The sequence below is a fragment of the Staurois parvus genome, unplaced genomic scaffold (genome assembly GCF_062004578.1).
Source record: "Staurois parvus isolate SC_StPar_1 unplaced genomic scaffold, SC_StPar_1.0 ptg001798l, whole genome shotgun sequence".
Taxonomy (NCBI): Eukaryota; Metazoa; Chordata; class Amphibia; order Anura; family Ranidae; genus Staurois; species Staurois parvus.
The window spans coordinates 84,180-342,046 of NW_028319594.1; the positions used below are offsets into that span (position 1 = coordinate 84,180).

The window sequence follows — 257,867 nt, forward strand, 5'->3', positions numbered from 1 at the left end:
CAGGTCACCTGAGCTGCGGTGTGGGGAGTGACCTGTCCTGCAGCCCCTTAGGGTACAAAAATAAACAAATCAGGAGTTTGAGTTAGAAATTAAATCAGAGGACACCTAAGCTTGCTGTAATGGTGAACATGGTTTATAAATGTAGTAAATCTTCTGATGCCATTCAGCTAGCAAAAGGAGCTAATCGATTTGCTGATCATGTTGTAAAAAAGTAAGAAGAGGCCCTTTGCATTCAAGCTAACATAAAGATTTCTAATGCAACAAATCTGAAGTTTGCATAAAACCCAAGACAAGGCTATGGTTATTGGTAAGTCTACTTTAAATGTATACTGTGGCATCCCTGTGACATTTAGGTGGAATGTTGTTTATTCACACGTGGAAAATAGCTCTGAAATTCCTTTCTTTTTCATTGCATGGTGGTAACCAAGTGGATTTCATGAAATTTGGACACGAGCCAGACGAGAGGCCAATAACTGGAATAACTTGCCTACAAGCTGACATTTTGTCTCCCTGAAGTAGTTCAAGCAATGGCTAGAAGTGAGGAACCATACAGCATGCATTGTTGGCAATCTAGAGGACATAGTCAGGCTCTCTCCCTGGTGATGGCTTTCATACCATTCAGTGGAATTCAGAAGCAGTTGTGTTTCACATGATATTTAAAGAAATAATGTTGCAAAAAATAATGTATATCCTGACTGTACAAGGAAAGATCTTATTTGGTATATTCCCTTTTTAAAGTGTTACTAAACCCAGGACCCTGCATTCACTATATCTGGTCTCCCCGGACCCTGCATTCACTATATCTATTCTCCCTGGACCCTGCATTCACTATATATGGTCTCTCCGGACCCCGCATTCACTATATCCGGTCTCCCCGGACCTTGCATTCACTATATCTGGTCTCCCCGGACCCTGCATGCACTATATATGGTCTCCCCGGACCCTGCATTCACTATATCTGGTCTCCCCAGACCCTGCATTCACTATATCTATTCTCCCCGGACCCTGCATTCACTATATATGGTCTCTCCGGACCCTGCATTTGCTATATCTGCTCTCCCCGGACCCTGCATTTACTATATATGGTCTCCCCGGACCCTGCATTCACTATATCTATTCTCCCTGGACCCTGAATTCCCTATATCTATTCTCCCTGGACCCTGCATTCACTATATATGGTCTCTCCGGACCCTGCATTCACTATATATGGTCTCCCCGGACCCTGCATGCACTATATCTGGTCTCCCCGGACCCTGCATTCACTATATCTATTCTCCCCGGACCCTGCATTCACTATATCTATTCTCCCCGGACCCTGCATTCACTATATCTATTCTCCCTGGACCCTGCATTCACTATATATGGTCTCTCCGGACCCCGCATTCACTATATCCGGTCTCCCCGGACCTTGCATTCACTATATCTGGTCTCCCCGGACCCTGCATGCACTATATATGGTCTCCCCGGACCCTGCATTCACTATATCTGGTCTCCCCAGACCCTGCATTCACTATATCTATTCTCCCCGGACCCTGCATTCACTATATATGGTCTCTCCGGACCCTGCATTTGCTATATCTGCTCTCCCCGGACCCTGCATTTACTATATATGGTCTCCCCGGACCCTGCATTCACTATATCTATTCTCCCTGGACCCTGAATTCCCTATATCTATTCTCCCTGGACCCTGCATTCACTATATATGGTCTCTCCGGACCCTGCATTCACTATATATGGTCTCCCCGGACCCTGCATGCACTATATATGGTCTCCCCGGACCCTGCATTCACTATATCTGGTCTCCCCGGACCCTGCATTCACTATATCTGGTCTCCCCAGACCCTGCATTCACTATATCTGGTCTCCCCGGACCCTGCATTCACTATATCTATTCTCCCCGGACCCTGCATTCACTATATCTATTCTCCCCGGACCCTGCATTCACTATATATGGTCTCCCCGGACCCTGCATTCGCTATATCTGCTCTCCCCGGACCCTGCATTCGCTATATATGGTCTCCCCGGACCCTGCATTCACTATATCTGGTCTCCTCGAACCCTGCATTCACTGTATTTGGTCTCCCCGGACCCTGCATTCACTATATATGGTCTCCCCGGACCCTGCATTCACTATATCTATTCTCCCCGGACCCTGCATTCACTATATATGGTCTCCCCGGACCCTGCATTCACTATATCTGGTCTCCCCGGACCCTGCATGCACTATATATGGTCTCCCCGGACCCTGCATTCGCTATATATGGTCTCCCCGGACCCTGCATTCACTATATCTGGTCTCCCCGGACCCTGCATTCACTATATCTGGTCTCCCCGAACCCTGCATTCACTGTATTTGGTCTCCCCGGACCCTGCATTCACTATATATGGTCTCCCCGGACCCTGCATTCACTATATCTGGTCTCCCCGGACCCTGCATTCACTATATATGGTCTCCCACAGTACACACAACATGGAAATGAAATTATTTTAGTAAATATAAACTGCTAAATACCTTTTCTCATCATCAGTTAGAGCAGTCTTGTGACTTCAATCAGTGTCCAGATGAGCACAGGTTAATCTTGTAGGAGGAGTTTTCATTCTCCCGATTTGTCCTATGAGGCTGCATAACCCCTGATCCTATGGACAGTGCTGATTGGCCCTGTGCTGACCACATGCACTCTCCCAAGAAAAACAAAAAACTCTTTAGCAATACACACCAAAGTGAGCATGTGTAGCTTGCCCCCAAGGCTCTCTTCTATCAGCAGATGGATTGGGGACATCTGGGGGTAGAAGGGAAGGAACGGAGAGGACAGGATCAAATATCCTTTTTACACAGTGTGGAGACATAGACCCTTATTATCCACAGTGAGTATAACAAGCATGGGTTTGGGAGTTTGGAAACACTTTATTATTATTATTATTATTATTATACAGGATTTATATAGAGCCAACAGTTTGCTCAGCGCTTTACAATATAACGGGAGACAACACAGCAACAATACAGTTCAATACAAGAGGGATAGGAGGGCCTGATCCTTTAATTCACATGCCTATATTTAATTGTGCTTTATATTTAGGGCCCATTCACACCAGTGAAGGTGAAACAGGAAGGTGCTTCTAAGTGCAGTATTTTAGGTCAACTTTAATAAAAAGCGGTTAAAAACACTTACAATGTAGATCCGTCAGTAGCAGGGCTCTATCCTCTAAGCGATGGAGTCGCAGTGCCAGCTGCAGGGGGACCCTGAGTGTTAAAGATTGCCGCCACTCTGTTCGGACTGCTGGACCGCACACTGTCCGCGAACCGGAAGTGACGTGAACATGGAGCGGTGACGCATTTGGGAGCATGAGCAGAGCTCCTTTTTCAAGACCAATGTCCAGTGAGCATGCATTATGTTCTTTATAACATGGGACCACTAGTGTGTGTTGGGTAGGGTAGGTGAATTGTTACGCCACGAACAGAAATTCCCAAGGGATTTTCTGAGACACATTGATAAAGATAAGAATTTACATTTTATTAAGAATCATCATATATAGAGATGAGCGAATCGAACTTGGCGAAGTGGAATTCGTTTAGAATATTAGGAAAAATTCGATTCGCATCGAATCCGAATTTTAGCAAACTTCGGATGCACGAATCGAATTTTTCCCGATCAGCCGGCAAAAGTGTCACTGCAGAGAGCTCCGCTATTTCTGACAGTTCTGACAGTTCATTTACAGCGGTTGAAACATTGTATCTATTTGTTTCCATTTAGGATACAGATGTTTTTATTCGGAAATAAATAGATACAATGTTTCAACCGCTGTAAATGTGAAGTAACTGTCAGAGAACTGTCAGAAATAGCGGAGCTCTCTGCAGATACACTTTTTGCTGTACTGGAATACTTCTTCTTTTCATTCTTCTTCTTCTTTTCATTCTTCTTTTCATTCTTCTTTTCATTCTTCTTCTTCTTCTTTTCATTCTTCTTCTTCTTTTCATTCTTCTTCCTCTTCTTTTCATTCTTCTTCTTCTTCTTTTCATTCTTCTTCTTCTTCTTTTCATTCTTCTTCTTCTTTTCATTCTTCTTTTCATTCTTCTTCTTCTTCTTTTCATTCTTCTTCTTCTTCTTTTCATTCTTCTTCTTCTTTTCATTCTTCTTTTCATTCTTCTTCTTCTTCTTTTCATTCTTCTTCTTCTTTTCATTCTTCTTCTTCTTTTCATTCTTCTTCTTCTTCTTTTCATTCTTCTTTTCATTCTTCTTCTTCTACTTTTCATTCTTATTCTTCTTCTTTTCATTCTTCTTTTCATTCTTCTCATTCTTCTTTTCATTCTTCTTCTTCTTTTCATTCTTCTTCTTCTTCTTTTCTTCTTCTTCTTTTCATTCTTCTTTTCATTCTTCTTCTTCTACTTTTCATTCTTCTTCTTTTCATTCTTCTTCTTTTCATTCTTCTCATTCTTCTTTTCATTCTTCTTCTTCTTCTTCTTTTCATTCTTCTTCTTCTTCTTTTCATTCTTCTTCTCCTTCTTTTCATTCTTCTTTTCATTCTTCTCATTCTTTTCGTTCTTCTCATTCTTCTTTTCATTCTTCTTCTTCTTCTTCTTCTTTTCTTCTTTTCATTCTTCTTCTTCTTCTTTTCATTCTTCTTCTACTTCTTTTCAATCTTCTTTTCATTCTTCTTCTTCTTTTCATTCTTCTTCTTCTTCTTTTCCTTCTTCTTCTTTTCCTTCTTCTTCTTCTTCTTTTCATTCTTCTTCTTTTCATTCTTCTTCTTCTTTTCATTCTTCTTCTTTTCATTCTTCTTCTTCTTTTCATTCTTCTTCTTCTTCTTTTCATTCTTCTTCTTCTTTTCATTCTTCTTTTTCTTTTCATTCTTCTTTTTCTTTTCATTCTTCTTCTTCTTTTCATTCTTCTTTTCATTCTTCTTCTTCTTCTTTTCATTCTTCTTCTTCTTTTCATTCTTCTTCTTCTTCTTTTCATTCTTCTTCTTCTTTTCATTCTTCTTTTTCTTTTCATTCTTCTTCTTCTTTTCATTCTTCTTTTCATTCTTCTTCTTCTTCTTTTCATTCTTCTTCTTCTTTTCATTCTTCTTCTTCTTTTCATTGTTCTTCTCATTCTTCTTTTCATTCTTCTTCTTCTTTTCATTCTTCTTCTTCTTTTCATTCTTCTTTTCATTCTTCTTCTTTTCATTCTTCTTCTTCTTCTTTTCATTCTTCTTCTTCTTCTTTTCATTCTTCTTCTTTTCATTCTTCTTCTTCTTCTTTTCATTCTTCTTCTTCTTCTTTTCATTCTTCTTCTTCTTCTTCTTCTTTTCATTCTTCTTCTTTTCATTCTTCTTCTTCTTTTCATTCTTCTTCTTCTTCTTTTCATTCTTCTTCTTCTTCTTTTCATTCTTCTTCTTCTTTTCATTCTTCTTTTCATTCTTCTTCTTCTTCTTTTCATTCTTCTTCTTCTTTTCATTCTTCTTCTCATTCTTCTTTTCATTGTTCTTCTTCTTTTCATTCTTCTTCTTCTTCTTTTCATTCTTCTTTTCATTCTTCTTCTTTTCATTCTTCTTCTTCTTCTTTTCATTCTTCTTCTTCTTCTTCTTTTCATTCTTCTTCGTCGTGCCCCGTGACTGCCCAAATGAGTGAAGTGTGCGGTGATTCTAAGATCGACGGCACTCATCTGCATGTCATACTGACTGACAGTATTATTTCTCTTCCCCAGCAGACTCCAAGGGCATTTAAATTAAAGGTACAGTGTTCTGCACTAATATAAAGGCTCTCTGAAGCCTAGAAACCCTTTTAATAAGTTAAATTCGCGGCAAATAAATTTGCATCGAATCGAATTTCTGCCGCAAATTCGGCGAATCAGCCGAATTGAATTTTTGAATAATTCGCTCATCTCTAATCATATATACAAGTTCACATCAGGTATAAAAACCTTTATAGATGAATATAAAATAACTATGTACATAAGGAATATGAATGGTTGCATGATCGTTCAACAACATAAATGATTCATAATAAACGAGCTCTTGTAAAAATCTCGTCGTGTTTCACAAGACAACGCTCGCTTCCTCAAGGGATGTAAGCACTCCTAAATATCTGTAAGGGAAAAGGCCAGGTTGTTAGTGGGGAAAAAAAAAAGAACCATTAAAAGCACATGATGTACAAGGATGTGCCGACTGGTCTACATCGCCCTCGCCATCTGTTGTGATTATTGTTACGTCTTGCATGCTTTACAAAATGACATTTCACTCAATGTTCTGTAACGCACTGCGATGTAGTATGTCGCAACACGCTGCACTCACGGGCGTATTTGCTGTGAGGCAAACAAGGCGTTTGCCTTGGGCGGCATTTTTCAGGGGGGCGGGGCTATACCCTCGGAAGAAGAGACGCTTGTTGTCCTGTGTTGCTTGTCAGGAAAAGCGAGAGTGGCTTGGACAAAGCATTAGGGCTTGTTGACATGTGCTTTCATTTCTGAAAAAGGATTCGGGTTTAGATCACTCTAAAGAGAGCATTTGGCAAATGGTGGGGAGGCGTAGTATTTCATCCTCGCCACCTGCTTTAACCCTTTGAACCCCACACTATTGCGCCATAACCATGTGCATTGCACGTGGTTGCGGAGCGCTTGCAGAGCAGATCCATTCACTTGATGGGATTGCACTCAATGGGCACTATGGTCGCCATATGCGATGGTGTAGAATTTCTGCCGTTCATTGCAGCTGCAGTGTACAACCTTGGTCACTGGGTTTTGCGCCGCTCAACCACTAGTGTGAAGGAGCCCTTACAATCAGGGCATGCTTTACCTTTTGCATCATCATGTTTCCCAGTATGGGCAGGTTGACACTACTTCTAGAATGGGCCCCACCTCTGACCCCCATATTTTATCCTACCTGTGCTCCCTTGCAGTTCCTTGCTCCTCTGACATCCACAGTAGACTACAGAATGTTTATGGAGATGACGTGATTGACAAGATTCACCCAATCACAAGACATTGCTCTTGTCAATGGTGGTGCCATCTCCGCAATCATTCTGTAGCCTTCTGTGGATGTCGGACAGCACCCCTCCTTCATCAAGAACTCAATGATGGCACATTGCTTCTGCTTGGAATCCAATATTTACCTACAATGAAAAAGAAGAGTAGTTACTGTAGAGAAAGTGTCACTCTAACAACATGTAAAATTTAAATGACCTATGTAAGTTTATAAGAAAAAAAAATTTTTCATTACTTTTGGTACAGCCCCAGTATACCTTTTTTCATCAAACAATAAAATAAAAAATAAATGCAACTTGTGACGGGAGTCACTTTGGGTGGGGGGCCCATGGAACCCATCTTACTTTGGAGAGGTGGGGAGACCCCTGTCTCAGCTCCCATATCCCTATTATGTGTAAATCACCCTGTGCCTGTTAGGGGTACAGGGTGATCTGTCCTAATATTGTTTGGGGGTTGTTGATTGTTTAATGTCATGTGCTTGCATCCCATTGTTCTATTGTGTGTCTGGCTTAGGAGCAAACTATTATGGGATGCATGTGTTTATGTGTATTAGCTTAGTGGGGGGGGTCTCCAGCAGCCCTCCCTCCTGATGGGACTGTCTGCTGGTGTGAAGTTTGAATACCTGTGTGTCTCTTGTTACTAAATGTAGATTGCCCCACCCTGTGTTATTATGCAGGGAGGGGGGATTGTCCCCTGAGCAGGGGCGGACTGACAACTCATGGGGCCCCCGGGCAATAGGGGATCATAGGGCCCCTCTGTCCTTGCCCAAACTCAAAAAAGCCTATGAAAAAGTTACCAGGGGCATCTCATAGGGCCACCTACTGACCCAGGGCCCTCGGGCAGCGCCCGAGTTTCCAAATGGTCAGTCCATCCCTGCCCCTGAGTGTATATATCTTGTATCTGTGTTCAAATAAACTAGTCTACCTCCTGGTTTACTTCAAGACTGGTGTCTAGTCTTGTATGGTCGGCTGTGGTGTCTGTTGTTGGTGTTCGGATGGGGAAGCGGTATTCTAACGGAAGTACTCGGCGCAGGCTGGGTCGGTTCCGTTACACGTTGACCTGCAATGAACACATAGTGACGTGTGTTAAAGAGTGTATATATCTTGTATCTGTGTTCAATAATTTTTTTTTTTATATCTGCTTGAGTTCATGGAATACCAAAGGTATGTCTTCAATGAGTCTGAAAGTGTGTTCAGATTGGTAGGAACAAAATGTACATGCAACATCGTAAATAATATAGCAATAAAAAAAAAAAAATTGATAAAAGTAAATATCTAATACATAGAATTTTTTTCTTTTTTTTTACGTCAGCCTGGGGCCCTTTATGAAATTTCCCCGTACATAAATGGATGATGATGATGCGCTTAATCAAAAGCAGAAGCATGTATGATTTATGCAAAGTTGCATTTTCTTTTACATTTTTAGTCTTCACATCTGACCAGTTTTTGCGTTGCTGTAACAGTGGCATTTTCTGTTTTCAGTGTGTACTTGCTCACGCTTGACTACCCAACAAGGTCTGTAATCTGCTTCATTATCTGACTCGTCTTCTATATTTGGAGGAAATTTCAGGGGAGGAAGGCCCAATGTCAGTCTGCCATCTGCTCAGCAAGTCTAAGCAACATATTGACATTCATTTCCTCTGCATCAAGCATATCTTGTCTGCACAAAAATGATTTTCTTGGCCTTGCTTCTCCTTTGGATGGCATGAGATCTGTAGTACAGACATGGGGTCTGAGTGGAATATTTTCTTTGTGATAAGTTGGTCAACAGCCATGGCCTTGTTTCATATAAAAAACCTTGTGTGTTGTGTTGAACCAAGGGCGACGTACATCGAACACTTCAATGGAAATGTATGGTGAGGGTCAGGGGTGGACTGATAACTCATGTGGCCCCCCGGGCAATAGGGGATCATGGGGCCCCTGTGTCCTTGCCCAAACTCAAAAAAGCCTATGAAAAAGGTACCAGGAGCATCTCATGGGGCCCCCTACTGACCCCAGACCCTCGGGCAGTGCCTGAGTTTCCAAATGGTCAGTCCGCCCCTGGAGAGGGTGAGAGGAAGCCAAGTTTATTCGTAATAGTAGACTTATTAAACAACTGAACTCTTCTAAATGTTGAAGATATGCAAGGATGCATAAAAGATGAACCCTATTGGCCCACAAAAGGCTGTATAACCGCTCCTGCATTACGATGGACAGTGTATTAGTCCATAGTCCTTTTTCCATGTGGTCCTAATATGCACCAGCAGCAGCCACCCTAGAGCCAGCCAACTCTATATGTAGAAATATAAAAGAAGAAAAGAAAGCGCCTCCTAAGTGTAGTATTAAAAAGGAAGTTTAATAGACCACAATTAAAAACACAAAATATGGTGAGGCTCATCACAATCTTAATAAGAAGGGAGCCCCGGCAATCATTTACATCCTGATGGACCCGCGGGTGTGCCTCTGTCAGCTGCAAATGGAAAGGAGGACACCAGGACACTGCATAGGAATCCGGAAGTCCCTGGAACCAGCTTGAGGCGCACATGTGGGCAAGTGTGATGTCACAACAAGAATGATCGGTGCAAAGGCCTTCCTTTCTCTTTAGGATTGTGATGAGCAGTCATTCTCACCATCCAGTATTTTGTGAATGTTTTTATCTCTGGTCTATTAAACTTCCTTTTTAATACTGCACTTAGGAGGCGCTTCCTTAAGGATACAATATTTGAAAATCTTACAAACAGTATCTGTTCCAGGCCTTTCCACTCCAATATTGTAACCAACATAACCGCCTACTTTATTCATTTGTTACAAGGACTTATGTAATGCTCACAATTTATACAGTGTTTTACATTCTGTACATTCACATCAGTCCCTGCCCAAGAGGAGCTTACAGTCTAAGGTCCCTATCTTCATACATAAACATACTAGGGCCAACATACAGTGGATCCTAATTACCTCCAAGCATTTCTTTGGACTGATGTGAATGTACAGTCATTGTATCCAGAGGAAACCTATGCAAGCACAACTCCAGCAACCGTCATACAAGTGTGTGGGCTAGGTGCATCGTGATACGGTGGGCGGTGGGCAGTGAGCACGGAGTCCAGGTTCGGCAATAGTAATATATTGTAGAAAAGTTCAGCAAGTAAAAAAAAAAGGTCCAGTGCGGAGGCAACTTGTCCGGGGCCATTTACAACTGTAACAGCTGTGGAGCAGTAATCTGATGACCTGGAGATTCCGGCAGCAGGAGCAGAATGCGACCTGGTTGGTCCAAACCCAGTGGGGCTACTTCATAGGTTGGCGTAGTCCCTGCACTTTCCCTACTCCTCCGGAACCTTTCTCTGACTCCAAGTACTGTCCCTGTTCCTATGCTAGCCACTTGCAAAATGCACCCCAGTTCAGGAGCCAGGGCCTTAAATAGGCTCTGTCTACACCTAAGATGGCAGGCCGAAGTCACATGGGCTGTCAGCTTCCAGTCTGATAGCTGTCCCCCTTACTAAGAAAATCAGAGGAATCGAGTTCCTCCTAACCTCCTCCCCCATCTGCATTGCTGCTACGGTTGAGCGCCACCTGCAGTGGAGAGCATAGACTGCCCCTGCCTACAAGAGGAGCAAATTCCAGGCAGTGTGCCGACCAGGATTTGAACCAGCGACCCAACTAAGCTACTGTGCTGCCCTGGTTAAGATCTATGGAGCTATTGTAAGCAAAGGATGGACCATATGCGAGAACCAAGATTCAAAATCTAGCATGTCTGGAAGTCCGATAGCAGCACCAGTATTATTTATAATTTTTTTTTTATTTCTGTGAAAACCATAGCACAATTTTTATGTTTTGTGATGATGAAATATTTTGGTTGATCTGGTTGCCAGGAGTCATTCTTCTTTCAAACATTTGGGGTGTATGCACTCTGTACCATACCGTAGCCATGTTTGACCCCCAAAATCCAATTTGTTTGACTAGAGTCAACCACACTCCCCACCACAGTCTGGTTGATGAGATGGGCTTTGGCATGGTTCAGCTGAACTTCGCAAAGTGATCACTTTGGTCAATGGCAGAGGTGATAACATAAGCGTGCTCTGGCCTGGCACAATATGAGCAAAGGCCAATGGAGGAACAAGGGAGTAGGGAGTGCGGACAATCGTGCTTGTACATGGTACAAGGCAACTGCACCTAGTATGAGCACACCCTGAGATATGTACAGCTCTCCCTGAGATATTTAAAGCTCTCCCTGAGATATTTAAAGCTCTTATATCCAGGTGTAAGAGGCTGACCCAACTAAGCTACTGTGCTTCCCTGGTTAAGATCTATGTAGCTATTGTAAGCAAAGGATGGACCATATGCGGGAACCAAGATTCAAAATCTTGCATATCTGGAAGTCCGAAAGCAGCACCAGTATTATTTATATTTTTTTTTTTTCTGTGAAAACCATAGCACAATCTTTATGTTTTGTGATAATGAAATATTTTGGTTGATCTGGTTACCAGGAATCATTCTTCTTTCAAAAATTTGGGGTGTATGCACTCTGTACCATACCGTAGCCATGTTTGACCTCAAAATCCAATTTGTTTGACTAGAGTCAATCACACTCCCCACCACAGTCTGGTTGATGAGATGGGCTTTGGCATGGTTCAGCTGAACTTCGCAAAGTGATCACTTTGGTCTATGGCAGAGCTGATGACATAAGCGTGCTTTGGCCTGGCACAATATGAGCAAAGGCCAATGGAGAAAGAAGGGAGTAGGGAGTGCGGACAATCGTGCTTGTACATGGTACAAGGCAACTGCACCTAGTATGAGTACACCCTGAGATATGTACAGCTCTCCCTGAGATATTTAAAGCTCTTATATCCAGGTGTAAGAGGCTGACCCAACTAAGCTACTGTGCTGCCCTGGTTAAGATCTATGTAGCTATTGTAAGCAAAGGATGGGCCATATGTGGGAACCAAGATTCAAAATCTTGCATATCTGAAAGTCCGATAGCAGCACCAGTATTATTTATATATATTTTTTTTTTTTCTGTGAAAACCATAGCACAATTTTTATGTTTTGTGATCATGAAATATTTTGGTTGACCTGGTTACCAGGAATCATTCTTCTTTCAAACATTTGGGGTGTATGCACTCTGTACCATACCGTAGCCATGTTTGTCCTCAAAATCCAATTTGTTTGACTAGGGTCAATCACAATCCCCACCACAGTCTGGTTGATGAGATGGGCTTTGGCATGGTTCAGCTGAACTTCGCAAAGTGATCACTTTGGTCTGTGGCAGAGATAATGACATAAGCGTGCTCTAGTCTGGCACAATATGAGCAAAGGCCAATGGAGAAAGAAGGTAGTAGGGAGCGCGGACAATCGTGCTTGTACATGGTACAAGGCAGCTGCACCTAGTATGAGTACACCCTGAGATATATAAAGCTCTTATATCCAGGTGTAAGAGGCTGATGTTTGTTAGACATTTTGGGGTTGATTTACTAAAACTGCCAAATCTGGTGCACCTCTGAATAGAAACCAATCGGCTTCCAGGTTTTATAGACAAAGCTTAAACCCTTAACACCAGCGCCTCCCGGCACTTAAAGGGGTTTCTGATGCTGGGAGGCAGGGCAAGATTTATGATCATGTGACCTCCGTGATTGGCTGTCACAGCAGTCACATGATCGCAAGTAGCAATCGTGAGTTTTCCATTAGACGCCAGTAACTGTGCCGGGAGTTCACAGAACGTGCAAACTCAGCAAAGGTTTGCAGTCTCTCTTCGTCGAGGCCTACCAGCTGAGAGGCCGCATATATGGGCAGCACAGTGGCTAAATGGTTAGCCCTTCCGCCTGGCAGTACTAGGGTTGTTGGTTCGAATCCCAGCCATGGCACCACCTGCCTGAAGTTTGCATGTTCTCCTTGTGCCTGCGTGGGTTTCCTCCGGGTACTCCGGTTTCCTCCCACACTCCAAAGACATGCTGGTAGGTGAATTGGCTCCTGTCTAAATTGGCCCTAGTATGTGTATGTATGAATGTGAGTTAGAGACCTTAGATTGTACACCCCTTGAGGGTTAGGGACTGATGTGAATGTACAATATATATGTAAAGTGCTGTGTAAATTGACGGCGCTATATAAGTACCTGAAATAAAAAAAATAAAATTAAAAAATATGCGTACCCTGGGTGCAAACAGGTTAATTGAACAAGTTGAGATTAGAAGCTGATTGGTTACTGTGCAGAGCTGCACCTAATTCTGAGTGCAGCAGTTTTGGTGAATCTCCCCCACTATGTTCTTTTTGTCATGTTATTTCTTTTTCTTCCCCCCTTGTAGTTGTTTTTCCGCCAAGCCTTGTATGCTATGGCCTGTGTGATTGCATTACCATAAGGCACACTCACTCCTGTGAAATGATGATTTCACTTGCAGAGTGTCAATGACAGTGGGCTCTTTTGATCTGTCATTCGGTGTGTGGCTGCTTCCTTCTGTCACACGCTGGTGCTTGGTGTCTTAATACGTCTCTTGTTAGAGCTTTGATTTGCCGCTGTGTCAGAGCGGCTCACTACCAGACAATACCACATGCTGCTATACACAGGCAGACACTCCCTACCTTCACAATGAATAGACATTTTGTGGCCCGGGGCTTTTAATCCCTCTCAGAGGACCAACAACGGTTTCCCTGATGCAGCCAGAATCCTGTGTTTGTAGGAAACTTCTGATTTGTACACACCCCTAATATTTTACCTTAATATAATTATTTGCCTGTTACCATTGGTAGTCCGAAATATTCCATGCATGTTCACAGAAGATCGTTTCATCAATATAGAAACATTTTGTTACATGTTAAAGCAGGGTTTCTCAACCGGGGTTCCATGGAACTCTAGAGCAGTGGTTCTCAACCTTTTTTTTAGGTAAGGCACCCTTTAAAATTATGGACAGTCCCGAGGCACCCTTTAAAATTATGGACAGTCCCGAGGCACCCTTTAAAATTATGGACAGTCCCGAAGCACCCTTTAAAATTATGGACAGTCCCGAGGCACCCTTTAAAATTATGGACAGTCCCGAGGCACCCTTTAAAATTATGGACAGTCCCGAGGCACCCTTTAAAATTATGGACAGTCTCGAGGCACCCTTTAAAATTATGGACAGTCCCGAGGCACCCTTTAAAATTATGGACAGTCCCGAGGCACCCTTTAAAATTATGGACAGTCCCGAGGCACCCTTTAAAATTATGGACAGTCCCGAGGCACCCTTTAAAATTATAGGCAGTCCCGAGGCACCCTTTAAAATTATAGGCAGTCCCGAGGCACCCTTTAAAATTATAGGCAGTCCCGAGGCACCCTTTAAAATTATAGGCAGTCCCGAGGCACCCTTTAAAATTATGGACAGTCCCGAGGCACCCTTTAAAATTATGGACAGTCCCGAGGCACCCTTTAAAATTATGGACAGTCCCGAGGCACCCTTTAAAATTATAGACAGTCTCGAGGCACCCTTTAAAATTATGGACAGTCTCGAGGCACCCTTTAAAATTATGGACAGTCTCGAGGCACCCTTTAAAATTATAGGCAGTCCCGAGGCACCCTTTAAAATTATAGGCAGTCCCGAGGCACCCTTTAAAATTATGGACAGTCCCAAGGCACCCTTTAAAATTATGGACAGTCCTGAGGCACCCCATTCAAAAATAGGGTACCTCTAGACTGTCCATAATTTTAAAAGGGCACCCCATTCTAAAATGTGAAAAACTATTCTAATAGGTCTGTATAATGCAGCAACAACATGTAGGACCCCCAACATTAGAGGTGATTTATTCTTCCAAAGCAATTATACTTTTGCACACTGGTACTGACTAGTATTCCAGTGTTTCTCTTCTCCCTCAGGTTTTCTCCATCACTGAGCTAATGTGACCCCAGCGTTGATGGAGATGGGCAGGGGAGGGTCAAACTAGGATGCTGTGCAGGCAGCTGACATCCTCCTTAACAACTGATGATGTCATTGGTTGTCAGGATGCCGGCAGCTAGAAGGTCGTAATAGTGCACAATGAAAACCTGTGGCTTTGTGTAACTAAAAGGCTGGCTTGTCCAACCCGCTGCCTTGTATAGATGTTTTGGGCAATTTTTAGATATTTTGCCAAGGCACCCTTGAAGAAACCTCAAGGAGCCCCAGGATGCCAGGGCACCCCGGTTAGGAAAAGGCTACTCTAGAGTTCCTGCAGAGGTTGCTAGACGTTCCATCAGCAATGAACAATTTCTGCCTCTCAGAAAAGTTCCTACTGACACCATTGATCTTTTTTAGCCATCTGTAAGCGGTAATTCTTCCCAATGACCACAAGTGTAAGTTGCATTCTTCTCATGGACCATCTCGCTAACGTATCACAAGTTGTAGATCTAGTAACATCTAGCAGGGGTTCCCTGAGACCCAGGGGCGGACTGACAACTCATGGGGCCCCCGGGCAATAGGGGATCATGGGGCCCCTGTGTCCTTGCCCAAACTCAAAAAAGCCTATGAAAAAGGTACCAGGGGTATCTCATGGGGCCCCCTACTGACCCCACGCCCTCAGGCAGTGCCCGAGTTTCCAAATGGTCAGTCCGCTCCTGCTGAGACCAGAACATTATTTCAAGGGTTCCTCTGCATTGAAAAGGTTGTAAAAGGCTGGGTTAGAGGAACTTCATCTGGATCTGACCACTAATGTGAGCCATTCTTCATTTCCTCCCAATTCATTTGATCACGGGTTCCTTTGGGGTAAAAAGGTTAAGAGAGGCTGGATTGGTCCATCAAAGGGGTAATGAGTGAGAATGCAGTTTTTGACTTCAGCGGTCGGACACAGAGGCATGAATTCACAAAAGCAAATTACAGGTTTAGAACTGTCTCCTACTAATATAACTTAGTGTTTCCGTACAGTTCACAGTGTACAATGGCCGAGCTGATCAGCACTGTACTTGATGTGGTTTTTGGCATGGGGATCAAATGTGGTCAGGTGAAAGACTAAACCCTTATTAACTTTATTAATACTCTTATTCTAATAGCTAGTCATGCTGTCTTTTAATATTGTATTGCAGATAATGATCATACCCAGGATTTCTGTAAACTGACTGCTCTCATGATTATGTTAACTGAAGACTCTAATGTTAGTCTACCAAGAATTGTTGTTATCCTTGAAATGTTTGTCCTGTAATCATGGTTAGTAACCTTGATTGAGGATTCAAGTTAATTCAGTAAAGCAGAAAAAGCAGCCTATCAGAAATCCTAGTTCACTGATCTTACTGTATCAGATGGAAATGTGGTTGCATATGATCACTTTTTACATTTTTTTATTGTCCATATTAAAGTTCAACAAACAAAATCCATATGTGTCGACACCATCAATTAAATGTTTCCATTAAAGTGTTACTATCCCAGGGCCCTGCATTCACTATACCCGGTCTCCCCGGACCCCGCATTCACTATATCTGGTCTCCGCGGGCCCTGCATTCACTATATCTGGTCTCCCCGGGCCCTGCATTCACTATATCCGGTCTCCCCGGACCCTGCATTCACTATATCTGGTCTCCCCGGGCCCTGCATTCACTATATCCGGTCTCCCCGGACCCTGCATTCACTATATCCGGTCTCCCCGGACCCTGCATTCACTATATCCGGTCTCCCCGGGCCCTGCATTCACTATATCTGGTCTCCCAGGACCCTGCATTCACTATATCTGGTCTCCCTGGACCCTGCATTCACTATATCTGGTCTCCCCGGACCCTGCATTCACTATATCTGGTCTCCCTGGACCCTGCATTCACTATATTCGGTCTCCCCCAGACCCTGCATTCACTATATCTGGTCTCCCCGTACCCTGCATTCACTATATCTGGTCTCCCCCCGGACCCTGCATTCACTATATCTGGTCTCCCCCCGGACCCTGCATTCACTATATCTGGTCTCCCCGGACCCTGCATTCACTATATTCGGTCTCCCCCGGACCCTGAATTCACTATATTCGGTCTCCCCCGGACCCTGAATTCACTATATTCGGTCTCCCCCGGACCCTGCATTCACTATATCTGGTCTCCCCGGGCCCTGCATTCACTATATCTGGTCTCTCAGGACCCTGCACTCACTATATCTGGTCTCCCTGGACCCTGCATTTACTATATCTGGTCTCCCCGGACCCTGCATTCACTATATATGGTCTCCCCAGACCCTGCATTCACTATATCTGGTCTCCCACAGTACACACAACATGAAAGTGCAATTATTTTAGTAAATATAAACTGCTAAGCACTTTTCTCATCAGCAGTTAGAGCAGTCTTGTGACTTCTATCAGTGTCCAGCAGAGCACTGGTTAAAGCTTGTAGGAGGAGTTTTCTTTCTGCTCTAGGAGGATGTAAAACCCTGACCTCTGTCTGGACAGTGTTGATTGGCCCTGTGCTGATCACATGCACTCTCCTTTCCTGGGCCTCTTTCCAGGCACCACACTCCAGCCTATCACTCTTAAGGGCTGTCCTGATCCCATGCCAAGCCTCCTGCTTGTGGATTGGTGAGGATCCCTCAGAAGTGCAGATCAGCTCCACCCCCCCCCCCCCCCCACTGAGTTCTAGAGACTTCTCCAAGTCTTCTAGATCAGGGGGAGGTATCAGTGAGCTGATCTGCAGAGCCTCTCAACCCTAACCCAAATTTGACCCTCTGACTATCAGCCAGGCTGCTACTCACCCATCTAACTAAAAAATAATTAGGTAGTTCCCCTTGGCTGACTAGACTGTTGCTCAAGACCACAGAACCCAGATTGCCAACCCCATCCATCATCTCGATTTCAAGACATTTTGAAGAGACAAGGCAGAAGAGAAATGCCAGGATTGAAATTGGCACTGTTCAGCAGGATGCAGCTTCCCTTTGTATAGTTTTAAGGGAGCTTTTCCACCTACATAGAAAAATATTTCTACCTTTTAACAGAGCATCCTGAGCATTGGTTGCCAGTCCTTGGTGCTTAGCTTTCTTTGGTCGCCTTTGGGTTGACTGAAGCTACACATTAGAGCCTGCACTGGAAACCATTGCAATTCTGAAGCTGATTCATGTCTACCAAAGAAGCTGAGCTGCACTGCTGGGCCCTGAGAGCACTGGAGTTGTTTGGTAGCACTGATAAAACATCTGATCAATTGGGGTTCCATGTGGGATAGCATATAAACCAGATGCACCCCTTCCTTCACACCCAGGCACAAATATGTTCTCCAGTACTTTAAAAAAAGGCTGAAGTAGATCACCTAACATGCCCCTTTGGGGTGATCCCTCTTACACAGAGCTGCTCCTGACCGCACACCATTGGTCATGCGTAGGCATCAAATTCTTAGAACACATGATCAGGGATGGTGACCTGGTCACTTTCTCGTCTACAGGAGGCATTTAGAATTCCCCACACAGCCCAATTTCAGAACCTCCAATTCTCCCATGTGATATGGCCATAGCTTAAGACCATGGGATTGGCCCTTGTTCAACCCACTCTAGAGACACTTCTCTGACAGGAGGGCTCCACTAAACTTCTCTCCACATATTACAACACTCATAACTGCCAATGTCTAAATTTCACAATTCCAAGGAAAAGTGGCAATTGCTTATACCCAAATTGTCTGTGAATGACTAGATGGAATTTGAGGAAAATTACATGAACTCTCTTCCCCTCTAAGGAAAAAATTATCTAAGTAAAAAATTTCCATCAAATATAATACACACCATTGACCCTTTATACACTAAGCTTCAGACCCCATCTGCTGTTTAAAAAATGTGATTTGAGTGCCGATTTTAATTTGTTTTTCTTACCACTCCTGAGCTGAATTGCAGGGAACCCAACATTCTAAGCGTCTCATGGATTCTTCTTTTTTTTATGTGTAGCGTGCACTAAGTAGATATGATTTTTTTTGGTTAGTTAGAGGCTTGTTAGAAGCCTGGGAGTGAGGTTACCTCAGGGCCAGGCTGGGAGGCTCTACAGGTCTGGGCTTCTGGAGCCCTCCCACCCTTCTAGAAACTGCTGGACCTTCCTAGACGAGGGACAGAGGAGGGGGGGGGGGAGGCCTGGATTTGCATGTTTAAGGGAACTTGGCCAATCCCCAGGCAGAAGGCTTGGCTTGGTGGCTAGAACCACCCTTAAGTGTTGGAGAGCCTGAGCAGCAAGTTAGTTGAAGTCGGGTGGAAGCTGGATTGAAGGAAGGTGGTGTGGAGTCTGGGGACGGGGCCTACCTCCAGGCTGGATCCAGACAGAAGGATTTCCACTGCCCTATAGTCCACTTAGGAGAGACAGCCTGTCAGCAGGGAAGGAGCCAGCCCAGCGTAAGGCCTGAAAGTAGCTTCAACCCATTAAGCTACAGGACAGTGTGTGTAAATCTACACCCCCTGGGCCACAGAAGAGAGAGGGCGGTCAGTTGCAATACCCAACTAGTTCTCATATGGGACTTCTCCATGGTAAATCTTGGAATCCCTTGCCCAGAGATACCCTCAGGACAGCTGGATGTATGAGGAGAGTTTCATCTGGGGTATGAGGAGGTTCACCAAAGGGGACTCCATGCTCCTTACTAAGACTGTTGCTGATTTTTGGCCACATCTTTGTACATTTTGTTGCCAAAAAGCTGTCCTATGTTATACAGTTCCTTGGGCATCCCATATACCCCTAGACCCCATCCAAGTTGTTAACCCCTAAAAACAGTAAAAACAAGCTCAAAGACTGTTTTACTGACTGAGAGAAAGTGTGGAAAATATATGTTGCCTGGCTGTGCAGAGCTAAGGGAACCCAGCAAAAAATCCAGTGGCCCTCAAGGGCCTACATATGCCAAAAAAGCTTTTCCACTAGCTTGAAGGCATCCTTTATGTCCAATCCTGGGGACATGGAAAATACTCATTGACCAAATCTTACACCTGTATAGAATTACCTATGAAAGTAGAGGTCCCATAGAACATTTTGATTATATTTGGGGCATCTGATTGGCATCTACCTCCACAGTTCCTGGTGGGGCATAGACCACCTCTGTAGCTCAGTGCTTGTGCTCTTCCTCTTTGATCTCTGCCAACCATCCCAATAGACTTTCTTTTTACCCAATAAGTGGGATCTTTCAGTGTATTGGCTTATTTTTGGACCATATACAATTGTTTTAAAAAGAATCACAAAAAAGTAGCTTAAAACAAAGCATTTCACAATGTGAGGACAGAGGTGTTCCACTGGTTTATGGATGAACACAACTGAAACCTATAGCTACCAGTAAAAATTGCTTCCAGTAAAGACTAAAGGGCCTGTAAAAGTCAAAGAGGGCATGTAAACTCAAGCGGAAAGGGCTCAGTCTGCTATTGTTGCTTGTTATTACTCTGTTTTACTTTACTTTTCAGATTTCAGCACTGTCGCACTTTGAATGACAATTACTCAGTCATGCAACACTGTACCCATATGACATTTTTAGCATTTTGTGAGACAGATGGAGGTGTTGGTGAACAAAACAAACAAAAAAAAATTTACATTTAAAAAATTTTTTTCTTTGTTTCTGTTATAAAATTTTGCAAATAAGTAAAATTTTCTTCTTCACTGATGTTCGCTAACCAGTTCCCTGATTATCAGTGCAGCCCCAGCAATGCCCTTTATTGCAGCTTATCAGTGCTCTGATAGGGGCTGATAGGCTGCACTGATGGGTGTTGATAGGCTCTACTGATGGAAGTTGATAGGCTGCACTGATGGGCGCTGATAGGCTGTACTGATGGACGTTGATAGGCTGCACTGATGGGCGCTGATAGGCTGTACTGATGGGCGTTGATAGGCTGCACTGATGGCGTTGATAGGCTGCACTGATGGGCGTTGATAGGCTGCACTGATGGGCGTTGATAGGCTGCACTGATGAGCGCTGATAGGCTGCACTGATGGGCGTTGATAGGCTGCACTGATGGGCGCTGATAGGCTGCACTGATGGGCGTTGATAGGCTGCACTGATGGGCGCTGATAGGCTGTACTGATGGGCGTTGATAGGCTGCACTGATGGGCGCTGATAGGCTGCACTGATGGGCGCTGATAGGCTGCACTGATGGGCGCTGATAGGCTGCACTGATGGGCGCTGATAGGCTGCACTGATGGGCGCTGATAGGCTGTACTGATGGGTGCTGATAGGCTGTACTGATGGGCGTTGATAGGCTGCACTGATGGGCGCTGATAGGCTGCACTGATAGGCTGTACTGATGGGCGCTGATAGGCTGTACTGATGGGCGTTGATAGGCTGCACTGATGGGCGCTGATAGGCTGCACTGATGGGCGCTGATAGGCTGCACTGATGGGCGCTGATAGGCTGCACTGATGGGCGCTGATAGGCTGCACTGATGGGCGCTGATAGGCTGCACAGATGGGCGCTGATAGGCTGCACAGATGGGCGCTGATAGGCTGCACTGATGGACGCTGATAGGCTGCACTGATGGACGCTGATAGGCTGTACTGATGGGTGCTGATAGGCTGTACTGATGGGCGTTGATAGGCTGCACTGATGGACGCTGATAGGCTGCACTGATAGGCTGTACTGATGGGCGCTGATAGGCTGTACTGATGGGCGTTGATAGGCTGCACTGATGGGCGCTGATAGGCTGCACTGATGGGCGCTGATAGGCTGCACTGATGGGCGCTGATAGGCTGCACTGATGGGCGCTGATAGGCTGCACTGATGGGCGCTGATAGGCTGCACTGATGGGCGCTGATAGGCTGCACAGATGGGCGCTGATAGGCTGCACTGATGGACGCTGATAGGCTGCACTGATGGACGCTGATAGGCTGCACTGATGGACGCTGATAGGCTGCACTGATGGGCGCTGATAGGCTGCAATGATGGGCGCTGATAGGCTGCAATGATGGGCGCTGATAGGCTGCACTGATGGGCGCTGATAGGCTGCACTGATGGGCGCTGATAGGCTGCAATGATGGGCGTTGATAGGCTGTACTGATGGGCGCTGATGGGCGGCGCTGGTGGGGCTACACTGATAATCAGGGCACTGTTTATCAGTGTAAACACTATGCAGGAGCGGACTGACCATTTGGAAACTCGGGCACTGCCCAGGTGCCCGGGGTCAGTAAGGGGCCCCATGAGGTGCCTCTGTACCTTTCATAGACTTTTTTTTGGCGTGGTTTGAGTGTGGGCGAGGACACGGGCCCCATGATCCCCTATTAACCAGGGGCCCCATGAGTTGTCAGTCCGCCCCTGACACTTCGCGTTTTTTTAGTGCGTTTTGCAGAAACACACTTAAGTCCATTTAACATGGTTTCCTATAGGACCTGTTCACATCTATGCGTTTTCAGCTGCTGCATTTTTTGGAAAGAGTCAGGGACTTTTTTCCCGCAACAGATTGCATTTTTGTTGCAATAGACTTTAGTGGAACCACACCAAGAATGCAAGTGTTTTATGTGTTTTTGATTCTTTATTTTGGCCAGTAACAAAGTATTGAGTGCGACTTTACAATCCCTGGCACTCAAGTCACACTCAATACTTTCCTATTGTCCCCCCCCAAAAAAAGTGTGTTCAAAATTTGCAAAACGCACTTCAAAAATGCATCTGTCGCAACAAGTATAGATATTTTAACCTAGCCTTAAAGTCTATTTTGTTGTCTTAGGTTTTGTTACTTTTTTTTTTTACAGAAGAAAGCTAATTCTCGTTTTTCTTTTTTCTTACAGAAATCCTAAAGCTGATAATCAAAGAATATACAAAAAGATCAATAATGATGCTTCCCTGAGGATACAAAATTTGTCCGTTCTGGTGAAACAAATCAAATCATACTATCAGGTAAAACCTTTTTTTTTCTTACGTAGAAGAGATAAAATGGAAGCTCTTCCTTTTGTTGAGGGTCAAAAAACAAAACTATCCCAATGGCAGTTCAGTGGTGTGAACATAGAACCCGAAGCAGATTGCCTTGTATTTGTATTGGGAATGCATTGGGTACGGCTGCCCAGCGCATATGGTGTGAATGAGCCCTTGTTGTGAATGAGGCCCAAAGTTGGAAGCATTGTGGCTGTATAGTGCTGCCAACTGGATCCAAGTTTAGATTTTGGCAAAGCCTGGCTTGAGCTAGACTGGCATGCACCTCAATCTACTGTTTTTGGTTGCAGAGCCTCTGTACTACTTTAGGCTTCAGGATCCCCTATATTTTTGTCTTGGATAACTGCAAAATCCATTTGCATGAAGATTTTATACCTAGTGTTTTTGTCACTTTCCAAACGCTATGTAACGTCCTCCAGTTTAGCTAGATTTTTTCTTTGTTAGATGGAGGCTGAGTAGCAGCCTGGGATGAGTCAGCCTGGGAGTGAGACAGGAGGTCACCTCAAGGCAAGCTGGGAGGTTCTACAGGTCAGGGCTTCTGGAGCCCTTCCATAAACCTTAGAGTTTTCTGGAATGGGTGGGGGAAGGCAGAAGGCCCAGATCTGCGTGTTTGAGGGACCTTGGCCAATCCTTTGACAGGAGGTTGGGCATGGTGACAAGGGCAACCCTCCAATAAGACAGAGCTTGGGGAGAGAGGGGAGTCAGATAAAGGGGAGTCGGATAGAAGATGAACTGAGAGAAGGCTTTCCAATAAGCCAGCTCGAGAGGAGTCTATTGTTGGATTGACTTCTCAGGAATGGCCACTGATGGATCGAATTCCGGCTGGTCCTTGCTATACTGGACACATTTCAATCCTATGGCCAGCTTTGGATAGCTGGTAAGATGTGAAATGACCTGCAGCCTGACATGTTGGAGCGAATATGGGCCACTGTATATCCTATGCATATAAAACGGGGTGCTTTTACAATACCCCATATTGGAAGTTAGGCTTCTATTCTACTTCCAGCTTGGACGCATTGGCCATTGACCCCCCCCCCCTCCAACAGCTACGTCTGTAATAGGAGAACTAGCACCATATACAGTTGCAAGAAAAAGTATGTGAACCCCTTGGGATTACGTGGAGTTTTGCATGAATTGGGCATAAAATGTGCTCTGAACGTCATCTAAGTCACAACAATAGAAGAACACAGTCTGCTGAACATAATACTACACAAACATTAGATGTTGCCATGGTTTAATTGCACATAACATGTAAACATTCACAGTGCAGGGAGGAAAAAGTATGTGAAGCCCTAGCTTAATGACTTCTCCCAGAGCTAATTGGAGCCAGGAGTGAGCCAACCTTGACTCCAATCAGTGTGATGATATTGGATGTGTTGCTGACAGCTGTCCTGCCCTTAAAAAACACACACCTGTTTTGGGTTTACTGGTTTCAAGAAGCACTGTCTGATGTGAACCATGCCTCGCAGAAAAGAGCTCTCAGAAGACCTACAATCAAGAATTGTTGACTTGCATGAAGCTGGAAAGGGTTACAAAAGTATCTCCTTGAGCCTTGATGTTCCTGTGTCCACGGTAAGACAGACTGTCTACAAATGGAGAAAGTTTAGCACTGTCGCTACTCTCCCTAGGCGAGGTCGTCCTGTAAAAATGACTGCAAGAGCACAGCGCAGAATGCTGCATGAGGTAAAGAAGAATCCCAGAGTGTCAGCTAAAGACCTACAGAAATCTCTGGCACATGCTAACATTTTTGTTGACACATCTACAATAAGGAAAACATTAAACAAGAATGGAGTACATGGGAGGACACCACGGAGGAAGCCATTGCTGTCCAAAAAGAAGATTGCAGCACGTTTGAAGTTTGCAAAAGAGCACCTGGATGTTCCACAGCACTACTGGCAAAATATACTGTGGACAGATGAAACCAAGATTGAGTTGTTTGGGAAGAACACACAACACTATGTGTGGAGAAAAAAAAGGCACAGAACACCAACATCAAACCTCATCCCCACTGTGAAACATGGCGGAGGGAGCATCATGGTTTGGGGCTGCTTTGCTGCCTCAGGGCCTGGACGGATTGTTGTCATTGATGGGAAAATAAATTCCAGAGTTTATCAAGACATTTTGAAGGAAAACGTACGACCATCTGTCTGCCAACTGAAGCTCCGCAGAGGATGGGTGATGCAACAGGACAATGACCCAAAGCATACAAGTAATTCAACAAAACAATGGTTGCAACAGCACAGAATACGCCTTCTGGAGTGGCCCAGTCAGAGTCCTGACCTCAACCCCATTGAAATGCTGTGGCATGACCTTAAGAGAGCGATTCACACCAGACATGCCAAGAATATTGCTACACTGAAACAATTTTGTGAAGAGGAGTGGTCCAAAATGACTCCAGATCGTTGTGCAGGTCTGATCTGCAACTACAGGAAATGTTTGGTTGAGGTTATTGCTGCCAAAGAAGGGTCAACCAGTTATTAAGTCCAAAGGTTCACATACTTTTTCCTCCCTGGACTGTGAATGTTTACATGTTATGTGCAATTAAACCATGGCAACATCTAATGTTTGTGTAGTATTATGTTCAGCAGACTGTGTTCTTCTATTGTTGTGACTTAGATGACGTTCAGAGCACATTTTATGCCCAATTCATGCAAAACTCCATGTAATCCCAAGGGGTTCACATACTTTTTCTTGCAACTGTACATTAGTGCTGGTATGTACTATTCCAAGAATACAGAATTGTACAAGGATTTCTGGAAAATCTTCTGGAAGGTGAACTTTACATATTAAGAAGTGTAGGTCTGCCTGTAAAGGCTTTTTAAAATGACATTAAACCTTAGTTTTTGTTTTTTTTGTTTGACTAAAATAACAAAAATGTCTATACTTACCCGCTCTGTGCAATGGTAGTGCACAGAGCAACCCGGATCCTCCTCTTCTGGGGTCCTCCGCTGGAGCTCCAGGTTCCTCCTCTTCAGTGGGTGCCCCCATGGAAATCTGCTTTCCATGGGAGCACCTGTGTGGCCTCGCTCATGAGCCGCCCTGTCTGCGTCTATTGACACAGAGCTGGCACTCAGCCCCATGCCCCCCAGCTCAGCATAGCATGTGATGGACAGCGGTGGGAGCCATGGGCTCCTGCTGCTATCAATCTGCCCAGGGAGGAGGGAGACGGCGGACAGATCCGCTGCTCTCATGCACATTGTTGGATCGGATCAGGCTCAGGTAAGTATAAGGGGGGCTGGGTGGGGAGGTTCCTGCAGCCCAGAAGGTTTTTCACCTTAATGTATAGAATGCATTAAGGTGGAAAACCTTAAAGTGTTACTAAACCTAAAACAGTAAAATCAGTCTGTAGATGCAGTAAATCATACTTGTTATACTCAATGTGGAAACTAAGGGGTTAATCCTCTGCCCTATGTAAAAATTCTGTTTGATCCTGGCTTCTCTGATCCTCCCCTTCTACCACTGTCCCCAATCTATCTGCTGATAGAACAGAGCCAGAGGGCACTCTGCACATGCTCAGTTTGGTGTGTATTGCTAGAGAGGTTGTTTTTTTGCCCTTGGGAGAGTGCCTGTGATCAGCACAGGACCAATCAGCACTGTCCAGACAGAGGGTCAGGGGTCATGCAGCCTCACAGCACAAACAGAAATAATCTCCTTAAAGCTTTAACCAGTGCTCTGCTGGACACTGATAGAAGTCACAAGACTGATATGATGATGAGTAAAGGTATTTAGTAGTTTATATTTATTACGTTCAGTAAAACTTTAAGACTTTAGAACCACTTTGAGATCTTCATGTACATTGGGGCTTTTGTAAAAGCTTTTCTCCCAGCAGGAGAAAAACAGCTTCAGAAATGTGCCTAAGCCATGTTTTTGCAAACACATTTAGGCTTGTCAAGTGCTTGGGCATTCATTCCTGTCATTGGCCAGAATAATTATTTATTCTGGCCACTGAAATGAAAAAAAAAAAAAACTCAAGCATTAAACACGCCTTGTACTTTGGTACGTTTAAATGAGTTTACACGTGTTTAAGTGCAATTTGGTCTTTTTCTTTTCAGCCAAAGCACTCCTCTTTTGAACACGTGATATTTTTTTTTTCTCCCTGTAAGTACTCCTGCCTCTAAACACCCCTCCCTGCATTCACTATATCTGGTCTCCCCGGACCCTGTATTCACTATATCTGGTCTCCCTGGACCCTGTATTCACTATATCCGGTCTCCCCGGACCCTGCATTCACTATATCTGGTCTCCCTGGACCCTGCATTCACTATATCCGGTCTCCCTGGACCCTGCATTCACTATATCCGGTCTCCCCGGACCCCGCATTCACTATATCCGATCTCCCACAGTACACACAACATGGAAATGCAATTATTTTAGTAAATATAAACTGTTAAATACCTTTTCTCATCAGCAGTTAGAGCAGTCTTGTGATTTCTATCAGTGTCCAGCAGAGCACTAGCTAATCTTGTGGGAGGAGTTTTCAGTCTCCTCTGATTGTCCTGTGAGGCTGCATAACCCCTGACCCTCTGCCTGGACAGCACTGATTGGTTCTGTGCTGATCACATGCATCCTAGGGCTCTGTACTATCAGCAGATGTATTGGGGACAGTAGAAGAAAGGGAGGATCAGAGAAGACAGGATCTAACAGCCTTTTTACACAATACGGAGGATTAACCCCTTAGGTTCCACAGTGAGTATAATAAGCATGCTTTACTGCATATACAGTCTAACTGTCATGGGTTTAAAAACACTTTAAATGCTGAAGCTCTCATCCAGCGCAGTGTAAAAATCCCAACCAACAGCTGTAAATGGGGTGACTCATAGAACTGATCACACTTCTACCCACAAAGAAGAGTTCTGATGATGGGAAGGGTCGTAAAGCTGCTGCTTTTTGTGTAGTGAGCGCACAGTGCTGGTCAGCACAGCTTGTCATCAGGCACATCCTGTAATGAAATCCAATCTACAACTGCTGTATGCATGACACCGGCCATCTCCCTGGTTTTAGAGGCTGTGCGTTCATACAACCACAATAAGTATCCCTGTTGTGATATTGGACTTCTTTCTGCTGCGCATAGCAATGCAAGGGGTGATTAGCTGTGGATACGGATTATTTATTTATTTCAGCTACTTATATAGCGCCATCAATTTACGCAGCACTTTACATATATATTGTACATTCACATCAGTCCCTAACCCTCAAGGGGTGTACAATCTAAGGTCCCTAACTTACATTCATACATACACATAGTAGGGCCAATTTAGACAGGATCCACTTAACCTTCCAGCATGTCTTTTGGAGTGTGGAAGGAAACCGGAATATCCGGAGGAAACCCACGCAGGCACAGGGAGAACATGCAGACTCTAGGCAGGTGGTGCCGTGGTTGGGATTCGAACCAATGACCCGAGTACTGCCAAGCATAAATGCTAACCATTTAGCCACAGTGCTGCCCTAAGGCAAGGTTCACATATGTGCAGCCATGGGGGCCGTGTTTTGTGCGGGCACAAGAGCCCATTCATTTGAATGGACTCTCGGGACACGCAGAGAAGGAGTCCCTGCACTTCTTTGAAAATCACAGCCTGCATGGGATCCGAGGTTGTCTGTTGTACCTTCCGCATTGCAAAAAAAAGATTCATAGATGAGAAGAACAGGTGTTTGGTGAGTTCAGGTATCTGATAAAGACTGTCTGCAGTGATTGTATCTGCAGGCCAGGCAGTGTCTACAATGACACTTGTGTAAAGTGCTTAGGCATGTATCACGGGCTCACTCTGGCTGCTATCCCAAACTGAGAATGTGGACCCGATGGGTGTGGTGACATCACAGCCAAACCCCCTACGCGTTTCGTCATTCAATGTACTCAAGGGGGATGGCATGATTCGTGACTCAAAGGCATGTTTTGTGCATCTATGACGCCAAAGCCTCATAGACTTTTAATTGGGACACCTAAACATGCATTTCCTAAGTGTTTTTCATGTACTCCCATTAAAACTCACATTTCTGCCTCAAAGAAGCTCCCCGGTCAGGTATGAACGAGCCCATTAAGAATAATGGGATTCTTCAACTTCAGTGTTGTCACCCTTCAGGAATTGCACAACAAAAAGCTCAGGTTGTAAATGGTGCTAAAAAAATAAAAGGAGTGGTTAAAAAAACACCTGTGGGTTTAACCAATCATTTTTTTGTGTATGAATTCTACATGGTCCACATAACTGGGGGCATGTCCGGAGTGAGTGCTGTGCCTACATACTGGGGTTGGAACTTCCATCACCCAATTATTGTGCAAGAAAAAATGCATTTTTTCATTTTCCTTGCATGTGATTGGGTGTTCTTTGCAAAATGAAACTGTACAGCATCCACCAAATGCTGGGGAAAATTCCATTGCAAAGCGCAACTTCTCTTGCAAAGTGAACAGCCTATTTGCCTTTAGTACATTAACCCCGCAGTGTGCTAAAAGGTTCCAAGCTCAGAAGGTTGGGAGCTGGGGCATCCCTAGGGTTGGTGTCACCCAATGCGATAACACGTGCTGAGCAAACTGGTGGCGCTTTATAAATCCTATATAATAATAATACTTGGTGACACCCCCTCTGATGATCCCCCCAGGATGGTTCGGATCTGCGGATTGAGCATAATGGATCGGAGTCCAATCCATTATTCTCCCCAATCCGCAGATCTGATCCATCCTGCGGGGATCGTCGGCGTGCAACCTATACGGGGTGACACCGGACGCGCTCCACGAAAAGGTAAATTGTAAAGCAAGCCGACGATCCCAGCAGGATGGATCAGATCTGCGGATTGGGGAGAATAATGGATTGGACTCTGATCCATTCTGCTCAATCCACAGATCCGAACCATCCTGCGGGGATCGTCGGCTTGCTTTACAATTTACCTTTTCGTGGAGCAGGTCCAGTGTCACCCCGTGCGGTAGGTGGCACCCCCTGCACCTGCCTCAGGACGTCACTGGTTGGGAGGTATGTGTATGTACCAAGGATGAACATTTTCTGGACCGTGATGTCCACATCATTTTCATCCTTCAGCTGATGGTTCGTGTAACGGAACCAGACCCTTACTGCACTAGGGTATTTCTGTTAGACTCCCGCTTCCCTGTCCGAACACAGATCCACGGAAACCACCGCTGACCATACAAGATGAGACAGCACCAGACTTGAGGGAAACCAGAAAATAGACTGCTTTATTTTAACACAAATACAAGATATATACACAGGGCGGGGCAATACATTTAGTAACAAGGGACACACAGCAGACACGCCCCCCCCACCAAGCCAATACACAAACACATACATCCAATAATAGTTTGCTCCCAAGCAAGACACACAATAGAACAATGGGACAACCACATGGCATTAAACAATGAACAACCCCCACCTATACATGTCTACACAATAGCAGGACATTTCACCCTGCACTCCTAACAGGCACAGGGTGACTTACACATAAGAGGGATATGGGGAGCTGAGACAGGGGTCTCCCCACCTCTCTAAAGTGAACTGTGTTCCATGGGCCCCCCCCCCCCCACCCAAAATGACTCCGCATTCGCAATTCCTGAAGAAAGCGCTGTGCCAGCAACTGAATTCCAAGAAAAGTAAAGTGACGGTGTGTATCGGTCTTCTCTGAATGGAATAGAAACAGACCTGGTACATTATCCCGCTGCTCGATACTAGAACAATGAACTCATCAGTTATCTGCACCTTATTGACTCCTGCACGCCCATCTGAGACAGACCGCGTGTCCTACACGGTAATTGATCTGCGTCAGCATTTTCTGCATTCACAAGCTGTGCCGGATCTAATTTCTGGGGAAGCTTTGTGAGCGGCTGAGGCTGACTAAGGCTTTATCTACTGGGCTTCAGAAAGGGCTGAGTTTTCCGATTCTTCAGCTGGAAGAGATGAATCCTTTGTATTGGGAAGTATTCACCCTGAGGCACCTTGGATGTCTGGAGCAGAGAAGTCTGATTGGTGTCTTTATGTAGGCCTTTGACACCATCTTAAAGCAGAACTCCAGTTTTTTCCCCCTTATCTTTGCTGCAGAGGGGGTCCTCATTCCACTTATTTTCTTTTTTCTCGTGCATTATGGCTCCATGTTCTGCATGCAAGGTCCTTCTGTGTACTATCCTCTATAGGTAATATAGCATGGCAGTGGTCAACTTACTTGACATGGAGGGGGGCCTCAAGTGTGGCCCTTGGCATCACACAAAATTCAGTGAATATTCTAGGCTTTTTTGGGTGTGCTTTGAGTGTGGGCAAGGACACAGGGGCCCCATGATCCCCTATTGCCCGGGGGCCCCATGAGCTGTTAGTCCACCCCTGGGTGGACTGGTTTATGGTGTTTATAGTTTACTGTATCTAACAACAGGGATGGTTTATTAACCACTTGAAGACCTCCATGTAGCAGTAATAGGGCGCCCCTCCTGTATACAATATATTTATACATATGTGATTAGGGGTGCACACGCCACCAGTGGCTCACTTCTGCTGTGATCACTCACAACAGAAGCCAATCTGTGAGTCCCGGTGAACGGATGGTCAACGGCACCTGCCCATAGTCGGGCAGGACAAAGAACAGAGCTCTGCCTATGTAAACAAGGCAGAGCTCTGTTCTGACAAGAAGGAAAGTGAAGGATTGTGTGTCCCTGCAAAGCTGAGAACACGATCCTTCACTTCCCCTAGTAACAGCGACACCTAGTGTACACAAGCACATAGCTAGGCACATAGTTAACCCTTTTATTATTATTATTAATATTATTATTCAGGATTTATATAGCGCCAGCAGTTTGCAAAGTGCTTTACAATATAAAGATAGACTGTACAATTACAATACATTTCAGTACAAAAGGAACAGGAGGGCCTTGCTTGTGGAGCTTACAATCTAAAGAAAGGTGGGGGGATCACCCTAGATGTTAACCCCTTCCCAACCAGTGTGATTAGTACAGAGATCAGTGCATATTTTAGCCCCCCTGATGTCTTGTGCCCGTACAGGAGGACTGGTGGTACCCCCTTATCCATGGCCCCGTTTGCTGGCACCCATTGTTTGTTGAGGACAGTGACAGGACTAAGTAAACAAGGCAGGGCTGTGTCCTGTCAGCGACAATCTGCTAGTAAAAACACCTAACACAGTATACAAAACACACAGTTAGCCCTTTGATCCCCTTAGATGTTTAACCCCTTCCCAGCCAGTGTCAATAATACAGTGACCGTGTATATTTTTTATCACTGATCACTGTATTAGTGTCACTGGTTCCCACAAAGTGTCAGTGTAAAAAAGTCCGCCGCAATATCATAGTCCCGCTAGTTGCTGATCACCGCTTTATACTAGTATAAAAATAATAAATAAAAAATATTCCAGCATATGTCGATAGTTTTGTAGATGCTATAACTTTTGCGTAAACGAATCAATATACAGTACATTTATTGGGATTTTTCAGCATTTTGCAGCATTTTCAGTGCGAATTCCGCACCGCATCAGAATCGCACCCCAATCATGCGAACCGTTGCGGGTGTGTATGTTAAGTTAACAACACCCGAAAGCGATCTGCAAAACGCAATGCAATGTGCAGAATCAGATCGCATAGGTGTGAATACCCATGCGATCCGATTCTAGTGCGGACCCAAAAAAGGGTCCTGCACGTTTTTGATGCGGGTGCGGTGCGATTACAGCCATACAAAATGTATGGCTTCAATTGCACCGCACACAAATCGCATGTGATTCGCACAGGAATGCGGTGCGGTTCCCGTGCGCATCACATGTGATATACCCAGGGGCGGACTGACAACTCATGGGGTCTCCGGACAATAGGGGATCATGGGGCCCCTGTGTACTCACCCACACTCAAACCACACCCAAAAAAGCCTATGAAAGCTACCAGGGGCATCTCATGGGACCCCCTACTGACCCTGGGCCCTCGGGCATTGCCCGAGTGCCTGAATGGTCAGTCCGCCCCTGGATATACCACACCGCATGTATGTGAACCCGGGCTAAATGCCTAGATTTTTCATTAGTACATGGCTGGATACTTTTTGGACAGACCTCATATTTGTTTCTCGAGTGCTACACAAAAAAAGCTGTCAGTGCAAAGTCTTGGATTGGAAAGGGAAATCTATTGACTGCTTGAACTTGCAGTGCTGACCTCTTAATACCAGACAAAGACCTGAAATACACTGGCAGAGAACATGCTATAAAATCTGTTGAGACGGCTTAAAATTCTTTCACGGATCAGCAGCTGCTGCCTGCTTTGTAACTGCACCAAGCTCCAAGACCAGGAGAGGTACAGGGTGCAGAGATATGAAACGCAGCCCAAATTTACACACAGTTAACCCCTTGCCCTCCGGAAGATTTACCCCTCTTCCTGACCGGGCCGTTTTTTGCGATACGGCACTGCGTTATTTAACCTTTTGCCGCCTGGCCAATGGCCGTTTGGCGGCCTGCAAAATCCCTCAGCGTTCCGGGTGGATGCCATATGGCGTCCTCCCGGGCATGCGCAGTTTGCGCACCTGCAGAGCCATGCAGCGGCGTGATCTGTCACCAGCCATGTACCTCGGACATGGCCGATGACAGATCTGAGTACCGGCCCCTTTGCCGGTACGATGTGACCTGCTGTGACCAATCACAGCAGGTCACATGACAGTTGTATACAATAGATGGCTTCATTCATGCCATCCATTATATACTAGTGTGTCTAGCTATGAATGGTCACAGCGATCACATGCGCAAGCTGGGCCAATCACAGCCCAGCTGTATCATGTGATTAGCCGTAGCCAAATCACAGCTAAGCACAAAAAAAAAGAAAAAGAAAACCCTGAATGACATCGATTCATTCAGGGTTTTTTTTTTTCTTTTTTTTTGTGCTTAGCTGTGATTTGGCCACGGCTAATCACATGACACAGCTGGGCTGTGATTGGCCCAGCTTGTGCATGTGATCGCTGTGACCATTCACAGCTAAGCACAAAAAAAAAACCCTGAATGAATCGATGTCATTCAGGGTTTTTTTTTTTTTCTTTTTTCTTTTTTTTGTGCTTGCTTATAGCAAAGTAATTCTTTGCTATAAGCAAATTGTGTAAAAAAAAAAAATACTGATCACTTCCCCAAAGTAGTACAATGTTACTATGGTAACATTGTACTACTTTCGTCATAGTGAAATATGAAAAAGAAATCTTAAAAAAACTAAAAAAAATTAAAAATTAAAAATAATAAAATTTTTTAAAAAAAAATTATAATTTTTTTTTCATACTGTCACCAGTCAGTGTCCCTGATCACCGCCATGCCAGTTATATGATGATGCTGTACTGCACTGGTGACAGTATGTACAAAAAAAAATTGTGAGAATTTTTTTTTTCATTTTTTCATTTTCCAAAAAATTATGACAAAAAAAATACAACTTCAAAAAACTCGCCATGCCTCTTATGAAGTACGCCGGACTGTCTACTCTGCAAAAAGGGGTCATTTGGGGGATATCTGTACTGTTTTGACATTTGGGGGATATCTGTACTGTCCTGACATTTGGGGGATATCTGTACTGTTCTGACATTTGGGGGATATCTGTACTGTTCTGACATTTGGGGGATATCTGTACTGTTCTGACATTTGGGGGATATCTGTACTGTTCTGACATTTGGGGGATATCTGTACTGTCCTGACATTTGGGGGATATCTGTACTGTTCTAACATTTGGGGGATATCTGTACTGTCCTGACATTTGGGGGATATCTGTACTGTCCTGACATTTGGGGGATATCTGTACTGTTCTAACATTTGGGGGATATCTGTACTGTCCTGACATTTGGGGGATATCTGTACTGTCCTGACATTTGGGGGATATCTGTACTGTTCTGACATGTGGGGGATATCTGTACTGTTCTGACATCCTTGGACTTCAAGAAATTAGATTTGCCGTCAATACTTCAGGATTGATCAATATTCAGATATATCCCATAGTTTGTGAATGCTATAACCAGGGGCGGACTGACCATTTGGAAACTTGGGCACCGCCCGAGGGCCCGGGGTCAGTAGGGGGCCCCATGAGATGCCCCTGGTACCTTTTTCATAGTTTTTTTTGAGTTAGGGCAAGGACACAGGGGCCCCATGATCCCCTATTGCCTGGGGGCCCCATGAGGTGTCATTCCGCCCCTGTTTAAAATACTATACCTCCTGCTGGAACAAACCACCTGTGTGCAAAGGCCATAAGCAGCTATTCCATGACTCATGTGCCCCCTACTAGTTCTGGAATTGGTGTCCAGCACATGAGTAGCGGCTTCTGTGAAGTGCTTTGCCGTAATTGATTCTGTGTCACCGCATCAGCTGTTGTCACTGTTGGGGTGCTTGAGGGTGGACGTTGAGGAATCCTGTATTCGCACGGTCCCCGGTGGAGTCACTTTTGTGCATTAGTCAGTTCACTCCCCCTATAAGCTATTATTTATTTATTATATTTATTTCAGGTACTTATATAGCGCCATCAATTTACGCAGCACTTTACATATATATTGTACAATCACATCAGTCCCTAACCCTCAAGGGGTGTACAATCTAAGGTCCCTAACTCACATTCATACATACACATACTAGGGACAATTTAGACAGGAGCCAATTCACCTACCAGCATGTCTTTGGAGTGTGGGAGGAAACCGGAGTACCCAGAGGAAACCCACGCAGGCACAGGGAGAACATGCAAACTCCAGGCAGGTGGTGCTGTGGCTGGGGTTATGAGCAGGCTGCTGTCCTGCGGTTACAGACGAGTGTTCCTATTCTTCTGTCAATGATGAGTCTCATGCTCCACTTCTCCCAGAGCCAAGGGTGCGATATCCTAGGAAGAGGGGGTTCAGACAGCACCATCAATCATCCGCCTCTCCTAGAGGAACATGGAGGGGTCTATGAACAGTACAAACCTCCCAACCTGTCCTTCCGCTCCGGACGCACAGAACGCGACTATTGTTCCCTGAATATATCCACGTGTGTTCTGCAGACATCTGCTTTGCTGAGATATGGGCTTCTCTGCGCTGTGCCATTAATTCTGCTGAAATCTGACATTCCTGGAAAGTGAATGCAGAATACACACACTGCCTCAAAGCCAGGAATATGCGGCGGGCAGGTCTATGGGCTGGCTATGAAATACAAAAGGAAGTCAACATTTAAGGATGTCTTACTGAACTTCTTTTATTTTGTGATTTTAAAACGTTTTCTTGGATATTGCCTTTTTGTTTTGTCAAGTTTTAAACACCCAAAAATAAAAATGCAATCGGAATGCATAATAAATAAATAAATAAATAAATAAAATAATAAGAGGTATTACATTAAAAGTCATTTTTTTTTTATATTGCAGCTTGCCATTTCTTAGATGTGATGGCTGCATTAGTTTCCTTTTTTAGTTTTTTTTTTTTTGGGGGGGGGGGGTTTAAGCTAAAAAATGCTGGTAATAGCATTTTTTAGTAGTGTTTTTAGTAGCATTTAGGCTGGATTCCCACTTGAGCGTAGCGTTTTTAAATGTTTTTCGCACGATTTATGCGTGTTTATGCGTGCTTTCTTACAGCGCTATTCAGGTGTTTTTGAGCTTTGGCCTTTTTTTTAGGCAATAGAGAAAAATATCAGCTGTCGCATCATTTGTTGCTAGGTTTTTCAGCATTTTTTTTTAGCTCTTCCATCAGCTTTTATTTCTTTTTTTATTATTATTAATGTATTATCTTTTTTTTTTTTTTTTTTTTTTTTTAGGGTAATATTTTGTTTGTCTTATTTATTTTTTTGTTAGGGTGTTAATAACACTGATTAATAAATAAATGTAAAATAAATACACAAATACAAAAAATAATTTAAAAAAAATAAATGAATAATATATAGTAATGAATAGTACTTAAAGCGGAGTTCCACATGAAAAAAAAAAAAAGCAGCTACAAAAACTGTAGCTGCTGACTTTTAAATTATAGTCACTTACCTGTCCCTCGGTCCAGTGGTGTCCTCATCATCGCTGGTTTCACTGGCCGTCTTCTCTCCCTGGTGACGGCATATTCAGTGTGGGTACCTGGCTGTGACAGGTTTCACAGCCGGGTGCCCACTGCGCATGCGCAAGAAGCACTGCGCTGTGTAAATGGCTCCATGGTCTTCTGGGACCTGTCACATGTCCCTGAAGACTACGGGGAGGGAGGAGGACAACTTCCGCCTCCGATCATCTAGGCGATCGCAACGGAAGCGGGAGCGGGTACCTGTCAAATTGTAAAAAATAAAATTAAAAAAAAACCGCAAAAGTGCAAAACGCAACCTGCATAGGTGTGAACCTTCAGCTTCAATTTGTTAGTGTATCTAAATCTGCTAGTCCATCTAACACTCCCCTCCCTCCAGACTGACAGTGCTGCTGTCCAAATCTGGTCTCTGTGCTCCTTTATCCAGAGCGGCGTCTGTATAATTCAGGAGGTGTGTTATTGGTCAGACCACCAGGTGAAAAGAAAAGAAAACTAGTGCAGCCACCACATCACACCACACCACATTGGTAAGCTGCAGTATATTACATTTTCGGTTTGGGGTTTAATACCGTTTTACCATCCCCCAAACGTGGTGACTGCACTGTTTCCTTTTTTTTTTCCACCTGGTGATCCGGGCAGTAATACGCTTCCTGTCCTAGGGCGCCCTCTATACTCACCATTGTTACCCCAGGAAAGGACTACAGAACTCCTCCCCGTCACCTCCTCCCCATAACCTAGAGTAGAGGTGTTCTGTAGTTCAGAAAAAAGCTGATAAGTTTGAGGTTTCAGTTCAGTACACAGGAATGTGCAAGGACAGTACAAGGACAGTACAAGGACGGTGGATTTCTATCTGGATCAACAGGAGTTGTTCTGTACTTGCAGAAAAAACTCTTCGGCTACTTTCACATTGATCCACGAAAAACACATTTTCCTGCATTTGCGGTGCGTTTTTTTTACAGGACATGTGACTTAACCGCACCAAAAACGCAATGTGGCTGCGTTTTATCTTTTTGATGCGCTTTTGCTACAGTTTTACATTGATATCAATGGGGAGGTGCACTTTTGGTACCTTGATTTTTTTTTTTTTTTTTGCACCAAACCTGCACTGTGGGTGCATTTTCTATGTCTTTTTGCTGCAATTTTACATTGATATCAATGAGGTGCGTTTTCGGTACCTTTTTTTTTATTCTTTATTTTTTTTCTGCACCAAACCTGCATTGTGGGTGCATTTTCTATGTCTTTTTGCTGCGTTTTTAAATTGATATCAATGAGGAGGTGCGTTTTTGGTACTTTTTTTTTTTTTTTTACTTTTACTGCACCAAAAATGCAACGCGGGTGCGTTTTTGATGTCTTTTTGATGCGTTTTTGCTACATTTTTCCATTGATATCAATAGGGAGGTGTGTTTTTGGTACCTTTTTTTTTTTTTTTTAATTTTTTTTCTGCACCAAACCTGCACCACAAATGCAAGGCAGGTTCGTTTTTTATGTCTTTTTTGATGTGTTTTTGCTATGTTTTTACATTGATATCAATAAGGAGGTACCTTTTTTCTCTTTTATTGCACCAAACCTGCACCAAAAATTCAACAAGGGTACATTTATATCTTTTTGCTATGTTTTTACATTGATATCAATGAGGAGGTGCATTTTTGGTACCTTTTTTTTCTTTTACTGCACCACAAATGCAATGCAGGTGCGTTTTTGATGTCTTTTTAATGCGTTTTTGCTACGTTTTTACATTGATATCAATGAGAAGGTGTGTTCTTTGGTACCTTTTTTCTCTTTTATTGCACCAAAAACTCAACAAGGGTACATTTTATATCTTTTTGCTACGTTTTTCCATTGATATCAATAGGGAGGTGTGTTTTTGGTAATTTTTTTTTATTATTTCTGCACCAAACCTGCACCAAAAATGCAACGTGGGTGCGTTTTTTTTAATGTCTTTTTGATGTGTTTTTGCTAGGTTTTTTCCATTGATATCAATAGGGAGGTGTGTTTTTGGTACCTTTTTTTTAAAAAAACTTTTCTGCACCAAACCTGCACCAAAAATGCAACGCAGGTGCGTTTGTCTTTTTGATGCTTTTTAGCTACGTTTTTCCATTTATATCAAAGGTGAGGTATGTCTTTGGTGCTTTTTTGTCTTTTATTGCACCAAAAATGCAACATGGGTGCGTTTTTATGTCTTTTTGATGCCTTTTTTTGGTAGAACTTTAAATTGATATCAATGGGCAGATGCGTTTTTGGTTCCTTTTTTTTTTTTTTGCTTTTATTACACCAAACCTGCACCAAAAATGAAACGTGGGTGGGTTTTTTTATGTCTTTTTGATGCATTTTTCCATTGATATCAATGTTGAGGTATGTTTTTGGTGCCTTTTTGCTTTGACCACACCAAAATTCAGCGAACAGAATTTTAAAAAAATGCACCGGACCCACAACGGATCGATGTCAACAGTTCCATAGGAATACATGGTCACATATTTTTCTTCTGCTTTTTCTTTTCTTTTTTTTACGTAAAAGAAAAAAAAATTGTATCAGTGTGAAAGCAGCTGTACCCAGGGGCGGACTGACCATTTGGAAACTCGGGCACTGCCCGAGGGCCCGGGGTCAGTAGGGGGCCCCATGAGATGCCCCTGGTACCTTTTTCATAGGCTTTTTTGAGTTTTGGCAAGGACACAGGGGCCACATGATCCCCTATTTCCCGGGGGCCCCATGAGTTGTCAGTCCGCCCCTGCTCCTAACTCTCTATCATGTGTTAGTGAATTCATTCAATTAATGGTTTCCCTTTTTTTTGTGCTAAAAAATGCTAACATGGCTAAATGCTAATGCAAAAGCGCTAAAAACCACGGAAGCGCATGCGTTTTTAATGCAACTTTATACAGCTAACGCTACTGGCATTTTTAAAATGCCCAAAGTGCATGGGGCCTAAAGCAGTATTAGCCCCTCGCCCTCCAGAGGATTTACCCCCCCCCCTTTCCTGACCAGGCCATTTTTGCAATACGGAGCTGCGTTACTTTAACTGACAATTGCGCGGTCATGAAACGCTGCACCCAAATGAAATTTACGTCCTTTTTTCCCCACAAATGGAGCTTTCTTTTGGTGATGATTGCCTCTATAGTTCCCAATACGTGTAAATTAATTGGTTTACGTGAAAGTTATAGTATTTAAAAATGGCGGGACTGCAGTGGGCATTCTGACACTGGGGGGGGGGGGGGGGAACTGACTTGGTGTCACTGCCATCCCCAGTGACATCAATACAGTGATCAGTGCTAATAAAAAGCACTGACACTGTACTAATGGCACTGGGCAGGAAGGGGTTAACATGTGGGGCGATCAAAGGGTTAACTGTGTGCTGTTTTACTGTGGGCTGTGTGTCCATACAAAGCAGTGTGCTGGAGCTGACAGGGGAAAGATCTGTATTGCACACATACAATTCTCTCCCTCAGTTGGTAATACTCGGCGATCACCGAGTGCCAGCAAGTAATCACCGGCCAGGACCTGGTGATTGACAGCCGATGCCGAGAATAGCCCCTGCCCTGAAATGCGAAATCACGTGTATATAAATATATATGTGATTTTGGTCACCCCTGCCACCCTGTAGCAGTATATCTGTTATAGGGCGGAGGGGAAGCGGTTAAACCCAAAAGAAAACATTCATTATATTACAGATTACCAATCCTTAGGCCCCATTCACACCTGAGGCTCCAAAACGCTCAAGGAGAAAAAAATCAATATTACTCTATGGAGTTGGTTGACATCTCCACTCCATGTCTCCTGAAGCTCAAAAAAGTTTTGGAGTTACTTTTGTAGCTCAAATTGGGCAGATTAATGCATTTTTGGTGCGTTTTTATTCCCATAGATATCCATTGAAGCATGCTAATTGCACGTTTTCATGCTCTTTAGTGTGTTTTGTCTCATGACCAAGAACGTTTTTCTGGCATGGCAAAACATGGCAACAATTGATTTCACTGATTTTAATTATTTTTTCTATTGGCTAATCCAAAAATGCTAAAATTAAAAAAAAGCCTGAACATATCGCTCACAAACATTCGCAAACATGCATAAAAATGCGCGAAGGAACGCACTAAAACACTACGCTCAGGTGTGAATGGGGCTTAGATGTGTTAGTGCAGGGCTTGAATTTTCCACTTGCCTGCTTGCCAATGGCGAGTGGAAATTATGGTGGGGGCGAGTGTGTCCCCCAGGGCCGTCTTGCTGAGCAGACTCGGAGCTCAGGCCGGATCTGTCATTGGCACTGGGAGCCGTCAGACTGCTCAATAGCTGAGCGAAGTGAAAGCAAAGCAAGGAGTGCGTGCTGTCCTCTCTGCCTCCCCCTAGAATGCAGTACCCGGCTCTGTGAGTGAACAACGAAGTACTGCAACTTTTTATGGGGGGGGTGTACGTTTGTGTGTGTGTGTGTATGCATGTACAATTGTACATGTGTCTGTGTGTATGTACATGTGTGTATCTGTACATGTGTTTGCGTGTATGTACGTGCCTGTGTGTGTATACATGTGTCTCTGTGCGTGTGTGTACATGTCTGTGTGTGTGTATGTACATGTCTGTGTGTGTGTACAGGTGTCTCTGTGTGTGTTTTTGGTGGTGAGTAACTCTAAGGCCTGGCTAGTAGCTCAGGACTTGAAATTTTAAGCCCTGTGTTAGTGTATTTGTTACTATTAGTACATCTAGTACTCACCCCCCCCCCCCCCTCAGACTGACAATGCCGCTGTCCAAAGGTGCCCCTTGATCCAGAGTGGCGGCGCTAATACAGGAGGTGTTTTACTGGCCAGATCACCAGGTAAAAACAGAGGGGAAAAAACTATAAGAAAAAAGAAAACTAATGCAGCCACCACATCTATTGATTGGTAAGATGCAATATATTACTTTTTTGATTTTGGGTTTAATACCGCTTTAAGGGCTCCTTGTCACTGCTGCATTAGTTGTACTTTCAGTTACATGCATTTTTTTCATGCTGGGCCATTGAAAAACATGTACGCATCTAAAAAATGGATGAAAAAAGCTGCAGGCGACATTTTGCTAAAGCACAGATGGAAGCTGTCCATTGGAAACAAACCAAACTGTACAGAAAGAGAGCAAAGGGAAGTCTGTGCCATTGTAATCAAACATTGGCAAACCCGAATAATGGAAATGGGCCGTAAAGGCGTGCCAAGGCTGGAGCCCATCATTTCTCAGAGGAGAGTTTATAATTGCAGCTCTGCCATGAAGACATGAAGGATTTGGGTTTTTTGGGCGAATGACATATATGCTTTTTTTGGCATATTTGTATTGCATTATGAGATATTTGTTAAAGTGTTACTAAACCCAGACCCTGCATTCACTATGTCTGGTCTCCCCAGATCCTGCATTCACTATGTCTGGTCTCCCTGGACCCTGCATTCCCTATATCTGATCTCCCCGGACCCCGCATTCACTATATCTGATCTCCCCGGACCCTGCATTCACTATATCTGGTCTCCCCGGACCCTGCATTCCCTATATCTGATCTCCCCGGACCCCGCATTCACTATATCTGATCTCCCCGGACCCTGCATTCACTATATCTGGTCTCCCCGGACCCCGCATTCACTATATCTGGTCTCCCCGGACCCTGCATTCACTATATCTGATCTCCCCGGACCCTGCATTCACTATATCCGGTCTCCCCGGACCCTGCATTCACTATATCCGGTCTCCCCAGACCCTGCATTCACTATATCTGGTCTCCCCGAGCCCTGCATTCACTATATCCGGTCTCCCCGGGCCCTGCATTCACTATATCCGGTCTCCCCGGACCCTGCATTCACTATATCCGGTCTCCCCGGACCCTGCATTCACTATATCTGGTCTCCCCGGACCCTGCATTCACTATATCCGGTCTCCCCGGACCCTGCATTCACTATATCCGGTCTCCCCGGACCCTGCATTCATTATATCCGGTCTCTCCGGACCCTGCATTCACTATATCTGGTCTCCCCGGACCCTGCATTCACTATATCCGGTCTCCCCGGACCCTGCATTCACTATATCCGGTCTCCCCGGACCCTGCATTCACTATATCCGCTTTCCCCGGACCCTGCATTCACTATATCTGGTCTCCCCGGACCCTGCATTCACTATATCCGGTCTCCCCGGACCCTGCATTCACTATATCCGGTCTCCCCGGACCCTGCATTCACTATATCCGGTCTCCCCGGACCCTGCATTCACTATATCCACTCTCCCCGTACCCTGCATTCACTATATCCACTCTCCCCGTACCCTGCATTCACTATATCCGGTCTCCCACAGTACACAGAACATGGAAATGCAATTATTTTAGTAAATATAAAGTGCTAATTACCTTTTCTCATCAGAAGTTAGAGCAGTCTTGTGACATAGTTATATCAGTGTCCAGCAGAGCACTGGTTAATCTCGTAGGAGTTTTCATTTTGCTCCAGAAGGATGCAGGACCCCTTACCTCTGTCTGAACAGTGCTGATTGGCCCTGTGCTGATCATATGCACTCTCACAAGAAAGAAAAAAACCTCTCTAGCAATAAATACCAAACTGAACATGTGAAGAGTGTCTCCTAGAGCTCTGTACTATCAGCAGATGGATTGGGGGCAGTAGAAGAAGGGGAGGATCAGAGAAGACAGGATCAAACAGCCTTTTTACACAATGCAGAGGATTAACCCCTTAGGTTGCACAGTGAGTATAACAAGCATGCTTCCCTGCATATACAGACTGATTTTACTGTTGTGGGTTTAGTAACACTTTAAAGTGGTTTTAAACTTGTTTTATTTTTAAATGTAACCTACAGGTCTGCTTATAATAAAGCTCAGCTGTCAGTAAAATGACGTTTAGGAGATAATCTCTCTTTCCTAAAGCTGGCGCATGCACTGGAACAGCATGCCCGTGCCGTTCCTTCAGAGCTCTGTGCCGTGGCCTGGGACTCCTGCGCGCATGTGCGGGAGTGACGTCATCGCGGCCCGCCTGTCAGACGGCCGAGGATCGCGAAGGACGTTGTGACGTCACCAGGGGGTTGCAACACATACTGGACAGGCGCGTTCCTTTCTAAAACTTGAGACTGTAGCGCGCCTGTCCACGCCAGAGGCTTGAGTTCCCCAGCAATTACCTGTGTGATATGGCGGTCCAGTCACCCCTGGTTTTATGGCGAGCCGGTTTTATTCTTTCTACATGCGAGTTGCCTGACCTATTGACTATTCTATCTACTAGAAGTGTACACTTCTCTGTGTTTTTTTTCTTCTTTATTGTCAATTATATAATATCCAATGTTTTTTTATTTTTTTTTCAGGAATCTTTACAGCAGTTGGTTATGATGTCTTTGCCAAATGTTTTAACTATTGGAAAAAATCCATTTTGCGGTGAGTAATGATGAATATTTCCAGTAGATGTAGGTGTGTGTATGGAGATGCATCTTGTTATCCCGTTCTGTGACTCTGCTCTCTCCTGGTTCTCTTACCTTTCTCAGCGCAATTTCAGTGTCACATACAACTCCTCCTCCTCCGCTCCACTTTCCGTTGGGGTACCCCAAGGGTCTGTTCTTGGGCCCCTCCTTTTCTCTCTCTATACCTCCTCCCTGGGCCAACTGATAACCTCCCATGGCTTCCAATACCACCTCTATGCTGATGACACCCAGGTCTATCTCTCCACTCCCCAGCTCACCCCCTCAATCTCCTCACGTATCACAAATCTACTAAGCTACATATCAGCATGGATGGCACACCACTACCTTAAACTCAATCTTTCCAAAACTGAGCTTGTAATATTACCTCCCCCCGATCCCCCACTCATGACTTTACCATTAAGATTAACAGCATAACCATTGGTCCTTCCCCTCATGCCAGGGTGCTAGGCGTAATCCTAGACTCTGACCTCTCCTTTGGGCCCCACATCCAGTCACTGGCTAAATCCTGCCGCCTCAACCTCCGGAACATTTCCAAAATCTGCCCATTCCTGACCAATGACACCACAAAACAACTCATCCCTGCCTTGGTTATATCCCGCCTTGACTACTGCAACTCCCTCCTCACTGGTCTACCGTTACACAGGCTGTCCCCCCTTCAGTCTATTATGAATGCTGCTGCTAGACTCATACACCTTACCAACCGATCAGCGACTGCTGCCCCTCTCTGCCAATCCCTCCACTGGCTTCCACCAACCCAACGTATAAAATTCAAAATACTAACCACAGCTTACAAAGCCATCCACAACACTGCCCCTAGCTACATCACCAACCTCATCCACAGATATCGCCCAAATCGCCCACTCCGCTCCTCCCATGATATCCTCCTCTCTAGCTCCCTCATCACCCCCTCCCACGCTCACCTCCAGGACTTCTCCAGAGCTTCTCTCATCCTCTGGAACTCTCTACCACAGTATGTCCGGTCAGCCCCCACCCTGCCTGCCTTTAGGCGATCTTTGAAAACTCACTTATTCAGGGAAGCCTACCCCACCTCCACCCAAGAACTGTAGTTGAGTCACGTCCATCAGATCATCGCCTACAGCTATCACCTTTTGTATCACCTCCCCCTTCCTTTAGATTGTAAGCTCCACGATCCGGGCCCTCCTATTCCTTCTGTACTGAAATGTATTGTAATTGTACTGTCTCCCTTATATTGTAAAGCGCTGCGCAAACTGTTGGCGCTATATAAATCCTGTATAATAATAATCCCAGCGCTGTTTTCAAGGGACTATCCAGGTGATCCGAGTGCCTGTACATGGTCCAGTCTTTGCTGCAGCACCCCTAATTCGAGTGTCGGCTGCACTGGTTGGACCATCTAAAGGGTTCCTAGAAGGCAATGAGAGCTTGTACATGTCAGGACCTCTCAATAATTCTCTTTTTTCTGCAGAAGCAGATACCAATCATTCTGTTTTATGAGGGGTGTTCAAGTCAAATTAGGGCTTTTAATTTTACAGGTATAAAAAGGGATGCTAGCGTGACGGTGCTACACGCAGTAGTAAGTGGCATGTATGTCCTATTACTGATAGGCGCCGCACATGTCGTGGGTCAGCCCACATGGAAGAAAAATATATTTTAAAAATATTCTTCCCAAATATATTGACATATATTTGAAATACTACAATTTTGGCCATATTCAATATATTTCAAAATATGTTTCAATAAATATATAAATATATTTACACACATACTGTATGTTGAAATGCATTTTTATTACAAAATATTTTTCAAAATAAATTTTCAAATATACTGTATGTCTTTAAAAATACATTTAATCTACATTTTTGGAATGCATTTACAAATATATGTTAAAATGACCTTTTTATATCTTAAAAAAAAATCTGAAGACTATATTTAAAATATATATATATTTAATATACTTTGTAATATATAAAAACACATTTCAACATGCAGTATATAATTGAAACATGTGAAGCATCTAGCCAAACCTTTGTTTTGTTTCTGATGCCAGGAGGTAGGTTGGGGTTTCTTATCATGTGACCGCTGTGATTGGCTGTCGCAGGGGGTCACATTATCGGAAAGCTCCTGATCGCAAGTAGAGATCGGGAGCTTTCCATTAGCCACCGATCTCTACTTGGGATCGGGAGCTTTCCATTAGCCACCGATCTCCGCTTGCGATCGGGAGCTTTCGATTAGTCACCGATCTCTCTCTACTTGCTATCGGGAGCTTTCCATTACCACCAAACTCTACTTGGGATCGGGAGCTTTCCATTAGCCAATGATCTCTACTTGCAATTGGGAGCTTTCCATTAGCCACCGATCTCTACTTGCATTTGGGAGCTTTCCATTAGCCACCGATCTCTACTTGTGATCCGGAGCTTTCCATTAGTCACCGATCTCTACTTGCGATTGGGAGCTTACCATTAGCCACTGATCTTTACTTGCTATCCGGAGATTTCCATTAGCCACCGATCTCTACTTGCGATCGGGAGCTTTCCATTAGCCACTGATCTTTACTTGCTATCTGGAGATTTCCATTAGCCACCAATCTCTATTTGCTATCGGGAGCTTTCCATTAGCTACCAATCTCTACTTGGGATCGGGAGCTTTCCATTAGCCACCGAGCTCTACTTGGGATCGGGAGCTTTCCATTAGCCACCGATCTCTACTTGCGATGGGGAGCTTTCCATTAGCCACCGATCTCTACTTGGGATCGGGAGCTTTCCATTAGCCACCGATCTCTATTTGGGATCGGGAGCTTTCCATTAGCCACCGATCTCTACTTAGGATCAGAAGTTTTCCTTTAGCCACCGATCTCTACTTGTGATCCGGAGCTTTCCATTAGTCACAGATCTCTACTTGCGATCCGGAGCTTTCCATTAGACACCGATCTTTACTTGCGATCGGGAGCTTTCCATTAGCCACCAATCTCTACTTGGGATCGGGAGCTTTCCATTAGCCACCAATCTCTACTTGGGATCGGGAGCTTTCCATTAGCCACCGATCTCTACTTGGGATCGGGAGTTTTCCATTAGCCACCGATCTCTACTTGTGATCTGGAGCTTTCCATTAGCCACCGATCTCCGCTTGCGATCTGGAGCTTTCCATTAGCCACCGATCTCCGCTTGCGATCCGTGGCTTTTCATTAGCCACCGATCTCTGCTTGCGATCGGGAGCTTTCCATTAGTCACTGATCTCTACTTGCGATCGGGAGCTTTCCATTAGCCACTGATCTTTACTTTCTATCCGGAGCTTTCCATTAGCTACCAATCTCTACTTGGGATCGGGAGCTTTCCATTAGCCACCGATCTCTACTTGCGATGGGGAGCTTTCCATTAGCCACCGATCTCTACTTGCGATGGGGAGCTTTCCATTAGGCACCAATCTCTACTTGCGATGGGGAGCTTTCCATTAGCCACCGATCTCTGCTTGGGATCGGGAGCTTTCCATTAGCCACCGATCTCTACTTGGGATCGGGAGCTTTCCATTAGCCACCGATCTCTACTTGAGATGGGGAGCTTTCCATTAGGCACCAATCTCTACTTGTGATCGGGAGCTTTCCATTAGCCACCGATCTCTACTTGGGATCGGGAGCTTTCCATTAGCCACCGATATCTGCTTGCGATCTGGAGCTTTCCATTAGCCACCGATCTCCGCTTGCGATCAGGAGCTTTCCATTAGCCACCGATCTTTACTTGCTATCCAGAGATTCCATTAGCCACCAATCTCTATTTGCTATCGGGAGCTTTCCATTAGCCACCAAACTCTACTTATGACCGGGAGCTTTCCATTAGCCACCGACTTCTACTTGCAATCAGGAGCTTTCCATTAGCCACCGATCTCTGCTTGTGATCCGGAGCTTTCCATTAGCCACCGATATCTACTTGCGATGGGGAGCTTTCCATTAGCCACCAATCTCTACTTGGGCTTGGGAGCTTTCCATTAGCCACCAATCTCTACTTGGGATCGGGAGTTTTCCATTAGCCACCGATCTCTACTTGTGATCTGGAGCTTTCCATTAGCCACCGATCTCCGCTTGCGATCCGGAGCTTTCCATTAGCCACCGATCTCCGCTTGCGATCCGTGGCTTTTCATTAGCCACCGATCTCTGCTTGCGATCGGGAACTTTCCATTAGTCACCGATCTCTACTTGCGATCGGGAGCTTTCCATTAGTCACCGATCTCTACTTGCGATCGGGAGCTTTCCATTAGCCACTGATCTTTACTTGCGATCGGGAGCTTTACATTAGCCACTGATCTTTACTTTCTATCCGGAGATTTCCGTTAGCCACCAATCTCTATTTGCTATTGGGAGCTTTCCATTAGCTACCAATCTCTACTTGGGATCGGGAGCTTTCCATTAGCCACCGATCTCTGCTTGTGATCCGGAGCTTTCCATTAGTCACCGAACTCTACTTGCAATCCGGAGCTTTCCATTAGCCACCGATCTCTACTTGCGATCCGGAGCTTTCTATTAGACACCGATCTCTACTTGGGATCCGGAGCTTTCTATTAGACACCGATCTCTACTTGCGATCTGGAGCTTTCCATTAGCCACCGATCTCTACTTGCGATCCGGAGCTTTCCAATGAAGGTGGTGTCATTGGGAGGAATGATGCCCCTTCATTGGTGTTAGTGGCAGGAATATTGCCCCATCATTGATATTAACAGGAAGAATAGCGCTCCATTTCTGACATCAGTGGGGATGGATAGTGTCCCATCAATGGTGCCACTGGGAGGAATGATGCCCCATCATTGATATTAGCAGGAAGAATAGCGCCTCATTGCTGACATCAGTGGGATGGATGGTGTCCCTTTGTTGGTGCCACTGGGAGGAATGGTGCTCCATCATTGGTGTCCATGGCAGGAATAGTGCCCCATCATTGATATTAGCAGGAAGAATGGCACCCCATTTCTGACAGTGGGATAGATAGTGTCCCATCGATTATGCCACTGGGAATAATGGTGCTCCATCATTGGTGTCAGTGGCAGGAATAGTGCCCCGTCATTGATATTAGCAGGAAGAATAGCACCCCATTTCTGACATCAGTGGGATGGATAGTGCCCCTTCGATGGTGCCACTGGGAGGAATGATGCTCCATCATTGGTGTCAGTGGCAGGAATAGTGCCCCATCATTGATATTAGCAGGAAGAATAGCGTCCCATTGCTGACATCAGTGGGATGGATAGTGTCCCTTCGATGGTGCCACTGGGAGGAATGGTGCTCCATCATTGGTGTTAATTGGAGGAATAGAGTCCCAAGGGCTGGATAAAAGAAAAGCAACCAGCCCCTGGGCCACAGTTTGGACACTACTGGTATAGATGGAGGAATCTGTCTTTTCATTCAGCCCGCTGGCTGAACAAAAAAACCGAACCATGTATGGTCAGCCTTACATATGTGCTGGTTGCTGGGTAGGCCTTTAGACCATCCCATTTACTGCCGAAAATAATCCAACAAATATACGATTGGAGAAGTCAGAGCGAAATGTCCTGCCTAATACAGTGTGCAAGTGTGAACAGGATATACCAAACCTATCTGTCATAACAATAGGTAAATTGTAGCAGAAAAGTAGAGGGACTTTTAACCACTTTCCTCTGGATGGACATCTTATGACGTCGCCAGGTTTTATTGGATACGATGGGATGATACTTGCAGGTACAGTCATCATCCCAGTATCAAAATGTTCAGCAGCCGATGCGGTTTCTTGTGGCTGTGCTGACGCATTTCAGGGTCATGTTCCTCTTCTCTAGGACTGGGTTGTTGGTATGATCACATAATATGGTTGAATTGGAAGTCTGACACAGAGTCATACAATAAAATAAATGTATAACATAAATACACAAATCATTGCATGATTGGAACACGACTACAAAATGCATTGATAATGGGTGTTGAAACACATAGCTGACTAAAGCTTGTTATGTGTATATACACATATGGTCCCATGTACTGTATATACAGTGCATTCATAAAGTATTCAGACCCCCTTTCCTTTTTTTAGATTTTATTATGTTGCAGTCTGATAGTACAGTTGTTTAAATTCATTTTTTTTCCTCATTAATCTACACTCAGTACCGCATAATGACAACGTGAAAACAGAATTTCAGAAATGTTTGCAAATTTATGAAAAAGGAAAAACTGAAATATGGGAACCTTCAAAAAAGAAGAAAGTTTTTTGTAGCCTTCCCCAGATTCGTGCCTTGCAATAATCCTGTCTCTGAGCTCTGCAGGCAGTTCCTTTTGACCTCATGGCTCTTGCTCTGATACAGTATGCAATGTCAGCTGTGAGGACTTTTATAGAGGGGTGTGTGCCTTTCCAAATCATGTCCAACCAATGTAATTTAACCCAGCTGGGCTCCAATCAAGGCGTAGAAACATCTCACCAATGATCAAGAGAAATAGGAGGCACCAGATGTCGGTGACAGTCAGATCCCCTCCAGTGTCATAATGCCTGACGCAGTCCCGCTATAAGTTGCTGATCGTCGCCATTATTAGTATAAAAATAAAAAAATAAAAAATTCCATTATATATACTGCCATTTGTAGGTTCATGTAAACCAATTAATTTACACGTATTGTGTTTTTTTTTTTTAGCAAAGATATGGAGCAGAATACATTTTGACCTAAATTTAAACGAAATTTGATTTTTTTAAAAAAAATTTTACTAGGCATGCTTAATAGCAAAAAGTAAAAAATATAGTTTTTTCCCCAATTGTCAGGTTTTTTTTTTGTTTATAACGCAATAAACAAAAACCTCAGTAGTGATCAAATACCACCAAAAGATAGCTCCATTTGTGGCAAAAAAGGACATAAATTTCATTTGGGTGCAGCGTTGCATGACCGCGCAATTGTCAATTAAAGTAACACAGTGCCGTATCACAAAAAATGGCCTGGTTAGGAAGGGGGGGGGGGTAAATCCTGTGGAGGGTGAGTGGTTTAAAGACCTGTAGTATCAGGCTGCAACAATTAAAAAAAGTGAAGGGGGTCTGAATACTTTATGAATACACTGTGTCTAGTACCATGTTTTTAAAACCACTAATTTTTATTGGATGTATTAATAACATTTTTATACTTTTTTGTTTTTAATATATCAGCACTTTTGGAGTGTTTCCTCATTGTTACATGAAGTCCTGTCTTCTTTTCTGCTATAATTTATTGGATCCAGTCTTGGGATGGAAGCTTTTGAGGATTCTGTTGTTTGTTTGGTAGCCCTGATTCCATTTCCCTTTCCTATTTGCTGGTTAACCCTGTGATAGGATACTTTCGAGAGGACACCATTGCCGGCCAGACTGGGGTTCTGATTATGAAAGCAGATGACACAGTTTCTGCCAAAATTGATTTAACATCCAGCATTATGAAGGTGATTAAACATCCGGCAGTCGATCTCCCCTGTGCTTAGTCCAGCAGATTTTAGTAAGTTAGGAAAGTTAAGTAAAGTGCAGAGCGCAGCTAAAATACAATTGTGATGATACAATAATGGTTTGGATTTCTACCAAGTACATATATTTTTATTTTACTTTTTGTTTTTTTTTTCTACCAGAGCAAGGTACGGAAGAGATGAAGAAGATGTTGCTGCTTATGCTGGGCTGTGCAGTTCAGGTAAATCACAGTCCTCATGCTAGTTAACTCAATTTTTGTAAATTTAAAGTTGATCGGAATGCATGTTTGTAGTTTTGGATGGAGTAGGGAAGTGCCCTTACCACCAGTGCCAGTGCCGCAACCACTCATCATGCCGGGCTGTGTCCAGAGTGCCTTCAGGGACACGATCCCCTGACTGGGGTCCCCTGCCCTGGACCTGTATAGCGCCCTACCGGAAGCCACAGGCAATATATAATTGTTCAGAGTTCCATCAAGGGCTCCAAACTTCAGCTGCCCTTATCCTGCACTGCTGCCCCACCAGACCACACTGACTCTTTTGTAGTTTTGGATGGCGTAGGAAAGGGTTAGCACAGGGTCGGACTGACAATTCATGGGGCCCCCAGGCAATAGGGGATCATGGGGCCCCTGTGTCCTTGCCCAAACTCAAAAGCCTATGAAAAAGGTACCAGGGGCATCTCATGGGGCCCCCTAATGACCCCGGGTCCTCGGGCAGCGCCCGAGTTTCCAAATGGTCAGTCCGCCCCTGGGTTAGCACCACTGTTGGTTTTTATTGGTATTAATGGCCCAGATAGGGGGATTATCTCTCTATTTTGGACTACTATAGTCACTAGGAAAGACAATGACTGTAAATCCAAAATTTTGTATCTGTCACCAGAATTGAAGGAAAGGATGAATTTTTCCAATGGGGACACCTATTCTGGTGACAACTGTCCTGTCTAAGCAGGGATTTCACTTCATTCCCTAGGAAAAAAAAAAGTTAGGTGTTTTAACAGATTTCTTATTTCATCCAAAAAGAAAAAATAAATAATGTGTGTGTGTGTGTGTGTATATATATATATATATATATATATGTGTGTGTGTGTATATATATGTATAATTTTTTTAATATATATTTTTTAATATATACACTCATCGGCCACTTGATTGGGTACACCTGTTCAATTGCTTGGGAACACAAATTGGTAGGCAGCCAAACACATGGCAGCAACTAACTCAATGCATTTAGGCATCTAGATGTGGTGAAGACGACTTGCTGAAGTTCAAACCGAGCATCAGAATGGGGAAGAAATCGGATTTAAGTAACTTTGAATGTGGCATGGTTTTTGGTGCCAGACGGGCTGGTCTGAGTATTTAAAAAACTGCTGATCTACTGGGATTTTCACGCACAACCATCTCTAGGGTTTACAGAGAATGGTCTGAAAAAGAGAAAATATCCAGCGAGTGGCAGTTGTGTGGAGGAAAATGCCTTGTTGATGTCAGAGGAGAATGGGCAGACTGGTTCCAGATGATATAAAGGGAACAGTAATTCATGTCAATATGGACCAAAATCTCTGAAAAATGTTCCCAACACCTTGTTGAATCTATGCCACAAAGAATTAAGGCAGTTCTGAAGGCAAAAGGGGGTCCAACCCGGAGCTAGCAAGGTATACCTAATAAAGTGGCCGGTGAGTGTATGTGTGTGTATATGTATATGTGTGTATATATAATATACACACACACATATATATATATGTATACACACACACTCCAAAGACATGCTGGTAGGGTAATTGGCTCCTGTCCAAATTGGCCCTAGTATGTCTATGTATGAATGTGAGCTAGGGACCTTTAGATTGTACGCCCCTTGAGGGTTAGGGACTAGAATAAATAGAAAAAAAAAATATATATATATATATACACTATATATACGCACACACACTATATTGACAAAAGTATTGGCCCCACCCTCCAAATCATTGGATTCAGGAGTTCCAATCCCCTCCATGGACACAGGTGTATACAATCAAGCCCCTAGGCATGCAGACTGCTTCTACAAACATTGGTGAAAGAATGGGTCGCTCTCAGGAGCTCAGTGACTCCAAGCGCGGTCCCGTGATAGGTGGTCACCTGTGCAATAAGTCCATCCGTGACATTTCCTGGCTACTAAATATTCCACGCTCAACTGTTAGTGGGATTATAACAAAGTGGAAGCAACTGGGAACAACAGCCACTCAGCCACCAAGTGGTAGGCCACGTCACATGACAGAGCGGGGTCAGTGCATGCTGAAGCGCACAGTGCATAGAAGTCGTCAACTGTCTGCTGAGTCAATAGCTAAAGACCTCCAAACTTGGTGTGGCCTTCAGATTAGCACAACAACAGTGCGTAGAGAGCTTCATGGAATGGGTTTCCATGGCCGAGCAGCTGCATCCAAGCCTTCCATCACCAAGTGCAATGCAGAGCGTCGGATGCCGTGGTGTAAAGCACGCTGCCACTGGACTCTAGAGCAGTGGAGACGTGTTCTCTGGAGTGATGAATCACGCTTCTCTGTCTGGCAATCCAATAGACGTGTCTGGGTTTGGCGGTTGCCAGGAGAACGGTACTTGCCTGACTGCATTGTGCCAAGTGTAAAGTTTGGTGGAGGGGGGATTATGATGTGGGGTTGTTTTTCAGGGGTTGGCTTGGCGCCTTAGTTCCAGTGAAGGGAACTCTTAAGGCGTCAGCATACCAAGACATTTTGGACAATTTCATGCTCCCTACTTTGTGGGAAGAGTTTGGGGACGGCCCCTTCCTGTTCCAACATGACTGCGCACCAGTGCACAAAGCAAGGTCCATAAAGACATGGAGGAGCGAGTTTGGAGTGGAGGAACTTGACTGGCCTGCACCTCAACCTCACAGAACACCTCTGAGATGAATTAGAGCAATTAGAGACTGCGAGCCAGGCCTCCTCCCCCGACATCAGTGCCTGACCTCACAAATGTGCTTCTGGAAGAATGGTCCAACCTTCCCATAGACACCCTCCTAAACCTTGTGGACGGCCTTCCCAGAAGAGTTGAAGCTGTTATAGCTGCAAAGGGCGGGGCCAACTCAATATTGAACCCTACGGACTAAGACTGGGATGCCTAAAGTTCATGTGCGTGGAAAGGCAGACATCACAATACTTTGGGCAATATAGTGTGTGTCTATATTATATATATATATATATATATATATATATATAAAATGTGTGTGTATGTATATATATATAAATAATATAAATTATTATGCTGCTGTATCCTCTTCAAAGCAGCCCAGATTTGCATTCCGTAAAAGCAACACCATCATATTCCTCATGTTCTCCGGGTTTATGTCGGCAGAATCATCACAACAATGTATTTTACATTCAATGCACTCTAAATGAGATTGCTTATTTTTTTTTTCAGTGTGCAAGAAAGGAAGAGTTTATTGATAAAATACAAGACTTGAATTTCGACACCAAGGCAGCTGTCGCGGCTCACATCCAAGAGGTATTATATCAATTTGTCATGCGTCGTTATTTGTTTTTTGCATTTTAGTAGAAAACATTTTTTTTTTGGGTTGCATAATACAAAACCTAGAGGTTGAGAAAAGTGGTCAGCGATTGGCAGAGGATGCCGATCACATGAGTGATGAATAGAATTCAGATAAGCAGCTGTATCCTGCCTTACTGGCGAGTAATCTTGATGTAAATGGCCGGTTTACCACGGATCTCCAAGCACAAGGTTTTCAGTAGTTGACGCCAGTTGTTGTGAATAATTCACAGAACGTCCCGAAGTTATGACTTGCGGCTCGCTTATTATTGCTGTTATGTATGCCAACAATGGGATTACAGTTTGAGTGAAAAAGGAAATATATTGGAGAACTAATTGAGTACACTGGAGCATTGTGTTTCCCTAAAACTTTTATCTTGATTGGATTAAAAGAAAAACAAAGCCAAGATCCCCATTTCTGCTGTTGGCTACTAGCAACTCCACCCCATAACACTCCCTAGAGTCATCCCAGGCGACCTTTTATTTAAAAGCGGAACTTCACTCTCTCAATCAATATTAACTATTTCTAATCATTGGGCTGCTATCATTAGTAAATGGCTAAGAAGGTATATTATATTTAATTGTTTTTGTTTCTTTTTTGTTTGTTTGTTTTTTACATTTCTTCAGACGCTTCCTGGTTTTTGGCCTAGGCAAAAAAAATTGTCATACATCCCAGGAGTCTTCATGGGCATTATTTCCCATTAATCAGGAGCAGGGGCTTTTTCAGCTGCTTTGCCTGCATGCCTGAGCTAAGGGCAGATGGATTCCAGGAAGTAAATGCTACACAAATCATCTGCCCATACTCATAATGGCCGCAGCTAGAAATGCAAGGGGGTGTTTTTAAAAGTGATTTCTTAGCAAAATAGGATGGATGGGGGAGTTTACTTTTAAAAACATTAAAAAATAATTAAAGCGGAGCAAAGGGGAAAAGGGGAAGTCCCGCTTTAAGTCTTTGTCCCCCACTCCCCATTAAGGGTTGGTGCCTTTGGAGAGCTGGGGGGTAGCAGGTACACAAATTTGACAGGTACCCACTCTGGAAGCTGAAGTTGTCCTCTCCCTCTCTCCCTGTAGTCTTCTGGGACATGTGACAGGTCTCAGAAGACTACGAGGCCATTCACAAAGCGCAGCGCTTCTCGCGCATGCGCAGTGGGCACCCGGCTGTAAAGCAGCAAGCTGTCACAGCCGGGTGCCCACACTAAGGATGCCGGCGCCAGGGAGAGAAGATGGCCGGTGAAACCAGCCATGGTGAGGACACCGCTGGACCGAGGGACAGGTAAGTGGCTGTATTTTAAAAGTCGGCAGCTACAGTTTTTGTAGCTGCTGACTTTTATTACTTTTTATTTCAGCTGGAACTCCGCTTTAACCACTTAAGGACCGCCCTATAGCAGAAATACTGCTACAGACCAGCACCTGTGCGCAGAATCACGTGTCTGTGTATATGTATATATATATATATATGTGTGTGTGTATATATATATATATATATATATATATATATCTGGCACGTGCCCTACCCGTGCCGCCATGTCAATCACCGGGTCCCGGCCACTAATTACCCGCCAGCGCCCGGTGATTACTGAGCATCGCCGACAGGGAGGAAGATTGTTTTGTTTACAAACAATCTTCCTCCCTGTCAGCTTGGGCACACTGCACGGGATGGCTGTGCACAGTACAGCCATCCCGATCAGTGTGCTCACAGTGAAGCAGACCCCCCCCTTCCTACCCCCTAGTAAAACACCCCCTCACCCTCTAGTAAAACACTCCCAGCGCACAGATAACCCTTTGATCGCCCCTCACATTAACCCCTTCCTGCCCAGTGCCATTAGTACAGTGTCAAGTGCTTTTTTTTTATCACTGATTACTGTATTGGTGTCACTGGGGATGTCAGTGACACCAAGTTAGTTCCCCCCAGTGTCAGAATGTCCGGTGCAGTCCCACAAAAAGTTGCTGATCGCCGACATTACTAGTAGAAAAAAAAATCCCATTATCTATACCGCCATTTGTAAACGCTATAACTGTCACGTAAAACAATTAATTTACACTTTTTGGGATTTTTTTTTTTTTTTTTAGCAAAGACACATTGGAGAATACATTTTGGCCTAAATTTCTGACGAAATTAGATTTTTTTGCTGGACATGTTTAATAGCAAAAAGTCCAAAATATTGGGTTTTTTTCTCAAAATTGTTGGTCTTTTTTTACTTATTGTGCAAAAAATAAAAACCTCAGAAGCAATAAAATATCACCAAAAGAGAGCTCCATTTGTGGGAAAAAAGGACGTAAATTTCATTTGGGTGCAGCGTTGCATGACCGTGCAATTGTCAGTTAAAGTAACGTAGCGCCATAACTCAAAAAATGGCCTGGTCAGGAAGGGGGGAAATCCTCAGCAGGGCAAGGGGTAAATAGGACTGTCAGGTTGTGGTGCTCGGATACAGTTTTAGAACCCCACACTTGATGCAATGTAATTGACAATTCCTCAATAAAAAATTGAAAGTGGAAGAAATGCCCAAAATTGTCGAATTTTAAAATTCTGATGGGAGAGATCTGTGTTGTTTACTTACAGTTCTCTCCCTCTGTCGGTAATGTTCTTCGATCACCGGGTGCCGGCGAGGGATCACCAGCCGGGACCCATTGATTGACAGCCAAGGCAGAGAATGTCCAGGTATCTACCCGGAGATGCAAAATCACGTATATAGAGGTGATTTTGCGCACCCCTGCTGCCCTGTAGCAGTATATCTGCTATAGGGTGGTGGGAAAGCAGTTAAAGGACACATAAAATGACAATTCAGCACAGTAATAAAAGTATTTTTGAAATGGAACTAATTTAAGTAGCTGAATTTGGCTCAGATACTCGCCCGGGGATAGGATTAGAACCTCAATTAGGAAAAAGGTTTGGCTGGAGTTCTTCCTGTATTCAGCCTTATTTCTCTTCTATGCTAGACTAATCGTACAGTAAAAAGTTGGCCGTATTTTAAACATCTTGAGATCATCTTTTTGAGCGAGTTCCCAGATATTTATATCTAGCCAAGCACACTTCTTTCTATAGGAATAACGATCCACAACATCCAGGCTGACATAGGGAGCTGCTAAGTTCTTTTCCTGCTCATTTTTTTTGTTTTGTACAATTTATGAGAAAATGTTGAATAATATGTACACTTCCTGTTGTCAGCTCGCAATATAGACTCCCGTCTGGGAATAAATCTGGTAAACACTTCAGACTCGTATTTCTAGCCTGCAGCAAACTTTGGATCTTAAATGAATCTGAGACTAAACTGAAAAACTTTGGGGGTTATTTACTAAAACTGGAGAGTGCAAAATCTGGTGCAGCTCTGCAAAGCTTAAAGTGTTCCTAAACCCTGGACCCTGCATTCACTATATCCGCTCTCCCCGGACCCTGCATTCACTATATCCGCTCTCCCCGGACCCTGCATTCACTATATCCGGTCTCCCCGGACCCTGCATTCACTATATCCGGTCTCCCCGGACCCTGCATTCACTATATCCGGTCTCCCCGGACCCTGCATTCACTATATCCGGTCTCCCCGGACCCTGCATTCACTATATCCGGTCTCCCCGGACCCTGCATTCACTATATCCACTCTCCCCGGACCCTGCATTCACTATATCCGATCTCCCCGGCCCCTGCATTCACTATATCTGGTCTCCCCGGACCCTGCATTCACTATATCCGGTCTCCCCGGACCCTGCATTCACTATATCCGCTCTCCCCAGACCCTGCATTCACTATATCCGGTCTCCCCGGACCCTGCATTCGCTATATCCGGTCTCCCCGGACCCTGCATTCTCTATATCTGGTCTCCCCGGGCCCTGCATTCACTATATCCGGTCTCCCCGGGCCCTGCATTCGCTATATCTGGTCTCCCCGGGCCCTGAATTCGCTATATCTGGTCTCCCCGGACCCTGCATTCACTATATCCGGTCTCCCCAGACCCTGCATTCACTATATCCGCTCTCCCCGGGCCCTGAATTCGCTATATCCGGTCTCCCCAGACCCTGCATTCACTATATCTGGTCTCCCCGGACCCTGCATTCATTATATCCGGTCTCCCCGGACCCCGCATTCACTATATCCGGTCTCCCAGGACCCCGCATTCGCTATATCTGGTCTCCCCGGACCCTGCATTCGCTATATCTGGTCTCCCCGGACCCTGCATTCGCTATATCCGGTCTCCCCGGACCCTGCATTCGCTATATCTGGTCTCCCCGGACCCTGCATTCGCTATATCCGGTCTCCCCGGACCCTGCATTCGCTATATCCGGTCTCCCCGGACCCTGCATTCGCTATATCCGGTCTCCCCGGACCCTGCATTCGCTATATCTGGTCTCCCCGGGCCCTGCATTCACTATATCCGGTCTCCCCGGGCCCTGCATTCGCTATATCTGGTCTCCCCATCCCTGAATTCGCTATATCTGGTCTCCCGGGCCCTGAATTCACTATATCTGGTCTCCCCAGACCCTGCATTCATTATATCTGTTCTCCCCGGACCCTGCATTCATTATATCCGGTCTCCCCGGACCCCGCATTCACTATATCCGGTCTCCCAGGACCCCGCATTCACTATATCCGGTCTCCCAGGACCCCGCATTCACTATATCCGGTCTCCCCGGACCCTGCATTCACTATATCCGGTCTCCCCGGACCCTGTATTCACTATATCTGGTCTCCCCGGACCCTGTATTCACTATATCTGGTCTCCCCGGACCCTGCATTCACTATATCCGGTCTCCCCGAACCCTGCATTCACTATATCCGGTCTCCCCGGACCCTGCATTCACTATATCCGGTCTCCCCGGACCCTGCATTCACTATATCCGGTCTCCCCGGACCCTGCATTCACTATATCCGGTCTCCCCGGACCCTGCATTCACTATATCCGGTCTCCCCGGACACTGCATTCACTATATCCGCTCTCCCCGGACCCCGCATTCACTGTATCCGCTCTCCCCGGACCCCGCATTCACTATATCCAGTCTCCCCGGACCCTGCATTCACTATATTCGGTCTTCCACAGTACACACAACAAATGTACTTATATTGGTAAATATAAACTGATAAATACCTTTTCTCATCAGCAGTATATAGCAGTCTTGTGACTTCTATCAGTGTCCAACAGAGCACTGGTTAAAGCTTGTAGGAGGAGTTTTCTCTTGGAGGAAGCAGTCCCCTGACCTCTGGGCAGTGCTGATTGGCCCTGTGCTGATCACATGCACTCTCCCAAGAAAAAAAAAACTCTCCAGCAATACACACCAAACAGAGCATGTGCAGTGTCTCTACATGCTATGTCTTATCAGGAGATAAGAGGGAGACACTAGAAGAAGGGGAGGATCAGAGAAGACAGGATCAAACAGCGTTTTTACACAATGCGGAGGATTAACCCGTTAGGTTCATCAGTGAGTATAACAAGCATGCTTTACTGCATATACAGACTGATTGTACTGTTGGGGGTTTAGTAACTACAAGCTGAAGTTAGAGGCTGATTGGCTGCCATACACAGCTGCACCAAATTCGGAGTGCTCCAGTTTTCGTCAATCTTTTCCATTGTGTTGAGTTATAATAAAAACGTAATGTTCTCTTGTTTTTCTGAAGGTAACTCACAATGCGGAGAATGTTTTTGACCTGCAGTCAATGGACTCTACTGACATCTCCCCAGATGATTTGGAATCATTACTGAAAAATGTAGCTTTCCATTTAAAGAGACTGGTGGATGAAAGAGATGACCAATCGGAGGTATGGAACTAGATGGCTGCTCATTGGCTGTCCATTGATCCCTGTTATTATGGAAGAATTAGTCATGACATTCTCAGAACTCTAATCATTTTTGCCAAATGAGTTGTCCTATTTTCTGGCCACTCCAGTCCGGTAACGACGTGATCTCCCCGGAGTCAGCCAATGGTGGTGGCTGCAGAGGAATGGAGAGAGCACTCAACAATGGTTGGGAATGTCTGGGTGCGGCAACGTCACCCATAGGCTTCCCATGACCCATCCGTTGTTAGTGCTTCCTTCTCCTGATTGCAATTGCTTGCAAAAAAATAATAAATGCAGTTTTTCCCCCCCTGCAAATATGGGTGCATTTGCTGGTGTAGCGCCCTCCTAGAAGTAGGGCAGAATATTGGGTAAATTTAGTGTTCTCCTCTGTAATCAGAGAAGCGGGGTTAATTGTTCAGGGCTGCTCAATGTCTCACAGGCTGCTGCTCTGTTTACTTCCCCTGTATTCTAGAGGGTTCTGGAATTATAATGGGAGGAAGAACAGCTTAGGCAGCCTTCATATTTACAGAACTCCAACCAACCCATATGGAAGAAAAATATATTTGAAATATATTTTTAAAATTTTCATCTAAAATATATTGCCATATATTTAAAATGCTACAATTTTGGCCATATTCAATTTATTTCAATACATTTTATATGTGTGTGTGTATATATATATATATATATATATATATATATACTGCATGTTGAAATGCGTTTTTATTACAAAATATTTTTTAAATACATTTCAAATATACTGTAGGTCTTTAAAAATACAAATCCTACATTTTTGGAATGCATTTACAGATCTATCTAAAAACATATGTTAAAATGACTTTTTTATATGGTAGAAAAAATCTGAATAATATAATAAAAAAATCTATATTTTGAAAAATATATATTTTTCAAATATATTCTTCAGATTCTTTTAACATATGTAAAAATATATATAAATTGAATTTTTTATATGTTAAAAAAAATCTGAATATATTTTAAAGATTTTTTTTACCATATAAAAAAGTCATTTTAACATATACAGTTGTGGCCAAAATTATTCAACCCCCAATGCTGTAAAGGGGTTTAGGGACTATAGTGTACATTTGGAATTGTATTCAGAATCAAATCCTACAAGGACGTTGTAACTACCCAAATGCAACTAAAATGACATCAATTGTTTATGTAATACAGTAGTAAATGGTTCTTATGTGGTTTCTTCATTGCCACAATTATTCAACCCCTTAAAGACTACCACTCTGAAGAACAGAGGTTCATACAGGTGCTTTCCATCAGGTATTGAAAACACCTGTGGATGTCACCGAGCAGCAATCAAGCATAATAAGCACCAATTAGGCAGCTTTAAAATGACTGTGATACTCAGCTCCTTCTAGACATTTACTGGTGTGGTTACAAACATGGTGAAGGCAAGAGAATGGTCCAGGAAGACAAGAGAAGAGGTGATTTCTCTTCACAGGAAGGGCAATGGCTATAAGAAGATTGCAAAGATGTTAAACATACCAAGAGACACCTTAGGAAGCATCATTCGCAAATTCAAGGCAAAGGGCACTGTTGAAACGCTACCTGGTCGTGGCAGAAAGAAGATGCTGACTTCGACTGCTGTGCGCTACCTGAAGCGTAGAGTGGAGAGAAGTCCCCGTGTGACTGCTGAGGAACTGAGAAAAGATTTGTCAGATGTGGGTACAGAAGTTTCAGCCCAGACAATAAGACGCACACTGCGTAATGAAGGCCTCCGTGCCAGAACTCCCAGGCGTACCCCCTTGCTGTCTCCAAAGAATAAGAAGAGTCGACTGCAGTATGCCAAAAGCCATGTGGACAAACCACAAAAGTTGTGGGATAGTGTTCTGTGGACTGATGAAACAAAATTAGAACTGTTTGGGCCCATGGATCAACGCTATGTTTGGAGGAGGAAGAACAAGGCCTATGATGAAAAGAACACCTTGCCTACTGTGAAGCATGGTGGAGGGTCAATCATGCTTTGGGGCTGTTTTGCTTCTGCAGGTACAGGGAAGCTTCAGCGTGTGCAAGGTACCATGAATTCTCTTCAGTACCAGGAGATATTGGATGGAAACGTGATGCAGTCCGTCACACACCTGAGGCTTGGGAGACGTTGGACCTTTCAACAGGACAATGATCCCAAGCATACCTCCAAGTCCACTAGAGCATGGTTGCAGAGGAAAGGCTGGAACATTTTGGAGTGGCCATCGCAGTCACCAGACTTAAATCCGATTGAGAACCTCTGGTGGGACTTAAAGAAAGCAGTTGCAGTGCGCAAGCCTAAGAATGTGACTGAACTGGAGGCCTTTGCCCATGAAGAATGGGCGAAGATACCCGTAGATCGCTGCAAGACACTTGTGTCAAGCTATGCTTCACGTTTAAAAGCTGTTATAACTGTAAAAGGATGCTGTACTAAGTACTAAGATTGAATGTCACTTGGGGGTTGAATAAAACTGATAATGCTGTGAGCACAGAAAAGACATTTGTGGTTATTTCATTATAACTGTTATGTTATATTTGTCTGACCTACAAGTGCCTCTTTAATGTAAATGTAAGCAAGATGACTGAATGATCAAAAGCAATGTCAAACTGGCCAAAACACTCAATTTCAGTGGGGGTTGAATAATATTGGCCACAACTGTACTTTTACATATATTTGTAAATGCATTCCAAAAATGTAGATTTGTATTTTTAAAGACATACAGTATATTTTTCATATATTTTGTAATAACACACTTCAACATGCAGTGTGTATGTATGAATGTATGTGTATATATATATATATATATATATATATATATATGTGTATGTATGTGTGTGTATATATATATATATATATATATATAATACAGCCAAAATTGTAGCATTACAAATATATGGCAATATAATTGGGAACAATATTTTTAAAATATATTTCAAATACATTTTTCTTCCCTGTGGAAATCCCCGGGGAGGCATGCCGAGCAGGTGGTGAGACAGCCCATAAATAGTCTGAAGCAGCATGATCAGAGTTCCTGCCCTTGGGGTGGGAGTGCAAAGAAGTCCTAGTGAACACATCGAGGTTCCAGCTAGGCTTAGCGGGGTGGGGTGGGGGGGGGCTGTTTGCAAGACAAAAGTCCTGGAATTGATTTGGATCCAGAGAGAGCTCATTGGAGAGCTAAGAGGACGTGGAGGGACAGAGTGTGTCCAATTGTCCTACGATGGTGTGAGCCTGTATCTCCCTCACCGTGAAGAGCCCAGTGGATATTGGAAGGAGATAACCGATGATTCTGTGGCTGGTTGAGTAGATGGTCCATGTGCTGGAGAGTCGGTGACTGTGTGTAGCTTATAGTCCTTGGGTGGATTCATATTCACCTCCAGCATTGGAGATTTTGTGGGACATTCTTTCTACAGTTCACAAAGATAGTTAGGGGTCCTCAAATTTGTCAATTTCTTATGTTCCAGGGGTATTCCATGCTCCCTCACCACATCCAAGTTCTATGTTTCAATAAAACCTAAAGACACCCAGGGCTGTGGATAAGGGGGTACCACCAGTCCTCATGTACAGGGCCCAGGCCAGCAGGGAGGCCCATGCAGCTGGGTGAATCATATGTGGGCAGGGAGGGTAATTAGCATGGCGGGGGATCAATTACTGGAACCGATCCCCTGTATGGCTGTCTCTACAGCAGCTGAAAGCTGGTTCTTCTCCTTTCCCTTTTGCTGGCTTTCAGCTGCTGCAGCGGGAGCCATACAGTGGATCAGTTCTAGTAATTGACACCCTGGTGCACCTGTCAACCTCCCTGTGCATCATACATTTTCCCCTGCTGCCTAGACCCCCCTGTGTGCCCCCACCCACGCAGTACTGCTGGCTTCCCTTCCCTCCTTCCCACAAGCAGCTGCAAGCACACGGTAGGATCCTTCAGGATGGAGAGTTGGGGAAGGCTCCTCTAAATATGTCACATTTACCAGCCCCTGCTTTTTCTGAATGAACACAATATGTGATTGGTACCGATCACTCATGGTGTTCATTCATAACTGAAGCATAGTAAATTGTGGGTTTTTTTGAGGGGGGGGGGCTGTCAGGTTAGCTCTATGGGGCCCCGTGGTTTCTAAGAGCAGCCCTGAAGACACCTCTTGACTGTTTCCTAAGCTATTGGATGACTGAAGGAAATGCTGTGTGCCTGGCTGTGTGTGTGTTCTAACTGGGGGAGTAAGGCTACATTCACCAGCCTCTCTCTAGGGGTGCGCTACACAATTTTTTTGCAAGGTGGACTGAGCATTTAAGCTTGATTAAACTCAAGGAGGGGTTAGGGCATGGGATACCCAAATGTGACCAAAAATGCAGACTCCCAACTTTACTTGGTCAATACAGAAAAAAGGATTTTTGAGCCAAAACCAGCACTCATAAATATAGTATGCGGCAATGCATGAAATCTTTTCTTTTTGAGCTATATGATTGTGTATTATAGGACCTCTGCAGAATGATTTCGGAGCAACCAATGACAAAAAGCCATTGGGCCGTCTTCCTAGTGTTGTCATTTCCTTCTGATATTCTGTATCTACAGTGAAGGAAATAAATATTTGATCCCCTGCTGATTTTGAATGTTCGCCCCTCACAAAGAAATGATCAGTCTAAAAATCGAATGTTCGGTGTATTGTAACACTGAGAGACAGAATAGCAACAAAAAATTCAAAAGAAATGCATGTCTAACAAATGATGACTGATTTGCATGTTCATGAGGGAAATAAGTATTGAGTTGAGTTGATGCCAAAGAGCTCGATTTTGGTCTCATCTGACCACAACACTTCCCACCAGTCCTCCTCTGCATCATTCAGATGTTCAGTGGCAAACTTGAGACGAGCCTGGACATGTGCTTTCTTGAGCAGAGGGACCTTGTGGGCACTGCAGGATTTCAGTCCTTGTCGGCGTAGTGTGTTACCAATTGTTTTCTTGGTGACTGTGGTCCCAGCTGCCTGGAGATCATTGACAAGATCCTCACGTGTAGTTCTGGGATGATTCCTCACTGTTCTCATGATCATTGACACTCCACGAGGTGAGATCTTGCATGGTGCACCAGACCTAGGGAGACTGACAGTTGTTTTGTGTTTCTTCCATTTGTGAATGATTGCACCAACTGTTGTCACCTTCTCACCAAGCTGCTTGGCGACAGTTTGGTAGCCCAGTCCAGCCTTGTGTAGGTCTACCATCTTGTCCCTGACATCCTTGGACAGCTCTTTGGTCTTTGCCATGGTGGAGAGTTTGGAATCTGATGGTTTGATTGCTCCTGTGGACAGGTGTCTTTTATACAGGTAACAAAATGAGATTAGCAGCACTCCCTTTAAGAGACTGCTTCTAATCTCAGCTTGTTACCTGTATGAAAGACACCTGGTAGCCAGAAATCCTGCTGAATGATAGGGGATCAAATCCTTATTTCCCTCATGAACATGCAAATCAGTGCAACATTTGTTAGACATGCATTTCTGCTGAATTTGTTGTTGCTATTCTATCTCTCAGTGTTACAATAGACCGAACATTCGATTTTTGGACTGATAATTTCTTTGTGAGTGGGCAAACATTCAACATCAGGAGGGGATCAAATACTTATTTCCTTCACTGTATGTCACTTTGTGCTGATCAGTCTGATACATCATGGAATGGCACTCTATGTACTATTCATGGAGATGTTATCAGTTATAAACTGCAACATTTCTTCTACTTTTGTCTATATTGGGCGTCCTGCTGAATTGATACAAATACATTGTAAGTGTGGATTAGGATGAATAGTGTGCTTTGTGTGTCGCTCTGCACAGATGGAGCATGTTGTAATGCAGAATCTGGATAATAATGCCGATTAAGCAGTAAATGGCTCAGCATAATTGATGCAGTAATTGTAACTATGGTATTGCAAGATGACAAATGAGTAGAGGGCAGAAATCTAGTCCAGCCATTCAACAGATGTCTCTTTATAAAAAATTCAGTACTTTGTATTAGGTAGGCTATGAGTCGGTCCATAATGTCATTGCTACCATTGGACAGTCGTTGACCATTAGGCTCATTAAGCTCACCCTGAGCCTTGGTCAAACTCTAGGTCAAAAGTGCATAATGCAGAGTGCAGGGCTCAGGAGTGCGTAATGTGCAGAGTGCATAGGGTCAGAGGTGAGTAGTGCGCAGAGTGCAAGGGTCAAGAGTACAAAATGTGCAGAGTGCAGGGGCCAGGAATACGCAATGCGCAGAGTGCATGGGGTCAGGAGTGCATAATGCGCAGAGTGCAGGGGGTCAGGAGTGCGCAGAGTGCAGGGGGTCAGGAGTGCGCAGAGTGCAGGGGGTCAGGAGTGCGCAGAGTGCAGGGGGTCAGGAGTGCGCAGAGTGCAGGGGGTCAGGAGTGCGCAGAGTGCAGGGGGTCAGGAGTGCGCAGAGTGCAGGGGGTCAGGAGTGCGCAGAGTGCAGGGGGTCAGGAGTGCGCAGAGTGCAGGGGGTCAGGAGTGCGCAGAGTGCAGGGGGTCAGGAGTGCGCAGAGTGCAGGGGGTCAGGAGTGCGCAGAGTGCAGGGGGTCAGGAGTGCGCAGAGTGCAGGGGGTCAGGAGTGCGCAGAGTGCAGGGGGTCAGGAGTGCGCAGAGTGCAGGGGGTCAGGAGTGCGCAGAGTGCAGGGGGTCAGGAGTGCGCAGAGTGCAGGGGTTCAGGAGTGCGCAGAGTGCAGGGGTTCAGGAGTGCGCAGAGTGCAGGGGTTCAGGAGTGCGCAATGCGCAGAGTGCAGGGGGTCAGTGGTATACAAGCCAGAATGCAGGCGACAGTAGTAAGCAACAGCGAGCTCAGAAGTCAGTAGTACGTACAGCACATTGCAGGAGTGAGCAGTAATGCAGAGTTCAGGGATCAGTGATGTGGAGTATGAGGCCCTACAAGTAGCAGCCTGTTGTCTTCTCTGTCCATCTCTGTTACTGACTACTTCCAAAATAAAGTTGGTAAGCCTCTGCCTTTTATTATTCTGGTTCAGGGGCGGACTGACAACTCATGGGGCCCCCGGGCAATAGGGGATCATGGGGCCCCTGTGTCCTTGCTCAAACTCAAAAAAGCCTATGAAAAAGGTACCAGGGGCATCTCATGTGGCCCCCTACTGACACCGGGCCCTCGGGCAGTGCCCGAGTTTCCAAATAGTCAGCCCGCCCCTGTTCTGGTCACCAGGGGTAACTGTCGTACCGGCACAAACAACTGCCGAAACGTGTGGCTGCAGTATGGCGGGTACCTCCACCACCTCCTCACCTCCTGTCTGCTGCACAAGCCAGGAGGGCAGATCATTTGATACCAGGTAGATTATACCCGCAGCCCACAGGCCGGGAATGCCATTTGAAAAATGGGGACTAGTCTGGGGACACTTCTTTTATGGGGACAACCTCCTAAAATCAAGGGCTTTACCCAAAAACCAGGGACATCTGGTCACCCCATACTAGTAGCGTGTGTATCCCCAGAATTCTTAGCAAAACTCTAAATCCTTTGGCATGTATAATGACCACACATTGGAATAAGTTGGCATTCTACTTTAAGTCTAGGTTCACACTTATGCGTTTTCCGCTGCGTTTTCCAGAAACGCAGAGCAGTCCGTTTAACATGATTTCCTATAGGACAGGTTCACATCTCTGTGTATTCACCCGGTACGTTTTTTTGGAAGGGACTTTTTTAATGCAAAATGTTGCGTTTTTGGTTCTACAGACTTCAATGGAGATGCTGCAGAAAAGTATGTAGAGCCTTTTGTGACGCGTTTTTGATGCGTTTTTGACCCAAGCAACAAGTTGAGAAAAAAAAAATGCAAAACCCATTAAAAATTAGCAAAAAGCACTGCAGAAAGGGATCAAACTAGCCTCAAAGCAGATTTCTGAATGACTGATTTGGGCTACAGCAGCAGATCACTGCCAGTTGTGCCTTGTCACCAATGGGATGCGGAAACCATCGGGGACCGTCATGTCGCAGAAATGTGGAACTCATTATCTCTATTTAAACAAAAAAAAAAAAACCCCTTGCTCTATGCTTCTTATTGCAGAGTGATGAATGTGGTAGACTATATTAATTTTTCTCACTTGCCTCCAGACAATTATCGAGCTGACAGAGGAGAGGGACTCCCTTCACTTCACACCTCCGCCAGCCTTTGCTCAGTCTCCCTCTGGATCGCCGGGGATGAGGAGGACGGAGAGCAGACAGCACCTGTCGGTGGAGCTGGCAGACGCCAAGGCTAAAATACGACGGCTGAGGCAGGAGCTGTAAGTGTCTATTCATCTGCACATGCTGGAATCATCCCCATCCCAGGTGCTTCCCATCCAGACTTCATTTAAAGGACGACTACCAGGCAGACATTGTTCCTTTTACATACGTTGTGGAAAGGATTTTTTATTTCCCTGGTGGTAGAGCATTAAGGTGACATCACCGGTTCAGCCTTTGCGTTATTTATGAATTTATTTTTTATTTAATTTCAGATACCAATATAGCGCAACCTTTTTATTTATCAATATATGCACCTTTTTTAGGTTAGGTTTGTAGCTGTGATTTTTTGATTGGTTTTATATCTTGTGGCGCTACCCTAAAAATGTATTTTTTGACTAATATAGCACCGCCGATATTCACAGCGCTTTACATATACGGGCGTACCTCGGTTTACGAATTTGATGCGTTCTGCGGGACTTTTCATATAGCAAAAAATTCGTAAACCGAAAAGCGGTTTCCTATAGGAATGCATTGAAAACCAATTAATCCGCTCCGGATGTCAGAAAAAAGTAAAAAAAAAGTCTTTTATCTGTTTAAAACTCTTTATAAAGTGCACTTTAAAGGCATAAATACTGTACGGGGACATGATTAAAAACAACCTAATAAATGCATTGAAAGCCAATTAATCCGTTCCGGAGGTCAGAAAAAAGTAAAAAAAAGTCTTATCTGTTCAAACTCTTTATAAAGTGCACTTTAAAGGCATAAATACTGTACAGGGACATGATAAAAAAAAACCTCATAAATGCATTGAAAGCCAATTAATCCGTCTGGAGGTCAGAAAAAAGTAAAAAAAAAAGTCTATATGTTCAAAACTCTTTATAAAGTGCACTTTAAAGGCATAAATACTGTACAGGGACATGATAAAAAGAAAATTCATAAATGAATTGAAAGCCAATTAATCCGTTCCGGAGGTCAGAAAAAAGTTAAAAAAAAAAGTCTTATCTGTTCAAACTCTTTATAAAGTGCACTTTAAAGGCATAAATACTGCACAGGGACAAGATTAAAAACATTTTATGAATGCATTGAAAACCAATTAATCCGTTCGTATTGCGAAACAAATTTGTAAACCGAGCCATTATTTTCAATGGATTTTTATTTGTAAACCAAAAATTACATTAACTGAGGCGTGCCTCAAGGAGGTGTACAATCTAAGGTCCCTAACTTACATTCATACATACACATACTAGGGTTAATTATCCTCCCAGCATGTCTGTGGAGATTGGGAGGAAACCCACACAGGCACAGAGAGAACATGCAAACTCCAGGCAGCTGGTGCTGTGGTTGGGATTCAAACCAACGACCCAGCTACTGTTAGGAGGAAGTGCTGACCATTTAGCCACTGCGCTGTGTTGATTTTTATCATTCGCAATGTTAATTAGCCGTTATTATCAGAGGTGTAAGTAGGCGCAAGGTTTAATGCCCTCCCCGAAATTCCACATCACACACATTTTTCAAGACGTATTTTCCTGGATGGGGAGAACTCTGAAAACTGTGGATTCATTTCAAAGGCAAATCTAAGAAAGTCTATGGTTTAGTGTATATGTATGTTTATAAGGGTCCCCGAAATTACAGCCCAGGACAAGATTTTATCCCCACTAGGGTCCATGGCATATTCTCAATGTGCAATGATTGAGTATTAAAGTCAGCAGAGACTATCCATGGTCCTTGCCTCTGATTGGACTCTGATAGGGACTCTGGTATAAGGGAAACTCTGATGGGGACCCTGATGTAAGGGGTGACTCTGATGGGCAACCTAAAGTAAAGGGACAATCTAATGGGGACTCTGTAAGTGGTGGCTCTGATGGGGACCCTGATTTAAGGAGGAACTCTGATGGAGACTGTGATGTAAGGGGTGACTCTGATGGTGACCCTGATGGGCACCCTGATGAAAGGGGTGACACTAATGGGGACCTTAATGTAAGGGATGACTTTGATGGGGACCCTGATGTAAGGAAGCACTCTGATGGGGACCCTGATGGAAGCGTTGACTTTTATGGTGACTCTGATGTAAGAGGGAACTCTGATGAGTACCCTGATGGAAGCAGTGACTCTGATGATGACTCTGATATAAGGGAGGTTCTAATGGGGACCCTGATGTAAAGGGTGACACTGATGGGGACCCTGATGTAAGGGAGGACTCTAATGGGGACCCTAATGTAAGGAAGGACTCTGATGGGGACCCTGATGTACGGAGGGATTCTGATGGGGACCCTGATGTAAGGAGTGACTCTGATGGGGACCCTTATGTAAGGAGGGACTCTGATGGGGACCCTGATGTAAAGGGTGTTTTTTATGGGGACCTTCATGTAAGAGGGGACTTTGATGGGGATTCTGATGTAAGAGGGGACTTTGATGGGGATTCTGATGTAAGAGGGGACTTTGATGGGGATTCTGATGTAAGAGGGGACTTTGATGGGGATTCTGATGTAAGAGGGGACTTTGATGGGACCCTGATGTAAGAGGGGACTTTGATGGGGACCCTGATGTAAGAGGGGACTTTGATGGGGAATCTGATGTAAGGGGGAGCTCTGATGAGGAGTCTGATGTAAGGGGGGACTCTAATGGTGACTCTGATATAAGGAGGACTCTGGGGACTAGGATGTAAGAGGGGACGCTGATTGGGACCTTGATGTAAAGAGGACTCTGTGGGGGGACCCTAATGTAAGGCTCTGAAGGGGATTTTTTTATGTTTGTATGACGTGGCCCTGGCACTGGCGTTTGTAGGCCCCTGGTCTAGTGTGTGTATATGTATGAATGTATGTATAAAAATGTTATCAGTGAAAATATATTTTAAATCTGAACATTACATTATTTTCCCATATTTTATTCCCAGTGACGTCATCACTGGGTCTCTGTGCTTCCTTATGCAATGCAGGCAGATCATGGCTGGTGGGAGGGGCTTGAAGTTTCTTGAAAACAGCAAGCTGTGTTATACCCTTATGTGTTGCTGAAACTCCATAACGGAAAGAACTGAAAATCAATGAATGAAAGGCGTGAGTCAGGGAGAGTCAGCCTGGGGAGGAAAGCACTGGTAGATTCAGACAGGAAATGAGGCAGCGCTCTATCTGATTTGCTACAGCTTCTAATGCACACGGTGAGAAGCTCACAGTGTGCAGTGATATCAGAGTAATGTCAGTCCAGGGGAGGAGCCGCTACAACTGAAGGTACCGACTGAAGGGCAGGCCGAAGTTTCACTACCTGATGTAAACATAGGTATTATGGATCAACTAATCTGCACTCTGATAGAAATATGGGACAGCGAGTATGAGAATCGTGGAGAGAAACGTCAGAATTATTTTCATGTAAAGCTAAAAATAAATATCGCTGACAACGACTTACTGACAAATGATAAATCATTATATTGTTTTCATGTTGTCTTTTTTCTTGAACTCTTTCTTGTTTTCCCCGTGGTAGACTTGTCACCGGCAGTCGGCTCGGCATCTGTCAGATCTCTTCCTCTTGTGAAGACGTTCCCGGGATGTTTTGTCGGGTTTTTTGTTATTTTTTAGATGGAATGCTCTTGAGGTTCTCCAAGGCTTTGCTGAGCAGTCCCAACGATCTGCTGGGTGTAGATGGGACAGGGGAATGTATAGTTACATAGTTAGTCTGGCTGAAAAAAGACAAAAGTCCATCCAGTTCAACCATTAAAAAAAAATGTTATAATTCTACACCCAGAGGTGATCCAGAGGAAGGCAAAAAAAACCAGCAAACCATAAACCAATTTGCTTCTGAAGGGGAAAAAATTCCTTCCTGATCCCCCCGAGAGGCAATCGGATATTCCCTGGATCAACTTTACCTATAAATGTTATATCCAGATATATTCTGTGTATCCAAGAAAGAATCCAGGACTTTTTTAAAGCAATCCACTGAGCTGGGCAGAACCAACTCTTGAGGGAGTCTATTCCACATTCTCACAGCTCTGACTGTGAAGAAACCTTTCCGTGTTTGGAGATTACATTTCTTTTCCTCCAGATGTGAAGAGCGCCCCCTTGTCCTCTGTGATGACCTCAGGGTGAATAACTCTACACCGAGTTCACTATATGAACCACTGATGTATTTATACATGGAGTGGGAAAAAAATTCCTTCCTGATCCCCCGAGAGGCAATTGGATATTCCCTGGATCAACTTTACCTATAAATGTTATGCAGGCCACAGACGGGTCAGAAATCGGCCAATTTTTCGGCCGAAAAAAAAATCGGCCGATTTTCGCACCGTTAGTGGGTTAATTGGTCGGCCATTTTTCAGGGTTTTGGCACATTTTTTTTATGGGTAAAGTTGGACAAAAATCGGCCAATTTTCCCGGCAATGATGGGCAAATCGGCCGATTGTTTTACCGATAAAAAATCTGTGCATGAGCCGTGACCTGCAAGAAGAAGAAAAAGAAGTAGAAGAAGAAGAAAAAAAAGAGGAAAAAGAAGTAGAATAAGAAAAAGAACAAGAAGAATAAGAATTCTAGTCCCCTATTATTTTTGACATAAAAAGTATTGCGGTTGCAACAATGTATCTATTTGTATCCAAATAAAAACATTTGTATCCAAAATGGATACAAATAGATACAATGTTGCAACCGCAATACTTTTTATGTCAAATATACTAGCGGAGCTCTCTGCAGGGACAGAAGTAATTGAATGCCGGCTGTAGACGGGACGAAAATCGGCCGATTTTTTTTTTTTTTTTTTTTTTTTAATTTTACCGTTGGTGGTAACGTCGGCCTATTGAACGACCGATTTTTCAGTTTCTTTTTTTCTTAAAAATGGCCGGTTTTCGACCCGTCTATGGCCTGCATAAGTATCCAGTTATATTCTTTGTATCCAGGAAACAATCCAGGACTTTTTTGAAGCAATCCACTGAGCTGGCCACAACCAACTCTTGAGGGAGTCTATTCCACATTTTCACAGCTCTCACTGTGAAGAAACCTTTCCGTGTTTGGAGATTAAATTTCTTTTCCTCCAGATGTGAAGAGCGCCCCCTTGTCCTCTGTGATGACCTCAGGGTGAATAGCTCTACACCGAGTTATATCTGAGGATATATAGCTACACTGAGGATATCTAATGGAACCTACAGGTCCGTACAGAAGGTCCCCCGGCTGCCTTTGTAGTGGGGACCCCGCGGAGGACTGTTAGTCGCTCACTTGTGAAGATTTCTTATCTTCTGGGGACAACTTTCAGATTTCACCGTCAGTAGGATGGATCTTCTGGATGTGGATTGGACCTGTGCAGTCTTGTTGGGCTTGGAGCGACACCAAACAACAGGGCGTTCTTTTAGCGGGAACGCTGTTCCGGCACTGAATGTATGTAATGGCAAGGGGTGCTGGGGTGTGCTGAAGGGTCTATTGCTGCGGATTGCTGGGAAATCTATTGTTGCTGGGTAGGGGGGATCTATTATTGCTGGGGGGTGTCTTATGTTGCTGGGGGGAGAAATTGTTAATGGATGGATCTACTGTTCAGAGTTGGGTCTAATATTGCTGACTGCCGGTGGACTATTGTTGTGGGGGAATCTGTTGTTGCTGGATGGATCTGTTGTTGCTGGATGGATTTATTGTTGCTGGGTGGATCTATTGTTGTTGAGGGTCTGTTGTTGCTGGGGGGTCTATTGTTGCTGGGGGTCTGTTGTTTTGGAGGTCTGTTCTTGCTGGAGGGATTTATTGTGTTGGGGAGATTTTGTTAATTGGAGATCAGTTGTTGATAGGATGGATCTACTGTTGAGAGATAAGTCCAATATTGCTGACTGCTGGGGGACTATTGTTTGCTGGAGGGATCTGTTGTTGCTGGAGGGATCTGTTGTTGCTGGAGGGATCTGTTGTTGCTGGAGGGATCTGTTGTTGCTGGAGGGATCTGTTGTTGCTGGAGGGATCTACTGTTGCTGGGGGATCTATTGTGTTGGGGAGGTTTTGGTAATGGGAGATCAGTTGTTGATAGGATGGATCTACTGTTGAGAGAAGAGTCCAATATTGCTGACTGCTGGGGGACTATTGTTTGCTGGAGGGATCTGTTGTTGCTGGAGGGATCTATTGTTGCTGGAGGGATTTATTGTGTTGGGGAGATATTGTTAATTGGAGATCAGTTGTTGATAGGATGGATCTACTGTTGAGAGATAAGTCCAATATTGCTGACTGCTGGGGGACTTTTGTTTGCTGGAGGGATCTGTTGTTGCTGGAGGGATCTGTTGTTGCTGGGGGGATCTGTTGTTGCTGGAGGGATCTACTATTGCTGGGGGATCTATTGTGTTGGGGAGGTTTTGTTAATGGGAGATCAGTTGTTGATAGGATGGATCTACTGTTGAGAGAAGAGTCCAATATTGCTGACTGCTGAGGGACTATTGTTGCTAGATGGATCTATTGTGTTCATGGGAGATCAGTTGTTGATAGGATGGATCTACTGTGAGAGAGGAGTATAATATTGCTGACTGCTGGAGATATATTGTTGTTGGATGGGTCTACTGGTACTGCTGGGGTATCTGTTGTTGATATGATGGATTTAATGTTGAGAGAGGAGTCTAATATTGCTGACTGCTGGGGATCTTTTGTTGCACAGAGATGAAACAAATCCTGCTATATAATGTGTACCTGTTTATCTGCAATATTCTTTTATCTATAGCCATTCAAAGTCCAGAATTTATACAGCTTGCCTGAGCTTTCAAAAAGCAGAGGGTGGGAAGCTGAAGTTACACACAAGGGAGAGATCTGAGAGCAGATTGGAGGGAAGAGACACACACCCCTTCACACAGCACAAAGGAACAGAGCTGAAGCTGTTAATCTGCTGGAGATCCCTCGCCTGTCACCTTTTTTTCTCTTGGTGTAAGGAAATCTTGTCAGAAGTGACTCATGCTAATAGCAGAGGAATGAATCAACAGACAGAAATTACACTCAGTGCTCTGGACTGAGACAAGTACACACTATAGAGGGATGTGCTTTGTTCATATTTCATGTCTGCGGTTTACAACTTTAAAGGCCCATAGAAAGCTTTTCCTTTTTTTTAAAGATGCTTGTCAAGGGTTCATCTCACGCCAATGGATTGTGCTCCTTGCTGATGCTTCAGGCTGATCAATGTTTGTACTGGTATTAGCCTTGGAGCCCTGTTTACATATATAGAAAAAAAGATGCTCTGTTAACTGTAATGTTATGTACACTCAAGAGCTGGGTGACATTGCTATCCATACGAGTCAGCCAGTTCATAGGGCAGCAGTTGCACCATGGTGACCTGCCAGGCTTGTACAAATTTAGAGCCAGAACTTCATTCTCTCAAACAACATGAACGATTTTTAATCCTTATGCTGCTAAGCTTAGTAAATACATTCTTTTTGTTTTACATTTCTTCGGATGCTTCCTGCTTTCTGGCCTAGGCCAAAATGATGTCATACTTCCCAGGAGTCTTCAGGAGGGGCTTTCTCAGCTAAGCACATCCTTCTCTCTCTCTCTCTATCTATATATATATATACATTTTGAATCCTTTTTTTTTTTTTTTAAGTTTGTCAGTTGTCACGTTCTGGATGTAAAAGACGCTTTTGTCAAGTCATTTTTATTTGGCCTCCCCTTCCGATTGGTCGACCTATTGTTAGATTAGTCGCTTGGATAGGGAGGAGCCTCTTTTGACTGTCACATGATCTGTTCAAGTTTGTTTTGAATATTAAAAATGAATGAAATAGAACTTTCAGTTTGTGGTGCTCAGATGCAGGTAAGTTCTGCTTTAACCGCTTTCCCGTCCGCCCTATATCAGATATACTGTTACGGGCGGCAGCGGTGCGCAAAATCACCTATATATACATGATTTTGCATTTCCAGGTAGGGCGTGCGCACCCTACCCGCGCCGCTATTCGCGGCCTTGGCTGTCAATATCTGGGTCCAGGCTGGTGATTACTCTCCGGCACCCGGTGATTGCCAAGCATTACCAATGGAGGGAGAGAACTGTATGTAAACAACACAGATCTCTCCCCTGTCAGCTCCTGCAAACTGCTTTGTATGGCTCTGCATAGCACAGCCATACAAAGCAGTGTGCTTAGTGTAAAGCACAGCACACAGTTAACCCTGCCCTCTAGTAAAACACCCCCCCCGCCCTTTAGTAAAACACTCCCAGCACACAGTTAACCCTTTGATCGCCCCTCACATTAACCCCTTCCTGCCCAGTGCCATTAGTACAGTGTCAGTGCTTTTTTCAGCACTGATCATTGTATTGGTGTCACTGGGGATGTCAGTGACACCAAGTCAGTCCCCCCCCCCAGTGTCAGAATGCCCGCCGTAGTCCCACTATAAGTCTCTGATCACCACCATTACTAGTAAAAAAAATTTTTAAATCCCAGTATCTGTACCGCCATTTGAACCAATTAATTTACACGTATTGGGATTTTGTTTGTAGCATAATACATTTTGTCCTAAATTTATGACAAAATGTCATTTTTTTTTTTCAATTTTACTGGACATGTTTAATAGCAAAAAGTCAAAAATATTGTTTTTTTCTCAAAATTGTTGGTCTTTTTATTTTGTTTTTATAGTGCAAAAAATAACTACACAGGCGATCAAATACCACCGAAGGAAAGCGCTATAAGTGAGGGGAAAAAAAGGACCTACATTTCATTTGGGTGCAGCGTTGCATGACCGCGCAATTGTCAGTTGAAGTAATGCAGCGCCGTAACGCAAAAAATGGCCTGGTCAGGAAGGGGGGGGGGGGGATCCTCAGGAGGGCAAGAGGTTAAAAATGCTTCTCTTCTTGGCAGCAGCATTTTGTCAGAAAAGAACCGCCTGATGCGTGTCAGTGTCTAATACTTTTACAAGCGCTTAAATGTGTTTACAAGCATCATTCACTTGGGCATGAATTCATTTTGAATCATAATTTATTCTGGCCATTGAAATGAATCAACGCTCAAGCGCTAAACACATTTTGATTTAACATGCATTTAGATGCGTTTATACACATCAAGTGGGGTTTTTTGCTGCCAAAACTGCTCCATGGAATAATGTCCTTACAGGATGTCTCCAACTTACAAGCCGACCTCAATGCTCTGTGTAATTGGGCAACTATGTGGCAAATGAGGTTTAATGTTGATAAATGTAAGGTTCTGCACTTGGGGGCTAAGAATATGCATGCATCATACATACTGGGGGGGTACAACTGGGGGAATCAATGGTGGAGAAGGATCTGGGGGGGGTCAATGGTGGAGAAGGATCTGGGGGTTCTGGTAGATCACAAGCTTAATAATGGCATGCAACGCCGAGCTGCGGGTTCTAAAGCGAGCAAAATCCTCTCTTGTATTAAGAAGTATAGACTCCAGAGAGAGAGATATCATTCCCCCGGTACAAATCATTAGTAAGACCTCATCTGGAATATGCAGTTCAGTTTTGGGCTCCAATTCACAAAAAGAACATTGGGGAACTGGAGAAAGTACAGAGAAGGGCAACCAAACTGATAAGAGGCATGGAGGAGATCAGCTATGAGGAAAGATTAGAGGAACTGAATTTATTCTCTCTTGAGAAGAGGAGATTAAGGGGGGGATATGATCTCCATGTATAATACATAAGGGGGGATATGATCTCCATGTATAATACATAAGGGGGGATATGATCTCCATGTATAATACATAAGGGGGGATATGATCTCCATGTATAATACATAAGGGGGGATATGATCTCCATGTATAATACATAAGGGGGGATATGATCTCCATGTATAATACATAAGGGGGGATATGATCACCATGTATAATACATAAGGGGGATATGATCTCCATGTATAATACATAAGGGGGGATATGATCACCATGTATAATACATAAGGGGGGATATGATCTCCATGTATAATACATAAGGGGGGATATGATCTCCATGTATAATACATAACGGGGGATATGATCGCCATGTATAATACATAAGGGGGGATATGATCACCGTGTATAATACATAAGGGGGATATGACCTCCGTGTATAATACATAAGGGGGATATGATCTCCATGTATAATACATAAGGGGGGATATGATCTCCATGTATAATACATAAGGGGGATATGATCACCATGTATAATACATAAGGGGGGATATGACCTCTATGTATAATACATAAGGGGGGATATGATCTCCGTGTATAATACATAAGGGGGGATATGATCACCATGTATAATACATAAGGGGGGATATGATCTCCATGTATAATACATAAGGGGGATATGATCTCCATGTATAATACATAAGGGGGGATATGATCACCATGTATAATACATAAGGGGGGATATGATCTCCATGTATAATACATAAGGGGGGATATGATCTCCATGTATAATACATAAGGGGGATATGATCTCCGTGTATAATACATAAGGGGGGATATGATCTCCGTGTATAATACATAAGGGGGGATATGATCACCATGTATAATACATAAGGGGGGATATGATCTCCATGTATAATACATAAGGGGGGATATGATCTCCATGTATAATACATAAGGGGGGATATGATCTCCATGTATAAATACATCAGTGGTTCATATAGTGAACTCGGTGTAGAGTTATTCCCCCTGAGGTCATCACAGAGGACAAGGGGGCGCTCTTTACGTCTGGAGAAAAAGAGATTTATTCTCCAAACACAGAAAGGTTTCTTCACAGTGAGAGCTGTGTAAATGTGGAATAGACTCCCTCAAGAGTTGGTTCTGGCCAGCTCAGTGGATTGCTGTAGGAAAGTCCTGGATTCTTTCTTGGATACACAGAATATAACTGGATATAACATTTATAGGTGAAGTTGATCCAGGGAATATCCGATTGCCTCTCAGGGGATCAGGAAGGAATTTTGTTCCCAGCAGGAGCAAATTGGATCGTGCTTTGTTGGGTTTTTTGCCTTCCTCTGGATCAACTGTGGGTATAGGATTATAACTTTTTTTCTTTAATTGTTGAACTGGATGGACTTTTGTCTTTTTTCAGCCAGACTAACTATGTAACTATGTATGTATAACGCTGCTGCTCCTGGATGCACTGGCCCTGGGTTTTTTTCTTCTCTGGAGGGTAAGTGGTTAATGCAAAACAATGGGGCAGATATGGATCTTTGATAAATCAGCCGCATAGTTCTAGTAATAATAAAGAAAGCAGATTCTCTCTTTGCCTCTCCATGCCAAGCTCGTCTTGTGTGAACTGTAATTAGTGACTGTATAGTGTTTTTTGAGTGGCTATTAGATGGAGCCCGGTACGGAGAAATGAGCTGAATAGGTGTTGGATGGCTGGGAAGGAGGACCCTAGTGGGGGCTCTTTTCTCTTGTGTCGCTGTGAGACGCCCACCCTGAATATTCTCCGCACAGCTGCACTTGGGAAATTAGCCTGAAGATTGCAGTTATTATCTTGATTGACACTTAATAGATCGCCTAAACATTTACCGCCGATGTGCTCTTAGTAATGTGGTGCGGGCCTCCTCCGTCTACAGCTAAAAAGCTGCAATTAGACATGTAAACGAATGCCGGGGTCTCTGCTTGCCTTCCGACGCGCCACCCTTGCAGGCCCGCCATCCGCAGTGCCGCTGGTTCGTCTGCTGCGTCCGCCGCCGTCTTCTGAGCATCGAACGAGTTACTCCTGTAATCAGCCCCCCGCTGTTATCCTGCAAGAGGAATATGGAACAGAAGAGCCTCATTTGCCGCGTACAAGTCAAAAACGGATTTCTTGTAAACAAGCGTTCCAGTTGACCTTACAGAGTTTGCTGTGTTATTGTGTTAGCCTCCCAAAGCGGACCTATTATGAAATTCACATTTCTGCCTGGATTATAAATTATAATTCTTTTTTGGAGCTAATAAAAAAAAAAAGCGACTCCCAATGTGACCTAACATTTAGGCAAATATCGTGTGGACATCTTATACAAAGGGTGTACTCAAAGTAATGCAAAAGGGGGCATAGCTTTTTTTTTTTTTTTTTTTTTTTTTTTTATTAACCACTTCTTGCCCTCCAGAGGATTTGCCCCCCTTCCTGCCCACATGGAAGAAATATATATGTGAGATATATTTAAAAAATATTCTTCCCATATATATGGCCATATTTGCAATACTACAAGTTTGGCCATATTATATATATATATATATATATATATATATATATATATAATATGATACAATTTTGGCCATATCCAATATATTTCAAAATATATTTCAAGAAATATATACTGCATGTTGAAATGCGTTTTTATTACAAAATATTTGACAATTATTTTTAAAAACACATTTCAAATATACTGTATTTTAACATATATTTTTACATATAGTTGTAAGTGTGTGTGTATATATAGATAGATAGATAGATAGATGTAGATATAGATCTATATATATCTAAATGGTTAGCACTTCTGCCTGGCAGTACTAGGGTCGTTGGTTCAAATCCCAACCACGGCACCACCTGCCTGGAGTTTGCATGTTCTCCCTGTGCCTGCATGGGTTTCCTCTGGGTACTCCGGTTTCCTCCCACACTCCAAAGACATGCTGGTAGGTTAATTGGCTCCTGTCTAAATTGGCCCTTGTATATGAATGTGTGTTAGGGACCTTAGATTGTACACCCCTTGAGGGTTAGGGACTGATGTGAATGTACAATATATATGTAAAGCACTGCGTAAATTGATGGCGCTATATAAGTACCTGAAATACATATATATACAGTGGGGCAAAAAAGTATTTAGTTAGCCACCAATTGTGCAAGTTCTCCCACTTAAAAAGATGAGAGAGGCCTGTAATTGGCATCATAGGTAGACCTCAACTATGAGAGACAAAATGAGAAAACAAATCCAGACAATCACATTGGCTGATCTGGAAAGAATTTATTTGCAAATTATGGTGGAAAATAAGTACTTGGTCACCTACAAACAGCAAGATTTCTGGCTCTCACAGACCTGTAACTTCTTCTTTAAGAGGCTCCTCTGTCCTGCACTCATTACCTGTATCAATGGCACCTGTTTGAACTTGTTATCAGTATAAAAGACACCTGTCCACAACCAAACTCCACTATGGTGAAGACCGAAGAGCTGTCGAAAGACACCAGAAACAAAATTGTAGACCTGCACCAGGCTGGGAAGACTGAATCTGCAATAGGCAAGCAGCTTGGTGTGAACAAATCAACTGTGGGAGCAATAATTAGAAAATGGAAGACATACAAGACCACTGATAATCTCCCTCGATCTGGGGCTCCACGCAAGATCTCACCCCGTGGGGTCAAAATGATCACAAGAACGATGAGCAAAAATCCCAGGACCACACGGGGGGACCTAGTGAATGACCTGCAGAGAGCTGGGACCAACCTAACAAAGGCTACCATCAGTAACACACTACGCCGCCAGGGACTCAGATCCTGCAGTGCCAGACGTGTCCCCCTGCTTAAGCCAGTACATGTCCGGGCCCGTCTGAAGTTTGCTAGAGAGCATTTGGATGATCCAGAAGAGGATTGGGAGAATGTCATATGGTCAGATGAAACCAAAATAGAACTGTTTGGTAGAAACACAACTCGTCGTGTTTGGAGGAGAGAGAATGCTGAGTTGCATCCAAAGAACACCATACCTACTGTGAAGCATGGGGGTGGCAACATCATGCTTTGGGGCTGTTTCTCCGCAAAGGGACCAGGACGACTGATCCGTGTACAGGACAGAATGAATGGGGCCATGTATCGTGAGATTTTGAGTGCAAACCTCCTTCCATCAGCAAGGGCATTGAAGACGAAATGTGGCTGGGTCTTCCAACATGACAATGATCCCAAATATGCCACCCGGGCACCGAAGGAGTGGCTTCGTAAGAAGCATTTCAAGGTCCTGGAGTGGCCTAGCCAGTCTCCAGATCTCAACCCCATAGAAAACCTTTGGAGGGAGATGAAAGTCCGTGTTGCCCAGCGACAGCCCCAAAACATCACTGCTCTAGAGGAGATCTGCATGGAGGATGGGCCAACATACCAGCAACAGTGTGTGCCAACCTTGTGAAGACTTACAGGAAACGTTTGACCTCTGTCATTGCCAACAAAGGATATATAACAAAGTATTGAGATGAACTTTTCATATTGACCAAATACTTATTTTCCACCATAATTTGCAAATAAATTCTTTCCAAATCAGCCAATGTGATTGTCTGGATTTGTTTTCTCATTTTGTCTCTCATAGTTGAGGTCTCCCTATGATGCCAATTACAGGCCTCTCTCATCTTTTTAAGTGGGAAAACTTGCACAATTGGTGACTGACTAAATACTTTTTTGCCCCACTGTATTTGAAATGTATTTTTAAAAATCTTTTTCATATATTTTGTAATAAAAACGCATTTCAACATGCAGTGTATGTATATATATTTATTTGTTGAAATATATTTTGAAATATATTAAATATGGCCAAAGTTGTAGTATTTCAAATATATATCGATTATATTTGGTAAGAATATTTTTAAAATATATTTCAAATATATGTTTCTTCCATATGGGTAACCAGGCCATTTTTTGCGATACTGCACTGCGTTACTTTAACGGACAATTGCATGGTCATGGAACGCCGCACCCAAATTAAACGTATGTCCTTTTTTTCCCATGAATAGAGCTTTGTTTCAGTGGTATTTTTTTTTTTGCACTATAAACAAAAAAATAGTGACAATTTTGAAAACAAAAAACAATATTTTTGACTTTAATGCTATTAAACATGTCCAATAAAATTTTTTTAAAAAATCAATGTATATCAGGCCTGTTCTGTTTCTCAATGATCGCACAGAAACAGAATGATCTACCAGAAAAGCAATTACTACCTTTTTGCCAGTTTTTTGCTCTTGTATTCATTCCTGATACAACAATTGAAACCTCATCCTGCTTAGAAGTAACATTGATGATAACATTGTCAGATGGATTTATTTATTTATTTATTTTCCAGGGAAGAGAAAACGGAACAATTTCTGGACAGTAAACAGGAGGTAGCCCAGTTGGAAGCGGAGCTCAAGAGACTGCAGCAGGAGGTCAGAGGTCACATTAACTCTATAAATATTTTATATTGGGCCGGACACATGCTGCCTTTAGGTGGATGGGATTTGTCTTTTTAGATACCTCTCTGAATTTATTTTCATCTATTTATTAAAGCTGTTGGACTAAATATATGATCATAATATTTGCCTGTCTATAGACAGTATGGGCTTTATTTACTAAAGCTGGAAAGTCCAAAATCAGACTCCCTTCTGCATAGAAACCAATCTGCTTTCAGGTTTCATTGCCAAAGCTTCATTGAACAAGCTGAGGTTAGAAGCTGATTGGTTTCTATGCAGAAGGAAGTCTGATTTTGCACTCTCCAGCTTTAGTAAATAAACCCCTATCTGTCATGTACAGTATTTATCAGTCTATCTTACCCCCAACCAGCTATCTTTTAACTGCAATTGTTAATCCATTGCTTGCTTTAGGCCTGGTTCACACTTATGCATTTTTTAGTGCTTTTTGCTGAAACGTGCAACAGTTCATTTGACATGGTTTTCAATGGGACACGTTCACATCATTTTTGCTTTGTTTTGTATTCTGCCCAGCAACAAAAACATTTCCCCTTTAACAAAAAAAAAAAAGCTGAAAAAATGCAAACCGCACATGTAAAAACACAAAGCGAAATGCAAAAAACGAATCAAAATCAAATTGAATTGGTGTGTTCCAGGCCTTACACCGACAACCCCCGACCAAGTTGGAACTGTACTGATATGATCGCTCTCATTGCGGTCAATAGGGAGCAACTTGGCACGTGATTTGCAAGTCGCATGGCATGCAAATTGCATGCCAAGTCACACCCAGTGTGACTGGGAACTTACTGGCCTTGACTGGAAGGGGGTGAAAGTGTCCGGACTTGAAGTGGTTAAGCTCTAATCCTTAAAAATATTTTAAGGTATAAAACCCTCAAAAACAAACTGCACTGTGAATATGTAAGTGTAAATCAAAAAAGTGTACACATATCTCATAACATGCTGCCACATTGAGTTAATAAGAAGATGGCAAGAAAATAATATAATAATATTCTATAAAAAATATGCAAAATATATATAAATATTCTATAAAAATATATATATAAGCACCGCATTAATATTTTATATATTTTTTATAGAATATTATTATATTATAAGCTCTAATCCTTGACTTTTGCAATGTAGGACCTCCAAAACATAAACTCTTTACATATTACAAATGATTTGCTAAAATTGGAGAGTGCAAAATCTGGTGCAGCTCTGCATAGAAACCAATCAGCTTCCAGGTTTTATTTTCAAAGCTTAATTGAACAAGCTGAAGTTAGAAGCTGATTGGCTGCCATGCACAACTGCACCAGATTTTGCACTCTCCAGTTTTAGTAAATCAACCCCTTAAAGTCATTCACGTTAGAATTTGGGCAAACAACACATTAACAATCACGAGCGACATTAATTTCTCTTATTGTGGAACACTTTTTCGATTGACCATGACCGACCTAGATTCTGAAATGCCTCATTGTAAAATATGACGCGACCAAAGCTGCACATACAGATTTCTTTCATTTAGCCTGCAGACTGAACAAAAGAAATCTAGCAGATCCCTCCTTCCATTCTAACAGCTTGGATAGATGAGCCACCCCCAGGGGCGGACTGACCATTTGGAAACTCGGGCACTGCCCGAGGGCCCGGGGTCAGTAGGAGGCCCCATGAGATGCCCCTGGTACCTTTTTCATAGGCTTTTTTGAGTTTGGGCAAGGATACAGGGACCCCATGATCCCCTATTGCCCAGGGGCCCCATGAGTTGCAGTCCACCCCTGGCCACCCCTACCGCGCTACTGTAATCTGAATATATGAATAGTGCCTGTATCTGATTGGATGCTGTTTGGCTGACAGTTTTCTGGCCGACTTCTTTGCCAAAAGTCAATTGAACACTTTTTGGCCGGGGCCATACACTGCTCGAATTTTATCTGAGCAGGCAATATTTAACTGAAATTCAAGCTGTGCGTGGTCAGTATAATCGTCTCTACAGACTACGCAAGACAAGGAAGGCGAACAAAAATTTGTTCTAATACCAGTCATTTTAGCAGGTGAACCTGTTATTATAAAAGAACCCAACATTAGCATATAAGCACCTAAAATTCTCATTTGATTATTGTTAAAGCATAATAATAATTCTGAATCACCTAACACACACCTGTACCGGAAGTGAGGGGAAATTTCCAAAACAGACAGATGGCAATTAAAGGTTGACAGATGTTCCAGCCCTTCCTCTTCTATGCAGAAGGTTTTGTCTGGAGGAAATCGGGAGGAAATTGGGAGGATGCCATTGCTGACCTCCTTTTCTAAAAATACTGTTTTACTTGCTATCATGCTGGAGAAATGACATCTCTACTAAGTCCTCATGCACACTGGAAGTTTTTACAGCGGCTGTTTTTGGCTTTTGATGTTTTTTTTTTCTACAGCCAGTCAACCCCCCAGCATGTTATCCGATATGTGTCCATGCACACATAGACACACATAGACCGGAATCAGCGTTTTTTGGCTAGAAAAAAACCCCAGGACTAGTGGGGTTTCTAGAGGAGTTTTTTAGCTGTAAAAATGCTCTAACGCTGAAAACACAGTAAAATGTGGTAAAACGCCGCTAATTTTATTTTGGTCAAAAAAACACTAAAAAAAGCTAAAAATGCAAACATGGTAAAATGCTGCTAAATGCTGATGCAAAAAAAAAAAAAAAAAGCTGAAAAACGTTTTTAGCATTACTTTACATAGCTAATGTTGCCAGCGTTATCAAAACACCCCGTGTGCATGGAGCCTAAGTCCTCATGCACACGGGACATTTTTACAGCGGCTGTTTTTGGCTTTTGATGTTTTTCTACAGCCAGTACCAGGGGCAGACTGACAACTCATGGGGCCCCCGGGCAATGGGGGATCATGGGGCCCCTGTGTCCTTGCCCACACTCAAAGCACACCCAAAAAAGCCTATAAAAGGTACCAGGGGCATCTCATGGGGCCCCCTACTGACCCCGGTGCCCGAGTGCTTGAATGGTCAGTCTGCCCCTGGCCAGTACACCCCCCATGCTGGGTTATGCAATGTGTCCATGCACACACAAACTGGAATCAACGTTTTTTGGCGGGGACGTTTTATGGCTGGAAAAAAAACCCAGGACTAGTGGGTTTCTAGAGCAGTTTTTTAGCTGTAAAAATGCTCTAACTCTGCAAAACATGGTAAAACGTGGTAAAACGCTGCAAATTTTTTTTCTGTCAAAAAAAGCTAAAAAACACTAAAAACGAAAACACGGCTAAATGCTAATACAAAAACGCAAAAAAAAAGTTTTTAACGTGACTTTACACAGCTGACGTTACCATCAAAACACACCGTGTGCATGGAGCTTAAGTGCTCTTGCACAATGAACGTTTTTACAGCGGCTGATTTTGGCTTTTGGCATTTTTTTCTACAGCCAGTAAACCCCCCAGCATGTTATCCTATGTGTCCATGCACACTTAGACTGTAATCAACAATTTTTGGTGGTAAAATGCCGCAATTTTTTTTTTTTTGGGTCAAAAAAAAGCTAAAAAACGCTAAAAATGTAAACGCGGGAAAACGCCACTAAACACAGCGAAACCGCTAAGCTCTATTGCAAAAACCTATGTGTTCTTGCGCACACAGACTAATCAATGTTTTTGGCTGGAAAAAAATCCCAAGACTAGTGGGTTTCTAGAGGAGTTTTTTAGCTGTAAAAATGCTCTAACTCTGCAAAACGCGGTAAAACGTGGTAAAACGCCGCAAATGTTTTTTTCCGGCAAAATAAGCTAAAAAACACTAAAAACGAAAACACGGCTAATACAAAAACGCTAAAAAAAAAGTCTTTAACGTGACTTTACACAGCTGATGTTACCATCAAAACACACCGTGTGCATGGAGCTTAAGTGCTCTTGCACAATGAACGTTTTTACAGCGGCTGTTTTTGGCGTTTTTTTCTACAGCCAGTAAACCCCACAGCATGTTATCCTATGTCGCACTTAGACTGTAATCAACATTTTTTTGGTGGTAAAATGCCGCAAATTTGGGTAAAAAAAAAACCTAAAAAACCGCTAAAAATGTAAACGCAGGAAAACGCCACTAAACACAGCGAAACCGCTAAGCTGTAATGCAAAAACCTATGTGTTCTTGCACACATAGACTAATCGTTTTTTGGCTGGAAAAAAATCCCAGGACTAGTGTTTCTAAAGGAGTTTTATAGCTGTAAAAACGCTCTAACGCTGAAAAACGTGGCAAAACACCACACATTGGCGTTTTTGGACTTTTTTTGACAAATTTTGAAAAATTATGTTATTTGGTAAAAAAAAACGCAAACGCGGGAAAACGCCAATGCAAAAACGCTTTAAAAAAAAAGCTGGGAAACTCCCGTTTTTACCGCGACTTTACACAGCTAACAGCGTTATCAAAGCACCCCGTGTGCATGAGGACTAATACTTTCAGCAAGTGTGCAGATCAGGTCTGATTTTCCTCATTTGTGTGCATTTTCTGGGTCAGTGACAGGGAAAATATGGAAGGCAGAGACAGTCAAGCGACTAACCTATTATTACGAAGGTCGGCAATGGCGTAGTGCACGTTCAGTGTGCGGCATTTGCACCCAGCATGCGTACTCTTATCAAAGATATCCCAAATATGTCAGCATGGTGTGCTCCAGGTTCCTGAAGGCTGGATCATTTCTCCTACTTGATGTTACATTGATAGAAGCCATGCATGGGTAGGTTTCAAATATTCATAACCCCGGTATTTATTTATGAGCACATATCCCTCCCAGGTGCGAGTTAAGTGCCCCGTGTTCTCCCGAGTCTTCATGAGTATGTCAGCAGAAAAGATGTTTTTGCATGCTGAGGCTTTTTATCTATACCGCTTATGTGAGACGCCACAACATAGGATCTTCTATGACATGAATTAGGACAAGAACTATGTCTAGACTGTTCATAGATCCATATACGTTCTATTGTGTATCAAATGAAATATGTCAGATTGCTTTCCAAGAAAATACCTCCAACCAGAGGCGGACTGACAACTCATGGGGCCCCCGGGCAATAGGAGATCATGGGGCCCCTGTGTCCTTGCCCATACTCAAAAAAGCCTATTAAAAAGGTACCAGGGGCATCTCATGGGGCCCCCTACTGACCCCGGGCCCTCGGGCAGTGCCCGAGTTTCCAAATGGTCGGTCCGCCCCAGCCTCTAACCGCAGAATTCAAGCATTTCCTACTGTTACTGAAAACTGTAATTTAAGAGGACCTCTAATAAGTCACCAACACGCCGTCATTTATTGTACCTTCAAGTTTGTCATCCAAGGGCTCCCTTAGCTGATTTGTCAGGACAATGTGAGGTCCTTAAACGGTGTCTATGGGAGCCCTTGTGCTGGGTGGTACAAGGGGTGGGCAGGAGGGGCACTGTGGTATCATATAAGGCAGGGGGACACCACGAGGGGAGGGGATTTGTTTTGGAAAGGGGAATTTGGGGAGTGGCAGGGGGTAAAAATTGTTCTAGGAGGGGGAATTTTGGGAGTGGTGATTGATGGGGGGGGGGAAAGGTGTGCTAGGAGGAGGGGTTTGGGGGGTTTGTGCTAGAAAAGGTAATGTGGGGGGGGGGATTTATGCTAGGGTGGAATTTTTTTTGGGGGGGGGATTTGTGCTAGGATGGGGGATTGGGGGAGGGGAATTTGTTTCTGGGAGGGGGGATTTGGAGTAGGGGGAAGAGGATTTGTGCTCGGAAATGAAATTTAAGAGGCAGAGGATTTGTGCTGGGAGGGTTTTTTTTTATACAAGGGGGGAATTATTTTTGAGGGAGGGTATTTTGTTCTGGAAGGGGGGATTTGGAGTAGGGGAAAGAGGATTTGCGCTCAGAAGTGAAGTTTGAGGGGCAGAGGATTTGGGCTGGTGAGAGTGATTTTTTTTAATTTGGGGGTGGGGTTGGGAAGGGGGCAGGGGCGGACTGACCATCTGGAAACTTTGGCACTGCCCGAGGGCCCGGGGTCAGTTGGGGGCCCCATTAGATGCCCCGGTACCTTTTTCATAGGCTTTTTTGAGTTTGGTCAAGGACACAGGGGCCCCATGATCCCCTATTGCCCGGGGGCCCCATGAGTTGTCAGTCCGCCCCTGGAAGGGGGCATATGAGGAGTGACAAAATTTAAGCTGGGGGGAATGGGTGGGGGGGGGCAAGGAGTTGTGCTGGGAGAGGGGATTATAGCAGGGGGCTGGATTTGTACTGGGAGGAGGGGGGATTTATATTTAGGGGCTAAGCATGCAGATCAGTGCTCAATTTGTTTTGTTTTTTTTTTGGGGGGGAGAGGGGGGATTTTTGCTGACACATAATTCTCACACATCTTGGAGGGAGGGGGTGCAATTTGGCATGTTTGCCCTGGGCTTTAGATGACCTTGTCCCAGCAGTGCCCTTGTGTGACAAGCTTGATCTTACCGTAAACCACTTGAACAGAATGGTAAAATGGATGAGCCCCCAAAATTGAACCAATGTATGGTCAGCAGAGGCGCCAATTAAATGTATTTAATGGGTGCCTCTGCCGACCACACATTGGTTCAATTTTAGGGGCTCATTCATTTTACCATTGTTCACTGGATCGGATCACAACTAGCAAGGTGCAAGAGTTTCCGGAAAACCTCTACAAGCACCGAATTTGCCTACACTGCGTATGGAGACAGTCATATTCTCCCTATGTGCTTACAAAAAGGTTGCTTTTCTTGACCCAAGGATGGGCCTTCAGCAGCCTTATGAATGTGAGTGTACACCTACAGTACTTTTTTGCCATACAACTGGATACTACTTAGAAGAATCTATCTTGTGGCTTTTTGTCCCATTTTCCTCCTTGTTTCTGCTCATCTGGAGAACCACTGCCTCATTTGAATGACAAAGTGTTGGTGATATACTACAGAATTGGTTGTAATTGTGACTGTACCAGTTACTATGGGCAACCAGTTAAAAAGCCCTATGGTCTGTAGCGAACAAATAAAAAAGTGAAAGGAGCCTATCAACGTGGTGTTTGATGCCACCACCTAGGCTCCCATTTGGCACTGGAGGCAGGTATTGCCTGACTCTAGGTCCAGGGAAAAGCATATCACTCTAGCATCATGAACAATAATGTGCCCATCCAGGCTGGCACTGCTCCAGAGAGTCAGGTTATGGCATTATCCTATGTTGCATGGGAGCTTCAGCTTTCACAGGTTATACCAGGATTCGGGGAGATGTCCCCCGCGGTTAGGAGGAGGAGAAGGGTGAGAAAGGTGGCATGGGAGCGGGATGTGCAGGAGCGTGAGAAACTACTAGTGGAGGTGTTCGGGTCAGTGGGAGAGTGGAGTAATAGGAGGAGGTGGTGGGTGCCGTAGAGGTGCGAAGGAAGCAGTGAGGACACAATAGACTCGACTACTGCAACTCGCTCCTCACTGGCCTGCCTCGCCGCTGGCTATCCCCGCTTCAGTTGATCCTGAATACGGCTGCCAGACTCATTCACCTTTCCAACCGCTCCATCTCCGCCACCCCCCTCTGCCAATCCCTCCACTGGCTTCCGATTGCGCAACGAATCAAATTCAAAATCCTAACACTGACGTACAAAGCCGTCCACCATACTGCCCCGAACTACATCACTGACCTAATATCCAAGTACCACCCAGCACGCACACTCCGCTCCTCACAAGACCTCCTTCTCTCTAGTTCCCTGGTCTCCTCCTCCCTTGCCCGCCTCCAGGACTTCTCCAGGGTGTCACCCATCCTCTGGAACTCCCTGCCCCAACCCATCAGATTATCACCTACTCTCCTCTCCTTTAGGCACACCCTGAAAACCCATCTCTTCAGGGAAGCCTACCCCACCCCCTGCTAACCTGCCGACCTCCTCCACTCTTCCTACCACTCCATCCCCCACAGCTATCTCCTCCTGTACCACTATCCCCTCCCTCCTAGATTGTAAGCTCGAAAGAGCAGGGCCCTCGATCCCCTCATGTTTTGCATTGTATTGTTGTTGTTCTGTCACATGTTCTGTCCCCCTTTGTAATGTACAGCGCTGAGCGAACCATTGGCTCTTTATAAATACTGTATAATAATAATAGCAGTCCTATATAGAGTACCTTCAAAACCCACTGCAAAGACATATTAGCCGAAAGACACTGTAAATAAAAAAATAAATGTGTATGTTTGTGTGTAAAATATATGATCAACATACAATGAATGTTAAAGAGATGTTGTCCTATTACATATTTGGTCTGCTTGTTAGAAAATTGACTCTGCTAAAAAAATGTTGGCTAATTTCATATTTCCGACTTTGGTTCTCTAGAACATGAATCTGTTGGCCGATGCCAGGTCTGCTCGCATGTACAGGGATGAGCTAGACGCACTCAGGGAAAAAGCTGTACGAGTTGACAAGCTTGAAAGTGAAGTCAACCGGTACAAAGAACGGATGCACGACATCGAGTTTTACAAAGCCAGGGTAGAGGTAAGTGGTCCATGTCTGAAAACGTCTTAAAAACAAGACCAAGTGATCAGCAGGAGGAGGAATAGAGCCCCATCATTGGTATTAGTGGGAGGAATAGTGCCCCATCATTGGTATTAGTGGGAGGAATAGTGCCCCATCATTGGTATTAGTGGGAGGAATAGTGCCCCATCATTGGTATCAGTGGGAGGAATAGTGCCTCATCATTGGTATCAGTGGGGGGAATAGTGCCCCATCATTGGTATCAGTGGGAGGAATAGTGCCTCATCATTGGTATCAGTGGGAGGAATAGTGCCCCTTCATTGGTATTAGTGGGGGGAATAGTGCCCCATCATTGGTATCAGTGGGAGGAATACTGCCCCATCATTGCTATCAGTGGGAGGAATAGTGCCCCATCATTGGTGTCAGTGGGAGGAATAGTGCCCCATCATTGGTATCAGTGGGAGGAATAGTGCTCCATCATTGGTATTAGTGGAAGGAATAGTGCCCCATCATTGGTATCAGTGGGAGGGATAGTGCCCCATCATTGGTGTCAGTGGCAGGAATAGTGCCCCATCGTTGGTATCAGTGGGAGGAATAGTGCCCCATCATTGGTATCAGTGGGAGGGATAGTGCCCCATCAATGGTGTCAGTGGCAGGAATAGTGCCCCATCATTGGTATCAGTGGGAGGAATAGTGCCCCTTCATTGGTATTAGTGGGGGGAATAGTGCCCCATCATTGGTATCAGTGGGAGGAATACTGCCCCATCATTGCTATCAGTGGGAGGAATAGTGCCCCATCATTGGTGTCAGTGGGAGGAATAGTGCCCCATCATTGGTATCAGTGGGAGGAATAGTGCCCCATCATTGGTATCAGTGGAAGGAATAGTGCCCCATCATTGGTATTAGTGGAAGGAATAGTGCCCCATCATTGGTGTCAGTGGGAGGAATAGTGCCCCATCATTGGTATCAGTGGGAGGAATAGTGCCCCATCATTGGTATTAGTGGAAGGAATAGTGCCCCATCATTGGTGTCGGTGGGAGGAATAGTGCCCCATCATTGGTATCAGTGGGAGGAATAGAGCCCCATCATTGGTGTCAGTGGAAGGAATAGTGCCCCATCGTTGGTGTCAGTGAGAGGAATAGTGCCCCATCATTGGTATCAGTGGGAGGAATAGTGCCCCATCATTGGTATCAGTGGGAGGAATAGTGCCCCATCATTGGTGTCAGTGGGAGGAATAGTGCCCCATCATTGGTATCAGTGGGAGGAATAGTGCCCCATCATTGGTATCAGTGGGAGGAATAGTGCCCCATCATTGGTGTCAGTGGCAGGAATAGTGCCCCATCATTGGTATCAGTGGGAGGAATAGTGCCCCATCATTGGTATCAGTGGGAGGGATAGTGCCCCATCAATGGTGTCAGTGGCAGGAATAGTGCCCCATCATTGGTATCAGTGGGAGGAATAGTGCCCCATCATTGGTGTCAGTGGAGGAATAGAGCCCCATCATTGGTATCAGTGGGAGGAATAGTGCCCCATCATTGGTATCAGTGGGAGGAATAGTGCCCCATCATTGGTATCAGTGGGAGGAATAGTGCCCCATCATTGGTATCAGTGGGAGGAATAGTGCCCCATCATTGGTATTAGTGGCAGGAATAGTGTCCCATCATTGGTATTAATGGAGGGAATAGTGTACCATCTTTGGTATTAGTGGAGGATCTAGTGCCCCATCATTGGTATTAGGGGCAGAAATAATGCATAATCTTTGGTATTATTGGGATTATTAATGCCCCATTGTGTATATCAGTGGGAAGAAAAATGCCTCATCTTTGGTGTAAATGGGAGGAATAATGCCCCATTATTAGCTTAATAGGGAGGAATAATGCCCCATTGTTAGTGTAAATGGAAGAAAAAATGCTCCATCCTAGGTGTAAGTGGGAGGAATTATGCGCCTTCATTGGTGTCAGTGAAAGGCATACTGCCTCATGGTTGGTTTCAGTAGGAGGACCAGACATAGCCCTCAGGCCGCAGTTTGGAGACCACTGGCCAATAGGCTCTCTGCTGCTGATCTTTTCCTAGTAAGGGACTTACCATGCCCCATTCTGCACTATTCCTCTATGTGGAGCTCACCATCTTTGTACAGGCAGGCTTTGCATCCTAATGTCAAAGCTGACCCCCCCCCCCCCCTTCCCTCCCGATGACTGGTGATCTGGTAACTGATGAGGGATATTTAGGTTGCAGCAGAAGTGTGAAAATCATCCATACAATGAATGTAGCCGAAGCAGGGAGATCCTTCCACTACAGTCTCCTTTACAGCAGGGAGAAAATGTGAGCAGCACAGTTATGACATAACTAAATGTCACTAAAAACTAATTGGGTCACACTGCAAATATACAGCCAGGAAGCTGTAGGCACAGGAAGTGCACTGCTACTTTTCAGGAGGAATTCAAGAAACAGTTAAATCTTTCAGGGAACTGGCTAGGCACCATTAACATTTAAAGAGAGACTTCAGTCCCTTTAAACTGCAGAACCTGGCGCTGCCATCTTTAATGTCCCGCACATGTGCAGAAATGCCAAGTGGCTCTGTTCAGCCTTCAGAACATAGGGTGAAGGTCCGCCTTTAACTTAGCTATTCAAGTTCAGGTCCATTTTAAAGTGTACCTGTCACTTACAGCAGACAGAGTTACTGTATGTGTCAATACGAAATGTGACCGAAACTAGATTCTATGTTACAATCACCCAAATGAAAACACTGATGATATCCAGTACTGTGAATGTATTTTTCCTGCTCAGTTAGATATTCTGCAGAATATGTAGTTGTGTTAGCACAACCTTCATCCAGTGTACCAACTATTATGTCACCCAATGCTGCACTTGGTCATAATAATCTTTTTAAATTATAATTATGTGACTTGTAGGAGTTAAAAGAAGACAATCAGGTGCTTCTGGAAACAAAAATCATGTTGGAGGACCAGTTGGAGGGGTCCCGAGCTCGGTCTGATAAACTGCATGAGCTAGAGAAGGAAAATATTCAGTTCAAAGCTAAGATCCATGATATGGAGATGGTGAGTATCTACCAATGTGTACCTAATGTATGGTTTTTTGTTTGTATATGGTAGTGTCTTCGTCATCACCCATTCCGACCTGATACAGCCAAGTTCACATTCTTATTATTCTCTGAAAAGCTATCCGCGATGGAGTGCAACTAAGTAGCCACGTCACCCGTTTCCTGGCTGGTTGGTTGCTTTAGCAAGGGACACAAACACAATTGGCAACCTAGCTTCCTCTGGACAGCATTCTGCTTGTTAAACCCATGCTCTGCATCTTCTCTAAACTCAGTCCCTTGCTGGACTGTAAGCCTTGTTCTTTTGATATGTCATGCATGCACCCCTTTAGAGAGACTTCAGACCTTTGCCCTTCCGGCTGCATTGTAGAGTTTAGAGGAGAGGTCTCTTTTTACTGCCCCCAATGCAATTGTACAATCCAAACGCACACGTAAAAATGGCTGTGTGCAGGGGCGGACTGACCATTTGGAAACTCGGGCACTGCCCGAGGGCATGGGTTCAGGAGGGGGCCCCATGAGCTGCCCTTGGGCCCAGGGTCAGGAGGGGGCCCCATGAGATGCCCTTGGTACCTTTTTCATAAGCTTTTTTGGGTGTGGGTTGAGTGTGGGCCAGGGGCGGACTGACAACTCATGGGGCCCCCGGGCAATAGGGGATCATGGGGCCCCTGTGTCCTTGCCCAAACTCAAAAAAGCCTATGAAAAAGGTACCAGGGGCATCTCATGGGGCCCCCTACTGACCCCGGGCCCTCGGGCAGTGCCCGAGTTTCCAAATGGTCAGTCCGCCCCTGGTGTGGGCAAGGACACAGGGGCCCCATGGTCTCCTATTGCCCGGGGGCCCTATGAGTTCTCAGTCCACCCCTGGCTGTGTGTATAAGTGGGTGCTTCAGCGACCGTTGGCTGGAACCAAACAAAATCAGCAAGGAAAAATGTCACAAGCACATCGAGGATCACCAATATGGGTCCAAAGGTTTTAATGAACGATCACTTAGTTACAGCAAGGCAACGTTTCGGAGTCTCGCAGGACCCCTTCATCAGGCATGTGACAAATTGTGATAGAAACTGGAGAACTATTTGGTTCTCTGGAGAACTATATGGTTTTCTTAAATAGTTCTCCAGTTTCTATCACAATTTGTCACATGCCTGATGAAGGGGTCCTGCGAGACTCCGAAACGTTGCCTTGCTGTAACTATGTGATCATTTATTAAAACCTTTGGACCCATATTGGTGATCCTCGGTGTGCTGGTGACATTTTTCCTTTTTTACTGCCCCCGGCGCCCATGTGAAAGAGGCCTAAAGTAATTTGCAATGCTTGCTGAGTTTTGGGTTTTTTTCAGAATTTTCTATATATGTAACAACATTGTAGACCATTTTTTTGTTAGCTGTTGGGTCCATTTACATTTTTGCGGTGCATTAACATCCATTGCAAGCCACACCAAAACCTATGAAAAAATTGGCTGAGTTACACAGAATACACCATGGTGCATTGTCAACCGTTGCGAACCATTCTTCTTTAGGTTCTTTCCCTTTCTCTGCGTGGTTCCTGGGATTTTCCCAATTTGCCTTACAATCAGAAGATGCTTATGGGTCGCTGTTACTGGTATGACCAGGGGTAGGGTGTACAGAACAGCCACTTAATTCGGTGTGTTTATCCACCCTAAACATTCAAGGCCCATTTGTATCTTTGTATTGTAGTATTGTGCATTACCGCAATGCGAGTTCCATTCCTTGCCGTTCATTTTGGAAGTCACCGTAATGACACAACACATTCTTTCAGAGGGGCGGCAGGGGCTGACGCACGTACGAAAGAGCCCTTGGGGGTGATTTATTAAAGGCAAACAGGCTGTTCACTTGGCAAAAAATTTTCTCTTTGCTTAGTGAATGTGGTAAAAATTCACTTTCCAGAGAATGCCCAATTACATGCAAGGGGAAAAGTATTTTTTCTTGCACATGATTGGCTATCAGAAATCATCAGAGCAAGGGAAAATTCCATTTCAAATTTCAAATTCCCTTGCAAAGTGAATAGCCTGTTTTCCTTTGGTAAATTGACCCCTTAGGGTAGGGGTGCCAAACTCCATTTCATCGTGGGCCATACCAGCATTATGGTTGCCCTCAAAGGGCCAGTTGTATCTGTAACACTAGATGTCCAGTGAACCTCACCCCCCATTACATCAGATGTCAAGAATACCACACCCTCCCTAACATCACCGTGCACCCCCTTTGGGGGCAGAGCTGGAAAGCAGAAAGTGCAGGGTCTGGAGGAGGACCAGAGGAGGAGTAGAGTCAGTTACCAGAGTCTGCTGAATGCTGAGACCAGGGGAGGCAGAGATGAGGATGTGCTGCAGCTGCACTGAGAGGTGCAGGATTTGGCAGATGAGTTCTTTTCTCCTCTCTGTTGCCAACTGCTGAGACAAGGTGGGGGAGGAGACAAGGGGGTACCTGCAGGAGAGGTGCAAGGGCCACATGAAATGGCCTGGAGGGCCAGATTCAGCCCAAGGGCCTTGGGTTTGACACCTGTGCCTTAGGGTCTAAAGCTGGACCGCCATCATATGTATGTTTATAAAACTTTATATAAATACTACACATTAATATGGTGTGGGTACTTGCATTTAATTTATTTATATTGATCACCTGTTGTAGACTGAACACAGCTCAGACTTATCAGTGTTCTCATCTTCTTAGGAGCGGGATATAGAAAGGAAGAGAATCGAGGAGCTGATGGAGGAGAACATGTCTCTAGAAATGGCTCAGAAGCAAAGCATGGATGAGTCGTTACATCTTGGCTGGGAACTGGAACAACTGTCTAAAACCAGCGATCTCCCGGAAAGTATGTAGACTGTCTCTCTAGAGTTTTGTCCCTATTGTACACCGTTGTGGGCAAAATATTCAGCATATGCTTGTTTATTATTTTATGCCATCACCTGGCATACTATACTCTGCTATACTACCTCCATGCTCCATTCTAAATATTGAAGACGTCTTGGGAGGTTCCCTTTGAAACATGCTGAGTGCAATGAAGAGCAACATCTGTTTCTAAGACTTGTATGCACCCAGCTTTAGTTTTTTAAATTCTTACTTGTACCTGTAATACACAAGGCCTGTAAAAAAAAAAAGTAAAGTAATAGCAGGCATAACTTTTTTTAATAAAGCAGAGTTCCCCACCCCCTCCTCAAAAAAAAAAAATGCTGTAGCTGTTGACTTTTAATATTAGGACACTTACTTGTCCAGGCATCCAGCGGTGTCCTCACCCAAGCCGATTATTTAGTCGGCTATCGGGTGCTGGCACTGCCATCTTGACTAAGGGCAACCAGCAGTGCAGCCTTGCAGCTTCACAGTTGGTGCCGTACTGCTCATGAGCAAAGCGCACTATGCTTTGTGAATTGGCCTCAGACTTCTGGGACCTTTGGGGGACGAAGGGGGTTCCAAACTTGCTGCAGCGAACTGAGCAAGAATTGGGAGCAGGTACCTGTCAAATCCAGGTAACTGCTCCCCTCCAAAAGGTGACAAATGTGGCAGTGGAAAGGGGGAGGAGGCAAACAAGCGGAGCTTCCACTGTTGGATGGAGCTCTGCTTTAACTTACGTAGGTCGTTCAAATTTCAATTGTTGGCAGAGTCCTTCTTCCTCTATAGTCACTCTTCTATTTTGCATTTAAATAAGGTTTTCCAAACAGAAGCAATGTGCCATCATTGAGTTCTTGATGAAGGAGGGGTGCAGGCAGTCCAACATCCACAATAGAATACAGAATGTTTACAGAGGTGACACCATTGACCAGAGTCATCAATGACATTCCTGTTCTAATCTCTGTCATTCATGTTGTAATCTCCATAAACATTTTGTAGCCTTCTATGGATGTTGAACAGCCTGCACCCCTCCTTCATCGAGAGCTCAATGACAGCATGTTGGTTCTGCTTGGAATCCATTATTTCCCTGGGAAGAAGAGGAGTTACTATATAGGAAGACTTACTCTACCAACAAGGTTAGGGCACAGGCCCTCATTCATGCACATTGTACAGAACCGGGACAAGCGGTGGGTAGAAGGGGCGGCTGCCCTTGGCACAATGGTTTACTGTAGAAATGGGGCACCTTCTATCTGTTACAAGGCTGACAGGAGTAGTGGCAGTGATTATGACAAGCGAGTGACTGCTGGGCGTAGCATCCCCTAAGCTTGCACATCAGAGAGGTGGCGCAGTTTGGCATCCTTTCCCTGGGTGCTTGTTGACCTTGTCCCGGCACTGACGTTGTAGGGCTGGTCCATAACCTGCAAATCTAATTGGTGCTCCAGCTGTTTGTGGTGCAGGGGCGGACTGACCATTTGGAAACTCGGGCACTGCCCGAGGGCCCAGGGTCATTAGGGGGCCCCATGAGATGCCCCTGGTACCTTTTTCATAGGCTTTTTTGAGTTTGGGCAAGGACATAGGGGCCCCATGATCCCCTATTGCCCGGGGGCCCCATGAGTTGTCAGTCCACCCCTGTTGTGGTGGCCATGTGTGAAGCAGCCTTGGTCCTGTCTACAAGGTGCTTTGGAAAGAGGCAGATACCCGCTATAGAAGGATATGCTTTGTTCATTTTTCATTTCAGAGGTTTACAACCACTTTAACCTTTTAACCTTGAAAAATGTTCAGAAAGTTGAAAAAATAGGTCTACACATATATTTTTCCTTTATGGTTAATGAGATGATGTCACACATTTAAGATTTTACAAGATTTGTTTTTATAGCAGAGTTTGTTGTAATTTATTTCTGCCAGGACCAGTATAAATGGTCTGTTTTATATATCTTTTATAGTAATTTGTGAAAGCAAGCTTTGAGATTAATCAGAAACAGTTTACACTATGTCTATTAAAGAAACTGGGCTTTGGATGAAATCTAAATCGCATGCCCTTTCTGTTTGTAAATGTTGTGTAGCACCACAGAAATCACTGGGACATGAAGTGAATGAGCTTACGTCCAGCCGGCTGCTCAAATTAGAGATGGAAAACCAAACTTTGCTGACCACAGTGGAAGAGTTGAAGAATGCCATGGGCTCCACGGAGGGTGCCAATTCCAAAATCCTGAAAATGGAAAAAGAAAACCAAAGACTAAGCAAGAAGGTAATGTGAATATTATGTGGTGGTTCTGAAACTCATTATGAAAATAATATGACATGTTCTTGGAAAAAAGATTGATACAATGTGGGAAACTTTTTGTTCACCTGACCATTACTGATATCCCTGGTGGTAGGTGTGTAGACAGGGCCAAGAGAACGTTGATGGATTGTTGCATCCCTGGGCACCACTAACAGGCCTATTTCCCAAGTTTCATGTGTGGGCCCTGCTCCCCAATACTCAGTTCACCAACATACACAGTGCCTTGACATGACATTTCACCTCGCTTCCTCCCTGGCTGAGCCAGATACCATTTCCAGAATAGGCCACCCACAAAATCGAGATGAGTTCAGCTGGTTTTCAACGCTTTATTTCCAGGGCAATACTGTACATGTTCTTACAAATTTCTATGGCGCCTGTCAGTTTTTTTCCCATAGCAGGCATCCTTTGTCCCTGTCCTTGTTGCTAGTCTTTTCTAGGGCACCAGGACCCAGGAATATACATTCCCCAGCTGGGCAATACCAGTTGCTTGAAGGGCTACATCAGTCTATGAAATGCCCCACTTCGTTCCATAGGGGCCAACTCTAATCTGTCTCCCCTCTTCTCAAAGTTTTCTGCCCAGACGCCTTTACTTTATACAGAACTCAATATACTGTATATGTAGCCTGAGGGGGGTGCCACCTAGTGGCAAAACTATAAACTGTCCTAACACCTCCTTACAGGTACATATGGAAGGTCACAGGAGTCAAATATCTGCTCAACAGAACATGTTGGTCCCTGAAGCCCATAATATTTATCTAGTTAATGGTGGCCCTACACAGCCTTTGAGCTTTGTTAGAAAATAACAGTAGTAGTCAACTGGTGCTTGTTTCCTTTTCTTCCAAACAAGCTTTGTCTACATACATACCTTATCTGTTTGTCACTGGGTTGGGAAGGAAGATTGTGGTGGATTCCGATGGCTCACAATTCAAGTATGGCCATGGAGGCTTCTTACCGAGTTCCATTATCGATGACCAATTTCCTTTTCTATGCACTATTCATTCATATCCGCTCTATTGTATTTGTCTTGGAAGAGAAATCCCTTTTTGTTAAAAAAAAAACAAACCTGCAGTTTAAAATGACCGTCCATTTAGTCTGCAGCTAGTTATGAATTAGAAAAATGTATTTTAAATTCTCTTTCGTGCCGCTGTGGCTATGTGGCATTTTTTCATCTGTTTACAGAAATTGTATTGTAATTGTACTGTCTGCCATTATATTGTAAAGCACTATATAAATCCTGTATAATATTGGGCAGCACAGTGGCTAAATGGTTAGCACTTCCACCTGGCAGTACTAGGGTCCTTGGTTCAAATCCCAACCATGGCACCACCTGCCTGGAGTTTGCATGTTCTCCCTGTGCCTGTGTGGGTTTCCTTCAGGTTCTCCAGTTTCCTCCCACACTCCAAAGACATGCTGGTAGGTTAATTGGATCCTGTCTAAATTGTCCCTAGTATGTGTATGTATGAATGTGAGTTAGGGACCTTAGATTGTACACCCCTTGAGGGTTTGGGACTGATGTGAATTTACAATATATATGTAAAGTGCTGCGTAAATTGACGGCGCTATACAAGTACCTGAAATAAATAATAATAATACAAACAGAACAGGATACTTTTTTATACAAGTACATGGTACAGTAGGCTCATGTCAGGAATATGAAATGTTGGGCTTTTTAATCTTCAAGACTGAGCAGGAGGCTTTGCAAACTATAAAAATGTGCTTCATTATAGGACTGCCTGAAAAACATTTTACAAGAATAATTCTTTTTTTTTTTTTTCATAGCTGGAGATAATAGAAGCAGAGCTAATTCATGAGCGTCAGACCATTGAGAGCAGCCAACAAATGAGCGATGACCTTATGAAGGAAAAGTCGCAGCTGGAGAAGATCATAGAGACGCTGCGTGAGAACTCGGAGAGACAGGTATGATGGTGACGCTCCCAGTTCAGATGATGTCCTCGTACGCACAGTGGTGTATGTAGGTTTTGTGTTGCCATAGGAAACACAAAAATCTACTGCCCCCCACCTCCACCACCACCAAACCCCCCCCCCCCCCTGCAGAGACAGCTTGACACCAGCCAACACCACCACCTCCCCCCAACCCGAGAAAGCCTTCCACTACCACCACCCTCCATACACCGGCCACCCCATCCCCCAGCGAGAGAGAAAGACACCTTCACAGCTCCAGACATCCCCTGGAATGAGAGTCAGGCTCTGCATACACCGTCAAGCAGCCCGCAGCCTCTCTCCGATCCCACCTGTTCCCCATACTGCATGTGTCCCATCTTCTGTGCATTCTTCTGGGGGGGAGCAGTTCTGCCCCCCTGAAAAATGCTGCCCTAGGCAAATGCCTTGTTTGCCTTGTGGTAAATACACCCCTGCGCTCGCAGATGTCTCTCAAATTGAATGAAGGAGAAAAACATCATTTTACCTTCTTCCTGCAGACTGCCAACATCACTGCTAATGGGGCTTATTACTTTAGTTCTTCCTAATCTTGTTAATGATAAATGGACATTTATCACCCTCTTTAACAAATGCCATATGGCTTCCCTCAAGGGCTTAACTACTGTAAATGACCAAAGTCCCAATTGGCCGCCTCCTTCTAATGGGTGTTTAGACTTTCAAAGGAAATGCACGGTATTTTTTACAGCGGCTGTTTTTGGCTTTTGATGTTTTTTTCTACAGCCAGTAAACCCCCCCGCATGTTATCGTATGTGACCATGCACACATAGACTGGAATCAATGTTTTTTGGCTGGAAAAAAAGCCCAGGACTAGTGGGTTTCTAGAGGAGTTTTGTATCTGTAAAAGCACTCTAACCGGCATTTTTGGACTTTTTGTGACCAAAAAATGTTTTTGGTAAAAAAAAAAATGCTAAAAAGCGCAAATGTGGAAACACTGCTAAACACTAATGTAAAAACGCTAAAAAAACTCAGGTTTTTAACATGACTTTAGACAGCTAACACTACCAGCGTTATCAAAACACCCCGTGTGCTTGGAGCCTAATAGGGTAACCACAGCAGGTGAGACCCCATCAAATCAGTGGTCACCAGGAGACCTGCCTGTCTTTGCTCAGATCATGTAATACTTCCACCTGTTTTGGGTGACATTACTGAGTAGCACATCCTTGAAATAAGCTTTTCTTTGTAAATGTGGTAAATCTCTACTTATTTCCATCATCCAATCAAGAAAAATGTTTTTGTTTTTTTTTTCTTTGCACTTGGTTATTCTTTACAAAGCGATGCTTTACCACATTACATATACTAAGAAAAATGAGTGAAACTGCACTTGCAAAGTGCACAGTCTATTTACCTATAGTAAATCATATCCCATGTGAACTTGTTACTGTTCCAAATACATTCTCAAAGCTTAAAGTGATAAAAAACAAGCCTTTAATAATGATAAACTTGTCATACTTACCTGTTCTGTGCAATGGTCTTGCACAGAGCAGCCCCGATCCTCTTTTTCTCAGGTCCCCCGCTTGCGCTCCTGGCTTCTCCCCCTTGACCAAAGCCCCAAATAGTAAGCCGCTTGCTATGGGGACACTGGTGCATGCTCACTCCCGAGCCCCTCTCTGAGTCTATAAGACACATAGAGCTAAGGCTCAAGCCGGCCCCCCTCTCTCTCTCCTCATTGGCTCAATGGCTGTGATTGACGACAGTGGGGACCAATGTCTTCTGCTGCTGTGTTTCAGCCAATGAGGAGAGAGAGACCTGGAACAGCCGAGGCTCCCGTAGACATCACTGGATCGAGAGGGGGCTCAGTTAAGTATTAGTAGGGCTGAGAGGGGGAGCAGCACACAGGTTTTCTACCTTCGTGATTAGAATGTATGAAGGTAAAAAAAACCTTATGCCTTTTCAACCACTTTAAATTGGTTGTAAACCCTTACATATACCGAGTGCAGTGACCGCCCTCAGGTGATACACAGGGATGAAACAAATCTCCGTAAGTTGTAACTGGTTATCTGCAGCCCTCGCTCCTCTACAGCTGTTCAAAGTCCAGAATTTACACAGCATTTCTGAGCTTTAGAAGGTAGGGGCTGAGATTTGACATCACACACAGCACAGCATAGAACAGAGAGCTGAGTGTAATCTGAGGCCTGAGTATAGGGAATGGACACATCCTCCCCCACCCATTGCACAGCTGAGACTGTCAATCACCTGCTGGAGGGGAAGCAGGGCCATCTCTCTTGGGATTGTCTAGAGGAGACAGAAATCCCACTAGGCGCTTTGGACAGAGGCAAGTACACACTATAGAAGGATATGATTTGTTCATTTTTCATCTGAGTTTTACAGCTACTGAGACACAAAACTGTAGCTTGTATTTTATGTTCTTTATACAGTCACCCTGAACGTCTCACCTTATGGTGAACACTATTCAAATCTACTAAAATCTCCAAATAAGTGAATAAATAATCCAGATATTGCTTAGTTAAAGTGTTACTCAACCTACAGCAGTAAAATCAGTCTATATATGCAGTAAAACATGCTTGTTATACTCACTGTGGAACCTAAGGTGGCTCTCAACCACAGCAGCATTGCAAAAGAAGAGGAAGTCAAGAGGAACATGGTTCCCCTATGGTTTCCTGGGTCACTGGGGAAACAATCTGGTTGTATGCTGCCGCCCCATGCAACTCTGGTGGCCATCTTGGGTTAAGCAGAGTCTACTTAAGTCCCTGGCTTCCGGGTTTGGCATGCATCTCATGTATGGGTAGTGTAGGAACAGGTCACCCATCTGTCAGGGACAGTGAATAGCAGCGAGGAGAGGTTCCAGATGAGAAAGGATAGGGATACACCAATCTTCCTGGAAGCCTCTCCTTTTGGGAGCGGACTGGCCAGGCCTCATTCTGCCCCTCAAGACAGACGCTGTTGGTACACTTGAGACCTTCTCTGCTATACATCACTTTTACATCCCAGTTGGGTGCTTCCTGCCAGGCTTGTTGTGAACTTTAATACTAATACAAGTTTTGTTTCTGCAGCTGGACTCTGAGTGTTTACTGCCGCCACACCATGCTGCACCTCCCCACATGCTGATTCCAAAAAAAATTGGAAAAAATTTATTAATTCATTTAGTATTCATTGATTGATAAAATTGTTTTTTTTTCTTCTTGACTTGCAATTATTTTCAAAATATACAATGCTGCCCATTGAGCATTGAAAATGAAAATGAAAATGTGGAGACCCCTTTATTAAGGGATAAACTCTCCTAAAATGAAGCCTCAGTTTGCAATTTCTGCATTACAACTGTAAGCATTTTTAAACAAAATTTACCCAGAATTAACCCTATAAATTGTAATATTTGGGGCTGGTTTGCCAGTAATGCTTTCCTCATCAGTAATAGCATTAGAAATCGATGCATTACTTCAGATGTCGTCTGTTTCAGATTATTTTACTACTTCCCAGTTCCTGGAGAATGTTGACTTCGATAGACATATCAGTTTTGTCACAAGTTTTCTTTGTTTGTGAATCATGTATAAAATACAAATCATTTAGGACATATTAAAGTGGAGTTCCACCTGAAGAAAAAAAAAAGTTAGATACAAAAACTGTAGTTGCTGACTCTTAAAATACAGACCCTTACCTGTCCCTCGGTCCAGCGGTGTCCTCACCACCGCTGGTTTCACTGGCTATCTTCTCTCCCTGGCGCCGGCATTTTCAGTGTGGGTACCGGGTGCCCACCACGCATGTGTGAGAAGCGCTGCGCTTTGTGAATGGCCCCGTAGTGTTCTGGGACCTGTCACGTGTCCCAGAAGACTACGGGGAGGACAACTTCCACAGCGGAAGTGGAAGCGGGTACCTGTCAAATTCGGGTACCCCCTGCTCCCCAAAGTTGCCAATCTTTAATGGAGAGTGGGGGACAAAGGCTTAAAGTGGAACTTCTCCTTTTGGGCGGAGCCCTGCTTTAAGTGCAGATGTCACACAACCTGCGTCTTAGCAGCCAGCATAACGCCAGACTTGTGTTACGGTTCCTACCATGTTATAGATCTTCTTGTAGGAATTATCAACTTGCAAACATTTAGAAGTATTAGGATAGAGGCTTGTAATGCATGGGCAAGGGAAACTATATCCTATAATAGAACATGCTCATTTGTTGTGTTGCCATGCATTATGAAAACTTCTTGTGGGCTGCATTTGGGTGCCCTGACCTACATTTTGCTATACAATGCAACTCACATTGATACATATGAAGACCTCATAATACATGCATTTTAGCTGTAAACCCAGGATGATTGCCAGTGACAGATCCCATACGTCACCACTGTCTACCTCCTGAACAGGCCATATGGCCCTCCTAGAATCTTCTAAAAATCATCTTTATTGGAGAGAAAGTAATCCATGTAATACACAGGGCACCACACACGGGAAGGGGGATGGTAACATGTTTACACCATGAGGTCATGCGGAAGCACTAAACTAGTGTGAAATGTGTTAGCATCTCCTGCTCTCCCTCTTATGTGTGGTGTCCTATGTATAACGCCATCTGGATCTCTTTCTCAATATTCAGTTTTCCTGTTCAGTGTGGCAATGAGCCTTTTGGGGAGGAGATCAGGGGATTTCTCTACCCAGTCTTCATCTGTAGCATACAGATGACTATTTAGTCCCTTTATGTTACCAAAAATTAAAAACATACATCCTCAAAGGGCTTGATTGAGGATTGACTAGCTATCCTTTGATCTTTGTACAAGTCCTTGTCCTACATAAATTGGCAGCTATGCAATACAGATATTTTATTATACACACTGTAAAGCAACCATTCTCAACCTTTTTACCCTAAAGTAACCTCTTAAAACAATTTTAAGGGCTCAGGGAACCCTTGCTAAAATAAATTCATTGGAGGTCATTGGGAAAATGCCTCCTTAATTGATGGTCATTGTCAGGGGCTGACTGACAACTCATGGGGCCCCCCGGCAATAGGGGATCATGGGGCCCCTGTGTCCTTGCCCAAACTCACAAAAGCCTATGTAAAAGGTACCAGGGGCATCTTATGGAGCCCCCTACTGACCCCAGGCCCTTGGGCAGCGCCCGAGTTTCCAAATGGTCAGTCCGCCCCTGTTCATTGTGAAGAATGCCCTCTTTACAGACAGCTAAATAGATCATAGGGGTGATGTCCCTGGCTCTGCCAAGTAGCATTAGACCCAGAACTATGTAGACACCATGACATAAGAGGTTAGTAATCTACAAGTCAAGGAACCCTAGGATTCCATGGAACCCTGGTTGAGAATGGTTGCTATAAAAATTTGATGAATATGCTAGCTATAGAGCATATGGGGGGCATTTTTATAAAGCATTGAATGTAACTTTCAACCAGGGGCGGACTGACCATTTGGAAACTTGGGCAGTGCCCGAGGGCCTGGGGTCAGTAGGGGGCCCCATGAGATGCCCCTGGTACCTTTTTCATAGTCTTTTTTGAGTTTGGGCAAGGACACAGGGGCCCCATGATCCTCTATTGCCCGGGGGCCCCATGAGTTGTCAGCCTGCCCCTGCTTTCAACAAACATTTACTGGTGGTGACTCCATCACTCTCAATCACACGCTCCATGAATGTCAAATTCGCTGCTTTATAAATATGCCTCCTAGAGTTTTTGTTTCTAAAGTATGTCTAAACGTATATTAGACTTTGAAGTATTATAAACATGTTTTAATGACAATGTAATTTAAATAATATTCTTTCTGTTTTTGTCTGCAAGATCAAAGGGCTGGAGCAAGAAAATGAGCATTTGAACCAAACCATCACATCCCTGAGGCAACGTTCTCAGATTGGTGCTGAAGCCAGGGTGAAGGATATAGAAAAGGAGAATAAGATCTTGCATGAGTCCATCAAAGAAACAAGCAGTAAACTAAATAAGGTGGAGTTTGAGAAAAAACAGCTCAGAAAAGAACTAGAACATTTTAAAGAAAAAGGAGAAAGAGCTGAGGACCTGGAAAAGGAACTGCATCGGGTGGAAAAAGAAAATGAACAGCTGCAGAAGAAGATCACCAGCTTAAACATTGTCTGTGAAAAGGCAGAGTCCTTGGAACAAGAAAATATCGGGTTAGAAATAGAAAACCGTAAGCTGAAGAAAACCTTAGATAGTCTCAAAAATCTTAAGTATCAAATGGAATCATTGGAGAAAGAGAACACGCAGCTTGAAGAAGAGAACTTGGACCTAAGACGGATGGTTGAGTCACTAAAGAGCACAAATATTAGGGTAGCTCAGCTGGAGCTAGAAAACAAAGAGCTGGAAAATGAGAAAGAGCAACTAAAGAAAGGCATGGACCTCATGAGAGCATCTTGTAAGAAAACTGAGCGTTTAGAAGTCAGTTACCAAGGGCTCGACACGGAGAACCAAAGGCTACAAAAGGCTCTGGAAAATAGCAACAAAAAGATCCAGCAGCTTGAAACTGAACTTCAGGAGCTGGAGACAGAAAATCAGACTTTGCAGAAGAACCTGGAAGAGCTGAAAATCTCTAGCAAGAGACTGGAACAGCTGGAAAAGGAAACTAAGCTTTTGGAGCAGGAGACCTGTCAGCTGGAAAAGGACAAGAAGCAACTTGAGAAGGAGAACAAGAGGCTACGCCAGCAGGTTGAGATTAAAGACATTACGTTGGAGGAGAATAATGTGAAGATCTCAAATTTAGAGAGGGAAAATAAATTACTTTCTAAAGAGACAAATGCATTTAAAGAGTCCTATTCAAGGCTTAAAGAACTAGAAAAAGACAACAAGGAGCTTGTAAAAAGAGCAACAATAGATAAGAAAACACTAATCACGCTAAGAGAGGTAAGCCATTGATATACAATTATTTTACACTGTGGACATCTCAAGCCCAGGGGCAGACTGACCATTTGGAAACTCGGGCACTGCCCGAGGGCCCGGGGTCAGTAGGGGGCCCCATGAGATGCCCCTGGTACCTTTTTCATAGGCTTTTTTGAGTTTCGGCAAGGACACGGGCCCCCTGATCCCCTATTGCCCGGGGGCCCCATGAGTTGTCAGTCCGCCCCTGCATAGGTCATAACCCATCAACGCTCCCTTGTCTGTAAAGCACTTGTTTTAATACTTTGTATTCTGTACTATTTTAGGAAAAATGTTTTGTCTATTGAAACAATAGCAATAAAAACCAACAGTGGTGCTAACCCAGGGGTGGACTGACCATTTGGAAACTCGGGCACTGCCCAAGGGCCCGGGGTCAGTAGGGGGCCCCATGAGATTCCCCTGGTACCTTTTTCATAGGCTTTTTTGAGTTTGGGCAAGGACACAGGGGCCCCATGATCCCCTATTGCCCGGGGGCCCCATGAGTTGTCAGTCTGCCCCTGCTCAAGCCGGCCGTAGAGGAAGTGATTTTCTTTCTTTTTCTTTTACGGTGGGTTGCAGGAAAAAAAATTGTTCAATTCCCCCATCAACACAGTCAGTGCCGCAGAGCCATCGTGTTCTCCCGGCAGGGGGAGCTGTCCCTGCTGGTAGAACACAATGATTACCACTAGCGGTTATAATAGCCGCTCTCAATATTCACATGTAAAATCCATGGGCCAATCACTATATGTCGGGTCAATTTAGTCGTAGCCGCGGCATGTAAACATATCCCTCCACTGCCTATTGCAGCTTAACAATTCGGGGCCTCCTGGCCTTTTAAAGGGTTTGTAATGCTGGGAGGCGGGGGTGGGGTTTAGGGCTGATTGGCTGTTACGGAGGTCACATGATCAGAAAGCTCCCGACCGCAAGTAGTGATCAGGACCTTTCCTTGAGGTGCCGGTGAATGTGCCGGGGGCTCTTGGCACTAGGGTTGCCACCTCATTCCTTTAAAGCTGAACACAAATTAATTACACAGGTTATGAGGCTAATTTATTGCAGATAAGACACTAAGTGAGTTTAATGACCACCTTTATCAGCCACAGAACCTGTATAATTAATATGTGTTCAGCTTTAAAGGAATAACATGGCAACCCTACTTAGCATATCCTTTGTTTAGTTCGGGTAAGCAAATATGGGGACCCTTGGTGCCAAGGCCCAGCCACTGAGAGCATGCTCAATGAGTTGGGGGGGGGGGGTTGACAGACGACAAAAGCACAGCTCAACCGCACATTTTTGCTGCCCACCAACTGCAAGTCTAAACGAGCCCTTATTGTTGTATTTTACTGTTTGGGCATGGAAGGTTTTGGCGGAGCTTAGCGGACCTGGTCGTGAAAAATGTTGAGAGCCCTCGCTGTATGCAGCTTTGCCCATTCATGCTGAAATCTGACTTTGATGCTATTTTCATACTGAACGCCCAGCCGCTATACCATCTTCTGTGTGTGGTTTTTATTTCTACAAATAGTGAGGGGAAATCCTGGGTTGAAAAGAACACCAAGCTTTGTGGTGGATTCTGAGAGGATCGCGTTTCCTCTTTCAACCAGAGAATGTTTTTTTTTTTCGAGGAAGGAAGGGAGACAACTGATGTCACGTTCCATTATCTGCAGTGCCAGTTCAGATGCAGCTGTTCTGATATTTTGTCTTTGTCAAACCATTCGGCGCTCCCCACGTGGCCTTCAGAGGAAAATTTCACAGGATGTTTTGTAGAAAATCACCACTCTGTCAATGTTAGGAGGAAAACCAGGTCATGTATTGTTTCATTAATTGGAGTCTACGTAAAGCCAGAACTTTTTTCTTTGATTGACTGTAAAAGGATTAGAACCCATTTCAGGTTTAGTTGCTGTCTGTGTTCTCTTCCAAAGGTCATACTTCTCGAAAAAAAAATTCATTTTAATGCACTTAAGAAAAAAAAAATCACACTGGTTTTAGATTTTTACCCACCAGCAGGAACATGGTGGTTGGTGGTACGCAGTTCCTGCACCTCAAGAACTGAATGTGTATACTGGGAAGGGGTGCTGAGATGTGCTGGAGGGCCTATTGATCCTGGCTGCTGGGGCATCTATTGTTGCTGGGGAGGATGGGATTTCAGCTGGTGAAGGATCTATTGTTGCTGGGGGATATTTGGTTGCCAGGAGGGTCTATTGTTGCTGGGGGTCTATTGCAGTCTGCTGGAGGAGAATATATTGTTGCTGGGAAGGCGGTATATTTTTGTTGGGGGAGATCTATTGTTGTTTGAGTGATCTATTTTTTCTGGGGATGATCTTCTGTGTATGAGAGAGATCTGTTGCTGGGCAAGATCTGTTGTTGCTGGGGGATATCTGTTGTTTCTGGGTAGGTCTATCGTTTCTGGGGATGATCTTTTTTTTTTTTTAGAGAGATCTGTTGTTGGGTGAGATCTGTTGTTCCTGGGGAAGCTGTTGGGCGAGATCTGTTGTTGCTGGGGGGAGCTGTTGGGCGAGATCTGTTGATGCTGGAGGGAGCTGTTGTTGGGTGAGATCTGTTGTTGTTGAATTGGATCTTTTGTTACTGAGTACGTCTATTGTTGCTGGGGATGATCTTTTGTTTTTGAGCAAGATCTGTTGTTGGGTGAGATCTTTTGTTGCTGGGGGGGTCTACACTTGCAGTAGGGTCTGTTGTAGCTGGTGGGGGATCTATTGTTGCTGTCTGCTGGATAGAATCTATTGTTGCTGGTTAGGGGATATTTTGTTGTTGGGGGGAGATCTATTGTTGTTTGAAGGATCTATTATTTCTGGGGATGATCTTTTGTTTTTTAGAGAGATTTGTTGTTACTGGGGGGGGGGGTCTGTCGTTGCTGGGGGAATCTATTGTTACTGCTTTCCTTGTTATCCATAACAAACTTTATCCAAATTACTTAACACTACAAAATACTTTCTTCTGTATTCTCTAAAAGGGGCCGGTACTGGGAGGTGGGTAAGTGGGAGAGACAAGGGATAGGTGGGGGGTAGGGGAGATTACCTTTACCTATTCTCTGAGATAACAATTGTGGTATACGGGGAATACATGGTCCAGCCTTCTGCCTGCCTTTCTACCACCTCCCTGTAGAATCCACTTACCAGAACTCAGTTCTTTCATTAACCTTCGTAATGAAATGACTATTGATTGACTTGGGGTTTTTTTTTTTTGTTTGCTAATTTTTAGGACTTGGTAAATGAGAAGCTGAAGACCCAACAAACCAATAATGAGCTGGAAAAACTAAGCCATGAGCTGGAAAAGATAGGTCTAAATAAAGAGCGTCTCTTACATGATGAGCAGACCAGTGATGACAGGTGAGTAGAAGACTTACTGCAATGTGTTAACTGTTTCTAGGATTGTCCCTAACTACAGTCTGGACACATGGGCAAAGTGCATATTGAGAGGAAAGAACACATAAACTATATTGCCAAAAGTATTGGGACGCCTGCCTTTACACGCACATGAACTTTAATGGCATCCCAGTCTTAGTCCGTAGGGTTCAATATTGAGTTGGCCCCGCCCTTTGCAGCTATAACAGCTTCAACTCTTCTGGGAAGGCCGTCCACAAGGTTTAGGAGGGTGTTTATGGGAAGGTTTGACCATTCTTCCAGAAGCACATTTGTCAGGTCAGGCACTGATGTCGGGGGAGGAGGCCTGGCTCGCAGTCTCCATTCTAATTCATCATAAAGGTGTTCTATTGGGTTGAGGTCAGGCCAGTCAAGTTCCTCCACCCCAAACTCGCTCATCCATGTCCTTATGGACCTTGTTTTGTGCATTGGTGCGCAGTTATGTTGTAACAGGAAGGGGCCATCTTCAAACTCTTTCCACAAAGTCGGGAGCATGAAATTGTCCAAAATGTCTTGGTATGCTGATTCCTTAAGAGTTCCCTTCACTGGAACTAGGGGGCCAAGCCCAACCCCTACAAAAACAACCCCACACCATAATCCCCCCTCCACCAAACTTTACACTTGGCACAGTGCAGTCAGGTAAGTACCATTCTCTTGGCAGCCGCCAAACCCAGACACATCCAACGGATGGACAGACAGAGAAGCGTGATTCGTCACTCCAGAGAACACGTCTCCAATGAGTCTAGTGGTGGCATGCTTTACACCACTACAGCCGACGGTTTGGATTGCACTTGGTGATGTAAGGCTTGGATGCAGCTGCTCGGCCATGGGAACCCATTCCATGAAGCTCTCTACGCACTGTTGTGCTAATCTGAAGGCCACATAAAGTTTGGACGTCTTTAGCTATTGACTCTGCAGACAGTTGGTGACTTCTGCGCACTGTGCGCTTCAGCATGCGCTGACCCCGCCCTGTCATTTTACGTGGCCTAGCACTTGGTGGCTGAGTTTCTGTTGTTCCCAGTTGCTTCTACTTTGTTATAATCCCACTAACAGTTGAGCGTGGAATATTTAGTAGCCAGGAAATGTCACGGATGGACTTATTGCACAGGTGACAACCTATCACGGGACCACGCTTGGAGTCACTGAGCTCCTGAGAGCGACCCATTCTTTCACCAATGTTTGTAGAAGCAGTCTGCATGCCTAGGTGATGATTTTATACACCTCTGGCCATGGAGGTGATTGGAACACCTGAATCCAATGATATGGAGTGCTGGCCCAGTACTTTTGCAATATAGTGTAGTTAGTGATATTTTCTATGTGTCCAGATTTTAGGGACACCCTCTATAGTGTCCAAACGTCTACTATCCCTGGTTACTACTCACTTTGTAAGCTGCTGCCTTCAACCACAGTTCTGCTTCTTCTTTTTCCACCTGTGTGTAATAGGTGTATAACCCAAGAAGGGAAGATGTTGACTAAAAGATGGTTATCAATAATGACTAGATTTAAAAAGTACATATAATGCTTTATTGCTGTTATAATGATTATATGGCTGCTATCCTAAACCAAACCCCCTTCTGTGACTTTTCACCTTGCATTCTAGTAAGTTGTCCTGCCTGTAGATAGGACAATTAAGTGGTGGGTTGTTGGTACGCCAACACTACTGTTGTTAAAAAGTGCAGCACTATAATACATAAATGGTGAATAATAGAAAAATAAATGTTCTCTATAAGTGTCCATGTATGAGAACAAACAATCAAAAGGTGCAATCAAGAAATAAGGTTCATGAATCTCAAGTGTCCATGTTACACAATAAATCCGAAATCGATACATAAAACTCCAAAAATGGACTGCACACAAATATTGGCACCCTCAATTTAATATTGAGTAGCCCACCCCTTTGGAAAAAAATAACAGAAATCAGTCGCTTCTTGTAACCATCAATGATTTTCTTACATCTCTCTACTGGAATTTTGGACCACTCCAGGTCTCTCAGATTGGAAGGGTTCCTTTTCCCAACTGTTGTTTTGAGATCTCTCCACAGGTACTCTATGGGTTTGACATCTGGACTCATAGCTGGCCAGTTCAGTACACTCCAGCGCTTTGTATGAAACCATCATTGTGTTCTGCCAGCCGAGAAGGCTCCCCGCCGACAGAACACAATAGCACTGCAGGAGAGATTCAACCCATCAACACGGAATGTGTTGAAGAGGGAATCAAGATATGTTCTTTCCTCCCACCCATGGTGGAAGGAAAGAAATCAAATCATCTATGGCCTGCTTTAGATAATTGAACGAATGTTCCAAAAATGTTCTAACCAAAATCTACAAAGGCAAGTCCAGCTTTATACTGGCACTTCCAAAGCATGCAGGAATATTGAAGAGCTACAGCCCTAAAGCCACATACAAGGCTGCCTTGCTTCATGGTCTTTTTTGAGTAAAATCATAGAGGGTATTTGGCATTATTTGTAGTCGGTTAATGAGATTAGTCATTGGTATTGTGGACAACCATGAGGGAATTATCAACGGAGTCACAGTTTGACAGACTCCAACAGTATAAACAGAATTACGCAACAAGCCATAGATCGGTTTCTTTGAAGAGCAGAACGGCCCCAAGGACTGATCTACAGGTTATCACTCATACATGCCCCCTAGCAAACCCACCATTCAGAAAACAGAAAAAGAACAGAATACAGTCTTTGTTTAAAAAGAAAGGTGAAATGAAAGAACCGTGTTGTAAAAGCTTTGAACGGGGTTTAAATCCAATACAGCCAGAGAGGTATGCAATGAACAGCTGTTACTAGTGGATAATTATTTGATCGCTGTTAGAATTCACACATATATCACTTCAGTTCTGGGAGGATGGTTTGACAATTTTAGAAAAAGTAGCAAAAATATAAGCTTGAATTTCGTAGATGTCAGATACAAAACAATCAGCGCACAATACAGCTGAATGGACATTGATCACGGGTCTATGGGCAGTATGCATTTGGTCTAGAGAGCCCCTAGCTGACCAATTTCAGGGAAAAATCAAGGGGGCAGGGGATTGCCATCCGATTGGCAGTGCTCTTCTGAGATGAAGCTTGCACTTGGGGGTGCCTGCACACTCAGCTAACAGGAGCAGATCTGTTTATGGCTTTATTGTTCCTATTGTGACAGTGTGGCGATCTGTCACCCTGGATTCTCAACAAGGCAGGTTGAGGGGCTCCAGGGTAAAGGTTTGATATGGAGGAAAGTGGCTTTTCACTTTCCTCCTTTTGTTTGTAAGGTCCATTTTGGGAGCTGGAGCCTGGAGATTTCGAAGCGATTTGGGAGGGATGAAATCTCCAATCCTGGGACCAGGTTTTGGAAATAGCCAGGATACTGATTGCACAGGTGTGTGCGGGCCTTTTCATAGAGTCAGGACCAGGGTTCTGGGCTCCACCCCGGCAGACAGAGTCAGGAGGGCTCCACCCCGGCAGACAGGAGGTATCTGCCTTGGAGTCAGGTGGGCTTCACCAAGGAGAGGTGGAAGCCAGACTAGCTGTGTGCTAGTGGCCAGCTGTGTGCGAGGGCCATAATTTGGGAAGAGTCTGCAGGAGACAGACATTGACCTGCGTACAAGCCAGGAGGCTGAATCTTTGTTGGTATTGCTTGATGGTGGATACCCCTGCGTGGGAAGCATTTTTGTTGAACTTTTTCTTTAAAATAAAATTGGGCCAAAAGGCCCTTAAAGAAGCGAGTTGCTGTGTGCTTAAACAAGAAAAGCTCTACCATTTTGAAGCGAGTTCCCACCCTATGAACAGTCCTGTTGTCATGCTGAATCCATTTCATTACAGTTATTTCTATAGCACTGACAATTTACTCAACAATTTACATACTGTATATGTATTGTACATTCACATCAGTCGCTGCCCTTGAGGAACTTAAAATCTAAAGCCTGGTTCACACCTATGCAGTTTGCTTTTGATCAGGGGCAGACTGACAACCCATGGGGCCCCCGGGCAATAGGGGATCATGGGGCCCCTGTGTCCTTGCCCAAACTCAAAAAAAGCCTATGAAAAAGGTACCAGGGGCATCTCATGGGGCCCCCTACTGACCCCGGGCCCTCGGGCAGTGCCCAAGTTTCCAAATGGTCTGTCCACCCCTGCTTTTGATCCATTTCTGCAGGGCTTTTTATGGTGCATTTTGTGTTTTTGCATGTGTGAATTACTGATGCGTTTTGGATTTTCTTTATGCTTTGTTTGGCCAGTTTGTTATTGGGCAGATTAAAAAAAATGCAAATCACGTAAAAAACGCATCAAAAGTGCACTACATGTTGAAGTCTATTGCACAAAAAACTCACCAGTTTGCGGTTAAAAAAAGTCTCTGACCCTTTCCAAAACCGCAGCAGCTGAAAAAAGCATAGATGTGAATGTGTCCCATAGGAAACCATGTTAAATGGCCTATAGTGCATTTCTGCAAACAGCACTAAAGAACTCACAGGTGTGAACCCTAACTCCCATTCATACATACTCATACTAGAGCCAATTTAAAGAGGAGCCTATTAACCTACCAACATGTCTTTGGAGTGTGGCAGAAAACCAGAGTACCTGAAGGAGGGTTTCCTTACGTGGGTGGGTTACGCAGGCACAGGGAGAACATGCAAACTCCAGACAGTTTGGGACATGGTTGGGATTCAAACCGATGACCCCAGTGCTGCCTGGCGGAATTGCTAACTACTAAGCCACTGTGCTGCCTTATTGATGTATGGAGTTGATTTACTTAAGGCAAATAGTCTTTTTACTTTGCAAGCCAAGTTGCACTTTGCAAAGAGGTAAAGTTTAATTTTTCAAAGAGGACCTAGTGTGCAAGAATAATAATGAAAAAAAAACATTACAAAACCCAGCATTTTTAGTTGCACACAGGGGCAAACTGACAACTCATGAGGCTCCCGGGCAATTGGGGATCCTGGGGCCCCTGTGTCCTTGCCCAAACTCAAAATACACCCAAAAAAGCCTATAAAAGGTACCAGGGGCATTTTATGGGGCCCCCTACTGACCTTGGGCCCTCGGGCAGTGCCTGAGTGCTCGAATGGTCAGTCCGCCCCTGGTTGCACACAATTGGATGATGGAAGCAGAGCTTTACCTCATTCATTAAGCTTTAGGGTAAATTCCCTTGCAAAATGAACAGTCTATTTGTCTTTAGTAACTCAACCCCATGGTGTCTGTGGAGGGTATTTTGATGTTGAAATCATGTTTGAAACTGAAATAATTCACCTGCATAAGATGTCAGACTTTCCCGGTGCCCAGTCATAGAATCTTTGCTCTGTTGCTGTCAGGGGCGGACTGACAACTCATGGGGCCCCCGGGCAATAGGGGATCATGGGGCCCCTGTGTCCTTGCCCAAACTCAAAAAAGCCTATGAAAAAGGTACCAGGGGCATCTCATGGGGCCCCCTACTGACCCCGGGCCCTTGGGCAGTGCCCGAGTTTCCAAATGGTCAGTCCGCCCCTGGTTGCTGTACAATGCCACCCCTATGTCGTCACAGGACAGAGTAGGCTAGAGAGAAAATCTGTTGTGATAAGACAGTCCAATCTGAGATGAGAAAAAAACACATTTGAGTTCAAGCCTAACTCCAGGCAGAGTGCCATAAGGGTCCGTGTTGATGGGTTTTTGTTCCATCAGATCAGCTGGTTTTTTTTGCATCAGATTGGTTTTTGTTGTATCAGAAGGGTTTTGCATTCCTACACGAGTCTATAGGAATGCAAAACCAATTGAAGGTGGACAAATGCAGGTCAGAAGGAGGTCAACTGCAGGTGGAATGCAGCTGCATCTGCCTGTCCATTCTGAATCATCTCACAAGCATCTTAAACCAATGCCAAAAAAGCAATCTCAAACTCCTTCAGGTCCTAAAAGTCCTGGAATTAATTCACTGTGTATTTTTTTTATTTTTAGACTTCATAAGTATGGATCTACAACATATAATTTAATTTTCAGAATGATTACGGAGCTGGGAGACCTGCCAAATGTGCAGGTAGCTTGGAAAAGTCAATTTATGACATTTATTATGGCAATTTGTGCAACTTTGTTATGGTTTTTGTATTCAACTTTTGTAAACTTGTAAAATTTATTGAACTAGAAAAAAAAAGATTGTTGGCCTTCTCTCCAGAGCTTGATATAGTCTTCGTGTTTTCAGCCTGTTGGCTTGCCATTGCAGCAGTTGGGTCACATTAAGCTCTATGAGCTTCTTTCTTGACGATGGAGACACCAGACCTAAGACAAACTTGAAATAATTCATTCAATTGCGTCCCACAAGGGGATGGTAACATCATTGCTAGAAGGCTCTAAACAAGAAGTCCTATTTTAAAAACCATTCCAGTATAACGGGCACTTGCTTGAACTGCTGGAGCTAGCTAGCTAAGCCGCAAATCATTATCAATACTCGAAAGGTCGGTAATTCTTTTATTAAAGTAAAACTTTCAGTATTAGAGGTGAGCTGTCATTTTTTTTATGCCTTTTAGTCATTAAAAGCAGTTAATGAAGACATTTTTCTATGTCCTCACAACAGATATAAGCTTTTGGAATCCAAATTAGAATCTACGTTGAAAAAGTCTCTGGAAATAAAGGAGGAAAAAATTGCCTCGCTTGAAGCTCGATTAGAGGAATCGACTAATTTCAATCAACAGCTACGCCAAGAACTAAAAACTGTGAGTTATTTTTATGCCATAAAGATTAATTTCTCTAACAGCTCTACTCTTCAGGAAGGCTCCATTGTAGTGCATGAACGGACGTAGCTCCTGCTCAGATGATCTCCAACTTCACAAGTGTTATATGTGACCCATACCGTGCCACCCTGTGTTGAAATCAGTTGTCACCGAGACTTGAAACTCAGGGAAAGGTAGACACAGCTGCAAATGCCCATCTACTTTACTGAAAGGGGTGTTTTATTGCTCTTTGTAGAAGAAGATAGCGACAAGATTTTATCAATAGCCCAGAGAACTTTAATTTCTCTTAGTAGCCCTTTAAAAACAGCCAACACATTTAGGGGGATCCAAGGACCCCCTTTTATCAGGGCTTTATAAATCTGAACTGAAAAGGAGGTCTAGCCAAAAATGTTTGGAAATCCTGCTAAACCCGTAACGGAAAAAGACCATATTATGTTTTGAAAACTAAGAATCCAGGGTATTGTATGAACATATGTGTATGCACTATCTATTACAATTTTCTAATTTTTCATAGGTGAAGAAGAATTACGAAGCTCTTAAGCAGAGACAAGAGGAGGAGAAGTTGACGCAGAGCTCACTTCCTAAGCTTGGAGAGGACAGCGTTCCCATCAATAAATGGGAGCGGGAGAGCCAGGAGACCACGAGGGAGTTGCTGAAGATCAAAGATCGCCTGATAGAAGTAGAGAGAAATGTAAGCCGGCTATTGGATGAAAAAAATGAACCTGTACTGAGAGAAACATGGAAGACGCTTTTGCTGAGTAAAAGCTATTACTTGGCTATCTGTCATACTGATCCTCTAGTTCAGTGGTCTCAACTGCGGCAGAGGGGCCAGATGTAGACCTTTCCTTGCCGTTATCTGGCTATCATGGCTTTCAGAATACTTGAACGTTTCCTGTGTTTGGGAACTTTCTGCCCAGTTCCTTCGACAAGAGACAATTGAAAATTCAATTTCTGTCAAGGCAGGTGGTCCCAACAGGGCCACTGTTGACTGAATTTTGGCTCATTCAGCAGGAATTACCATAAATTCAATCCATGTGTAGCCAACTTTAGTAAATCCTCAGATACAGGCATATTCTAGAAGGTTTCTTTAAATGGTCAACGTAGAGGAAAGCAAGATTTTGGAGGCAGACAGGAAGACTTTTTTGTTTTGTTCTTTTCTTCCAGAAGTTTATAGAAAATAAAAAATGTAACTTTTATACAACTGGCTCTACTCTATGGTGTGCCAGTTCTGCACTGTTTATTATCCATGTACATAAAATGGGGTGTCTATGTTGCACTGAGCACTGCTACACCCAGTGTATTATATGGTGACTGCACATCTTATCTTATTGATGGCCTAATTTTTGTTTTTCTTTAGAATGCTACTCTGCAGGCAGAAAAGCAAGCACTGAAAACTCAGCTGAAACAAATGGAAACTCAAAACGACAACTTACAAGCACAAATTCTGACTCTTCAAAAGCAAACTATTTCGCTGCAGGAGCAAAACACAACTTTACAGACACAAAATGCCAAACTGCAGGTAACTCAGAATTGGAGAAATCATAGGAAACCTTATTACCTGGAAGTATGTCTTTGAAAATTTTTTTGTTTCAATTTAAATTCCAAATCAAAGTCAACACAGTGGCTTAGTGGTTTGCTGCCCTGCAGCTCTGAGGTCCACATTTCGAACTGCAGGCAGGACACTATCTGCATGTTCTCCCTGTGCCTGCATCGGTTTCCTGTAGGTACTTTGGTTTGCTCCAACATTTCAAAGACATGCTGGTAGGTTCATTAACTCCTGTCTGTATTGGCCGTGGTATGTATGTGCATGCATATCAGGTAGGGATCTTAGATTGTAATCTAGATGTAAATGTACAAAATATGTATATATTGCAATATTGCATCATATATAATATATTACATGTGTGTGTGTATATGTATATATATATATATATATATATATATATACATATATATATGTGTTTGTGTATATATATATATATATGTCTATGTACAAACTGCTGCATACATCATCAACATTTATTAGTACCTGTAATAAAGAAAATAAACCTACAAGGATGGAAGTGTAGCCAAGGTTTTTTTTCGGCGGGAATGTGGGGTAACTCAGTTCAGGCACCTCCAGCACTGAATGTATGTATTGGAAAGGGAAAATTGGATGTGATGGAGGGTCTATTTTTGATGGCTACTGGGGGTTCTATTGTCATTGGGAGGGATCTATTGTTGCTGGGAAGGTCTATTGTTGCAGGTGGGAATCTATTGTTTTTGGGGGGTCTTATATTGCTTGCATGGATCTTTTGTTGAGAGAGGGTTCTATTGTTGGTGGCTGCTGGAGGGTCTATTGTTGGTGGCTGCTGGAGGGTCTATTGTTGGTGGCTGCTGGCTGGTCTATTGTTGGTGGCTGCTGGCGGGTCTATTGTTGGTGGCTGCTGGCGGGTCTATTGTTGGTGGCTGCTGGCGGGTCTATTGTTGGTGGCTGCTGGAGGGTCTATTGTTGGTGGCTGCTGGAGGGTCTATTGTTGGTGGCTGCTGGAGGGTTTTTTGTTGGTAGCTGCCGGCTGGTCTATTGTTGGTGGCTGCCGGCTGGTCTATTGTTGGTGGCTGCTGGAGGGTCTATTGTTGGTGGCTGCTGGAGGGTCTATTGTTGGTGCCTGCTGGAGGGTCTATTGTTGGTGCCTGCTGGAGGGTCTATTGTTGATGCCTGCTGGAGGGTCTATTGTTGGTGGCTGCTGGCTGGTCTATTGTTGGTGGCTGCTGGCTGGTCTATTGTTGGTGCCTGCTGGAGGGTCTATTGTTGGTGGCTGCTGGAGGGTCTATTGTTGGTGGCTGCTGGAGGGTCTATTGTTGGTGCATGCTGGAGGGTCTATTGTTGGTGCATGCTGGAGGGTCTATTGTTGGTGGCTGCTGGAGGGTCTATTGTTGGTGGCTGCTGGAGGGTCTATTGTTGGTGGCTGCTGGAGGGTCTATTGTTGGTGGCTGCTGGAGGGTCTATTGTTGATGTCTGCGCGAGGGTCTATTGATGCTCGCTGATGGAAGATCTATTATTGCTGGTGTAGATCTGTCATTACTAGGGGGTATTTCATTGTGGGGGGGCTATTTTTGCTGGGGGAATCTAGTGTTCCTGGCTGCAAAGGAAGTTTTGTTCTGCTTTTCTTATCGAAAAATTCCATACAAATTACTTAGCACCACAAAATGAACGGTTCCGTATTCTCTAAAAGGTGTAGTACTGGGATGTGGGTGGGGGGTGGAACCCAAGGGATGGTGCTCAGAGGTAGGTAGGGGGGCAGGAACAAGGGGTGACTCGAAAGGGAGGAGTACCTGCACCTATTTTCTGAGGACAAAAAGCCCTGAATGTAACTACTAGTTAGTTTATATCTGAAGGTGCAGTTTGCAAGTCTTTCATCTTGATTCTAGCTATACCTACCTGTTATGTTACTAAACTGAAACAAGCATACAGCCAGTGAAGTCTGAAAAGGTTTGATTTCATGTTACATAACTTAAAAGAGAAGTTTGTGTTTAAAAAAAAAAAACATTTATACTCACCTAGGTGGATGCAGCATTGCTCCCATGCTTCATCTGTCTCCACCGCCTCAAAGGCTGAGAAATGAGTGGCCAAAGACCACTGATCGCTCAGCTCTTGGTCTTCAGTCTGCAAAGAGCTGTGACTGTCAGGCCTCAGTTCTCTGCTCTGCAACCCCCCCAGCAGTCACTGGGGGGGTTGCAGAGCACAGTGTGCTGAGAGGATGAGCAAGCTGCTGGTCCAGGCATCTGGGTGGATCGTCGGGACTCTAAAGTTGGGTTCTTTCTAGAGCCTGGACTAGATGAGTGACTTCAGCCAAACAGTGGGCTTTAGCCCTACTTCTCCTTTAATAGTGAGCCATGGTTGGAATGACAGCCCTGCAAACTGCACCTATGGTCTTGGTCACGTTTGTTGCCAGGGCAGTAAAAAGAAAGTAATACAGCTGAGTTGAGATTTTACTTCCCACCTGAGATGCCTACTTCCCACCTTTAGCTACAATGGCAGCCGGATAAGGTGGTGCACATGCCATGTCAAAGAATATACCCCATTTCACAATCAGTGGGCAGTACTGGACCCAAACACAACACTTTGAAGTGAATAGGGCCACACAGCACAATGTGCAATGTACACAGTGCAATGGTGCAGGCTTTTCAAGGTTAAAACAGACGGTGAGGAGGCTACATATTGCCTCCCAGATGCTTGGTAACTGCCCTCTAAAAAGGAATATGCTGTGGATTGCTTTTTTGCAAAGGAGCAGCAAGGGCTGCCACAAATCTGAACAATCCCTTAAAACAGTCTGCTTTGGCATCTACAGTATTTCTACCCAGACAGTTTCCATTAAATAACCTGTGGTGGTGAGTTGTGTAGCCATCCTAAAATATCGACCCATTGTATTGGGTACAGTTAGTGTATTTAAGAAAACATCACGTGTCTGGCATGCTTCCACCTAGACTAGTTGACTTTTAATGGAAACCAGTCTGGCTTTAGTTTTTACTAGTTTTAATTTCAAGCACATTTTAGTCTGCTGTGGTAGTTGTATTCTACTTAAAAACTTACCTATTAAAGTAAATGGCTGTTTGGACACTAGATTGGAATATTGCTTTGGCAGTTGGCCTATGGGAAGAGCGCAGTTTACAAAGAATTGTTAAGAATCCACTGAAGATTATTGTAGACTATCTGAAGCAGGGGCGGACTGACAACTCATGGGGCCCCCGGGCAATAAGAGATAATGGGGCCCCCTGTGTCTCCGCCTACACTAAAGCCAAAGCCACACCCACACAACACACCACCTACATATTGCAGCCCAGCTGCATAGAAAGGGCATTAAAAATAATTAAAAAAATAATAAAACAACGGCGTGGGGTCCCCCCTCCATTTATACCAAGCCCTTCGGGTCTGGTATGGGTTTTGAGGGGAACCCCCATGCCTAAATTAAGAAAAAATGGCGTGGGGTCCCCCCCCCAAAGACCCATAGCAGACCCTTATCCGAGCATGCAGCCCGGCAGGTCAGGAATGGGGGGGAACAAGCGAACGCCGCCCCCCTCCTGAACCATACTAGGCCACATGCCCTCAACATGGAGGGGTGCTTTTGGGGGGTTCCCCCCCAAAGCACCTTGTCCCCATGTTGATGAAGACAAGGGCCTCTTCCCCACAACCCTGGCCTGTGGTTGTGGGGGTGTGCGGGCAGGGGGCCTATCGAAATCTGGAAACCCCCTTTAGCAAGGGGGCCCCCAGATCCCGCCCCCCCCATATGAATGAGTATGGGGTACATGGTACCGCTACCCATTCACACAACAAAAAAAAGTGTAGTGTGAAACAAGACAGGAGACAGTCTTTGACAAGTCCTTTATTAAAAGAAGAAAAATAAAAGAATGTCCCCCGAAGTAGATCCAACGTCAATCATGATGCCCGCTGCCACCTGAAAAAAAAAGAAAAAAAAAGGCTCCGCTTCCGACGCTGGCTCCCAGCCCTCTGACTTTTCTGCTGGCTTGACCATTCTTAAATATGTAAGGGGCAGGCAGGCCCACCCAGTGACATCACGTGTGTGGCCCCACCTCTATGTAACATTGACCCAGCGTGCCCCGTACACCACAAGGGGAAGGGTCACACACGTGATATCCCCAGGTGGCCCCGCCCCTTACATATTTAAGAACTGTCAAGCCAGCGGAGCAGTCAGATGACCGGGAGCGATACCTTTTTTTTTTTTTTTTTTTTAATTTTTCTTTTTTCGGCTAGCAGCGGCAGCGGACATCATGACTGATGTTGGATCTACTTCGGAGGACATTCTTTTATTTTTCTTCTTTTAATAAAGGATTCCAATAAGCCCCCTCCTGCAGACCCCCACAACCACCGGCCTGGGTTGTGGGGAAGAGCTTCTTGTCCCCATGTGGCCTGGTATGGTTCGGGGGGGGGGCGCTCGCTTGTCTCCCCCCTTTCCTGACCTGCCGGGCTGCATACTCGGATAAGGGTCTGCTATGGATTTTTTGGGGGGGGGCCACGCCATTTTTTTCTTAATTTAGTCATGGGGGTTCCCCTAAAAATCCATACCAGACTCGAAGGGCTTGGTATGGATAGGGGGGGGACCCCATGCTGTTTTTTAAATTTTTTTTTAATTGCCGACAACTCTTTCTTTTACATTCAGCTGTCAGTGGGGAACCCCGCTGACAGCTGCAACATGAACGCATGCTTTTCACTACTAAAATACCGCATGACTTGATAAAATAAGTCATGCGCCATTTTAGTAGCGTTTTTGGGTGAATTAAAACTTTTTTTTTAAATGCTATGCAGTAACCTACGCATACTCAGATGCGTTAAGACACCGCTTAGTGAATTGTGCCCAGTGAGCCTCTCGCCGAGCCCCCTACTGACCCCGGGCCCTCGGGCAATGCCTGAATGATCAGTCCACCCTTTCTCTGAAGTGTAAACCTAAATAAATATGTTTGAGTGGTAATGGGCAAAGTTGTGGAATTGGTTCCATAAATGCTGCTAACACCATTGATGGCACTAGTCATGGTATTAGCAAAGCGAGCGCTGCAGAAGTTGTGTTGGGGAATCATGAGAATGAACAGGGAACATATTTAAATAGGACATATGGGGGGTATAACATTCAGTATTCTGGTGGGTTCCTGATAAGAGACAGGTGGTACTGAGATGTAGTAGATAATCACTTTAAAGGGGTTCAATGGGTTCCTTACCTAGAGGCCTTTTGCAGTCTCCATCACGGCCACCTACCACTGGTACAAGGATTACTGTGGTTATTTCTCTTTGAACACTAATAAAATTTCTGGTGCTACCTAATGATTGTAACGAAGTGATTTCATCTTTCCAATTTTATCTTTAGGTCGAAAACTCTACTCTCAACTCTCAGAGCACCTCATTAATGAACCAAAATTCACAGCTTCTCCTCCAGCAGTCTAGCTTAGAAAACGAGAACGAGTCTTTGGTAAAAGAAAGAGAAGAGCTGAAATCAATGTATGATTTACTGGTAAAAGACCACGAAAAGCTGGCACAGGTTCACGAGCGCCAAGCAGCAGAGTACGAATCGCTGATCTCCAAACACGGCAACTTGAAGTCTGCACATAAAAATCTGGAGGTGGAACACAAAGATCTCGTAGACCGGTATGACTTTGCAGCGATTTAGATGATGGATGAACTGCTGAGTTTTTGGGGTGTTAAAATTGAATGGAAATACAGCATTTGATTGGGATTCCTATGTGTAAGGGGCATGAGTCAGGGAGCTGCAAACACAGATTTTATGTATAAGATCAAGGTGCAGCACTAAAATTAAATTATGTCCGTAAAAATAGATGTACATACATATAACAAGGATAAAATGTTCATAAAATGACAGTCTGTGCTAAGGTGTCAATCACAGCTGTAAGTAACTTCAATACTCAGTGATGTGCTCAAAGGTGTGGTAAGAATACGCACTCACCAGATGCGTATTGTAAATACGCATGTAATGTGTATAATCTGAGGTCCCCTTTAAGGATAGATGAGGTAAGCCGGGTACGGAATATCCTCCTTCTGAATGGTATACAGCTCAACGGTTAATTCCTGGATGATCAAGGAACTAATCCTGCCAGAGGTCTGCTTTAAGGACGGATGGGTGTTTGCAGCCTGGAATGGAAACTCCCTCCTCTGGGTCCTATGATGAACTGCAGCTAGCTTCCAGGATAGGGCTCTGCAAATCAATTAGCTCAACAAGGAGCCAAACAGAAGATAGCACATAGTGTAGTATTTAAAAGGTATAAAGATTTATTATCCACGTATGAAGAAGTAAAATCCACGTTATATAGGTAGTAATGAAGGGGCTGACTGTCCACTGAGCAAGATGGCTGCCGGATCTTCACGAGGCTCCAGTGGCATGACGTCACAGCGTATTGGCTCCTCCTTGACGCGTTTCCCCTTCTGAAGACGTGCGTGGCACGAAACGCTTCAAAGAGGAGCCAATACGCCGTCACGTCGCCGGAGCCTCGTAAAGGTCCGGTGGCCATCTTGCTTCACATTGAAAGCAGAAGTGATGTAACATTGTTTTGCTTCCACTGTGTGATGAGACACCTAGCTAACAGGTGGGATGCCTCACTTTCGTCATTCACTGCATGTGCTACTAGTAATACGGAGTCATGTCAGAGATTACTGAGCTTCAAAGAGGGAGAATCGTTGGCGCCGCGTAGCTGGTGCCTCTGTGACTGAAGGTGCCAATTTATATGTCGTGTCCTGAGGTCCAGTATTAACCTCCCTGGTGGTGTAATTATGTCATATTTTTGAATGTCAAAATGGTACATTGTTTTGTATGGAAATTTGTTGTTTTATATTGTAGGCCTGTAATTCTTAGGAATAGCTCACTGAAATCTGTCCAAACAAGAGTCTAGTACACATCCCGGGTATGATAAAGTTTGAAACACGGAATTATAAATTATAATATAATAAATAATTATAAAAAATAATAATAATAAATTTAATTCAATAATATAATCAAACCAAAAACACTGAAATTTGAAATAGAGCGCCAGGTTCGCACATCGCTGAGCTCGGTCGCAGAATCGTCTCTGTTGTCACTTTCAGTGTCTGATGAGGAATTTCCCCCACGAATCATTATCACTCAATTCTGCAAGTGGTTCTAATTTACTATCGCTGTTCTCTAGCCGGTCTAAAACCGCTTTTGACCTAAAGGGACGCTATTTGGACGCCATGAATGTTCTCAAGTTTCCAGGCAGAAAGAACAGTAAAAGTGCAGGCAGGGCGCAGGACAAAGCACTCGGGACAAAATTTAGGTGAAATGGTTTGATACAGGAATGTAATCCTAACAGATTACAATGTATTGTGTGTGTCATTTTTTTACTTTTTTGAATCTCCCACCGGTTCCGCCCCCTGCGTCCCGATTCTCGCAGGGAATGGAACCTGGGAGATGGATGCCGGCATCAGCCGGAGGACATGGTAGAAGGACATCTGGGGATCGCAGGAAAAGGAAAGGATCAGGGGATCGCAGGACAAGCATTACAGTGTAATTGTCAGGGATCGCGGCTCCGTGATCCCGGATCCCGGCTCCGTCCCCGCGCATGCGCATTGGCGGCAGATCGTGCCGGGACACAGGCACTAGGTCCCGACGAGCCGCGGCTGACAGGACGCCGCGCATGCGCAGTAGGAGCCGCGGGCGCTCCTCAGGCGTCCAATGACAGCTGGGGGCGCGTCCTAGCCGGCCAATGACAGTGCAGGGCGCACTATTTAAAGATGCCCTGCGCTGTCACAGATTGCCGCAAGGTCTTTCTGTGATCCTGAGTTCCTGCACCTGTCTAGTGACCCTGATTGACCCTGACTACGCTGCCTGCCCCTGTGATTGACCCGGATTGTCCTGACTATTCTGCCTGCTCCTGTGATTGACCCGCATTGTCCTGACTACTCTGCCTGCTCCTGCGTTTGACCCGGATTGCCCTGACCATTCTACGGACTGACTTGCCCTGCTGACCCTGCGTGTGACCCGACTATTCTTCACCCACCGATTCTGTACCCCGCTTACCCTCACGGGCCCACGATCCGTTACTACCCTGCTGGGGCCGCCATCCTCTTCACATCTGGCTCTCCCGGTACCTGTCCCCGGAGGTCTCCTCAGCCACTGGTGGGCCTGCTCGGAGGTCGTGACCTGGCCCGGGACTGTTTCAAGTCCATCCCCACCATCAGGGGCCCTGGTGAAAGCACAGCTCGGGCTTAGACCCCACGCTCTGAGTAGGTCTGTCAGTTGGCAGCCTGAGGCACCACCTGGTGGATCATAACAGTACCTTGCGGCCATGACAGAGCCAGGAAGTGGACCGGCGTCCCTAGAGGATATTTGCCAGCACCTGGCAACTTTGACCCAGGCCTTCCAGAATTTCCACAGTCGCTGCGCCCGACTGGAGGACCGCATGGAGTCATTAGCCCCCTTGACTCCCCCTGCTCAGAGTCCTCCATCTGCAGAGCCTCCCGCTACCCCGGTATCTGGAGCGGTTGCCACACCCCTAGCTCCTGAACCCCGCGTTCCCCTGCCGGAACGATTCCGTGGTGACCGGAGCCGCTTCCGAGCCTTCCGGAACGCTTGCACCCTGTACTTCGACTTACAGCCCCGCACGTTCACCACCGAGACCGTCAAGGTGGGGTTTATAGTCTCTCTCCTACAGGATGAGCCCCAGGATTGGGCTCACCGTCTGATGGAGAAGCACGACCCCCATCTTGACTCCGTTACCGAGTTCTTTCAGGCTATGGCCGTTTTGTATGACGACCCTCAGCGGGCTGCTTCGGCAGGGCCGCCGGACAGCCGAAGAGTACGCGTCCGATTTTAGGTGTTGCATGGGAGACACCAGATGGAACGATGCGGCCTTATGTCACCAGTTCCGCATCGGGCTGTCTGAGTCTCTCAAAGACGAACTAGCACGAGTAGGCCTACCTGACTCCCTGGAAAAACTGATTGAGTTGGCCATACAAATTTACCGTAGACTAAGGGAACGTCGGCTTGAAAGGAGCAGCCAGGGTCAAAGGGTGGCATGGATTCCATTGAGAGATACAGCTCCAGCCCCAGGGAACCATCCGCGAAGCACGGAAACAGGGGACAACCCGGAACCCATGCAACTGGGACTGGCCCGTTCCCACTTATCGGTCGAGGAACGTCAGAGGAGACGATCACAGAACCTATGTCTGTACTGCGGGGAAGCTGGTCACCAAGTGCGCTCCTGTCCTGCAAAAATGAGTAAGTCCACGCCCGTTTCTTTTACTTTACCTGCAGGAAGGGATGATCAGTCGAGTTACCTGGCCATTCCTGTGTCTTTACAGCTCCCCGGAGGAACATTGTCGGTGACCGCAATCGTTGACTCAGGAGCCTGTAGTTGCTTCATCGATCTGACTTTTGCCCACCGGCAAAAGATCCCTCTCCAGACCAAAGAAAGGGGGTTCAACATCTTCCTGGCAGATGGGTCCCGTATAAAATCAGGGGTGATGGACCAGGAGACACCACCCATTTTCACCACAATGGCAGACCATCACCAGGAGTTCCTCCGTTTGGATGCCATCGCATCCCCCCTTTTTCCAGTCATTCTGGGGCTCCCTTGGCTGAGGGCCCATAACCCCCAGATTGACTGGGAAAAGGGAACAATTCAATTTCGTTCACCCTTTTGTTTGAGTCACTGCCACGTCACAGGATCCGTGGTTCCCCGGTTCCTCCTGTGCTTGGATGGCGACACCAATCTATCCCAGGTTATTCCTCCGGCCTACCATGACTTCTTAGACGTCTTCAGTAAGCGAGGAGCTGACATTCTTCCTCCGCACCGTTCCTACGATTGCCCCATAGACCTCCTACCCGGATCTGAAATCTCATTCGGCCGTATCTTTCCCTTGTCCGAAACGGAATCGGGAGTGCTGAGGGAATATATTGACGAAAACCTTCGGAAGGGATTCATTCGTCCATCCACATCCCCAGCCGGGGCCGGGTTGTTCTTCGTAGAGAAGAAGGACAAATCGTTACGGCCCTGCATAGACTACCGTGATCTGAACAAGATAACGGTAAAGAATCGCTATCCCTTACCCCTAGTCCCTGAGCTCCTCCAGAGACTGAGATCGGCAACGATATTTACTAAATTAGACCTGCGGGGGGCCTATAACCTTGTCCGTATCAGGGAGGGGGATGAGTGGAAGACGGCGTTCCGTACGAGATTCGGTCACTATGAATATTTGGTGATGCCGTTCGGGCTCTGTAATGCTCCGGCGACCTTTCAGCACTTTATCAACGATGTTTTTCGTGATTTTCTCGATATTTTCGTGGTGGTTTATTTGGATGACCTCCTAATTTTTTCCCCCTCACTGGAAGTTCATCGAGGTCATGTGTTACGGGTATTAGAACGGTTGCGCCAACACGGGCTATACGCGAAGGCAGAAAAGTGCTGTTTCAAACAGCACGAAATCACGTTCTTGGGACTGGTTCTCTCTTCCGCGGGGGTCGCGATGGATCCCCAGAAAGTCGCGGCGATCCTAGATTGGCCAATACCCGCCGACAAAAAGGGGGTACAGCGTTTCATCGGTTTTTCTAACTTTTACAGAAAGTTTGTTAGGAACTTCTCCGGTCTGGTCTCCCCGATCACGCAACTGACGAAACAAGGGGTTCGCTTTAAGTGGACTCCCGAAGCTCAGACGGCATTCGAAAAGCTCAAAAGATTGTTCACCTCTGCTCCCATTCTCTGCCATCCAGATTCTTCTCTCCCATATGTTTTGGAAGTGGACGCCTCCGAAAACGCGGTAGGAGCGGTTTTGTCCCAAAGGAATGGTACCAAGGAACTACTGCACCCTGTGGCGTTCTTCTCCAGGAAGTTGACACCGGCGGAACGTAACTATGACATTGGAGATCGGGAGCTCCTGGCCAATAAAACCACTCTAGAAGAATGGAGGTACTTACTGGAAGGAGCCACGCACCCAATGCTAATATTCACAGATCACAAAAACCTTGAGTATTTAAGAACGGCAAAACGACTGAGACCTCGCCAAGCGAGATGGGCTCTTTTCTTTTCTCGATTCTCATTCCATATAACGTACCGACCCGGCACTAAGAATACCAAACCAGACGCTTTGTCCCGCATGTTTGAGGACCCCGACGACGCCGTGGTACCTGATACCATCTTACCTTCTGGAAGCTTCCTCGCGCTACAAACGGAACTTCGCTCCCGGCTTCTCGATGCTTCTGTAGGACTACCAGCTCCGACTGGGTCACCCCTCCAGAGCCATGATGGGCTATTTTGGAAGGAAGACCGGATCATGGTCCCAGAAGAAGTGCGAACCTTGGTCCTAGGGCACTGCCACGACCATCCAATGGCGGGCCACTTCGGGGTAACGAAAACTCTGGAACTACTACGGCGCTCATTCTGGTGGCCGGACATGATCAAGGATTGTGAGCGTTACGTCCGGACCTGTCCCACCTGTCAAAGAAACAAGCCCTCCAGGAGCAAGGCATGGGGATTGTTACGTCCATTACCCATACCCAAGCGGGCCTGGCAAATGATAGCCATGGATTTCGTGGTCGAACTCCCACCATCCCAAGGCTACACTGCAATAATGGTGATCATCGACCGCTTCTCAAAGATGGCACATTTCGTGCCCCTGGAGAAGACCCCATCGGCACTGGAAACTGCACGGATCTTCATCAAGGAAGTGGTGAGGCTTCATGGGGTTCCTGAAGATATAGTGTCAGATCGAGGGGTCCAATTCACCTCCAGGTTCTGGAACGCCTTATGTAAATCGCTGGGAATCAAGCTGTCGCTTTCATTCGCCTACCATCTACAGACCAACGGCCAAACTGAGAGGACCAACCAGACGCTGGAACAGTATTTACGGTGCTACACATCCTACCTTCAGGATGACTGGCTGTCGTTGTTGCCTTCCGCAGAATTCTCATACAACAACTCGAGTCACTCAGCTACGGGTCAATCCCCGTTCTTCTCCAATTACGGGTATCATCCCACATTCCTCCCTGATCTAATGCCTGAGAATCCAGTACCGGCGTCTCAAGACATCTTGAACTTCTTTTCTGTCAATAACAAAATGATTCAGGAAGCCATCGCTAAAGCCCAAGTGGACAGTAAAAGGGCGTTCGACAGAAAGAGAAGAGGAGAATTACTGCTTCAGCCAGGGGATCAGGTTTGGCTGGCAACAACCAACTTGAAGATGCTGTGCCCTTCAAGGAAGCTGGGACCCAAGTACATTGGCCCATTTCCGGTAAGACGAGTAATCAACGAGGTGGCCTACGAACTCGAGCATCCGCGGACCTTCAAGATACATCCTGTGTTCCATGTGTCTCTCCTAAAGCCATCCAGACCAGATCCCTTCCCGGACCGTGAATCCGGACCGCCCGAGGCAGTCACCATAGGTGACCAGGAGGAATATGAAGTGGAGACTATCCTCAGTTGCCGAAAGAGGGGGGGCCAGACACAGTTCCTGATAAAATGGAAGGGTTATGGCCCTGAGGAGAACTCATGGGAGCCCGCCCAGAACATTCACGCACCCAGGCTCATCCGGGAATTTTGTCGTAGTCACCCGCGGTGGAGAGATCAGTGGGGCTCCCGGAGGGTGCCCATTGGGGGGGGCAGTGTCAGGGATCGCGGCTCCATGATCCCGGATCGCGGCGCCGTCCCCCGCGCATGCGCATTGGCGGCAGATCGCGCCGGGACACAGGCACTAGGTCCCGGCGAGCCGCGGCTGACAGGACGCCGCGCATGCGCAGTAGGAGCCGCGGGCGCACCTCAGGCGTCCAATGACAGCCGGGGGCGTGTCCTAGCCGGCCAATGACAGTGCAGGGCGCACTATTTAAAGATGCCCTGCACTGTCACAGATTGCCGCAAGGTCTTTCTGTGATCTTGAGTTCCTGCACCTGTCTAGTGACCCTGATTGACCCTGACTACGCTGCCTGCCCCTGTGATTGACCCGGATTGTCCTGACTATTCTGCCTGCTCCTGCGTTTGACCCGGATTGTCCTGACTATTCTGCCTGCTCCTGTGATTGACCCGGATTGTCCTGACTATTCTGCCTGCTCCTGTGATTGACCCGGATTGTCCTGACTATTCTGCCTGCTCGTGTGATTGACCCGGATTGTCCTGACTACTCTGCCTGCTCCTGCGTTTGACCCGGATTGCCCTGACCATTCTACGGACTGACTTGCCCTGCTGACCCTGCGTATTCTTCGCCCACCGATTCTGTACCCCGCTTACCCTCACGGGCCCACGATCCGTTACTACCCTGCTGGGGCCGCCATCCTCTTCACATCTGGCTCTCCCGGTACCTGTCCCCGGAGGTCTCCTCAGCCACTGGTGGGCCTGCTCGGAGATCGTGACCTGGCCCGGGACTGTTTCAAGTCCATCCCCACCATCAGGGGCCCTGGTGAAAGCACAGCCCGGGCTTAGACCCCACGCTCTGAGTAGGTCTGTCAGTTGGCAGCCTGAGGCACCACCTGGTGGATCATAACAGTAATCCTGAGTGTGGCTCGGGGTTACCGCTTTTGGTACTGTAAATTAACCCTGAGTAACACTCGGGATTACCGCTAGGGAGGTTAAAGGTTATGACGGTATATACAGATTCTGGGAAAGAGTTGTCTGATAAGCATAGGCGCTGTCAACTGATCAATAGAGACAAATGGACATTGTGCAGGATTGTGACCCGGAGTAAGAAAACAACTGCTACAAAAGTGACTGCAGAGCTCAATCTCAGTCCCATCAAGACTGAGTCCTGTGAAGACTGAGATTGAGCTCTGCAGTCACTTTTGCAGCAGTTGTTTTCTTATTCCAGGTCATAATCCTGCACAATGTCCTTTAGTCTCTTTCGGTCAGTTGACCATGTCAACCGTGCTTATGCTTATCAGAGAACGTTTTCCTGGAAACTGTATATACCGCCATAACCTTTGATACTGAACCTCGCAATACAGCAAATAAATTGGCAACTTCACTCACAGAGGCACCAGCTAAGCGGCACCAACAATTTGACCTCTTTGAAGCTCAGCAAGCTCTGATATGACTCCGTATTACTAGCAGCGCACACATAAATAACGAAAGTGAGGCTTCCCACCTGTTAGGTGTCTCATCACACAGCAGAAGCAAAAAGAATGTTACATCACTTCTGCTTTCAACACGAAACGTCGTCACTTTCACGCCTGCAAATCATGTAGTGTTTCCACTTTCTTGTCTAACCCCTGTACATTACCATTCTTTGGGTGCCAGTCTGAGTGCTGGAACTTCAGCCAGCTCATCTACGTCAGCTACACTAGAACTGAATTCTGCTCTTGCATGTGAGGGGATTCCGAGAAAAGGAAACTCCTACCACGTGTAGCTCAGTAGATGGCTCTGTAGCACTTAGGGATGTCGAATTAAACAAGGAATTCCCTTCTGATGCCAGGATCCACGGTTAATATTTAATGCTGTAGCTGTTCCATAATTATTTCTCACATCAGCCTTAGATTGTCTCATACTCGGTTCTAAAGCTGTTTTGTTAGGACGCTCTGTATTCTCAGATCCACAAACAAGACCAAATAACTATAGGCAAGGTTTTAGTGAAGGGGAGCGTGGCAGTAAAATAAAGCAATGATCCTGGCTGTATTGCGGAGAATGTGGACACTTCTACAAGCGGACAACACTTGTTAAGCTGCCCATAGACACACTACATGGCCATCACACCTACCTATATGGATGCCCTTCATTGTGTTCAGGTGTTTCCAATGAAGGGTACCATTAATGCTGCAGCATACGAAGACATGTTGTACAATTGTGTACTTCGTTGTGTTATACCTTGTGGCACCATTTTGGCAAAGGGTCTTTTGTGTTCCTGGAAGACTTGGGGTTTGCCAACTTTTGTGTTAAGCTACTTTGTTGGCCTTAACAGAACTCTGATCTCAACCTGTATTGTAAGTTTGCAGATACTGTAGTTTTTTATCATGACTGAAGTTTTACTTTAATATTGCCCCAGGTTAGTATTTTAAAACATCAAGATATACACTCTCCGGTCTCTTTATTAGGTACACCTGTTCAATTGCTTGGGAACACAAATTGTTAATCAGCCAATCACATGGCAGCAACTCAATGCATTTAGGCATCTAGGTGTGATGAAGACGACTTGCTGAAGTTCAAACCGAGCATCAGAATTGGGAAGAAAGTGGATTTAAGTGACTTTGAACATGGCATGGTCGTTGGTGCCAGACCGGTTGGTCTGATTATTTAAAAAACTGCTGATCTGCTGGGATTTTCGCGCACAATCATTTCTTGGGTTTACAGAGAATGGTCCGAGAAAGAGAAAATATCCAGTGAGCAGCAGTTGTGTGGACAAAAATGCTTTGTTGATGTCAAAGGTAAGAGGAGAATGGGCAGACTGGTCCGAGATGACAAGAAAAAGAGAGGAAGGCGCCTCTAAGTGCAGTATTGACAATTTATTTAGTAAACAATGGATAAATTGCACTTACAAGATAAACGGTTAAAAAGACTCATCGTGTGGTAATTGGATCCAGGTGGGACGTCCAGCAGCAAACTATGTCTATAGGATCAGGAAGTAGAGTCCAGGATGTGCCTGTGCATCAAAAATGAAGCTTGGAGAGCAGAGTCAGATGTAGCAGTAATTACTTGCCTCCCTCCCATTCCCTTCACACTATACAAATGTCAGGGTTCTACTGGGGCTCAGGTCTGAAGAAGGAGCCTATTGAGCATGCTCCGAAATGCATTACTGCCCCCTTCACCTGCTACATCTGACTCTGCTCTCCAAACTTCATTTTTGATGCACAGGCACATCCTAGACTCTACTTCCTGATCCTATAGTCATAATTTGCTGCTGGACGGCTGGATGTCCCACCTGGATCTAATTACCACACGATGAGTCTTTTTAACTGTTTATCTTGCAAGTGCAATTTATCCATTGTTTACTAAATAAATTGTCAATACTGCACTTAGAGGCGCCTTCCTCTCTTTTTCTTGTTACTGCATTAGAGCCTTGCTTCCACTCTATGAAGAGCTGCCTCAGTGTTACTGCTCCCATCCATCCATCCCCGATATCCATCTGGCACCTTTATCTTACAGCTACAGAGGTTGGGCTCCAACAAGCGCGCCCTATATAATATACATTTTCTGGTCCGAGATGACAGGCAACATTAACTCAAATAGCCACTTGTTACAACCAAGTTATGCAGAATACTATCTCTGAACGCACAACACGTCGAACATTGAAGCAGATGGGCTACAGCCACTCCTGTCAGGAGCCACTCCTGTCAGCTAAGAACAGGAAATGGAGCCCATTATTCACACAGGCTCACCAATATTGGACAATAGAAGATTGGAAAAACATTGCCTGGTCTGATGAGTCTCGATTTCAGCTGCAACATTCAGATGGTAGGGTCAGAATTTGATGTAAACAACGTGAAAGCATGGATCCATCCTGCCTTGTATCAATGGTTCAGGCTGGTGGTGGTGTAAAGGTGTGGGGGATATTTTCTTGGCACACTTTGGGCCCCTTAGTACCAACTGAGCATCGTTTAAACAGCACGGCCTACCTGAGTATCGTTGCTGATCATGTCCATCCCTTTATGACTATAGTGTCCCCATCTTCTGGTGGTGACTTCCAGCAGGATAATGCTCCATGTCACAAAGCTCAAATCATCTCAAACTGGTTTCTTGAACATGACAATGAGATCACTGTACTCCAATGGCCTCCACAGTCACCAGATCTCCATCCAATAAAGCACCTTTGGGATGTGGTAGAACGGGAGATTTGCATTATGGATGTGCAGCCAACAAATCTGCAGCAACTACTTGATGCTATGTCTATATGAACCAAAATCTCTGAGGAATGTTTCCAACGCCTTGTTGAATCCATGCCACGAAGAATTAAGGCAGTTCTGATGGCAAAAGGGGGGTCTAACCTACTAGCAAAGTGTACCTAATAATGTGGCCGGTGAGTGTATGTGAGCCATGAGTTCAGCTCTAAAATGCATAGTTAGATACATAGATGAAACACAAAAATGAAAATGAAATATTGTCAAAACTTTTTCAATTCTTTTCATCCTCTTTCTTAATTCAGGTATGCCTGCAAGAGAGCATAATCAGGCCCCAGTTCTTTAGTACCGCCTGCACTTAATACATTACTCCAGCCCACTGAGTGTGGTCTTTCTGGGCTCCTCTATAACTATGCTCACAGTGGCAGACTAACAGCCCCTAGCATCTGTCAACAGGTGCCCTTTGGAATCAGAACAGAGCGAACCGAATGTCACTTTTGTGATATTCATGTTCATTCAGTTTCTTTCCTGCATCTTGTAACGGACTCATGTTAGGTCTTTGGGCAGGCTGATGTAAATAGACATGCATCGGTGTACATCCTCTTACCTCCAATACATCACATTTAGGTCCGATGAAACAGAAAAGGACGCAAACCCTTTTTCCATTTTTTTCGCAGACCTAGACAAGCTTGAAGGTAGTTGGATGTAAAAGAATGGACGTCCGTTTACATTCGGCTGTCCATAGACATAACATCCTGTTCAGATCTGCCTGAAAAACCTAATAGGCAGATCCAATAGGAACGTTCATCTGAATTATTACAGCCCTACTGAAAACTGTATGATGTAAGAAATGTGAAATCGATTTTGTTTAATTGGTGGATTAGTGCACATTATTTTTTGTTATTATTATTATTATTATACAGGATTTATATAGCGCCAACAGTTTGCTCAGCACTTTACAATATAACAGGAGACAATACAGCAACAATACAGTTCAATACAAGAGGGTTAGGAGGGCCTGATCCTGGGAGCTTACAATCTAAGAGGGAGGGGCCAGTGGTACAAAAGGTAATAACTGTGGGGGGTGGGCTGGTAGGAGGAATAGAAGATTCCATTATTAGCTGAAGGCTTCCCTGAAGAGATCGGTTTTCAGAGATCGTCTAAAAGTGAGCAGAGTAGGCGATAGTCTGATAAATTGGGGTCGAGAGTTCCAGAGGATGGGGGAGGCTCTGAACATAACTTTGATTCCTATGAGTTGCCAGAAATCACAATATTGGCATGTTTTTGTATTTAGGAAAAATATATTGTACAGCTGGAAACACACAGAGAAATGAATCTATAAAATGCAAGTTCAGCATTGCAGAGATAGAGGTGCTTATCGAATGGCTAAACAGGGATTAGTGTGTTGATTTTGGAACCTCCTTTTAGTTGAAATGAATTCTGATTAGTATGGAGAATAATATTATATAAAAATAAGAGTAATATAAGTTCCATCATCAACTTTGTATTAATATCTTTAAGTTGTGCTGAAATCGCAGATCTGCAGTACACAACTTGCCCAGCAGGGGCACCCCATGACTTTGCAGCGACTAATCATCACTGGGTCTCCTACAGAGTTTGTAAATGTCAGGACTATTTATTGAGAGAGAATAACAAGGCCTGTGTCTGAGCCCCTGCCTTCATTTCCTGGAGCGTGCTCTGTGTTCGGGCCAAAAATAGCATTTTTCATATTTGATTCCCAGTTTGTCGGGCATCAGCGTCACGATGCAGACAAGTGCCCCTTTATTCTGCTCTGGCTATGGTTGCTTATGACTGTTCCAAGAAGTAGACAACAATATCGGTTAACGAAAGGAACAGCAATAAACAGCCGTTCATGTATAGGGCAAGCTGCAGACTTACAGCTGTTTGGGAATCCCAGCATGCTCTCATAAGGTCATGCTGGATCTTGTAGTTCCACACCAGCGGGAGGACCATTGGATGCCAGTGACTGATTTCAATCTTGCTTACTCAAAAATGTAAAGCTGAACTCCAGGCTAAAAAAATGTCACTTAAATATATTGCTCTATAGTCACAAAGGGCATAAATCCACTTTACATGCACCAAATGCCTCTGCAAATCCAGGCAGTACATTGTATAATTCGCAATGACATCACCATGCTGTGCATAACCTGTGCATAGAGCAGAGCTGTGGGAGGAACCCAACAGCCCCCCACTAAAGGCTGGAAACTACAGGAGGGGGCGGAGACCAGACCAGTCACCCTGCACAAGAAGGGAGAGCAGCAGTGAGCAGTCTTTAATACAGGAAGCACCTGCACAGAGGCAAAGTTTCACACTGGATTGGCAAGCTGGCGAGAGTGCTTCTTTTACACCTCTTGTCCCGTCTCCCCTGGGGCTGATGAGAGGGTATAACGGCACAGAGTGGCATGGGCGCCTGCAAGAGATCCAGGTTGGAAGATCTTGCAGCACATGCGAAGCTGAAAGCAATGCAACAGGCAAGCTGGCAGATGCAGGAATGGATGTGTGGTCAGACAGGCAGGAGTTGGCAGCAGGAGTACAGAATCAGGAACCAGGAGCAGAGTCAGGGCCAGGCCAAAATCAGTATTGGGCAAGCAGAGAAGGTACTGGAACAGCAGGCAGGAGGCAAGGTCAGGTCACAAGCTGGAGTCAGCAACAGGGGTTCAGGAACAGCAGAGTCAACAATCCAGGTCAGGATACGGATATTTACATGGGACCAGGTCATAGGCAGAAGGAGCTGACAACCAATCAGCAATGATCCTGAGTCCTGTAGGACTTTAAGTAGGCCAAAGTCCATCCAAACATGCACGCTTACGCTCATGCTCGTAGAGGTCCTAATTCTGTGCACAGTTCAGTGGACCATTGGGCAGGAGCTTGGTTTTCCCGTCACTCTTTTATTTGGTTAATATATTTTTATCCTGAAGTTCAGCTTTAATATATAGAGAGATTGTGTAAATGTGGATTTTTTTTTTGTCCTCCTAGATATAACCAGCTGCTAAAACAGAAAGTGCAGTTAGAAGACCTGGAAAAGGCTCTTAAGGAGGAACAAGGGAAAATGGTGCAGGAGAACAAGCAGCATGAAATGTTGGCTTCAGACTATCAAAGACTCACAGAAGAGCATGGGAGGTAAGTGTTGCACTAAAGAGACTAAATACTGCATTCTGTTTGCCCGAAATGTGGTCAGGAGCAGGGGCGGACTGACCATTTGGGAATTTGGGCGCTGCCCGAGGGCCTAGGGTCAGTAGGGGGCCCCATGAGATGCCCCTGGTACCTTTCGTAGGCTTTTTTTGTAGGCGTGGTTTGAGTGTGGGCTAGGACACAGGGCCCCCATGATCCCCTATTGCCCCGGGGCCCCATGAGTTGTCAGTCCGCCCCTGGTCAGGAGGCATTGTGTGGTATATGAAGGCTGTGCAGTTCAGCATGGAGCAGAATGTGCACCTTTTGAATCCAGCGGACCATTATCTTTCTGTCTTTAGAAAAGATTGCTGCCTGTGTGTGGGGGGAGGTGATGAGTCCAACACCAGCCATCCAAGCTTTAACCATTACATAACATCCTTCTACAAGGAAAATCTGGTATTCAACCATGACCAGGGCTTCTTTTCATCAGGAACGCGGGGGAACACAGTTCCAACACCTCCAGCACTGACTGTATGTAATGCCAAGGGTTGGTGGGGTGTACTGCAGGGTCCATTAATGCTGGCTGCTGGGGCATCTATTGTTGCTGGATTGGATCTATTTTTGTGCAGAGGGGTGTCTATTGATGCTGGGATGGAGTCTACTGTTGATAGCTGGGGATATATTGGTCTTATGTTGCTGTGGGGTCAATTGTTGCTGGAAGGGATCTACTGTTGAGGGAAGGGTCTATCATTGCTAGCTGCTGGAGGATCTATTGATACTGGCTGTGGAGAAATCTGTCGATGCTGTTGGGAGACTATTGTTGCTGGGGGGGTATTTTGTTGCAGGTGGTCCTTTGTTGCTGGGGGGGTCTTTGTTGCTGGCAGGGGATCTATTTTACTGCTTTTTTTGTTATTACAAATTCCATACAAATTGATACTTGGTTCTGTATTCTCTAAAAGGGCGGTGCTGGGAGGTAGGTAAGGGGTGGAACGCAGGGATGGTGCAGGGCGGAGACGAGGTTACTCTGAAAGGGGAAAGTTCCTTCACCTATTCTGACCATGACCCATAGGGGTTTATTTACTAAAGCTGGAGAGTCCGAAATCAGACTCCCTTCTGCATAGAAACCAATCAGCTTCTAACCTCAGCTTGTTCAACGAAGCTTTGGCAATGAAACCTGGAAGCTGATTGATTTCTATGCAGAAGGGAGTCTGATTTTGGACTCTCCAGCTTTAGTAAATAAACCCCATAAAGTCTTACTATAACTAATGGTTAGAACACAACAATTGCTTTCTGCTAATATCAGGAAAGTAGATTGGAAGGATGGCAGTATTAGGGTATTTGAAAAGGATGCCTGGATTCTTTGGACTGGCAGCCTCTACACGCCAAAGGATGTATACTTTATTCTTGGTATGTAAAATGTAATTGTCCAAATATAGATTTATTCCAAGGTATGCTAAAAACTTTATCACAAATCCAATGCGTTTTGGGGGTCGGAGAACACCCCCTTCATCAGAGCTTGAAATGAAAGGTAATTTATACAGAACTGATGCAAAAGTTGTTAAAAAGCAGTCTGTCAGCAGTTGGTCCAACTGGCATACCAACTGCTGATGGACATTTGTTTACCAACATGCGCATTGAACACATATTTTGCATCAGTCCAGTATATATTACCTTTCATGAAGGTGGTGTTCTCTGAATCTCGAAACACATTGGCTTTGTGATAACATTTTTATCTTACCTGTCTATTGCTGAGAATGTGGGAAATCTGTACAAGTAGATGACCTTTGTTAGGCTTCCCATAGACAAGAAAGTAGTCATTCCTGCACACATGATGTAACCGGGGCCTGTTCTAGCTGATCTGATCTGGGGGTGCAGTAAAATAATATATATGTCAATAGTGTGACAGAGATGCAGGATACTAGTATTCCCTGTTCACTTGGCTTGCTTTTGTACCACGAAGTCACAACCCGAGTGTTGCGTCTGACAGGTAGTACAGAGGTGGTGCAGGAGGGAACAGGACACGCTAACAGGTTTAAGGCTGTCATTAGATTAGGATGATTAAACAGAACCTGCGCCCCCTTATATAAGGTGTCCCTATCAATGTTCCTCTTTACATCAAGAGTTCCCCCTTACATCACTGTTCCTAGAAGAGTCCCCCTGTGTATTAGGTGTCCCACTCAGTGTGTCCTTTTACATCAACTGTCTTCATCAGAGTGCCCCCTTACATCAATTTCCCCCAGCAAAGTGCCCCCTTACCTAAAATGTCCTCATCAGAGTACCCCCTTACATCATATGCCCCATCAGAGTGCCCCCTTACATCATTTGCCCCATCAGAGTTCCCCCTTACATCATATGTCCCATTAGAGTGCTCCCTTACATCATATGCCCCATTAGAGTTCCCCCTTACATCATATGCCCCATTAGAGTGCCCCCTTACATCATATGCCCCATTAGAGTGCCCCCTTACATCATATGCCCCATTAGAGTGCCCCCTTACATCATATGCCCCATTAGAGTGCCCCCTTACATCATATGCCCCATTAGAGTGCCCCCTTTCATCATATGCCCCATTAGAGTGCCCCCTTACATCATATGCCCCATTAAAGTGCCCCCTTACATCATATGCCCCATTAGAGTGCCCCCTTACATCATATGCCTCATCAGAGTGCCCCCTTACATCATATGCCTCATCAGAGTGCCCCCTTACATCATATGCCTCATCAGAGTGCCCCCTTACATCATATGCCTCATCAGAGTGCCCCCTTTATATCATATGCCTCATCAGAGTGCCTCCTTACACTAAATGTCTCCATCAGAGTGTCCACTCACATCAAATGCCCCAATCAGAGTCCCCTTACATCAATTGCCTCCATCAAGTCTCTGAGATCTGGGGGGGGGGGGGAGTACAACTAAAATCTAGGGGGTGCATAGTCCACACTAGCAAGCCCCTTGATCCAGGCCTGGATGTAACCATCCTAGGTGCTGACTGTCTACAGAATGCTACACAGAATTCCAAGAAGTTTTGTTGTGTGAATGGAGATGAAGGTTGGTTGGGGTAACACCGGGGTTGAGGACAGGTCTGATTAACCACCCTCCATCCAAGAAAAGCCATCCATATTGGATTTCTGGCATCCTGGGTTTGTTCTTCTACCTGGTCTACCTGCATAGCTGACTACCAATTGTCTTTTAATTACAGATCACCTGCTCATGTTCAGATAGCTTTGAGGAAATGTGTTGGTGGTCAGTGCGATCCTCTTTGAGATACTTCATCTGGTATATTTGATAGGAACGGAAAACAAAGTATCTGTTCATTTTTTTGAAAATTGATGTTCCACTGAGAATAATTTTAAATAAGCTACTAGTTGGTTTAAATGTTGAAGTAACCCTACATATCGCGGAGTGATTGAGGTCGGGAATAGTGCTGACCACAAATGTGTTAAGCTTATTATTTCCATACAAGTTTTCTTGCTCCATGCAATTAGTAGAAGTGAAATCTTGTGGAGTCAGCTCTGTGGAAATGGCTCCGATCAGCAGGACTGCAGTTTCATGTGCACACTTGAGATCTCACGACCTATATGGGGTGACACCGGACCCACTCCACGAAAATAAAAGTTGTAAAGAAAACCGACGATCCCCGCAGGATGGATCGGATCCATCCCGCGGGGATCGTCGGCTTGCTTTGCAACTTACCTTTTTGTGGAGCAGGTCCGGTGTCACCCCGTGTGGTAGGTGTCACCCGGTGCGGCGTGCACCTGCCTCGGGACGCCACTGGTGCACAGTCCAAATTCAATCCAAAATGCAACTCCATGTACATTCGATCGGTGACAGCATCCGGTGATCACTCTAACACATGAATCCGCCACCAGCTAGGATGCACGCTCATCTCCACACTGTGCCCCCTAAGGGTCAACACACTTCAGAGTAGCGCTCAGCGGAGCGATCCTAATCACATCAGTACCCTTGGCAGCAATCCAGCAACCATACAAATGGTGGTGGTATCCCCCTCCTGACGATGGTCAGCCAAACAGCCTCTCAGGCGATTCCCATAAAGAAGTAGAAAACAAGGACTCCCGTAGTGTAGTAAACTATAAAATGTATTAAGGCAACACAAGCCAAAAGCCTACTTACAACAAACAACAGGGTCTGCAGACCCACAAGCAGAAAATAAGCAAGGAACACACAAGGTGTACTTGCATGGGTGTAGCAAGATGGCGGCTGCCGTCCACGTCGGAAATGACGTCACAACGCCTCCATCCTACGTTTTATGTCACTGGTCACGTGACTTCCTCAGGGCCAATCCTTTTGTCCGGATTTCTTCTTTAACCCCAAAGATATGAAAAAATGTCAGCTGCACTCCAAACCTAGCTCCTCTTGCTGTATGTATTGATTTTTTGCAAAATTACTGCATACAACATGTCTCACCCAAAAAACAACTGTGTGTCACCGCTTCTGGCCTGCCCACAAGCATAAGGAACACCCTCTATCCTTGTGAACAAGCCAGGAGTGATGAAATGTGACCAAGAAGGTTGAGTTTTCAGTGGAGACATTGTATGCAGAAATTGTTCTCACATTCAATAAATACAGCAAGAAGAGCTAAAGCTGGCCATAGACCAGGGATGTCAAACTGGTGGCCCTCCAGCTGTTGCAAAACTACAAGTCCCATCATGCCTCTGCCTTTGGGAGTCATACTTGTAAATGTCAATCTTACAATTCCTCATGGGACTTGTAGTTTGGCAACAGCTGGAGGGCCACCAGTTTGACACCTGTACCCTAGACGGTTCGAATCTTGGCTGGTTCAGCAGGAACTGGAACCATGGACAGTCAGGCTTAATGTACCCAAGTTGATTGATCATCATCTTGGGTACAACCAGCATGCTGGCTTTTACATACGATTACAAAAGCAGCTGGCATAGCCGCTAGCAATATTCACTGTTTCACCAGGCAGGGACAGCTCCCCCCCCACACCTCCCGATGGAAGAATACAATGGCTTGGCAGGAGAGATTCCCCCGTCAACACTGTCTGTGGTGATGGAGGAATCGTGCAAATTCTTTCCTTCAACCCGTGGTTCACATGTATGGCCTGCCTACGTTTGGAGTGTGCCAGACATTTTTTATATCTTTGATGGAGAGTGGAGATGGGCTACAGTAGCCAGCACCTGGATTGACCGAGATAACGGGAGAGTCTTGGATGAAGCTATAGACTTGGATATGTTATTGTTAGTGTCTTGACCGCCTCGGTTGGACGCATGTGAGGTCCCACGCCTGTGAGGTCCCTTGCCGGTATCTTCTCCCCAGCTTCTTCTGAGTGCCAGTCTTTGGCCGTCTTGATTGGCCACTGCAGGATGTCACTCCCATGTATGCCTGGGAGTCATAAATCACAGCACTGTACCAGAAATGTAAACAGAGCTGCGCATGCACAGCTCCATGTACAATTTTCAGAGAATTGCAAACCGGCAGTTATGTGACACTTCGTGTCTCTTCTGCAAACAAAAAAAGCCTTTAGTTTGGCTTTAATAGTTACAAATTGCCAAGGAAGATGTTTGTGTGAGAACCCCTCCCCCCCCCCTTCGGGGGGGGGGAGGGGTAATGGTTACTGCATTAAATACAGATTTGTAATGCAGTAACCATTACATGGGATATGTTGAAAGATTTCACATACAAACGCCAACGTCTTCCCCCCACATAATTGAAATTCGGTTCCCAGCTGACCCCTGGCAAGGGACAGGATTCCACTTGTTGCCAGGGCAACGCTGTCTGCAGGAGTGAGCATGTGACATCATCTTCTATAGTCTCATTCAGTGGGACATCACACGTTCATATTGAGATAATCCAATGTGTAATAACACCTGAAAAGGCATGAAGGACCCTTGACTTTAATTTAAAGGAGTGACCACGGTTGGATGGCTGTCATATGTAATCATTTCTCTGCATCTAGGAAACAGCTGTGACTGAGAATGCTGAAAATATTAATACGTTATTAAAATTTAATCAACTAAATAGAATTAATTATATCTCTCAATTGAAAATTTTCTGCACATTTGTATTCTGTTATTTAATCAAGATTTTTATAAAAGGTGATGTCAAATAGGACCGCTTTCCTCAACAAGGGAAATAAAGTATATACTTTTTTAGCATGCTGTTATAGTACCTCCAGGACCTCTTCCAGAACTTCCAGAAGCCCTGCCGGTATTTTTGAAGATCCTTGCAGAACCCCTGCCAGGACTTCCAATGGTGCTTGCAAAATCCCTCCCAGGGCTTCCAATGGTTCTTGCAGAACACCTGCAAGGACTTCTGATGGTGCTCACAGAATTCCCATCAGAATTCCGATGGTGCTCACAGAATTCCCATCAGAATTCCGATGGTGCTCACAGAATTCCCATCAGAATTCCGATGGTGCTCACAGAATTCCCATCAGAATTCCGATGGTGCTCACAGAATTCCCATCAGAATTCCGATGGTGCTCACAGAATTCCCATCAGAATTCCAATGGTGCTCACAGAATTCCCATCAGAATTCCAATGGTGCTTGCAGAATTCCAGCCAGGGCTTCCATTGGTTTTTGCAGAACACCTGCAACGACTTCCAATGGTGCTCACAGAATTCCCGTCAGAATTCCAGTGGTGTTTGCAAAATCCCTGCCAGGGCTTCCAATGGTTTTTGCAGAACACCTGCAATGACTTCCAATGGTGCTCACAGAATTCCCGTCAGAATTCCAATGGTGCTTGCAAAATCCCTGCCAGGGCTTCCAATGGTTCTTGCAGAACACCTGCAAGGACTTCCGATGGTGCTTGCAAAATCCCTGCCAGGGCTTCCAATGGCTTTTGCAGAACACCTGCAAGGACTTCCAATGGTGCTCACAGAATTCCCGTCAGAATTCCAATGGTGCTTGCAGAATTCCAGCCAATGCTTCCAATGGTTTTTGCAGAACACCTGCAACGACTTCCAATGGTGCTCACAGAATTCCTGTCAGAATTCCAATAGTGCTCACAGAATTCCCGTCAGAATTCCAATGGTGCTCGCAAAATCCCTGCCAGGGCTTCCAATGGTTCTTGCAGAAAACCTGCAAGGACTTCCGATGGTGCTTGCAAAATCCCTGCCAGGGCTTCCAATAGATTTTGCAGAACACCTGCAAGGATTCCAATGGTGCTCACAGAATTCCCATCAGAATTCCAATGGTGCTTGCAGAATTCCTGTCAGGGCTTCCAATGGTTTTTGCAGAACACCTGCAAGGACTTCCAATGGTGCTCACAGAATTCCCGTCAGAATTCCAATGGTGCTTGCAGAATTCCTGCCAGGATTTTCAATGGTGCTTGCAGAATCCCTGCCAAAATTTCTAGAGCTCCATGAAACAATGCTGGCCGAGCCCTTTGACCCAAAGGGTATTTAGGCATCTGCCCTAGAAGTGACTGGTTCTGTGTCTTCTTGCCAGCAACCACAGAAATGCTCAAAAACAGCTATTATACTTGCCTGTCCATTACTGATCCAGATTACACTGTCTATTCTGCTGTTTTCCTTGCCCATTGATGACCTCTGCTTTGACATGACCACTCTCTTCCTGCCATCCTGCACCCACCACAGGCTCTACTGTGACCCAGTTCTCTTGGCAATCCCTTAGTCTATGGTGTCCATGTTGTGGTCTTCCTGTTCCCTTGGCGAGGCTATCCTGAGGGCTGTGATCTAGTAACAGCCAAAAGAGCTTAGAGGCCACTAGGACACCTGGCCTATCTCTACAATCAGGAGCTCTGGTAAAGGCTAGAGATAAGCTTGGGTTTGGGCTGAAAGTGAGTCCATGTGGCCATCATAGGTCAATGATGTCACAAGCATATGTGCCCATTGTGTACATGAAGCTGCGGGGCAGGGAATCCCTGGCTTACAGCTCATTGACCCGGTATTGACAGCAGCCTTCTGGGTTTAACCAAACATGGGTTGGACTCAAGCTCACTAGACACTGCTTTAGGTGAGCCAAGGTTACCTGCTGGGAGGTGTTGTCCCAACACTTGCACTCTTAAGTGTTAATCTCTCTCAGCACCAACTCAGTACACATTTCTCATGACTCCTTAATCGATGACCCTAAAAAAATGGCATACAGTATGCATCAAAGATTACTATTCCCACCTATATAAACTAGTACATGATGCACAGGCTCCCAATATTGACACCCATCCTGAATGGATAAATTCCTACTTATCCTTTTGAGGGCTACCTAAAATCTCTAAAGCAGATACACCAGGCTCTGATGGCCTTTCATGTGTCCACTTTAAATCATTCCTCTCCTTTCTTGTACCTCATCTAGACATTCTTTTTACAACTTTCTCTCGGGCAATCCCATTTCCCTCACCCATGCTACATTGCCACATCATAGTAATCCCCAAACCAGGCAAAGACCCCTCTGGCTGTGCCAGTTACCACCCTATAGCTTTACTACACCATAATTGTGTAGCAGTTGGTGAAGAGCTGATTGCTTCACCTACAGAGCAGGGCAATCAGCAGAAGGGAGAGGCCAGGAGCGCTGGCGGGTGACTCGAGAAGAGGAAGATTGGGGCTGCTCTGTGCAAAACCACTGCACAGAGCAAGTAAGTATGACGTTTGTTCTTTTTTAAAAATTAGCTTTTTATATCACTTTAAGACTTCCATGACTGGGCCCCAGGTGCGGGGGGAAATGCATTGGGGGTGTGGCTATGGATGAAGTTGGCTGAGCTGCTCTCACCTGTTTTCTAATGGCTTTGCTATGTGTGTGGTGTTTGGGACCTTTCTTTATGCATGCCTACAGTATATGAGGATTTTAGACGGACTCCTTCCCAGCCAGCACCCATTGAAGGAATCACCGGATGGACTTACAGGAGCTTGAGCTGAGAACTTACGTTTTATGAGGTTATAGATGCATTGGCTGCTGTAGCTAATGGGACAGTGACATGCCTTATCATGGTGTCAGAAGGGTATTTGTCACACAGGGCTTTCAATGGTGCAGGATGAGAGGCTCCAGAATGGCTATTTTGAGCGGGGAAAACTAATTTTGCCGTTTTATCCAGGGTTGGTAACTCCTAGATAGGGTTCTGGAGTCTGGAGGCTTTGAAGAGTCTTGGGAGGAACAAAGCCTCTAATCCTGTGTCCACATCTTATTGGAGACCCAACAGCCTAATGGTCCAGAGAAGCACAGCCTTTTCATGGGGCCCCTGGGCAATAGGGGATCATGGGGCCCCTGTGTCCTTGCCCACACTCAAAAAAAGCCTATAAAAAAGGTACCAGGGGCATTTCATGGGGCCCCCTACTGACCCTGGGCCCTCGGACAGTGCCCGAGTGCTCGAATGGTCAGTCAGCCCCTGCTCACGCTAGTTACTTCATTGTCTGGAAACCCTGTATGCCGTTACTGCCATTGGGTTTCAGTGGGTGTCGCCCATTTAATGGGCAGCACAGTGGCTAAATGGTTAGCACTTCCGCCTGGCAGTACTAGGGTCGTTGGTTCGAATCACAGCCACGGCACCTCCTGCCTGGAGTTTGCATGTTCTCCCTGTGCCTGCGTGGGTTTCCTCTGGGTACTCTGGTTTCCTCCCACACTCCAAAGACATGCTGGTAGGTGAATTGGCTCCTGTCTAAATTGTCCCTAGTATGTGTATGTATGAATGTGAGTTAGGAACCTTAGATTGTACGCCCCTTGAGGGTTAGGGACTGATGTGAATGTACAATATATATGTAAAGTGCTGTGTAAATTGACGGTGCTATATAAGTATCTGAAATAAATAAATTTAAGGCTTTTGTTAAAAAAAAAAAATCCGGGCTACAGGCCAGTGGCATCAATGCACTGCAGACTGTTGATCCTGGGGCTTTAAACGTTCCTGGTGCTAACTCTGCCCTCAGGTATCCACTATAGCTGGAATTATCCTTGAAGCCAATATTCAGTGTGATTATTATAACTGTCCATGCATGTATGATGCTGCCGTGTATGTATGATGCTGCCGTGTATGTATGATGCTACCATGTATGATGCTGCCATGTATGTATAATGCTACTGTGTATGTATGATGCTGCCGTTTATGTATGATGCTGCCGTGTATGTATGATGCTACTGTGTATGTATGATGCTACTGTGTATGTATGATGCTGCCGTGTATGTATGATGCTGCCGTGTATGTATGATGCTGCCGTGTATGTATGATGCTACCGTGTATGTATGATGCTGCCGTGTATGTATGATGCTGCCGTGTATGATGCTGCCGTGTATGATGCTGCCGTGTATGTATGATGCTGCCGTGTATGTATGATGCTACCGTGTATGTATGATGCTGCCGTGTATGTATGATGCTACTGTGTATGTATGATTCTACCGTTTCTAACTGGTGACAAACTGCTATTAGTTGTTGGGCTGAATTATATACAATACATAGAGTAATAGCACTGGAAAACTTTTATTTCTGCATCCACCATGTTGCTATTTCTTTTGTTTCTTCTCTGTTCAGACTTAACCACACATATAGACAACTGTTACGGGAGAATGAAAGCCTGCAAAGTGACCATAAAAACCTGAAAAGTTCGCTCAACAATGGAAAATTAGAACAGACCCGATTAGAAGCAGAGTTCTCCCGACTAAAGGAGGAATATCAGAAGTTGGACATCGAATCCACCAAACTAAATAACCAGTGTGAGGTGAGCTTTGAGTATCTTTTGGTTTCTATGAAGGGATGGAAAACTTGGTTGACATTTACCTGGGTAGTCCTCAAGAGTTTCCATAGGAAGTCCTGATTGATGAGTATACTACATATTCATTAATCAACAATAGGAATCTGTATTTGGTTGGCTGATGTCTCAGTTTATACTAACCATGGCACTACCTGCCTTGAGTTTGCATGCTCTCCCTGTGTCTGCGTGGGTTTCCTCTAGGTACTCCGGTTTCCTTCCACACTCCAAAGACATGCTGGTAGGTTAATTGACTGCTGGCTAAATTGGCCCTAGTATGTGTATGTATGAATCTGTGTTAGAGACCTTAGATTGTACACTCCTTGAGACCCCATTCACACCTGAGCGTAACTTTTTTTGCGCATTTTTATGGGCGTTTGTGACCATATGTGCACAATTTGTTCAGGCGTTGTGGGGATTTTTGAGTTCCGGCATCTTTGTATTAGCCAATAGAGAAAATTTTCATCTGTGACATCATTTGTTGCTGTGCCAGAAAAATGCTCTTGGTCACGCTAAGGCACGTGAAAACATCATTTGCACATTTCCATGTATTTCTATGGGAATGAAAATGCATCAGTCTTCCCAAATGGAGCTACAAAGGTAGCTCCAAAACCTTTTTTGAGCTTCAGGCGACTTGGAATGGAGACGTGAACCATCTCTATAGAGTAATATTGATTTTTTTTTTTCCCTCCCTGAGCATTTTGGAGCTTCGCGCTACAAAACGCTCAAGTGTGGATGGGGATTGAGGGCAGGGACTGATGTGAATGTACAATAAAAGTAAAGTGCTGCGTAAATTGACAGCACTATATAAGTACATGTAATAAATAAAATAAACTACGTTTCCCATACGTGCAGTTATGTTGTCTCTAAACTGTTGCAAGCAAGCTGCCTCCTGCAACTGATTTTGAGTTGCAATCGACAAAACTCATCTTTTCTTTTTATATTACCTCCTACATCAAATGGAATACAAATACATGGCAAATCAACAGTACAGAATATTTCTGCCTAACGCACAATGTGGAACTTTGATTGTGATTCAGGGAAATTGCACCTAGGAGATATTCTTCTTAAAGCTGAAATAGCATTTTTTTGCTATTTGCACTGTAAAAAATAAATGAACACTAATAAAGTGAGTGCAATGTGTGGCCCTGGCTCTGTTATACTCTTATTTGCCTCAAACGGTACAGTCAGCGCTGAATGTCCTGCTCTAAAACTTACATTTCCAGCTGTTGATATTGAACTAGATCAGTGGTCTCCAAACTGTGGCCTGAGGGCTAGATGTGGTTCTTTGCAGGCCTGTAACCGGCCCTTGGGGCAGTATTCCTCCAGCAGATATGAGGCACTATTTCTCCCACAGACACCAACAGTAGGGCATAATTTCTTCCGCTGACACCCATGATGGGGCACTGTTGCATAGGCGCTATGTAACTGACCACCAACCCTGAGGCAATGTTTATTTTCACTGATGCTAGGCATGGGACATTTTCTACCCATATGGTAGAGATCAAAAACAGAGCGCACCAACTTTAGGCAATAAATACATTTATCAATAAAGAGATATACTCACAAGAGTAGCAATATAAAAGGCATATAACATCCAAGTACAAAACACTGGGTTAGGAGACACGTACGAATCCCATCAAGAGGGGAGAGAGACTCTCAGGGTCAAGTAGACGCATTTCGAAGGGGGGTCCCTTCTTCCTCAGTGCTCTAAGGAAGAAGGGACCCCCACTCGCATCAGCTTGACCCTGAGAGTTTCTCTCCCCTCTTGATGGGATTTGCACGTGTCTCCTAACCCAGTGTTTCGTACTTGGATGTTATATGCCTTTTATATTGCTACTCTTGTGAGTATAATATCCAAGTACGGAACACTGGGTTAGGAGACACATGCAAATCCCATCAAGAGGGGAGAGAAACTCTTGGGGTCAAGCTGATGCATTTCCAAGGGGGGTCCCTTCTTCCTCAGAGCTCTAAGGAAGAAGGGACCCCCCCTTCGAAATGCATCAGCTTGACCCTGATAGTCTTTCTCCCCTCTTGATGGGATTTGCACGTGTCTCCTAACCCAGTGTTTCATACTTGAATGTTATATACCTTATATATTGCTCCTCTTGTGAGTATATCTCTTTATTAATAAATTTATTTATTGCCTACTGAGGTATTGCACAAGGTTGGTGCGCTCTGTTTTTGTTCTCTACCACAGTCCGTATCGAGCTTCCCCAGCTTCGTGCTAGAGCCGCACAACCTTTGATCAGTGTTGAATTTCTAATCATATACTGTCCGATCGGCCTTTCTCTGATCTGGGTCCCTGAGCGCAGGAAGTGTTGGATTTGTGTTTTTCTACCCCCACTGGCTACAGTCTGGCCCCCCTAAAGTCTGAAGGACAGTAAACTGGCCCTTTGTTTGAAAGGTTTGGAGACCCCTGAACTAGATGGACGTTTGTCTATTTTTAATTGGGATAGCTATGTAAAACGTTGCATTTTTGGTTCAATAGACTTCAGTGGAGATGCTGCAGAAAACACATGTAGTGCATTTTCTGTTCTTTTTTTAATACATTTTTAATCTGTCCAGCAACAAGTTGGTAAAAAAAAACATCAAAAAACGCAAAATGCACTGCAAAATGGACAAAAAGCATACTGCATTGGTGTGAACCAAGCCTTAGGCAAGAGTTCAGTTTTAAAGGTTGCTTGACCATCATGGCAGTCCAATGGATTCTGGCCACTCTTAGCTCTACTTGCTGCACGCTGGTCCAGGATAATGATCTATCTAACAGTAATTAGCATTTTCAGAGGGTTATTTTAATTACTGACTTTTTAGCACCTTTTGACCCTTACATAGTGACTTCAACACAAAATTTTTCCTTATAATGTCCATGTTACTGGATTTCTGCATTGTTTTTGTATATTGTAATGATATTCTCTTATTTCCCCCTAGCTTTTAGGGCAAGTTAAAGGGAACCTGGAAGAGGAGAATAGACATTTGACAGACCAGATACAGACATTAATGTTGCTGAACAAAACGTTGCTGGACCAGAATATGGAAAGCAAAGATCTCTTCCAGATTGAACAAAGACAATACATGTAAGCAAATGTATTCCTTGTTGAGATGGAATTATTCCCTTGGCACATGTGCACAGGTGTTGCGTGCTACCTTTCCTAGTTTTCAATTACAGTACAGAAACAGGAGAATATAATGATTATATAAGGAACGGGGGCGGACTGACAACTCATGGGGCCCCCGGGCAATAGGGGATCATGGGGCCCCTGTGTCCTTGCCCAAACTCAAAAAAGCCTATGAAAAAGGTACCAGGGGCATCTCATGGGGCCCCCTACTGACCCTGGGCCCTCGGGCAGTGCCCGAGCTTCCAAATGGTCAGTCCGCCCCGATAAGGAAGGTTATACCTATAGACTGTAGCAAGCCAAGTTATCATTTTTTCTGAAGCGGGTTTGAAAATGAAAGGAAGAGATGGTTTGCCGTGTGCCAGAGAACTGCCTTCCTTTAAACACAATGCAATCATGATCTGCTGATCTTCAGGTAGCATCATATGTCCTGGCTATACAAAGATTGATGTATACTAAATGCTTTCAACTCACCATCTTTTTTACATGTTTCTTCAATGTATGTCAGGCCATTCCTGCTAATGACTAAAATACTGTATCTACAACCCCAATTCCAAACGCTTATGGAATTGGGTTTGTATAAATGTAGCAGTAAATGGCAAAAAATATGTTCAGTTTTGTGAGGGTATTTACTAATTTACCCATGCTTTCGTTTTACAGGGATAGGTTAAATGAGCTACGACGACAGAAGGAAAAACTAGAAGAAAAGATCATGGATCAGTACAAGTTCTATGAACCATCACCTCCAAGAAGGTAAATTGCAAGAACACTGGTTGCAAATCTACACTCACCGGCCACTTTATTAGGTACACCAATTCAATTAAATGAAATCGATCCGCACTATCGCCATTGCTATAAAATCTTTTGTTTTATTAAATTGACCACAGTAAAAACATCACGGGTACAAAAGTTGACGCGTTTCGGCTTAACAAGTCTTGGTCAAAACTTGGGTTATGACTAAGGCTTGTTAAGCCGAAACGCGGCAACCTTTGTACCCGTGATATTTTTACTGTGGTCAGTTTAATAAAACAAAGATTTTAGTGCAATGGCAATAATGCGGATCGATTTTATTTAATTCTGGAATGGATAAGAAACTGTGGGTCACGCACCTACCTAGTACCTGAGATGAGCATTGGATGTGTAGTAGCACTTTCTTTTCTTTTTACACCTGTTCAATTGCTTGGTAACAGAAATTGTGAATCAGCCAATCACAGGCAGTAACTCAATGCATTTAGGCATCTAGATGTGGTGAAGAATTTTTTTCTGAAGTTAAAACCGAACATCAGAATTGTGAAGAAAGGAGGTTTAAGTGACTCTGAACGTGGCATGGTTTTTTGTGCCAGACGGGCTGGTCTGAGTATTTCAAAAACTGCTGGTTTACTAGAATTGTCACGCACAACCATCTCTAGGGTTTACAGAGAATGGTCATAAAAGAGAAAATATCCGGTAAGCGGCAGTTGTGTGGACGAAAATGCCTCGCTCATGTCAAAGGAGAATGGGCAGACTGGTTCGAGATGATAGAAAGGCAACAGTAACTCATGTCAGTATGGACCAAAATCTCTGAGGACTGTTTCCAACACCTTGTTGAATCTATGCCACGAAGAATATGGCAGTTCTGAAGGCAAAAGGGAGGTCCAACCCGGTTCTAGAAAGGTGGACCTAATAAAGTGGCCAGTGAGTGTACAGTATATATGAATATATTGGTTACTAGCATACTCCTATATGGTAACGACCATCTGAAATACAAGGTCTATGTACCATCACCTCCAAGAAGGCAAACTGCAAGACTCCGGGTGGAAATTTATATATACTGTATGTATATACTGGTTACCAGTATACTTGTGTATAGTAAAAGACCATCTGAAATACAAGTACCAGTTCTAAGAAGGTAAACTTCAAAACACTGGTTGTAAATCTATTTATATGAATATACTTATTACTAGTATACTCATATATGGTAAAACACCACTTGAAATACCTATCTGTCCCGAAGAAACCACTGCTGTGGGATAGAGGATGCTTCTAGTGGGAGAAACATGATCAAATACATAGGCAGTGGTCAGGTGATCAAAGCCAAAGGGGCTTAGGGAACTTACATTTAGGCAAAGCTGGCCAGTCAGCTGTTTTGCCTGAAAAACCCTATCCTTTTTTGGCTGAGGTAATTTGATAAATTTTATCGTATATTTGGGAGTGAAGAACAAGTGCACTTTTAGGATGCTTAAGTGTTTAAGCCGTCCTTTTGCCATTAGATATACTAAGATTGGATGATTGGTAAATGGAGGGGGTGTATTCAGAGCAGCCTTTCTCCACCAGGGTTCCTCCAGAGTTTGCCTGGGTTTCCTTGAACAAGGAGCAATATAAATATGTTCGTACTGACAACAATGATCGATTTAGCTATCTGTAAGAGGTGGATACCTCATGTAAGGAACATTTTTTCCACTGACCCTCAAATTATAGCTGATAGTCACCCCCCCCCCCCCCCCTTTTTTTTTTTATAAACCCTAGTGGTGAGTTCTCCACATTTTAGATACTCACCCATCCAGTAGATCCAACGTTGTCCAGTTGAGACCCTATGTTCCGGGTGAAGATGGTGCTCTAGGCCTGCCCCCTTTTTCTTTACAGAATGAAAGGCTTTGCCTCCAGGAAAATGTGGCTAAGCGAATGGCATGCAAAGGGGAGCAAAGAAAGAAGAAAAAGTAAATAAGTAAATAAATAAACACTATTTGTGTAGAGGACCAGAGGAGGGATGGAGAGAGAGGGAAAATGTATCTGAGGGTAAAGATCCGTTGTAATGTTTTGTGAGCTGTGGATATAGTAATTGTTAGCAGGGGTTCTCTGATTCTTGAAAGTTATTTCAAAGGTTCCTCCAATATAAAAAGGTTGAGATATGCAGATTTAGAGAATACTGTAAGTCTGTTACAGTAAGAATGTTAATGTGCCAAATGGCTATAGAAGGACAAATACTTTGTAAAGATCATTTCTATGTTACATCTGTAAAGAGTCCAATACTTTACCTTTAAGGAGAGGAAACTGGATAACTTTAAAGATGAGGAAGCTGATCAAGTCCAAGAAAGATGTCAACCGTGAACGCCTGAGATCCCTTACACTCACACCATCCCGATCGGAGTCCAGCGAAGGCTTTCTGCAGTTACCTCCCCAGGACAGCCAAGACAGCTCATCCGTAGGTTCAAATTCACTTGAGGATGGGCATCCACTTGGGGCCAAGAAAAGCAGCAGTGAGTATATTTAATAACATTATCCAAATTATTTCCTTACCTTTTTATTGTACAATGACCCATATTGCACTGGAGTTTATAGAAACCAATTTTGTTTAGTTACTGCAAGTGTTATTTGCACAATTTTATGAAATAGGCCCATTTTTTATATAGATTTCCTAGATGAACCATATTTGTATCATGATGTATAATGTTCCTACAGATCTGTTTATGCCTTAGGAAATCTCTTCCATTCTGAATGTTCTTATAATGTATTATGCATTGTTAATAAATGAGGCCTTTGGGTGTTATTTGGGGCGTTCCTCCTGCTTGCGTGCTGTGGAAACAGCCACTTTGTTCTCGGCCAGTGACCATGAGAAATATATAAATTTGCCATAGTTGCTATGAAATAGTGAACTTTTGTGCTCAGTGCCTCTTTTTTTGCAAATAAAACAATGGCATGGCCTATTGTGTGACAATGGCTGCTTCCTGTGTGCGTAGGCAGTTGGCTTGCTTCAAGATGGTGAGGTCCCTTATAAAAGCAACCTTGAGATATAATGTCAGATAGGACAGGAAGTCGGAAGCCATTGCTTTACTTATGGGGGGGGGTACCTATTTTTTTTTTCTTTTTAACTAGATACTTACATGGTTGGGCATTCCTAACTTTTGTGAACATTGGCAGGTTACCTAGTTCAGCTTGGAGGCTGATCTTATATTGAATTTGCTTGCTTCCACTCTATCATTTTTAACATGTCCAGAAACAGGGGAGAGTATGGGGAACAATGAATTTACAATAGCACCACCCACACTGAACATCTGTTTCTGGATTATTTGTTTAAAGTGAAATGCGTCTCCAGTCAAAGTTTCTTTTTAGTCTTGGACAGAGTGGGAACGGTTCAAACCTTGATATACAGTGAATGAAATAAGTATTTGATCCCCTGCTGATTTTGAATGTTTTCCCACTCACAAAGAAATGATCAGTCTAAAAATCGAATGGTAGGAGAGGATCTGCCAAGAGGAGTGGGCCAAAATCCCTCCTGAGGTGTGTTCAAACCTGGTGGCCAACTACAGGAAACGTCTGACCTCTGTGATTGCCAACAAGGGATTTGCCACTAAGTACTAAGTCATGTTTTGTGAAGGGGATCAAATATTTATTTCCCTCATGATCATGCAAATCAGAACATAATTTGTTAGACATGCATTTCTTTTGAATTTTTTGTTGCTATTCCATCTCAGTGTTACAATACACCTACCATTCGATTTTTAGACTGATCATTTCTTTGTGAGTGGGCAAACATTCAAAATCAGCAGGGGATCAAATACTTATTTCCTTCACTGTAGTTGTTACTGCTGGGTCCTGCCTCAATTCCTAGCAACTTTCCATATTTCCACCGCACACGTTCCTGGAATTTGCTCTAAGGTGATGGGTGGTGCATCAACCTCCAGCTGGGAACTGGAACTTGCACAGATATTTGCCAGCACACCATAGATCTTCAGATTAAGTCCAAACATTTTTTTATTGAAGAATGATCACATCCAGACCAAGAAAGTGCAATGTTTCGGAGCCATGTAGAACCCCTTCGTCAGGCATGTGTTCATCGCATGCCTGACAAAAGGGGTCCTGCATAGCTCTGAAACGTTGTAGCTTCTTGTTCCTGGTCACCATTTGGACTAAATCTGAAGATCGGTGGTGTGCTGCCAAATATCTGCATTTGACTGCCTCAATTCCTGTCTAGGTGACCAATTTCATTGGGACAGCAATTAAGGGGACATTGGGACAGCAGTTAAGGGAAATCACTCCAACAAGGATGTAAACAATTATAACATCCTGATATAGGTTTTAAACCTCACCCACCATATTATAGATTTTTTGTTTGGCTTTCTCTGTCCCTGTTGGAGAATTCTTATCACATCCTGTCTTTATGACTTGGAACAGAAAGTAAAGGGAAATCCTCCTCAACAAAGATAGTAAAACCCTGACATAGGTTCTAACCCTTCACCAATCTGTCCAGAAAAAAAAAAGGTTTGGTTGGAGTTTTACTTTAAAGTGACTCTTTAAGAGACTATAAATTGTCACACATAAAAAAGTTACATGTAAAATAAAAAGGACTAATACCTCTCCTGCTACCTGTGCTTCCAATCTTTGCTCCTTTGAAGAGTTTTGCCAGCTGTAGATTTTCTGAGTGCGTCAAGTGCCTTATCCCCTTTCACTGTGGTTACATCTGCCAGCTACTACAGGACATAGTAGTAAAGTGGTGTCTGGAAAGTGGAACCAGGCTTCTATTACATCCCTAAGTGAGTCACATATTGAAGTTTTGTCACATGGTAAAATCTTCAAGAGGGCAAAAATCGGAGACATTGGCAGTGATACAAATAATTAGTCCTTTTTTTTACAGGGAACCTTTTTTTTGGTAAAAAAGTGGCTTAAAAGAAGTCTTGTTTCTTTTTTAATTACAGTGTTCTGTCTCCCAAGGGACAAAGTACATGTAGTACTTTGTCCCATCTTCCTTCATGTTGTGGAAGGTTGGCTACATGGTCGGACAGGAAGCTCCCCACAGCTGTCCAACAACACAGCTCGCAAGGAGATGGCTGCATTGATAGCTGGTGCTTATCTCCACCTCCAAACACTTTTCTGAGACAAGCAGAAGTAATGCATAAGGACAGGAGGCTGACAGTTGCCAGAGCTTGTTTTGGACAAGTGCTTGGAGCCCGTGATATGCGCCAGCTATTACTGCAATTTGTCTCCTTGCTAGCTGCATTGCTAGTGAGCCTTGGGGTTAGGGGAGCATGATGTCCGACCACGTAGCTGCCCTTCCACATCATGTAGAAAGATGGGACATAACACCCCAAGACCTGCTGACAATGCAGCTAGCAAGGAGACAAGCTGGAGTGATAGCTGGTGCTTATCTCAGGCTCCAAGCTCTTGCCCAAACAAGCTCCGGCAAGTGGCACTCTCCCGTCCCTCTGCATTCATTCTGCTTGTCTCAGGAAAGTGTTTAGAGCTGGAGTTGAGCACCGCCTATCAATGCAACCATCTCCTTGCTAGCTGTATTGTTGGACAGCTATGGGGAGCTTCCTGTCCAACCATGTACCTAACCTTCCACTCAAGGGCGTATTTACCACAAGGCACTTGCCTAGGGCGGCATTCTTTAGGGGGGCAGCACTGCCCCCTGGAAGAAGGGACATATGCAACATGGGGACCAGATGGGATCTGAAAGAGGCTGCGGGCTGCTTGATGGTGTATGCAGAGCCCGACTGTTGTACCCGGGGATGTCCAGAGCTGTAAAGGTGAGTGCCTTTCTCTCTGTCACCAGCGAGGTGGGTGTTAGTGAAAGGCTTTCTCGGGTGGGGGGGTGATGGGACAGGGGTGTTGTTGGTCATTGTCAGGCTCTCTCTGTGGGGGGGAATGTGGTCTAGTGTTGGTCGGTGTCAGGCTCTCTACGCCAGTGAGGAGGGGCATCCAATTTTTGTGTTGCCTAGGGCAGCACAAAACCAAAATACACCACTGCTCTGCTTTCACGTCATGTAGGAAGATGAGAAAAAGTACTGTGTAACCCTGTGGGACAGAACACAAAAAATAAAAAAAGAAATGAGACTTCTTCCTTAAAGAATGCTAGCATGTTTTGCCTTACATTGGCTGTTCTTTCCTGTCAATTTACATCTGCTCAGGATTTGGCCATATTGAAATGCTGTAGTAGAAAACCCACTAAAATATCATGTCAATTTTTTTCACATTTTAAAACGTGTCTATGAAACGTGTTGCTTGCGCAGGCAGAATGATAGTTTTGTGTAGCTGAGTGCATAATACAATAGTATTACACTTGTAGAGCTGTTGTTGCTTCTTTTGCGAACTGGATTATAAACTGTAAAATGTAATGCCAAAAACTGTTTTCCGCATTTTGAATGTTCGGTTATCTCATTCTTCTATGTGGTAAAGTCTACAACTTACCCATACTGCATTTTCAGCCGATGTTTTCTGTTAACAATTGTTTGTAAATGTTGTGCGTTCAGTGAGTGGCTCTGTGTACAAGATCAGTGGTAGACAACCATTGTCCATCAGCAGCACTCTTCATTTCTCTGCTAGGAACTTTATGGAAACACATTTAAAAATAATATATCTAAACCAGTAAGAGCATAAAAAAGAATTTCCACCTCTAGAGAACTACTGTCTAATTATTTTCTGGTCCCTCGTTAGTGACTAATAAGTTATCAACTGGAAATTTCTCTCCTTGCCCCTTTTTATGTCACTTTATTGATATCTATGGATAGACATTTAGCTTCTGTGGTTGTTCATGGTAACAACTCACTCCAATGAAGTTACATGTCAGTTGGTCCCTCTCCTTTCATGCCACTGCAACTAAAGCATGTGTGCTAATGCCATGATTGATTGGCTGTTCCATAGCACACATGATTTTGGTTCGATATTGTTTCAAATTTTTCAGTGGAGTGATTCTGCTAAATATGGAGGCTAGTCATAGCATGGAAATGTTGCAGGCACTAGTGATGGGAAGAACAAAAATAAAAGATCTCCAGCAGAACCACTCAAATATTATCAAGAGGCAATAAAATGAATGGGCAACAGGTGTTTGAAGGTACCTGTTTCAACTTTACGTGGATAAATACTTACAGCTGCCCAAGCAAACCTCTGAGCAGTCACCATATATACTTACAGAGTTTATCCACTTTCGAGAGAGTCATTTTTCGAGAGTAATTTTTCAAGTTGCTGCCTTCTTGGGCCCTTGTAGCTGTTACAGGGCCATTAGAGGATATGGAGTTGCTTGAATTTTATTCTGGCTTCAGAAACTGATTAAATTGTGGCTTTGGGACTGGAGCAAAGGCACAAAAACAACAGTATTGTGCCCTTTAGTGATCTTGGAACCATCCAGAATCCATTTGGGGCTCGCTAAATTTAGCTATAATCTATGTTCTAGTTAGCAGTACAAACCTTCCAAAAAGGTTATTTGATGTCTATGAACGTAGAACACCCTTTCTCAGCCAGGATTCTGTGGAACCCAAAGGTTCTTCCAGAGATTGCTACGGGCTTCTTGAGCAATGAGCAACTTCTGCCTCCCAGATGAGTAACCACTTACAACAATTATCTTTATAGCTATGTCTAAGTGTGAGATTCTTCCCAATGGCCACAGATATAAAGAGCTTTCTGTATTCTTCCCAGTGGTCATGACAATAATGTAGGGAGGTGTAGCTATAGCAATTATTAGGAGGGTTCTTTGAGCCCGGAAAGTTCTTTCAAAGGTTCCTCCATGATATAAAGTTGGAGAAATGCTGCTTTAGAAGAATGGCACATGCCCCTTCATGGCTTTATTCGATAAGGCAGTGTACAGAGCAGTTGTAATTTCAAAAGTTTAATACCCAATCAGAAATCATCCCTTAGCTGATGTAACTATAGTAAACTGATTGGTCTCCAGTTATTTAAACATTACCACTTCGATTTGAACTGCTTCAGCCAGTGCAACCAACTTTCAAAGGATCAGTCTACCCAAAGCAATATTACCATTATGGGCGAATGCTTGCAAGCTGACCCACCTTCTGTATTTCACAAGGACTTTTGGTGGTGAGATCTTTTTTCTAGTGTTCTTAGCTTTTTCAGTCCAAGCCATGTGGTCTCACTTCTTCTGCTGTATTTCCAGTAATAAATTGCTGAGCTAAGGCTGAGAACGGGAAGGAGACCCACCTATGCTAACCACAGCAAGCAAACTTGTCTGCGAATTCAGATTTAAAGGGCTCACTGCCACATTCCCAAAGATATACACAGTTTGTTTTGGGTGGACTTACCCTTTAAGTTAAGCTTGGATCCCTTGAATACTTATGGACGCATTCATTATTAATAGGAAGTTCAGTTTCTCATCATTTGTATTGTTTCCATTCTCTTCATTCTTTGAGGTGGTTGTAGGAAGTCCAGATGCTCCAGATTTTTATATCTGTCCTTTTCCTGCACTCTTTCCTTTTTTGTGTATGATCAGTCTTGGTCTGGCCTCCATCTGTTCTTCATTCATCAATCAGAAAGAGAGGTCCTGTTTCCACATCTCACTGTGAATGTATTCCATAGATTCTCAGGCCCGGCTTCTTATAACATTTAATAAAAGAATACATACTTGCTGATTCATAGTTTGTTTTTGAGGCCTACACAGCAAACAAAAACACCGAGACATTAAAAGAAGGCATTCCAACATAGATGGTAGCTATTCTCTTTTAACCAGCTTCATGAGCACTTAGGGTCATGTCACATGGGTGATTCTGTTGCTGGTGACATACAGTGAAGATTGTCCAACAATAGGAACACAGATGGCATAGGAAAATTCAAATATTTTTATTATTATTCTACATGATTTATTTAGCGTCAACAGTTTACGCAGCGCTTTACAACATAAGGGCAGACAGTACAATTATAATACAAATTAATACAGGAGGATTCAGAAGGCCCTGCTCGTTAGAGCTTACAATCTAAAAGGGAGGTCAAGAGATACAAAAGGTAATAACTGGGGGGGATGGGCTGATGGACAAAATACACGTACAGTTGTTAGGTGGGAGCAGGATAGGCGTCTCTGAAGAGATGGGTTTTCAGGGATCGTCTAAAAGTGGACAGAGAAGGAGATAGTTGGACACATTGGGGAAGGGAGTTCCAGAGGATGGGAGCGGCTCAGGAGAAGTCCTGGAGGTGAGCATGGGAGGAGGTGACAAGGGAGCTAGAAAACAGGAGGTCTTGGGAGGAACAAAGAAGTTGATTTGGTTGGTATTTTGAGACCATGTTAGTGATGTAACTAGGAGTTGTGGATGGCTCTATGAGTTGTTGTAAGTATCTTGAATTTTATTCATTGGGTGAGCAGGAGCCAGTGGAGGGACTGGCAAAGAAGGGTGGCAGACACTGAACGGTTGGTAAGTTGGATGAGTCTGGCAGCAGCATTCATGATGGACTATGCAAAGGTAAGCCAATAAGGAGGGAGTTACAGTAGTCAAAGTGGGAAATTACCAGGGAGTGAATTAGAAGCTTTGTGGAGTCATTGGTTAGGAAGGGGCGTATCTTGGAGATGGTGTCGAGGTTGAGGCGGCAAGCTTTGGACACTGATTGGATGTGGGGCCAAAAGGATAGTTCAGAGTCCAGGATTACACCTAACACCCTGGCATGTGGTGACGGGTTGTTGGTTGAGCTGTTGATTTTGACAGAGAAGTCAGTGGAAGGACACGTAGGGGAGGAAATATTATTAACTCAACTTTTGGATAGATTAATTTTCAGGAAGTGGTATGACATCCAGGCTGATATGTCTGTTAGTAGATTATTGATGCGTGAGGAGACTGATGGAGTGAGCTGAGGGGTAGAGAGATAGATTTGGGTGTTATCAGAATAGAAATGGTATTGAAAGCCATGGGAAGCAATCAACTGACCCACAGAGGAGATGTATATTGAGAATAGGAGAGGTCCAAGAACAGAGCCTTGATTAACCCCAAGGGAGAAAGGAAGAGGAGAAGAGGAAGTAGAATTGCAAGTGACACTGAAGGTGTGGTGTGATAGGTAGGATGAGAACCAACGAACAGCACAGTTACAAAGACCAAAGGAGTAGAGTTTTTTGAGGAGGAGGGAGTGGTCCACTGTGTCAAAGACAGCAGAGAGGTCCAGGAGTACAGAATAGTGTCCATCGGTTTTAGCCATTAGTAGATCATTTGTAAGTTTGAGGAGAGCAGTTTTCATGGAGTGCTGAGAGCAAAATCCAGACTGAAGGGATTAAGAAGGTTATTCTCAGTGATGTGGTTGCTCAGCTGGTTGTAGACCAGGCGTTCAAAGAGTTTGGAGGAAAAGGGGAGTAAAGAGATGGGTAGCAGGTTGTTAAGATTGGCGGGGTTTAGTGAGGGCTTTTTAAGTACTTGGGTGACTAGTTCATGTTTTAGAGAATTGGGTAAGATGCCGGAAGAGAGGGAGAGCTTGAAGATGTTAGTTAGAGAATGTAGGATAGAGCCAGAGCGTGACCGTAGCTTTTGTGACGGAACAGGGTCTAGGGGACACGTGGTTAGGTGGGCGTTAGAAAAAAGTTTAGCAACCTAATCTATAGTAGTGGCGTTGAATGCAGGAAGTAATGATTGTCCCTGTGGATGTGGAGTGTTAAGTAGGGGAGGTATCTGCGCTTTGGAGGTCTCCTCATGAATTGTATCAATTTTCTTTTTAAGTAATTGGCAATCTCTTGGGCAGTGAGTGAGCCAAAAAGACTGCCAAGTTTTAATTGCTCGGGGGGGCTCTGGACTCAGATCTTTAACCCGTAAAGAATAAAGTCATTGGTTGAGCTTAATGGCTTGGAGTCGACAGCTCTCCGCAAAATGGGGGACCTCCCAAGAAATAAGGGTCACCCAAATTGAGAAGTCCTTTATTATCACATGTAACAATAGGAAAGCAAAAAGGCACCAATGCAGTTTGGGGACCAAAAATCCTTCAGGGCTTAAGCAAGGTAGCAAAATATCTATTTGACTCAAAGCAATGTTCCCGGTTAAAATTCTTGGACAGGAATTTATTAGGAGATCATGACTGCATCAGTGGCCCCTTGCCCACTAATGCAGACATAATCACATATTATTATTGCTCCTGTCCAAGCATTTTACTTGGGAGCTTTGTTTTGAGTCCAATAGATAATAGTCCAATACATTTTGCTACAATACTTGTTAAAGGGGATTTTGGGCCCCACAAAATGCACTGGCTGCCTCTTTGCTTTTCTGTTGTTACTTGTAATACTACTAAAGGACTTTGGACTCTTGAGACAACCATTTTTTAACTCATTTACACATAGATTTCTCAATTGTGACCCTATTTCTTGGGAGGTCCCCCATATTGTTTATGTAGCGCTACCCCCTTAGGAGTCACTGAGTGTTGGGTCCCCCTAAAGCTCTGCACAGCCAGGCAACACAGATTTTCTTCCACACTGTTCACTCAGAGTCAGTAAACAGTCCTTGAGCTTGGTTTTGTGATTTTATTAAGGGGTTTGCAACTTGTAATGGGTTGAGGAGTGTATGGGATGCCCAAGGAATCTGCAAACTTGAAGACAAATTCCTTTAGCAACTACTGTATTTACAGATGTGGGCAAAAAAATAGTCTCTCCTTTAAGAGCATTCAAGCTCTCTTGTGTACCCCTTCAGACCCCAGATGAATCCTCTTCACCCAGCTGTACTGAGGGTATTCCCTAGGCAAGAGGGCCCATAAACTGCAGATTCAGGACAGCAGCCCCAGATGAGAAGCTAGTTGGGTTTTCCACCTGACTGCCCTCTCACCTTATCCGATCCAGCGGTTGTAGGAGTACTCAAACTGTCCTCTCCCAATAGCTAAATGGGTTGGTGGCTGCCTTCAGGCCTTTTGCTAGGCTGGCTCCTTCCCTGTTGCTCAGGATGTCCTCCCTAGGAGATGGTGGCACAATGGAGATCCTCTTCTCCAGCACCTGCCTGTAGATAGCCCCCCTCACAGGCTCCACACCCCAGCCTCTCACTCCATCTTCCACCCAACACTTTCCCTGCTGCACAAGCTCTGCCACTTTTGAGGGCTGCCCTGGACACGATGACTAGCCTCCTGCCAGGGGATTGGCCAGGGTCCCTCTAACATGCAGATCTGGGCCTCTTCCCCTCCTCTAGCCCTCTTTCAGAAAGTTCTCTAAAATTATGGAGAGGTGGGAGGGCTCTAGAAGCCATGACCTGTTAGAGCCTCCCAGCCTGTCCTGAGGTGACCTCTCTACCCCACTCAAAGGCTGACTCATACCCAGGCTGCTACTCCACCTCTGCCTAAAAATAAAACAACAAATAGGCTATCTTACTAACCTGGAGGTTGTTACATGTATATCTGCAGAATCCAAGCCATTAGGCTCAACCAATGACTCCTTTTTTGCAAATTAAAGATCTGAATCCAGATCCTCACCTCCACTCATGTAAGAGCAATAAAAACTTGACAGATGATATAACCTCTGCTTTTGCTATGGATAGATGTGTTTATTGATCTCTGTGTGACCCCATGAGATTCTGTTCCCTTCATGTGCCAGTGACCACACAGAAAGCAAGGGATCGTTTCATCAATGGGCACACAGTAACAGAACAAAACTGAAAAAAAAAAAATCTGTTTTTGGGTAAATGTAATAATATTAATATCTCATCAGTAGAACTTACAGTGCATACATAATAGTTTTACTTACATTTCGATTCAATGCATAGATCACACACACACACCATAGGTCCAGGGGCGGAATGACCATTTGGAAACTCTGGCACTGCTGAGGGCCCGGGGTCAGTAGGGGGCCCCATGAGATGCCCCTGGTACCTCTTTCATAGGCTTTTTTGAGTTTGGGCAAGGACACAGGGGCCCCATGATCCCCTATTGCCCTGGGGCCCCATGAGTTGTCAGTCCGCCCCTGCATAGGTCACAACCCATCAACGCTCCCTTGTCTGTAAAGCACTTATTTTAATACTTGGTAATACTTTGGATTCTGTACTATTTTAGGAAAAATGTTTTGTCTATTGAAACATTTTTCCAGAGGTCACAGAATGTACTGAGAATTTGTGTCACCCGCCATGCCCATCCTGCACTGGTGTTGGTCCGTCTCGTGTAGTAGTGCATGCTAAATTGAGATTGGTACATGTTCATTTCTGTCTTTCGTTTCAGCATTTAACTTCTTCCATGTGTTCTTCTCCTCCCTCTTCCTTTTCTCATTTCTGTTATTTTTTTCCCTCTGGTTTCTTGTTTTTTTTTTTCTTTTCTTCCCATGCTGTGACTTAAGCACTGAAAAGACTGCCTTTTATGAGGAACAGACCGAAGGATAAAGACAAAATGAAGGCCCTCTACCGCCGCTCTGTGTGTAAGACATTCAACCAGTTCAGCTAGCTGTTCTTGGCTTCCATCACTAATACCTCACTAAGCTTACCCCAGACTGCGCTGTCTTCCCTAACATGCAAGCTGCAAGTCCTGCCTCCATTGCACAGGGCATTTAAAGGGGAAATATACCAGGGTTTGCGCACAGTGACAGGTGCTCCGGTCAAGGAATTTACAAGCTTGTACAGCGATGCAAAATGCAGTAACCCACAGCAAAAGAATAAACGCATAATGCCAGCCAAAACTTTTATTTTTTCCCATTTGGATCAAGTGAGGAAAAGTTAGAATATAAACCAAAAAATCTGTCCATGGGACTTTACGGCTAAGTTCACACTAGCTTTGTCAGCAGGCGTTAGGCATTTGGGAAGTGTTTTTAACACTCCTCAAACGCCTATGAAAATTCTATGCATGGAAGTTCTGTTCACACTGAAGTGTTCGCGTCACGGCAAAATTGATGCCTCATGTTGAGTCAGGAGGAGTTGAAGCCCCCCCTTCAAGTCTATGGTGACGCTCCTCAAATGCCTGGCAGGCGTTTGCAGGATGTTTGTGGAGCATTAACACCATTAAACTTCGATATAGGCATTTGTGGTGTGGTTTTAATGCTTGGCGAATGCCTCAAAAATGTGCATTGGGCGTTTGAGGAACGTTAAAAACGCTTCCCAAACACCTGTCTAACACCTGTCAAATGCTCCTCAAACGCTCCGCAAATGCCTGTCTTAACACCTATCAAATGCTCCTCAAATGCCTGTCTAGCACCTGTCAAATGCTCCCCAAATGTCTAACACCTGTCAAATGCTCCCCAAATATCTAACACCTGTCAAATGCTCCCCAAATATCTAACACCTGTCAAATGCTCCCCAAATGTCTAACACCTGTCAAATGCTCCTCAAATGCCTGTCTTAACACCTGTCAAATGCTCCTAAAATGCTCCCCAAATTTCTAACACCTGTCAAATGCTCCTCAAACGCTCCCCAAATGCTTGTCTAGCACCTGTCAAATGCTCCTCAAACGCTCCCCAAATGCCTGTCTTAACACCTGTCAAATGCTCCTCAAACGCTCCCCAAATGCTTACCTAGCACCTGTCAAATGCTCCTCAAACGCTCCCCAAAAGCCTGTCTTAACACCTGTCAAATGCTCCTCAAATGCTCCCCAAATGCTTGTCTAACACTTGTCAAATGCTCCTCAAACGCTCCCCAAATGCTTCTCTAGCACCTGTCAAATGCTCCTCAAACGCTCCCCAAAAGCCTGTCTTAACACCTGTCAAATGCTCCTCAAATGCTCCCCAAATGCTTGTCTAACACCTGTCAAATGCTCCTCAAACGCTCCCCAAATGCCTGTCTAGCACCTGTCAAATGCTCCTCAAACGCTCCCCAAATGCCTGTCTAGCACCTGTCAAATGCTCCTCAAACGCTCCCCAAATGCTTGTCTAGCACCTGTCAAATGCTCCTCAAACGCTCCCCAAATGCTTGTCTAGCACCTGTCAAATGCTCCTCAAACACTCCTCAAATGGCTAACACCTGTCAAATGCTCCTCAAACGCTTCCCAAACACCTGTCTAAGGATATAGGGGTGTTTGGCAAGAGTTAGAAATAAGTAAAGTGTGAACGAGCCCTTAGGTGTTTAGGAAGCGTTTTTAACGCTCCTCAAACGCCTATGAAAATTCTACACAGTGCTGTTCCCACTGAAGCATTGGCGTCACAGAAAAATTGACGCCTCATGTCCAGTCAGAATGAGTTGAAGACTCCCTGAATGGGAGTCTTCAACTCGTTCTGACTGGACATGAGGAGTCTATGGTGATGCTCCTCAAACACCTGGCATGTGTTTGCGAGGCATTTGTGGAGCGTTAAAACCATTAAACTTCATTATAGGCATTTGTGGTGCGGTTTTAATGCCTATCAAATGCCTCAACGCGCATAGGGCATTTGGGGAGCATTAAAAACGCTTCCCAAACATCTGTCTAACGCCAGTCAAACTCTATAGGGGCATTTGGCAAGAGTTAGAAATTAGTCAAGTGTGAACGCGCCCTAAATGAGGCATAACAATGAGTAGATTATATATAAAAACAAAATTAATGGATTGAGCGTTACATGAAGATCTCACAGATTGAAACAAAAAAAGCTGGTTGGATACTGTATATCCGATATATATAGCAGCCTAGTACACATTATAGTGACAGAATTAATCCACACACATATATTGCCACATAGATTACTAAAAAGAAAGGCATCATAAAAAATTGACGCGTTTCGTGAATCTTCTCCTCTTTGGGAGTAGATACCACCCGTATAAAATCTGTAAGAAACCAGCTTGATCACCCGATCATTGTTGTGGCACCTCCAAATGGTGACCACCACATAGTGCCTGGCCCGGGAGTTGTGGAAGGGGTACAACACACCCTGCCAGGATAACCAACGAGCGGTGCAGGGAGGTATAAAGGTGGAATCTGAAAAACCCAAAGTCCCACCTGTTGCCAATCATACTGGAGATCCATCCAGCCACATGGCCGCACAAACATCCAGGAGTGAGTGTTATGCAGGCCATAGACGGTTCGTTTATCGGCCGATTTTACGTCCGAAAAACAAAACATCGTTCGTTCTGTAATCCGATGGTGCCACCAATGATTGCGAAAATCATCCGTTTTTCATGAATTTTCCAGCATGACCGATAAACAAAATGAGGAGGAATCGCAAAAATTGGCCGAAGCTATTGCCCCACTAACAGTGCGAAAATCGGCTGATTATTCTTTCGAAGGAAAAATCAGCCGATAAACGAAAGGTTAGGAAAGGTTAGATCTTCTCTCCCATTTTAAATGCTATTAAAGAGGAACTAAACCCAACGGTTTAAAAAAAACAGTTACATTCCCGACATGCTGGAAATGCTAACTGTCATTTGCTTGTTTTCTCAACCAAACTGTCAAACCATCAAATGGCTGGAGTCATAACGGATCACATGTGCAGCACCGCGGCAGTTGCAGATCAAACGGGGGCTAAGCAGATTGACGGCCGAGCGGGACACTCGTCATTGTAACTGGGCGTCATATGACGTAGTGGTGCAATCTGTCACCGGCTGTGTCCACGGGACACATCCAATGACATTTCACTACACCAGCCCGTTGCCAGTGTCATGTGACCACTGTGACCAATCACAGCAGATCACATGACAATTGTATACAATGGATGTTGTTAGCTGTGACTGGTCAAGGCAGTCACATGATACAGACAGGGACAATCACAGCCCATCTGTGTCATGTGATCAGCTTTGCCCAATCACAACAAAAGACTGAATTAATCCGTTTCATTCAGTAACAATGATTGCAAATATCAATGAAATGCATTGGTATTAGCAATCATAATGTGTTAAAAAAAAATCCTGATCACTTGCCCAGAGTAGTTCAATGTTACTATAGTAACATTGTATTGCTTTGGTTACAGTGTGCTGAAAAATAAAATAGTAAAAAAAAAAAGAAAAAATGTAATAAAAAATAATAGAAACATTTGAAAAAAATACAAATTCAATTATTATTATTATTTTCACCAAAGGAATACATTTTGACCTAAATTTATGGAGAAATGTTATTTATTTGCAAAATTTTACAAAGAAAAACGCGGGTTTTTTTCAAACGTTTCAGGCGGTTTTTGTTTTATTTAGCAAAAAAATAAAAAAAAGCTCAGTGGTGATTAAATACCACCAATAGAAAGCTCTGTTTGTGGGAAAAAAATAAAAATTTCATAGGGGTATAATGTTGCATGACCGCGCAATTGTCATTCATTCGCTGAAAGTTGGCCTGAACAGTAAGGGGGGTATAAGTGCCCGGTATTGAAGTGGTTAAATGCAATTGACGGCTTTTTTTTCCTTCACTATAGCTCTGAGAAGGAGCTGTCAATCGACCTGCCGCTAAAGTAAACAAAGGGGTGGGGTCACCCAGTGACCCCGCCCCTTTGTTTACTTTAGCAGCTGGGCGAAAGACAGCTCCGTCTCTGAGCTATAGTGAAGGAAAAAAAAATCCTGGCAATTGCATTTAAAAACCGGCAATCACATTTAGCTGTGACAAGTGAACCTGTCTGTATACACTGCTCCCTCACTGTATACACTGCTCCTCTCCTGACCCCTCCTTGTACACACTGTCCCCCCCTTCAAAGTGGACCGGTCACTTATATGCTATCACATAGGGGACTATTGGTCTCCTATGTGATAGGAATAAAATCATAATTTAAAAAAATTTAATAAAAAGTAAAATTTTATAAAAAAAAAAAAAAAGCCTCCCCACCCTCACATACGCAGACATTTCAGTTACAGTTTTTGGCCAAGTGCATCCTAAAGTTTCTGTTTCGGCACCAGAATTTTCATTTTGGCGCACCGCCACCTAAGAGGGTTCACAGCTGAAAAGAGGTGCCGCCTGGTCCTTAGAACGTGTTGACTTGGTTTATTTTAGAATGAATGCTTTTGGTGCTCTTTCATCTACCTCTCCAGGTTTGCATGTCCATAGAGGAGAGTGCTCTTCCAACCAGGGGCGGACTGACCATTTGGAAACTCGGGCACTGCCTGAGGGCCCGGGGTCAGTAGGGGGCCCTATAAGATGCCTCTGGTACCTTTTTCATAGGCTTTTTTTGAGTTTGGGCAAGGACACAGGGGCCCCATGATCCCCTATTACCCAGGGGCCCCATGAGTTGTCAGTCCACCCCTACTTCCAACCCTCTTCTGACTCGTGTCTCCTGGGACATCATGGACACGAAAGGGACTATTTACTAAAACTAGAGAGTGCAAAATCTGAGCTCTGCAAAGAAACCAATCAGCTTCCAGGTTTTATTGCCAAAGTTTAATTGAACAAGCTGAAGTTAGAAGTTAGAAGCTGATTGGCTGCCATGCACAGCTGCACCAGATTCTGAGCAATCCAGTTTTAGTAGGCTTTTAGTAGGCTCTATCACACATGCAGATGGGGGGTGGTCAGGGGCGGACTGACAACTCATGGGGCCCCCGGGTAATAGGGGATCATGGGGCCCCTGTGTCCTTGCCTAAACTCAAAAAAGCCTATGAAAAAGGTACCAGGGGCATCTCATGGGGCCCCCTACTGACCCCCGGCCCTCAGGCAGTGCCCGAGTTTCAAATTGGTCAGTCCGCCCCTGGGGGTGGTACAACAGGAAGTTCAGCATCAGTTTACCGCTCACCTCAAGCCTACAATACACCTGGAGGGGGCTGTTCAAATTTAACACGGCATGTCAAATTGACAGGCAGCAGCACCACCTGTCAAACCGAGCCATTCAAGTCAATGGGACAAAAGCTGGGCTTATGTTTGCAGCGCACTAGTCCCATTGAAAACTGCCTTTTGCCAATAAACAAGAAGAAAAAAATCCATTGAGGGGGTCATAAGAGCACCTCCTGAATGCCTGGCATCCGCTGCTTGGCCACACTGTGAGAAGCGATGCACTGCATATCGCTTTTCAGAGAATGGCCAGTGTAATCTTAGCCAAAGGGATGTATCTATAAAAAATGGGCATAGCGGTGCACCCATCAAAACCGCATGCAAATTTGATCTGCGTGAATGGGGCAAAATCAAATGTTCTCAGGATCTTTTTTTAACAGATCGAATAGGTGAATGGGGAAAGTACCACATTATGGCCAGTAGATGGCACTTATGATATGAAAATGTCTGCTCCTCTGCTCCATCTAGTGACCATATTGTGGTATTGTCACCATTCACACATTCAATCTGTAGAGCAGTGTTTCTCAACCTTTTTTCAGTCAAGGCACCCTTTAAAATTATGGACAGTCCCGAGGCACCCTTTAAAATTATGGACAGTCCCGAGGCACCCTTTAAAATTATGGACAGTCCCGAGGCACCCTTTAAAATTATGGACAGTCCCGAGGCACCTTTTAAAATTATGGACAGTGTCAAGGCACCCTTTAAAATTATGGACAGTCCCGATGCACCCTTTAAAATTATGGACAGTCCCGAGGCACCTTTTAAAATTATGGGCAGTCCTGTGGTACCCTTTAAAATTATGGACAGTCCCAAGGCACCCTTTAAAATTATGGACAGTCCCGATGCACCCTTTAAAATTATGGACAGTCCCGAGACACCCTTTAAAATTATGGGCAGTCCTGTGGTACCCTTTAAAATTATGGACAGTCCCGAGGCACCCTTTAAAATTATGGACAGTCCCAAGGCACCCTTTAAAACTATGGACAGTCCCGAGGCACCCCATTGTAAAATGTGCAAAACTACTCTAATAGTTTTATATAACGCTGCAGCATCCACACATGTAGGACACCCAACATTAGTGGTGATTTATCATTCCAAAGCAAGTACACTTTTGCACACTGGTACTGACTAGTATTCCAGTGTTTCTCCTCTCCCTCAGTTTTTCTCCATCACTGAGCTAATGTGACCCCAGCACTGATGGCAGGGGAGGGTCAAACTAGGATGCTGTGCAGGCAGCTGGCATCCTCCTTATCAACTGATGATGTCATTGGTTGTCAGGATGCCGGCGGCTAGTGGTTTGTGATGGTGCACAATGAAAACCGGTGGCTTTGTGTAACTAAAAGGCCGGCTTGTTCCACCCGATGGCTTGTAAAAATATTTTTATGCAATTTTTAGACATTTTGCCAAGGCACCCCGGAAGAAACCTCAAGGCACTCCAGGGTGCCTGGGCACCCTGGTTGAGAAAGGCTGCTGTAGAGAATATAACCTGAGAACATTCAATGGTACATAGAATATTCAGATTCTAGGGGCAAACTGCTATACAATTTTTTTTTTTAATAAATGCACCCCTAAATTATCAAAAAATTCCCTCCTGGGATTTCTAACTCTACCTCACTCTGTCCAAAAGAAAATGAAAGTTGGGGCTGAAGTTGAGCTTTAATCATTCACTGATCATTATACCAGCTGCTGTGGGTGACTACACTTTGAACACAGGCTCTGCTTTTAGCCTTACATTATTACTGAGCTAGGGAATATTTTATTCCCATTAACAATTGAACCTTACTGCCGGCTTCCTGATAATTGTTACCAATCTGCCCCTTTGTATAATACACCGAACAGGTAAAACAGACTGTAAATTGTGATCTTACTGCAAAAAAAAGGACCATAAAGGAGAACAGTGTGACTGTATCAAAATTGTTATATACTATATTTAGGAACAGCAAATTTAAAGGGAAGATAGAAGTACCATTTTATTTGTGACATCACAGATATTCCATTGTAGCAATTATATATCCTTAAAATGTAATGAAATCACAGCTGGCCCTAAGACACGTTTTGGGCGCACGTTCTCCGCAGCTGTGTTTGTAAAGCAGTTCACTGTTCTCGTCTGATAATATCTATGGATCAGCGGCCGTTTCTCAAACTGGAGCCCAAAATACAAACTGAACATCCATATTCTAGAGATTTTTTTTAATTCGTCCAGGACTCAAAATGGCTCCGTGCTCCAGACGATTGTCCAGCTGAAGCATATCTAAACCAACAAATGACAATTTCTTATGTTACAGCTTACCAGTCCTTAGATGTAGTGGCTGCATTTGTTTAATTTTTTCAGGCTTTCTTTCCTTTATTTTCACCTGTTGATCTTGCGAATAACACACTTCGGGCTCGTTCACACAGACAGCAAGGGAGCAGTAAAAATAGGCAGTTGATCTATGTTTTTACCACCTTCCTAGTAACCAAGGTGGCCACTTTAGGTCTTAACGTTGTGTGGCTCTGATGCTTAGAAGTGTGGGAATTCTAACTTGCCATGTCACATTTGGTAGGCGTTCCACTTGCCAAGTGTGCCCATTGATGTCAAAGGAACTAAGCGGCAATGCACAAGTTTGCAGCTCAATCCCCTTGACTAAAATGGCAGTATTTCAACATAAAATCCCCACTGGGATCAGAAAAAAAGCATTAAGGAGAAGGTAGTATCCCCTTCCGAACACTTGCAACCGCCACTCGTTGGTCTGTGAAAACCGATCCATTGCAGAACGCTACTTAAAGGGGTGGTAAAACCCATCAAAAGAAGACATTAATAGAAGCTGATTCAAACCCTCAAATTCAAATGGGTCGGAGTCCATGTGGTTTGTAACTCAAGACTATAACCAGAAAAGAACCAACAATGTGGACTCAAATGGCCAAGCAACATGGACATGGGTTGTTTGAGACCACATTGTTGCTTCTTTTCTGGTTATATTCAGAAAGGGGACTATTCTTTAACAGAAGCTGACTCAAGGCCTCCAGTTTAAATAGGTTGGAGGCCATTTGATGTAAGTCGAGAATATAACCAGAAAACCTACAATGTGGACTCAAATGACCCAACAGCTTGGATTTCCATGGGTCATTTAAGTTTATTGTTGGTTCTTTTCTGGTTATATTCTGTATGAAAGACTATTTATCAATAGAAGTTAACTCAAACCCTCAAATTCAAATGGGTCGGAGGCCAATTGGTGTGTAATTTAAGAATATAATCAGAAAACCTACAATGTGGACTCAAATGACCCAACAACATAGACGTCCATGGGTTGTTTGGGTCCATTGTTGGTTCTTTTCTGGTTATATTCTGTATGAAAGAAGAATACTCATTAATAGAAGATGATGCAAACCCTCAAATTCAAATGGGTCGGAGGCCAATTGGTGTGTAACTTAAGAATATAATCAGAAAACCTACAATGTGGACTCAAATGACCCAACAACATGGACGTCCATGGGTTGTTTGGGTCCATTGTTGGTTCTTTTCTGGTTATATTCTGTATGAAAGAAAAATACTCATTGATAATAGCTGACTCAAACCCTCAAATTCAAATGGGTTGGAGTCTGTGTGGTATGTAACTCGTAACGTGTGGTATGAATATAAGCAGAAAAGAACCAACAAGGTGGACTCACAACCAGACATCATGGACAAGGGTTGTATGAGTCCACATTTTTGGTTCTTTTCTGGTTTTATTCTGTATGAAAGAAGACCACTTGTTGCTCACTCCTCCACTGTATCTATGAAGGGAGTCATGGTGTCAGCCAGGCTGGACTTCAAACATGTCTACCTGTCCCTGTCCATTACATGGAGGACAGGAAGATACGTAGTTTACAAAAAGAAGAACAAATTGTATTTTTATCCCATTCAGCCCCAGAGAGGGACAAGGGCATGACATTCCTGGCAAGATCAGGACACATTTTCTGTACTTGCTCAAAAGGTTTTTAGCCTGAAAGATGAAAACTAATGCATCTACCACATCTAAGGACTAGTAAGCTGCAACATAGTATAGTTTTGTTCTTGGATTTAGTTAGAAGTTAGTTTAAACTTCATACCTGATAATCTTAATAAAATGGCACTTCCTAATTTATTACCAGGTATATGAAAAATGGATACCATCCTAAAGCAATAATTTGTTCAATGTTTTTTAAAATGCAGTAACCTGCACTGGCCATGGACCTGTACATCACCGCTGACCAAAAAAAAAAAATCTGAATGGCATTGAGATTTAGAAATGGCATTGATCTCCCCTGTAACAATAAAGATACAGTTAAGTGTACATGTTGTCTTAACATGGTGGGGGTGGCCTCTTTGTGATCCGGTATTGGTGACACTGCCACATGCTCATTCTCTGGGAACTACTTTTGTCACTAGGGCATCACATTGTGTCAACTAGTCAACTCAAGGGTTGATCCTGGGTCCATCCTAGACAATGGCTGCCAGCGTAGTGTGTAGACAACAAGTGCACTTTAACAATTCGCTGAACTGCTTATTTTACCATTTCATACCATTTGGTCATTTTTAAGCAACATAACTTGTTGGCAAGCTATGCTGCTCATCACTGCTGCAGTAGCATGGTGGGGTTATGCTAAAGGCTTTCTGGGTAATGTACAAATGGCACACTTGCTGTACATGTCCACTTGCTTTCATCATTGCCCACTGAATGCATGTCATAACTGAAATGGCTTTGTGAATTTTGGTAACTGTTGTGACCCGCGGTTGCGCTTTCTAATGCTTGTGTGGCTGTCAAGAGAACCAAAGCTGGCTATAGATGGCTTACGGTATCATGCTGATTCATTTGCTTTCATTTGCATCCCAGCCATGAATGACCTGGTCCAGTCCATGGTCCTGGCAGGTGGACAGTGGGCAGGTAGTGCTGAAAATCTGGAGGGTCCCGATGAAATTCCCACGGGCAAAAGGAGGAAAGATTTGGGAACTATGGCCTTCTCCACAACTGCCATCAACTTTTCAACAGTCAACCAAGCTACAAGCTTCAGAACCAAGCAGATACCTAAGAGTAAAGGTATAAGCAGTGCAATTTTTATTTGGCTGTGCTTTGTTTGTTGGTACTTTATGGAACTGAGGTTATTTTATTAATGCACTAATCTGTTTCCAATCCACTAATGCGCTTTTTGCAGCCCTACTGGAGTGCTAACAATTTACTACTGCTTCTATTGCATCTCTTCTAACAGAATTACCCCCAGAATAAAACAGACATAATTCCCTTCTCAGTAAAATGGTGGAACTGTTGTGGTGGTATAGCGTTCAACTGAGCCTATGCATGGTTTGTTGTGTTCCGTAGTAGGTGAGGCCCAAGACTCTCGAAATCCAAAAGTGATGAGCTTCCAAAAACCTCTACAAACCATTTTACATATGGAGGCTAATAATTCAGGATGTGTGCTGATCATTGGGCTCAATGGAAGCCCCCAATTGTACAGCAATGATGTGTTGAGGCTTTTGATCTCATTAAAGCCCAACTCAGGGTGAAAAATGTTTTTCCCGTGCAGTGGGTCTATGCGGGTTAACTGCCTATTTTTTCTAGCAGAGAAGAGAGCGGAGATATACTTTCCTAATCCTCCTCTCCTACCAGCACAAGACCAGTCTGGCACCCCACATGCTCCAGTGGTCTTGAATAGTGGACTGTTCCTGATGTCATCATGCCAAGAGAAGGCTCCATAGACCAAGAACAGTCCACCGCTGGACAGAGGAGGAGCATTGTTTTCTGGAGAATTGAAATATCACGTACCTGGTGATGGAGGCCAATGGTGAGAGGGCTTCCCTTGTGGCTAAGTTCTGGACTCCCCTGAGAGTGGGACAGTGGGAGTCTGGCCCAAAGTTGCACAGGTCACCTGAAGGAGTGCTGGTTGGTGGTCCACTCAGAAGCACAGCTGGTGCACCGAGATAGGTCTGCAGACAGGAGGCGCCTGTGCGTGGTATGTAAGCCCTTCTGGGATTTAAATGTTTACTGGGTAGTCGGTTCAAGCCAAGGTCAGGTACCAGGTGGGAATCAGAGCAGACGTAGTCAGATGGGATAGCCGAGGTCATACACAGAGAAGTGAGAGAGAGAGTATCCGTAAGCCAAGCCGAGGTCAGATCAGGGATAAAGCAGAGTAGACAGGTCCAGGAGCAAGCCGAGTCGGTAACAGGAAATCACAGGTCAGAATCACAGGAACAGGGCACGGGGAGCTAGAGATCATCCAGCAACTTGAGGAAGTGATGAGCCTCCTTATAAAGACCATCTGGCACCAAACTGAGGCTGATGTGTAATTCTGCAGCCATGCAGAGTACTGGCAGAAATGCCACATCTTCCAGAACTTCTGCCGTGGACAGGACCCTGACATGAAGGATTGGCTGAATATAAGCTTTCTTCTCTCCCTTAAACAAAATGAGCAGTTAACCCGTGCAGCGCAGGCACAACCCCATTGCATGGGAAAAAAATTTTTGCCCAGAGTTGGGCTTTAGGCCTCATGCCACAAAGGACATTTTTGTAGCCACTTTTAGGGGTGTCAGGCATTTTTTTTTTTACTGCTTCAAAACAGCCCTTCATGTTATCCTATGTGGCCATGTACACATAGACTTTTAGAAGGTTTTAGTAGCAGTGCCTTTTACCAACAGGAAAAACCCCCCAGGGCAAATGCGTCCAGGAGCAGCAGTGGCGTTTTGCCAGAAAAAAGCCTGACGCATGTAAATGCTAGGCGCAGAATAAATTATTATTCTGGTCAATGAAATGGATTAATGCCCAAACGCTTGACACTTGTTAATGCGCCTAGACGCTTGTGAAAGTGTTAGACACTTTGACAAGCGTCAGGCGTTTTTTTTTCTGCCAAAACGCTGCTGACAAGAGGAGGAGCGATTTTAAAATGTGTGCATAAAGCCTTAAAGTTGTATTAAACCCTCAACATTTTTTAGCTGAACACATTGAGCACAATAAAATAAATATTCCCCCAGTTAACCTTTTGTTAAAGTTCTTACCCTAGCACTTGCAGTTTACAACTTTCAGGTCTGATTCCCTGAACTTCCACAGGAAAGATTTCAAAGGGGATATTGTAGTCTGAAGCCAGTAAGCTTGTAGAAAGGGGGGAGGGGACAGGGGAGTACCTTGCCATCCTAGGCTATGAGGCTGTGTGTTTCTATTGATGTACCCAGTGTATGGAGACACAACTCTAGTCCCTGCAAGGGTGGCTCCATAGGATGCTGCAAGAGAACGGAGCCACCCTGAAACCGGAAACTTGGTGAGCGGTCATGGCACCAACATACCTGTAACCTAGGCAAGCATTAAAAGATGAAGAAGCTGCATACTCAGTAAGAGATGAAACCAACTGATAAAAGTGCTTTAAAACACTGAGGGGTTAATATCACTTTTATAAGGGGCTAGAATGACATACAAAATAACCTGGTAAAAATGATAATAGTACCAAAAATCATGTATAGATATCAAATGATACCAATTAAGCTCCCAGAGATCTTTTTTTAAGGTGATTAAGAAACTGATAACAAAATGCATATGGAGGAATAAAAAACCACGATTGTCATATGAGTTGTTGAGCAGGAGGAAAGAAAGAGGTGGTTTAGGGCTCCCAGACTTTAAAAGATATTACAAAGCTGTAATATTGGCAAGAACTATAGATTGGACACATAACTATAAAAAAAAGTTGGGTGAGAATAGAGAATGAACTTAGTGGAACAGATTTGGGTAAGGTGATATGGGTACCAACACAGTATAGAGGTTTAAACGATAATGTAAATACATACACTTTGAATGTTTTAAAAATTTGGGATATTTTACACAAAAGTTTGAAATGGACTTTTAATTCAACACTGATTTCACTAAAAAACACGGAGTTTTCCCCCCCTGGTTGAGAAGAAATAGGTGGCAGGTGGTTTAAAAAGGAAGAGGTCCAAGTAAGAGATATTTTGGTGGGGGATAAAATAGGATCATTCGGGGAATTGAAAAAAAAAGAGGGTGAGATTTTCACTAAATTAGACGAGTGGCGGTATTTTCAATTGAGGAGTTTTGTTGGAAGTTTGCCAAAGCCTTTAAGGACAAGAGACAATTGGAACTTGTTTGAAAAGGTTTTGGGAACACAAGATGATGGGAAACACGGGATTGCCAAGGTATATAAAATACTCACTGAATTAGATACAAACACAAAGCCAACATATATAACAAAATGGGAAACTGATATGGGAAACTGATATGGGAAGCGTGATAGATGAGGAGAAGCAGAGGAGAATTTATAGATTAACCCACGAAAACATTTCTATGAGAGAAGTAGAGATGAACTATAAGTGTTTGACAAGATGGCACATTACACCAAACGTTGAAAATAAGATGTGTGTAGAGAGTTCACCGTGGTGTTGGAGGGGATGTGGTGAAATAGGTACAACATATCACATATGGTGGGGTTGCCCAAAAATTCAGGCATTCTGGAAGACAATAACCCATCTGATAAGAAAAATCACAGAAATAGACATTGGTTTAGACCCAGAAGTGTGTATTTTGCATAACATGGATATATCAGTTCGTATAAAAAATCAGGGATATGGTGCTACATAAATGCTGCAAAAGCTCTGATACCCAGGTTCTGGAGGCAAATAGAGGTGCCGAAGGAAGAAGACTGGATTGAAGGAGTTGAGCAGATTAAAAAGATGGAAAGGTTGTGTCATGCCCAGGAAGATAGGATGGAGATCTATAATAGGAAATGGGAGAACTGGGAAAAAGCTAAATTATATATGAAATATAGGAAAGATTAAAGAAAATAACAGGAAAATTGCACTTGCTGAGATAAAATGATGCAGAGAAAAGGAAAAGTAGGAAGATGGGATTAGGGTGGGGGTGGAGGAGGGGGGGGGGGAAGTTGGAATAGAGTAAATAAAGTGGAAATGTTGGATAATATAATGTATAAATATATATATAGGTTTGTATATTATGAGGATGAAATGTATTTAAAATGAAAATCAATAAATATTTAAATTTATAAAAAAAAAAAAAAAAGAATGACATACAAAAAACAACCTGCATGGACGCAGGCCAGCTACTGCCCCATATCCAAACTGCACACCTACCTGGTGTCACCCATTCACTTTTAATGGTTGCATACTCTCAGACTGAAATATAACACAAGGCTGGAGACCTTAGTTGGTGAGAATGGGTATTATCTCAGAGTGAGTGGTTTTCATATGTGAAAAATTCTCCCTCTTGAGAGTAAATTGTGTTCTGATGGAAATTTAACTTCTCTTGGAGCTCAAATAAAATGTATGGGCTATAGCAATGGTCTCCAAACTGTGCCCTTAGGTCACCTTTATCCAGCCCTTGGGGCACTTTCTCTCCTACTGACACCAACAATGAGGCTGCATTTCACAAAAAAGGTCTGGCTGGCCGCACTTCCAATAATATCGCCTTTACTGTTGAAATGCATGAGGGAAGCGGAAGATCCAGCTAACGTGTTTCACACCAAGTTCAGCTCTTAATCATAGCTTACTGTGGCTGCATTCCTCTCATGGACACCAGTGATGGAGCACTATTCCTGACACTAACAATGGGGTGCTATTTCTCCCATCATTACCAATGATGGGTCACTATTGCTCCATCTACTGACCACAGGCAATATGTAATTACCACCCCCACTGACCACCAAACCTGAGGCATTCTTTACTCTCAATGGCACTGGGGCATTTTCTACCCCTGCTGGCCACAGTCCTACCCCCCTAAAGTGTGAAAGGTCATAAACTGGCCCTTTGTCTGGGACGTTTGGAGACCTCTGGGCTATAGGTATGCAATGTACTAATAACCTTAATTCATATTGTCTTGGCTGCACTTCCCTATTACTGCTGCTGTAAAGGAAGTCCACCAAGGAGACGCCAGAGTACTGCTGGCCATACGTGGAATTAATTTCGGCAAATGAACTACCAGAGCCGTAGATGGCCTTGTCTGCACCCTCCCTTGACATCATTTTGTCCTGAAAAAATGCAAGTTTGTCATCTAAACAGTGGCTGCATCAAGTCAGATGCGGTCACTGTTTGGGTATTCTAACAGCCGCAGGTGCCAGCTGTCAGAATATGGTAGTCTGAAGGGGAAATACCTCCATCCATGCTGGATGGGCGAATAGACCAACCTTTTTTGTTCAGTTCATGGTCAGTAATCAGCGCTCAGGAACAGACCTATTTGGACACACCCCTCTCCTATACTTCAATAGAGATCTGTGTGAGGACACTTATGGTAAGGGGTGTGGCTGCTACTCAGCTCTGACAGCACAGGGTACTGTTGGTGTGAGGCCAGGACGTAGAATTTTCTATATAGAAAAATTTATTTTATTTATTTATTTATTACAGGTACTTATATAGCGCCGTCAATTTACGCAGCTCTTCATATGTATATCGTACATTCACATCAGTCCCTAACCCTCAAGGGGCGTACAATCTAAGGTCCCTAACTCACATTCATACATACACATACTAGAGACAATTTAGACAGGAGCCAATTAATCTACCAGCATGTCTTTGGAGTGTAGGAGGAAACCGGAGTACCCGGAGGAAACCCACGCAGGCACAGAGAGAACATGCAAACTCCAGGCAGGTGGTGCCGTGGTTGGGATTTGAACCAGCAACCCTAGAACTGCCAGGCGGAAATGCTAACCATTTAGCCACTGTGCTGCCCCTTATGGCATTTTCTAGCTATAAATCAGTCCCAGAACATAGCATATGAGGGTATAGCACTATAAAGAGAAAAAAGGTATAAAAACATAATCAGGCGGGCTTTAACGTTTCAACTAATTTTCTTATTCAAAAATGTGAATTACTTTTGCATGTTTCTGCCTTTTCTAAATCCCACACTTACATCTATTTATTTATTTCAGGTACTTATATAGCCCATCAATTTACGCAGCACTTTCCATATATATTGTACATTCCCATCGGTCCCTAACCCTCAAGGGGTGTACAATCTAAGGTCCCTAACACACATTCATACATACACATACTAGGGCCAATTTAGACAGGAGCCAATTAACCTACCAGCATGTCTTTGGAGTGTGGGAGGAAACCGGAGTACCCAGAGGAAACCCACGCAGGCACAGGGAGAACATGCAAACTCCAGGCAGGAGGTGCTGTGGCTGGGATTCGAACCAATGACCCTAGTACTGCCAGGCGGAAATGCTAACCATTTAGCCACTGTGCTGCTGCAAAGTCCTCAAAGTAGTACATTGTGAAAACATATAATACTCAAATGCTAGAAAACACCGCAATGGCAAAGGCTCACAGTGTGCTCCAAATCTCCCTTCAGCTTTTGTTGTCTGACTTCTCAGCAGATATAACTATTAATGAGGAGGTGGCATAATATTTAGCATGCTTCTTCTCAGAGCAGATGTTTCCCAGCATGCCATACAGATTCCTGATGTCTGGCTCATTTCTCAGGCTTCACAGCTAATGTATATGTCTGATTTTTTTGTTTTATTGAGATGAAGAGGGAGTAATGACAGGTATGTGGAGCAGGAACATTTTTGTTCTTGTCCACCAGTAGATAATGATTTTTATTAGGATTTAGACACTGACAACACATTGGGGTCTGTTTTATAACAAAAAAAAAAACTTGCTAGACGAACATCACAAGTAATCGCCCCAACCTTACCAAATTTTCCCCGTAATTTGTCTAATTATTATTATACAGTATTTATAAAGCGCCAACGGTTCGCTCAGCGCTGTACATTACAGAGGGGGACAGAACATGTGACAGAACAATACCAATACAATGCAAAACATGAGGGGATTGAGGGCCCTGCTCTTTGGAGCTTACAATCTAGGAGGGAGGGGATGGTGGTACAGGAGGAGATAGCTGTGGGGGATGGAGTGGTAGGAAGAGTGGAGGAGGTCGACAGGCTAGCAGGGGGTGTGGTAGGCTTCCCTGAAGAGATGGGTTTTCATGGTGCGCCTAAAGGAGAGGAGAGTAGGTGATAATCTGATGGGTTGGGGCAGGGAGTTCCAGAGGATGGGTGACACCCTGGAGAAGTCCTGGAGGCGGGCATGGGAGGAGGAGACCAGGGAACTAGAGAGAAGGAGGTCTTGTGAGGAGCGGAGTGTGCGTGCTGGGCGGTACTTGGATATTAGGTCAGTGATCTAGTTCGGGGCAGTATGGTGGACAGCTTTGTACGTCAGTGTTAGGATTTTGAATTTGATCCATTGCGCAATCGGAAGCCAGTGGAGGGATTGGCAGAGGGGGGTGGTGGAGATGGAGCGGTTGGAAAGGTGAATGAGTCTGGCAGCCGTATTCAGGATTGACTGAAGCGGGGATAGCCAGCGGCGAGGCAGGCCAGTGAGGAGGGAGTTGCAGTAGTCGAGTCCTGATAGGATTATTTCCTATTATCGGCTCCATCTAGTGGCCATAATGAGGTATTTTCCTTAAATACTTCAATCAGGAGAATACTGCACTGTGGCCACTAAATGGAGCTAATGATCATAAGAAATAATCATATTAGACAAAATACCATAAAACGTGTTCAAGCTGAGCAAATGCTTGTGACATTTTCCACCCCCTATGTGAAACTTCCTTTTCCCCCAAAGCCCATTCTTCAAAATAACATGCTGAGGATCACAACCATACCTGCAAAACTCCGAATGAATTTACCTGATTTTCAAAAGTCGTAGTTCTTGGTGCGAAGTTCACATTTTGAAGAAGATTCCGCAGCTTTTATATAATTGTTCAATTTAATGTCGCTCTTTGTTTTGCAGATGGCGCTTCCTATGAAGATGTCAGTGGTCATGGTGCAAGTGATGATTCTTATAGTGGTTCCACCGTTCCTGGTAAATATCCATCTTAGGACTTGTTAAGGATATTGAGCACGATGGTTGCCTACTGACCATGCTTAACACGAGCTAAGCTGCTTTATGATTGCGGTGAACGTGCTCCACGACCCCAATGTGCTCCGCCATGGAGATTTCCAACGATGGGTCATATTTGAAATGTTAAGCTTTATTGGTCTTCCAGTTATTAACTACGTGAATATGAAAAAAATGATGGAAAATGAACTTATACTCCATGTATATCTTTCTAAAGTCCTACTTAAGTCCATATACCGAAAGATGCCTGCTTCTATCATTATTAGTCAGAAGACTTTTTTTGAACCCCTTTTTGACTGTAGTTTCACTTTTACTGGGGCACAGACCTGCCAACTGCAGTTCTACCTCAGTAGCCCGTAGGGGCGTTGTCATTGAACAGGGGATGGTCATTGTTGGTGCTTGCTCAGGAAAAGTCAGGCCTATGTAATAAAATTAAACTAAACCGAGGAAGAGCACAGAAGAAAACATTTTGGCTATTGAAGGTCAGAGAAGGCATGTTACAATGTCTGCTCTTAAAACAGAAGTTGAAATGGAAACACAAGAGCTCCTGTGAACAGGGGCGGACTGACCATTTGGAAACTCGGGCACGGCCCAAGGGCCCGGGGTCAGTAGGGGGCCCCATGAGATGCCCCTGGTACCTTTTTCATAGGCTTTTTTGAGTTTGGGCAAGGACACAGGGGCCCCATCATCCCCTATTGCCTGGGGGCCCCATGAGTTGTCAGTCCGCCCCTGCCTGTGAATGTCCATTAGCTGACCAGATGGGATATATCCAGGTAGTGGTAAAGAACAAATCCATTCTGATGGGAAAGCAGGAGCTTCTCCCAACTAAGCCTCCCTCGTGTAAGCATCTGTACCAGCCTTTCTCAACCATTTTACCCTAGATCAGTGGTCTCTCAACTGCTGCCCAGGGGCCAGATATAGCCCTTTGCTTGCTTTTATCTTGCCTTGGAGCAAGATTTCATCCACTGACACCAACAATGGGGCACAATTCCTCCCAATGACACCAACGAGGGATCACATTTCCTCCCAATGATACCTACAGATGGGGCACAATTCCTTCCAATGACACTCATGGATGGGACACAATTCCTCCCAATGACACCAATGAGGGGGCACATATCCTTCCAATGACATCCATGGATGGGGTACATTTCCACCCAATGACACCCATGAATAGGGCACAGTTCCCCCCAATGACACCAAGGATGTGGCACATTCCTTACAATGCCACCAACGATAGTGCACAGTTCTTCCCAATGACACCAACAACAGGGCCCAATGACACCAATGATGGGGCACAATTCCTCCCAATGACACCATCGATGGGGCACGATTCCTCCTCCCATGCCCGCCTCCAGGGCTTCTCCAGGGTGTCACCCATCCTCTGGAACTCCCTGCCCCAACCAATCAGATTATCACCTACTCTCCTCTCCTTTAGGCGCACCCTGAAAACCTATCTCTTCAGGGAAGCCTACCCCACCCCCTGCTAACTTGCCGACCTCCTCCACTCTTCCTACCACTCCATCCCCCACAGCTATCTCCTCCTTTGCCACCATCCCCTCCCTCCTAGATTGTAAGCTCGAAAGAGCAGGGCCCTCAATCCCCTCATGTTTTGCATTGTATTGTTATTGTTCTGTCACATGTTCTGTCCCCCTTTGTAATGTACAGCGCTGGGCGAACTATTGGCGCTTTCTAAATACTGTATAATAATAATAATAACAATGGGGCGCACAATTCCTTTCATTTACACCAACGATGAAGCACAGTTCCTCCCAATAACACTGGCATTGGGGCCTAATGACATTAACAATGGGACTTGTTTACTCCCAATGGCCTCAGTCTGCCCCCCCCTAAAGTCTGAAAGACAGTAAACTGTTTAGAAATTTTGGAGACCTTGCCCCAGATGTTGGTGGTCAGTGGTAAAAATATTACCATTGTCAGATCTCCACCTCTGCAGTCATGCTGGTAGCTCCTCCAAGTGGTGTTAGACCTGGACACATGTAGAAACCATCAGATGAGAGCTCTGTTAGTAACAACTTAAGTTAACCTCTTGAGGAACCCTGGTTGAGAATGGCTGGTCTATACAGATGCTTATCAGAGGGAATCGGCCCAATGTGCAGATATGCGCCTGGTTAGACCAGATTGAGATCTGGGGCTAATATCTGTGCCACGTTGTAGCACAGATATTGATTTATAGAGCACAGCAACTTCAACTGCTAGAGCTCACGTTGCAATTCTATTCAACATAGCCTCACCAACTTTGACCAAGATCTGGTCCCACTATTAATGCAAAGCTATGGAGGATTATTGCGGGTACTTATCACTGTACCAGAAATGTCCATTGGTCCACATCTCCAGTTATATCATCTAGTGGGGAAGTGAATGGTTTGGGAGATTCCCTGATGCAAGTTGGGGTTTGGAGTAATTTTGCCATTCCAATTTGTGGTCAGCCCTAATAATATTTATTTTTCATTATTAGTCTTACTTTCATTTTTAGACTTGCTAGACTCTTCAGTAGTAGGCTTTCTTTCAAAACCATGGACCACAACAATTTGGTAAACATTGTTAGGTAAAAAAAAAAAATAGGGGGCAAAAAAAACACGTGTTATTTTAGGATTCTTGTTTTGTTTTGGAATTGCCCCATTGTCAGTGTTGTTCTTACGTTACTCTGATTTGATTGTACCCATCCACCTTGCCATGTCTTTCTCTCCCTTTTTGTTCTTACAGCACTTTTCTGTGTATAATTGTCACTGCCGCCCACTCTGGCTTTGTGTCCGTGCTTTAGCAGTGATGAGCATGTTGAGTTTGAAAATGAATGCATGACTCCCCTGCACTCTTGAGCATTTATGGATCAGAATGCAGCCATGTTGTGTCACCTGCTAAATGTTTGTCACCATTGTCTCCAATCTCTCATCTAGCTCCCAGACCAGCCAGCCTTGATAGTGGCAGGACATCCCTTAGTAATAGTAATAATAATGCTTCACTCCATGAAGTGACAGGTATGCTGTAGACATTTTGTTTTATTATTCTTTGTGCCATATTCATTGATGTTGTCAACCATTTCCCTCTTTAGGCTTACTTATATTGTATCTAAAGCCAAAACCAAATATGTGATATATTGAAGGTCACTAGTCCTTGGTGTGGATGTGGTGGCTGAATTTGTTTTCTTTATTCAAGCTTCTTTTGCTTTTTCACCCAGTAATCCTCCAAATAACACTTCTTATCCTTGGGTGGCTTCATCGCTCCTCCACTGTGTCTATGGAGGAAGCCTTGGTTGTCACCCTAGGCTGCTCTCCTGATATGGACTACAACAGTGTTTTTCAATTGGGGTCCTCAGGGGTGCTGCACCAACAGCTCGGTCTGAGAGTGATTCTGATTTAACTTAGGGTGAAAGCAGAGAACACAGCCTGCTCCTCCTCCTGTCTCTCACCTCCTTCCCAGTGCTATCTGTACTATTAGTGGCAAAACCGAAAACTGCGCGGGCCGCCTGCCTGCATCCTACCAACTGATGATGTCATCGATTACTGAGGACTTCTCTGTTGGCCCGCACAGCCTTTTGTTTTGCCCACATCCTACCAACTGATGACGTCATCGGTTACTGAGGACTTCTCTGGTGACCCGCACAGCCTTTTGTTTTGCCCACATCCTACCAACTGATGACGTCATCGGTTACTGAGGACTTCTCTGGTGGCCCGCACAGCCTTTTGTTTTGCCCACATCCTACCAACTGATGACGTCATCGGTTACTGAGGACTTCTCTGGTGACCCGCACAGCCTTTTGTTTTGCCCACATCCTACCAACTGATGATGTCATCGGTTACTGAGGACTTCTCTGGTGGCCCGCACAGCCTTTTTGTTTTGCCCGCATCCTTCCAACTGATGACCTCATCAGTTACTGAGGACTTCTCTGGTGGCCCGCACAGCCTTTTGTTTTGCCCACATCCTACCAACTGATGACGTCATCGGTTACTGAGGACTTCTCTGTTGGCCCGCACAGCCTTTTGTTTTGCCCACATCTTACCAACTGATGACGTCATCGGTTACTGAGGACTTCTCTGGTGGCCCGCACAGCCTTTTGTTTTTCCCGCATCCTTCCAACTGATGACCTCATCGGTTACTGAGGACTTCTCTGGTGGTCCACATAGCCTTCTGTTTTGCCCGCATCCTACCAACTGATGATGTCATCGGTTACTGAGGATTTCTCTGGTGGCCTGCACAGCCTTTTGTTTTGCCCACATCCTACCAACTGATGACGTCATCGGTTACTGAGGACTTCTCTGGTGGCCTGCACAGCTTTCTGTTTTGCCTGCAGCAGTAGAAATAGCAGCGGGGAGGAGGAGAGAAACGGGAGGAGGAGCAGGCTGTGATTTTTACATGGTCTGGCTGAAAAAAGACCAAAGTCCATTAAGTTCAACCATTAAAAAAAAAAAGTTATAATCCTACCCCCACAGTTGATCCAGAGAAGGCAAAAAAATAGCATAGCATGAAGCAACTTGCTCCTGCAGGGGAGAAATTTTTTTTTTCCTGGTCCCCTGAGAGGATTTTTGCCTCCTCTCTGTATACAGGAGTTAACAGAGGAGCTCAGATCAGACTGTATAGGGCTTGATTACAACCCCCTATCTCCTCCCCACATTGCTCTCATCCAGACAGCAGAAATTTTGGGTGTGGGTAGGTAATCAAACAATGTACAGTGGGAATTGAGAGTGATCCTGTGTCAACTCCTGTATACACACAGGATCGAGGGGGTAGGGGGAGGGAACACAGCCCACTGCTCCTCCTCCCAAAATTTGTGCTAGGAGGGGGGATTTGCTGGAGGGATGTGCTAGGAGGGAGGATTTGGGGGGGATATGGGTTGTGGTCGGAGTGGTGATTTGGGGGGGCTTGTGCTTGGAGGGGCTATTTGGGAGGGTGTTCAGGGAGTGGGGATTCGTGGGGGTAGTTGTGCTAAGAGGGGGGATTTGAAGGCAAAAAAAAACATGCGTGCACTCGAACGCACCTCCTGGTGTCAATGAGCCCTCAGACTGGTGTACCTTGGGATGGTGCACAATTCTAAAGGGTGCCTTGACTGAGAAGAAAAATGGAAAAACACTGGACTACACACATGCCCATATCTCTTCTTCTCCATTACATGGGAGAGCAGGGCAATTGGTAGTTTACAGAAGATAGCTACGGAGCAAGTTATTCTTTAGTGCAGCTTACAAGAAGTGACACAGACAATGCATTTCTCACAAAATTAACAGGTATGTTCTCTATTCAAAATGTTCTAAGCTTGAAAAAAAAAAGAAAACTAATGCAGACACCATATCTGAGGACTGTAAAGTGCAATATATTACTTTTTTATTGCCATACAAAGGAACTATGATGATTAGAAGAGTGCAGTATTCTGTTCCAACCTTCTGTGTGTTCACATAGATATTATGATGGGTTGCTGTACACCACTGAATTTTGCACCCCAAAATCATCATGTTTCTCCTGTGTTGTTTGCCGTTTGTAAGTGTTCCAGTTTTGTTAAGGAAATATGTAGTCTACCATTTAATTACATTATTTAGGACTAGTTGCTGGTCATGCAGATCCTCTGGCTTCTGATTCAGAACAAGTATAAAGGTCAAGGATTCAGTGGCTGCATCTGAGTCCGAAAATATTAGGGCTTTACTGAAAGTAATGTAAAAGTTGCCATACCTAAATACAGGTGGAACATGTAACATGTTCCAAAGGTGAACAATTTAAAGGAGAAGTTCCCCTGTTTGGGCAAAATGAAAAGGTGAACTAACGTCAAACATCCTGGCCTCTCCTCCAGACGCCGCTGCGCATTGCAGCCGTGATGCCCTGTGCTGCCAGTGTAGTGGCCTGTACACCGCCGACCAGTGAGCATTGGCCATTGTGAGTATTATGATGGATACTCACTCCGGGGTTGTGTATTCCTGCATATAGTCTACTGACTGCTACATTGGCAGCAGCGGTGTATTTACCACAAGTCAAACAAGGCGTTTGCCTAGGGTGGCAATTTTTATTTTGGGGGGGAGCAGTGCCTCCTCCTGGAAGAAGGGGCACAAATGGCAGGGATGGGGACCTGGTCAGTTCTGCCATGAGATCCTGGAGGAGGCTGCGCGCTGCTGGAGGGTGCGAGATGGCCGGCTGCTTCTGTCATTGCGGAGGTTAAGGTTATTGCGTGAATCAGGTGATCGCCGCGGGGATGGTGGTGGATGTGTGTTGGTCGGTGGTGGGAGGTGGCGGGGGAATTGGGGGAGGCCATTGCGGTGAAGGGCTGTGGTGGTGTCGGGGGGGGGGGGAGGGTTGCAGTGATGGGCTGTGGTGATGGTGGCGGGGGGGTTGCGGTGATGGGCTGTGGTGGTGGCGGTAGGGTGGGAGTGCTGGTGGGGTGGGGGGCATCCAATTTTAGTGTTGCCTAGGGCAGCACATGAAAAAAATGCACCACTGGTTGGCAGCACGGGACATTACGACTGCTATACTGTATGCAGCAAGGTCCTGGAGGGCTGACCAGGATTTTTGGAGTTAGTTCCTTTATCATGAAAAGGTGAACTTACTCTTTAAACCCTGACTGAGGTTTTTACCTTCTCACTGTACAAAAAAATGTTTTTATTGCTGTTTTTGTCCTTGTAAGGTGATTTTTCCTCCCTTCCTGCATTGGTGACTTGCACAGGAAGTAAGGGGCCATCCCCAACAGAGACCTAGCCAGTATAAGCTGACACTAGCTTAACAAGTTCCCAGACTTTTTTACCAAACTATAAAAAAAACAGATCTGTGTATTTTTTTTCTATTTACAGTTTTATTTTCATTTTGGATAAAATGTAAATGTACATTTTTTTTTTGTCATCCGTGTCCCATTGGGGAGATTTCCCCGTAGTCCCTGTCTTGTAGATTCAACAGGAAGTGAGAGGAAGTCTTTCCACTGTCAAGGGGAAATCCCTTTGTCAATAGTTGTCACAGGAACAAGTGTCCCTATTGGCAGGTCTCTTGTTCGGTTGGCAATTAAAAATTGTGGATTTTCCTTCACTTTCATTTCTGCCGATATTGGTGATCAAGATAATTAGAGAGTGAATTTCCTAATGAGGACACAACAATAAAAACCTGACAGTGGTTCTACCTCCCAATACTCTATCCAAATCTAATCTGTCTCACATACCTCTGCCCAGAACCACCAGGGCTGTATTTACCAAAATGGCATTAATAGGCATGTTAAATGGTAAACCACACCAAACTTTGTGTTTTTATAAATTGTGATACATTGTTCACTTATTTATTTCCCTCTTCTGTCCATTTTTGGATATTTGATGCTAAACTTGGCAAGAAAATGCTACGGGGAAGAGTGCAGGGGGGTCGGAGAGGAGTCAGTGGGCTCTTTGTAACTCAGGAAACACAAAACCAATTCTACTCCCATGGTCTCAACGATGGAATGTTATAGGATATCTTTTTTTACTAACATTTATAGGTAAAGGTGATCCAGGGAATATCAGATTGCCTCTCGGGGGATCAGGAAGGAATTTTTTTTCCCAGCAGGAGCAAATTGGATCATGCTTTACTGGGTTTTTTGCCTTCCTCTGGATCAACTGTGGGTGTAGGATTATAACTTTTTTTTTCTATGGTTGAACTTGATGGACTTTTGTCTTTTTTCAGCCAGACTAACTATGTAACTAGTATAATCTCATGACAAGGGGCAGAACTTGTGCGAACATAAATCCAAGTGTAGCGCACCTTGTCTATAGAAAGCCCTGTCCGTACAATTGGCAGAAATTTTGGACTTGCCACATATTCTCTAATGACAAGTAACTGCAAGCACCAAAAATGTTCTAGGGATTGGCACAATACCTTTGCAATGACCACTGCAGAAGGAGGAGTTGAGAACACAGGTGTGGAGATCTCTAGGGTCCTCAGAAGAAATAAGAAGCCTGTGGGTGATGCAGCTAGTTGGCATCTATCTTTGGCTTGTAAATAATGCAGCTCTCAAATTGTTAACCTCCTGTCTGAATAAACACATTTGTACATCATTTGGTGTAACCATCTTCTCAATATTCTGCTTATTTGTCCACTGCAGGCACCACTCAGAGTAGGTCCCAGAGCCACAGCAGTGGAGATTTTGGTCTGCACCATGACAATGAAGTGTGGTCCGGCAGCAGTAGTCCCGTCCAGCATTTTGGTCAGCGTTTGAAAAAGTCTGCCGCATCCAGCCCCATGCTGAGGCTCAAATCATGCGATGGAGCAGAATGCCTTGCCCAGTCGAGGAAGAAACTGGGGTCACCTGGAAGTGAGATGGTCTCCCTCAAGCAGTTCTTAGAAGAAAGCAGCAAGCTCACTGTAAGCCAGGTGAGTTGGGGAGTTTGCCCTCTGTTTTATCTAGTAGTAGACAGTTGCATTTAATTGGACTTGTTCTCTAATGCTGAAGATGTACTACGTACCTGGTGATGGAGGCCAATGGAGAGAGGTCTGCCCTTGTGGCTAAGTTCCGGACTTTCCTGAGAGTGGGACAGCAGGAGTCAGGCCCAAAGTTGCACAGGTCGCCTGTAGGAGTGCTGGTTGGAGGTCCACTCAGAAGCACAGCTGGTGCACAGAGAAGTCTGCAGACAGGAGGCGCCTGTGCGTGGTATGCAAGCCCTTCCGGGATTTAGATGTTTACTGGGTAGTCGGTTCAAGCCAAGGTCAGGTACCAGGTGGGAATCAGAGCAGACGTAGTCAGATGGGATAGCCGAGGTCATACACAGAGGAGCGAGAGAGTATCTCTAAGCTAAGCCAAGGTCAGATCAGGGGTACAGCAGAGTAGACAGGTCCAGGAGTAAGGTAACAGGAGATCACGGGTCAAAGTCCCAGGAAACAATAACAGGGCACGGGGAGCTAGAAATCATCCAGCAACTTAAGGAAGTTATGAGCCTCCTTATAAAGGCTGTCTGGCACCAAACTGAGGCTGATGTGTCCTTCTGCGGCCATGCAGAGTACTGGCAGAAATGCCAGATCTTCCAGAACTTCTGCCATGGACAGGACCCTGACAAGATGTTTCATAGCTTCTCCAAACCACTTGTTCAGTTCTAGTTGTCCAGAAAATACTCCAGCATTTGTATCCACAGAGGTAGCACTGATGCCTTTATCTAATATCATGGGAAAGGATGGGAGGTGTAGAGATTGTGGAACTACTTGTTCTAGGTACCTAAATCCACCCTTAGTGTCAGGAAGACTTCATTGGTGACTTCATTCACTTTTTTTTTATTTACACAACTGAAGGGTGTGAATTGTCAAAATGGCAGAGTAGAAATGTTAAAACCACATTATATGTGAATGACAAATGGTGCTGAAGGCCCCAAACCCTCATCTGTGATGATTGTCCCAGTATGACATAGATGGACTCTTTCATGCCTTTTATGAACCAATTGTCCTATCTGTCCAAGATGTGCACCTCACCATCCTCAAAAGAATGTACTTTTTCATTAAAATGTAGGAAAGTCTTGACCTGTAGGATTTGCCCTCCAATGTTGGGCCATTTCTTTGTTGAGCGGTTGTCTTCAGTTATATTCACAGTGTAAATCAAGAATAATATTTGCCTAATCTGCCCAAGTCTAAAAAAGATGACTGTAATAGATGAATTCTGTGCTGTATCTGTATACATTATTCCTTGCAGTACATTATAACTGACACAGGATGACGTTTTCACCTAAATATTATTGACAAGCACAGTATTGAGGTTATTCACCAAAACTGCTTGTACAAAATCTGATGCAGCTCTGCACAGAAACCAATCAGCTTCCAGGTTTTATTTTCAAAGCTTAATTGAACAATCTGAAGTTAAAAGATGATTGGCTACCATGCCCAGTTGCCCCAGATTGCTCCAGTTGTAGTAAATCTCCCCCTATGTGTTGATGGATGAGGACTAACAGACACTGAAAGACAGGGGCTCTAACACTATTTATTAAATAAACCTTTCCAGTGTCAGTGAAATATCCAAAAATACACAAAAATCAAAATCCCAAAAAATTAGTCATCCAAATTCTGATTCAAATTCACCGTGTAACTCCAAAATTGCTGTGTACTGGATAGTGTATTATCCAGGGGTGGACTGACAACTCATGGGGCCCCCGAGCAATAGGGGATAATGGGGCCCCTGTGTCCGTGCCCACACTCAAAAAGCCTATAAAAAAGGTACCAGGGGCATTTCATGGGGCCCCCTACTGACCCCGGGCCCTCGGGCAGTGTCCAAGTGCTCGAATGGTCAGTCCACCCCTGGTATTATCCTCAATAAAACAATAAACAATAATTAAATCATATAATAATTAAATCCAAAAAAAAGAAGAAAAACTGTTATGTGCAAATAAAAACATGAGGAACTCAGGAAGTGACGAAACGCGCCAAGGGACGTGACATTGTACGTTGCACGAAAAACCGGAAGTGGCGGAGCGGCCATCTTAAGTGAGGTTTACCACATTTGGCGTTCCAGGAAGCTGCTTGAGGTGGAATTATGGGAATATATGCATTTTTTTATGATTTATAAATGTAAGCGCATTAATTAAAGTCTGGATCTTTTATAATTGAACATACTACACTATATGGCTGTTATTTCTTCTATCTATGAGTGACATGGAGAAATTGAAGGCAGGAGTATAAGAATGAATAATTTGGGATCTGAAGGTATTCCTGAGGATATTGGAGTGAGGTTCCACTGGATTACTATTTCTGGATTACTATCTTTGAAAACTGGTTTATTATATAATTAGGGTAAGGGTATGTGATTCAGCCACTTAGATGTGTTCACAGAGGAATGTGTATATAGAAGTTTACTTATGTGTATATAGAAGTTTACTTGTGTTTTCACAGTTTTGTGTTTTTATTTGCACATAAGTTTTTCTTCTTTTTTTGGATTTAATTATTATATGATTTAATTTTTGTTTATCGTTTTATTGAGGATAATACACTATCCAGTTTTCCTTTTTTTTTTTGGAGGTACATGGCAATTTTGGAGTTACACGGTGAATTTGAATCAGAATTTGGATAAATAATTTTTTGGGATTTTGATTTTTGTGTATTTTTGGATATTTCATTGACACTGGAAATGTTTATTTAATAATTTTTTGGACTTTCAAGGGTGAAAGTGGGACTTTCAAGTGTCATTACACAGGGAGTTTATTTTATTATATCACAGTGTACTATTAATTTTGGATACCGATTTTTAATTCACAGAGGGGCTCTAACACTGTCCACTCACATAACTTTTTCCTGTTCAGCCTACAGAAAAAAGTTACAGGAAAAAAGCAGATACACAGCATGGATGAATGAAGCTGCTATTGTATTTTGACAGCCGGCCCCACCAGCTGTCAAAATACCCATCTGATTGGATGCAAGTGCTGTTCGCCCAATAGTTTTGCACCTGGGCTCCTTCGATTTTTCAATCGAGGGATGTCAAGTAGTAGACAGCCGACAGAGCCACCAACTGAGCAAACTTTGGGCGGTACATGGCTAATAAAATTTCCTCTGCGTGTGGCCAGCTTAAAAGAGCGGCCATAACTCTGAGGAACAATCAACAAAATGTAAGCTTGATACCTTCATATAGTTGACAAAGCACGCTTGAAATGTACACTTGATATAAAACGTCATGAAGGTACTGAAAGTAAAAAGAGACCATGGCAGACAACATTAAAACACTGAGATTATTTAGACAATATTATATTTATACCAAACTACCAATTGCGACATTTGTATGTGCAAAGAATATATGCGAGCGCAAAATATCAACAGCAGCTAGCATTAAAGGTGAACCTCTAGACCTCCAAATAGTACAGTAAAATATAAATGCAACGATAAAATTAAAGATAATAAACCGTGAGCGCTAATAAAGCGCTTATAAAGTGATAAGGTGATCAATCGTCTCTTACTGATGTCTTAAAAGAGTATAAAATCAAACAAAGTGACTGTAATACGTCATATACAATGCAAAACAAGTACAGAAAATTAGGTAATCCGTGCTGGTGATCCTATATGGTGACGGCCAATAATATAAATGCACTCACCAGAAGCGCACGAAAAATGCGAATGTGTGTAAACATCCAACAATGGTCATCAAGGTCTGTGCTAGGACTGCGGGGTCATCAGGCACACTCAAGGCACACAGGGTAACACCACTCTCAAAGGGCACACGCTGTTTCCAGGGACAGCTCCACGTTGTCATCAGACTATCAAGCCAGGGATATTACAGGGAAAGATAAATTTATGGTAAGTAAAATGGCCGCCGGCCTTCCTGGTGACCGTGTGCGGCATGACGTCACTCTGGTAGGCTCCTCACTGACGCGTTTCGTGCACCAGCACGTTATCAAAGGGATCATTGTTTGTGCGCTTCTGGTGAGTGCATTCATCATATTACTGGCCGTCACCATATATGATCACCAGCACAGAGCACGGATTGTGATGGATTTGGTAAAATGTCTATTTCATTTCATATTGAATATATATATATATACACACTTTTTTATACACATTTTTATACATATTTACTTTTATATTCTAATACTATTTCTTTCCACATATTTATAAATGTTTAGCATGAATATATATGTTGTGTGAATATTTTCTGCCTGCTGGGCTTTGTGGTACTTTAAGAAATCCTTGCTTTAAGAAATGTTTGCTCACAGGCACAGACCCCCTCCCATCATGTGATTTCGAAGACAAAAGAATGTTTTTAATTCTATAAGATAAGACTTGGAAGAAGATCACACCTATACCATGACGGAGATTGTTTTCGTGTAAAGTGGCCAATCAAAGACTAATATAATGCTTATGCTGTTATCACGTGATGTTCGCATCATTTTTCATATATAAACTCACGGTTTCATTTCAATAAATTAGAGAGAAGTTTTCACAGACCAAACGTGTCAGTGTGAGTTTCTTTATGTGCGCACATTCCAGGGCTGGCCAGCATCATAAATTAGGACAGGAACAGATAAGCACTGGACAATTCAGTCCTCAACTAAATCAGGATCACCTAATTTTTTGTACTTGTTTTGCATTGTATATGATGCATTACAGTCACTTTGTTTGATTTTATACTCTTTTAAGACGTCATTAAGAGACGATTGATCACGTTATCACTTTATTAGCGCTCACGGTTTATTATCTTTAATTTTAGCGCTGCATTTATATTTTACTCGACATTTGTATATGTGATAGTTACTTGACCACTATTAGCCTTTTTTCTTTTTATAGGACTTGATCACTCTTGTTTTTATATCTGATTGTAATCAAAACTTTCATAGGTTGTCATTTTCAGGTTTCTAGCTGAAAATGTATTTTGCTCCTTGATACAACATGCTAAAGAAATAGGGCAACTACGGTATGTGGCAGTAGTTGATGGCTGTATGTTTTGGATGTTACGTCATTTTTCGTAGAACAAAATTGTATTCCAGATGTTGAAGAAGGATGTTAGGGAAGAAAAAGGAATACGATATATAGAAATTGAAGGCTGCACTAAATTATAATAATTATTTGTGACAGCACAATACATACTGTATGCAACGGCCTCCTAGACTAGATTGGTAGAGAGGTTAAAGTGTTACTAAACTCACATCAGTAAAATCAGTCTGAAGAAGGAGCCTATTGAGCGTGCTCCGAAGTGAATTACCACCCCCTCCACCACCTACATCCGACTCTGCTCTCCTAGCTTCATTTTGATGCACAGGCACATCCTGGACTCTACTTCCTGATCCTATAGACAGAGTTTGCTGCTGGACAGCTGGATGTCCCACCTGGATCTAATTACCAAACAATGAGTCTTTTTAACTATTTGTCTTGTAAGTGCAATGTATCCTTTGTTTACTAAATAAATTGTCAATATTGCACTTAGAGGCGCCTTCCTCTTTTTCTTGTATATGCAGTAAAGCATGCTTGTTATACTCACTGTGGTACCTAAGGGGTTAATCCTCTGCATTGTGTAAAAAGGCTGTCTTCTCGGATCCTCCTTTTCTTCTACTGTCCCCAATCCATCTCCTGATAGAACAGAGCCTTGGGGGCAAGCTGCACATGCTCAGTTTTGTGTGTATTGCTAGAGAGTTTTTTTTTTCTCTTAGAGAGTGCATGTGATCAGCACAGGGCCAATCAGCGCTGTCCAGGCAGAGGGTCAGGGGTCCTGCAGCTTCATAGGACAATCAGGGGAGAATAAAAACTCCTCCTACAAGCTTTAACCAGTGCTCTGCTGAACACTGATAGCAGTCACAAGACTGTACTAACTGCTGATGAGAAAAGGTATTTAGCAGTTTATATTTACTAAAATAATCACATTTACATGTTGTGTGTACTGTGGGAGAGCAGATATAGTGAATGCAGGGTCCGGGGTGACTGGATATAGTGAATGCAGGGTTCTGGGAGACCAGATACAGTGAATGCAGGGTCCGGGGAGACCAGATATAGTGAATGCAGGGTCAGGGGAGACCAGATATAGTGAATGCAGGGTCCCGGGAGACCAGATATAGTGAATGCAGGGTCCGGGGAGACCAGATATAGTGAATGCAGGGTCCGGGGAGAGCGGATATAGTGAATGCAGGGTCCAGGGAGAGCGGATATAGTGAATGCAGGGTCCGGGGAGACCAGATATAGTGAATGCGGGGTCCAGGAAGACTGGATATAGTGAATGCAGGGTCCGGGGAGACCAGATATAGTGAATGCAGGGTCCAGGAAGACTGGATATAGTGAATGCAGGGTCCGAGGAGACCAGATATAGTGAATGCAGGGTCCGGGAAGACCGGATATAGTGAATGCAGGGTCCTGGGTTTAGTAACACTTTGGCCATTCTGGGTCTCGCTCGATTGCTTCCCCCTGCCTTCTAGTGGATTCTAGAATATAGTGGGCTGGAAGAGGCAGACTCTGGGCCTGAATATTCACGTGTTCTCAGCCAATCCCTGGGGGAGAAGATGCCCAGTAGGTGACTGAGCAGTGCATAAATAGACTGGGACCTGGAGCAACAGGGTTCTTGTCCTGGCGGAGAAGACCCAGCCTAAAGGGATGCCCATCTACGCAAAATAGCTTAGGTCTGCCATCTTACTGAAAAGAGCTGGAGTCCATTCAAAGGTGGTTCACTGGGGATCGGGCCTGGAGGTTCATAAGAGAAGTGTCTGGCTAATATTAGACAGAGGCATCCAAGTACATGGGGACATTGTGAGTACAGGCCGGAGTGTGAGATCCTAGTAACTGTTGCTGCTGTAACCCTTTGAGCAATTGCTCCAGTGTTGCTGAATTGGGACTGTTCTTGTGCTTGGAGTCCCTGAGTTGTTCTCCTATTGTCAGTCAAGAGGGGAGATATCCTGCACCCTGTCCAACTTCAACAAGTATTAAATCTTAAAAAGACAATCCCTGTCTGGTATTTGAGTTATGAGACTGTTTCTGCTGCCATGTGTGTCTGGCTGCTTTGCACCCACTTGGGAAAAGAACCTGGGGCAAATCTACGGGACCCATTAAGGGGTCTGCGCTACACATATAATGCTTATATGGCCATCTGGGCAATAAAAAACCCTTCTGGATAGTAACTGTTCTTGAAAGTCAATTCTTAACATTGAAGAGTTTTTTGGGGGGGTTTTTACAGCATCTCTAGGCAAAACTTTCTTTTGTTTTGGATAGAATGATGGATTAGATCAATTTTCAACAGTGCTTGTCTGGAGATCCTCTTTAGACATTACCCAATCATAAACTGGCCCCAGTGTAGTCTGCTTTTGTATACTGTATGCGGAATAAAGCAGCTGGTATAATGACAAGTTTAAGAGTCGGTTTAAACTTTATTGAAAGCTTCCTTTTTAACATCTCCCGTACTGGTCTTTTAATCTGATTAAAATAAACACTGTCACTTCCTATGTTTTCTTTTTTTTTTTGTAGATTCGGTCTGGAAGCCAGGAAAACCTTCTAGACGAAGTCATGAGAAGCTTGTCTGGCTCCGCTGAATTATCAGGATTACAGTCTCCGTCACAGCTGTCTCCTGGCCTAGCACTGGGTGACAGTAAGACTGGAAAAGCAGACCAGTGTGCACGACCCAACCCTCGGAAAACAGAGAATATGCGATTCACATTCCCTGTAGAGACAGTCACACAATCTATAGATGGAGACGCCGCTCTAAGTCCAGGAATGGCATGTACAGCACAACAAACAACTAAAGAGCCCAGCCAATATGCCACCTTACCTCGTGCTAGCAGTGTGATCTCCACTGCCGAAGGGACCACACGTAGGACAAGTATTCATGATTTTTTATCCAAAGACAATAGGTCACCTGTATCAGTTGATCCATCACCGACACGGGAAGATGCTCCATCTTTATCGAGTGAGTACAGTAGCGTCAAGCCCTTGCCTAACATTCTCTCCAACAGACCCTTTCCATGTATGGTTAGCAGTGATCCTCAACATTGTTCAGGTTGTGATGTAGTTCGCCATAGGAAAAGTAGCTCATCCGAAGGGACCAATATCATATCCTACACTTCACCGTGCATGTCTTGCCCCTACCTCTCACTCAACCCTGATTTGGTGAGTAGCATCAGTGGACCACCTGGAGATAGACAGTTTAGTGTTCCATTTACTCAATGCCAAGATTGTCCAAAGTCCAGTAATCATGTCCTGAAAACAAGTGAATGTTCTGACCCCCAATGTCTACATAGTAGTGAAGCTGAATCTACCTTACCAGTGTCAGAAGATAATCAAAGTATTTGGTATGAATATGGTTGTGTTTGAGTTTAGAACAATGAGGAACAGTTCTGGATGTCCAGAGCCGCTAAATGATGAGTCTGGGTGTTTGGGCAACAAAGCTTTTCTACCTATAGACAATTAAGACCCACTGTTAGAAGACCAAGGAGCAGTACTCAGATATTGTAAGGAGATGGTTGTAGGATTCAGACATTAGGATTCAGACATTTGTTTACAGCCACTGCATGAAACACCTCCGTATGTCCGTTCATTGAGCATGCCTAGACCAGCTGTCATCCGTGTGCTAACCTGTGGCAGAAAAAGTGATACTCAACCTAAAACCGTCAGAATAATAGGACATTATTTTTTTCTTATATTATTAATACGTACTCTTACCCCATGCCTTGCAGATGCACACATGTAATGTGCTGGAATAAAACTATACACAGTGTTTCTGAAGTAGTAACCCCTACATACACAAGATCCTGATAACTTTCCCATCCAGATATTCTTCAGTTATACTGGTATATTTGACAAACGTGCCACTGTTCACAGTTCTTACATTTATTTTGCATGACACATGTAACATCCTTCTATACTGTGACAGTTATATACCCAAAGTGTATCTAAACCAAGCAAAATATAATAAAAAAACAAGTAAAATATAATATATTGCAACCTACCTGTTCTTAATTTGACAGCTTCATTATTTTTATTAAGGAAAGAAAAACATATATTGCAAATACAGTTTTAAAATATTCTTCCCAAATATATTGACATATTTTGGAAATACTACAACTCTGGCCATATTCAATATATTTCCAAAAAAAATAATATACATATATATATGTGTGTGTGTGTGTGTGTATATATATATCATGTTGAAATGCATTTTTATTACAAAATATATGAAAAATATTTTTAAAAATACATTTCAGATAGACTGTATGTCTTTAAAAATACAAATCTACATTTTTGAAATTCATTTACAAATATATGTAAAAATAAATGTTAAAATGACTTTTTTATATGTTAAAAAAATCTGAAGAATATATTTAAAAAATATATATATTTAAAAATATATATATTTTTTTTAAATATGTTCTTCAGATTTTTTTTGATATATTGATTTTTTTTTAATTGAAATATATTGATTATGGCCAAAATTGTAGTATTTCAAATATATGTCAATACATTTGGGAAGAATATTTGACATATATTTGAAATACTACAACTCTGGCCATATTCAATATATTTCCAAAAAAAAAAAACATATATATGTGTGTGTGTGTGTGTGTGTGTGTGTGTGTGTGTGTGTGTGTATATATATATATATATATATATATATATCATGTTGAAATGCATTTTTATTACAAAATATATGAAAAATATTTTTAAAAATACATTTCAAATAGACTGTCTTTAAAAATACAAATCTACATTTTTGGAATTTATTTACAAATATATGTAAAAATATATGTTAAAATGACTTTTTTATATGTTAAAAAAATCTGAAGAATATATTTAAAAATATATATATTTAAAAAAAAATATATTTTTTTAAAATATGTTCTTCAGATTTTTTTTGATATATTGAATTTTTTTTTTTAAATATATTGATTATGGCCAAAATTGTAGTATTTCAAATATATGTCAATACATTTGGGAAGAATATTTTAAAAATATATTTCAAATATATTTTTTTTCTATATGGGTTTGTCTGTCTGATTTGCGATTTTCTACACATCACTGTAGATGTATGGTGTGAACACGACACAACCGTTTTCAAGTGAACAAGCCCTTAGACTTTTTTCCTTTATTGTTACCTGGTTCCTAAGAATAAGATACTCCTTATCCTGGGTGGCTACACATGCTCACTTCACTGTATCTGTGGAGTGGGGCCATGGTTGTCTCCCAAACTGGACTTCATTCATTTTCCTCTCTTCATCTCTATTACATAGGGGGGTGGGGGACTGGTATTTTACTGAATGAAGATACCATTGTTTAATCTTTCAGCTCAGCCTACAGGAATTGACAGCAATGCTGCATTTTTGGCAAGATCAGTTGGTATTTTTCTGTAAATGCTGAAAATGTTCTGAGCTTTGCTAATGAAAACTAAGACAGCCACCAAATAGAAGGACTGTAAAGCTGCAATATATTACATTTTTGTTCTTGGGTTTAGAAGGTCCCTCCTGTTCTCTTAGGTGTCAGGTTGGTGGACTCCTTATTTAGCATGGTCAACACAAGTTGCTGGCAACTTCTAGATAGGACTGCTGTCTGCAAAACATTTTGATAATTACAGGATAGGAAAACTCTACCAAGAGATATATGTAGGCTTCCAGTTTTTGACTGCCTGGTAAGCTGATCATCAGACTTCAGTAATTCCTGAGTCACTAATATGGAAGTAATCCCTCTGCAGACTCACTTCACTGGCTACATACTTGTTTGGGTCACCGCCAGCACTGTATGTATTTCTACAGGTTGAATCAAAGCAGAGTTCTCTAGTGAAGGGCTCCAAAAGAAATAACATTTCAAATCAAGACTTGCAGGGTCCCCCCCCTCCATAGTATACCCCAGTGATTTACATATTTTATTTTACCCCTGGTTCACATCTGTGCGGGTGGTGCCGCTGCGGATCCGCATGAAAATCCGGGCAGCCGCACCACCTGCACAGAGAATTGCGGACCCGCGGGCAGGTGCCATTAGTTCTAATGGCACGCTGCCCGCACAGGGAAACGCAACCGTACTGGGAACCGGGGTTCCCAGTGGGCTGCGTTTTCCAGAGTAGTGCAGGGACTTCTTACCCTGCGTGTCACGGGCACAGGAGTCCATTCAAATGAATGGCCTTTGGGGCCCGTGCAAAACGGGGCCCTCACAGCCGCATAGGTGTGTAACGGGGGTTAGAAAGGTGCTATTTACTCCAGGCCAGGGGCGGACTGACCATTTGGAAACTCGGACACTGCCCGAGGGCCCAGGGTAAGTAGGGGGCCCTATGAGATGCCCCTGGTACCTTTTTCATAGGCATTTTTGAATTGGGCAAGGACACAGGGGCCCCATGATCCCCTATTGCCTGGGGGCAAGTTGTCAGTCCGCCCCTGCTCTCTTAAAGGAAACCCTGCGCAATCAGATTGTCACTGAGTTTTGGGAAAAAACTAATGTAGGTGCATCACAATACAAACCAAAAACTGTGTATAGTCATACAGGGTTATATTACTGATAGTAGAAAAAAAAAAGCATAACAAGAAAAATGCTGAAAAAACTGGTTCCTGAGCTTAGTATTAGATTTGTCCTCAAAAACTGAGCTTCAGCTCAGCAGATTACAGCCTGTTAACTTCACTACAATCTGATTGTGTCATTTCCTTTAGCTCTACCAACAAGTACGCAGTGCAAGGGGGTTGTTTGATTGGCTAGTTTAGGTATGTCCATTTCAGGGGCGGACTGATCATTTGGAAACTCGGGCACTGCCCGGGGGCCCCATGAGATGCCCCTGGTACCTTTTTCTTAGCCTTTTTTGATTTTGGGCAAGGACACAGGGGCCCCATGATCCCCTATTGCCCGGGGGCCCCATGAGTTGTCAGTCCGCCCCTGGCATTTATTACATAGTATTGGTAGTTTGAAAGTTTAATTTAAAATTGCGCGGTCAGATTGTATTGTGAATGGTGAGTGCAATCGGTGAGGCATTGCATACTAGCTCAATCCACAAACCCTTTCCGATAACGCCCATAGCCTGTAGTGCACCAGGATAGCACACACTTTTATTGAGTTTCAGTATGATCAACAGAATTGTAAGACATTTTAAATATAGATAATATTTAATATAGAGATAAAAATTAACTAACATGCGTTTTGTAAAATAGGGTGCAACAAGGATACCAACAGAGCTACAAAAAATACAAAAAATGAGTGTTTTTCATTAAAACTTTGCATACTGTACATGTAAGGTCAGAATTTAGGGCCATCAGACTGTGAGTGAGAATGCTGGTAAGCACCTAGACCCCCGCAAACAACACAATATTAATAAACTGTTGTTTTTTTTAATGGAGTTATTTTATTTTAGCCTTCTGATGTTAATGTTGAGTACCACTGTTCTGTCGATGTGCGTGTTTTCTCATTAATGTGTATGTGCATGTTAGGGGTGTTGCATGCACTATCAGAAACCAGCGTAGATCCCGAGCAGGAGACTTACAGAAATAAACATTTGTCAAGCTGCTCAAAAAATTATTTGGTTATTTCAAAAAAAAAGATCGTTGTGTTTGATATATTTTCATGCTATGATCGGTGGTGCTGTTTTAGTCTTCTTCATGGTAAACCGCTACAACAGTGCTACTAAATTTTAGGGTCAAGAACAATAAACGATTTTAAGGAAATGTATACTTTTGTATGTAATTTTTATACATTTTACAAAATTATGCATTATCAAAAAGACTCCAGACATTATTATTATACAGGATTTATAAAGCGCCAATGGTTTGCTCAGCGCTTTACATTATAGTGGGAGACAATACAGTTCAATACAAGAGGGATTTGAGGGCCCTGCTCCTTGGAGTTTACAATCTAGGAGGGCGGGGTGAATGGTACAGTAGGTAGTCACTGTAAGGGATGGAGTGGTTGGAAGAGTAGAGGATTCCAGAATTAGCAGAGGGCGAGATAGGCTTCCCTGAAGAGAGAGGTTTTCAGTGATCGCCGAAAGGCAAGTAGAGTAGGTGATAATCTGATAGATTGGGGTAGGGAGTTCGAGAGGATGGGTGCGCCCTGGAGAAGTCTTGGAGATGAGCATGGGAGGAGGAGATAAGGGAGCTAGAGAGTAAGAGGTCTTGCAAGGAGCGGAGAGTACGGTTTGGGTGATATTTGTAGATAAGATCGGTTATGTAAATTGGGGCAGTGTTGTGGATGGCTTTATATGTCATTGTTAGTTTTGAATTTTATCCGTTGGGCAACTGGGAGCCAGTGGAGGGATTGGCAGAGAGGGGTGGAGGATACTGAATGGAGGACAGTGGAGGGATTGGCAGAGAGGGGTGGAGGACACTGAGTGGAGGCCAGTGGAGGGATTGGCAGAGAGGGGTGGAGGACACTGAGTGGAGGCCAGTGGAAGGATCGGCAGAGAGGGATGGAGAACACTGAGTGGAGGCCAGTGGAGGGATTGGCAGAGAGGGATGGAGAACACTGAGTGGAGGCCAGTGGAGGGATTGGCAGAGAGGGGTGGTAGATACAGAACGGTTAGTGAGGTGGATGAGTCTGGCAGCAGCGTTCATGATATATGAGATAATGTAACCTTTCTGAGTTAATAGGATTCAACAAGCTGTAAATACACACGGCGGCAGGCCGCCATTCATTTATCAAGGTCACCGAATGCCAAGGTGAATGTTTGATTTATAGATGAGGATACAGTATTTCATATGATACACTGATAGATGCAGACCGGAAAGGAAAAAGATCATTGACCTTCGAATTGTCTGCTTTACTAATGTGTGCAAAGCTTTTTGTGTTGGATGTCGGGGCTAAATTAACAAAAATAAATTGATGATCAGATTATCTAATATGTTAATACAGAAATATTGGACAATAACAGTGGGGGTGTAATATAAAAATAACCCTCCTTGACATCTGAGCTCTGATATTCTTCCCACTATTGGCAACTAAAGCCAGAACCTTTTCTTTTTATTTTGGATAGAGTAGAGTTATGTTAGGTTTTTTTTGTTTTGTTTTGTTTTTTGCCATCTGTGTCCCTTCACGTACAGTCACATAACTACAGCAGGAAGCGGGGGCAGACTGACCATTTGGAAACGAGGGCCCGGGGTCAGTAGGGGGCCCCATGAGATGCCCCTGGTACCTTTTTCATAGGCTTTTTTGAGTTTAAGCAAGGACACAGGGGCCTCATGATTCCCTATTGCCCAGGGGCCCCATGAGTTGTCAGTCTGCCCCTGGCAGAAAGTTGCCTCCTAAGTAAGTGATACCCCTTCTTAGACAGTTGTCATCAGAACTAGTGGTCCTCATTGGAAGAGTTCCACCCTATTTCTGTTCCGGTGACAAAATTTGGGATTTCCTTTCGCTTTTACTCTTGGTGAATAATGGTCACCAGGGCAAATAGAGAGGGTGAACGGGAACACGGACAGCAATAAAAATCTGAGTTTGTTCTAATCCCACAACGCTCAAACCCAAACCACAAACGTTTGGGCTGCATGCAGGGGCGGACTGACAACTCATGGGGCCCCCGGGCAAAAGGGGATCATGGGACCCCTGTATCCTTGCCCACACTCAAACCACACCCAAAAGAGCCTATGAAAGGTACCAGCAGCATCTTATGGGGCTCCCTACTGACCCCGGGCCCTCAGGCAATGCCCAAGTGCCTGGATGGTCAGTCCGCTCCTGGCTGCATGTAAATATTGAAAGGTCAGTCCACCCAAAGGTGATATTTGCATTTTAGACAGCATATGTATGTCTCAGATACTCCAACAATTCCAAACTCTGTTCTTGAATACCTGGGATCTTTAAACTGTGTGTTAGTATGTGTTGAGACTTCATAACAGCCCTAGCAGATGTGCAGAGCCAGGATCTCAAGAGATCTTACCACTGGAGACCACAACAGACATAAAGGATCTACCTAAACTTATTTTGATGGGCTGACCATTTAAAGCAATCCTTTCCATGCCATACATTTTGTAAACCTATTTCAAGAATATAGTAGAGATGATTAATGCCTTGCCAACCCCTTGCTTCGCTGTTGGTTGCTGAATTTTTCATTACATATTTATTATAAGAGCAGCACAGTGGCTAAATGGTTAGCACTTCCACCTGCTAGGGTCGTTGGTTCGAATCCCAACCACGGCACCACCTGCCTGGAGTTTCCATGTCCTCCCTGTGCCTGCATGGGTTTCCTCCGGGTACTCTGGTTTTCTCCCACACTCCAAAGACATGCTGGTAGGTTAATTGGCTCCTGTCTAAATTGTCCCTAGTATGTGTATGTATGAATGTGAGTTAGGGACCTTAGATTGTACGCCCCTTGAGGGTTAGGGACTGATGTGAATGTACAATATATATGTAAAAGCGCTGAGTAAAATTGACAGCACTATATAAGTACCTGAAATAAATAAAATAAATAAATAATTATAGGTATTTATATAGTACTGACAATTTGCACAGCCCTTCACATATAAATCCTTGCCCTCAGGGAGCGTACAATCTAAGCTCCCTAATTCACATTCATTCATACACACAGGGCACCAAAGTTATTGAGGGGACTGGAGGACCTCAAGCCTTAACGACTTCAAGTCTGGACACTTTCACCCCCTTCCTGTCCAGGCCAATTTTCAGCTTTCAGTGCTATCACACTTTGAATGACAATTGCGCGGTCGTGCAACACTGTACCCATATGCATTTTTTTGAGACAGATAAAACTTTATTTTGGTGGTATTTAATCACCACTGGGATTTTATTTTTTTTGCTATATAAATGAAAAGGTCCAAACATTTTGAAAAAAAATGTGTTTTTCTTATAAAATTTTGCAAATAAATAATCTTTCTTCATAAATATTGGACAAAATGTATTCAGCTATCTTTTTAGTAGAAAAAAAAATAACCCAAATTAGTTTATAACCAAACATAATTTTTCTACAATTTTTTTTACATTTTTATTTTGTTTTTTTTATATTCTTATTGATGTTTTTTTTTTTTTTTACATACTGTCACCCTAGCAGTACAGTGTCACCATAGTGACACTGTACTACTTGTGGGGGGGTGGTGAAGATTTTTTTTTTACACTGATTGCTTTTACACCCATAAAGGCTGTACAGGCAATCATTTCTCCTTCTCTCTGGCTGCATTCTTGCAGCCATTGAGGAATACTGTGAGAGCTGTGATTGGTCACAGCTTGTCACATGGTACAAGGCTGTTGTGAATAGCCTTGTACCATGTGACCTCTGTGATCATTCACAGATTTCACTAGTAGTAAGCAATGATGTCAGGAAGTGACATCTTACTACTATTCATGTGATCACTGATTGTGTGAGGTCTTGATCATGTGATCACTGATTGGCCAGAGGTCCCATACAGTGGGCACCGAATCACGGTGCCATGCGTTCCCAGGGAGCACGCACAGGCAGGGAAGTGGGAGGACGTTTATTATCGGCCACTCACTCCTGCACTGCTCCCGTCCGACCGTTTATATACATGGGCTGGACAGGAAGAGGTTAAACATATTCTCCCTTTAGAAGAGACGCTGGAGAGGAGATATGATAGCGATATACAAATACCTCAATGGTGACTCTAGTATAGGAAATAAACTATTTAGTCTCAAGGAGTGTAAGAAGACACGGGGCCCCTCAATGAAATTGGAGGACAGGCGGTTTAACCATAAACTGCGTTGGGGGTTCTTCACTGTCGGGGCGATAAGGATATGGAACTCCCTTCCACAATCGCTGGTGTCAACTGAAAGTATTGATCGTTTTAAAAAACTATTGGATAGGCATCTTAGCGAACACAGTATACAGGGATATGGGAAATTATTTTTTTTTTCCTCCCATGGACACACACACCCCCACAGGTTAAACTGAATGGACTGGCGTCTTTATTCAACCTTACCAGCTATGTAACATACTAGGGTTAGCTTAGACAGAAGCCAATTAACCTACCTTTGCAGTGTGGGCAGAAACCCATGCCAGAAAAGAGAGAACATGTGAACTCCATGCAGATCGTGTCCTGGTTGGCATTCAAACTGTGTTACAAGGCAGTAGTACAAACCACTACGCCCTTCATACAGGGTGCAGCAACATAGCTTCCTTTTTTCAAAACGCAATAAAATCCATTTTATGAATCAGAATTGTTTTTATTGTCTTTAATAATGTAGGTACATATCTAAAGTTCTGTTTTACACAGTTTTGAAAATCATATCAGGTAGGTGACGCCCCCCATTGTCCATACACTGAATAAGCCGATTGCTGGCGTTTTTCATGACCCTTACCAGCATAGCAGCGGGTATGTTGGCAATTTCTGCATGGATGTTGGCCTTCAGGTCTTGTAGGGTCCTTGGACGGTTTACATAAACGCGGGATTTAAAAAAACCCCACAAAAAAAAGTCGCTAGGGGCCAAATCGGGGGAGCGGGCTGGCCACTCCAAATCGCCCCTTATTGAGATGAGGCGCTCCGGGAAGTGTTCCCTTAAAACAGCCATTGATGCTCTTGAAGTGTGAGCCGTTGCTCCGTCCTGTTGGAACCAAATGTCCAATTCATCAAGTCGTGGAAAAACAAATTCCTCCAACATGTTCACATACCGGTCTGAATTCACTTATTCAGTGTATGGACAATGGGGGGCGTCACCTACCTGATATGATTTTCAAAACTGTGTAAAACAGAACTTTAGATATGTACCTACATTATTAAAGACAATAAAAACAATTCTGATTCTTAAAATGGGTTTTATTGCGTTTTGAAAAAAGGAAGTTATGTTGCTGCACCCTGTATTTAGGAACCGATAGGTGTTCTGCAGTTTGGTATTTAGGATCCCTGGTTTCATGAGTATCGGGACTTTAAAGAACATAATAGGAGGTACACTTAGGGTGCCTTCTTGGAAAGGCTTGCTTTAAAAAACAGTGACATATATTGTGCAAAATTGGAAAAATAGTACTCACAGACAGGGGTGGACTGACCACTCATGGGGCCCCCGGGCAATAGGGGATCATGGGGCCCCTGTGTCCTTGCCCAAACTCAAAAAAGCCTATGAAAAAGGTACCAGGGGCATCTCATGGGGCCCCCTACTGACCCCGGGCCCTCGGGCAGTGCCCGAGTTTCCAAATGGTCAGTGCGCCCCTGGTCACAGAACCTAGGAGAGTAGTTTAGAGGATTATTTCCTATCAATTAATTTGTTTTATTGAGCAGTTAAATATTTATGAAAGTATCCAAATCTGGGCATTTAATCTGATCGTGCAAGCTGATTTTTCTTCACCAATAGCAATATAGTATGAGGGCTTACCTGATTGGATATAAATTGAATGGATAATTTAGGTAGGCCCTGCCCTTGCATAGCTGTTGCTAAATATAAAGGAGGCAGGGGCAGACTGACCATTTGGGAACTCGGGCACTGCCCGAGGGCCCGGGGTCAGTAGGGGGCCCATGAGATGCCCCTGGTGCCTTTTTGTATAGGCTTTTTTGGGTGTGGTTTGATTGTGGGTGAGGACACAGGGGCCCCATGATCCTCCATTGCCCAGGGGCCCCATGAGTTGTCAGTACGCCCCTGAAAGGAGGTTTTAAAATCAGATGGTAATCTCTAGCCTGCTTTAGATAGCATAAAAATGTAAAACATAGACCAAATCCGTAAAGTGGTGCAAAGGGGAAGTGGGGGTGCCATCACACTTATCAAGTGGTCCAAATATCTCCAATACTGCTCAAGCCAATGCACTTTCTACATTGCTGCTACCATTTGTGTTGTGTTATTGAATATGTCTACATGTGTTTTCTGTGATAACATAGAGTATAATTTATGAAAATGTCGAGGGTGCCTTCCTTTTCCCCAGTTTTAATCAGATCCATGTTGCAAAAAGCAATTGTGTGAAGTTACCAGATCGACCAATCAGGGCTCAGATTTCACCAGCACATGAGTAACTGCACATCATGGCTAGTTAGATTGATACATTCTGCTTTGTATAAGATCAGTTTTGTTGGGTTGATATATATGATTCCATGTACCATTGCCTGTGCCAACGTGTAAACCCATCATACATGCCCCGCAGCTTGCCAAACTCATACTAACTTTGGCTGCTATATAAATGCATGCTGGACCAAATATAGCTCCCATGTCATATCGGGGGGAGGAGCATGCATGATATTATTTGTGGTAACCTCCTACATAAACATTGTTCATTGCTTTCAAAATGCAGTTTCCCCGGAAGTCAAACTAGAGATTCTATTTGCTTTGATTAGTCAAGAGAAGACATGGAGCTGAGGCTCTGCTGAGGTATTGTCCTAGTGGGCCTTGCTGGGCAGGGATTGATGGGCCCTGTGGATCACCAATGGCTGGTGGAGTGTAGATGGCTCATGCTTGTTCTAGACCAGAGGCAACTTTTGCACCCAAGCTATGTTGAAACTTCAAATGCCATCATTCTTCGAACTCTGGGAGTCATGCGTATGACTGGCAGAGTCTTGAAATGCTTCATGGGATTTATAGTTTCCCCAGTACTGGGTTTCCAAGGTTTCCTTCACCTGTTCTAGACTGTAATGATGACCAGCAGATGATGACTTGTGTTGGCTTACAGTCGTAACCATTCCTGCTGCAAGCATGGCCCCATATCTTAAGGGTTTGAGGGGAATTCTTCTCAGATGGCCTTTGTTGTGTAGGAACCAGTTGAATTCTTCTTTCTATTGTTTTCTGCACAAGTAGAAACTGGTTGCTGTGCCACAACACAGACTATCTTAAGACAAATCTTCCTTCAGACATAGAAATATACACAGCCCACCAAATGATGGCAGCCCTTTGGAATGTTTATTTTTGATCAGTCATTTCACTGCTTAGAAATTATTTATATGAGACCAGATCTGAAGAGGACATGTCTCAATTATATCACTGGATCCAGTGAATTGACACTCCACATTTTTATTATAAATGTTGTCTCGGTTGTCCATAGGGCTTGTTTTTAACATGTAATGTTATTGTAACCTGCCTCATAGAAATACATTATGTTCCATATATTTTTTGGGTTAATCCACTAGGGAATTGGCCATACCTGAACTGTGGTTTCACCAATCCTTATTGGAATATATAGAGTATATTCTGCAGGCGGGAAGCAGAGCCCTGATTGTCATAGTAGAACCAAGGTGGGGACTGTTCTGGTTACAGACAACAGTAAAGTCCATGTGTAGAATAAAACAACCCCCCTTACTATGCAAAAACTTAAAAGTGAACCTGTACCAAGACTATGCACACTAAAATATTTGCATATTCAGAACAAGCAGTTAAAGCACTTTAAAACAAGCCTTAATTCACCTCTGTAGCTGTAGGCATTGTGGAGAAATGTATCCTATTCACATCTGAGTGTGTTGTGAGCACAAGTTTTTATGCTTTTTTTATGTGTTTTCAAACACTTAAAGGAGTTTTTGTTTTGGCCCGTGGAAAAGCAGTATCATCTGTGACATCATCTTGTCATCCTTGTATCTGCTTTCTTTTTTTTTCTATGTAGTGTTATGGTGTCTTGGGCTATCAGAGCTCTTGAGCCATGTTTTTTATGCCATTTTCTTCCTACTGCCCTTTGCCACAGTTCTTGTAATGGCCATCACTGTGGTCATAGAGATTATTGTTGGCCTTTACCAGACAAACAGGGGCGGACTGACCATTTGGAAGCTCGGGCACTGCCCGAGGGCCCGGGGTCAGTAGGGGGCCCCATGAGATGCCCCTGGTACCTTTTTCATAGGCTTTTTTGAGTTTGGGCAAGGACACAGGGGCCCCATGATCCCCTATTGCCTGGGGACCCCATAAGTTGTCAGTCCGCCCCTGCAGACAAATGTCCACATTCCGCATGGATACTCCTGAATCCTCAGTTTTGTTCACAGGCCTGAGGTTGCTAGGAGGAGGAGACCAGAAAACATGCTAAAGAGCTTGAGTTGTGCATTTTTAAGCCAAAATGCTTGATTCTGTGTGAAAAGCAAACTCATGTATGTTTTCACATGACAAGTTGCAGCATAAGACTCAAGTGGGAACAGGCACCATTGAATATAAAGGGAATCTTCACATTCAGGGAATGCTTGGCAAATCGCTCAGGTGTGAATGGGAGCATAGAATCCATATTTTGAACTGATTTTTTTTTTAGAGTGAATTACTTCACAGTACAAGCAACTAGAGAGGTCAGGGATGGCTTTACTGTCCATAATCTGGGCACAGGTGCACTTTAAAAATAGTTTGAATTCTGCTTTAACACTTGATATTTCATGCATATTGGAAAGATTAGAGAAGTCATTTTTTACGGATAGCCCTGATACATATAACTAATCAACATTGTCCTGTATGTGCATGGAATTCCAAGTGTTACTGCCATTAGCGAAATAAGGGGGGCGCCATTGCTGACTTCTCATGCTAGTTCACTGGCTGTTTTGTTAACTCTTCTTTACTTTCTGAGTCTCTGATCCAGAAGGGTCAGCATGAAAGCCAAGCGACTAGCACTTTAAGAATTACAGCTTAGCAATGGCAGCCTCCATATTTCTACAACTCTGACATCATTTTATACCAATCTGAATGAACCCTTCATCTCTGATTGCAAGCTTCTGTGCCTTTGGCAACTTTCAAAGTACTAAACCGGCTTTTCTCCTGCAGATGTGGAGGCCACACCAGAGATCATGCTTTCAAAAAGCAGGTCTAGGGAGCAGCAAATCCCTTAATTTAGTGACCCTGTTCAAGTGATATCCCAAGTGGTGAGTTCCTGCCTGCATTGTAAATGAGGCTCTCCTATCCCCATTTACAACTGGCTTTCAACCGACCATGAGATGCGGCTTACTGCTTTTCATTTCATCATTTGCATGCTTTACTCTCCATTTCCTTACTGCAAATCTGATGTGCGCAAACCAGCTGAACAGAGAAGACTATGTGCAGTACATGTGTAGATGTGAACATTGGTGAGGGAGCCTAGCCAGGAACATAACATGGTTCGCTACCGAAAATGGAAGGTTAAAAGTCTAATTCCACCTTTCTGACAAATGTGATGTTGTGAGGAAGAACAGTGCATTCATCAGCTTTGTAAATAATATTTATTTCTTGATTTTATTCTGCTTTCCTCTACAGTTGTTAAATATCAATCAATTCAGCTATGAATTGTTGTTGATGGACTGATTTATATTGTTAAAAAACCCTTATCAGGAATATGTTTGTAGTTTTGCATACAGTGGGGAAGAGTTAAATTGTCCTACTTTATCCTCATTGAGGAGATTTTTTTTACTTGCTGTCCCTGAGATGCCCGTACAAGAAATAGGGGGGGGTTGCTGGCATCTATGGGACAGGAAGGCACCAACAGCTATAAAGACGTTGTCAAAGGTTCCAACCCTTCACAGTTGGAGAGCAGTGATGAGCTGGGGCATGTTTGGACTGGGATCTGAACCCAAGTGTGTGAGCCTGCCAAGAAGCTGTCACCTGTACGGGCCAATCATCTATGGCCAGGACATTCCCTGCAGCTGTATGCCCCTTGTCTAAGTGCGACAGCAGGGCAGGAAATGGCCCAGCTGCAGATGATTGGCTTATACAGGAGACCACTTCTTGTAAAGCGCTGCGCAAACTGTTGGCCCTTGACGTTTGTCTTATACTTGTTTTCCCAACTCTCAACCGTGGCTTCAGGAGTCAATCATGTGACAATGTTTGGACCTGTTGATTGGGTGCAAGGCCCAAGCACAGTCATGAGAAAAGAGGTCACATGTTCTCTTATAACTGGTAGTGCTGGATATTTTGTTGTGGCTCCAACAGGGTGGGTGGCTTGCAGAAGTGAGTTTGGATTCTAGTCTAGCATGCAAGTGTACAATCCAAACGCACACGTTCCTGCGTTAAAAATGGCGGTGTGTATAAGTGGGTGCTGCAGCGACCGTCGGCTGGAACGGAACAAAATCAGGAAGGAAAAATGTCACCAGCACACCGAGGATCACCAATATGGGTCCAAAGGTTTTAATGAACGATCACATAGTTACAGCAAGGCAACGTTTTGGAGTCTCGCAGGACCCCTTCATCCGGCATGGATTCTAGTCTAAACACACCCAAACTCATCACTATTGGAGAGATTTACCATAATTGAGGGGTAATCTTCGAAACAGGGGCAGCAATAAAACCTGGAAGATGTTCTAAACCTTCCCTGTTCTGTCCAAAAGAGAGTAAAAAAATCTAAATGGAGTTGGGCTTTAAAGAAACCTAGGCGGGGTGGGAAAATACTGTCACATAACTGCAGGCACCAGTGCATACCTAAACTGATTCAAAATGGCCCTGATCAGCATCCCCGGAACCCCCTGAATCTGTCAGTAGAGGATAGGTGGGGCTCAATCCCACAATTCAATGCTCAATTCTGGATCATTCTATCCATGCATTGGAGCATTGTCAGGGGCACCTTGATGGCTGGTTGATGCGGTTTTTGACTTCTACTGGCACCTTATGGAACATCCAGGTATGTGACACTATTTTCCGATATACTTTTTCTCCAGTTATACTTTAAAGCAAACCTATACCGATAAAATATGGAGGCTGCCATTACTAACTTCTCTTTCTGAGAATGCTGATTTCCTGGCTGACAAGCTGATCCTCTACCATTAGTAGTGTTTGAATCACTGTCCAGCAAGGAGCCTGCAGTCCAACAGTTTGGACTTCACTCTGGCTTTCGTTGTTTCTTGCTTAAAGTATTAAAGCCAGAAACAACGGACAGCTAATATTTTCATCCAGGTTAGCAATGGTAAATCATGCATGCCCATAGTGTAGACTTCCTTTAAAATGACCCATTCAGGCAAAATATGGTTGACTACCGAAGCAGTGTGGGGAAGGCAAGCATAAGACAAATGTCAAGGGTCATCCAGGGCAAAGTTAAAGGGTCTCTTTAACCATTTCAATACCAGGCAATTTTACCCCTTCCTGCCCAGGCCATTTTTCACGTTTCAGCGCTCTCACACTTTGAATGACAATTGCGCGGTCATACAACATTGTACCCAAACTAAAATTTTATCATTTTCTTCACACAACTAGAGCTTTCTTTTGGTGGTATTTAATCACCGCTGGGGTTTTTATTTTTTGCTAAATTAACAAAAAAAGACCAAAAATTTTGAAAAAAAACCAAGTTTTTCTTTGTTTCTGTTATAAAAGTTTACAAATATATAATTGTTCTTCATAAATTTAGGCCGAGATGTATTCTGCTACATGTCTTTGGTGAAAATAACCCAAATTAGGATGTATTATTTTGTTTGTAGGAAAGTTATAGAGTTCACAAACTATGGTATAGATCTGAAAATTGATCAATCCTGAAGTACTGACGGCCAATCTAATTTCTTGAGGTCCAAGAATGTCAGGACAGTACAGATATCCCCCAAATGTCAGGACGGTACAGATATCCCCCAAATGACCCCTTTTTGCAGAGTAAACAGTCCGACGTACTTCATAAGAGGAATGGCGAGTTTTTTGAAGTTGTATTTTTTTTGTAATAATTTTTCGGAAAATTAAAAAATTATTTTCACAATTTTTTTTTTTTACATACTGTCACCAGTGCAGTACAGCATCATCATATAACTAGCATGGCGGTGAACTGGGACACTGACTGGTGACAGTATGAAAAAAAAAAAATATATATATTTTTTTTTATTATTATTATTTTACATTTTTTATTACATTTTTTTTTATTTTTTTAAGATTTGTTTTTCATATTTTACTATGACCAAAGTAGTACAATGTTACCATAGCAACATTGTACTACTTTGGGGAAGTGATCAGTATTTTTTTTTTTTTTTACACAATTTGCTTATAGCAAAGAATTACTTTGCTATAAGCAAGCATTTACCTGAATGAAATCGATTCATTCAGGTTTTTTTTTTTTTTTTTTTGTGCTTAGCTGTGATTTGGCCACAGCTAATAACATGACATGTGCATGTGACCTGTTGTGACCATTCACAGCTAGGCACTAGTATACAATGGATGGCATGAATGAAGCCATCCATTGTATACAACTGTCATGTGACCTGCTGTGATTGGTCACAGCAGGTCACATGGTACCGGCAACGGGGGCCGGTACTCAGATCTGTCATCGGCCATGTCCGAGGTACACGGCCAGTTACAGATCGCGCCGCTGCGCGGCTCAGCAACCGTGCGAACTGCGCATGTGCGGGAGCACACCAGATGGCGTACACCTGGAAAGCTGAAGCATTTTTGCGGCCGCCAAACGGCTATAGACCGGGCGGCTAATGGTTAAAGACCCTTTTCTGACTCTCTCTGTCACACACATCGACTATCATAATTATTTCTCCATTTGAGTTTTTAAACCCCACCTCCTGACCCACTTATTCTCGCCTTTCCTACACAGTTATGGAAGTCAGCCTTATGTAAGCTCCTTGTCAAATGGTGTCGGAGCTTACACAGGGTTAATGACATAGTTGATTCCCCAACATGACATGATTGGACATGGTGATTGGCTGCTAGACCTGAGCACTGTGTCATAAGCGGTCATATATGTTCTCTCATACCCAGAAGTGCCTGGTATTCTGCAGCAGCTCCAGCACAAAATTGACATAGCAGCAGTGTGTCTGACGGAATGAGTTGGAAAAGGGTCTTTAAAGAGACACTGAGGTTGATTTACTAAAGTAAATAGACTGTGCACTTTGCAAATGCCTTGCACTCTGCAACAGCATTTGCTCCAAAGCTTAGGAATTGGGGAAAATTCTTTTGACTTCCATCATCTAATCACGTGCAAGCAAAGACACATTTTTTTTATCTTCCTTGTATATGATTGGGTACTCTTTGCAAAGTTATGCTTCACATCATTTGCTAAGCTCTGGTGCAAATGCCCTTGCAGAGTGCAGTCTATTTGCCTATAGTAAATCAACCCGACTGTAAGTTTTCCCGGATGACCCTTGATGTTTGTCTTATACTTGTTTTCCCAACTCTCAACCGTGGCTTCAGGAGTCAATCATGTGACAATGTTTGGACATGTTGATTGGGTGCAAGGCCCAAGCACAGTCATGAGAAAAGAGGTCACATGTTCTCTTACAACTGGTAGTGTTGGATATTTTGTTGTGGCTCCAACAGGGTGGGTAATGAAGCAGCAGTGGAATAGGTCAGGAAGTGGTCTTTAAACAAATATCAGGACAAGGGTAATCCAAAAATAAATGACAGATTCTCTTTAAAGAAGAAATCCAGGTAATTTTTTTCTTAACCCAAGCAGTGAGTCTGTGCCTGCACTGCATGGATTAAATGCTCTTTTTGTCTAGAGCCTCGGAAAGTATAGATATACATACCTAATCTGCCAATCCTCCGAGCGCAAGACTGGTTCCCGCCGCTCCTGCCAACACCCCCCTCCCCCCAGTACTGGCCGTCTTGAGAATGGGCTGTTCCTGACGTCATCACGCCCATGGACCAGCTCTGGATATGAGGACAGCAGGAACAGTCCACCACTGGATGTGGGGGAGGAGCACAGTTTTCTGAAGGAACGGAGGAATGGGTAGGTATAGCTTTACCCTGAGCCCCTAGACCAGGGGTAGGCAACCTGTGGCTCTCTAGCTGTTGTGGAACTACATTTCCCATGAGGCATTGCAAAGATTACAGCACTGACAGTTACAGCTATGACTTGCAGAGGCATGATGGAACTTGTAGTCCTGCGGCTCTCAGGTTGCCTACCCCTGCCCTAGACAGAACGAGCATTCAACCCCTGCAGTTCAGGCACAGCCCCATTGCATGGGAAAATAATTTTTTTACCAGAGTTCTGCTGTAATACATGTTTCCAAGACTTCTCCGACAGTGTAAATCTGGGAATACCTGTGCAGGTATGTAAAAGCTGATTATTTGCTACTCTCTCTTACAACATCTCGGTACCAGAAAGGTGGTGTTATGATTAATGTATATAGAACGTTGTGCAAAGACCATTGCTGAAGGATATTCTGCTGCCCAGGGAAGCTTCTTCTCTCAATGTTGTACACTGATAATATTCTGGGTCCTAGTATAGTATAAATGTGTTTTCCTTTTGCATAGATTTTCATTGGCAAAGATCTATGCTGTGTGCCTTTTGCCTTTCTGTGAATCCTTCATATCAATATTGAGAAATCTAAATTAGTATGTATCTCTGTGTAACACCTTCCATTCAATAGTCTACATCAGATGTGGACAATACGAGAAACAGAAGTCCATTCTAACACAGATAGACGACCCATGACAGATTTGTGTGCACCATAGTACCTTATGCAGTTATAATTCTGCTCAGTTAACCTGGCCATGCACAGTTAGATTTTCTGTGAAGTGTTTCAATGCAATTCTGAGAAATTGTTGGACAGAACATTCAATGATGCCATTGTTGGGTCAACTAATTTCATCCTAAAGCCTTAAAAAATGTTATCTAGACCTGCTACTTGAATGGATTCCCAGATATATTAAACTAATTCCTTTTATTGCTTATGGAATCAAGAAGGAAGAATACAAATTCAAGTTTATTTCAATTTATTTAAATATATTGTAAATTTAGAAATATATATAATATATGTATTATATTTTCATCAGCCAATGGGGTTGTAGTGGATATAATCTATACATTTTTTTTATCCATTTTTAAATCCAATTTTGCATACATTTTTATTATTCTTTCATATATTCACAGTATACATAATCATTTAACCATCTGCTGACCACCATACAGCCTGTCAGCAAATGGTTATACCAAGATTATGGCGGCAGCCATGATCTTGGTATCACATTTTATAGCTGGTGATTAACTGTCTAGTAAAAGGGATCTGGACGGCGCTACAGCTGCCTGATCACTTTTACTGTACCGAGAAGGGCCATTCCCTCCTGCCACAGTACTCATCCAGGAAAACTTCACACTGGAGATGGAGGAACATCTGTTTCCTGATCTCCTCTGTGACTAATGAAGCTGGAAATGTTAGTGATTTCATCGCATCCAGTTTCAGAGCTGTAATTCTTTGCTAATCAAGCATGACCTGGGCTTAAGCCACTGCTATGGAGGGCAGGGGAGACGTTGGGAGTCTAATAGACCACTGCTGTCTCCAGACCAGACCAGACCAGACCAGAGCTATCACATAGGGCAGGGGTGCCAAACTGGCGGCCCTCCAGCTGTTGCGAAACCACAAGTCCCATCATGCCTCTGCCTTTCGGAGTCATGCTTGTAACTGTCAATCTTGCAATGCCTCATGGGACTTGTAGTTTGGCAACAGCTGGACAACAGTTTGACACATGTGACATAGGGGACTTGTTAATTTCCTTGTGTTAGCAAACACACGTGTAAACACGGTACCGTGTTTACCGCGTTTAGCACTTGAACATTTATTGATTTGATTGGCCAGAGTATTTTCCACTGACTTGAATAAATGCCCACGAGCTAAATGCGGCTAGTATTTAGATGTGTTTACCCACATTTTTGCCGCATTTAGCTTTCTTTGGCCAAAACGTTCCTCTCCTGAATGTGATTCTTCTTTGTTCAGGAGAGGAACATTTAACTGCCTCTAAACTCTACTGCCCCTAAACTCTGGTAAAAGCCTATGTGTACATGGACAAATAGGCTTTTATTGAGTTGTTTTCAGGGGCTTTGGCAAAAAAATACACAAAACTCACGTTTAGAAGCAGCAGTGTACATGAGGCCTAAAGGTTGAAGGTTTTTTACCTCCATGAAATCTATGCATAAAGGTAAAAAACCTTCAGTATTCAGCTCCCCCTACATCCCACCCTTACCTGAGCCAGACTGTGATCAAGCAGTATGCATGAGAGCTACTGCTCTCCTGGGTCTCCGGCTGCTCATTGGCTGAGAGAGAGAGCAGCGAGAGCCATTGGCTCTCTCTGCTGTTAATTACGGCCAGTGAGGAGGGAGTGGGGGGATTCTGTGTGTCTTATGGACACAGAGAGCAGGGCTCGGGAGTGAGCAAACATGAGTGCCCCCATAGTAAGCGGCTTGTTATGGGGTCACTCAGAGAAGTGAAGGAGCCAGGAGCACTGGCGGAGGACCTAAAAAGAGGAGGATCAGGGCTGCTCTGTGCAAAAATGTTGCACAGGGCAGGTAAGTATAATATGTTTATTTTTTTTTAATTAACTTTTACAATCACTTTAAATGAAAAACGAATCAAAAAAGTGTAAAAAGAATAAATATTAATAGAGTAAACAAAAATAGCTATTTTAAAAACACCAGCCAGAGATGCAACAGGCTGCTTGCGATTCGATCAGCAGCTCTGTGCAGACCTCAGTAGTAACCCAAATGCAGAAGCTAGTTGCAGAATTAGAATTTGTCGACACTAATTTGCAGTGATATCTATTTAATAACATTAAATTGCAAAATGGCTGGTGCAGTGTACTCACAAGGCCCGTTCGGTGCAGTGTACTCACAAGGCCCGTTCGGTGCAGTGTACTCACAAGGCCCGTTCGGTGCAGTGTACTCACAAGGCCCGTTCGGTGCAGTGTACTCACAAGGCCCGTTCGGTGCAGTGTACTCACAAGGCCCGTTCGGTGCAGTGTACTCACAAGGCCCGTTCGGTGCAGTGTACTCACAAGGCCCGTTCGGTGCCCTGTAGAAACAAAGCTTTCAATCATCCCAACCTTCCTTCTAGAACATGCAATAAAAAGGCACTGCCTTACCAGAAAAGTCATGTGTGCATGGCCACGTTTCAGTAATGAATGCGTCCTTTGTTCTTCCTGTCTTTTCGCATGCTGTAACCGCTTCGCTGTCTAACCACATCGATCTTCACTGTGTCACTCTTCCGCTGTTCTTATTTGTTCTCTCTCTTCTCTCTCTCTCTCTGCTTCCTACTAAACACAGAGCGAAAAGTGTCCTTCAGTTTGTCCTTGCGAAGTTTCCATTTCTGAAGTCACAGGACCTCCCGCCATGCCAACTTTATCAGAGAATTTAGTTGCAAGCATTCAGCGCTAGAGCTGGAGATGAATTGACACCTTCCTTCCTTGAATCAAGGAGTTCAGTTGGAGAGAAATGCAAAAAAACAAACAAACAAAAAAAATGTACGTTTTTAAAAAGCCCATAAACGCTACAGGAATAATCTGAGTTTTCTTTCTGCACTTTGCACTGTGGTAGTCTCCTATTGTCCTGCTCAGGATGGACCTACAAGCACTCGTGGAAGCAAACTGTATGAACCCATGATCAATGCTAAACGTTGAATCAACCTCTGTATTACTCACAGAAGACGGTTAACTTTTTTGCTAGCAAAGGCCATGCTTCCTGGCTTAATCACTGCCTCATGTGATTCCCACATACTGCATGGTTTCGCCTCTTCCAAGCATCCGATAGCATGCTTGTCATGCACAGTAAAGAAATTGTGTGTTAAATCACGGACGCTTCAATATACTCAGCACCTTCCTCTCGCTCTAGCGTACCCTCCTATATTTGGGTACCGTGCTAATAATATTCGTGGAACATTTTTCAGTTTTATCCTCATTCATTGGAGGCCGCCATAGAGTGCCATAGTTCATACGGCGTCAGTTAGCTCAATAGGATTCAATGGAGGGTTGCCACTGGATGGCCATAGAGTGCCATAGTTCATATGGCACCAATTGGATTTAATGGAGGGCTGCCACTGGATGACCATAGAGTGCCATAGTTCATACGGCACCAGTTGCCTCAATTGGATTTAATGGAGGGCTGCCACTGGATGACAATAGAGTGCCATAGTTCATATGGCACCAATTGGATTTAATGGAGGGCTGCCACTGGATGACCATAGAGTGCCATAGTTCATACGGCACCAGTTGCCTCAATTGGATTTAATGGAGGGCTGCCACTGGATGACCATAGAGTGCCATAGTTCATATGGCACCAATTGGATGAATTGGATTTAATGGAGGGCTGCCACTGGATGACCATAGAGTGCCATAGTTCATACGGCACCAATTGCCTCAATTGGATTTAATGGAGGGCTGCCACTGGATGACCATAGAGTGCCATAGTTCATACGGCACCAATTGCCTCAATTGGATTTAATGGAGGGCTGCCACCGGATGACCATAGAGTGCCATAGTTCATACGGCACCAAATGCCTCAATAGAATTCAATGGAGGGCTGCCACTGGATGGCGGTCAACATAAGGTCACTGTTTACATTCATAGCATTATGGAGAAAAAATAGATCTAGCCATATGGGATGATTGTGACTATAGTAAAATCCACAAGCCTGTAAAAACATTGGCCATGCACAACTATTGCCCAGTACATGCAGCAATGAAGAAGGCTTTGTTGCCCTCACAGTGCCAGTTCTCAAATTATAAAACAAAGATAGGGTCCATGGGGCATTTGCCCGCCCCACCCCCCCCCCCTTGACAGCCCTCCCTGAATATTTTAAGGCGCTTTAAAAAAAACATGTAGCAAGACGATTGCTTTTTTTTTTTTTTTTTTCTTTTAGTCTTTTGGAAATCGAGAACGATGGACAACGTTAATGCACTGAGGATGATCAAAAAAGGATTATAATGTACGTTGCAATTTCTTAGTTGCATAATCAGCTGATGGCAAAATATCTTGGCAGATATCAATTTTGGTATTTTTTTTTATATATATATATGTTGGCAATGCCACATTTTTAATCTGGTTGACTGATTTGCTACCAGAGCCTGTACACTGTATGGGGCCCTTTTGGTGGTGAAGAATTAAAGGTAAGCGTGACTGTAATTATAGATGAGTGTGGAAATTTCCCATACATTTTATTGTATCCGTGACGAGAATGAACCTTTCTTCCCCCTAAATCCTAATTTAAACAATTGTCTTAATACCGTTCTTTTTTCACTTGTGTTTGAATGATTTGATGCTTCATAATGACGTTTAACACACATCGGATGTTTCACTTTTCTTGTTCTGTGTTATTAAAACATTTTCTTATATATTTTTTGTATGTCGTTTTATTTGACCTTGGCTTTAAATATCTTTGGTGTTGCCTCAGAGAATGTTCATTTGTTGTTTGAGAAATAATTTCATTTAGTTTTGGATAAAATGGTTCTATAACATGGTAGGCATGCGCACGGAGTGTGCCTGGGCACACCCTAATCACCCCGTGTGCTTTAAGGTCAGGCTGGTGACTAAGGACTGCGCTCCGGGGTCAGGGCTCGGCGGGCTCAGTCCAGAGGGTAGCACTGTGGAGGGGCCGTGGAGTGGCCTTCAGGAGGGAAGCTGCAGCAGCCAGCCGGGCACATGGAGCCCCCAAACTGATACCTTCACTCTCCACCCAGCCTGTCGTCTTCTCTCCCTGCGATCCTGTGAGACAGCCAATAGGAACACGGGGGCAGCGGCAGACTGTCACTCACCCTGTACAGGGAGCTGAGGGGGCGGGGCCAGACACTGTCAATCTGGCTGTATGGAGAAAAGAGGGGTAGAACCAGGGCTTGTATGGAAGAGCAGATGGCAGGCTGTCACTGAACTAGTGAGCACTACAGGGATCCATATACAGCACTATAGAGGGGCCCTATTTATCACTATAGAGGAGCCACAGACATCACGATACATGTACATCATAATAATAGGAGTATAGGGAGGGCTGTAGAGATTATTATGGGGGTTTACATATATTATTTTATATATATATATATATATATATATATATATATATATATAATATACTATACGGTATTGCCAAAAGTATTGGGCCGCCTGCCTTTGCACGCACATGAACTTTGATGGCATCCCAGTCTTAGTCTGTAGGGTTCAATATTGAGTTGGCCCCGCCCTTTGCAGCTATAACAGCTTCAACTCCTCTGGGAAGGCCGTCCACAAGGGTTAGGAGGGTGTCTATGGGAAGGTTGGACCATTCTTCCAGAAGCACATTTGTGAGGTCAGGCACTGATGTCGGGGGAGGAGGCCTGGCTTGCAGTCTCCACTCTAATTCATCCCAAAGGTTTTCTTTGGGTTGAGGTCAGGACTCTGTGCAGGCCAGTCAAGTTCCTCCACTCCAAACTCACTCATCCTTTGTGCACTGATGCGCACTCATGTTGGAACGGGAAGGGGCCGTCCCCAAACTCTTCCCACAAAGTTGGGAGCATGAAAATGTCCAAAATGTCTTGGTATGCTGACGCATTTAGAGTTCCCCTCACTGGAACGAAGGGGCCAAGCCAAATTCCTGAAAAACCAGCCCACACCATAATCCCCCTCCAGCAAACTTTACACTTGGTACAGTGCAGTCCAGGGGCGAACTGACCATTTGGAAACTCGGGCACTGCCCCAGGGCCCGGGGCAGTATGGGGCCCCATGAGATGCCCCTGGTACCTTTTTCATAGGCTTTTCTATGTTTGGGCAAGGACACAGGGGCCCCATGATCCCCTATTGCCCGGGGGCCCCATGAGTTGTCAGTCCACCCCTGGTGCAGTCAGGCAAGTATTGTTCTCCTGGCAACCATCAAACCTAGACACGTCCATTGGATTGCCAGACAGAGAAGTGTGATTGATCACTCCAGAGAACACGTCTCCACTGCTCTAGAGTCCAGTTGCGGCGTGCTTTACACCACTGCATCCGATGGTTTGCAATGCACTTGATGATGTAAAGCTTGGATGCAGCTGCTCGGCCATAGAAACCCATTCCATGAAGCTCTCTACACACTGTTGTTGTGCTAATCTGAAGGCCACATGAAGTTTGGAGGTTGAGAAAGAGTCAACTAGAGTATCACAGGGAACAGGTCTTTCTGATGTCTTGGCAGGAATACAGAAGGAGAGGTTAGAACCTCTGTTAGGGAATATTACCCCAGTTGGGACAGAGACATTGATAAAAACCTATTTCTCTACTTGTCTTTGAAACAAGACGCAAGGGAAAATCTCATTAATGCTGACTTTTCCCTACTCTTACCCAACAAAAAAATTGAGGTCTAGATCTCTCCTTTTAAATTAAATATACAGAAGTAACTAGAAAATTACAAAAAAAAAAAAAAAAAAAACAACATGAAATACAATTCTGAAGATATAGAATATTAAACATGTCAGAAATAGATTTTAGGAATTGTTACAAAAATAAATCACATGATTTGGTGTCGCTAAAAACGCCACTATAAAGTGCTCCACTACCAACGGTTGCTGCTGTTTAATAGTCTTGTGTCCAGTTACAAGGAATTCCACAGCTGTCTTCACTGCTGGCCTGAAATTCAAACTGCAGATATAATCTTTCATTGTTCACACAGGAACAGGTGGAGGCCTAAACAACAGACAAAACTGAATCAACTTTAGTCTTGCTAATTTTTTTTTTTTTTTGCAAGAAGAATATTTTTTTAAGCTTTTGAGGCTTTTTGATATCTAGCTAGCCATCTACACTCAACGGCCACTATATCAGATACACCTATTAAATTGCTTGGTAAGACAAATTGTGAATCAGCCAATCACATGGCAGCAACTCAATGCATTTAGGCATCAAGATGTAATGAAGATGACTGAAGTTCAAACCGAGCATCAGAATGGGGAAGAAAGGGGATTTAAGTGACTTTGAACGTGGCATGGTTTTTGGTGCCAGATGGGCTGGTCTGAATAGTTCAAAAACTGCTGATCTACTGGGATTTTCATGCACAACCATCTTTAGGGTTTACAGAGAATGGTCCGGAAAAGAGAAAATATCCAGTGAGCAGCAGTTGTGTGGAGGAAAATGCGTTGTTGATGTCAGAGGAGAATGGGCAGACTGGTTGGTGTGACATTCAGATGGTAGGGTCATAATTTGGCATACATAACATGAAAGCATGGATCCATCCTGCCTTTATCAAGTCTGGTGGTGGTGGTGGTGTCATGGCGTGAAGGATATTTTCTTGGCACTAGCAAGGTGTACCTAAGTGGCCGGTGAGTGTATGTCGTGTCTATCTGAAAACCTGAAGATGATTGCAGATTGGCTGGTACGGCACTCTTAACTGAACTAATGAATGTATTGGCTCCACCGCTCCTCTTCCATGTTGCCATATTTAAAACAACAGTATGGGGCAGGGGCAGACTGACAACTCATGGGGCCCCCGGGCATAGGGGATCATGGGGCCCCTCTGTCCTTGCCCAAACTCAAAAAAGCCTATGAAAAAGGTACCAGGGGCATCTCGTGGGGCCCCCTACTGACCCCGGGCCCCCGGGCAGTGCCCGAGTTTCCAAATGGTCAGTCCACCCCTGGTATGGGGTAGATTTATTAAAAACTGGTGCAGTTGTGCATGGTAGCCAATGACCAGGGGTGAACTGACCATTGGAAAACTCGGGCACTGCCCGAGGGCCTGAGGTCAGTAGGGGGCCCCATGAGATGCCCCTGGTATCTTTTTCATAGGCTTTTTTGAGTTTGGGCAAGGACACAGGGGCCCCATGATCCCCTATTGCCCGGGGGCCCCATGAGTTGTCAGTCCGCCCCTGCCAATGACCTTCTAACTTCAGCTTGTTCAGTTAAGCTTTGACAATAAAACCTGGAAGCTGATTGGTTTCAATGCAGACCTGCACCAGATTTTGCACCATGTAGTTTTGGTAAATAAAAGAAAGTGTATGAAGAAATCAAGGGCTTTCAAGGATGACCCATGAGTCTACCGTTACATAGAACTCATACATTTAAATCAGTTTTACCTTTTATTAAACAAACCTTTGTATAAAAGCATACAAAAATGGGGCCGTTATCACCTAATATAACCATGTATAAACCGGTATATAAACACAAGCCCTTTATCAGAGGGCTTCATAATCAAGTTATGACATTCTTGTGGACCTTTTAGAGCAGTGGTTCTCAACCTTCCTAATGCCGTGACCCTTTAATACAGTTCCTCTTGTTGTGGTGACCCCCAACCATAAAATTATTTACCCAGTAATTATAATTCATGAAGTGTCGTTTTACCTCCAATACTGCTGCTTTCAACACAGTAGCTGCTTTTAACAGAGTAGCTGCTTTCAACACAGCAGCTGCTTTCTACACAGTAACTGCTCTTTACACATCGGAAATATGTGTTTTCTGATGGTCTTAGGGGACCACTGTGAAAGGGTCGTTAGACCCCCAAAGGGGTAGCGACCCACAGGTTGAGAACCACTGTTTTAGAGGGAATCCATTCCTTTTTGAGTAAATTAGGTTTTGTGTTAGCACAGCTCAGCTCTTCGATATCTTTTGTTACCAACTGCAAAAAAAGATCCACTCTTGCATTACCTTGAGTTGGAAATTTTAGCGATTTATTTTTATATTTCATCGGGCGATATTCACACTCGGACTGCAAATCTTCCTCTTCTTCTAAAACTCTATCTGATATAAGAGCATCAAAATCTCCATCCACACTCTCTCTTTCCAATTCCATAGCTTCCAGTAGCTTTATTTGACCTTTAGATAAGAATCATTGATAAATTGGCATCTCATCATATGGAAAAGATTTTAAAGTCCCGAAGAAGCGATAGTGCCTACGTAACACGTTGACCCTTCGACCTATGCTGATCGTCATTATGTATTTGTACCTGTTTATACATGGTTGTATTAGGGGTTGATGCCCCCGTTGTTTTATGCTTTTAAACAAAGGCTTGTTTAACCACTTCCCATCCCCCCTACAGGGCAGCACGGGTGCGCAAAATCACATATATATATGTGATTTTTCATTTCAGGGTAGGGGTGCGCACCCTACCCGCACTGGCAACTGCGGCTGTCAATCGTGGCCAATAATTACTCGCTGGCGCCCGGCAATTTCCGAAGATCTCCAACGGGGAGGAGGACTATTTTGTTTACTAACAGTTCTCCTCTCAATCAGCTCAGACACTGCTCTGGATGGCTGTGGCACACTGCTCTGGATTGTAAGCTCGAAAGAGCAGGGCCCTCAATCCCCTCATGTTTTGCATTGTATTGGTATTGTTCTGTGACATGTTCTGTCCCCCTTTGTAATGTAGAGCGCTGAGTGAACTATTGGCTCTTTATAAATACTGTATAATAATAATTACACTGAAGCACACGGACACAGCCCCCTAGTAAAACACTCCCTGCACACAGTTAACCCTTTGATCGCCCCTCATGTTAACCTCTTCCTGCTCAGTGCCATTAGTACAGTGTCAGTACTTTTTTTTTTTTTAGCACTGATCACTGTATTGGTGTCACTGAGAATGTCAGTGACACCAAGTCTGTTCCCCCCAGTGTCAGAATGCCCACCGTAGTCCCGCTATAAGTCGCTAATCACCACCATTACTAGTAAAAAAAAAAAAAAATTTTTAAATCCCAGTATATATACGCCATTTGTAAATGCTATAACTTTCACTTAAACCAATTATTTTACAAATATTGTGATTTTTTAGCAAAAACGTCACAGAATACATTTTGGCGTAAATTTATGAAGAAATTCGATTTTTTTAATTTTTTACTGGACATGTTTAATAGCAAAAAAGTCAAAAATAGTTTTTTTTTTTCTCAAAATTGTATTTTTTTTATAGCACAAAAAATTAAAAACACACAGGCGATCAAATACCACCAAAAGAAAGCTCAATTAGTGGGGAAAAAAAGGACGTAAATTTAAATTGGGTGCAGCGTTACATGACTGCGCAATTGTCAGTTAAAGTAACGCAGTGCCGTAACATAAAAAATGGCCTGGTCAGGAAGGGGCGTAAATCCTCAGGAGGGTGAGGGGTTAATAAAATGTAAACCTTTTTTAAATGTATAAGTTCTATGTAATGACATACTGATGGGTCATCCTTGAAAGACTTTGATTTCTTTGTACACTTTATTTTGGTCTATTGTGTTTTTTGTTAATGACCACTTAGTATTAGGCTGGATTAAGCAGATCCAGTAGATATATCTTTCCCTCCACACTTATTTACTCATACACAATATGCTACAGTTTTAGTAAATAACCCCCTATGTACACATGCGCACCACTGGTGTCTTCCAGAATTTTATTACCTGGCAAAGAGGGTTAAGGCAGTGCTGGAAAATAAAGGCGGCCACACAAAATATTGACACTTTGGGCCCAATTTGGACATTGTCACTTAGGGGAGGACTCCCTTTTGTTGCCAGCGGTTTAGACATTAATGGCGGTGTGTTGAGTTATTTTGAGGGGACAGAAAATTTACATGTTATACAAGCTGTACACTGACTACGTCACATTGTAGCAAAGTGTCATTTCTTCAGTGTTGTCACATGAAAAGATAGAATAAAATATTTACAAAAATGTGAGGGGTGGACTCACTTCTGGGAGATACTGTATATATACTATATACACCAAACACCCATAAAATTATGACCCACCCACCATAACCTGACCCGCCATGGACTGCACTAGACCTCTGAAGGCATGCTGTGGTATCTGGCACCAAGCCATCAGTAGCAGATCCTTTAACCCTGTTTAAAAAGTAATTTTAGGCTTGAAGATTACACAAAACCCCAAAACAGTATATATTTTCTAAAAGCAGACAACCAGAGTTTTAGTAAATGCAAACTTTCAGTAAAAAACACACCAAAGTGAAAAAGATGAGGTTGCGCCGAGTAAATAGATATCCAATAGGCCAAACCTTAAATTTGTGTGCGCCTATGAAATGACGACAAACTTCAGTACCCTATACTGTATTTTCTATAGGCGACGCTTCAAAAGCCCCTTTAGGTCATCAGTTTAGCATTATGGAGGAGAATTATTGCTCTCTGGCGTGCGCAATGATACGTAACGTGTATTGAAATCAATGTTTTCACATGTAGGCACCCCAACGTGTGCATTTACATTCATGCATGCGTATATGTGGGGGGTCTCAAACTTTTTGGGGGGGATGCGATGTGCTTGGGTGTAACTTTATTTTTTTTTGCAATAAAAAAATGTTTTTTACTTTACTTTAGTCTCCAATGTGATGATTTTTAGTTGATAGCTTCTCTTTAACCACCTCCCGCCTGCCATATAATACCCGCCATATAGTAATATGACGGGTGCAAGATGGTTCTCTCGTTCTGGGAGGACGTCATATGACGTACTCCCATTCTCACTGCGCATGCGCGGCTCAGGGAGCGCAACATGGCGATCGGCGATGCGCTGTGTCCCTCGGTCACCGATCACGGAAAGAGCCGAAGATGTCGGCTCGGTCATGTGATCAGCTGTGTCCAATCACAGCTGATCACATGTAAACAGGGAAATGCCGGTTATCAACATTTCTCTTCTCTCGTGCCGTCACGCTGACAGCTCGAGAGGAGAGGAGAGCCGGTAATCGGCTTTCCGCGGAGGGGACATGTACACTGATCATCAGGGCACTGATGATCAGTGTGCCCTGATGATCAGTGTAGCCCCAGCAGTGCCACCTGTCAGTGTCCATCAGTGCTTACGTCAGTGTCCATCAGTGCCACGTGCCAGTGCACATCAATGCCACATATCAGTGCCCATCTGAGCTGCCTTTCAGTGTCACCCATCAGTGCCAATCAGTGCCACCTATCAGTGCTGCCAATCAGTGCCACCTATTAGTGCCAGTCAGTGCCGCCTATCAGTGCGCATCAGTGTCGTCTATCAGTGCCAGTCAGTGCCGCTTATCAGTGCCAGTCAGTGTCGCCTATCAGTGCTGCCTTTCAGTGCCCATCAGTGATGCCTGTCAATGCCCATCAGTGCCACCTACCAGTGCCTCCTCATCAGTGTCCATCAGTGCAGCCTATCAGTGCCCATCAGTGCAGCCTCATTAGCGCACATCAGTGAAGGAGAAAAATCACTTATTTACAAAATTTTATAACAAAAACTAAGAAAAAACATTTTTTTTTCAAAATTTTTCAGTGGTTTCTGGTTTGTTTAAGAAAAAATAAAAACCCAAAGGTGATTAAATACCACCAAAATAAAGCTCTATTTGTAAAAAATGTTGTTGTTTGACTGCGTAATTGTCATTCAAAGTGTGACAGCGCTGAAAGCTGGAAATTGGCCTGTAGGGTATAAGTGCCCTGTAGGGGAGGGGTTAATGAGACATGTAGGATCTTTTAGACCCTGCATGTCTCCTCTGGGCTCCACTGGATGTATTGCAATGCATATCACATTACAATACATTTCTCCCCGGCTATTCTAGTGACGTCACACACATTGCCTTCTGGGTCTCCATCTGCTGGCGCGCATTATGGCACTCCCTAGGCCTGCAGATGGGCAAGCGTAGCCGGAATACATGGCAGTAGCATGTGCTGGGGGAGGCACCGTTACTGCGGGCTGTGGAAGCAATCGGCATCAGCGCAGCCACCTGACTGCTTCCACCTGACGGGCAGGATTGTGTATAAATCTCCCCCACTGGCAGGTCCATCCGACGTACGGCAGAAGAGAAAAGAGGGCGCCAGGTCAGAGTGAGTAAAGAAAACATGTAAACTTTATTAGAGAACACTTTCATCTACAATTTCTTCACTCGGCATGCAGAATGAGAAGGCAGACAGAGGAGCAGGACCGGAGTTCACTGATGGATCAATGTAGGCAGCATGACCATGCAGGGAGCCGCTCCTGGACTCTGTGGCGTTTGTTCAAAAGTCCCACCAGGCAGTGGAGGGATTGACAGGTTCCATGACAGATGCCATGAATGGCGGGTGAACTAACGCCGCCGAGTCCTTGAGCGGCTCCCTCCATGGTCATGCTGCCTACATCGATCCATCAGAGTGAACTGCGGTCCTGCTCCTCTGTCTGCCTGCTCATTCTGCATGCCAAGTGAAGGAATTTTAGATGTAAGTCTTCTGTAATAAAGTTTACATGTTTTGTTACTCACTCTGACCTGGAGCCCTCTTTTCTGTTCTGCTTATCTCCGAGGGATCCCCCACATCCTTGATGAGGAGCTGCCGGTCCTATCCCATGTGCCTTGTTCTTCTGGTCCATTCCTTCCTCACTCTGTCCATCTTAAGGTTGCAATGACTTTTTTTTACAACTGTCACAACATCCATTGCACAGGATCTCCCTCATCCCTGACGAGGAGACGCCAGTTCCATCCCATGTGCCTTGTGTCCTTGGTTCGCATCTTCCTCATTCTGCCCATTCTATGGACGCATTGACTCCTTGACCACAGTCACCACATCCATTGTACAGTCAGTCCTAACTTTTCCTTCTAATTGTAGCCATTGTCGCCATCCTATTCTATATTGTGTGAGCGCTGAATATTATTGTTCATTGTATTGATGATCATTGTATGTACCATACGACGTACGGACCTGACAGTAAGTCCTGTAAGTTGTGAAGTTGGACTTCCATGCAAAGGACTGGTTTTTCCTGCACATCCCACAGGTAATCCATTGGATGCTGCATAGACATGAATGGAATTGCACCAAAAATGTAACCTGCATGACAAAAGGCAGCTCCTCCTAGCAACATTAACACATCCCCCCAAAAAATTCAAATGAAAAACCCCAAAATGCACTGCATAATGGGCCTCAAAAAGACATCAACCGCAAATGCATAGATGTGAACCTAGCCTTGTGTTTGACACATGTGCCCTAACATGGGGAAAGAACCTGGGGCAAATCATTGGCCCCTATGGGGGTGAGTGCTACATACATTTCTCAACTTTAGAAACTGTTGGACATAAAAGGAGTGCATTTTAAATTAAGCAAAATGAAAGGTGTTACGAAGAAATTTCAAACATGGATTGATCTTTCAATGGAAACCAGCTGCTGTGAGCAACGGCCCAAATTTTGATCCAACTGAAAGGACTTCACAGAGGATGAACTGATGGGAGATGTGTTCAGTACAATTAAAAGCTAAGTCCACCAAGTCTGTATTTAGGATGTAGCATGGTGTCAAGTGGACATCTCCCACCGCCAAAACACCCTGTCTCTCTTACAGCTTGTGGGGGTACGTTCTTTGTCCCTGCACCAGCTGTCAGAATACAAGTCACCATAGTTATGTGGGGTTTGAAGTTCTCAATGGAATACAAGTGCAGCGATCACCACACTCGCAGTCCATTGACATTTCCTCCAGATCTCTAACTGAAAGCCCTACCTTGACACAGACAGAGCTAGTGAAAGAAACTGCACACTGCTGATCGCGGTTGCAATGCTTTACATGCTCATTTGCAAGACTTAATAGATGAGGTAATATATATTTATATAATATATATTAATATATGTGTTCTATATAGATTTAATTTTTTTTAAAAAAGGTGGCCTTTAAAGCTCAATTCTGGCCAGATATTAAAAACACAAATGAATATAGCTCTGTATTCATTAATACATCGTTGAATGTCTTTTTTAATGAGTTCCCCTCAGCTGTGCGCATATATGCAATACCGGCAAGTACCGATTGCATACTTGTGATCAGAAGCTTTTCGATCATGTGACCGCTGTGACTGCCGTCCTCACTGCCTGCACATAAAGTTATACAATGGAAGAACAAATCCATTTCTCTGATTTGTGGATGTTTGCCCCCCGTGCCATGCTTCCCAGTCTCCGCTGTCCAACTTGCACGGCAGGTGTCACTGGATGGATGGAAGACCAGCGAATGTCCATTCGCTAATCTCCCCTAGCTGCAAAGAACCGGTGTGTATAACATTGCTTCTGGTTACAGGTGTCACTTTTCCTGGCCACTGCAGCAAGGGAAGAAGATTGTAGAGCGCAATTCATGCTCCATTAGCCTCAATGGAAGGCAGCTGAGACATCGGGGGACTGAAGAAGCCCTGTAGTAGTAGTAGTAATGCAGAATGCAAAGGCCAGGAGTAAGTAATGCACAGTGTAGGGATCAATAGTAACTAACACAGAGATCAGTCATATGTAGAGAAGAGTTCAGATGTCAGGAGTAAAGCCGTCCATACATGGGTCGAATTCCAAAAGAATTTTCTTTCGAAAATCTTTTCTAAGAATTTTCGTTCAATTTTCGCACCATTAGTGGTTCACAGAAATGGCCAATTTTCGTGTGACCATCGAATTTGAGTGATCCGGCATGTTGGAATTTTTTGAAAAATTAATGATTTTCGAATCAATGATGGGAGAATTGTGCGAGAAATACAAAGCTCTGACCTGGAAAAAAAAGAAAATTCTTGGCCATGAAAATTCTTTTCTGTAGCAACATGAGAAATTGAAGGCTTGGTTGGTTGAATTTCGAAATCAATGGTGGCACCATCGCATTACAAAACGCACAAAATTTCTGATTTTCTAAAGAATTCGACCCGTGTATGGCCTGCATAAGTAACAGAGTGTAGAGGGCACAGTTAAAGATAACAGAGACCAGACAGTGGCCACTTATGTGATTAACCTGCAGTAGACCCCAGGGGTGGACTGACAACTCATGGGGCCCCTGGGCAATAGGGGATCATGGGGCCCCTGTGTCCTTGCCCAAACTCAAAAAAGCCTATGAAAAAGGTACCAGGGCATCTCATGGGGCCCCCTACTAACCCCGGGCCCTTGGGCAGTGCCCGAGTTTCCAAATGGTCAGTCCGCCCGATAGACCCCTTTGTAGACTGATCTATTCATAGCATTTTCCTGACCTCTTGATTCTGTACATTACATACTCCTGATCCTCCTAGCATTCTGTATGGGTCTATGGGGGGGCTGTGTACCCTGTCATGCCCACTGTCCTCAGCTGCCAGTCTCCGCATATAGATAACATGCTCCATCTGCACTGGGTAGGTTCTCTCCCAGTGCCACCAATACATCCCCCTCCCAAGTGCCAGAATCCAGAAGTTAAATCCTTTTTCTGAACAAAGGTTAAACCTTCAGACTTGCATAATTTTATAGTGGGTTAAAAAGGCACATTTTCATCTAGTTCAAGAAAAAAACACAAACTCATCTTTGTTCAAAATACAAAAAAAACCCTCTTTCTTCCTCAGAACCCCCACTGTGCTGACCCTGCTCAGAGGTGCCCCCCCCTTCCCCATATGCGGAGTGGAGCAAGGAAGCAGCGATAATTTGCAGAGTGGAGCAAGGAAGCGATGGTAAGACATTACTGCTTGTTCTGGCATGCTGGTCCCTGCCAATCCACCGCTTTCACTCAGCACAGGCATTTGTGCCATCACAATGTGACATTGCATACAAGTGCCATGCTGCTACATCCCTATGCCGTTTGGCATTTGCGGGGGAGTGCACTTCGTAGCCAGGCTGGCATGGTGAGGATGCAATCTACCTGTGAACCCAGTAACAACTTCGGGTCTCCGCTCCGGCTTATGCAGCCACATCCGATGGATTCCATCCAGGGTGCAGGCTGGGTTAAGAGTTCCACTAAACTGAGTTGCAGAATGAAAATAAAGACCCACAAGACGCATACCAAGCAATCGGGGCTTAGACATGGAGGCCTCCCATAACTAAGCCCAGTGAACGGGGAGAAACACATCAGTGGTGTGGCTGGGATGGAGATAGACTGAGGCTGCTATTATCTTTCCGATGCACAGATTTGCTTGGTGTGCAGCTTGAGGGATGCAATCTACCTTTGATATTGATGGGTAGATCATGATCGATGGGTAGCTGACTCCCCATACAGACTGCAAGGGTCAGGAGTATGTAATATACAGAATGCAGTGGTTAGGAAAATGCTATGTATAGGTCGCTGTACAAAGTGCTGTGGTCAAGTATATGTAATGTAAAGTGCAACAGCCATATATATAGTATATAACATAAAACAACAATGGGTACGTACGGTTCAGCACAGTGTACTAAATATGGCAGTCGTGCATATGTAATTTACATGGTACATTACATAATCCTGACTGCTGTAAATTGTAAGTATTTTGTATTTTGCAGAGTAGAGTGGGGTAGGGACTGGCCAGAGAGGGATTACTTTGATGCAGTTGGCTGGCTTAAACATGTATTGTAATGTATGTGAACTAAAAATCTGTTTTTATGCAAAGTTTACTAGAAAGTGTGTATAGCAGAATTGAGGTTTTAGTGTATAAATGTGGTCACGCCCCTTCAGCACCTGATGGGTTCTATACTGTACATTGATTAGCCATAACATTACAACCACTCACCATAACCTTGCAAGGTATGGACTCCACTAGACCTCTGAAGGTATTCTGTGGCATCTAGTACCATAACCTGTCAAGGTATGGACTCCACTAGACCTCTGAAGGTATTCTGTGGCATTTGCACAAAGTCATCAGTAACAGATCCTTTAACAGCATGTAAGTGATGAGGTGGTTCCTTCATGGATTGGACTTGTTTTTCCAGCACATCCCAAAAATGCTTGAATGGACTAAGATCTGGAGAATTTGAAGGCAGTCAACACCTCAAACTCACTGTTGTGTTTCTCAAACCATTCTTTAATTCATCAGACAGTCCCTTTCCTTCCATTGCTCTGTAGTCCAGTTCTGATGCTCACGTGCCCATTGCAGGCACTTTTGGCTGTGGACATGGGTCAGCATGGGTACCCTGACCAGTCTGCAGCTGTGCAGCCCCATACACAACAAACTCTGTGGGTTCTGACACCTTTTTATCTGAACCAGCATTAACTTTTTTTCAACAATTTGAGCTACAGCATCTCTTCTATGGGATTGGAATACACAGACCTGCCTTTGCTCCCCACCTGGGTCAATGAGCCTTGACCATCCATGACCCTGTCACCAGTTCTCCTTCCTTGAACCACTTTTAGTCAGACCTGACCACTGCAGACCAGGAACATCCCACAAAAGCTGCAGTTTTGGCGTTGCTTTGATCCAATCGTCCCACCATTACAATTTGCCCTTTTGTCAAAGTCGCTCAAATCCTTACGCTTGCACAATTTCCCTGCTTTCAACATATCAACTTCTAGGACAAACATGTTCACTTGCTTCCTAATACTGTATATCCCACCCACTTTCAGATGTGATTGTGATGAGACAATCAATGTTGTTCACTTTACCTGTCAGTGGTCATAATGTATATGTATAAGCTATCTGGATTTGAGCACATGTACATATATCTATATATACGTATTTCTATTGTATGGTGGAGGTAAGTGACCAAACCTGAACCTGTAGCTCTCCTACAATTTGTGTCCATTTACCCCACTATATCCACTGAAGTATGATATAAGCAAGTAAGTGTTTTACATTTTACAGAATAGAGCAGGACTGGCCAGAAAGGGATTACTTTGACGCAGTTGGCCGGCTTAGACATGTATTGCAATGTATTTGAAGGAAAAATCAGTTTTTCTGCAATGTTTGCCAGAAAGTGTGTATAGCAGTGTGCAAAGGGTCCATCCAGAATTTTTCCTGCATCCCCTTGCACACCTCTACTCCAGCTATCTCCCAAAGCATGGATGCTGGGCTGAAAGGGAGGTGTCCACGTTCCAAACACATCATGAAGAAATAACAGAACCGCCAAACACCAATAACATACCAATAGTCAAGGCTTTATTCTAGCAACCCATCAATCGTGGGCAGGTAAGGAGGGGCGGCAGGGATGGCATTTAATGGAATGGTTTCCTGTATTTTCCTACCTGCAGCAGCTGAATGCCTGCTTCTCCTCCTCTCTTTCCCACTGGCATTCACCTTCTGCAGAGAGGAAAATACAGCTGATCAGTCTCACTAAATGCCACCCCGCCGCCCCTCCTCACAAGGTTCCTCTTTCTTCTGTTGCCTAAACCCCCCCCACCCCCCAGCATTGCCAATAAAATATAATTAGACATAAAATATTATACTGACACAGTCCACTGCCCTACAGATACCGTCCACTGCTCAACTGACACCATCTACTGCTCTACTGACAACATCCTCTGCCCTATTGACACCAACCTCTGAACCTACTTACACAATTCACTGCCCTATAGACACAATTCACTGTACTACTGACACCAACCTCTGCCCTGCTGACACCATCCACTGCCCTGCTAAAACAGTTCATTGCCTTGCTCACACCATCCACTGCCCTGCTGACACCGTGCACTGCCCTGCTGACACCATCCACTGCTGTGCTGACACCATCCACTGCTGTGCTGACACCATCCACTGCTCTGCAGACACTGCCCACTGCCCTACTGACATCAACAACTGCCCTACCAACACCTGCCCTTCTGACACCAACCATTGCTCGACTGACACTGCCCACTACTCTACTGACACCAACCTCTGCCCTACTGACACCGTCCACTGCTCTACTGACACCAACCACTGCCCTTCTGGCACAACAACTGCCCAACACCGTCCACAACTCTCCTGACTGGCACCACCCACGGCTCTAATTAAACCAACCTCTGCCCTACTGACATTTTCTACTGCTCTACTGACACCAACCACTGCCCTACTGACTTGGACTACTTTTAAGGTAGGCTAAGCTAAGTTGTCCTTACTTAGGCCTTGCTAGTTAATTTCTTAAAAAAAAAAAAAAAGGCGCCTAACCCGGTGATATTTGATCTCTTTCATGTTGTCCAGGTAGCTCACCTCTCAAAGGTTGTCTACCCATTTTAGCATAAACCATAGCCTGAAGACCACCTACTCTAACGTGTTCCACCGCACTGGGCTGTCATAGAGGTCAGGTGTGGTGAAAGGCATTAGAGTAGGCAGTCTCCAGGTGACTATGGCAATGGGTTATACTAGAATAAAACCTTGATGATTGGTACATCATTGGTATTGGTGGCAGAGACTTTAATTTAGAGTCATCTAAATCCTTGTCAGAAGAACCCTCCCCTGAGGAACTGTGGTCTATAGCTATCACTCACAAGTTTTATTGAAGCGCTGTGAACCACCTTGAAGCTTGAGAATCTTCCATCACTTCACACACCAATTCCACCAATGCCCCCCATGCATACCTCCGCCATCACTGTACTGCCCACACACCTCTGCCAGCCCCTCCTGTTCAACAACTGCGCCCTCCTCGCACCAAATAGCCCCTTGCACGCCTCAACAGCTGCACTCCCTTCACTCCCCACCACACATTTCTATCACCACAGTACGCAAGCTGAGTCTGGTATGGATTTTAAGGGGATCCTCCAGCAAAAAAAAAAAAAAAGTAATGTTCCCCTAAAAATCCACACCAGATCTTAAAGTGGTTGTAAACCTCAGACATAAAATATGAACAAAGCATATATCTACATAGTGTGTGCTTGTCTGATTTAAATTTAAACACATGAGTCTCGTCTGACAAGTTTTCCTGACACCAAGAGAAAAAAAGGTGACAGGGTATGTAGCTCCAGTACACATCCTCTGATTGACAGCTTCAGCTCTGTTCTTGTGTGCTGTTTGGAGGGGGGGGGGGTCCCTTCATTCCAATCAGCTCTCCACTCCCTTTATTTTTAATCCCAGACAAGCTTTAAAATTCAGCACTTTGGATGTAGAGAAGACTGCAGATAAACAGGTACAACTTATGCAGGAGGATTTGCTTTATCCTTTTGTATCATCCGAGTCATTTTACTGGGTATATGCAAGGGTTTACAACCACTTTAAAAGCAATTTTTTTTGGCATTCAGCTTTAAAGAACTTCAGTTATGGCAGTTTCTACATATTTACATTGGGCCAGCTTGGACCAATGTAACCACAATCATATCATACCTGTTGTCTCCCTCTTGAAGCCGAAAATCACTGAAATAGACACTGCTGCTACGGTGAGTACCGCTAGGTTACGGGTCCTGTGCCACGCAACTTCCCTGCTGCATTGAGAACACAGGAGTTTGCCTGCTTGGCACGCTTTGAATTTGTCAATGAACGCAAAGCATTCTCTGATTGGATGAGGTGGGGCAGTAATGTCACAGTCTCCATCTCATCCAATCACAGAATTCTTTGCATTAATTTAAAATTCTCTGAATGGCACCTGCATGGTAAATGCATTGTTCCATTGGTCCAACTATGTAAAAATATCCATACTTGAAATTCTTTAAAGAAACATAATATAATACTGATTCCCATCTTCATTATCACGGTTTATTTTCTCCTCCTTTCTCCCGTGTTGCGTAGTCTATAACATAAGTATTAACAGAGTACTTTTATTCTAGTCCTCAAACTGTATTACGATAGGATCATGTCCAGTCTTTTTCAAGAAGGTCATAAATTCATCAGGGGTGATGCCCATGGTCGCCGAGTTGGTCATAGGATGGAAGTAAACTCTCTCGTGACCACTTTCTAAAAATTTGGAATCCAGGACAAACTTGACATCTCCTTTGACATCACAGAAGAGGGAAAGCGGAGTGGCACAGCCTTGGCCTACTTTCAGTTTCTCAATCATGGAAGCTTCATCTGCAAAGCGGAGATTCCCGCTGCCAACGTTCAGCTTCTTCGCCAGATCGTTGAGGTTGACCTGCCTATCGTGGAGAACCGTCACCAGCCAGAGCCCTTTCTTCTTCTTGTCTTTCAAGAAAAGGTTTTTACTGTGTGCACCTGGCAAGTGCTGCACATGAGGCATCATTTCCTCCACAGTGAATACCTGCAAGAAAGAACTCTTTTAGCACCAATGTAGGGAGCGTTAGCATAGGACATGTCATAATCATTCCAGAGACTTATGGGCTGTCCACATGTTACAGTCTCCTTTAGATGTACCAACAATGTAGTGCAGGGATAGACAGCCTTGATGGTGAAACTACAAATCATGGCTCTGTTTCTTGGAGCCCTACCTGTGGCCATTAGTCTTCCAATGCCTCATGCGACTTGTATTTCCACAACAGTTGGAGTGTGGAGTTTGTCTACCACTGACATAATGAAAGGGCCTATCTTCATACAAATAAAATGGATTCTTTATGCTGACCTTCACTCTACGTCACCTCCCCACAGAGGAACCCTTGCAATAATTTTTAGGTCTAGAACAGCCTTTCTCAACCAGGTTTCAATGGAACCCTAGGATTCCTCCCAAGGTTGCTAGGTGTTCCTTGAACATTGAGACATTTCTTCCTCTCACATAAGCTACCGCTGACCCAAAGATCCTTGAACTATCTGTAAGGATGGGTGTTTTCACATTGACCACCATTGTAAGGCGCAGTCTTCCCTCTAATCATCACGCCAATGTCCTGTAATTATTAGCAGGGGTTCAATGAGACTGGGAAGTTATTTCAAGGGTTCCTCCATATTAAAAAGGTTGAGAAAGGCTGTTTTAGAGCAGTAGTCTCCAAACTGAGGCTCACGGGCTGAATGTGGCCCTTTGATTCCCCTTATCTGGCCCTTAAAGCACTATTCCTCCTACTGACACCAATGATGCGTCACTGTTCCTCCCACAGACACCAATGATGAGGTGTCATTCCTCCCACATACACCAATCAATGGGGCACCATTTCTCCCACAGACAGCAACGATGGGGTATCGTTACTACCTTGGATACCAACAATGGGGCACCATTCCTTCCAATGATACCAACAATAGGTCACTATTCCATTCACTAAAACCAATGATGGGGCACTGTTTGCTCTCACAGACACAACGGCATTTTAGAATCCCACTAGCCACAGTCTGGCCCCTCTAATGCCTCAACAACAGAAAGTTTGGAGACCCCTGTTGTAAAGGGACAGATTAGCAGAGAGGAGGGCATGATCTAAGTGTAGTATAAACACATAAATTGGTAGTGAAAACACAAATGGCAGCTCTATATGGGTGGGTGTTTTCCCATTGATCACCAAGGTAAGTAGCAGTCTTCCCTCTAACCATCACGCCAATGTCCAGCAATTGTTAGCAAGGGTTCAGTGAGACTAGGAAGTTATTTCAAAGGTTTTCTCCATAATAAAAAAAATTGAGAAAGGCTGCTGTAGAGCAGTGGTCTCCAAACTGTTGGCCCACGGAGAAGATGTGCCCCTTTGCTTGCCCTTATCCTATTATCCTATCCTATTCTTCGAACTGAAACAAATGATGGGGCATCATTCAACCCACAGACACCAATGATGGAGTATCATTCCTTCCACATATGCCAATGATGAGGCACCATTCCTCCTACAGACACTAACGATGGGGCACCAGTCCTCTCACAGACACCAATGATGGGGCACCATTCCTCCCACAGACATCAATGATGGAGTATCATTCCATCCACAGACGACAATGATGGGGCACCATTCCTCCTACTGATGCCAATGATGGGGCACCATTCCTCCTACAGACACTAACGATGGGGCACCATTCCTCTACCAGACACCAATGATGGGGCACTATTCCTCCCATAGACATCAATGGGGCACCATTCTTACCTTGAATACCAACAACGGGAAACCATTCCTTCCACTGATATCAACAATAGGGCACTATTCCCTCCACCAAAACCAATTTGCTCTCTCCGACAAAATTGCATTTTCTAATCCCACTGGCCACAGTCTGGCCCCTCTAAAGTCTCAAGGACAGTAAACTGGCCCTTTGTTCAGAAGGTTTGGAGATGCCTGTAGTAAAGGAACAGATTAGCAGAGAGGAGGGCACGATCTAAGTGTAGTATAAACACATTTAAAGGTGGTGAAAAGATAAATGGCAACTCACAATAACAGTTAAAAACACCAGCTTATTAAAAGATAAGGGCCTATGGTGGCAGTTCTCAGCACAGCGACGCACCTGGGTCCACCTCTCTGCTATTCTGTTATCCAGTATACTTCAGTGTCTTCAAGAGGTGCTGCACCAAGTGTCTGATGCCAGCAAGAAGTCACCCCGGATGTTCCAACTGGACTTATGGACTTGTTGCTGAACTCAAATTTATCTGTGTACATATTATTGTACACTTATTGCACCACATTTTTCTCTCTATCGACATTATAGAGCTGGGATCTCCAAACTGCGGCCCAGATGCTGCTCTTTGTTTGCCTTTATCTGTCCCTTGGGCTACTATTCCTCCTACTCATATGAGTTACTATTCCTTCCACTGACACCAACAATAGGGCCCCTATTCTCCTATCTGATACCAATAATGGGGCACAATAACTTCCACTGATACCAATGATGGGGCACTATTCCTCCCACTTACACCAAGATGGGGCACTATCCCTTCCACTGACACCAATGGTGGGGCACTATTCCTTCCATTGAAACCAACAATGGGCCACTATACTTCTTACAGTCACCAACGATGCGGAACTACTCCTTCTATTTCTCACACTGACACCAACAATGTGCCACTATTCTTCTTGCTGACACCAACAATGGGGCACTATTCCTTCCACTGACACCAATGATGGGGAACTATTCCTCCCACTGACACCAATGATGGGGCACTATTTCTCCAATTGGCTCCAACAATGGGGAACTATTCCTCTCACTAACACACACAATGGGACGCTATTCCTCCCACTGTCACCAATAATGGGACACTATTTCTCCAATTGGCTCCAACAATGGGGAACTATTCCTTCCACTGAAAGCAATGATGGGACACTATTTCTCTTCCTACTGACCACAGGCACTATGTAATTTTCTTACTCCTACTGATAACCATGCCTGAATCATTGTTTAATTCCACTGATACCAAGGCATTGTCTATTCCCACTTGCCACAGTCCGGCCCCCCTAAAGTCTGAACAACAGTAAACTGACCCTTTGTTAAGAAAGTTTGGAGACCCCTATTGTAGAGGAAGCGCTGCTAAAATCAACTTATTGGAGGTCAGTGGGAAACATGCCTCCTTATAGTTGTGGTCAGAATATCCCCTCTAACAAACATCTAAAAAAAAACATTGGTGTCATGCGGCTGGCTCTGCTAAGTGGCCCCAGAAGTATGCAGGCACCATCCAATGGGAGGCTGATCAGCCAGGAAGGCTGAAAGAACCCTAGTTCAGAATGGCGGCACATTGTTCTTAATGAACATAGAGAAGATTGTGCAGAGGTAATGCATGTAGCCAGAAAGGATGAGTTTGGGTTTCTTCCAAACCTAGAAGTCAGTTTTCATGAGTGGGCCAATGAGCTGCAGGCAGAACAAACCCAAGCTCATCCTTGTGGACAGTCTTGGAGCAACCCGGTCACATACCTAAACTCTATCCAGTAAAGAACAGAGGGAATACTTACCTTTCACACTGCCTGTGCAGCTCCATTTGTGAGTAATGGTCCTCCACCGTGTGCTGGGATGCGGATGTTTCTGGGAATGCTGATCCCTGCGGTGCCCCCACACACTGATTCCTCCTGAGTTATGTAGAGGTCATCAGGACTAGTAGTGGGGGGACCATGGAGATCAACACTCCCGTAAGTGTCAGTTTCCCAGTGGACGTTGGGGAACATTTCTCACGAACAGAGCCAAGTTCAACAACAGAAAGGGTAAGTACCCCCCTCTTATTTACAAGTAGGTGCTTGTTGGATATAGAATAGGAACATGACCAGGTCATTTTAAAGTGGACCTATAGTGCCTTGAAAAAGTATTCATACCGCTTGAAATTTTCCACATTTTGTCATGTTACAACCAAAAACATAAATGTATTTTATTGGGAATATATGTGATAGACCAACACAAAGTGTCACATAATTGTGAAGTGGAATGAAAATGATAAACGTTCTTCAAAATTTTTTTACAAATAAATGTCTGAAAAGTGTGGTGTCCATTTGTATTCATCATCCTTTACTCTTATACCCATAACTAAAATCTAGTGGAACCAATTGCCTTCAGAAGTCACCTCATTAGTAAATAGAGTCCACCTGTGTGTAATTTAATCTCAGTATAAATGCAGCTGTTCTGTGAAGCCCTCAGAGGTTTGTTAGAGAACATTAGTGAACAAACAGCATCATGAAGGCCAAGGAACAAACCAGACAGGTCAGGGATAAATTTGTGGAGAAGTTTAAAGCAGGATTAGGTTATAAAAAAAATATCGCAAGCTTTGAACATCTCACGGAGCACTGTTTAATCCATCATCCGAAAATGGAAAGAGTATGGCACAACTGCAAACCTACCAAGACATGGCCATCCACCTAAACTAACAGGCTGGGCAAGGAGAGCATTCATCAGAGAATTAGCCAAGAGGCCTATGGTAACTCTGGAGGAGCTGCAGAGATCCACAGCTCAGGGGGGAGAATCTGTCCACAGGACAACTATCAGTTGTTCACTCTACAAATATGGTCTTTATGGAAGAGTGGCTAGAAGAAAGCCAGGGTTGAAAGAAAGCCATAAGAAGTCCCGTTTGCAGTTTGTGAGAAACCATGTGGGGGACACAGCAAACATGTGGAAGAAGGTGCTCTGGTCAGATGAGTCCAAAATTGAGCTTTTTGGCCTAAAAGCAAAACGCTATGTGTGGCGGAAAACTAACACTGTACATAACCCTGAACACACCATGTAACATGGTGGTGGTAGAATCATGTTGTGGGGATTCTTTTCTTCAGCAGGGACAGGGAAGCTGGTCAGCATTGATGGGAAGATGGATGGAGCCAAATACAGGGCAATCTTAGAAGAAAACCTGTTAGGGTCTGCAAAGGACTTGAGACTGGGGCGGAGGTTCACCTTCCAGCAGGAAAAAGACCCCAAACATCCAGCCAGAGCTACAATGGAATGGTTTAGATCAAAGTATATTCATGTGTTAGAATGGCCCAGTCAAAGTCCAGACCTAAATCCAATGGAGAATCTGTAGCAAATAACTGTTCACAGACACTCTCCATCCAATCTGACAGAGCTTGTGCTATTTTGCAAGGAAGAATGGACAGAAATGTCCCTCTCTAGATGTGCAAAGCTGGTAGAGACATCCCCAAAAAGACTTGCAGCTGGAATTGCAGTGAAAGGGGGTCCTACAAAGTATTGACGCAGGAGGGCTGAATACAAATGCACAACACACTTTTAACAGATGTATTTGTAAAAAATGTTGAAAACCATTTATCATTTTCCTTCCACTTCACAATTATGTGCCACTTTGTGTTGGTCTATCACAGTGGTCTCCAAACTGTGGCCCAAGTGACACCAGCGATGGGCACTATTCCTCCCACTGATACCAATGATGGGGCACTATTCCTCCCACTGACACCAATGATGGGGCACTATTCCTCCCACTGACACCAATGATGGGGCACTATTCCTCCCACTGACACCAATGATGGGGTACTATTCCTCCCACTGATGCCAATGATGGGGCACTATTCCTCTCACTGATACCAATGATGTGGCACTATTCCTCCCACCAATACCAATGATGGGGCACTATTCCTCCCACCGATACCAATGATGGGGCACTATTCCTCCCACTGATATCAATGATGGGGCACTATTCCTCCCACAGACACCAATGATGGGACACTATTCCTCCCACTGATACCAATAATGGGGCACTATTCCTCCCACTAATACCAATGAAGGGGCACTATTCCTCCCACTGACACCAATGATGGGGCACTATTCCTCCCACTGACACCAATGATGGGGCACTATTCCTCCCACTGATACCAATGATGGGACACTATTCCTCTCACCGATACCAATGATGGGACACTATTCCTCCCACTGATACCAATGATGGGGCACTATTCCTCCCACCGATACCAATGATGGGGCACTATTCCTCCCACTGATACCAATGATGGGGCACTATTCCTTCCACTAGAATCAATGATGGGGTACTATTTCTCCCACTGACACCAATGATGGAGCACTATTCCTCCCACTGACACCAATGATGGGGCACTATTCCTCCCACTGATACCAATGATGAGGCACTATTCCTTCCACTGATACCCATAATGGGGCGCTATTCCTCCCACTGACACCAATGATGGGGCACTATTCCTCCCACTGATACCAATGATGGGGCACTATTCCTTCCACTGACACCAATGATGGGGCACTATTCCTTCCACTGACACCAATGATGGGGCACTATTCCTTCCACTGACACCAATGATGGGGCACTATTCCTCCCACTGACACCAATGATAGGGCACTATTCCTCAACCTGCTGACCACCAACCCTGAGGCCATGTTTATTCTCACCGATGATGAGCATGGGACATTTAATATCCCCACTGGACACAATCCGGCCCCCCTAAAGTCTGAAGGACAGTAAAGTGGCCCTTTGCTTGAAAAGTTTGGAGACCCCTGGTCTATCACATAAAATCCCAATAAAATACATTTAGATTTTTGGTTGTAACATGAAGTAATGTGGAAATTTTCAAGTGCTATGAATACTTTTTCAAGGCACTGTATTTTACCCTTTCAGGGCAAAGAAACCTTCAGACTAGGGATGCACCGATATACTGGCAGCTGAAATGTATCGGCCAAAAATAGTGTTATTGGCATTTTGCTGAAAGGAAAAAAGGTGAGATTTTGCTGCAATTTTACCACATTTATGGTGCATTTTTCATAGATCATGTGACCCAAAAAAAGCATCAAAATGCAAAACTTTTTCAAATGTTTTTGCTCTTTTTTTGCTTATAGTGCAAAAAATAAAACACCCAGCGGTGAGTAAATACCACCAAAAGAAAGCTCTATGTGTGTGAAAAAAATTATAAAAATTTCATACGGCTACAATGTTGCATGACCGCGCAACTGTCATTCAAAATGAGACAGTGCAGAAAGCTGAAAATTGGTCTGGGCAGGAAGGGGGTAAAAGTGCCGATAGGCAAGTGGTTAAAAACTGTCCATTTTGGTTTCGTTTTTTGGCCAAAAGCATGTTGAAGTTTCATTTTCAGTCCAAGATTTTTCATTTTGGTGCACCACTAGCTCACACTATGGGGTTGATTTACTAAAAGCAAATACACTATGCCCTGCAAGTGCAGTTGCTCCAGATCTGAGAGGAAGCTCTGAAACTATTTCTATCTCTGCTGACTTCTATCATCCATTTGCCCCTGACAACAGCTTTTGATGACGAAACGCGTACGATGGAGTCACGCCGTGTGATGTCGTCCGGCTCCGGAAGGACAGTGGCCATCTTGTTGGTTTGAAACTTATTATGTCATGCTGTTTTTGATGATGTTTATGTAAATGCCATTTTAATAAATTTCCTGGTTGAATTTATCTACTACACTATGAACTGGCATTTTTTCTTTCTATGGTGTTGTGTCACCCAATGGGAAGATTGCTACTCAGAGTATCTATAACTTGGAGAAGTGTCTGTGATCATACCGGGAGCAGTCTGCACTGAAGACATGGTGCTGTATCAGTTGGATATAATATACTGTGCAGACTCCACCTCCGCAACATCGCCAAAATCTGCACGTTCCTAACCCCAGAAACCACTAAACAGCTCATCCACTCCCTCATCATATCACGACTCGACTACTGCAACTCCCTCCTCACTGGCCTGCCTCGCCGCTGGCTATCCCCGCTTCAGTCCATCCTGAATACGGACTCATTCACCTTTCCAACCGCTCCATCTCCGCCACCCCCCTCTGCTAATCCCTCCACTGGCTTCCGATTGCACAATGGATCAAATTCAAAATCCTAACACTGACGTACAAAGCCGTCCACCATACTGCCCCGAACTACATCACTGACCTAATATCCAATTACCGCCCAGCACGCACACTCCGCTCCTCACAAGACCTCCTTCTCTCTAGTTCCCTGGTCTCCTCCTCCCATGCCCGCCTCCAGGACTTCTCTAGGGTGTCACCCATCCTCTGGAACTCCCTGCCCCAACCCATCAGATTATCACCTACTCTCCTCTCCTTTAGGTGCACCCTGAAAACCCATCTCTTCAGGGAAGCCTACCCCACCCCCTGCTAACTTGCCGACCTCCTCTACTCTTCCTACCACTCCATCCCCCACAGCTATCTCCTCCTGTGCCACCATCCCCTCCCTCCTAGATTGTAAGCTCCAAGGAGCAGGGCCCTCGATCCCCTCATGTTTTGCATTGTATTGTTATTGTTCTGTCACATGTTCTGTCCCCCTTTGTAATGTACAGCGCTGAGCGAACAATTGGCGCTTTATAAATACTGTATAATAATAATAATAATTTTGGCCTTTGGCCTTCTGGTAAGAGGCCAGTTCTTTGGGTGGAGGGTGATGGTCTTCTCTTTGGATCGGGCTTTTTTCTTTATGCACCAACTTCTACCTGCATATGTGAATAGACAAAAGCAGACAAGGGCGCACTCCCATCGTGCATTACCGTGGTACACCATGTATATATTGTGTAAACAAATAAATGTATACTTACAAACCAAAGGAAAATTGAAAGCAGAATATGCAGTCTGCAATGGCAGTCAATGCAATGCTGTGCCCTTAATAAGGATAAGCTGACGCATTTCAGGAGACGAACCCCCTTCCTCAGAGCTAATACATACGTGGTGTACCACGGCAATGCACGATGAGAGTGCGCCCTTGTCTGCTTTTGTCTGTCAGTGTCCAGATTTCCCGATCTTTGAAGGGCAGCACCTCCCCGTTTGGCATTCTGAATTCCTTTTAGTCTGCATAAAGATTTGAGCGCTGGTTTTGTTTGTTTGTCTTTGGACTGCACATGTGAATGCTATATGGACTTTGCTGCCACTTATGTGCATTTATTATTAACCACTTGCCCTCCTGAAGATTTACCCCCCCCCCCCTTCTGACCAGGCAAGCTTTTTCGCTACACCGCTGCGTTACTTTAACTGACAATTGCGCAGTCATGCAACGCTGCACCCAAATTAAATATACGTCTTTTTTTACCACGAATTGAGCTCTCTTTCAGTGGTGGTTTAAACTAAAGTCGTGTGGCTCTCAGCAGGGCTGCAAAGTAAAGATTGCTGAAATGTGTGCAGAGGAAAGTATTAGACCATGCCTTAAGCCGGCCATTCACGGGTCGAATTCTGAAAGAAGTATATACTTGATATATATATGGGTAGACAGATTAAAAGCGGATTGCTGTAAGATATATTATTCACCTGGTTATATGGTCAAATTAAATAAAATATTAAAATAATAATAATAATGGTGATATAATAATGATAATATAATCAGGATGATAATAATGGTGATATAATAATGATAATATAATCATGATAATAATAAAATAATGGTGATATAATAATGATAATATAATCAGGATAATAATAATTATGGTGATATAATAATGATAATATAATCAGGCTAATAATAATAATAATGGTGATATAATAATGATAATATAATCAGGATAATAATAATAATAATAATAATTATGGTGATATAATAATGATAATATAATCAGGATAATAATAATAATAATGGTGATATAGTAATGATAATATAATCAGGATAATAATAATAATTATGGTGATATAATAATGATAATATAATCAGGATAATAATAATAATTATGGTGATATAATAATGATAATATAATCATGATAATAATAATTATGGTGATATAATAATGATAATATAATCAGGCTAATAATAATAATAATGGTGATATAATAATGATAATATAATCAGGATTATAATAATGGTGATATAATAATAATAATATAATCAGGATAATAATAATAATAATAATTATGGTGATATAATAATGATAATATAATCAGGATAATAATAATAATAATAATGGTGATATAATAATGATAATATAATCAGGATAATAATAATAATGGTGATATAATAATGATAATATAATCATAATAATAATAATAATAATTATGGTGATATAATAATGATAATATAATCAGGATAATAATAATAATGGTGATATAATAATGATAATATAATCAGGATAATAATAATAATGGTGATATAATAATGATAATATAATCAGGATAATAATAATAATGGTGATATAATAATGATAATATAATCAGAATAATAATAATAATAATAATGGTGATATAATAATGATAATATAATCAGAATAATAATAATAATAATAATTATGGTGATATAATAATGATAATAATAATAATAATTAGGTAATGAAGAGATATATGGAAGTTGGTACTAAAGGGGTTAACTTTCACTTTTTTTTTTTTCTCCTCTGGATTACACGTGACCAGGTTTACATGGTTGTCTCTACAGCGCCATCTATTGGTCAGTCCCGGGGAGAACACGTGGCACCCCATACAGGCTGCCATTCCCTCAGAAGAAGCGGCCCCGCCCCCCGAAGGGTGACACTCTGCCCTCCTCACCCACCTCAGGGTGCTCCACACACACTGGCTGGATGCCCAGCTCCTGGAGGTATTGGTGCAAATCATCCCGCAGACTGGCGGACATACTGCCACTCCACCTGCTTCTCCTTTCCAGTGACTGGGCGTGGTCAGAAGTGAAATCACTTTTTTTCCCGTCAAACTTTATTGTACATGAACAGATGACAACAAATAAAATCATGAGGGAAATTTGCTGGGGGAATGATTTGTTTATTTGGTTACTGTCAGACTCCTATGGGTTATGCTGGCCACACATTGTACAATCTGATTGTACGATCTCCTTTAGCCCAGGTTCACACTTGTGCAGTATGTCGCATGTGATTTGCACAGGAACCGCACCGCATTCCAGTGCAAATCACATGCGATTTGTGTGCGGTGCCATTGCAGCCGTACATTTTGTATGGCTCTAATCACACAGCACCCGCACCAAAAAGCTGCAGAACCCTTTTTTGGGTCCGCACTAGAATCAGATCGCATGGATATTCGCACCTATGTGATCCGATTCTACACATTGCACCGCGTTTTGAGGATCGAATTCAGGGTGTTGTTAACATTCACACCCGCAGCGGTTTGCATGAACTGGGTCTGATTGTATGCGATGCACAGAAAACGCAGCAAATTCCGCACCACATCAGTGTGAACCCGGGCTTAGGCTCACCATACAAATGACACTGTGACCGTTCTAGGGTTGTCACCTCACCCCTTTACCCCAGGGTCATACTTATGCGGATTTGGCGCATTTTCTAGTTGCAGAAGCGCACTACAGTCCATTTAACAAGGTTTCCTATGGACCTAGTTCACATCTGTGCGTTTTGAGCCAATGCATTTTTTGAAAGGGTCGGGGATTTTTTTTCCACACCAGATTGCCATTTGCGTGTAATAGACTTCAATGGCACCACACCAAAAACACAAGTGTTGCGTTTTTTATGCGTTTTGCGGGGGGAGGGGCTTAGGTTAATAGGAAATGTAAACTCTGGCAATCAAGTAGAATCAAAGTCGCATCAAAGTAGTGCAGGAACCTTTGTGTGACCAAAGGCCGGCCATACATGGGTCGAAAATCGGGACCTAAGAATAATCAGCCGATTTTTGCTCTGTTAGTGGGGTCAATGGCACCTGACGATTTTCGTGGTTCCTCCCCTTTTCGGTGATCGGGCATGTTGGAAAAGTCATGAAAAACTACTGATTTTTGACTCAATGCTGGTCAAATCGTACGATAATTTTTCTGAAAAAAATATGTGCATGAGCCATGACCTGGAAGGAACAGAAGTTTCGCCTGTTATATGGGGTGAACCTTATGACTCGGTCAGCCGATTTTCAAAATCAATGATGGCACCATCGGATTACCGAACGAATGACGTTTCCAATTTTCGGACAAAAAATTGTTCGGAATTCGAACCATGTATGGCCTGCATAAGTCAGAGTGTAAAGTCGCATCAAAGTCACACTATATAAACAGAGCTCTCATACATTCCTATTAGCCAAAAAGAAAAAAACTCATAAAAAAAGCATCAAAAACATGTCCAAAAATGCAAAACGCGCTGAAAAAAACGCATCAACCGCAACCTGCATAGATGTGAACCTGGCTGTAAAATTGAACTGATATTAATTACACTGGTTCTGAGGCTGATTTACCTGTTCACACCGAAAGTACGCAAATATACGGCCTCTTGGCAGGTGGGCCTTGACACTGAAAGGCCACATACACTATATTGTCGACCTGCCTTTCCCCGCATATGAACGTTGATGGCATCCCAGTCTTAGTCCGTAGGGTTCAATGTTGAGTTGGCCCCGCCCTTTGCAGCTATAACAGCTTCAACTCTTCTGGGAAGGCCGTCCACAAGGTGTAGGAGGGTGTCTATGGGAAGATTGGACCATTCTTCCAGAAGCACATTTGTGAGGTCAGGCACTGATGTCGGGGGAGGAGGCCTGGCTCACAGTCTCTGCTCTAATTCATCCCAAAGGTGTTCTATGGGGTTGAGGTCAGGACTCTGTGCAGGCCAGTCAAGTTCCTCCACCCCAAACTCGCTCCTCCATTTCTTTATGGAACTTGCTTTGTGCACTGGTGGGCAGTCATGTTGGAACAGGAAGGAGCCATCCCCAAACTCTTCCCACAAAATTGTCCAAAATGTCTTGGTATGCTGACGCCTTAAGAGTTCCCTTCATTGGAACTAGGGGGCCAAGCCCAACCCCTGAGAAACAATCCCCCACAATAATCCCTCCTCCACCAAACTTTACACATGGCACAACACAGTCAGGCAAGTACCGTTCTCCTGGCCACCGCCAACCCAGACATGTCTATCTGATTGCCAGACAGAGAAGCGTGATTGGTCAGCAAACACGTCTCCACTGCTCTAGAGTCCAGTGGTGGCGTGCTTTACACCACTACATCCAACGCTTTGCATTGCACTTGGTGATGGAAGGCTTGGATGCAGCTGCTCGGCCATGGAAACCCATTCCATGAAGCTCTCTACGCACTGTTGTTGTGCTAATCTGAAGGCCACATGAAGTTTGGAGGTGTTTAGCGATTGACTCTGCAGACAGTTGGTGACTTCTGCGCACTGTGTGCTTCAGCATGCGCTGACCCCGCTCTGTCATGTGACGTGGCCTACCACTTGGTGGCTGAGTTGCTGTTATTCCCAGTTGCTTCCACTTTGTTATAATCCCACTAACAGTTGAGCGTGGAATATTTAGTAGCCAGGAAATGTCACGGATGGACTTATTGCACAGGTGGCCACCTATCACGGGACCATGCTTGGAGCTCCTGAGAACGACCCATTCTATCACCAATGTTTGTAGAAGCAGTCTGCATGCCTAGGTGATGATTGTATCCACCTGTGGCCATGGAGGTGCTTGGAACACCTGAATCCAATGATCTGGAGGGCGGGGCCAATACTTTTGGCAATATAGTGTAGTTATGTACCCAAATGTAAACAAACCTGTGGTGAGAGTGCAAGCTCCTGGCACAGTCACCGGTGTAACATTGTGCGCTGTGTGTGTTTTACTAGGGAGACATGCTGTGCAGAGAAATACACAGCAGCATGTTACTGCTGGCAGGAGAGAGACCTGTGTTGTTTACACACAGACCTCTCCTGAATGCAAAAAAATTGCTTTCAGGATAGGAAAGTTTTGACCGCTGGAAAACACAAAACGCGGCAACCACAGCACCTCGTTTTTTCTGCAATTTGCGTCTCCCAGTGGCCGGCGATCAGAGTAGGCTTGTGTACATGAAGCCTCAGAGTTTTTGCTTTACTGCTCTCAAAACTGGGGCTTGGCTTCTGTTACCCTG

The 257,867-nt window shown here is 44.0% G+C and overlaps 2 protein-coding genes across 13 annotated transcripts; one reads left to right on the forward strand and one right to left on the reverse strand.

Moving 5' to 3' along the window:
* Positions 1–22,552: 22,552 nt before the first annotated feature.
* Positions 22,553–226,766, forward strand: CCDC88A (coiled-coil and HOOK domain protein 88A). Of its 12 annotated transcripts, none has more exons than XM_089663901.1 (31): positions 22,553–22,655; positions 43,925–43,994; positions 51,594–51,652; positions 54,833–54,916; positions 60,564–60,704; positions 68,797–68,966; positions 83,806–83,887; positions 92,191–92,349; positions 95,241–95,387; positions 98,066–98,210; positions 100,288–100,472; positions 102,288–102,425; positions 108,187–109,257; positions 112,483–112,610; positions 119,168–119,306; positions 119,839–120,015; positions 120,682–120,843; positions 126,182–126,459; positions 140,588–140,731; positions 151,176–151,362; positions 154,324–154,469; positions 155,169–155,261; positions 157,530–157,744; positions 168,478–168,555; positions 178,601–178,804; positions 186,505–186,576; positions 189,531–189,611; positions 194,666–194,934; positions 202,462–202,900; positions 216,547–216,644; positions 224,705–226,766. In XM_089663901.1, the coding sequence occupies exons 2-30, from the start codon at positions 43,946–43,948 to the stop codon at positions 216,609–216,611; spliced, it is 5,307 nt and encodes a 1,768-aa protein (XP_089520027.1). In that variant the 5' UTR covers positions 22,553–22,655; positions 43,925–43,945; the 3' UTR covers positions 216,612–216,644; positions 224,705–226,766. The 12 variants fall into 12 exon arrangements, with proteins under 12 accessions (XP_089520027.1, XP_089520028.1, XP_089520030.1 ...); XM_089663902.1 differs by having other exon boundaries at positions 226,295–226,766; XM_089663904.1 differs by lacking the exon at positions 216,547–216,644.
* Positions 226,767–243,549: 16,783 nt separating this feature from the next.
* On the reverse strand, positions 243,550–254,710 carry LOC149434234 (prolyl-tRNA synthetase associated domain-containing protein 1-like). The gene is made up of 2 exons (XM_089663916.1): positions 254,568–254,710; positions 243,550–244,062 (listed from the first exon to the last, which is right to left on the reverse strand). The coding sequence occupies exons 1-2, from the start codon at positions 254,646–254,648 to the stop codon at positions 243,631–243,633; spliced, it is 513 nt and encodes a 170-aa protein (XP_089520042.1). The 5' UTR covers positions 254,649–254,710; the 3' UTR covers positions 243,550–243,630.
* Between the last annotated feature and the right edge of the window lie 3,157 nt (positions 254,711–257,867).

What these genes read in the sequence shown, in the direction of transcription:
- CCDC88A (XM_089663900.1), top strand. Translation starts at nt 43,946, where the DNA reads ATGATGTCTTTGCCAAATGTTTTAACTATTGGAAAAAATCCATTTTGC. An exon ending in AACCAGCGATCTCCCGGAAA is followed by an intron (nt 98,211 to 100,287) that starts GTATGTAGACTG and finishes AATGTTGTGTAG; the next exon opens with CACCACAGAAATCACTGGGA. An exon ending in GAGCAGACCAGTGATGACAG is followed by an intron (nt 112,611 to 119,167) that starts GTGAGTAGAAGA and finishes TCCTCACAACAG; the next exon opens with ATATAAGCTTTTGGAATCCA.
- LOC149434234 (XM_089663916.1), bottom strand. Translation starts at nt 254,648, where the DNA reads ATGTCCGCCAGTCTGCGGGATGATTTGCACCAATACCTCCAGGAGCTG. An exon ending in TGTGTGTGGAGCACCCTGAG is followed by an intron (nt 244,063 to 254,567) that starts GTGGGTGAGGAG and finishes TCTTTCTTGCAG; the next exon opens with GTATTCACTGTGGAGGAAAT.